Raw genomic sequence first — 288,358 nt, 5'->3', positions numbered from 1 at the left:
GCTCCCACCCCCGAGTCGGAAGCATCCGTCTCAACCACAAACTGGCGGGTGGGGTAGGGGTGAACCAGGATGGGAGCGGAAGAGAACAGTCTCTTGATCTTGGTGAAGGCCGTCTCAGCTTCGGGGCTCCACCGGAATGGCACCGCAGGGGACGTGAGCTTGGTTAGAGGGGAGACCACTTGGCTATAGGATCGGATGAACCTTCGGTTGAAGTTGGCGAATCCCAAGAAGCGCTGGAGTTGCTTACGTGAGGTGGGTGTGGGCCAGTCGGTGACCGCCAGAATCTTCTTGGGATCCGCCCTGATCCGTCCCCTCTCAAGGATGAATCCAAGGAACTCAACTGTGTCAGAGTGGAAGACGCACTTCTCCGCCTTGATGAACAATCTGTTCTCTAGAAGTCTCTGTAGCACTTGCCTGACGTGGTTCTCATGATCCTTGGCATTATTAGAGTAAATTAAGATGTCATCCAGGTAGACGAACACATGGCGGCCCAACAAGTCCCGAAGAACGTCATTAACCAGGGCCTGGAAGACAGCAGGAGCATTGGTGAGGCCGAATGGCATGACCAGGTATTCAAAGTGTCCGAGAGAGGTGTTGAAGGTGGTCTTCCATTCATCGCCCTCACGGATACGGACCAGGTGGTAAGCGTTGTGGAGATCCAACTTGGTGAAGATGGTGGCCTCGTGAAGTGGGTGGAACGCGGAGTCCATCAGGGGCAGAGGATACTTGTTCCTCACCGTGATGTTGTTCAGCTCCCTGTAGTCGATGCACGGGCGTAGGGAGCCATCTTTCTTCTGAACGAAGAAGAATCCCGCACCGACGGGAGAGGAAGAAGGGCGAATTAGTCCGTTAGCCAGGCAGTCACGGATGTATTTCTCCATCGCCTCCCTCTCTGGTCTGGAGACGTTGTATAGGCGACTTGAGGGAAGTGATGAACCAGGAAGGAGCTTGATGGCGCAGTCGTAGGGTCGATGAGGCGGCAAAGACTGAGCTTGTGTCTTGGAGAACACTGTGCCCAGGTCATGGTAAGGAGTGGGGACCCTCTCCAGGGAGGGTTTGGGAGTCTGTGGTAGAGCTGGCACTCCCTCTGCTGGTGGTGGGGCGGAACGCAAGCAGGACAGATGGCACTTAGGATCCCATGCTTGCACTTGGTTAGAACTCCAGTTGATCGTGGGGTTGTGTTTCTGGAGCCAGGGTAATCCCAAGATGAGTTGGTCATTAGGGGACTGGATGACGCGGAACTGGATCATCTCCCGATGGTTCCCAGAAATGATCAGTTGTAAGGGAATAGTGATGTGCGTCATGCGGCAGAAAGTCCTTCCATCGAGCGACCGTTCTCAGGGTGGGGTAGAGGGAGGGTGGGGATGTTCAGTTCAGACACCAACACTTTGTCAATGAGATTGGCTTCCGCTCCAGAATCCACCAACGCGTTAATCCGGGTTGTTCTGTCGGGCAGAATTAACAGAGTCATGAGCGTGGGACGATGGTTGTCTCTGTCAGACCCCTCATGTCTGTCGACAGCTCTTACTTCCACAGGTCTCCTGGTCTTGAAGGAGCACTGAGCCTGGGTGTGACCCGGCCTCCCACAGTAGAAGCACGAACCGGTGGTTCTGCGGCGTGCTCGTTCCTCGGTAGAGATCCTCGTACCGGCCCGGGACAGGTCCATGGGTTCGGATCCCTCAGACTGCTGCTCCTCCAGTCGAGGACTTGGCCCCTGCCTGGGGTAATGGTTGCCAGGAAGGATCGGTCTCTCCGACCGACGTTGTCTGGCACGGTTGTCCAGGTGGATCGTGGTGCGTACGAGCTGGTCGAACTGGGTGATGGGGTCCAGTCGCGCCAACTCGTCCTGGAGCGTCTCCCTCAGGCTGGCCAGGAAGAGATTCGCCAACGCCGCATCGCTCCAGCTAGTAGCCGCCGCGAGGGTGCGGAAGTCAATGGAGTGGTCTGCCGCGGTCTTCCGTCCCTGGCGCAGAGCAATCAGTCTCTGGGATGGCTCCTGGTCGCTGGATGCGTGTTGGAAGACCTTCCGAATCTCATCGGCGAAGACTGGGTAAAGAGGAGGGAATGAATCCCCAGACCACACCGCCGTAGCCCAGTCCAACACCCTCCCCTTGAGTAGCGCCATCACGTAGCCAATCCGACGGTCGTCGCTGTTGTAGGTCTGGGGCTGTTGCTTGAACACGAAGTCGCATTGTAGTAGGAAAGCCTTGCACCTTTCAGGTTCTCCACCAAACCTCTCCGGAGGGGGTTGTTGGGGCTCTCAGAAGTGGCAGGTTCCCGTGGGGTTGAGCGCTGGGGATGTGGGTGGGTGGGAAGGCTCCTCCCGTGGTTGTGGCAGGACTGCGACGGCGAGCCTTCTCATCTCCGCACACAGTTCACAAATCTCCAGGTGAAGTTCGGAGATTCCTTGTGAATGCTGCTGGACGATGGCTCCTTGTTCCGGGAGGGCGTGGAACATGGCAGTAGAGTCAGCAGGGTCCATTGTGGTGAAATTGTTCTGAGACGGGTGCGTGGGGGTTGGACCCAAAATGCACGACTCAGAAACAATGGTTAAATAAAATTCCGTTAGGGCTTTATTCGGGACGAATCCCAGGAGCGTAGTCAAAACAAGCAAAGTCCATACACGAAGATCCAGCCAAACAAATAACAAACAAACAAAAAGCACGGTGCCGAGGGAAGAGGCAAGCTCGTAGTCGGTAGATGTGCAGGGAGGTCCGGTAGCAGGAGAGCTGTCAGCGGGGCAGATGAACAGGCGGACGGCAGGCAGAGGCGTAGTCGTGGGCGAAGCGGGAGTCGAAACCATGAAACAATCAGCGAAGCAAAAGTACAAAACGGTAGGCGAGGACGTGGTCAAAAACAAACAGTGGTCAACAAAACAGAAATCAATAAACAATGGTCGGTAACAGGCTTGGATCGTAACGTGTAATCAAACAGTAAATAATGCTCAAGAGTTGCGTGGTAAACAGAGGCAGACAATTTCGCGAAGAACAGTTGCGCGACTGGGCTATAAATGCGGGTGTAGACAGGTGTAGACAATTAGTTAGAGCGTAGCAAGGAAATGGAAAACAGGTGCGATGGATGACAAGTTTAACAAGGTGATTAGTAATCGTTAGTAATAAACCTATCCTGCCCTAGCATTAGTAAATTAGTAAATGACATGCACGAGAAACGTAAGGTAACATGAACACATGATTAGTTTGTTAGTTTCTACCCAATCCTGATCTAGCGTTAGTAGTTTTAGTAAATAGACAAATGGAAACAATTAGGGAGTGAATGACAGAAAGAGAGAGAGAAAAGGCGGAACGCAAGGTTTGCGGAAAAACATGTAAAAGTGTATGCATAAACAACGACCAGCTAACGTAACAATAAACATAAATCAAAAAATAACACAAAGCGAAACTAAGACGATAACCCCTCAACATAACAAGGTAATAATATCGTACAAAACATAACTAGACATGACAAGAAAATAAATCGTAACGAAACATAACTAAACAACATGACGAACCTAGACTAACATAATACATGATAAGACACTACGTGACTAAGACAACATGAATAAACATAAAACATGGCAAGACAGACCTGAAACGTGACAAAAATACCAGGAGACCAGGAGTTTCTGAGATATTCAACCACCTTGTCTGACACCAACAATCATTCCATGGTCACTTCGATCATATTTCTTCCCCATTCTGACATTTCATCTGAAAAACAGCTGAACCCTTTTATGCATTTAGTTGCTGCCACACGATTGGCTGATTACATATTTGCATTAACAAGCTGGTTTACAGGTATACCTAATAAAGTGCTCAGTGAGCGTATATGTAATTAACTGAATTGCTGATATAATATTATACTGATAACAAACATGCACCAATCCGTTCTCCTCACTTTGCACCAAAAATATATATTCTTTATATTTTATAGTACCATCTCTTTGTCTCCACATAACGATAGTTTTAGTAGTGGTTCTTAAAGGTACCCGAGTGAGTGCTGAACTGGTGTCAGCTTGCTGCCTTATTTACGCTTCGTATATTCTTGCACAAAACTTTATTTTTTACACTGAAATTTATTCAAATGTATCAAAACTAATCAGGAAATATAATAAATGTTACCGAGCAAAATAATTACAATTTGAGCGCTGTAGTGGCTTAATATCCTCCAGTTCAATATCCTGTTGAATATCCTGTCAGCATCAGTTCCTTCAAATCAGCTGCTTCTGCCCCGATCCCTTCAGTTCACGGTTAATTAACGTCCATCCACATCCTTTAGTTCTAATTCCAATTCTTTTTTAACTTTATTTTTCAATCAGTGACTTCAACTCCGATTCAGACCTTGAATATTTCCAGCCGACTTGCAGTCATTTCCAGAGAAATTTCAGCTGCAGAGGAAGCAGTTGTGTTTTGTATCGTATTTAAGAAGTACGTTTCAGGATTGTGTTTCTAATAAATACAAGCTTCCTTGTCTTATGGGACCTATCAGTACCAAAGTAAGTAATACTGTAAGTCTCAAGAATGACTCTTTAGCCACAATGCTGATGACAGGCATGGACTCTGAGATGCAGGTACACTGCCTCGCACCCAAACAAATATAGCATGTTATCTCAGGGCTTCTTGTGTTTTCAATAGCACCTTTCATCTCTCTCTGTACTCGCAAAAAGAGTCTAACAGAGTCTGATAAATGTGTTACCCCACAAAATTTTTTTTTCCTTTAGTGTATTTGATGCCCCCAGAAAATATTATTCCGTATGGTTTGGTGACCCCACAAAATATGAATCCAATCTCTATGCCTGCGCTTCCTGCTGATATAATTTCATGAAGCTCTGGCACTGTATGGAATTAATTCCAGACCATGGGGCCCATCCACACACTGGAACGGCCTGTAGCATTGTGGTTAAAGTAAATGACTGGGACCCGCAAGGTCGGTGGTTCGATCCCGGTGTAGCCACAATAAGATCCGCACAGCCTTAACCCTGCATTGCTCCAGGGAGGATTATCTTCTGCTTAGTCTAATCAACTGTATTCTCGCTACCAGACCATGGGGCCTACCATGGAACAGTGTCTTAACAGGATTAGCAGAAAGTCAGGAAGCAAACAAAAAGTAGCTCGTTTGCTCAAAAACACAATATTATTTGTGAAATAGATCATTTTAAATCTGATTATTACTTCAATACTGAGACAAAAAAAAACAAACAGATTCATTACACTCATCGCTGGATGCAATCAACATTTTGACTGATGAAAAAAATATGATAAAAATAACTGCTACATTTTAAATGGGCAATCAACAGTTCACTTATCAAAGTTGGTGAAGCTTGAATCAATTTGCTAATTCACATGCTGTGGTTTTACTATTCACTGTGGTCTTTTCTTATTTGAATTGCAGCATGAAATGGCTTCCATACCTTGCATGATAAAAGCATGAAAACGCATGCTACAGGCCGCCCGTTACATTGTGTGTGTGTGTGTGTGTGTGTGTGTGTGTGTGTGTGTGTGCGTGCGTCACCCACTTCCCGGAGCAGGGTGTCAATGGTGCTTATAAGTTCTACACTTTAGCACTGAGATGCAAAAGAAGAGCTTTTTGGCACATGAGTTATTGGGAACTGCTACAGAGTACTCTCTCTGCAGCTGGATGGGAGAAGGCCGTGTTGTTTCACATCAGCTTAAGCAAGTGCACAGTGCTGTAAAATGCTAATCTCTGTTTTACTCGGGTAATGATTTTACATCATAGCAAGGATTGCATATCATTTATTGGTTATCATTTACTTGACAGTTTTATTTGAGCGTGTTTGCAAGACAGCGCTACTGTTTGCATTGTATCGTACTTGCAATTCTGCAGTATTAAGAGGTGACAGATTTGCTTACCTCCTGTAATAAATGTGGTCACGGTCACAACTTTGACTAGTGGCACTTGAATTAGAATCAACACTGGAATTTCAAGTACATATGGGCCTCATGTTTATTCCGTTTACCAAGCTACTCCTCTTAAATAATGCTGGCAATTTCTGAACTGTTTGCTCGGAAAAGAAACACTTGCATTTAGTTATGAGTCAGTGTTATGGTAAACATACTAACTGAATAAAGGTCTTGGTGATTACTGAACTGTGTTTTTCTTTGTAAGATACTATACAGCATATACACCCACATTTAAATGAAAGCTTGACTTGAACACTCAGGCAGGATTTCAAGTGACTTTGGCTCGTCAGTGGGTGAGAAAATAGGAAGTCCTGGAGGTGTCCTGTACATTTATTCTCACAGCTTTTTACAAAAACAAAAAGCATTCAATGTGTAGCTGACTGGGTCAACTTCCCACCCTTATTTGGAGTAAGCAGTTAGCGAGTGCATTTGCAGCAGGGTACACATCCACTGCCGATTTATTCCACTCCATTGTTTTCCGTGGTCCTCCATGAAAACAGGAGGCACCACCAGCCTACTTATTTTTCCACTGCAGCATAGAGTTGTGATATGCGGATTTAACATGCAGTCCATGGGCGCTCCTGATCTACCAAGGCAAGTCACTAGGGAATGAAGAAACATGGGTGTCTATCCAGCTGAATATCCCATAACCTGGGTGACATTACCCCGTAGAGGTACTGGCCACGGTCGGCACTGGCGGGTCTGGATTCAGTCTGAGACCATGGGCCCCACAGCCATGTGATCCAACACCAGGCCTCCTGGTGAATGAGCCATCCAGCCGGCCTTAATGGCTGTTCTTATGCAAGTCGAGGGTTGTTGTTGGCCAGAGATGTAACAACATGGATATCACCATGCACGAGTACATAAACTTTATTAGCACTAACAGATGTTAGACTATTAGCTCAGTGCTTTCGATGTCAGTAACCATGCAGCGGAAGAATGTCTGTTTAAATGGTCCAGTTTATTTCCTTTCTCTTCAGTTGTTTATCCACCATACAGAGACACACAGAAACACAACATCTGCATTAAATAAAACTGCTGATGACACGGAGTGGGTCAGTATATAAAAGGGTTGGATCTGAGATGGATGTCTCAAATGGTGTGATAGTGTAATTCAGAAGTGATACTAAACAAACACAGAAAGGCCCAATGCACTGTATTTCCTCCTTGGTTGTCTCCTTCAATCCCTGTTATTAAAGGACAGGAAATTAAGGTCATTTTAAAATGTAAGTCTTGCACCATTAACTGCATGGAGAAACATTTGGAAGGTGACAAGGCTTTCCGTCATTTGACCTGAGCCAAACCACTTTGGCCATATTTGACAGATCTACTCTTGTGGATACATTGTGGAGACATTTTGTTTAATTTCATGGTAGCACAAAGGAAATGATGAGCCGTTAAGGTTTTTTATCTCAGCACTCCAGCATCGTTCAAATCATATAATCATTCAAATCATAGAAGTAATAAGAATATATTGCATTCATATAGTGCTCAAAATCTCAGAGTGCTTCACAGTGAACATCAATGTGTAACATACGCATTTAGTTACAAGTATGCATGGCAGCCATTTTGCAACATCTTTAACATTTTCTATTCATTTTTGGGGATTTCCCCATTTTTGTCATGCAGTATGGAAGTCCTCTTTCTCTGAATATAAAAGAGGCACAGTCATTACACATTACCTAACATATATCTGCTGAAGACTGATCCTTTCCAAAGCCCGAGGTTACACCACGAACAGACCCCCCTGCACCAAGCACGTGAGAAAGTTCTTTTGGGAAATAGAAGGACACGCAATTATCACAGTGAAATTGATGTCAGCATCAAAATCACATAGTGTACTCTGAATATGTAGCCCAGGAGTATTGTAGCACACTGGGATATGATATTGTAGTCTGTATTTAAGGTGTATTTTATCAAATTTTATAGTTTTAATTGCGTGTTCCCTGCTTGGGACAATAAGGAAGGCATTCGCTCCTTCTTTATGCACTCTAACTTTCATTTTGAAATGATTGAAATGGGCTGTTGTTTATGAGTCACAGAGGGAAATAAACAAGATATGCCGAGCTTACAAAAAATGTACTACAAGTAAAGAGACAGCCCGCAATTTCAGACAAATTATTCTGCACAAAATTGGCTGGAAGGAGGGGTAACAATTTCATGGTTAATGTAATATCTACTGAGCGAAACTGAGATGAATGCTTCAGATCGCACATATATTTTACCCATGTCTTAGACGCCAATGGCAATAGTTTATAATGTACAAATGCATGTACTTTATGCTTGTAACTATCTTAAAGATTTCCAAACTTGGTTGAGGGTTTCTTTTTTTTTTTTGGTGTGATAGTTTTATACTTATTATTCACATGAGCACATCTCCTTGATTTGTGGACTAATTTTGTTATTGTCGAAATGCATATCAGTATTGGAGTCTTAGAATTCCCTCACACAGGGCCATATGGTTTAATCATGCTGGTCAGCTGTGATCCATGTCATTTGAGCGGATTTGTGAGCATAATTAAGCGATAATAGGTGTTGTTTTATGCTGACATGATTGTTTTACAGTTGTCATATGACAGTATACTTTAACATATGACAGTTAACAGCACCGAACAAGCACAAACCAGCTGGTAGTGTCTAAGAAACCTCTAATTAGATTGAATCAAGGCTTTTGTAGCACATGTAGTTTGACCTATCCACTGTAAGACAATAAACATTTATCCATGAGCCTCATTTACTATAGGAAGTATGCTTTTTTTCTTGAAAAAAAAGTAAAAAGTTTGGTAGAGTTGAGTGATCATCAACAATAACTCACCAAGCTATGATTGTGAAAAAAAAAATAAAAAACTTGAACCTTGGTCAATGTGTTGGAAACTATTTTGATATCAAGGGGCCGGATTCTTGGCTCTGACTTTTGCAATTAAAAGAAAACATTGCAGTTCAGCTGCGGCAATAAAGCTGCAAAGCTTTACAAGTGATCATAAAGATAGTAGAACTGCGAGATTATATGGCTCCCTTTATGATTCGCCTGAGCCTGCTTCCGCCGTAATGGGGCGGTGTGGGCGTTTTGACTTACATTACATGGAAACGACACATCCAAATTTCCGCCGTCTTCATAAATAATTCTGCCGCATTTGAGCCGCTGCCAGGCCTAATGCGATAGAGGCAGGACAGCAGGCCACGGCGGCCGGGGGAACAGACTGTTGTTGTTAGCACCGGGCCAAAGCGGCACTGCTTCACCAGGCCAACGTGGTGTGGCTTTCTAACTGCGGGGAGGGACATAGCATTGTGCACCGCAGAAAGAGGAGATATACATGTAATAGGCTTATCGGGTGTCTGCATGAATGGTATTTAAGCCTGAAAAAGCTTTTCCATTTCCTACCATAATTGCACTTTTTTTGGGTGCATTTTCAATACCACCGGACTGTGGGAATTTAAACAACCGGTGCAATCTGGAATAATACCTGCACATTGAATCAATGGCATTGTTATTAACTCGCTGTCTGGGGGTTCACTGAGGGCCGCTTAACTACAATACGTAACTAACAATGGCTCCATCAAAATTCCTTATTAATACCAGCAGTTAATAAGTTCAATGGACAGAAAAATACATCAGCGTTATGAAGCATTATTAGGATGCAGGAGGGAAAGACAAATTGGCATTGTAAATCAATCTGTTAGAATAATAATAATAAAAAAAAAACAGTTCAGTTCTGGGTCACATTACTGCTGAGGAAACATTTTCATTGGGATGTGGGTATTTGTATAATTTAAGCGCATCAGAGAAATGTTTCAGTTGTCTCTCACATACATAAATCCCCTCATAAATAAAGCACACAAGCTGTCTTCAGCACACACAGACAGATGTAATAATTTGTTCTTTATAAGCTTTCCATAGTACAGGAGCTCATATTTCACACAGATGAGATTTGTGAACCTTTGGAAACTGACTCTGGGATTTGTGCAAAACCACCTTGTCATCTCTAGGGAAAGCAAAAAAAAAAGAATCAAAATGATTAAGCCTGTGTAATGATTAATCCAGCTTCTTATTAAAACAAAGTGGTTTCCTCTGTGAAGACAGTGTTGATTGACTCCAATGGTCACTCTAATGTAATGATGCTCCGCTGGATTAAACTGAGATGGGGTATCATTTTCTCAAACCAATAAGACTTAAGAGGATGTTGAGGTTTTGCCTGAATCCAGCAGTGCTTGTATGAAACAGAGGTCATTTACAGGAAAATGAAATGCATATGTGTATGTCATTAAGAAATTTCAAAAAGAAATGTAAGAGGAGTGGGGATGGGGGATGAAGCCCTTTGACGTAATTGAAGATGTCACGCCAGATATTACCACAAGCTAACCTTTTAATCAGATCAAGCCAAGAATATGAGATTCTGTGGGAAATTGAGCAAGTAGCACAGAGCACATAAATGGTTTTGATAGTAATTTTTTTTCCCAGTTTGTTTACTGTCGGACCCCCCTCAGAGGTGTATCCATGATGACACTAATGCAGGATCCCACCCCCCTCCCACCCCTTCTGGATTCCACAGCACTTTCTCTCCCGCAGTGCTAATTGCCCGAGGGAGAATGGTGGCTGCACAAAATGGCCTAGCTCACCGCTAGCGCATTACCGGGCTCTTGCCAGGTTTTATTTTTTTCTATTTGTTTATGAATTCCATCAGCAGGTTCCACATCAGCTGCCCCGTCTCCATAAGCACCGCGGCGGATCCCGTCGAATCCCGACGGTGATCCCGTGAAATCCCCACGCCTGGCGGCCCGGCGTAGAGAGCAGGGGGCCGCAGCGCTCGATGATCGCAGCGTCCGCGTTTCCAGCGCTGTGGCCCGGCCTCGTTTGCACCGCCGCCTCCTAAATTTGCCCTTAATGGGGTCGGCACGGTCCTGACGTCCCCCTCTCCACGCCTCCGTGCACAGAAGCCCAGAGGCCCTCCTTCTGCCTGGCCTTGGCACAGCACCCCGGAGATATCACAAAGGCATCGGGAAATCTCTTGACTGGCACCGGATCTCCTGTTCCGTGGTGGAATTTTACAGTAAGCAAGTCGCCGTGGCAACGTTCCAGAGGCTGACTGTTTTCCTTCTCGCTCACTTCCAGTAAGCTCGCTGGGAAACCCAGCGTGGCAGCGGCAAAAAGCACACTCTGGTCCTGGAGTGCCGGCGGTGGGTCTGCTAGCCAGCCGCAGAAGCCAAGCCCGTTGGCAGGACGTTGCCATGGCCGCATTAAGGGGACAGGGTCAATTTCCGGAAGGTAGGCTGTTTAATGAGGACAGCCGGCCCCCTGGCAGGCCGCAACACAGAACAGAGGAAAATAATTGCAAATCCTTCCCGCAAGGCTTTCTCCGGCTCTCTCTCAGCTCCTTAACGAATGGCTGTGACCATAAGATACTGGTTATCGTAAACATGCATTAATATTAATTCACTTCATAACTGCAATCTAGACATTAGGAAATCATTTGTGTATGCAATTTAGAAGCCTATTTATTTTCACTGGAAAATAATGATATCTGCTTAGCCTAGCATTCCAGCTTATTTTTTTCTTTAACTATCAGGTATGACTATTAAAACTAGGTAATTTGGCAGTTTTTGAACTATGTATCTGTGTATCCTGGTTGTTTTTAAATGTTTTGATTCAGTCACACAAATCTCATATTACCACCTCCATTCCTGTAAATCTATACTATTCCATTCACTATTCAATTTGTTGCTCCCCCTCTTCAGACTAGACTGAGACAATCACTATCTTGTTAAACTTTGATTAGAGTTTGTGGAGTTGATGGATAATTACATTTCCAAGTGCTATATACATTTTTGTAACAAGATTGTCTTAATAAAGCAGGTATAAAGACAATTTCTGCCTTTCATCAGAAAGTGACTCAACGCATCGATAAGGACGCCATCCAAAGGATTCCCAGTCAACTCAAAAGTGAGAAGGCATGCCGTGTAATCTATTTTTAATCAAAGGAAATAAAGATCATCTGATCAAACATTTACCATTTGAATTTCCCTGTGAATGTCTAATTGGAGATTGTCAAATTCAAAAGTCAGAAAGTGTAGGCTTATAATTCCAGTTCCAGGAAGCATGCTTGGAAGGTCCTTCAAGTCCTTCTGATTGGCCTCTGGGGGCAAATGACGAGATCACAAACCTGAGCCATTTGAAGGATTCTTCCTCTCCGAAATCATCCCGAGTTACATTTCATGTGCAAAACTGAGGAAGCTGGCTGTCACAGAAGCTCCTGCCTGGAAAGTGCACATTTTCATTTTGTCCTCCATACGCAGGGCTCTGTTCCCTGTACCTTTGCTGAGTCCACATGCACGTTTAATTAAAACGCGAGGAGAGGGTTACGCCAAAGTGTAGGTCGTGTAAGTAGATGACCCCTTCAGTACCCCACAGATGCAGCACACTGCCAATTATACAGAAGCCCTGCAGGCAACTACATAAGCACAACTCGCCCCGTTAACAGCGGGAAAATTGCCTCCATTTGCTCTCAGTGGTTTTCTGAAGCAGAACATATTTCATAGCCGCTACATTTGTGTGCATATTGACACACAATGGAGCTTATTTTCTTTTTTTTTTTTTTTTGTATTCTTAATACCATGGCTTTCCAAAAGGCCAGATTTCATAATTTGTTAACAGTTCATTTTGGGAAGGTAGCAGATATTAACAATTTCTTATGATTAGAAATCCATGAGTTCCACTGCAACAAAGGCTCTGTAGTTTTATCTGCCTGTACGGTAAATGCTACACAGTACAATTCCCAGTGTTAATTCAACTCGTGTTAATGAGTCCAATCGGGATTAACACGGTAAGTGATCCTCCATTTCGCTGTGTGTATAATGCTTTCCCCCAATACAAATTGCACAAATACAATAATCAAACATGCCAATGTGTTGACAAGTTTTCCAAAAGTGTAGAAAATTATAATTAAAATGGGGGTGGGGGGGTCCAGGTTTTTTTCCTCCCACTTGTATTCACAAGCCTGCATCACCAGAAACACGATTCTGTGATTTGTAGCGCTCTTCACTTTTCTCAAAGTCTACCACAATAAAGTGTCGTGTTGAGACGACGAGATGTCAGAGAGAATGTGACAATGCAGGTAACGTGTTGCCATCTGTGTCGACAGCCTTTAATGTTACTCAGATGTGTATGAATAATTGAAACCATGTCCATCTCAGAGCGGCGATTTACCAACGGGGAAAATGAGGTGCGGAAGGTGCAACTGCCGGCGAAAATGGAATCTCAGAAACATTCACAAAAAGCACTGAGGGAATCATAAAAAAAGTGTAAAGGTTAATACGTCGATGTGAGCAGCCGGAATGATCTCAATTTTTACACTTTAATGAAATCTTGCATTTGACAAATCTGAACTTGTTCAAAATCATGGCACGCATCTTCTGGGATGCTCATTTTTCCAAATAATTTCTGTGCTGGAAGCCCCTCGATGTAAGCAGCTAATGGGTTGAGCTCTCAGAACTCAGAGGCTCAGGCGAATGTGCTCTTTGATCGGAAAGACGGAAAAGAGACGCATTTGAATAACAAGTCCTTTAAATCGCCGGCATCTGTACAGGGGATAACTTGGTATCATTAAAGTGGAGAATGTCTAGACGCCGGGGAGCGGGTTCTTGAAGTTGAGTGGCAATCGGAGTGTAGACCTAGCACCTGTCGCCTCATTACCGGATATCAGGAGGCAGCGCTGTTTGTGGAGTGGACGTCCGCTCTTCTCCCGCCACGGTAAATACCGTGCCCTTCCTGTCTCTTCCCATGATTCATTACTGCCAAACGCAAGAGGAGCTGTCAAGTGTAGCCATAACTATCTCCCAATTTAAATCCTCTAACCAGGGGCTTTAACTTGTTAAATAAAAAAGTATTGATTCGGTGGACAAATGTCAAAATCACTGAAATATCAAAGCTATTTGTGAGGAGTATAAATGGACAGCTGAGGCTCAGCATTATCATAAAACAGAATGGTAAAAAGAAATAAAATCACAACAGTTCATTTGTCAATACAAAACATTTCATGTTGATGTTAATGAGAAACGCCTAACGTAATAAACTTTTGTTTGAATTATAATGGCTGAGAACATACTGGAATGAAACCTTATTTTAAGTCAAATATTTGAAATCAAATAAAAAAGTTAATTAAATTGTTTATTTGCTTTATTAAATTTAATGACACATGCTGGGTTTTCCACAACAAGCATTTCTTGCAAAACCGAGCCATTAAGAATGATCTGAGGCTCTTCATCCTCATTGAGCATGAGTCGTGCAGCTACACTAACTGTTTCTGTATTCTTTTCTCGTACTTGCTATATTTATTTACACATTTTCTCATTCCTTAATTTATTTATTATGGAACACATATCCTTAAGTCTTGGGGAAAGAGGATTCATCATACTCAGCTGTAGAGGACTATAAAAATGTTGACAACTGGACAAATCTCCCAGGGATCAGCAGGCAGCTGTAAATCAATAGTACCAGATCATATACATATGTTTCCCCTAAAGGGACAGTGCTATAGATAGAATGGAAAAGAACAGTATAGATCTTTCCCACTTCAAGAAGAATATATATTTTTTCTGACATGTGCAGCATATGTCAAGCGCTTGCTGCGTTCTGGTGAAATATCTGTTTGTGTGCCATACCTGATAGAACTAAAAAGGAGGGATTTCTGTTTGATTACGACAAGTACAAGCATGATAAATAACAGAAGGCTAGGGTTGCTCTATAGTGCTGGCACTGAAGTGGAGCTAAAGAAGTCTGTGAATTTTGAAACCGAGAATCCGTAGGAAGTTCTAGAAAAGTGAGCTGCAGCTGTTGGCAGGCCGATTTGAAGCAGTTAACAGTTAAAAGCCTGCACTTTGAAGCGGTCACGTCAGATAAGCAATGATCCCCTCCCTCCCCCCCAACCAACAGCAACAGACACACTGCATCACCAAGATACAGATATGTATTGGGATCTATTTTACAGTAAATCAGTGTGAAGAGGGACTGTATTATGAGGATTTTCAAAAACAAAACAAAGCCAACACCCACTTGACTGAAAGCCCTATTCACAGGCATTACACCATGGCAAAATAATTAAACAAATGTACCATATATTTGGGGCTTCTGACATAATGCTAAGTAACATTTAAAAACAAGCATTGCTTGAACAATATAATATTACTAAGTCCTGCATCAGTAGCAGTAAGTGTAAATTAATTCTGCTGAACTTATTGACAGTTAACAATAGAGTTAACTTTCCAGTTTGAACTGTTTTAGAAGCAACTTAAGATTCCTTCCAACAAGTGTGTAATACACAAATGTGCTGACACAGCCCATTTTGAGTCTCTATTTCCTCACTTCTGTCATATGCAATAGGATCCATTTTATGATTCATTCAAATTATTCATTCAATCCTGGTCCTCAGCCCTTTTTTGTGGATTCCTGCTGTCTCAGAAAATAATAAGATCTCATTACTGATGCTATCTGCAGCCTAATAAAAGCAAAATTATTACATGTGATACCACAAAATAAGATGGGTCCATAATACTGATATTCAACTGCATATCTGCATAGATCTTGTTCGCAGTATATCATCCTCTGAAAGAATGTTTTTTTTTGTGCCATGCTTTCTTGCAAGCCCTGTGACTTTTTGATGAAGAGCTTGGAAAGGCCAGGTATATGGACCCCATTGTGTGGCTAGGCAGTGGGCAGAGGTGTCTAAGGTATGAGTCAGAGATGGTTCTTGTCATTCTTTTTTAAGGATTGAGAGAGAGAAAAAGAGAGAGACCAGGAAAATTGCTTCAAGGCTCAGAGATGGCCGTTTCTCAAGTGCATCAAAGGAATGTGATTATTTTTATCCAGCACACAAAGTTAACTTCTAATTAATTTTCGTTGTTGTTGTATTTACCCACATCTAGTTTAAAATGGAAGACCTCACTGGCTGAAAATGGTCTTGAATCATCATACATTCAGTTTTGGAATGGCTTCACCTTTTCTGATCTGAATATGTATAGCACTGACAGGGGCTAGCTCTAACTAGCAGGGCTAGCTCTGTGCATCAGCTGTTTGTTGGGCAGCCTGTAGCCTAGTGGATATGGTGTTTGACTGGGACCTAGAAGGTCAATGATTCAAGCCCCAGCATAGCAATAAGATCAGTGCAGCTGTGGTGCCCTTGAGCAAGGCTCTTAACCTCACATTACTTCAGGAGGGATTGGCCCCTGCTTAGTCAACTGCTATAAGTCACTTTGGATAAAAATGCTAGCTAAAAAATAACTGTAATGTGTGTTGATAACTTGGTTGGCTGGAAAATTGGATAATGACAACCCTCTCTGTGCTCTCACCAGCAGAACAGAGGACAAGCATCAGTATAGCCAGGAATGTGAACAGTTAATTGAGATTAACTGTGATTTCTTTCCCCCCCCAGACCTTGTAATCTCCCTGACAGCTTAGGCCATGGTAAGCCTGTGCATGAATATGAGGCAGGTAATGGTTCAAAACAAGCGTTTATCTTATCAAAGAGAGCTGTTGTGGTCTGCTGTTATAAAAAGTACTCAAGTAATCACAAGAACAGCTTGTAATCAGCTTGCAATCAATGGGCTTACCAAAATAAACACACACATGCAATGATCCTCCATACAATGCTGATGCTGTAAGATGTTTGGTTGGTTCATATATTTTCAACTGGGTAGACAAGCGTGCCACCTAAGTTATTGTGTGAGGCTCTGACAACTTAAGTAGTGTATTGCAATCAGTGTCAACTGCTTTTCGTGTCATCTGTGATGCGCATGAATATTTTAAACTTTGTCCCATTCCTTGCTATGCTTGCCTGAAGCAGAGAACAGAGAGAGAGAGGCAGAATGTGTCGAGTTGGAGCGGCTAAACCACTCTCCAAAAGGAACCAGTGAACTATCAGCCTCCCCATTTCAAAGGCCAACAGCATTTCTATTCTTCTGTATCTGCAGTTGCACAGCAGTGCTAACAGAATTTTGGAAGTGATGGGTTTACTTTTGATTATCTTTCACAATGATTTGTATTTCTGAAAAGCTTGCGCTTTTTCTCCCTCTCATAGTGTACATAAACCAAACAGGATTACATATGAAACATACTATTTTGAAACATACATTGATTTATGCCCCAGTGTTTTTCATCTATTTATCCATCTGCTTTGCATTGGTTAGTCGTGTATGTATACATAATGATTAGTTAGTGGTAGTTAGTTAGTGAACACTGGTAAGAAAACAAATGCTAATGTCAGCTTTATAATTGTTGTGCCCCAAATGTTTGTCCTCGGTACATTCCCGCCCGAGTCATTTTGTCAGTTTGGCTCATAAAACATCCCACCTTTTGCGAGCCTGTGTGACAGATATGTCTGGCAGTCCATATTGGGCCCAGGCTCAATGTCAAAATCATTTGTCACACGCGCGCATCTCAATCTCCATCATGGCTCTCCCCTGACCAGGTGCACGTAGCTGCTGCAGTCATTACACATATCACATACTCGGCGAAATGCATTCTCCACCCATTTTCCAGCATGTGGTGCAATATAAAAAAGTAATAACAAAATAAGTCCAGGAATGGAGAAAGACAAGGGGAACTGCACGTAATACGCAATGAAAGAAAAACAATGGTGCATTTACAGCAAGCAAGCGACATATGAGCAAAAAAGAGGATTCCTTGGATTCTGGGAATTGGATTCCAATTTAAAATGACAAAACTATTCATTTAGATTAAGTTATGAGCAACAGGAAAATGTAACATGTTATGCCTACAGTACAAATGTGAAGACGCTCAGCTATTAATCTACACACAATTCAATGCAGTATTAATAACACATAATTAATTTGTGTGTGTAGAGAATATGTGTAAGATTACTGTATCTCTCTCTCTCTCTCTCTCTCTCTCGCTCTCTCTCTCTCTCATTGTTCTACCAAGTACAAATCCACACACTTTCTCAATTCAGAGAATAATAAAGAAATACATTGAACAGAGCAGGTATTATTATTTTTAACAGGCACAAACACAGGGGGAGCATTTGGGTCAGTTACAAAAACAAAATGTCTCTCCAAATGAAAAACAACCTCGCGAATATTCGAAATGACCCATTTTCTGTGTGTCCTTACTCACAATGTTAATACAAAGCCTCCAAAATAAAAGCACAGGAGCGGTATCAACAGTCCTAATCCTGCTTTATCCATGCATTTCACAAGCTGCCAACGGGATGAGTCTGGATTTGTCTGAGTCATCAGACCTGGCAACTTTTACACTGTCGGTTACCAAAGCAAAGCTCTGTCACCTGAAGTGAATACTTTTTTTTACGGGTTACAGAGGTAGGTAACATTGGTATTTCCGACACACAGCTACCCCTTGAAACATAGGTCATTCATCTACATTTTGTGGAGTAGATATTTGCCACACGAGGGAAATGGGCCTCCCTGGAGAATCTTTTATGTTCCTGAGATTTATAGGGGTATTATGTCTTTCTTCACAGCACTCTGACAAATCTTAGTAATAATTGAGGTAAATGATGAAAATGGCTTCTTTCCCATGCACAGTGCAGCAGGTAATAATCCTCCTTTGAACCCATGGCCTAATTTGGTTTTGTGTGCTTAAATTAAAAGAAGACAAAATATGCCTCTGCCTGTGCTGATTTTAATAAATAGAAAAATTATTATTAGACAAAGAAATATACTGAAATAGCCTGTAGTCTGTGTATACATACATACTGTATATTGCTGCATACTGTATACTGTATGTATGGTGTAGAGTAAGGTGGGGAGTGTATTACACACATACACACGCACACACGCACACACACACACACACACACACACGCACGTACACGTGTGCTTACCCACACAGATAACTCTAAAAGATGAGGGAAAATGGTAATCAAAGCAAGGTCACAGAATATCACCAGTGGAAGAGACATGAATGTGACCTACATAGCAAGTAGGTAATATATTTAAACAAGAGAAATCAAAACTCTGTAAAAACACATCAAATGGGAGAAGAAACTGCCAATGGCTGAAATCCATTCCTGTGAGAAATGAGAAAAGAAGGGAACACTTGGCTGATATTTTGTCATATTCATATTTATAAAGCCATTTTACGCTTGCAACGGTGATGGGAAAAATAAAGTTTTGAACATTTTATTAAAAATACTGCATAGCTCCCTTGTGTACAGCCAATATATTTTTTTAGACTTCTCTGTCACATGAGAAAACATGCACCTCCAAATGAATACACAAACTGTATGTGGATCCCTTTAAATGAAGAAATAGCACATAGAAAATTGCATAAGCAATGTTATATATTTTCCCTCCTTGTACGCTTTAAAAATGCACTCTGCTGTGTCAGAATATGTCATGAAAAGGGGCCATGTTATCCCCATGCCCCATGATCTCATCATCCCTGGCGTTTGATGAGAAGGAACTCCCATGAAAGTCATACTACATTATTGAATAGGCCACACATTATGTTGTACAGCTGTCTCATTCTTGGGGCTTGTCATTTTTCTGTGGTTCCTCTCCATGCATCATTTAGCACCGAGAAGAATGGAAGCTCCATGCGGTATTCAAAGGCTCAGTCTCACAATCATAAACAGGCAAATCAGTTCTCAATTTTTCCATTAGAAGATACTGTTGACAAGTTTTGTCATGAAATACAATTTTCCAAAACTGACTGCGGGGCTCTGAACTGCTAGCTACTTATTTTAGGTAAAACCCGAATCTAAACAAAATAACTGAACCAGTTTTACTCAGTCTCACTATCATAAACAGAGAAATCAGTTCTCTATTTTTCCATTAGAAGATACTGTTGACAAGTCCTGTCATGAAATACATTTTTACAAAACTGACTGCCTGGCCCTTAACTGCTAGCTACTAATTTTATGTAAAACCCAATTCTAAACAAAATAACCGAACCGGTTTGAACATTGTTTTGCATTAGTGGATTTAGAACAGTGAGAAAGGAAAACATCAGAAGAACGTTAATGTTCCTTGAACAAATACTCCTCTACACTGTATGAGATGTGGGTAATTTAAGAGTTCCAGACAAAACAATACACATTGTTGGAGAGCTGCAATTAATTAATTAAAGGATTGAAATCAATGTTATCGTTCAGGAGACACTTAGGCGTGATAAATTCATGCCCGAGGCAGAGACCTGCGTAATTAAGGGGCAATTAAAGAAAGGGGAAATTAGCAGGGATCCCGCTTCCACACAGAGCTCCCAATGTCGGATGGTTGATGTCTACCTCCCAGCGTTGCCACGGCGTCGTTCAGCCGCGTCAGAGCCGCCCAAATCCATCCGCCACCGAATCATCTCTGGCTGCTGTCGCTATGAGGAAGTGTTGAATGCCATAAGATGTATCGGCCCGCACGCTACCCTCAGTCTCTGAGTTAAGGGATCATTCCACGGTCTTAAATGTAGCGTGACAGGCTTACACCTCCGCCATATCAGTCTCCCTCAGGCTCCGAGTTCGTTCCTCCGAAGAAGGGGGTGGGCGGGGGGGGGGTTTGGAGGCTGGTGGGGGGGAGGGCCTAGGGCAGTGTGAATAACTCGCTGCCCTATTGCTGTCATCACTCGTGCATAATCACGCCACTCACTGTCACCCTTACAACATGTGTACTCACAGCAGGAGACCCGGTGACACAACTGTAGGAACCAATTAAACCCAAGGTTCATGTGATCGACTTCCGTGTCCTGTACGGGGACATACTGTTAGTCCCGGGTCCTGTTCTCAAGAACCATATATCCCGCCATGCTGAAACCTACTGCGCACTACAAGGGACATTCAATAAAAATAAAATAAATAGTATTCAAAAATATATATTTTCACTGACTGACTGTCAATTATAATGACAGCTTTCTATCATCCAGAACGTTTGTATTCATATAATATTTTGGTTCTCAGATACATTTAAAGTCAGATAAGTGTAAACTGCAAATATCACTTGGACATGCACCCCTGATTTAACCCAACTTGATTTAACTCAACCATATTCAACATGACTGAGATGTGTGCCCAGTGTATTATTCATAGAGCTGCTCAGAGTGAAGAGATCAGCAAGTGGTTTGACGATGATGATGTTTGATAAGGGTGCACAATAAGGGTAGATCCATTTCAGGATTTTGACATTTTCTATAAGCACGTACTACAGCCAATGACTGCAAGTCTATCCTAAAGATTTCACTGTGCTCAAGTACAGGAGTGAACCAGCACAGTTCACAGAGCTGTCAGTAAACTAAAACAAAGGTAACTGGTTGGAACAAAAACCAACATAGTGACTGGCCCTCCAGGACCAGAGTTGTGCACTACAGCCATAAGGATTTACTCATGATTTGTGGACATATATGACCTGGTTCATATAATTTCTTATTTTCACAAGGCCCTCGTGTCTTGACTGTGACACCATTACATGCCTAGCAGGAAAACAACATTTAACCACTGAATTTTATTCAAATATAAAAATAGAAGCTGAAACAACACAATTACCTATGTATAGCTATACAGTAAATTAATTTATCTAATTTCTTCAATCTCCTTAACTACTTAACTAACTATAGAAAATATACTTGAGAATACATTATTTCTCCATTATTAATTCTGCATAATTTCAAATACATGAACTATGCATAACTGAGATCAGGAGGTAGATGTAAAAGGGGACTCAACCAGACAAATCTCATAATGCTGCATGTTTAATTCATTAACGCTTTACCTTCTGGCATGAAGTGGAGTGAATGCCTGTCCCTCCACACCACAAACATACTGCATTCCTCTAAGATTCTTTTTCAGGAAATACAAGTTTAAAATAGAGATGGTGCCATTCGGCTTAAAGATGCTCAAGCCTTTGCCTCCTACAGTATGAAGCCATTAATGCTAATCCTCTGCCGTCTCATCTCATTCTCCTGCAGGGGTCATTTCCAAGGTTCCGATCAAAAAAAAAAAAATCTCATTAGAAAATGTCATCATCTTTTTATAAGCAGTACAAATATACAGATATAAATACCATTAAACATTACATTGTGATATGATATGAATATTATATATATGTAGTTTTCTAACATAAATCCATAGCGCAAAGTGAGAGATATATGAATGAATTTATGAATACTTGTCCCAGGTGTCAAAGGAGGATGAGGAAAAAATGCCTTTATTTAAACTAAAGCTTTGGCTATTTTGGCAGATATTAAAAGAACATTCTGTCTGTGTTCTGAGCCATGACTTTCCATATTTTTCTCTTTTTCTAGATCCTTATCAGTATGCCTTTGATTCTCTTTTTGGTTGCTTTAGTTCTGAAAAGGTGAGTTGAGCTATACGATAGATCCATGTTTATGCACTCAAATCAGGCCCACAGTACTGCTGGTTTACTTTCCTACCTGATGGGTAATTGACTGATTAATGTCACAAAATGTGTGCCAGAGATCCTACTCACCTGGTGTTCCAAACCTAAATCATCTCCTAATTACAGAGGAGGAATGGACATAAACTGTGCTGAATTCAGTGTGCCCGGCCCTTTGCACATGTGTAATAGGGAATTATATTACGTTTTAAGGAAACGATTCCTTAATTTAATAATGAAAGTCCGTGCAGGTAGTACACCCTTCATACCAACTAATGCAATCTACTGGTTGCTGTCTTGAACATTAATATTATTAATGTTAATTCAGAAAAACAAAAATCTCCTGTTTCCTGTTTAAGGTTGGCTGGCATATTCCATCTTTGTATGGCAGAATGACATTTTCACCACTGGTTCAAAGCAATGAGGACCAGAGAACAAATACAGGGAATGAACATTCCTCATGAATGTAGCTGGAATTAGATAGCTAAATCAAAATGCAATCTCACCTATTGCCTTGTACCTAACAAGCAGATATATTACCTTGTTCATCACCCTTGATTTATATTCTGGGAGCACTTTATTTTGGGAGTCATTTGTACTGTCATGTTCTCCCAAACAGCTATTAAATCATTGGCGTTTCAAAACGTAAATGCTCAACAAAAAAAAAAGTACTGACCCAGTAAATTGCATCTTCTCACCTTTTCTGCACATCATCAGATCAAAAGCCATACTCGCGTGATGTCATTATATTTTTAGCCTAACTATCACCTCCACTAATGAGCAGAGATAACACTTTTCTAGGTGAGATACGCTCTAAAGATTGAACAGAGGAATCTTGGAGATGTGATTATCCAACTGTTAAATATGTAGGCCGAAGCCTTCACCTGTCCGTCAGTGCTTATGCCATCATTACTGCTGTTATTTGATTTAAAAAAAGATCCAATTAGCATTAGCTGAGCTGTTGTGGATGCCATGATCAACAGTGTCAAGGATAGCACTCAGATCAAGTAGGATAAAACAGTTGGGGAGCCTGAATATTCAATCATTGATTCAGTTGCAGCTTTGGGTGGGAGAGACTGCTGTGAAGAACTTGAACACATCATTTAGTACTAATTTAATCCGTTTTTAAATCCCCTCCCTTTCCTTGACAGTGATAGAAACAGAAAATAGGACTGTTTTTATTGCATTAGCAGGTTGAGCTAGTGACTGTGAGGAAACCATTTCAACCGCCATTTTGACATCAATCATAATGGGAGAAGCCAACAGTTAAATGCAAATATTTGCATATCTGAATTGAAGGTAAGAGCAATTACAATACCTGCACTGTGCTGTGTATTCAACCGACTGTATTAAGTGATAAGGAAGTTGCACTGTGCAATGGTGATTACAGTAATACATCTGTTTCAGCATTAATATGATTATTATTTTATTAAGAGTTTTATGAGGTCAGCACTCTTCAAATTGAGTCAGGCAAACCCTCGCTTAGAGAGAACAAACAGTTGCGACCCCGGTCCTGGGGTACTGCAGGGCAGGTTTAGGGGTATCTCAGCACCAGTGGTTCATTTCAGTCATTGTTTGGCACGAGAATCCGCAGACCTTGTTCAAGTGGTCTTAATTGGCAGCTGATTGAAAGGAAACCACAAAACCCTCAGACGCTGCAGCCCAATGAGAAAACTCAAATTCAATTTAAAGAATTCAAAATTCAGACGGATGTATTTCAGTAATGAAAGTATTACATTCAACCACTCAGTTTAGAGTTTTGCTTCCCAGAAATGGCACAATTTCTCCCTTTTACCAACATCAAATCCAGTTATAATATTCATTTAAGATGCACTTCTCAGACAAGTTCAAGGCCATTTGGAGTTTTCAGGGCATTTTAATGCATTTACTCTCTTGGAAACAGCACAATCATTGTCTTGCATCATTTCTCTTTCTGCTTGCTGCATTTCTGATGAGGGTATGGTAAACATTACAGTACATTACATTAATGGCATTTGGTAGACGCTCTTATCTAGAGTGACGTGAAGTTGATTAGACTAAGCAGGAGACAATCCTCCCCTGGAGCAATGCAGGCTTAAGGGCCTTGCTCAAAGGCCCAGCGGATCTTAGTGTGGCTACACCGGGGATCGAACCACCGACCTTGGAGGTCCCTTGCGGGTCCTGTACCTTAACCACTACGTTACAGGCTGCCCTGTAAACAACAAGCCCGTTCTCACACTAATTTGACGATCAAATGTTCTGACTACTGAAATCTGAAAATCCGCCCATAGCAGGCAGCAGAGTGAGGCTACGGGATCCGTGCAGAAGGTACAGTAGATACGGTTAAGACCAATAGGGTCAACTGAAACTAGGTTATGGATAATTCCTGGTCCTACTGGGCTGTATAGGTTCTGCTGGTTTTTGTTGTTACTCGACACTCAATTGATGAAATAAAGCAGACTATTACAAAGTTTACTCACCTCACCTGGTTTATTGGGCCTGAATTGGTTGCTGATATTAAGGCAAAAACAAAAACCAGCAGACCCTGCAGCCTGCCGGGTCGAGAAATAGGATCCCACAGTAAAAAGATTGTGGCCTTTGTAAAAACCTCCAGCCATTTTATCACTAAAGAGCTCACACTTGTATTGGATGAAAATAAAGTAGTTTAGTAGCGGATCAGTTTAGTGCAATGTTTTTGAGATGTTACAAAAATGTCCCCAGATACACCAAAGGGCCCACCTTTGCTTATTGCTGTTTTTATGTGGCTCACGTGCTGTGTTGTGCAAGCCTACAGCCCTCACTGAGTGACAGGTCGGGCCCTTTAATCAGAGATCTGAGCCTCTTTTCATTAAACAACAATGTCAAACAGTCCACAGTTAAAGGGTCAATTCCCACTAGAGTGAATGTTGTTCAGCCTAGCTCGCTTGGGTTACCGCTATACACGTTCTTTACAATATACCATGTAGCCACAGGGTACTCTAATGATTGATTTGCCATAATCGCCACAAGATGAAGGCAACACAAGTACAAGGTAGCAAAAACAATGTATTCTTTTATTAACACCAATGACAGACAACCAACATAAAAAGCGCACAGGAGGTGTGAAATGTAATGCAAACAGAGGGTGAAAGACTGCATATACGTGCACAGTGAAATTGGTAAGCAGGGATGCAAAAAGAAAAAGCAACAAATAAAAGGTATTTGCAGACTGCACGGCCAAAGGTGCCTGGTTGTGCGGTGGTGAGGGAGCGAGAGCCCTGAACAGTCTTCCCATATCGACTCAGGCCAGGTGTTAGCAATGCAGTAATGAAGCTGAGGACTGCTGCCACCACACCTGTAAACGGCAAGAGAACAACCCCTCTGGCAGGAAGGAAGAGAGAGAGGCACCGAGGACACGGGGTCGTTACAGTACCAGTTCTCATCAGACAGACATAGGTCTCTCCTCCTATCGACACTGTCTCACCTGTAAAACGCACAATAGACCCTGACTCCGAGGCGAGTTCATCGGCAGAGTGCGCGTGTCAAAGCTGTGGTGTCTCGTGTACACCAGGGGGTTGGAACGTCAGCGGCTCAACTGGCAGTTATAATTGGACAGAAAGGTGGGGGGGTGGGGGGGGGCCTGCAAGGTTTCAGTTGAGAAATGACATTGCAGTTATGTCAGGAACTGCTATCTATGTGAAGAAGCTCGTGTTAATGCTCATTTTGACCATGATACTTAATACCCTTTCATCAAGATCATGACATGACATTCTTTCATATGGCTTTATTTGGTTTTAGTTTAAAGGTTTTATTTAAAGTTTTTTATACTCATCCCAAGTGATTAATTTATTTCTCTGTTTGTCTGACCATATTAAAGGGTTGTTATGTCTTTTTTAAGGTTTCTTTAAGGCTGAATCAGTTGGGCCTGGTCCTGCAATTTGACTGAACATTGGTGGGAATGAGTTGGCAAATATAATCTTAAAAGGAGCTCAGCCTTATTTTTATATTAAGTAATTGCTCATGTTTCATGAGCGTGACTCAAACAGGTGCACACAACTGTATGACGCTTCCAGCCAACTGGTGCTGTATAACAGTTATCAGCATCAACATTCAACTTGCAATAAGCCAAACAAAGTAATGCAGGGATAAATGGGCATCTCACTCACAGTATTACAAACGCACCCGCAAGGTCGCACCCATCAATTGTGTCCCGCCAAACCCTGGTAATTAGCGTGGTGTCATCTTTCCTGAGGACCACAAGCATATATTTGTGATGGACAAGGCACCTTCAATAGCCTGCGTTATATATTGCTCCAGGAAAATAAGCCTGAGGGACACACTTGTCATGGAGCTTTCTGCTGCTTGTGTGCGCAAATCGAGCGGGCGGGAGAGTGAGTCTGACAGGGCTCCAGCGGTCATCGATCGGACGCGTCGCGCGCGGTCAGAGGGTCTGATCGAGCAGCGCTGTGGTCACATCCAGTCGGTCAAGGTCTCTCAGAGTTTAAAAACTTGGCTGATCCGAGATGTTTCAAGAAATCTGTGGTATTTGCACAACTGTTAAAAATAGGAAATTTTTGTTTGGTGTATGCATAATACGGTTGCTGAATCCAAATAGTCAGAATTTTCCCCATTGCTTTTTTGAAATATTACAGCTTGTTGTCTCCTCTCAAACCAGAAAGTAGTGCAGTAAAACATACTGCACAGCAATGTCCTTCAACTACACATTTCTGGGGTCCAGAAGTTCCAAAAAGGTATCCAGGGCCCAAACATTATGCCTTCTTATTAATATTCATATCTTTTTATTATTATTCTTTCACCAGAAATGCTGACAGTGTAGCACTGCAGATCTGTATATTGTTCCAGCAGTACAATATCCAGTAGTACAGTATCTGAATATTTTTATTTATTTTGCAAGAATGTCTATAACAGGTCATATTTGACCCCAAGGCCCCTATTTGAACAGACACACACCAGGGTACTCATAAACACTATTCCCCTCTAATGTTTAAAATGACTGCCTTTGACGTAGTACTGTGCGCAGAATTGTAAGCCAGGATAGAATTTCACTTATTGGCTATTGGTTAACACTGGGAAAGGCCCAGTGAAACAAACAGAACCAAGGTAACACATGGACACTTACATTTCCATTCTTAGCATCTTTTTAATTTATGTTTTTACCTAACTCTAACTATAATTTGGGTTGATCAAGGTTAGTTTCATGTAACAAACTCACAGGCGATTCAAAATGTCTTAATCTCAGACATCCACACATCCAAAGCTCAAAAAAGTAAATAAAATAAATAGCGGTTGAAAAAGAGCTTCCTACGTTCACATAAGATGGATGCCACCATGTTCACTGGTAAGGCCTGTCCAGGCTTCCCTGGCACTGAAGAGCACAGTGTCTGACCCTGGCTCTTTACACAAGCATCATTGTTGCAACTCTGCAGCCACATATTTCTGGATAAAAATAAACTGTCTAAGAGGACACTTGGATACCTTCTTCCTCACAACATCTTGAATACAGCTGAAGGTTACTCTTTTCTCAGTGTTCTGTAATGGTGAATTTCTGTTCTGGAAATTGACCATTTAAAGCACTTAACCTGTGCAAGAAATATTTCTCCTGCATTTGAGTGCATCGAATTTACCTCGGCTAACAAGAAATCTCAGTTAAATTTTCCATTAAGTATTCATAATTGAAAGCAAAACATGACAAACATTTGCGACAGGTGAGTATAGGGACCTTGCACCTTATACGAGGACCCTACTATTACTTGTTTTCCCCTATAGGAGATATGAGTCTAATCTCCTAATTTCATGTATATCCTACTATCTTGAAACCTATACTATGTGAATTAAGCATTAAATATTTGTGAAATATTTTCACTGCAACATGGTTTTGTTATCCGAGATATGAAAAAAATAAAATAATAATAAAATAAATAAATAGATAAATGACCCCGTTCTCAAGAGGAAAAATAAGCATAAATATTATAAAGAAAGAAGTTACTATTTTTATTATATTATTAGATACTGTACATGTATATCTCCACAATATTAATTTAATTTGCCCATTTAATGTAAATGATTGGTGACTGGAATGTATTAGTAATGCATGGTCTAGCTATTCAGCCTCAGTTTAGGTGATAAAGCTTTTTTATAATTAATCACAAGAAAATAAGTTTTAAGTGAAATGTTTGCATTTGATGAAAGCCTCAAAACACAGGAAATTAAATTGATCAGCCATAACGCTAACATCATGAAAGATGCAATGGAAATATTTTGTTTCAGCTACTGCACATTTTGCTTAGCTGCACATTTGCTTTAGTGACACTGTCACTTCATAAGACATAAGCAGCCTCTTCCTTCAATGTAAAGACAAAAACATTTCAAGCATTCATGGTGACACACATAGTACATAGCACAGACTGAGTGGGCTAATTGGAAGTCTTCTAATGCTCCTTTTCCTCTGAGTAGTTTCTACCCATTTGTTTTGACTCTGATTGCTGTGTTTTCCATTGCCACAAACTAGGTTAATGGAGAAATTTAATTTTGAAGAGCATAGAATGAGAAGCTGCTAAATGCGTATGCAGATGGTCATTGGTTGGATATACAGTAGGTCCTCCCGGCAGAATATTTCACAATGGACCGTGTGGACTAAAATGGAGTCCCAAATTCTGCAAGTAGCAGGCTGACAAATCAGTTTGACACCGCAGCCATAATGTGACTCATATTCTGCCCTCCGGGGATTTCAGATGTATCCTTAATCAAAAAGGCCACTGAAGAAGACCTGCTGGGGTTCTGGGGAAAAAAAAAATGTATTGTGCAGAAACCATATAACTTTTTCCAGCTGATGCAGAAAGCATGGGTTTCAGAAAGACGACAAATCAGTTTGGTTTCAATGCTCTTCAGTTCTTTATAGTTTGTTTTTATTGATCAAATTAATGAAGTCAGAGTCACTGGACGCTTGCCAGCTTAGGCATAAAAGTTATATATGTGGATATAAATTGATATATAGTTGATTCCTGAACACAATAATACTTAATTCCTTAACAGAATTGACTTAGAAATGGATATTTTCAATAACCAGAAAGCTTTAGGCTGCAAATGTATCTAGTTTTGTGGTTGGTGTTCCAAACAAAGCCGGCTGTTATTTTGTTAAATCTTTTTTTTCCCCAAACAAAGGGGCCATTGTTGTCTTTGTTTATATTTCTTCAGGAGAGGCATCATCTATTATTCAGACTGTGTTTTGGTGTTGATGTTGGAAATTGAGCATGGTTTATTGAGCATGTTTATTGATGAAATGCGTGAGAATGAGCCACATGGTGAAACAGATCAAGGCAATTATTCATGAATTAATACTTGGCTCATTTTGCAGTGTTTACCTTCTGGTCATATAACAGTAAGAATGTTTAGAAACTCTATCGAAAATATTGTACAATTAAAATTTATGGAGATTCTATACCCTTTTAGAAGGTTTTGGCAGTTTTAGGAGTCCAAAGCATTAATGTATTAAATTCAATCCATTACAAAATAAATAAATACAGTCAAATATTTATTCTCTACTCAAATATATATACAATTTTTATTTTTATTTTTTTGGGAGGGGAGGAGGGGGTCTATTCGATATACTTGATCCTTTGGTTCAATATATAATATTTGAGGTCATTGCTAATGTGTTATTGCACTTTTATCCATAAGGGGGAAAAAAATGGGTGACAAATATGACTGCATTTCACAGAGCCAAAACATTAACAGAGCTAAATTTCAATAGGCACCGACAGTGCCTGGTGTCTTCTACAGAATGTATGAGACCTGTCGTTTATGATAGCCTACACTCCACTCAATCTGGAAGGTTTGCAGTTTTGCCTACTGCTGCGTCAGTTTTGCTTAGAATATTCACATGATGCATTTCACACTGTCTGTGCAATGACACCGGGGATGACTTCTTCACAAAACAAAGTGCATTTCCTTTAGCCCTATTCCCTTCTCATTGTTTGATAAGGTGAATTATTATTTGTCAGTTCACATGGACTTGTACTGGACATAACATTGTAATGTAATTTATTGCCTGAATTGTGTAAAAAGAAGAAAAAAAAAGCCTGCATTGCACTGTTAAAAAATCTGCTAAATGACTTAATCTTGTGAATTGCACTAATAAATAGAAATACAAATCTAGACCCACTTGTTAGGGTGTTGGCCCACCAAAGGCAAAACCAGTGTGGCCAGTATGGTGGCCGGAAGCCTGTTAGAAGATGGATGTTTGTATTTATTTTAGCAGGAGCATGACTTTTCCATAACAAACTAAATGAGTTAATTCTTGGTTGGAGTTACAAATAGAAAATGCAGTTGCAGACATCTTTCCAGAATGTTCCAGACATGATTGTTTGGGTTCAGATTTAATGGCTGAGAAAGCCATGCCACATAGGTCATGACACTGTCATGCTGTTCCAATCATTGGATGATTACTTTTGCGGTGTGGCCACAGGCATTGTCATCTTGAAAGACACCCGACTCTATAGGAAAGCTGTAGAGAAGATTGTCATTCTGTATCATTAAGATTCAACTGACACGGAGCTTGCTGTCGGAGGGTTTGTGTGCATTCATGCTTTGACAGGAGAATACACCTCACACCGTTATGAAACCACCAGTACCTGTCAGTATTGGGACATTGTGTTTCCAATCTGTTCACTACCCATACCTCTGGAACGAGTGTATTCTGCTCACAAGCACATTCTACACCTCAAAATATTAACACTTAAATCAACACCGATTGAGAATATAGGAAGTCCCATTTGGACTCATCAATCATTTACCTTCTCAACTTTAAGGACAGAGTTTATGTTGACTTAATCCTACTTAATCTATGGATTTAATCTAATTTAGTCAGCCCATAATTACGATCAACAATAACAGCATAGCTCCACAACAGCAGTATTCTCTCTCTCTCTCTCTCTCTCTCACTCTCACTCTCTCTCACTCTCTCTCCATAATGGCCACAGATAACTAAAATTCTCTCACTTCACAGGGATCAAATTGGCTCAGTCGGGCTCCAAAGCCATGAAGCAGTATGAAAGGGCACTACATGCACAGTAGACCTGTGTGTGTCATAGGTGCACATCAGTAATTGACACGAGCTACACTGACATTATGCATTCATCCAGCATCTGCCCTTGTGATGCTGGAGAAGAGCCTGGATCCTGTGGTGCAGGGCCTGGCATGAGTGCCCTACTTCCACGGCCCAGCTATGCTGATGAAGGGGGGTGCCAGCCGGCCCCCGCAATCCCCTCGACAACACGCTCCTTCCCCAGACCACACATCGGATGTAATCCCCTCCCAAACCACACTATTCCTTAAACTCTCTCATCTGCTCCCGAGATTGATGGTTTCTTTCACGGACATCCTGGCCATTTTGCAGGGTGATGGGAGTCGAGTTTGGATGCTGAATACTGGTTTCAAGTGTTATTCCCATTCCCAAGAAATAGGCTTCATGAGGTCAGCCCTACTTTGTATCTGGGTTATAATGGGACACAATTATAATCTAAAAAAACAGCTAAATATGTACCAAAGATGCTTTATTCATGAGGTGTGATTCATTATCTGAAATATCAGTCCTAGTTTTGACTTTCTGTATTACAAAGTGTTAGTACTATCCTCCCTACCTCCCCAAATGGCATCCTTATGTAATATATACGTAGCTCAGATCTAAAGTGAAATACCTGTAGAGAGAATTCCCTTAGCACATTAAAATGGAGAGATTTCTTCCTGTCTTGGATACTTCTTTCCTCTGAATTGCGTTATGAAGAAACAAGCCCACATCCCCAGGTAAAGAAAAAAAAAGATTGATTGTGTTTTCTTTTGAAATTGGTCCCCAATACACTGTGGGAGGAAAGAGAAAACTGTCATATTTCTTCTGATTCCAAGAGGACAGCTGTTTACTGGCTTCCATCACAAAAGTTCTGCAGAGATGAAATCTGATATTTCAGAAGTAACACACCAGATCCAAAGAAAAGGTTATGAGTCTGCACACACAAGCTACATGACTGCGACCCGCAAGGTCGGTGGTTCGATCCCCGGTGTAGTCACGATAAGATCCACACAGCCATTGGGCCTAACAGGTACTTGGTTCTAGATTAATTGCTAGTTTTGTTAATGCTGTATAATAGAGGTGTCCCACAGTCAAGGTGCTCCTGTACTGTTGGCCTGCCCTGGCTGATGATCCGGAACCAATCTAGAGCAGGCAGTTAATGTGATGTCAATGTGTACACCTTCCTGACGAGAAGAGAGAACGTTTCAACATCTCGTTAGCGGTTTCAGGAGTCCTGTGCTCCTCATCATAAAACCTAATTACCACCTAGGGGCACAACGCGATTGGACAAGGTCCAAACGGAGCTGGATTCATCACCAATAACAGCTGTAGTAGTTACTGTTCATTCCCATAGCTTTAATGTAGAAATCTCGTCATCGGTCACAGCTTGTGATAAATATGTAGATCAGGAATTAATATTTACATTTTTCTGCTCAATCTTGGTTTTGACCTGACTCACCTCCTCTCTAATGCCCCACTTGGCGTTCATGAATTATGCCAGCGAACTGAAAATCTCATCTAAATACTTGAACACAGCATAAGAACTTTATTTTATTTTTTCTAATTTCAATTGAAACTGTGTAATACTGTACAAACAGGAATTATTGCACTAAACATTTTTACAGCTAAGCTCTCAAATTGGCTTGATACCTCAAGCCTCCTCTAGCAAAATGAATGTGATGCTTTTCCATCTGTCAGACTGACACATGCCTGTAGACCAAAGCTAGGATGTTATAAACAAGAACACAGCCCAAACTTCTGCTGAAGATCTTTCAGCATTTGTACACTTGTTTGCCAGTGCTGTAAATCCATACTCTGCCATCTGGACCATTGCAAATTCACGTTCTCTTATTTATTAATTATTTTTTTTGGGATTTTATTCTGTGAAGATTCTGTTCATAACATGCTTTGCTTAGTTGTCTGTTCATCTATTTATTTGCACGCCAAAAATGTGGTTTGCAAAAGAATAAATATAAAGTGAGCTCTTGCAGTGTGTGTCAGGAGGACAGCTGGAGTGAAGATGGTCTCATAGTAAAGACTTGCACACAAAAGTCAGTGGGACAACAATCAAATATAGCAACTGGAACAGATCTCAAAATCTCAAAACTGCAATTGACCTTGCCGTCAAACTTCTGATTCTTCTATGGAGCCATTGTGTCAAACGCCTTTCAAGAGGTGATTTATCTAAATAGCGATGCAACCAAACATCAGTCTTCAGTGAAATGATGGGCTCTGTTAAAAGGCCTGTCTGCAGCAGCCAACCCTGCAAATACCTGTGAATTGAGAGTTATACCAGTCTGTCAAGAGAGGAGAAAAAAACTGCAGAGAAGAGAGGTGCTTCCATTGTTTTTTTAAGATGAGACAGCAGAGAAATTACCCGTTCTCTAAAGCTCAAAGCATAAGATAAGCTCAGAAAGGCCGCACAATCAGGTAAAGCCTGAAAGTTCATTTCTGAAATGGCAAGTTTATAAAGTTCTGCTGTGCATTATACAGTCTGAAGATACAGGTATTTTATCCTAAATTGCTTCTCTTTTTCAAAAGGCATGTTTCAAGTTGTCCTGGAAAAAAAAAACAAGAAAAAAAGCATTGAAATAGCATTAAAAACTGTCCAGCATAGACTGAATTTATATAGCACTTTTATTGAAAGCACTTTACAATAGATATTACATTATTGGCATTTGGCAGATGCTCTTATCCAGAGTGACGTACAGTTGATTAGACTAAGCAGGAGACAATCCTCCCCTGGAGCAATGCAGGGTTAAGGGCCTTGCTCAAGGGCCCAACGGCTCATGAGTGATACATTCTCGCCAACCTGCTATACGCTATGTGGAGTCTCTTCAGCACCAAGACAAAGCAGACACTAGACGCTACCCTGGCTGCTGGTTAGCAAGGCGTGCAGTTTTTAGTGGCTGCTTTCAATTAGCAATTATCAGCAGTGTTTACACAGCGAGGTGGCAGCGGCCCTGGCAGTGTTGTGTGTACTGACACTCGGTTGTTCAAAGACGGGGGAGTCGTGTGTGTGTGTGTGTGTGTGTGTGGGAATCCATCGAGGAGGGAGACAGAGGAAAGTGCTGATAAGGAAAATTAGCAGTGTCCGTTGCACATCATCTTGACCTCACTAATCCTCCCAGTTTATGTCTGCCACTTCCTCTATGATATCAGTGCTCAGCGTAACCTTCTCTTCCTGCCACAGTCTCCCAGCAACAGCAACAGCCTGAGGGAGAGGGGGGGTTTGGAACAAGTTAGGGGCTATAGAAGTCCCAGCCTGCCACTCAGAAGGACTTTATCTGTGGCTATGATGTCTCTCAGAGCCATCACACGGATCACCCTGAACAGCACTGCAGGCCCAAAGGGCCTCTGCTCTATCTTCCCTCTTATCTGGCCATGGTGCTGAAACTAACTAGTCCACCCATTTCCCACTGCTGAAAATGTCATGTTCTCTCTCTCTCTCTCTCTCTCTCTCTCTCTCTCTCTCTCTCTCTCTCTATCCCTCTCTCTCTCTCTCTCTCTCTCTCTCTCTCTCACACACGGACATGTGTACTTTCTTTATCTCATGCACACACAAACACACACACTGCTTTTCTCTCTCGCACACACACACACACACACACACATTCACATTCACACTCGCACACAAAGACACAGAGACACACACACTCCCTATCTCTCTCTCTGTGTCTCTCTCTCTCAGAACTTCCTGTGAAATGTTGTTGGATATTGTCCAGCAGTCTCTTTGGGAAACTTCCTCTGACAGGCTAGCGATGCAGCCGCACTTCTCCATTGTTCTTGCTGAGACACGTCTTGTTCTTCTTTCTCTCTCTCTCACACATAGTTAATCATCCCCAGGTGTGCAAGCATTCAGTTTTGAGAAAGCGCTGATTGCCAAGGTTCATTCCTTGACATCTACTGTGCTTCTCTGTGCAACATCTCTTGTGACATGAATGCCAGATCAATTACGTATGTGATGCAAACTTGTATTTTTCTGTTAGTAAATATGCAATTATGTGCATAACTCATCAGCTGCAGAGCGTAATGTATGGCTTTATAGTATGACTGAAATTGTTGTTTGTGCTAGAGAACGTCCAAGCCTGTCATTTCTTTATCATTAATGTCCAGATAATTGCTATAGTAGAAGAGATATTGCACATAGGGTTAGTCCCTAGCTTTGCCCATGTTAATTCCTGCGGGACCTTGGACAGCAGCAGTCTGGTTGACAGTCACAGCCTACAATATTTGGTAATTATTCAAAGTGTAACTTTTTCACTTTACCAGAGCTACAGTAAGTTATGCCAACTACCAGAGCGCTACAGAAAACTTGTGTTTTGTTACACCACATTTTTATTACATTTTATTCGTTTTATGTTGTGTTAGTCGCCCAAAAGAGGATTTTCCATTGGTCAGATTGCTGTAGTGCCCAGTGTTCATTCAAAAAGTGTGGCCAAATATTGAATTATTGCATTTCATAATATTTGCCTTGAACTTTGACCTCTTTTTCATGAATAGGCTTTATTAAGCCTGGAATGGAATGATAAATTGGATATGTAAGGTCAAAACATTGAAGGATAAAATATTAATACTGAACCACGTTTGGGTAAATCCAAGGAAATGATAGTAGAACTACACATTGTTGTCATGTGAGATTGAGTGCTGTCCAAGGCCAAATTTCTATTCACAAATATTCACCGAAGATACAAAATCAAACCCCAAGGCAACTGGAATAAGTGAATGAAGAAATCCCTATTAATTCCTATGCCACCACAACAGGAAAAATGCAAGGTGAGAAGTGCAAGGATGGAAACATTTCAGGCACAAGAAATCATTTTCCCTCCTGCTCCTGCCTTTCAAACCATCAAAGGAAGAAAACAAGAGACTGGCCTTCACTTCCTGTGAATGTTTCAGATGGATCAAAAACAGACAGTCCATTAAACAGACCATTAAAGACGACTAAGGCAGGATGTTGTTTATTTGAGCAAGCCGAGGACATTTTAAAGTAAAACTAAGTGCTTTGAGATGCTGATTTAATACAAAAGTACTAAAGCAATACAAAATAAATATGTATTAATCATGCATATAGCTGAATAGTAATCCGTGCCTTTTCCTGTATGTCTTGACTCTACAAACAAAAACCTATTGGTAGTGATAATGATAATGTATACCGAATAATATAAAACCACAACTTTATGTGCTTCTAGCATAACATAATTGTGTCAATATACCCAATAAATAAAATGCCTCAGGATGTGACTTGGTGTTGAGATTACTTATACCCTTTCTACAACTTCACTAAAGGTATAGCACATGCAAAATGTTTTTTTTTTCAAGTTCATCGTATATGGCACACAAGAATGAACAGCACAGACCTATAATCAAATCAGCAAAACAGTATGCAACCTACTGTAGTTTCACTGATATCATTTAGACATATACAGTCATAACCAATATTTTACATGACAATTCAGAAGGCAGTTAATACACAGTATACTGTATTCGAAGTTGGGAATGATTTTATCCGTTGCGTGCCTCAGAACAGAATAAAAAGTCAAGCGCAAGCCTCTGGCGGTCTCAGAGTCCCACCTGATGGGCTCTCTGTACCTCTGCTGGCCCTCTGCCTTCACCAGCTGCCCTGCAAGCCACCCGTGTCTCTTCTGAGATGGAAAATGCCTTCAGGACATTACTCCATGCAGATCAGTTCACCTCGCCTGGCCGCGGTAAACACAGTGTCTCTATCCTCAACTATGTACCACATTCACTGCTGTCATTGACTCTGTTCTCTTCTTACCTATTCTTTCTCTCTTTCTCTTCTTTCTCTTTCTCTATCTGTCTCCTTTCTCTCTCTTTCTTTGTCATTGACACCTGGGTTTCTGAAATCCCTTTTTGAGAGAGTCTATAAAACCAAAATAATTAAATGAAATACATGAAATACATGAAATATACCACCTAGGTATTATACGCAAGATATATGCATAATTATTAGTAGAATAGTAATACTTATTAGTAGTTGGAGACCAGGAACGGGAAGACCATATAGGCATTTCATAACCATTCCCCCATCCTCCACCCCCATCAAAACATGCTCTTGGTCCTCTAAAAATAGCTGGAGCTGAGACGGCAAATCCCCAAGCCCTGAGCAGCAGAGAGCATGTCTTAGCATGTTCACATGCTGAACACGGGAGGGCTTTTCTCCCGTTTGGGTTTGGGGGACCGATCTGGCTGACATGTGAGTCCACACACTAAGTGCTCTTAGGGAGCAGTGCTCTGTACCTTTGTTGTTGTTGAGGGGTGCGTCGTAACAGGAGCCTGACATTTATAAAAAATAGCCATTGCAAGGATTCCTCCCTCCCCCTCCTCCCCCTCCAAATCGCCAAATAGTAGAATTTGCTACATCATTTCAAAAGGAGCACCTGTCAAGAAGGATTGATTGAGTTGAATTGGCAGCCATTTTAATGAATCTGAGAAGGGAACCCAGTCAATTGCTGTGTGAGTAAAAAAAAAAGAAAAAAAAAGAAAGAATCAGCTCTGCAGCACAGTTCTCCCTCCCCCAAGGGTAGCGTCTAATTGCCTCTTGCTTGACCCGAGGAGTGGAGCTTTTTAAATTCATACATACATTTATTATTCCCACGATAAGAGCAACACAGCTCTTCTTCCTCTGTTCTTATATTTTATTATTTTAGCTCCCATTTTGTAGCTCCACCCAGCACAACCCAGTCCCACCCAGCCCAACCTTTCACTTTTCACCCGTTTGAAAGCGTTTGCTTTGGTTGATATTAGCTTCCCAGTTGAAGGGCTCTCCGTGCGGTAATTAAATCCTCCTGCCACCCATGCAGCTTGATTCCCTCTGACCCTTATGCAAACTCTCCATACCTCTGACACATACTGATGAATATTGTATTATTATTGTGTGACAGCGCGATAGGGGATCATCTGCCAAGAGGTTGCAGGAAAAATGCTTCGAAATGAAATGGAAATTAGGGAAGTCCTTGTTTTTGTTTGCTACAAAATGTCCCACAGCAATTCAAGTTGCTGTAAATGCACTCACGAAGTCACACTCCTGTGTGACTGTTCAAATAAATGTTTTACAAAATCGTCCTTGTGTGTCAGTACATTCAGTGTATATGTGCATTCTATACTGCATGGATACTGTATGTGTGTATAATGTATTGTATTTTAAAACTTTCGAAGTGAGGTGGATACTTTTCCTACCTTCTTTTACAAAAAAAGAATCGATGAAAAACAGCAACACCTACTGAGTTACACAGACATAATTCATAATGGTGTTGCCCTCAAGATATGCCAATATGACTGACAAGCGATTGTACCTGGCAGGATCTTCTTGCATTTGCTCTTGTGTTCCAGCCAACACAATGGGAAGTTGGATATGCCAACAGAGTTGATGGTGCCCACGGGGAGTTTGGCTGACAAACCCTCTAAAATATTAATGTGAGTGTTAAGATTCATTGTTGTTGAGGAGAGGTGCGGTATCTCCAAAGACACCAACCAAAACTAGATGAGACTGTGTGCGGGTCCCCAGTTAATATACAAGTCCATGTCTTCTTTATTTACTGTATTTGACTGTCTACTGGGACTCAACATGGCATAATGTGATTCAAACAATGACTACTTTCAAGCAGAGCATCATTTCTTTTCAATTGAATCTCTTAATCCTCCAGTGTAAGTTGCTAATGCTGTCTAAAATTGGTTTGAAATGTGATGGTAATCTTTACACAATTAAACTGCTATTAATAAACAAAATCACTTTACTATTTAGGCTTTAGCTGATTAAATAGTGAATGCCTTAAGCTTATTATCATGCATTGTCAGGTTTAAGTTGTGCGCCTTCATATAAAAAAAAAAATCTATTTATTTTTCAAAATTTTTATGTCGGCAGAAAAAGTCTTATGCCTCCCATGCATTACTGTACATGTGTTTCAGACTTTTTTTCAGTTCAACTAAATTCAGACACACCCTCATATTTATAAACAGACTTTTCTAAATAACAGGTCTTTTAAGTCCTGATGAAGTTAAAACTGCAATACGGAAAATGTGTTTGCAGCAGCAGCATCGCAACATCACAGCGGAATTGTGCAGGGCTGGCAGTGTGTGTTTAGCCCAATTAAATTTTCGCAATATAAACTGAAGGAATGAGGGAAGTGTGATCACCAGGTCCTTGCCATTTGCAGAAATTGCCATTAATATACCTGATGCAACCCTGAGAGGGCACATGTAACAACAGATTCAACTGCTATTCCACATTCTCATGGTGTTAGCTAGTTAGCCCTCAATATAAACCCAACCAATGCCATTCAATGAGGTGCCACAACATCCTTCACAAAATCCCATTTCTGTTTTGTTGTACTCTGCTATGTGATGTGCTCATGGATGTAAACGGAATACCTGTAAATTACCTGACCCAGGCATAGTGAAATGCAGAGATGCTTTTGGCAATTTTTGGGCTTGCATTTTGTCACATATGACAACCACCAGAGAAACTGAGATAAATACACTTAAATTGTAAGAATAAAGGTATTGTTCAGTGGATGATATTAAAACTGTGTGATTATATTACAAAAACATTGCATACTCTAAGTGCAGTACTGAACTGCTTCAAGTACTATGAAATTCTATGAAAGCATTTTTACTGTCTTCGAAGGACACTTTTGAACAATAAACTTATTAAGATTATTGGAAGATACAGAGAAGATGGGAGTCCTAACAGCCGTGCAGAAACCATCAGACAGTACTTAAAGATTTTATCAAGCTCCACTCTTGCTTCAGATCTGAAGAAACACACAGATGTTTCTCTCAATCCTCCCTGTGAGAAGAATGACTGCCCGGGGTCTGAAAGGATGGGTAGCTGTCAAAAAGCCACTATTGAGAAAAGGAAAACAGAAAAACAAAGGAGAGGTGAATTTGCAAGAGTAGAAGGAAACTGGACACCTGAGATGCAGTGAGGTTTTATGGATCGATAAGTCTACATTTCAGATCATTGGAAGGTAGAGACGAAGAAATTAACGACTATCAGAACCATGTCTACCACCACCAGCCAAGCACGCTGGACCATCTGTGCAAGTTTAGGGTTGTGTAGCAACATCTGGAGTCGGTGATTTGGTTTTGACTCAAGGCATGATGAATACTGATATGGTGTGTGTGTGAATAGGTGAATGAGAAGCATTCATTGTACAGCACTTTAGACACATTTGAGATTTCCAAATATTCATTTTCCAAAAGATTTTATTTTACAGAGACATTTTTGTATTTCATTAAAAAATGTTACATATTACTGTAAGCTACTTTTGACTACTTTTTACACAACAACTGTTTGAGATCAGAAGCAAGGAGCCAACCAAAGTCTGCAGAAGAACTGTGGCAAGTTCTCTAACATGCTTGGAACAACCTCACTGCTGATTGTCGCAGGACAGTGTTGGCTATCTCAGTGATGCAGTTTTAATGCCGAAGGGTGGTCACAAAAAATATTGATTTGATTCAGTTTTTAACTATTCTGCCAAATTACTCAAATGTAATGTAAATGTATAGTAAATGTATCGTACGTTTATTTAGGACCTTTCATTGAATTCTTTTTGAAATAATCTTATCTATACAGAATGTTATACAGGTGCCTAAGCCTTTTGCACATTACTGTATTATGCAATGCCTTCTAAACGACTGGGATGAGCTCAAGCCCACTGCTAAAAAAACCAGGCTGTGATGGAGACACCCCAGTCTCCAGACCTCAACATCGCTGAATGTGTTTGGGATTACTTGCATCAAGAGAAGCCGAACATGCAACCAACTTCTTTGGCTGAACTTTGGAGGTGTTTACAAGAGGCATGGGAGAATATCCCTGTAGGTTTCTTTGAAAAACTCAAAGCAGTGAAAAATAAATAACTTGGACTTAATGGCTGTTTGCACTAGAAAGTAAATAAAAGAAAGGGTGGTCCTTGACTTCTGCGCAGTACTGTATATACAGTATATATGGTATATATTGCTGTCAGTGTGACATGAATAGTGTGCATTGGTTCACTTTCTGTTGCGTTGTGTGAAGTGTTGTTTTTTTCCAAGATAATTCTTTAATTAAAATTCCTAGATAAGCTCAGTTCTAATGGATTAGTAAGTACACATTCCTCCTGGTGGATACTGTCTTTAGTGTAGGTTTCAGACAGCTGCTTCTTCTTTGCACCCATCAGGCAAATATATGAAAATACCAGATAAATCTTCAGTGATTAAACAGAATTATATCTAGTGTAAACCACCACCGAGGGGATTCCTGGTTGAGTGTTAAAAAGAAAATGTGTTGTTTCCTGTTTAGTTTGTTGCTTTTGCGAGTGTGTGTGCGTGCTTGTGAGTGCGTGTGTGTGTGGTGGATGGGGCAGAGGGAATGTGCATCGGTAGAAGGTAAATTAAGTCAGTAATTATTGTGAACATGAGAATGAAATTAAGGGAAAACATAATTCAATGTAATTAGAAAGATAGTATCAGAGCAAGTTCTGTAGATAGCGAGGGGTGAGATGAGTTAGCTGCATTAAAGAACCGTGTCCTGTGGGGTTCTGTAACTGACAGGCGGTAAAGACTATTTCTAAGGAGGGAGAAATATTATAGTTATTGTGGCAGGGTCTTAAATTTCCTCTCTTTTGATCTTTCTGGTGTCATTAGGGAAACAGGCCGTGTTGAGGTAAGCAGTCTAAAAAAGTAGCATAGTGGAAGCTGCAAACTGGAAGCAGCACAGGAGAGAAAGTCTGTCGTGATTCATCACATCTAATTAGTCACGAATTTAAGCACATCAGACCTCTTGCTTACAGCTGGCAGTTTTGCACATTTCTTTTTTTTTTTTTTGGTGATATTTCTCAGACATATTTAAAAGCCCCATATTTATGTATTTACTTATTTATCTGTTTATTTATTTATTTACTGCTTCAGCCCTTATTTTTAACGACTGGAGAGTCACTCCACTCTGGCCTTTGACTGCAAGTCACGTGCCCGGAGCCAAAGCATCCTTTAATAAATGCCTTTCCCAGCAAGCGCTGTAAAATCCTCACTGAGTACAATTAGATTGGGACTGTATATCAAAATGCGGCCGGTGGATCGATAAAAGTGACATCCACATATACAGCCCGAGCAGGACCGTGGCAGGGGTTTTATACTGTGATTCATTAAGCCATTAATGAAGCATTTTACACGGCGTCAGGTTTTAAATGATTGAAGAGGCTTTATTTATTCTGAGTTTATATGATTTCCCAGATGGTGAGAACCTGCAGGAAAATGTCTTGATTCAGGCAGATGTAGGGGAGAGATAGGGGTTTAAACTGGAGCTTTTTTTAACTTAAAGTCAGAGGAAGAAGGCTCGTTGTAATGAAGATGTGACTGTAGAATATTTGCCGTGATAAATTACTCACCAATGTGAATCCACTGTGTGAAGTGCCTCCTTATTCCTAACAGGTGAATGCTGATCTGTGGAAAATTTTCAGCCGTGCGTTGCTGCCAAACGCAGTCTGATTAGGTGAACTCTCTGCGCTTCACAAGACACTGGCCTGACACCCTGGTGAATAACCATGAGACCGTTAATGGCTTGTAATTTAAACAGAGAAGTTTTAATTCCACTTCCACCCTCCCACGGGGAGGAAAGATAAGAACATGGCCAGGCCTGTGTGTGGAGATTGCCAATGGGCTGAGAGAGAGGAGTGCATGCATTTGGCCTCTGGCGCTAAATGAGAAATTACATGGCATGCAACGGGAGCCCTGAGCTTCACCGAGAGACACTTACAACCAGCAGGGCACCTGCAATGTCATCCTGCACTCGATAGAACAGCCTCCATTTTGTGTGTGATTGAAGAGCATGCAAATTGAATGGAGACAGAGAGAAGAAAGGAAGGTGTGGGCTGTATTCCTTCCTACTTTTCCCAGAAGGAGAAATTTGTTTTCCAGATTGAATGATTGCCAAGTAGCGTTCAGGCCCCTTCGCCGCTGGAGAGAAGGATGATGTTACGGACTAGGGAGCCGGTGAGTTCAGATGCGGTTTCGATAAGGCCCAGAAAATAAACTATTCTCATCTGAAACACCACTAGCCCATCTGAAGCCTGCATATAGACAAAGGATCTCTCAAGAAAATGGATTGCCGTACACTAAGGTAACATGAATTTGTGAGATTAAGACAAATTTGTAAAGTCTGAGAGTGCTTCTCCCAACATATAGTTCCTCTCTGTCACCAGCCTGTAGAACTCGATCTATGGTGCAAGAGCCTCACCAATTTGTTTCTCCAATGATAAGCTCCCTAAGACTTGCCTCAGCACTCTGTACTGGGGAACTGGGTACAGTTTTCCTTTGTAGTCCACTTCGGTCATACACAGAACAATCTGAAATTTTTTCTTCATAATTATAAGAAATAATGAGGCGTTGCATTGCTGTTTTCTCTAGCATGACAAAGTGAATGTCACATGAATAAAATACAGTATAAAGTGAAGCAAAACTGAGGGTAAAACATCCTTTTTACCTTTTAATTTTTTCTGCATTTCAGAGCATGCATATTTTTTCTCTGTACTCTACTGGATGCATGTATTTGTCCTTGGATGCAGTAGAAAACCTGTGGAACATACAGTACTCACCTTGTCTAACACATCATTATTTCCCTTACCATACACAAAAACAGACTGCATATGCTCACATACAATGTAAGAATAGTACACAAAGTCCCAAAGTCACAAAGATCTCCCTACAAAGATGTCTCAACTGAAGGTATGTTATGCCGCCACCAGCAGCCATTTAGAAAGGAGGCTAATGATGGCAGAGAAGAATAAGTGTTCAACCTCTGCCCTGTAAGTCCGTTTAAAACTAAATAATTCAGCTGGCTGCTAGTTAATGTATTCTCAGCCTTTTTTGTACTGAGGAAAAAAAAGAAGTGAACCACAATAAGAAAAGAGGAGGGGTTGACTCTACCTCTAATTAAAGGTGGAGAGTAGTGTCTGCTTGTACGGTTCTGAAGTAGCTTGGACCCATCCGAGACCCCCAGCTATTGATGCGAGGGCCCACTGCTTATCCGGCAATACAGAACCGCAACGGTACGCAGAGTGAAATTAACCATTGTCTCTAAAAGTACTTGAATGGCATTAAATAGACATACAGGGCAGTGGTTCAAGACTTACTTGCTTTTTTGCGAAGGTATGTAGCAAAAAAGAGATGCCTTGATTTGACATGATTTCATATACACCAATTGTTTTTGCATTTGCGTCACTCCGTATATGAAATCATATGGAATGAGTGGTGTGGTGTTGACAGTTATTGCGGGCTGACTGCGCACAGAGGCAGCCTATAATGGACTATAATGATCTCTCTGTTGATTATTTCTGTTATAATTTACAGCCTGCAGTGCCATTAATGTGTTTTCTAATCGTGCTCATCCACTGTCACCGAAACAATTACACTCTGTACTCACCCAGAACGGAAACATGGCAGACTAGCTTAGATATGCGCTAACATGATTTGTGCTGTAATTATTTTGAGCGTTTGAGAACAGCTTTCAGGCACCGATAGTCAAAGGTAGGAACACATCATGTGGCATCACAGGCATTGTTCAGTGTGCTATAAATCGAATTAATTCGACCGCAAAAGCCAGCCCTACCTAAACTACGAAAGGCGTTCCACAGCTCATCTTTTTAACGGATGAGTCAAACCCGCACCTGCACCCTGGTATTTTCAGATGACTAAATTCTCTAATTGGTTTCAACAGTCTTTTTTTAGTTTCTATTACAAGTTTAAATATGATAATGCTGATGCACTATGGGCCCCATGGCTGGTTTTTTATTGTCAATTTTGAGAAGTGTTGCTTTACATCCAGCTGAGATCCAAACTCAAGCTGTGAATTTTAACACAAGATGTACTGTATTTTCCCTCAATATGTACTACCTTCAGACATCACATCAATGCAAATGATGTTCCCACAGAGAGAAAAGGTGCATTTCCTGGTTAATGGTGGGATCAGTCACAACAAGCCCCAGTCAGAAATCTGACAGAGAGCAATAGTCTGCTATTAGCATAGAAAGTAAAATCCAATTCATGTTGTTTCTTTTCAGCTGATAGCTGCTTAGTTATTTGTTGTGTTTGTACCTTCAGTATAGTGTTGTATTATTATATAATACATATTATCATGTACAGTTGTACATTGTAACATGTGCTATATTTTGTATTATTTCATTAAAATGTAATGAAATAATAAAAAATAATATAGTTATCAAGTGATGAATTCTCTGGAAAGAGTCTGATTGAATTTGATGGTGAAAGACAAACTTTAGCTCTTTATTTATTGGTTACAATTATGCTTGGTTTTATTATCATCTCAAGTCTAACACAAATTATCATTGAGAATGTCACAGTTTAAGTAAAATTTCTCTGTCATTAGGTTTGCTAGGATGAAAGGCATCTTGCATGTGATAATTCGCTCCTAACTCAGATAAAAAGGTATCGACATTCATACTTTATGTGGTTTCTTCCTGGCTAGATCAATGACTTTTCACATATTATGATTTATATTCAACCAAGGTTTCTTTTTTCCGATGACTCTAGACACCTCCGGATGTCTCAATGAGATTTACAAGTGAAAAAAGATACTCAAACTGCAGACAGGAACAGGATAAACATGGGGGCTCTTAAACACAGATCAAAACTTTTTAAACTAAAATAAGAAACAAATAAAATATACAAAAAAAAGACCAAGGCATGGACGTATTATCGAATGAGGGGCTATTGAGACACTTGTATTGTATATGTGATACCATATTTCTGCCACTTGTTTTCTCATCTCTTTCGTATTATATGTATCATTGCCTCCTCTACTGGACATATTGTTAACCCCGGTGTTTATTTACATGATTAATTATGATAAAGTATGGCTAATGGCTAATTCTGAGATGGCTAATTATTTTACATGTAAGGCTTTGTCTTTTTAATAAACTATAATCATCACCCAAGCATTTTGGTCATGCTAGATTTGCAATGCATTATTTCACAACAACATAATAGTTTTAATCTGTTTATGTTTTGACAGGAAGAATGTGTTAAAGGTTGACTCTACAAATGATTATTTTGAGCACATTCTGATTACAAAATTGAGGCCCCGTTTTCTCATTTGCATGAAACACTGTAATGTTTTGGCAATTAAACAGCAAGTTTGCTGCAGTGATTAACTTGGCTCCGTACCAGAAGGTCAGCAGTTCACATCCTGGGCAGGGAAGCTTTAGGCAATACCTCTGAAGAATATTTGTGAAATATGCACGCGGTGAAATGAGCACAGGGGGGTGGATTGAGCGGGGGCGGGGGGTGGAGGGGTGGGGGGGGTGCTGTGTTCATGTCCACAAAACGGATAAATAACAACAGCCGACGGAAGAAAACAGGATTGCAGTCTTTTTCAGCGAGACCATGTGCGTGAGGAATGAGGAGCGGAGCACAGCTGCGGTGGGTAGAATGTGATCGGCCTTAATCCCGGAGCAGCCGTTCGATACGTGGGGAAGAGCCTCTCTGTGCCCTTTAGATATAACGTGATTGATCTGCCCACTTCTGCATCTCGTCAAAAACAGACGACAAGCGGAGGAGCTGGGGCCAGCGCATCAATCGCCACGGGGAGGCTGACCTTTAAGGCCCCAGCGTCCTCAGGCCTCCGGGCCTCTGCCGCTGTCTTTCTGCACGGCTCCGTAGCCACTGCTGATATAAATGAAATTAACAGTCCAACATGACCTAAAAAGAATTGTTTTCACAATGTTGGAACTTGGCGCAGATTGAAGTTGTATATTCTGATTCGACGGATATTCAATTTTTTTCCTTTATGGGACCGGACGGCTAAATACCCACAAGATGGGGGAGAAAACTTAATCCAAAGAGAGGCTTATTTTTAGAAGTCAGACCCAAGAATAATTTTTTTTTTGTGACGTGATTTCATAGAGCGCACGTGGGCCCCTGTTTTGGACTCATCGATCAAGTTAAATGCCACTTGGAAACCGTTGTCGCAAAGAAAGGGAACTGGAAGTGCAGCAAAGGCACTGAATATATCTGCACACACGTCCCCTGACAAGGGGATTAGAGGGCAGGCCTCTGTGCTTTTTTAACTGGGTGGAACAGCCGAGCACTCACAGAGCCATTCTTGCGCTCCGCATTACCACATTTCTTTCATTAGGGATAAACACTGGGCACTGTACAAAAAGGCTTTGGCTGCGTCTCGGATGGCAGGATTTCAATTTAACACAATTAAGAAAGTTACGCCATTTTACACACACTAGAGGCATCTCAAGTCCAATGACTTGCATCCGTCATCGACGTTATTTAAAGACAGGAAAGATTTTGTGCGTGATGCAGGCAACGAGAATTCAGGCCACTTAGCAGTCGTCGGCATGAAAGTGATGAAACTACTGAAAAAACCGAAGAAACAAGAAAATAAAATTCTGCTTCATTTTTTCTCAATACATTTCACTTCTTCAGAAATCACTTTAACTGCAAAAACAATTTTATGCAAATAAATATATGTGTTATTATTTTGTGCTGAATAGCAATGATAAGACAGCTAATGCATCTGACACCTAAAATGGACTGAATGAAAATGACTACATTATGCAATATTCACTGTCTTTCTGAGGTAAAGCCCTTTTTCGAAATATGATAAGCCATATGTATGTATGCAAAGTGTACTCATTATGTATTCCATTGAATTAAAGTGGAAGGGATTGTTCTGTAACAGTTGACACTATATGTAAATGAACAAGGAAGTGACCAAAGGCACTAGATCATTGTTTTTTTTCCTCTTTTCGAGAAACATTCAGCAAGAATGATGACATGAGTTGCATGAAATGAGAAAAAAGAAGACAAATTTAAAAGATAAAAGTTAAAAGATAATGATAATAATAATAATAATACTAATAAAAATAAAAAGACAGCAATCTGAAAGATTATGTTGCTAAATATAGAGATTATTTCTTAATAAAAAATGGGTAAAAAAGATGGCCGAAGACCTTTCCATGCCTGTCCCGATGAGGCCTTCACTCTGTTAAATTGTGCAGTGCCAAATTAGCTATCTCTTGAAGAGTTAGAATCAAGTACCTCTGCATTCGAAGGTCAGGTACAGATCATTGTTTACTTTTGATGTACCTGCAAGACCTCTAAAATGTGAATGGCAGTTGACAACAGTGCACTTCAATTTTCAGTCTCCTACTCCATCCACCACATTTCTTCAGTGAATGAATACCTCACAGAATTGGGTAATATTTTCTTTTTTTTCATTGATTTTTTATGCTTTATGCTTTTATGCTTCAGTCATTTTTTCCCCCCATTCTGCTCGTATGAAGGCCATTTTCCATGGGAAGCTATCGTATCATGCTGGATGTATGGAATGTTTTCGTCCCCTTTCAGAAGAAATAACACATGGCTTTAAAGGCCATTTTCAGAAGGCGTATTGAAGAGGATCTGGATTTGAAGATAACAGTCCAACAGGTTTACCAGCTCTGTTTTAAAAATGACCTCTACACAAAACTGAATGGATTCAACAATGACAATACCTCCATGAGCCGTATGTTAAAGGGCCTTGTGGACCTGCTGGACCTGCTAATATGGTGGTCCTCCAGGAATGATGCACATAAACACATATACAGCTTGAAAGTTCTGGATATGCTGAAATTCTGTGTAGTAAGATACGAAAAGGATTTGCAACAGGATTCAACATTTGACGTAATCTCTTAAGTGTGACAGTGGTTAATTTCTGCCCTAGCACAGTTTGTTGAATCAACAGTCCCAAAAATAATGAAAAGCAGTGAACACTATTATCAGGGAAGTGAGCATTAAGTGTAATGTGTTTAGTTCTGAATCCAGCAGTTACAACAATCAATGTCCTTGTTAAGAAGTTCAGCACTCTGAATACTGAACAAAAGTGGCATTGAGTGCTAGAACCCCTCACTTAACCTACATATAAAATATATTTTATGTGATTTAGATGAATAATTACTATTAAGAATAATAATTATCAATTAAATCACTCAATTCCTGGATAGGTCAGTCCACAGGAATCAGCCAACAAGTCAAAATAAGCTATATCGGGTCTCAAGATTAGATTAATTAATTAAGAAGCCGACAATTAGAATAATGAACGGACATCATACATTCTTTATTGAATGTAGGCTCACTACTTCAAATTTACAAAACAGAAGACATTCAACAAGACATTAAACTGCAAATACCAGAAAAGAGAGAGACAGACCTTGTATTACCCCAGGAAGCAGCCCCAAAATAAAAAGGAAAATCCTTCTTATCCAAAGATCCAAATTCCAACACACAAGCCTGTTCCAGCGGCCATCTTAAATACCTTAGTCAGGCTACCCAAGGATGCTTGCCCTTAATTGGGTGATGCTGACTTAAGGTATAGAAGGAAGGGGGCAGGGGGGGCTGAACTTATTTATGGCCTGAACTAGCCCATCAAAGAGGACAATGTACTTATTAGTTAACATGAATGTTTTAGGAGGTTATCCTGCTTAGCTCTTGAATACCTCAAAATAAATCAACATATTTAATCTGGAACTGTTTCTAACTGTATTGTAGATTTCAACTGTTACATTACATTACATTACGTGGCATTTAGCAGACGCTCTTATCCAGAGCGACGTACAACAAAGTGCAAATCAATCACAAGAACAAGTGCAAAAGTAGACCTGAGAGGACAGTACAGTTCCGAGTCCTAGTGTAAACATACAGAAATTCAGAACCCTTGAAGAGTACAATCAGCTTTCAAACTAGCATACCACTGTTGGCAGCTAGAATACAACAACAGCCAATAAAAACAACAATACCTATACAAGTAACGATATCTATACATAAGTGCCATTACGGTCTAAGGCTAATCACAGTGATTGTGAGTTGGGGAGGGAAAGGTGTAGCCTGAAGAGATGGGTCTTCAGTCTGTGCTTGAAGGAGGTCTGCCGTTCTGACATTCACCGGGAGGTCATTCCACCACCGTGGGACCAGGACAGACAGCAGTCGTGAGCGTGAAGTGCAGGTGTGGCGAGGGGGAGGCGCCAGACGGCACGAAGTGGCAGAACGGAGGGGTCTTGTTGGTGTATAGGTCTTGATAAGGGATTGAATATACACAGGGGCTGATCCTTTAACTGCCTGGTATGTGAGCACCAAAGTTTTAAATTTGATGCGAGCCATAACAGGCAGCCAGTGGAGGTTGCTGAGCAGGTGGGTGACATGTGAATGTCTGGGAACATTGAATACCAGCATTCTGCAGCATTCTGGATGAGTTGTATGGTCTGATGGCAGATGCTGGAAGGCCAGCCAGCAGAGAATTGCAATAGTCCAGGCGGGACAGGACCATTGCTTGAACAAGGAGCTGAGTGGAGTAGGTGGTGAGAAAGGGTCGGATTCTCCGGATGTTGTACAGGAAGAACCTGCATGCCCGGGTCACCGTAGCGATGTTCTTGGAGAAAGATAGCCTGTTGTCCATCACCACTCCAAGGTTTCTTGCACTAGGGGATGAGGTCACCATGGTATCCCCTAGTGAGATGGAGAAATCAGAGAAGAACTGTCCAGTTTCAACAATAATTATCAATATAGGCAGTCACTGAATGATTATATATGCATGGCCCTGCATTGGTTCTGACAAACTATGCAGGAGGTTAGACCCATAGATTGCAGGCCTAGATTAGTGTATCAGTGTGGCTTTGATGCCAGAGGACATCAGCATTCTTAGAAGCAATACATCTTGCCCTATCTAATTACCCTGGTCCCCTCTCTAAGGGCATAATATAAACACAACATATCTTACACTATGTATGTATTTGTATTTGTATTTTACAATGTTTCACTGTGTGCAGTCATTGTATGCAAGTGTTGCATGCAGTTGCATCAGGAAAAAGAGATAGAGACAGCAATTCTTGGATTTATAACATGTATTGTTAAAAACACACAAAAAGCAATCTCACAATATATTCTTGTGCGATGCCAACAGGACTGTAACAGGAAAAAATACAGAAATTAATACATACAGAACCATCAGAAAAGAAAAGAAGATTTATTTATGCAATATTTTACATAGCCCTTTTGATAACTGCTATCTATAAGGAAGGTAGAGCCCTTCTTGAAATATGTCTTTATTAGGAGTGGCACATGACTTATCTTTTTTGGTGGATACGATGATAAAATTACTTATGCGTGTCACAACGGATGAGCAGCACTCTAAGAATTATGTCAGATGTGCTTCACTTTAATGATGTAGCGTGGAAATAATCTCTAAATAATATATATATATTCTATCATTTTGTAATTTTGGCAGACTCAGTGGTAGCTTCATGGTCTATTCATAGTTTCTGCTAAATAAGAATAGTTACATGCACATCAGCATAGGTGCAGGGTTATAGGAATCAGCAATGGCAAAGAGCACACATGAAAATGCTGAAAATGCACACATGCTGAAATGTTGTCTGAATATTGTCTAATTAAGGAGCAAAATTTATTTTATATTTATAGTTTCTAGCTGAACACAATTACTTACTTTCAGGCTGGCCTTGAGACTTATCAGGTCTACCTTCTTGCACTTCCACACGCTTTTTCTATTAAAGATGTTAAATATTTTAAAGGTGCTATTCTTACAATGTTCTGGAATTAAATACCAAGTATGGCTGTGGCATAGTCGCTGGTAGTATTACTCAGGGCTAGTGAAGTTTCAGTTGGCTTGATTATGTGCCTTTTTGCTTTCTAGCAACCCCCTGCTGGTCAGTTTGGGGACTGCAATGTCTTATCCTGACTGTGAGAGCTTAGCTTATGGGCGATGCAATGCAAATAAATTAATTAATACACAAATAAAGTTCTGGAGGTCTGGAATAACTAGTATAAGTACCAGCTACTAAACTAATGTTGTCTACCAATAGACATAAAGGCAGTCTAAAGGGGTGGCACAGTGGTCCAGTGGATGGCACCACTGCCTCACACCAACATGGTCCTGGGTTCGAGCCCGGTTTCCTCCTACAGTCCAAAGACAAGCCGGTTAGTTTAATTGGAGAGTGTACGTTGCCTCAGAACTGGAGTTGGTCCCCAGGCGCTGCACTGTGGCTGCCCACTGCTCCTAAAATGGATGGGTCTAATGCAGAGGATGCATTTCATTGCCTCATAAGGCAATGACAATAAAGTTGAATCTAATCAAATGGATAAATAATAATGAGTGAAACGCAATGTCAGGTTAAATCTCCTAAAAAAGCTTCGCAAATTTGGCCATTCCTGTGTAGTTGGCTGAGAGTGCTTTATAGAACTGCACAAGGGGGAAAGAAAATCCTGAATGACACATAACCTTTGTTCCCAGGCTGCTTACAAGAAACTCATTTGCACATGCGGAAGGTTTTCTTTTGCCATTTCCACATCAGTCAAACCAGCCTCTCTGTAATTCATTAAATCTGACAGGAGGGAAAAGTTTCTTGGCAACACTCTCAGCCAGGTCCCAGTGCATTTTTAAGAGGCCGCCATTTCAGCGCTTAGCAAATTTAGCTGTTGGCCCGAGCAGGAGCGGACACACCTGTGCTTGTGAGTGGAATTGTGCTGGCACCGTGGGGAGGTGTTTGGGCTGTGCATATAGTTAATGGAGAGCGTGTCACAGCAGGTAGCTGCCGCTCGCGTGTCTCTCTTTGCCAGCCCAGTGGACAAATGTGTGCAGTAATTAGTCCCTCAGGGAACGAAAACAACATGGTCACATGACTTCCTGCAACATGGCCCCGGCAAATGCAAGGATCGAGGCTCTCAGAATGCTCGCGGTGGTTTGGAGACGGTGGCGTGCAAGAAGCATAAAATGGTGTAAGTATAAATGGAGTATCCTAATTGTATTTTCCCTTGATAAATAATGACAACAATCAGTTCTTGTTAGTGTCCTCAGACTTTTGGGTCCCACTGTATATAGGTGTTTTTTTTTTTTCATTTAATAAAAGGGAGCAGTCAACTATGCCATCTGCACGGCTGAGCTGTGGTAAACAATAGCACCTGCACAGTTATTCCAGCCCCCTGTCACCTTTACAGGTCGTCCCGGTAACGGCGGGAGTTTGCCAGCGTTGGAGAACAGAAGCTCGGCGGTTAGCAGAACATTAACTCCTCATTATGTCACCGTTTTGCTTCTCGCAGCCTTCAGAGCGCTCCGAAAACTCCAGCCCTCCGAGAACTCCCTCCGCACACAACACCTCCACAATGGAGCTCACGTAATTAGACCATTAATTATGCTACAGGACAGTTACGGCATACAGCAGCAGCCACAATACAACAGGAGACGCTGCCAACCCAGTTTTTTAGAATAATTTCCTTTTATTTGAATTTTCTTTTCTCGCTGAGTCAGGTTTGCAGCAGACTTCTGAAAAGGATGCTAAGAATTGCACCAGGGTGCCCTCTTATAGTGCTAGGAGACTGATGGCAGATTTGCATAACTGCTTTCTTCAGCAACGCACCCTATAATTTGAATACATTATTTGAGAAAAAGCAAAACAATAATTATACCAATAATGATCTCTCCGTGCCACAGCCACCATTAATATTATCTTGTCTTCACTTGCCAGGGATAGCCTTGGCGTTTAGCACTGCATTCATTTTGCCGAAGGAGTCAGACCGTGTAATTCTGCTCTTACATACTCTTAAAGGAAGAAAAAGGCTTGCTCCAGGCACTGGGATGTGTCCTTTGCCTTCATGTTAACAGTCATTCAGCTTGTTGCCAGAGAATGCACATTAATTCAAATTTGAGGCATGAGCTAGTACACCGAGGGCCAGTTTCATAGAGAGAGGTTAACCCAAAGCTTATTTCGGCCAATTTTTCTGATTTTTCTGATTTTCTGATTGGCTCTACAATGTTGTCAGTCAAAGTTACAGACTAAAGCAGTGCTTCACTTTCCATTTATAGATTTATGGTAAACCCCACCCATATTTCAATGCGTAAAGGTCTGGCTTTCTTTCTTGGAAAAAATGTGATAGTGCCCATTGGCTTGGAGAGAATTCTAGTTTTGAAACTCATTTTACAGATTGAAAATACATTAAGAAACATTTTATTAATGTTAAATAAGGAGTGCTTTATTACACTGTTCACTGCTGACCCGGTTAGTCTCAGAGGGTTAAGCTCAGTCCTACACTGAAGTTTAGTTTTGTATCTTCTTTCAAAATATAATTTATTCTAGGACTAGGCTTAATATCTGTCAATGGCCAGTTTGGAGGGTAACTACTTATAATCCACTTGAAACAGTTTATAATGTAACAGTTTGTAACACACCTATAACAGCTTATAACCTGGTAGTAACTGTTTATAACCCACCTCTAACAGTTTATAACCCACCTGAAACGGTTATAATTCATGGAGAAGGTAGGTTTTTTTTCCTCCACTCTTGATCCGGGAGGGGATCCTCCTTTCATAACAGTTTTTATCGAAGGAGATTCTGCAAAATCTGCTTCCTTGTTTCATCTGCTGGTATTAACATGTTATCCTGAGTCTAGGCAAAGTCTGTATGTTTGAGGGCTCTGGAAAAGAAAAAAGGAAGATATTCACTTGTCCACTTTCCAGCTCTTGTAGTATTTAAGGAGCTGGGCTCCCAGCCAAGGGCTTGCAGGTTCAATCCCCAGAACTGAACGTGGCATTTCACATTTGGACAGGCTTCTTGGTTCTATGATGCAAGTTCCCAGATACCTCTGAAGTCAGAGGGAGTTTTGATGGACAGCTCTTATGAATCATTACTGTATCTACAGCATCCAACTGAGGAACTATACACACTAAGAATAACATCATACTGGTGCTTTAATGCCCTTTGAAAATGCATTCAGTAAAGCAGACATTTAGCCAAAAATGCATTATGTCCACACTGTAAACAGGAATAGACCAATAATATGACTCAATATTTTTCCCAGGTTATCAGGATAAATATATAAGTATGGGGTATTCACTGATAGTGGTCAAATTTTATTGCCAGTTTACCTCTGGCTGGTGCTGATATATCTTCCCATTAAGTGACCCAGCAGTAAAATGGCTTCACCAATACTAAGAGGCTAAGGGGGACACATTTTCTGGGGTGGTATAGCCTAATGTGAGATCTTTTTTTTGGGTCCACAATCCCTAGTGGCCCCCTTGCTTATAAAACACCATACTATTAGTGCCATTCCCTAGACTAATCCGTTCTGTACATTCAATAATTCACACATCATCTGGGTCATTGGCTGAACAACCTGACCCATGCATAGAATTGTCAGTTAATGAAACAAGGTTTGGCTTTTCACATATTCTACAAGCAGAGATGCATTTTACATTCCATAATGTCACATGCACAGTCATCAATGTTGCTGTTACTTTCAAATCACTAGCTGTAGTCTGTTCAATTACTTACACAATGATATTACATTTTGTCTTATAAATAATTGTTACTTCAGGACAATTTCAATTTTTTTTTTTTTCAGACTGTATCTGTAATGAGAAACCACCTGTAACTTGACACAGCTTCTAACCCACCTGTATGAGTTTATAACCCACCTGAAAGAGTTCATATGCCACTTGTAAAAGTTCAAATGGACTATATGAAAGTAAATCTGTCACTGCACATTTGAGGTCACATATTTGTAACATGATATTTATACATTAGCTAACCACAGGATTAGCATATGATTAGTTAACCATTAAAACATATGAATTTACTTTTTCATTCCAATATGAATAGGCAATAACTAATATAGTAGTCAACATGCACTCTTGCATGCTTGTACACATTAACATAGTAGTACAGGTTAACTTCTCAGTAGTTTGTGCCAATTAATGGAACCTTATTATAAAGTGTTACCAACTTGTGTGTATTAAAACAAGCAGTAAACTTAAGATCACACTGTACAATACCATTAATGTTGCAGTAAATTACGTTTCTACCCATAGACAAGCAAGCATTTCATAAACAAACAAACAAACAAACAAACTAGTTTGAGGCAAACATGGCATTATTTCATACAAGAGCAACATCCAACATCTGCCAATAAATGTGGCACAGCCTACTTGTTCTGTCAATGTCTGCATTGACAAACCCTGACATTATGCGACCTGTACATAAAACCTTGGAATGAGTGCTCAATAGAGCGCTTCTGGGTCAGACTATGTCAAGGCTTAAGGTCTGCAAATATCCTTTCTTTTTTTCCAAATTGCTGCGGTGAGGCCTGGATGCGACCATTTTCAATTTTATTTGAGCTCAACCTGAATGACCTATGCTTTCCATAGATACTCCCGGATTGTTGAGCGATTCCTCTGAAGAATACACATTTGTAATCAAACTGGATTGCTGCAGAGGTTAAGCTCTTTGTGGTGTGAGCTCATTCCCTGTTTATGAAAAAGGTCTGTGCCTTACTTCCCATCAGAAGGTCTGCTAAAGATAGCAACCTCATCTTCCCCATTTGGAACAGAACAATAAACCCATATTTTGCCACTCAGCAGAATTTTCTTTTAATAATTTATCTGGTATAAAATCCCCACTGTTATCATTGATGTGTGTATTTCCAATATATAAGTAGATTGTTTTAATTACGGGTATGTAATTATCAAATGAAATCAATGCAAAGTTAATGAATAGGGTGTTGACTTTTTTTGCTTATCTGGTCTGCAGTGTCTATTGCTTGTCGTGTTCTTTGAGTCGATATATTGGACATGACTATCTTGACCGCGCACATCCACCCACCGGTGTCCTTTGCCGAGAGTTCCACGCTGACATCATTAGGCACCGTTGCTTGTAAAGGATCAGCAAATTGAGCCGTCTTGGTCACTGAAGCTCAAGTTAAACCCCCAACCCCCACCCCCCACCTCCCCCACATACGCCCATCTTTCAAAGTCACTATCCATCCCCCTAGCTGCTGCGCTGTTCCATAATTATATGTTAGCAGGCCCCTGTGCAGCATTTTCAGAGGAAGCTCAATGATTATACACAACGCATGCTGGGATGATATTTGTGTAATTAATGCATGAAGCAAACCTGTGTGGTAGTTTCCACTTTGCATACGCTTATCGTCCCTTATTTACCCAGGTGGATCCATGTTTTTTTTCACAGCCCGTACTGTATGTCTCACTGAATAACGTGTTTGCAAGGCTATGGTAATTAACTATTTAACTGAGTTATGCTCTTTAACTGAACTACTGTAGGCCATGTCCTGCTCCATAAAACCATAGCCCTCGGCCCGCTCTACCCTCCTCTAAGCACTGCGGGGGTTAACAAAGTGAGAAAGCCTGTGAAGTAGCTTTTTTATATATCTTCTCAGCAGAAGCAATTTAATACTTCAATGGCTTGACATTACTATCCTTCGGCCTTCAAATGGTACCATGCCACATTCTCTGCGTTGTTTATCCTGAGCCCCTAGGTTAGCTAAAGCGCATTGTTGGAAGCTACTCAGAGCCTGTCCTAGAGAGGATCCTGTACTTTCCTCCCCCTGTTAAACATTAATGATTACAGGAGGAGGGCCATTTATATCTCCAACAATTTCTGCTTAGGCTACTTGTTTCTTGTCAAGACTACTGACCCAAACAAAATGTCAATGTACTTTTGTGTATAGCTTGTCTCTCAAAGTGTTTTGCTTTTCAAGCATTGTGCATCACCAGAAGCGGTCAGGCATCCAAAGTATTACATCAAGGTCAGTACTCATTTTTAAACTTTTTTCCAGAAATAATTAATCACAGACACGACTGAGATCTTACATCACCACTACTGCAGTTTACCAGGCGATGACCTTAATTACGCTGTGATAACCTGCGATGTTCTCGTGGGTGCTTGTACAGGTAACAGGTGATTACTTTCTTGTATTTTGGGTGAAAATGGACCTTGTGGTGACAGCCCTTGATTTATTACTGGAGGGCTTCAATAACATACAATTATATTTTGTACTCTGTCAGTTCAAAGGTAACATTGCATAAGGTTTTTCGCAAAAACAAACAGAAAATACACCAGGGCAATATTGTATTCATCCCAGAAGTAATCAGTTCCAGTAACAACTCTTTCTCTTAGTCAAGTGTACAAAGTTACTTTGGTAAAGTGAAATATATTATATATAATTTGAGTAATTTCATTTGAGGTTACCAGATGTGTATCAGCATTGTGTTGCATGTGATGAAAGGGGATGTACTTCATCTATCCCTACAGGAGAGGAGGAGAATATATATCGTCAGCTGAACAGATTTATTTTGTAAGGGCTGTTAAATTCTACATGTAGGTGTGTTTTCACTTTGTGGTTATTACCTTTCTGTTTGGCTTATGAGAAACGAATACTTTCCAAATCACTCATGAAATTAAGTGGCTAAAAATACTTTAATTGACGCGTTTAAATATTTTGTCACAGTGGCGGCTGGTGTAGTAAATTACTTGCTGATGAGCTTTCGAACTGGCTAGCTGATCGGAAAAATTCTTTGTTAAAAAAAGAAAAAATTCAGGTGATAATATGTTTGGTAAATTGGCAAAGCTATGAACTTTGTTACTAACAAGAGCAACACTAGAAGATATTTGTTGTACATAACTGTTTCAGTAACTGATGTCACATGCTAGAATATATTATCATTTTGGCAAACTGTTGATGTTATGTTTCTCTACTTTTCTGCTCATGCCAAGCCCTTAGCGTTTTTTTTCTGCACCAATGAGATCATGAACTTTGCATGCCAAGCAACCTAACAGACCTTGCCATGAGAGGACATGGCTGTGTCCTGCATTCAAATGTCTGGTTGTGGTTTGTATGGACACATTGGAAGTGCTTCAGCAATGTAGAAGACACTGCATTACATGTAAGCATTCTTATACAAAGCAACCTGCCCAGCTTTTAGTTTTTATTGGTTTCACAAATTATTATACATTTTCCAAGGTGGGTTGTCACTGAAACAGTCCAGGTTAAGTGCCTTGCTTTAGGATACTAGGCCAGTACCACACCTGGGAATGAAAACTGGAAGCCCGGTTCTATTTATCCATTACGCGGCCATTGCTGAGATAACAACCAAGCGAGACAGAAGATCCTGTTTCAACTGTCTATATACTCCAGACCTAGGTCAGATAATTATGAGAAATCCTCTCAGCCTTTGGGGATGAGTAAAATGTCTGAAGCTCACTGATACTTTTAAAACACTTTTATTTTCATCACATTTTTTCATAACCAAAATCTTCTTTTTCTGATGAGTAATTCGCTTACTGGAACATTCTCGGGGATCTACAGGAGTGTTTTCAAACACATAAAGAGTATTGAAATAGGTATTTGACCCAGGGCTTGTTGAAGTGTGATGGGCCTGCGATAGAAGGAATCCCTACTGCTGAACAGCTCGTTATCTTCTGCTGCTGACAAGATAACAGCTGAGATGATGCCTTGCTTCCCTTACACAGTAAAATCTTTGGTGTCAAATCAGCTCTTACAGACTTTAGATTACATTACATGTAATTTAGCTGGCGCTTTTATCCAAAGCCACTTACAGATGGCGGGGGCCAATCCCTCCTCAATCAATGTAGGGTTAAGGGCCTTGCTCAAGGGCCCAGCTGCACTGATCTTATTGTTGCTACACAGGCTTTTTTAGCCACTTTCTATTATGTGTTATGAGGACAGGATGCATACCCTTGGCTTTGACTTGCTATGTTTTGTAAGAGTGTATTTAATTTAATGATGCTTCAGTGATACACTATTTGTTATTCTATTTTAATCCCCTGTTCAGGTAGTTTATGATATGCACTGTATAGATCCCTCCAATGTGGCCTTGTAAGTCACTTTGGATAAGAGCATCTGCCAAATGAAGAATAAAAACGGTAGTTTTTTCTGCATTTCTCTCCACTCCACTGCATTCCTCTGATATCCAGGCAAATTAATACTTATGCATTGATCAGTGAAATTTTATTTGTGTAGGAGAAATATGCACATTGCATCCCTGTCACCCCATCTGCCCCGAATGTCTTTTAAAAATCCTTTAATACTAATTTTGTGCAATTTCAATCCTAGTCCCAGTAATTTCAAACCAAGTATGTGTACATGCATGGTCCTGGGTATCATGTAAAGGATACACTTCTAGGATTCTGCTGATATCATCATAAACTATTTAAGTCTTTATCTATTCAGAGATATTTTATTACTTTGCAGAAAATGCATTTTGTTGCTCAGAATATCAGTACTGTAATTTCTATTTCAGATATGTGTTATAAATATAACAGCCAACGAAAGTTTGCTTCAATTGAACAAAGCCACTGTCATCACAATCTCTCTGGGAAGGAACTCTGGGTGTGAGTTGTTAAGGGTCATCGCGATGTTAGCTCGATGTTGTCAGCATTGATTCAAATGAGTTGTTTCCAGGCCAACCGGATAGCGCATCCAAAGTGCTAGGCCTTGGTTCGGTGACAGGCTCCTTGGCCAGGAATCAATTCCTGACCGTGACAGAGCCGGCTATGGCTGGAGGTCCTGCGATGTAAAATATACTACCATCCAGGGATGGAGAGTTTTGGTTTCTAAGTGTATTTTTGCTGTTTATTTCAGTAATGAACAAACTCTCAATCAGATCAGGTGCCTGCAAACAGCCTGTGCTAGCAGGCAGAGAAAACGGCACAGTCCAATGCAGACCTGCACAGTAAAACACCCAGTATAATTCAACATTAGCACAATACAAATTAGTCCAATCGGGGCCATAAGTACAGAACCCTGTCAATGATAATTTACTGTAAGTGAGCATTTTACTGTATTTGCAGCTCGACTGGACTGCAGTGACAATTAGCAGCATTCAGCAGACTGGACCCTGAATTTTCAGATTACATTTCAACAGCGAGATCTGTGCACAAAAATAGTGTGAGATCTGTGCATTTCCAAAAAACGTTAACGAAAGGCAGGGTCATAAAAATAAAATATTTAGTCTTCCCTGAGAGCATACTTGGATTTACACACATCTGAGCTGGATGATGGGCTGTTACTTAGACGTGTGGAGATATAAGCTTAGCACACATTTGACTGGGACTGTTGAAACCATTTCAAAAAAACAGATTTGGAAAATAAATAATAAAACGGAGTAGAATGTCTGTAGAAAAGTAGAAAATAAGTGGTATAATCCATTTTTGTTTCTAGTGCTGTAGATAAAGACTGCATTGTCTGGAGACTAACATTTTTTTTCCCCTTCAGGAAAGATTTTGGGAAGAGAATGTTTTCGTGTTTAAATCCCTCTTTTATGTCTTGAAATGAGTTATGTGATATGCGAAATGCTTCTTCTATTTGTAGTTACTATAGCCTCCAGTAAACCCTGTTTATTGCCATATTATTATTAATGATTCATGATTAATTATAAATTATTGACACAAACATAATTGGTGACCTGTCCAGGGTATATTTCTACCTCTCATCCAATGCATGCTGGGATAGGTTCTCATTATTGTTGTTTATATGCGTATCCTTCACATGTGTTCACGTGGTTTTTGTAATTTTTTCATATAACATGCCTTTGTATTTTCATTCTCAAATTTTACATAAAAAGTGGCTTGATAAAAACAATAGTTTAGAAGCCATTTGCATTGTCTTGCAATCCTATTGCCTTCTGACTCAAGGTGACACTTGTTCACTCATCGTTTACTGCCATGTATTTATTTGTGAGCCTATAAAGCTAATTTATTTTTGCATGCTAAAGCTACCACAGATTAACAGTTTTATCTACAGTCATCAGTACATAAACCTCTGAAAAGCTTACTCAAGATCATCAGTAGAAAAACTATAAAAACTCAAATTTAATGGTTCACACTGAAGAGACCATCTTCATTTATTTATTCATTAAGGCTTTCACGCTTATAACTTTCTCATAATTGCAAGCTGGCAGACACTGATGACTCATGTCAAGGTAGGAGGCAGTAAATTCATTTTGATTCCAACCTGACAGAACAGGGTATCACAACCGAGACTCTGTTTGGATGCAATCAAACGCAATCACATTGCCAGTACATCACTACCTTACAAAATAAAACAACAAAGTTTGGTTGAGCACATTAAGCTCTTTATCTAACATAATACTCCTACACGTGTGTCAATTGCAGAGACTATATCCGTGACTCTAACAAGTCAAAATTCAAACAAGAAGATCAGAACCAAATCTCTCATTAGTAAGGGTAAGATAAAAGGGCTGTCTTTCATAATTGAAGTCAGCAGAGGGATTCTTTCATGCTCCTGTTATTACAATTTTGCAAGTGAGACGTTGACATGATCTGAATCCCAGGGTGCTTTCGTGAGCATAAGAACCGAACCACTTTAAACAGGGTGTTTGGCGCCTCACGTGGCCCAAGAGAGAATAAATGTAGGCGTATTTCACTTCTGGTTCTTCAGAACCTCCTTGAATTTTGAAGCGGCAGCAAAGCTTTTTTTTGGTTTGTTTGTTTCTTTCCGCTTTGTTCTCGTTTTGAAGAGTTGAATGCCACTGTTTTCTCAAGGGTACATGAGAAACATTCGTCGGCGGCAGCAGCTGGCGTCAAGTGCGGGGTTCACAGGTGGTTGTGCCATCACTGTATTTCACAGACCAGATCAATATAGTTTCTGAGACTTGGTTTCCTAGCCAGCCTCAGCACTGAAGCACGATGGCAATTTCCCAGAAGAGATCTCAAGGTCAGGGGAACTTTACGCCAGTGCCAGACTAATATCACATAAATTATAATTTCAGAGATGCAGGTGTGCATAAATGAAGACAGAAAAACAATACACCCAGAAATGAATTAGATTATTTGGGCTGGGTATGAATGCATGGGTAAGAGCCCAAAAACCCAGAGAGCTGCCCAGGTCTGTCAGAGTATGTTCGCATGATCCATTCCCTGGATGCGTGCCCGTACCCAGCACCTGTCAACAGTCACCTGTGTTTTAACCATTTTTATCCCATGTTTTGTCTCCTCATTTTGAATACCAAATTGCATTTATAGACCTTTCCTATCACTGCAATGTCCTGCCTCAATTCAGAAGCCTGCAGGCAGGTATATGTTGTAAAACCCCACGCTAACCCAATGACGGAATTTAGCGAGGGCCGAAGGGGGTTTTGCGTGCTTGTCCTTCTGGCGTTGCTGGGAGAACATTAGTTGGGTTATTACTATCCTCCGTCCAAGAACAGAGCACAATTACGTTTAAGAATATACTGGGTCTGTTGCCACGGGTCGGATATGGATTGACCTGCCCCATATCCTGCTTACGGTTGGCCTGAAACGGATCAGTACAATTCTTAATATTCTCCGTTCTCAAACGGGGCCATATTGTAAGCTTAGTGGTTATTATAGTTTTACTCGTTTATCTGACTCCATTTAAGATTAGAATTTAGAAATTTGGGTTTGAAACTTATGCGAACCTCGGGAGTGATTACACTCGACTCGTACCTGCGCCACCATTAATCAATATATGCTCCCGGGATTAGCATTATTGCTGAAATCTCAGTTTGGTGGAGAACGCAGAGGCTGAGGGTCCAGCCAACACAATACATGCAAAACTGCCATGATAGTTGCAAGCCCAGGTCAGCGTAGCATTATCTGGGCTCCTTAGAGCTAATTTGACAGGAACCAGCACCATAACGCCCATGGGTTCCCTTCACACCAAATTACAAGAGCTGTGTGTCACCGATCCTTTAATGGGCAGAAACTTGACGGCCTCACAGTTTAGAACTACCACCAACGTACCAAGCCGCCGATCAGTCGGTCTTTAGCCCCCATTTCCCCCTGAGTATTCAGTTGTAATTTAGGCTGAAAAGGTGAATTAGAGTCGTGGAGATCACGCAAGTTACAAACAAAATAGTTTATTCGCAGACAGGTAGGTTGTTAGCTTTAGAATGCCAATAGTCAATTACAGATTACACAAATTACACAGATTACACAATTACACAAATTAAGAATTGAGATAGAGTAAATCATCATACCTAGCCTGCATTGGCTACACACAAACAAAGAGTATAGAATATGCCATGTATGGGAAGCCGGTTACCCCCTGCTACACATACATACATACATACCCAGTACATGTTGTGTGGGAAGTCGAATACGATCTTCCCAGATTGGTATGTCTCCCTTGCTTTTATGCCAAATCCTACGTTTTGAAACCAGGCGGCAGTGCCATGAATCAACCTGGAGGGGAGGTCAAATCTGGAATTTAGACCCCCACCCTTGGGGGTTGTTAAATAGGGAAAATGAGATGATTACCAGGAGAGGATGTGTAGGTTTTCCCTTGAGTTACTGAAACTATGGTTTATTAAATCCGATTCTTTGATTTTACCAGATCACATCCATACCAAACAGATTACCTTTATGTTTTATTATGTTGCAGTTATTATGAAACTTCCCTCCTGATTATGCATTTTACATGCAATTCCTGTTACCATTACATAAGACTTAATGCAATAATACAAGGATCACATGGGCAATGTTTTCAAGGTTTTACCGGGTCTATTTACTATCTAAATAGCAGTTTTGAATATTTAATCTAGGTGAGCAGTCACCGGTGTAATGACAGCAGTGCCCAAATGAGGGCACTGTGGCCTTGTCCAGAGTCTTCCCCCTTGGAAGTGACCAGGTATGGGGTCACAGGGAGGTCACCAATGTTCTGGAGGATTCTTTTCCCATGACCCAACTGCCCTTGGACCACTCATACATCTTTCCCTTATCTTTGCCCGAAACTCCCCAAAAGGTAGTCTAAACGACATTGACCAGAAACCCCAGCTCTCAGGCCCCTCACAAATGGCAGCCCTTCCTGACCTTAACCATTACACTACAGGCCGCCCCATCATATCTATGAATGCTGTAGCTGGGAGTTTTCATGATAACTGCATTATGCTGTAAATATGTATTTGTGCCTCTCATGGTAATATACCTTTTGGATAAACCTGATTTGGGTGAATTAAAGGAAAGGAGACACCCCAGATTGCTTGGTTTCTTCCCCTTATCTCCAAATTCTAGGCCTTAGTTCTTGACCCTAAAAACGGGTCACCCATCTATAATTTACAGCCAAATTCCCAAACTGGTCAGGGAGCTAAAACAAATAGCTTCTACAGAGACAGCTTTTGCCCAGTTTCCCCTCGGCTCCTGGATGGTTATGATATCAAAGGTAGACTGTTACAAAAAGTAGACCATTACACCAGTCGCACTGAACCAATCAGAATACCACAAAACATTACTATATTCTGACCTGAGATTATCATGAAACATCTTTATGCCATCTCCAATATTCCTGTGCTCTAACCTGTCAGGAATGTGAGAAAAGGGGGGCTCCAGGAATCCTTCTCTAGCTCTCCCCCACAGGCATGTGTTCCAAAAGGTGGGGGCTAACAATGCATGCTCCGGGAGGGGGAAGTCAGCAAGCTGACCAGTGCATGAGACCAAATAATACTTATGACTGGCTTACAATGTGTTTATCTACTGATGCTCATGGAACCACTTCTAATAACTCTCAGATCTATAATCTATTACCATTTTATTGCAATCAGATTGTCATGAAGCACTATGCAGTGAGTAGAGAAAGAAAGAAAACTCAATGTGCTAATGCAGGGATCTTCAATCTTATCCCGAAAGAGCCAGTGTGAGTGCAGGCTTTTGTTCCAACCAAGCAGTGGTGGATTAGTAGAATCAGTTGTGTACAGTAACTGCCTGGTTGGAACAAAAGCCTGCATCCACACCAGCCCTTTCTGGATAGGTCTGAGGACCCCTGTGCTAATGTGAGGGCTTTGTGAAGGCCAAATGATTTAACGCTGGGAAAGTGATGGGTCACAGATGAAAAAGAAGAGCACATTCATTCAGTGAGCAGACTGGACACGGTCTAGCGGCTGCACAGTCCCTGCAGTGGAGGTGTAGCTGCACTTTATGTGCAGCTGGTGCAGACTGCACGGATCAGCAGACCCGCTTGTGTGCAATAGAACGTGAACACACCTGTTCCCGCTGACACAGCCACGGTTCAGAGTCAGACTGCGGGATAGCATTCCTGACGTCTCGCAGTTTCCGAATTCCAGGTTGGAAAAGTCACTAACACTGTTAGAAGGCTCCTGCTTAAGTGCTACATATGTAACCCCTTCATAAGCGGTGCATAGCAGATTCAAAGACTATTTAAGCATTAATATGTGCATATGTAAATATTATTTTTGGAGACATCCATTATGACATCCATTAGTGGTGCTAATTACGTTGCCCTCTTATCTGAGTTCAAACCTTCCCACACGAGCAGTGAACATACCAATAGAAACAGACTGAAAGCATCTCAGTGCATTAGTAGGAAGAACTACCCACCAGGAGCCTAACGGATGAAATATTGCAATGAAATTAAATTAGCTTTGGGAATTCCCATGAAGTACCACTGATATCACAAGCTGCAGATATTCTAGCGAGAGTAGCCACAGCCTTCTTCAAACTTTTGGGCTTCTGTAAACACAGGCATGCACCTGGAATCTTTGTGGTCATAATGCAGTACAGCAAATATATGGTTAGAACATTCTGGAATGCACAACCTAATTGATAGGTTGGCAAGTAGGGCTGTGTTTGTTTCTAGATTTAATGCCAACTCCTACTCTTAATTATTTAATTAGCGCAATGATTTAACTACATTGGTAGCACTTTACAATAAGGTTCATGAATTGACATTAACTGATGTAGTTTGAATGAATGAGGGACAAATACATGCATTAAGTATTAAATTAACAGTTCATTAGTTAATTAATTAACAACTAACTATTGTATTTGTTACATGATATTTATACATTAGCAAACCATAGGATGAACTACTGATTAATTAGTCTTTAACAAATACATTAACTGACCTTTTCATTTAAATTACTAATGTAGTTGTTAACATGAATTAATGATGTACATATACATTAACAGAGCTGTACAGATCAACTTCTAGCCCTGTAGTTAACTACATTAGTTCATGCCAATTCATGGCACCTTATTGTAAAATGTTACTGCTACATTTCTTGGTTCATGATCATTTTGGTCTAACCTATGGTTAAACCAGCACAAGTCTATTCCGCTGATTCATTCATTTGGCCAGTGTAATTTGTGACAATGATAGCCTGCATACACACCAGCCATGCAGGAATGGAACTGGCCACCCGTCATGGTGTCCAATCTGGGGCATATTCAATCTGAAAGCGTTTTGCTACGTTTTTGCTATGCTTTCTGTGTTGAACGATATGTTTTCTCCCAACGGTGTGCAGCGTTTTGAAACAGGCTTTGAGGTATGTGTGCTCCAGTTTGGGTGTGTCAAATCAATAATGACTTAGGCCTATGCTTTAAAGCCAGCAGAATTCAGTCTCAGACACTACAGGAGCAAACCGTACAATGTCAGTCAGTCCGCCCACGTTTTGCAACAGGATGTTCAACGCGCCACCATTTCTGTTTAAATAAAGGTTTTGCTTTAAATAAAGATTTTGTCAGGGCTGAATGTGGCCCTGATCTGAAAAGGGCAGTATTTGTGCAGGTGTTTGTTGCAAGCCTCTGCTTCTACTTAAGAAGGTCATCTGCAGGGCTGGTGTGAATGCAGGGCTATACAAATTACACGGGGCAAGTTATCTAATTGGTTGAATAACAATTAAGGTTTGTGCAAAAACAAAAACACCCCCACCAGCCCTTTTTGGATTAGATTGGACACCACTGCCTGTGCTAATGCATGTACCACCTTTAAGTTACTGGGACAATGCAGATGTAGGCAGTGTTCACCCGTTTCAGTTGCTACACCTTGATTTTGGGGTGGGGCTTTAAATGAGCTGGGTGGCTTCGCTGTTCCCCTTGCACTGAGCCCCTCCCCTGGTTGTGTCTGTTCATTAGGATGGCAGGTTCGTTAGAAAGAGCATAAATGTTCTGCTGCACCTGGTTCTTTCTTTTGTCTTGATTCCTGGCCATGCTGTTCTGGCAGAAAAGCTGCTGCTCTTTGTTTATTTTGTTTTTGGCTTTTTTTATTTATGTATTTGGTGTTAGTTTGCGGGCGGGCTGCCACATTCTTCTCGTTTTGTTTTTATTTGTGTTGTCTTTCCCATCGGTTTGATGGGGGGGATCTTGGGTCCGACCTGCTAATGAAGGGGGACCCAAACCTCCCTTTTTAAAAAACTGTATTGATTTGCTGACCAAGCTGTCTTCGGTTTGCTCTTTTCTGTCACTTTAAAATGTCACAGCACAGTCAAACGCTCATTCAGTGCACAACAACATACAAGGCTGCCAAAGTCCAGGAAAGGCAGTGTAGGAAATTTAGCTGAAAAAAAACCATTTATTTACATTATTTAAAGTCGGTGGTGGTTTTAGAGGTGGGGCAAGTTTGGCTTGATTCCATAGTGGAACTGTTTTTAGTACTTTACAGAATCCTCTGTAGAGAAGTGTGAAAACTTCCATACAAAGAGCCATTTTGCCTGACACTGAATTTATTTGGCTGATGCTTGCCTTTTATTTGAAGCGACATACAGTTGAATCGACTAAGCAGGGGACAATCCCCCCCGGAACAGTTTGGATACCAGTTATATACCTTAACCACTAGGCTATAGGCTGCCCTACAGAACAGCAACCAATATAAAAAGTAGCTTAGCTTAGAGCTTTGTGTGGGTTGTCTATTCTCCTGAAGTACTTTTTTAATTTTTCAGATGGTAGGAAACCAGAGTGGGGATAACTGAACACAAGGTCAGAACTGGGGACCAAACCCCAGTCTCCCTGGACGCACAGATATGACATGCGAAAGTCAACAGCTCAACACACTACACCACTGCTTCACAGAACCCTTTAACTAGATGGAGGATTGTCTCCTGCTTAGTCTAGTCAACTGTATGTCGCTCTGGATAAGAGCGTCTGCCAAAATGCCATTAATGTAATGTAATGTAATATGGAATCACAGGGTTCCTATTAAGTGTAGATGCTTAAAATAAATAAACCAAATAAATAAACCAATAAATAAAATAATATACACCTCTGTATATGCTGTTTTTGCACAATTATCTCTTGCACAATTAAGGTTTCCTGAACAAATTCATCCAATATATTTTTCTTTAAACTTGGCATTATGCATTGCTTTAAAACTCTTCATTACCCAGCAAATGGTTAGTTTTAGTGGACATGTCTCCACACTTTTCACCAATTAGAAGTCTGATTCACCAGTCTTTCGTTTGCTCAGTTAAGACCAGGGGTGCACAGCAAGGGCCAATCTGCTCAGATTTTGTGCCAACTTCTGCTCTTAATTATTTAATTAGTTCAATCATGTCTAAATCTGATATGTGTATAAGCACCAGCGACAGTCACAGACTGCAGGTGTATCCTAAAGATTTTACTGATCCAGTACAGGAGTGAACCTGTGTAGTTTATAGAGCGGTCAGAAAACTGAAATGAAGGTAATTGGTTGGAACAAAAACCAACGCTTAAATCGGCCCTCCAGGTCCGGAGTTGTGCACCCCTGGTCAACACCCTTACCTCTCTGTGATGCAATATAGCACAGCAAGCAGTGTGCATATGGGACTTTTATTCATGACTATTTCAGACACAATATTGCAAAAGAGGGTAAATAATCCCTCCAAAACACGAAAAGCATAATTAAGAAAAATGAACAGCTTGTTAAGATTGCGGGATTGCTGTTGTGATTGGAATGAAAGCCAGCACACACAGAGTTCCCCCAGGATGGAACTTCAGAAAAACGGCCTTAAAGCATGAACAGTGTCCAATTAAGAAATGAGCAGCTTGTTAAGATTCTGGGATTGCAACTGCAGTTGGAACAAAAACCAGCATACTCGGGAGTCGAAAGAGCCAAATTTGGGAATGACTGATTCAAAACCCTCCTTTATTGCAGTGTCAAAGGAAGGGGAAATGCTATTGGCAAGCTGTGCTTTTATGGGAGGAGAGTGGTCTAATAGGTTGGTTTTAAGGGGCCACAACATCAAAAAGTCATAGAGTTAATCAGGATTTGCTACTTTACTGTAATCGCTACATTGTGTTTACACAGAATAGCATTTGCATTTACTTATGACTTAATTAACTGCAAATACCAAAACTAAACATACAGTAGGTCTCTGGTATAATACTAATCGCAATCAGTACCCAATCAATACTGTTGCAAACTGCAGTCAATCTCCAGGAACAAGCTTTGATGGGCCTATTCTATACCATGGATACACATATGGTATGTGGATGTTGATTCAAAATCCAGTCCTGGTTTTCTTTTATACCTTGCAATTAAGTGTAATTACTGCTACTAATTGGCTACTGTCTTCACACCTGAATCCCAGGTAAAGGCAGGGTGGGAAGACCAGCAGTTTTTGGCCCTCGAGGACTATGATGTGTAACAGGGTTTATACTCACAAAGGCCAGCTCACATTTGAGACAAGATACTGTAAGTTAGCTCGGTGCAATTTTCCCTAGCTCTTAAACGCATTGCGAACCTCATGAAACCTCTAAACGCACAATTCCAACAACTTCCTCAGCTGCAACAGGGTAGATGCAGAGGGATGGTGGCTGACCATGCCTTTGAGAATAATTTTATTAATACTTATATCACAAGGAGTTTATGTGAACTGGAATGGTTTATTACTGTGTTATTTTCTCCATAAAATATGCTAGAATGAGCCTACGTGCAGGAGTACAGTGCATCTGCAGCTGTTGATACCTAACCAAGGAGAATATTACTTCTGGCCTGATTTACAGCACTGCAGCTCATAATACACATGTAGCTAATGCCCATTTGCAGGGTATTCATTAGCTGCAGTAACAGTGAGCCATTTTTATCTACCCAGTGATTCTAAGATTCAAATTATTTGGACCTGGTTCATGGGGAACGTAATGCTGCAGAATCGTAATTACAACCTCCCAAAAAAGCGAAGTTCTAGTCAGTCCTCTCTGTTCCCCTGTACAGAAATACCCCCCCCCCCCCCCCCCCCCCCCCCCCCCCCCCCCCCCGGCCATATGCAAACACACTAGACTGGCTAATTGAAAGCACTGCTCATTTTCCATTGTAATGGTGCATTTAATTGTCTGCCCTTTGATTAATTTTAAGTATTCTATGCTTAATTTATAATCTAATTAGCCAGCTCAAAGTGTGTTTTTAGCTTGCTAGAACTGTAAACATATGTGCTAGTTTTTTTCCTGTGCCTCTAAAAGAATGTTACTTTCACTCAGATGCAATTTACCGGTCTGACTAACAGAAAACTCTGGTGTAAGAAATGCTTGTCCAGGACAGGAATTACTCAACCGTACCACAGTCAGGGTGGCCTCAGACAGCCTGCTGTCCAGCCCTCTCTGTCAGAGTCTCTCATTATTTGCCCAAGCAGTAATGTACATGCTTTTCCTGTTCTGTGAATCTGTGTGAATGCTGGCTGCTACCTGTGTAGCTATATGATTGTATTTCTCTGGAAGATCACAGGATTGTCACCAACTGATGGTAGGATCTTCCCAGGAGACACACACCACTGAAAATGGTGTTAAGTCAGTGCTGACTGTCATACATATAGAAGCTAGCACAGGGGTACTCAAATCTGGTGCTTGAGGCCAATTGCACTGCTGTTTTTATTTTCTACCTGATAGATACCACTGATTAATTAATGCCACAGAGTGCCTAGAGATGCAACTCATCTGGTGTCCTAGGTTTAAATCAGTCCTTATTAGAGGGGCAGCAGCAGGCCAAAACAACCGGCATCTATGACCAGATGTGAGTATTCCTGGGCTACTATCTGTTCAAAAGGCAGTTTCTACAGCTTACTAAGGTCCTAATGCATATCTGTGACTGAGGGAACATCCTGTATTCGCCAAGGACACTCTCTGTGATTGAGACGAAGGCAATGGAACCCCTGAACCGGAGTGCTTTGGCACTTTCTCCATCGGAGATAACATTGTGCTGAGAAAGCCTATACAGGAAGTCTGACAGCAGCACACAGGAAGAAGGTGAACCATACAGCATTGTAATGATCCCGTAGAATCAGGATTGAGACACTGCCCTTTCTTTGTGTCCGGAAGATGGTTAAGTGAACTTTTGCTGTCTGTTCCTGTGTTCAGATTAGAAACTGTACCGATAAGAGCTTGAGCTGCAACAAAGGGCTGAAGATTTATAGCTCTGTTTGTTGGGTGTTGGAGCTTGTGCACTGGATCGACTTGGACAAAGTGGACTCTTTTACAGTGATGGTACTGTCCGGCGCCTCGTTTTAGGGATGCCAGCCGGAACTTGTGCAAACTCCTAAGCAGCAGCTTGTCCTGTGTGTTAGTTTATCTGCTTGCTGGATTATACCTTTCTATATTTCAACAAAGTTTTCACTAAAATATGTAGACTATGTACAGAACTTAACAGTTCAATTGCATATATTATTTAAAAATATCACTTATAAGGGTGCATTTGTATGTTGGCAGTCCTGGAAGGCCAGAGTCTAGCAGAATTGCTATTTGCTATTTTACAGCCAGTTTATTTTACTAATATAGAGCTCATGTGTAGCAATAATAATAAACATTTGGCCCTCTGTAACACTAGTTATTGCCCCATTGCTAAGCCAATTCAGGTTAATGTGGGGGCTATTAAGTTCCTCTGAGTCTCCATGGCTGGGCAGCATAGAGGAAGAGTGGCTTCTGTCAGGGCATGGGTGAGACTAGTGTTTCTCACTGGAGCCCCCTTCCCACATTGCCACTTCTGATCCCAAAACGAGCAGCAGCTGTGTGAGTAAACGCATTTCAGCTGGCTGCAATGGCCAGCGCCTGTTTCCCCCTGATAGTGCTGTGGACCTCCTGACAGTGCCTCAAACAGGAAGCTCTCCAGCGTCTGATGAGACTTTCCACTTTATGGTGTTTTAGAAGTGTCAATGTTATGGGGGAAATCCCAGGTAATGAGCTTTGTTCTGCATTTCTACATTCCCCACCCCCCGCTACATTGAGCCAAGTACACAACACCCCTCCAGGTCTTCCCTTGTGTGGAGGATGATGTCATTGAAATGCTATGGGTCCCAGAGGAGCCACTGTAGGCCGTTCGTTAGACACTGGGAGCCACTTTAAGTGCAGGTAACCTTTAATGGAAAGCCCTCAGTCTGTATAATGGAGATTACATTTTCTTGATCTCTTCATGTTTAGGCAAATAAAGCCCTATGACAGCCTCCATGAACTGGCTTCATGGGCCATGGAACCAGCAAACAGAAGCTGTCTCCATTTCTTATATCCCCACGGTTTATATATTCTTTCACACATCTCTTACACCTAGACAAATGTATGCAGATTCATATCAAACCATTATACATTTCTGTATTACAACATTGATTTCCTTTTTTAACATCTGCCAGTTCTTGCAGCTTTGTTTGCAGCTTGTTTGTTTATTGTGCCAACATGAAACTTTTCCAATGGTGGCATTAAGGCCATGGTTGCCAAGGCTTCATACAGCTGTCAAAGTATTGGTTACTAAGGAAGTCCAAAGCCCTTCTTTGAGCCTTGTAATTGTCAAAAGCCATCTGGTGTTTGTTCCTGTGATACAATCACTTACAATAAATCCAGAGGAATTCCGACTGCTCAATCACCAGCTTGGAGGCGGCAGTAAACAAGCACCCACATGGTAAAGCGGGAGGTGGCTTCAGAAAAGTCTCTGGGGATGCAGGTGGCTCTGATTGCATGAAGAAAAATCTGAAAGGGGTCCTGGCCTTTTCTGAATGTCCTCTTGTGAGGTCTGGTCTATGCAGTGTTTCTGTGTTTTAATTTTTGTTAAATTCTGGAAGCATCTTTAGTGCGTTTGCTGAGCACATTTTCATTGTCCTTACAGGCAAACGCACATTCTATTCATGTTTCTGGTATTGATCCAATTGAAAACCTGCCACTTCTCACATAGGACATAGTCGGTCAAGATTTGTCGATCACAAAAACTTCGGGCAAACTGTTTGAGTTCAGCAATCACTAAAGTGAGTTTGTGAGGAGTATGTGTAGTGCATCAGTTTTCTTTTTGATCAAATGCAGATCGAATATACTTATTTAATGCTATGAACCTCTGTCTAAGATCAGTGTAAAAAAAAAAAGTGAAATGTGATATGAATAAAACATTCTGTGATTGAAAGAAACTTGGGTACAAGGTGATAATTTAAAATGGATTAAATTGGGCAGTTTCAGAAGCAGAATTGGTGAAAAATTTGTGCCACACTGTTCAGCAATTGGTAAATGTAGATATGGGTAATGTGATCAGCCATTTCATAGTAAAAAAAAAAACCCACAAATGTCATGACATTATGTTCATTAGCAGTTATTAAATAAGTATGGAATTTATGCCATTACATTTTTAATATTCATAAAACCGTTTCCTGTTCTAGGCAGGGTCAGAAATGGACAGCGGTTTGACCGTACATGATGGGTTATGTGCTGCAGGGCATGCATGTGAGTGATGGATGAGCTTCCATTTGCAATGCGGAGCACACACTCACCTCTGAAAGCCATTTTTTAACCATCGTTATGAATTAGACAAACTACGTTATTCCCGTGCCTCGGACACACACATCCTGTTTTAATGTTGTGGCTGGGACCCTAGAGGCTCCTCATCATTCAGATGAAAGATAGCATCTATGTAGCCTTTATTCTGGTGCGCCTAATACAACTGAGAAGAGACAAATTCCCTTTTGAAAAATCTTACTGCTTTACCTGAGGGCAAACCAAATCTTCAGTTTCAACACACGAGGCAGAAGGAGCTTTGTCATTGTGTGGAGGCCGTACTCCACACAAAAAAAATGCAAACCTGTATTACATAGTGAATGATACAGAATCAACAAACATGAAGGATTTTTTTTCCATTCTGCACTAACGTGTGCAGAATTGTATTCCTACTATAGCCTCCTAAATCCTCTGCTAAAAAATTTTAATCCATTCCCAGTTAATCCACATTTATTTTTCATGACTGGCATTTGGCAGACGCTCTTATCCAGAGCGACATACAGTTGATTAGACTAAGCAGGAGATAATTATCCCCTGGAGCTGGGTTAAGGGCCTTGCTCAAGGGCCCAACGGCTATACAGATCTTATTGTGGTTACACCGGGATTAGAACCACCGAATTTGCGTGTCCCAGTCATTTACCTTAACCACTACGCTACAGCCGCCCCAGCCTGCAACTAATGTCAGTGAATTATCATGAGGTGCAGTAGTTCAAAAAGTAATGATATTAACAGAAATCTTACCGACACAAGACCATGTCTAAGCAATTTATCAAAATTGAATGTTCGAAGAGATAGGGCTTCATTCACTTTCTAGAATTCTCCATGCAAGTAGACCAGGGCTAATGGATATCGGTAGTTGAATCTCTCGGCAGTGTGAAAAATGGGGAGTGAAGGGCATTTGTAAGGATCTATCTATTAATTGGAGGGCTGTTGACAAAGACACAAGGTTATCAAGTAAGATTGATTATAGTCTGCAAGGAGAGTCAGAGCATTACTCTCTCCCTTTGTTTTTGACTGGGGGTAACAGATAGCCAAGATGGCTGCACAGAAGTAAGAACTGTGTATATGTAATCCGTAAACATGGTGAAGTTTTCACACACACACACACACACACACACACACACACACACATGGTGAGTTACACGTAACTCTCAAATTCAAAAGACCATCTTGCCCTTGGCTATGGCCGATTTTGTCTTCATCTGGCAATTGTTTGAACGAGTGAGAGGCTGGGGTTCAAATCCCACCTCGGACTCCGACAAATCTATAACTCATTACATATAGCATGTTTGCTATGTATCCACTTAAAATTTTGCATATTATTTAACATATACATGAAAATGCTGTAGTAAAAAAACGAGGAAAAAGATGCACCACTCTTCTTTCCAAAAAGGCATGCTTTCGTCCTCATCCCACTTCACAATTGCTATGTCCCCCCCCAGATTACAATCTCTCCTGGGGCCGCATGGTGGCTAGAGCTGTCTCTATGCCCAATTGTGCAGACAAGCAAGATGACAACCTCCAGTTACAGTATCCCACTGCAGCCTGTGAGTCTTACCTGCACAGACATGCGTTGGAGGAAGACTCCCCGCATGCAACTCAGCAGACTGACCCGCTGGAGCCTGGTTGACCAGCAGGGGTCACTGGTGCACAGTAAAACTCCACCATCCCGGCCCACTGAGAATCCCTGACTGAAGTTAACTGTCACCCTGCCAGCCAGACCATACTGCTCCAGTCCAGATCTGACTATGGAGCTCTTCCATAGATTGAAACAATGGCTAAAAAATCATGAGGCATCCAGCACCCCTGCTTCTTTGTATTTGTTGGGGCAGCCTGTAGCCTAGTGCTTAAGGTGCTTAACTGGGACCTGGAAGGTTGATGGTTCAAGCTCCAGTGTGGCCACAATGAGATCCACACAGCTGTTTAACCCCACATTTCTCCAGGGGGATTGGCCCCTGCTTAGTCTAGTCAACTGTAAGTTGTTAAATAAAAGCATCAGCTAATGAATGTAATGTTTAAATTAATTTCTCATCCCTTGTAATGCAATGTCTGGTTCTGTTGGGTTTTCAGTGAAAATGGTGATCCTGGTCACATGGCATGTGCCGCTTAATCAGGCTGCAGCCATTCCCGGCTTCAAAATCTCGGTGGTGCTAAACATGAAGTAACCTGGGGCAACTGATCTCAGACCAGGGTGGGGACGGGGGTTACAGAAGCAATGATGAATCCGGTGGGGCTTCGTCAGCTAGCAGGGAACCGGAGCATGAATAACGGCATCAAAAAACCTATTCAGACAGCGGACTAAAATGCAGAATGCTGAATGCAGACCCACTAACACCAGCAGTCGTCTGACTGCAGCTGGAGCCTTTAGCAGTGGCTCTGCATCGTCATCCACACCAGCCCAGCACCAGCCTCCCGCTCAGCGATGAACCTCCTCCAGATGGCAGCTTTACGCGCTGCAGAACAGGTGGTATGTAAACGCGTGACACTCCAAAAGCAGGGCGGTTCACCAAGGGTGCTTCAATCCCATGATCACCCCTTTCCATGTCATGACAATTTTCACGCCTTTTCAAACCACTTCACGTCAAGTGCGTCCTTTCAAATGTTTTGCGTGCCACAGCCTTTGATTGTCTGAATACAACAAACTTACGTTTTCAAGTTTCTCACAAAATGACAGCTGTCAGTTTCTGTAGACATGTAACTTTGTCACTGAATAATGGATTTGAATGAAATATGAGACAGGGCTCTAATCGTACTGTATATTTCAATTTATGCCATATTAAATCCCATCATGTACACATGCAACCATTCAAAGTATCAATCCTATCTGCCTCAGTTCAAGACTCCTTCCTTGGCAGCTTTTAAACAGAACTACTTGATTCCTTGAGGATTTTTAAGTTTTCATCTCTGTAATTCTTCCAAGTACAGAATAGACTGGGCTTAGGATCTCCCCGGTGAACTTTTTTTTTGGTGAAAAGTTGGCAAAAAGTTGGTAATGCTATATCTGCATCCAGGTGAAAACTGTAACTTTTCTTTTTTAGGACATAGCCAGAATATATACAGATAACACCTGAGCTATGTTACAGTTAACCTAGTCTCTGTATGTCAAAATGTCTCAATCTAAATGTCCACCCCTCTAGATGTCTAGATTGTGGATTTAACTGGGTCTGTGCTTTGCTTCAAAGGAAAACAGGACCGTGTATGTACTGTAGGTGTGATTCACATATAGTTTTACAGTAGATTATTAATAATAACAGTATGGGGGCCTGAAAGAGCTGTTGATCATGCTGTTTCCTCTCTCAGCATGACATGTTATCACAACCTGCCCCCCCTCCACGCCCCCCTCCCCCTTCCCCACCCGTGCAGTTGACGGGCAGCAGATTGCCTCCGAAAGCTCTTTGAAGTGTGCACTTGAACCTCATGCCTGTCAGCTCACACTCGAAGCTCAGACTGGACAACCACAGGACATTCATGAATTTCAATAGCAGTCCCTGTGCGGTATGGGGGACCCCCCCACAGATGCAGAGCTCCTTTCTTATCCAGGGGAGAGGGAGAGCGATGCGTTTAATTTCCCAACAGCATCTGGGTTGTTTCATGTTGCCTTGTGTTGGAAAGGAACAGATTTGTTTTTCAATTACACAAACATTACAAAATTATTTGAAATTGTACTGTATCGGAGTTCACCTGTCTATGTTAGAGTGGTGAGAATGAATGAAATGAAAATGGGAATGTACAGGTCTGTATTGAAAAAGGCCATTTGAAGGGCGAATAATTGACTTGAGGACAACGGACTGCCACTGAGGGCAAATAACAAATCCTTTGAAAGTAATCCCCCTCACAGACAATAAAGAAAAAAGCAAATGAAGAAAACTGGCAACCTTGAAGAACCCCATACATCATTCTGTGTTGACTAGCCTGGTCTTCCTGGCTGGCTGAGAGCCGTCCTTCAATGGGATATGCTCTTTGCAGGAAAAAAAAAGTCGCCGCCATGTTATCTTATTTTAATACATTCTTATTGCTTACTGAGTATATTAAGCTAACGTTTTTTTTTAATGAAAAGATTGAAAGATAATCCTCAAACTAGACTTCCGTGTCCTTTTAAATTAAAATTTTAAATTAAATTTGTAAGTCTCAGCTGAAAAGAAACAAAAGGAAAAGCCATAATAGCTACATAATGAATAAGCCAGGGTATCATCAACTGTCTTTTTTAGTTTTTAAATAAGTCTTTGAAACTCCGGCAACTCCTTTCTCAGACTAATACCTGAGTCTAGTAGCCTACATCTTTTTACTGCCATTCTGTCTTCAGTCAAGCATACCATTGACCTATAGAAGGCAGAAAACATCCTCTGTCACTGTGTGGCTTGGGAAATAATGCCAGTCTCGTGGGAGAATTGAATAATGATAATATAACTACAGTATTCCAACTGATTACATGGTTTATTCGAGAGTACAAAATACTGAGATCATACATATTCAATATCAATAGATCCAATACAGATCTCAAATTTAATTTGAAAGCATGTGAAAGCACGCATACACACAAAAATATATAGATACAGGCTAATTACAGCAACAAAGCGTAACATATACCATGAAAGCTATCAATTTGCTGGGGAAAATATTGGAGCTACATCCGAAAGCACACTCCCAACACAGTGCGTGGAGGCTGCCTTCTTAAACTTAAAACTCATTATTTTCATAGAAATTGAAGCGTTTGAATGCGTGCTGACAAATCCCTGTGAACGGAATATGTGTGTGGGGGAGGCTTTTTGATCTGAGAGAGTCTTTGATCAGTGAGTCAACGCACAGCTCCACTTTGCTGTCTCAGGCAGCACAGCATTGAATGAGACCCCTTCTGGATTATACTATACCAAGGCAACGGAACCACCTTTATGAATAAAAGTATATCAAATTAAGGAGGAAAAACCATCTTATTAGAATTCTTCAATTTTGCAGTGCGACTGCATTGGCGTAGGTTCCTGGGCCGATACCACTCATACTCAACAATAACTCAATTTGTGTTTGTCACAACGAAAGGCAATCATTTCTCACTTGGCACGTTCCCAGTGCCTCCCAGTACTTGACCGTGTTTCCGATGCGCATTCTTCTCTGTGCCCCCTCTCCTTGCTCTGAGCTATAATTGGAATGGCAGATATTCAATTGGAGAGTAGACCCAGGAGCTTAAAGCCATGGATTGCCATTAAGTGCAAAGGTTACTTTCCAATAGGTCAAATGTCAGATTTGTACTCAACATGACTGTAATTGCACAGGTTTGTCAGCAAATGCACCCGATCAAGAGAGAGGGTGGGTGTCCATTCTACAATAGTCACTGAACTCACTTTTGCAGTGAGTTATTAAGTACAGCCTCTCCATAGTATTTCATTTTTTTTTATTACTAGAAAATTCACAAATGTGGGTGCTATTGGGAGGAGCAAAACTAATCTGTTGACCCACACATGTAGTGCCGTTATTGCAGGAGTGTGGAAGTGAAATATGTGCCCAATCAGGTTAAAGGCGGACTGGGAAGGCAAGTGTACCATAGTGGTTAATTTTATGGTGTCTCTCAATAAAAAGCTGTGTTCAAACATTTGAACATGATGTGCGGGCATTCAGAGAGCAGATGGGCCATCGGTGCAGTGCATGGGGTCTATATTTAGAATTAAATAAGTGAACCTGCCTGTCATGTTAGTTGTGGTTTTCTCAGTTTCCTTGTGGTGGTGCCGTTATAAAGTGCATTGATGACAGTAATTAAATTAGACATAATGACATTAAAAAGACCTAATAAACATCAACAACTACCTCTGACCAGACAGACAATCAGTACTTAATTTGAAAATTGAGACAATCTAAAGCCAGACATTTTACATTCTAATGCATCACATTTTCTGATCAGTGAATGACGTGTGCCACAGATACAGCTTATGAAGCAATACTATCAATTAATAATTTTAAGAAGTACACAATTAAAGCATCTAGACAAAATTTCAAACCACTACCTCCTGACTTTTAATTTTGCTTACTTTGTTCAGCAATGCCAAACCATTACAATTCTGAAGGCCAATCCCCAAACAGAAGCTATCATGTAGCAGGGTCAAAAAAATATTTTTTTCCACCAGATTTGTGGGTTAGTCCCTTGTCGCTGTGTGTGTCCAATCTTCTGTAACCTCCTTACTGGCAGTGATTTCTGCTTTCCTCCCCACCTGGATTCTGCTCAAATTAGACTAACTAGAGGTGGCAGTAAAATTAGAATGATTAATTAGATAATTAATTCCTTCAGAGGCACACCTGTATGTGAGCCATCATTACGTGTGAGGAGGGAGGGGATCCACCATCTTGTTCCTGTCTCAGTGTTTGTTTGCGCGGGGCTAACCGGCAAATGAGTTTGAGAAAACAAAGGAGAAATGGCAGCCAAGGCCAACACGGAAATCACGTTTTTGTGCAGATGACAGCAGAGTCCAGCGTCAATGTCAAAATCCATGAAACAAAGTTGAGACTCATGGCACAGCTGAATTGATTCAGTTCACCTCCACATCTGTTTGTATTGAATTCAGTGTTTTCAACTATAATAGAAGTAATTATTGTGGGGATTTCTCATTGCTCACCGTGGCAATGCAGATTATTGCTGAAGCATCATAATGGATCCTGGGGCAAGTTCAATCAGAAAAGTTTGTCTATATTTTTTGTGTTTCCTCCCAACGGTGTACAACATTTTGAAACAGGTTTGAGGTAGGGGGCGACATTGCTTCAGGCGGTAAGAGCAGTCATTTGGCGGTCGGAGGGTTGCCAGTTCGATTCCCGCCCGGGCTGTGAAGTGTCCCTGAGCAAGATACCTAACCCATAAATGCTCCTGACGAGTTTTTACCATGCATGGCAGCCAATCTCTGTTGGTGTGTGAGAGTATGTATGAATGGGTGAATGAGAAGCATCAACTGTACAGCGCTATATAAATGCTAACCATTTACCATTTACTCCTGTTTTGTGGGTGGGTTGGAGGTGTAGTCTGAATCAATAATGCCGTTGACCAATGCTTTAAAGCCTGGAGAACGCCTTCTCAGACGCCAGAGGAGCAAACCATACTATGTCAGTCCGTCCGGCCATTTTGCAACAGGTTGCTCAACACTGTTCAAATTTGACCCGTTAATCACTTTCATTTGTCAAAGATAAAATGCACATTCTCTGGCTCCTCATCATTACTAAAGGAGAAACATCGCCATACTTGCAGAAACCAGGCTGAATTCAAATCAGTGATCCGATAACAATACAATATTCTTTGCAAAGTGTTGGGTATTCCAACTCTTTTCATTGAATTATATTCACGTTATCAGTTTGATTCAGTTCCTACTGCCCGATCTGTTTTATGATCCATCCATTTTCAGTTCCTTATCACAGAGTTATAGGATAAAATATTTATGGATGCAATAAGCCCCATTGTAGAAAGGTACAGATATACGAAGCAAATACCATTAAGGAACAATTGATATCAACAGTGTCTTCTAAAGGTATCACTGTACCCGGACCATACTAGGAATATACAGCCCACACCATTACAAAATGGCCAGATGTAGAATTTTCATTAAGCTAGCTCTGACAACTGGTCAGCAACTGTAAATACTGCTGGGCTTCTCTTAATCCAGCAGTATTCATGTTTGCCCTTGGAAAGCTCCAGGAAGTGTTGCGATGCAGTGATTATGCCCTTGGTAAGAAGGCAGGCAGCAGTGGAGCATAATGGCCTTGTAACTCAAAGGCTTCAGGTATGATTTGAGTGCAGTACTGAGCAAACGTCTTAGTCGTCCTACATTTTTTAATATACGTTTCGTCTTCAATATTTTAATATTTATTTTTCCATTCATTTATTATTTTCTGCATTAGTATGTTAGTAGAAACAAGCAATTGTGAGATTTCCAAACATTCATTCTCCCAAAAAAATAAATGTTAGTGACATTTTTGTATTTTGTTAAAGTAACTTTAACTTTTAAGTGATAGACCACTTTTCAGATAAAAACATTGCAAGCAAAACAACCAAATAAGAACTGTAGCAAGCTCTCCAATATGTTTGGTATAAGCTACTGTACCCGCTGTTTTCTGTATAAACCTGCAGGGAATGTATGCAGTTTTAAAGGTTTCCTTCAGTTCGGGGTTCAAAATAGCAGTGTTGTGATTTGATGGTGTTTGTTGCTGCAATTCCTCTCTTGACCATTATAATAACCTCTTGTATCTTTTCACTGGTCTTTATAGTACATTTTGCCATATTTAAAACTACATTTTATGATTTTTTTAAAGCATCATTGCTCATGCCTTCCACAATACTGTACTTACTTCAGTAAAATGTCTAGCTGCACACGGATAATAGGAATGTGACCTGTGAAAACTGCTTTGTTAGGATAAGACCATCTGCTAAATGCAAATGTGGCAAGGTGGATAACTAATTCTTTATGTGACTTGTGCCTTATCTAACATGTGCTCTCTAGTTGTACAATGACCTGCTCCATAATGCAAAATGTTTGTCACTTTGGATAAAAGCACTGGCCAAATAGACATAATGTAATGTGATGTAATGGTGAATGGCTGTTGACTCACCCCAGCCTTGCTCGGTATGTAGGGTCTGAATGAATTGTTTTTATGGTGAAACTCCTTACAAGGGCATCCGTGAACACTACTGTCTTTAAATCCTCATGAAGTATGATTGTACGTGACTCATGTTGACAGAATCTGATTTGCTACCAGATTCCTTCATCTGATCTTGCACTTAACTGGAAGATAATATGCTTACAGTAGGCCTCATTCATTCAGTATCAAGTGGAATAGCACCTTGACATCTTCGGAAACCGCTGAGTCATCCCCAACCTAGTTAGACTGTGACAGTTTACAAATTAGGAGAGGAAATAATGCGGCAATGGATTTTTTCATCCTTCACGATAAGAGCTACAGGAAGAATAGCTGATAATTGCTAAACACTACTGTAGCCGCGATGCAAATTGTCTGCTGACCTGCTTTCAACACTTCTTCAGACTGCGTCACACTGAATGGTTTAAAAGAGAGGGTATTTAGAAGGAAACAATATTTATCATATTTCTTGAGGAAATGCATTCACTGAGCACTTCATTAGGTAGACCTGTACACCAGCTTGTTAATGCAAATATTTAATCAGCCAATTATGCGACAGCATCTAAATGCATAAAAGCATGTAGACATGATGAAGAGGATCAGCTGTTTTTCAGACCAAATGTCAGAATGGGGAAATGTGATCTAAGTGATTTGATCATGGAATGATTGTTGGTGCCAGACAGGGTGGTTCGGGGATCTCCTGTGATTTTAACGCGCAACAGTCTCTAGGGTTTGTAGAGAATGGTGTGAAAAACTAAAAGCATCCAGTGACCAGGAAGGTGACAGTATTGCAAATAACCACACATTACAACAGTGCAGAAGAGCATCTCTGAACACACAATGCGTCAAATCTCTTAAGTAGATAGGCTACAGCAGCAGAAGACCGATAAGTCTAAAAAATATGTCTAAGTGCTCAGTGAGTGTATATTCGCTATAGTATACTCTTACTTCTACAGAGGACATGAACAAAACTATAATCACAACCCACTTGCAAAATGTTTGTATATCATATCATGTTGAATAGTTTTACTAAATGTAACATACATAAAAACTTTTCTTTTTACATGATTACAGCCCCTTGTATATATGGTGACATATTTTAATTGTGAAGTGCCTTATATGTTAAACTTGTGAATGAATCTAAGAATTATATATGCCAGTTCTATAACACATTTCAATGTTAAAATGTTTGCAGACGTCTTTCAAGATTGCAAGTCTGAGCCATGATTAACTACCCTTTCACCGAAAACTAAGCAGTGATATTCTATACCACTCCTTGCATACAAGCCCTAATCACCTTGCATTGTTTTCCCTTTTTTGTTGAATACGTGTAGTAGCATACCTTACAGAAATGCACTTAGTAAGCAGAGTACAGGAATGGCAGAGCCTGCAGTAAACTTGGGCGTGGGCTTTGCTAAGTAAACACTGTCCACACGCTGATGGTGCGTGACCTTGCTAACTTGCGTCTTTCTCTCCTGCAGCTCCGGAGGAAGGAGGAGGGTATTCCTTCAGGGCTTATTCCTGGGCTCCTCGGAGGCAGAACAAAGACAAAGTAATCCTCGGATAAATAAAATTGCCGCACCAACACAGGCAGTCTTGCTGACACATAAAAAAAAAAAAAAAGAATTCTCATCAAGTCTGGAAAAGGAACATTAAGATCGAAAACCACAGCATACTGCAGCAAATTTCATTATGATGGAATTTTATTTTGCATTTTGTCACCGGCTGCACCCCCCATCCACCCACCGACTGTTTTTTCTTCATTAATTCAAAAATGAGACGGGCCTATTTTTCAGCACTTAAGAATAGTGATGTATTGTCATACAGCCGCTCAGACGCGGGAAGAGTCAATATTTCACTGACTTCATTTCTTTTCTTATCTTTCTTTTTGATAGTTCTGGAGAGCAGTGCTGTGCCCTTCCTCCTTGTGGTACTTCTGGTAATGGCTCATTTCTACCTTTTTAAAGTGCTATTGGTCTTTCTCTAATGCCCTCCATAGTCCGCACCATTTATTTAAGGCAGATGTCAAGTCTCTATGAAAATGAACCTTTCTAGCCTGCTATGTGCACTTTAGAAGAACGTTGTTATTGGATAGAGTAGGTTGCATGGACACATACACAAACACAAAACACCCTGAAAATGCTGTGCGCCCCCCCCCCCATCTGCAATCACTTGCTTTGCACCTAGTAGTAGTACTGCAAGGAGCTCAGGAGCTAAATGATGCTTGTAAGAGGCAACATTAGCCCTCTTATTTATTCATTTATTTACTGCAAGTACAATAATGTGGCTGGTGAAAAAATCAATCATGCCATTTAGCGCCTGATAAAATGTAACCCTTGACCCAGAACAGCTGAATTGCTGCTTTATTGATGTTTTGATGAAAGTGTTTAGCTGTCCTGGGATTGATATGATTTCCTAGAGTTACAAGACTAACCTCAATACTTGGGCATTAAGATATTGAAACACTGAATATTCTTCCGAAGCACATTTATACTATATATTTCCTAGGATTGCTTACTCAGATGGTCATGATATAGGGTTTAATGGCTTAAGCATTTCAGCTTTTGATGCTTGATAGCATGAAAGAATATTCTAAATATTTTGCATTAAAATTGTATGAAAGCAGTACCCTCTCTGCCATACTGTCAATATCACAGAAAATATAGTCTTTATTGAAACTGGGAGGCCGGCACGGATGGTGCAGTGGGTAGCACTGCCGCCTCACAGCAAGGAGGTCCTGGGTTTGAATCCGGCCGGGGCCGGGGCCTCTCTGTGTGGAGTTTGCATGTGCTCCCCGTGTTTGCGTGGGCTTCCTCCAGGTACTCCGGTTTCCTCCCACAGTCCAAAGACATGCAGGTTAGGCTGATTGGAGAGTCTAAATTGCCCGTAGGTATGAGTGTGTGAGTGAATGGTGTGTGTGCCCTGCGATGGACTGGTGACCTGTCCAAGGTGTATTCCTGCCTTTCGCACAATGTATGCTGGGATAGGCTCCAGCCCCCCTGCAACCCTGTTCAGGATAAGTGGTTTTGTCACGTTTCAGGTCTGTCTCACCATGTTTTATGTCGATTTATGTTTATTCATGTTGTCTTAGTCACGTAGTGTTTTATCATGTATTATGTTAGTCTAGGTTCGTCATGTTGTTTAGTTTATTTCTTGTTACGATTTATTTTCTCGTCATGTCTAGTTATGTTTCGTTACGATTATATTACCTGGTTATGTTGAGTGATTATCGTCTTAGTTTCGCTTTGTGTTATGTTTCGATTTATGTTTATTGTTACGTTAACTGGTCGGTGTTATGCATACACTTTTACATGTTTTTCCGCAAACCTTGCGTTCCGCCTTTTCTCTCTCTCTCTCTCTCTCTCTCGTTCTGTCCTTCACTCCCCTAATGTTTCTATTTGTCTATTTACTAAAACTACTAACGCTAGATCAGGATTGGGTAGAAACTAACAAGACTAATCATGTGTTCATGTTACCTTACGTTTCTCGTGCATGTCATTTACTAATTTACTAATGCTAGGGCAGGATAGGTTTATTACTAACGATTACTAATCTCCTTGTTAAACTTGTCATCCATCGCACCTGTTTTCCATTTCCTTGCTACGCTCTAACTAATTGTCTACACCTGTCTACACCTGCATTTATAGCCCAGTCGCGCAACTGTTCACTGCGAAATTGTCTGCCTCTGTTTACCACGCAACTCTTGAGCATTATTTACTGTTTGATTACACGTTACGATCCACGCCTGTTTACTGACCATCGATTATTGATTTCTGTTTTGTGACCTTCGTTTTGTTTCTTGACTACGTCCCCGCCTACCGTTTTTGTACTTTTGCCCCGCTGATTGTTTCATGGTTTCGACTCCCGCTTCGCCCACGACTACGCCTCTGCCTGCCGTTCGCCTGTTCATCTGCCCCGCTGACAGCTCCCCTGCTACCGGACCTCCCTGCACGCCTACCGACTACGAGTTTGCCTCTTCCCTCGGCACCGTGCTTTTTGTTTGTTTTGTATTTGTTTGGCTGGATCTTCGTGTATGGACTTTGCTTGTATTGACTACGCTCCTGGGACTCGTCCCGAATAAAGCCCTAACGGGACTTTATTTTACTATTGTTTCTGAGTCGTGCATTTTGGGTCCAACCCCCACGCACCCGTCTCAGGTTTAGGATAATGAATGAATGAATGAATGAAACTGAGAGTTTGAACTGTGTTCACCAGGCATACTACAGTCACAACTGAGAGACAACATAACCAGGAAAAATGGCTGCTAACATATTTGCTGCTGGTACAAATGTGGTGAAAGTCTGCCCACCCCCACCAAAAAATACTCATATTAACAATCTACAATATTCATTCTGAGGCAGGTGCTATAGATAAAGTCAAAGGACACCTCAGGCATGTATACACTCACTGAGCACTTTATTATGAACACCCATACACCTATTTATTCATGCGATTATCTAATCAGACAATCGTGTGGCAGCAGTGTCATGCATTAAATCTTGCATATACGGGTCAGGAGCTTCAGTTAATGTTCACATCAACCACCAGAATGGGGAAACAATGTGATCTAAGTGACTGACCGTGGAATGATTGTTAGTATCAGACAGGGTGGTTTGAGTATCTCAGGAACTGCTGATCTCCTGGGATTTTCACACACATTAGTCTCAAGAGTTTGTAGAGAATGGTGCGAAAAACAAAAAACATCCAGTGAGCAGCGGTTCTGTGGGCAAAAATGCCTTGTTAATGAGACGTCAGAGAAGGTGACAGTGATGCAAATAACCACAAATTACAACAGTGGTATGCAGAAGAGCATCTCTGAACACACGTCAAACCTCTAAGTCAATATGCTACATTACATTATTGGCATTTGGCAGACGCTCTTATCCAGAGCGACGTACAACAAAGTGCATACCCATAACCAGGGATAAGTTCGCTGAAAGACCCTAGAGGGAAGTACAATTTCAATTGCTACCTGTACAACAAAGATAAGGACGAGGGCCTTTTTTTTTTTTTGAGAACAAAGAAACAAACAAACAGAGCAAAAGTGACCAAAGTTAACTATCCAAACACTGCTTACCTAGCCAACTAAGAATACCGATACACAAAGCAAGTCACAGAGACAACAATTAAGGTTCACAGGGAGGTAGGGAGGGATGGGGAGAGGTGCTGCTTGAAGAGGTGTGTCTTCAGCTTGCGCTTGAAGGTGGGGAGAGATTCTACAGTTCTGACCTCAATGGGGAGTTCGTTCCACCACTGTGGAGCCAGAACAGACAGTAGTCGTGAGCGTGATGTGGAGGTTCGGAGAGGGGGAGGTGCCAAGCGGCCTGTGGAGGCTGAACGAAGAGGTCTGGCAGGGGTGTAGGGTCTGATGATTTTTTGTAGATAAGCTGGGGAAGACCCTTTAACTGCTTGGAAGGCTAGCACCAATGTTTTGAATTTGATGCGAGCCATGACAGGCAGCCAGTGGAGGGAAGTAAGCAGGGGGGTGACGTGTGAGTATTTGGGAAGGTTGAAGACCAGATGAGCTGCTGCATTCTGGATGAGTTGGAGGGGTCTGATGGCAGACGCTGGGAGGCCAGCCAAGAGGGAATTGCAGTAGTCCAGGCAGGACAGAACCATCGCTTGGACCAGGAGCTGGGTCGAGTAGGGGGTGAGAAAGGGGCGGATTCTCCGTATGTTGTATAGGAAGAACCTGCATGACCGGGTCACCGCCACGATGTTCTCGGACAGTCTGCTGTCTATCACCACACCGAGGTTCCTTGCACTGGGTGACGGCGTGAGTGTGGTATCCCCGAGGGAAATGGAGAGATCCAGATGAGGAGAGGTTTTAGCAGGGATGAATATCATTTCAGTCTTGCCTGGGTTGAGCTTTAGATGGTGGTTGTCCATCCAGCTCTGGATGTCCCTCAGGCAAGCAGAGATACGGGCTGAAACCTGCGTATCAGACGGCGGGAACGAGACGAAGAGTTGGGTATCGTCCGCATAGCAGTGGTAGGATAGCCCATGTGCAGTGATCACAGGGCCAAGGGAGCGAGTGTAAAGTGAAAAAAGAAGCGGGCCTAGGACTGAGCCCTGGGGAACTCCTGTGGCGAGGGGCCGAGGTGTCGATACTGAACCAGCCCAGGCAACCTGGAAGGAGCGACCAAAGAGGTAGGACTCAATCCAGTCCAGGGCTGTGCCACAGATGCCCGTTGCTGACAGGGCAGACAGGAGGATGGAGTGATCCACAGTGTCGAAGGCAGCAGAGATATCTAGGAGAATGAGGACAGAGGAGAGGGAGGCTGCTCGTGCGGCATGGAGTGACTCACTGACGGAGAGGAGCGCAGTCTCTGTCGAGTGGCCCAATCTGAAGCCAGACTGATGGGGGTCTAGCAGGTTGTTGTTAGAGAAGAAAAATGAAAGTTGAGTAGAAGCGGCTCGTTCTATAGTTTTAGAAAGGAATGGAAGAAGAGATACCGGGCGGTAGTTCAGGATGATGGAAGGATCCAGAGTAAGCTTTTTTAGCAGCGGAGTGATGTGGGCCCTCTTGGAGGATGCCGGAAAACAGCTGGAAGACAGGGAGGAGTTGACAAGGGAGGTGACAAATGGGAGAATGTCAGGTGTGATAGTTTGGAGAAGAGAAGAGGGGATAGGGTCAAGGGCACAGGTTGTAGGGCGGTGGCAGAGCAGGAGTTGAGAAACATCAGAGTCTGTAAGGGGGGAGAAAGTGGAAAAGGAAGGGATGGGCCTAGATGGGGGGAAGGGCACAGTGAGGGGGGCGGTGGTTGTAAAGGATCTACGGATGACTGTGACCTTCTCATCGAAGAAATCAGCAAAGTCATCAGCAGAAAAGGAGGACTGAGGAGGAGGAGGCGGTGCATTGAGGAGAGAGGAGAAAATAGAGAAAAGTTTCCGGGGGTTAGTTCTGAATTTGTGTTTGAAAGTATTTTGGTTGGCATTTATTTTGCTTTGGCGGCAGTGACAGTGGAAGAGAATGCCGCCAGGAGAGACTGGTAAGTCGTGATGCTACAGCAGAAGAAGACCAATATGTCTAAAAAAATAAGCTCCTGAGTGTACATTGTAATTATTTCTGATTTCTAGTTGAAGGCAAATTGATCAGAAGTCCAGTTACACATCTATCACCATTGCTGCCATTGCAGGACCATCATTCAGGAATAGCATGCATCATTGAATAAACAAGGTTGTTGCTCATTAGATTCCTTCCAGAGTTCTAATGACCTGCCAGAGGGGTTTCTACTGCAAATCAACCTATGACTGTATCATGCCTGCCCTTATGGCTGTGTTGGCCACTGCCTCTCTTTCCCTTAGCTATGCTGCCATAGCCTTATTATGCAGGAGTTTTCCTTATTCTGGTAAAATCAAGGAATCGGATGAGATGCATTTCATACCAAATGGAGTTTAATAAACTTGAGTTCAGTAAATCAAAGGAAAACCTACACCTACACCGACCGACCGACCGACCGACTTTCATTCAGTTGGAATTTAAAAATTAGAAATAGAGAAGTTTAGGGACCTAGTTTGTTTTTTGCCTTTGGGTTGTTGGCAGATCGCCGGGGAGTTTGGTTCCCTTTTTTCGTTCTTTCCTCGCCTATTTTAGTGGTTATCCAACTTATCGTTGGTAACTTTGTGATCCTTTCCCGGTCGCTATTGGTCTCTCGCCCCTGCTCCCTCACACCCCCAAGGGAGGGAGTCTAAATTCCAGATTTGACCACCCCTCCAGGTTAATTTATGGCACTGCGGCCTGGTTCAAACATGTGATTTGGGATAAAAGAAAGGGAGACAAACCAATCTGGGAAGATCGCAATCGACTTCCCACACGGTACACGTTGTCTATCGGTATGTATAGATCGTAACCGGCTTCCCACACTATGCACGTCCTGGGTATGTATGTAGCGGAAGACCGTAACCGGCTTCCCACACTATGCATGTCCTGTGTACGTGTGTAGCAGAAGAGTGTACGTGTGTAGACAAACAAATCTGGGAAGACCGTAACCGGCTTCCCACACTATGCACGTCCTGTGTACATGTGTAGCGGAGAATCGTAACTGGCTTCCCACACTGTGCGCGTTCTGTGTTTGTGTGTAGTTGACGCAGGCTGAGTAAGATTATTTCGTTCCTTAAAATCTGTATTTTGTTAATTGACTGTTGAATTCTAAGATTATGACCTACCTGCCTGTAAATAAATTATTCTTGGTTTTAACCTTTTCAGCCCAAATTACGACTGAATACTCAGGGGGACAATATTGACCAAAGACCAACTGGTACTCTAGCGGAGTTTCGAAGCTGGGAAAGGCAGCCAAGTTCAGCCTGTAAAAATGATTGGTGGTGCATGGCCCTTTAATTTGATGCGAAGAGAACCCATGGACGTTTCTATGTTGGTTCTTGTCAAGTTAGCTCTAAGGAGCCCTCTAAATGCACGCTGACCTGGGCTTGCAACTATCTATGCGAAATATAATGCATGTATTGTGTTGGCTAGACCCCCAGCCTCTGAGTTCTCCCCCAAACTGAGATTCAGCAATAATGCTAATCCCGGGAGCATATATTGAGTAATGGTGGCGCCGGTAAGAGTCGAGTGTAACCGCTCCCGAGGTTTGCGCATGTTTCAAAACGAAATTTCTAAATTCTAATTACAAATGGAGTCAGATAATGAAGGTGAATGTATTGGCCCTATTGTGGAGATTCTTGGTCAGCCCGGACCAGAAGATAGCGGAAGGCAGAGTGGTACTACGGTCTGAGTAACATGGTTTATTTATTATATAAATATAACTAAATTTAAATTTTATTATCAACGAGACATACTTGTGCAGTGTAGTCCAAGGAAAAGGCTGGTTTGAATCAAATCAAATCAGTAAAATTTCAATGCTTTTACAAATGAACAAACACAACTCAATTGAGCACAGGCACAAGCTATCCCCACACTTTGATTTTTTTTGGATTAAACAGAACCCACAAATTGGCAGCCACCTGTATTCATGAAATAAATTGGGGGATATACAGTAGACTCTTGGTGCCTGTGTAGGCATGTTTTTTTTACTATTGTTTTATCATAATATTTATGAGCAATGTATATCAAATGAACATACTCTAATGTCAATGGACATTAATATTGTCAGGACTGCAGGTTATTTTGATGGTGACTGACTCAGTGAGTCTCAGTCAGTAAGGCCTCTGAGGTCTCTGACTCAACAAAGTGGCAAAGAAATGAGAAATGGACATGAAATCCACACAAGCACATGCATACACACACTCACACACACATACACACACATGCATATGCACACTTACACACACAAGCACATGCATACACAATGCACACACACAAGCGTGTGTGCCCGCATGCTCATACACTCTGTCTTTAATGTCATGAAAATGAGGAAATGGTCTTCTTTACTCAAGTACGTTTAAGTATTCTGTGTAAGTGCCACTCAGAAGATGAAGCCTTTGTTTCATCAGGTTCAAATATTTACTCCATCATTCATTTGCAAAATCGTCTCTTGAGACTCCCAATACTTACATGCAGATTAATTTCTAAAGTAATGAACAATCTGTGCATTACCAATAGTGCACACAGTATGCATGCACTGTATCCAAGCAAGCAGACTTAAAAATAAATAACCTTCCATGGAAGAAGAGAGATAATAAATAATAATAATGAAAAAGTTGATTGATTGAGATACAAAGCAATGTGATATGAACGTATGCTTAAGACTATTCCAAACAAATGAATGGGAGAGGAAACAATCTTCAGTAATATGGGTTGTGAAGTAATCCACTGAAATTAGACCATTCCATGTGTTATAACCTCCAGTCTGTCTGTCTGGGGTATGCACATTTTCAGTCTTACTTGGTTGATTGAAGCAGTTAATTTTACAGGTAAACTCACTCCCTACCCAGTTTCTTGCCTGGTCTAAAATGGCTGCTGATTTTTCCACCTGCTCATTGTGCTGAAACTGGGGTTTGATTCAAGCTCCATAAATCAGATGTGAACGGCCCCAAATGTGATCTTGTGTAAAGATGTTATCTTATGTGAGAAGAGTTTGATGTTTGGATTGGCCCACCACTTCAAAAAGATTTTGTATGTTTATGTGATTAAACACCCGATCTTCTTGCAAAGCCTTTATTGTTATCTCCGTGACCAGATTAGATTTCCTCTGCCACTGCTTTGCCTCAAAAAATTATCTTTCCCCATCATACCTGATGTGTTGGGACTCATCTCACCCATCAAGATAACGAGAACCGATATTTGAATGAATCTCCAACCCTCGTGTTGGAATACCTTCAAAGGACTACCCTATGAGGCTTAAACTACTTGAGGGACGTTTTAGATTTCAAGCCACTTTTAAAACATATCCACATTAGTCTAATTCATACAGCCAATACCAGACTTTTAGTTATGCTACTGCCAACTGCTCAGGTATGTTACAATTCATTGTCGTTACTTTTTTTGTGTGTCTTCAATAACCTGTATAAAAAATGCTTTTAGTTATCAGTATCAGTAGATGGAACCACTGGTTTATTGATGAATACATTTTCAAAAATATCAAAATACCTAAGAAAAGCATATTGCAAAGAAACAGGAACATATTTTGGCATCTAGTTTGGATTGGCTTTTCATTTTCATCAACAAACTTCCTTTTTATTTGAAGAAAAAAAAGACTTTGCAATTTTCTGAACAAATTGAAGTCCAAGCCTGTCCCTTAAGGCACACTTTATTAGGAATAAATACAAATAAATAAACCATAGTAAAGCTTCATGAAACCTATTGGTGAGTCTTTACTCACACCTCCTTATTTGTGTACTGGTGTAATATTATTATTATTATTGTTATTGTTATTGTTATTGTTGTTATTATTATTATTATTATTATTATTATTATTATTATTATGTCATTCAGCTGATGCTTTTATCCAAAGGTTGATTAGACTAAGCATGGGACAATCCCCCTGGAGCAATGCAGAGTTAAGGGCCCAACAGCTGTGCGGATCGTATCGTGGCTTTACACCAGGGCTTGAACCACCAACCATCTGGGTCCCAGTCATGTACCTTACCCACTAAGCTGCAGGCTGCCCCGGGTTATATATAGGACAGTGTCATTAGTCAGTGTATTGATAAAATAAAAACGTTGAGTATAATGTCATGATGCACAACTTTGCACAGAGTGATTATATATAATGTATGGGGGAGAAAGGTTCCCTGTTGCCAAGCTACCAGAGTTTGTGATCAAGCTTGTGACTACGAAACTTGGGCTCCGGTCCTAACTGGGCCAAGAATGCCACACAGATAATATAGTATGTTTCCTTTCTGCTCTGCTTCCACTGCCTACACTCACTCCCAGGAGAACAGTGTTTGTACATTCAACATGCCCTGGCTATGAATTAGAAGTAAATCAGACTATAGTTCAAGTAACAGTTTAGCTATTTTAAAGATTCAAGGGATTCAACAGGCAAATTACAAGTCTCACGCAATACAGAGTAATTGCCTTCTTATACTGGATACTTCATGGATGATTATGAATATACAATAAAAATACTAAATGATTAGAGAGATATAATTAGATATTATTATATAATGTTTTAAGTAACTGAATCAAAGAAGTAAACCCACATGATATGATGGCTATTTCCCCAAGAGCCTGGATTTCCCACTTCAATTAATATATAAATAATTTATACATACATAGAACTTAATGGCTTTGTTTTATCAAATATAATTCCCACTGTTATGTGTGTTCATTTCTTCTTTCTTATCTCTTTCTCCGCTGTTCATAATGAGCGCAAAGCCACAATGTGCCTTGTGCTTTTTTTTTTGCTGCCTCCCAAATGAAAGTAATTAAGAGATTTAATTAAAGCTCATGCATTACCTTATGTAAAGAGAGGTCATTTGACTGCCTGATGTGTACTTCCATGCCTCTCTCCCATGGTGAAAGGTTTATTTCTTTTGAAAGCGCTGTTTATTGATGAATATATGCCACCACACGGTGCATGGCCAAAGAAAGTCTGAACGATGTTTGAATGAGCTGGAACAGCAGGCATTGTACTGTGTCTGCCAACCATCCTTCTCCCTTAAACCATATGCAGATAGTAGGGGAACTGAACTGACCCGTTTACTTTTGCCAACAACACTTAACACTCCTTGGTGTCGGGCACCAGCTATATACAAATAAAAAAGGTTGTACGCTGCCATCATCAAATCAATTTTTGCGAGGGATATTCCTTCCTTTGGCAAGGCCTGGTGAGAAGGTGGGATGTTCTTTATGCGAAGCCAGAGGCCTGGAAATAGCCTGCTCTGGGAGTGGGAAGCCTGCAAACATGCATCATGGCTGTCTCTTTGCTGCCTTCAGGACACATGGCTTCATACAACATCTTAAAGCAATGCTCTGCTCGGTAATCGCTGTGCCACTGATATTTCCTCTACGTTTCTCCTCTGTAGGGCTTTATTTGTTATTATTATTATTCGTTACCCCGAAAGCATTATGCATAATTAGATTAGGTTCTGAGTTTACTTCTGAAACTAATTTATGCCAAGAGGGAGGCACTGTAGCCATATGCAGGAAATTTGGAGTTGCAGTTTTTTGGATAGGGCTTTCAAGGTTTAGTTTTCATATGGCAGTTTTATTGAAGGTTTTCCTTATTACTGTGTCCGTGATGCGCCAAAAATCTAATTCATGTTTTAATTTGGTCTGGGGTAAGAGGCTTGAGGAACACCATACTACTTTCAACGAAGGCACTCACTTGGTGAGTCAAAACTGATTAAAAGTAAATTGGTATGGGAATCATATTCACAAACTTCGTACTTGACATTAGTCATAGCATAATACTGCTTAGGAGAGTGACGTATACCATCCGTCTATTAAGACTTAACCATGCTTCATAGATTTCATATGGAATTTCCATAACCTAATCAGAACTTCACGCACACTTCACTTTTTTAGTATGCCCAGGATGGGTGAAAGTAGACGGCTGGAAATGCAAATGTTCCTGTTTTGTCTAGAACATCTCATTTCCCTTGAAAATGAAAGTTAAATAATTGAAAGTACTTATCTTTCTCACCTGAGGGGTTCTTACCACACGCCAGCATGTTTGACAGTTGTGCTGCCAGTCAGAGACGCTTTATTTGATGTTGTGTTGTGACCCCCAAAGCGAGTGGAGGAAGTGGAGGAAGTCTATTTGAAAGCTAAATTGATCTCAGGTTGTGAGGTTTTTAAAATTATTAGTATTATTATTATTATTAATTATTCAGGATTTGTCATCTTCTGCAGACCGTGACAAATGGGCCGTCTGCATGAGCTTGGCTTGCGGGCTTTGTGAGGCGATGTTTATTAATGCATTTGTGTGACAGGGAAGGATTCTGGGAAATCGGAACGCTATTTCTAGAAGCATTCAGACACAGACCTGAAATGCTCTCTCATAGCTCAAAGTAAGTGTGTTTTCTGCACCCAGTGAAGTCCACAGGCTATGTTAAAGCTAAAGCAATATGAATTGTGGTATCACAGCCTGCTGAGAGCACATATACTATGTGAATAGCAAAGACAAAAAAAGTAAGACACAGGAAACAAAGAAACATGAAGGGGTTTCATTTTTTGTGGCACAAATAATATAGAAGGATTTTGTGAGGCTTCAAGAACACTGCAAGCTTTGAATGAAGCAGAATTATTATGAGCAACAAATCCTATTGTGTGTATTAAACTTAGCAGTTACGATTGGTTGAAAAGGGAGGAAGGCCTTATGTGATGTATTATGGGAAGTTGGGGTGATGCCGTTTAATGTGGCAGCCGTGTAAGCAGTTTCCAGAGCTGTATCCTCTTTCTGAGCAAGGGCACAAGTTTAATATTAGGTCCTGAGTAGACTTCCGTTCATGATTTCATTTAATTCCTGTACTGGCAAATGGCTCATACTGTGCAAAGAATAATAGTTGGCACAATAACACTCAACATAACTTTTCTGTGTGTTTTTGTTTACATTGACATAAAATATTAATGCCTATCGAGGTCCATGCCAGGTCCAGCCACAGTGCTGCGGTGATGCGTTGATGTTCATTACTGTACGTTTGCACATGAGCATACATTGCTGTTCATTACTGTACATTTGCAGCCGGTGATGCGTTGCTGTTCATTACTGTACGTTTGCACGCGGTGATGCGTTGATGCTCATTACTGTAAGTTTGCACATGAGCATACATTGCTGTTCATTACTGTACATTTGCACATGGTCATGCATTGCTGTTCATTACTGTCCGTTTGCATGCGGTGATGCGTTGCTGTTCATTATTATACGTTTGCATGCAGTGCTGCGTTGATGTTCATTACTGTACGTTTGCATGCAGTGCTGCGTTGATGTTCATTACTGTACGTTTGCATGCGGTGATGCGTTGCTGTTCATTACTGTACGTTTGCATGGGGTGATGCGTTGCTGTTCATTACTGTACGTTTGCATGCGGTGATGCGTTGCTGTTCATTACTGTACGTTTGCATGCGGTGATGCGTTGCTGTTCATTACTGTACGTTTGCATGCGGTGATGCGCCGCCAGTTTAACACGTCGCAGGTGGAAGCGTCTGAAGCCCCATCTGCGCTGCACCACGTCCTCCCTCTGTTGATGTCTCCAACGGCTGCTGCTCTGGCGTGTTGGGTAACAGGTGGTGAACGGGAGTCCAGAAAGCAGTCTGGTCCAACCGAACAGCCAAGCGGCTTAATCACCATCTCCATTTAGAGTAAGCGTTAATATTCCATGAGGACAACGACTCTCCTTATTTATCCAGGTTCACCTTTCTCTGATGGAATATAAAATGTATATACTGTATACATCATACTGCCACTTACCTGAAATCATACTTTGGCACCATCCCCCTCTGCCAGCATTTAAAACTCATTTCTGTTGAGTTTCTCATTTTTGGCACAATACAACAGACTGGCCAGCTGTCCGACAGTACTTGGGAAAATAACCAAAACGCTAGCTGACAGCATCATCAGTTGCTTAATTATATCTCTGTTCATCCTAGTGGGTTTTAAGGGGCAATATGTACACTCAAGTCTTTTGGGCAAAGTCATTTTTTAGACCCGGGCCTCAGATGATGGAGAATTTTATTCATCATTACCGCTTGCCAGCTATTGTGGCCGTGCTTCGCATTTCTGATCTAATTTGGTGCTGTATTGTTTTGTTTCTGTCTTTTTTTTACCAGAGGTACAGGTGAGAACCATTTTGGATCATGTAATCCAGCAGAAGCAATCGCCGCAGTAACGCTGAAAAGCAAACCAGGGCAATGTGGAGCATTTCCCGTTCGCTGCATTGTAAACACACCGTCTGGATGTTAACAGGCGAAGGGAATACTGCAGGGGCACAGCCATCTGTGGCACTACTGGAGGGCCCGGCTCAGTCCTGAAATGAATTGGAAGGGTGTTCTCATCACCCAGGACCATCTCCCAATCACCTGTATGTCTATGCCACCTGGTTAGTCCTCCGGTGCAGTGTGGAGGAGGGGAGGGGAGGGGGTAGTGGTTGAATTAGTGGCTGTGTCACTGCTCTGAAGTGGGCTGTGGAGCCCATTCTACTTCAGTCCATTTTTTTAAACCCCTATATAATTAAGTGACTTTAAATTCCTTTCCTGACTTGCAATGAGACTGGGCCCCAGCTCTGCTGTGCAGCTTTGCTGGGGGCTTATGGAGTGAAGTGAAGAGGTGGCTGGCTGATGTGAATGTCTCCCAGACTGATGGATGTGGCAGAGATGGGATACGCCAGCTAAAATGATCACATATTCTGACAAAATGAAAATGTAAAAAAAATGTACATTATGTCCCTGAAATTTAGATTGGAGGGCACCATCGGTCAAGGCATAGCTTTTTAGTTTTATATTCATAGCTGACAAAGTTATGAAACACGAGTGAAATATTTAGCTTTTCACAGACAGGGTTTATAAACATTTTTCCAGATTATTTTACTGGTAAAAGATTTAGCAACATTGTGTTGGGTATTATAATACATATTACATGTTTCCAGAAATCCTATCAATAACTTGATTTTAAAGAATGCTCATGAGAGTTTGACATTATGCCTTAGACACTGGGCTTCTGTGGTGTTGATCATTCTTCTTACTTTAGGCCTGACAGGTAAAGATCCATTTGAAACTTCTACTACACAACTACATTTCTGCGGTTGGTCCTGGGGTCAAAGGTTAGCATGGGAGAGGTTCTATACTATGTAAAAGGGGCTGAACAGAGGTGGTCTCTATGGAAATGGGTCATAAGCCAGCGCCCCTCGGAAAATTAATAGAGTAACACAGGCCAACAGGGGTTATAGCAGGAATACGGAAAGCCCTGGAAAGGGGGGAGATCCAGAGGAGAGGTGCAACTAATTTGTGTCGAGGTAAGGGACCGTAGCGCCCTGGAGTCTACAGAATAAGACCTGTATGTCCGAATGTATTGGATAGTCATCCATTCTATTCTAATTTAAGGGCTTGCATTAAATGGGAACTAAATAAAAAGTAAAGGGAAGGGGGAATGCAAAATCGACTACCTGTTTCACAGAGAGCATCGTTACCGGTCTATAAAGACTAATTAGAGATTCCACATTCCCGTAGTCAGCAGGCAGTTCAGTCCAGCACTGGGGAGCAGGGCAGAAGGACGAGAACGGGCTTCTAAAATGGAGGAACAAAGAGGGGAAGAGTTAGCCAGCCCTATCAGAAAATAATAATAATCTCATGGGAGGTGGGATAATGCATCTATACCTCTTTATATTCTGCATAAATCAGGCACAGAGTTGACATTCTGATACCTACTTTAAGGCCTTTAAGACCTGCAATAGCAAGATACAGGTCACTGTAAAGTCAGACCTCTTGGTTATTGACAGATTTTATCCATGAATATTTTTCTTTTCTTTTTTTTCTTCGCGCTTAATCTTTGTTAGTGATATAGGAATTAATTTTGAGAGGGCCATTTGTAATCATCCAGTAAGATTACTTCAATGATGGGATTTTTTGAAGGGGGCCAAACTTGGCCTTTCCCATTGTTCTTATGCAAAAATGTACATTAATATCAATCATTAATCATTTGCAATCACCTGACATTAAAACATTAAACTTAGCTGATTCAGCTATCCTACACAAAGATTCTGGGATCCTGACCTGAATGTTACTTCCAACTCACTCCTGCCGCAATGATATATGGGAAAGAATGTCTAATAGAATAAATTGAATATTTTTAAATTATTATTTAATGTGGTAAAATAAAATAACATATAGAGTGTGCTATATATAAACTCACAAAGGAACCAATTGGGTGGTGTTCTTCCCAAGATCAGCATTTTCCCCTTTTAAGAATGAAGGGTTATTTTCAAAGTTTAACAAAGTTATGAAATCAATATTATGAACTAGAAGCAAATTACAGCAACTAATCTTCTTACACTTTTTTTCGTGCTTGAAGTCCTCGCCAGTAATTGCATCATTAATGCAAAAGTGCTTCTCATAAAGCCAAACACACAGGATTGGCCTGTGTGTCCGCTGGTCTGCTCAGCATGAAAAACATTGCTCTTTTTCTTACAAACTGCATACTTTATAGTGTCTCTGTTTAAAAGCATTTATCATAAAGAGAATGTAGTCACCTCTTCATTGATTTCCGGTGATGGGAAGGAGGGAAATGGACAGATAGGAGTGATGTAGTCCCCTTATCTCTGTGAAAGGACTTAAGTGGGATGAAAAGACAACCTTTGACCCTAGGGGAAAAAAGAAATCACCACGTATTGGCTCCTCACAAATCCAGTCGTTAATCATCATAAATACTGAATGAGTATTGAAGGTAATCATTATGATAAATCATAAATTAACGAATACGTTTGCCTTCTGTACATGCTATGCTGCTGTACAGTCCATGCCAAAAGAACATATAAGTGATATTATACTATCATTTTAAATGCACAGAGGCTATATTATGAAAATGGTTAGTTAAAAATTAATACAATTACATGGAGTAAATTAGATTAAATAGAATCTGTTATTGAATTTTAGTGATTGATGATGCTCCAGATATTCTCAAGATTATTAGTTTAGGAGCCAAGGCAGGGTGGAAATTGTATTGTATTTTATTGTATTGTATTGTATTTGTATTTCAAAAAAGATTGTGAGTATACTTTTACATTGTACACACATCGAGAATGGAATATAATGCATTTCATCTCTGGTCCATGATCTAGTCACCATTTGATGATGCAGAAAAAACATATTTAGGCTCCGGGAGAAGGTGAATAGCATGGGTTTGAGTCTGGGATATGGAACCAATGCTATTTATATATTTTGCGATAGTAATCAAACTTGCATTCTCACAGCTAAATGGCACCAGAACCCAATGTAAGAACCATCTCAACAAAGACCAATATCCTTATGAAACCTGTTCTTCCCTTCAACCATGACGTCCTGACATTCAATGGTGAAGATATCTGCTGCTCCTGACTGACATGTATTTCTTAATTCAGAAAATCTGCTCTCTAAATATCTATCACAATCTTGACCATCCTAGAAGAACCAGTAGCCCAGTCATGGTGCTAATGTGACCTACATAGTCTGAACAGGGAAATAAACCACAGCACTAATCCACAAAGCAATTTTGTCCACTCCCCTTCAGACAGTTTCTCATTCAGAAATCCATTAATCAGTCGACCAAGTAAATTAACAAAAGAAAAGGTCCCACTTAACATTAAAGGGCCTTCGTACCTGTGTAAGATCTTTTTAGAGTATGTACCATACAGCTATGTTAGTTACAGCATGATTACAACTGTACAAATTATGTGTTTGAAGATCATATTGATTGTGAATAATACAGATGAACTAGCAAGCTTGCACTTGTGACTGGTAAGTAAATGGTGTTAACTGCAGCATCACATCAAATATAGCAGCAGAAGGTTTAAGTTACACACAGAACTCATAATTTAATTGAATAGATCACATGTACGGTACATGCAGTAGATGCACTACAGTAGATCTTCTACAGTAATTACCTAAGTACCTACCCTTATTACATATGTAGTAAGGGTGCTTAATATAAAGAAGAACCAAACAAACATTTATATGGCAAAATGTATAAAATAAAAGCCCTTTGAGAACACAACACTGGTTAAACCAGTTTTATGCAGAATCATTTCTTATCCATTTATGGTTTCCATTTAAATCTACTATATGGAATAAAGAACACCACATTCCAAAGAACTCATACATGGGTTAATGAAACACTTATGTAGGAATCAGGTTTTGATATATTATTAAAGAGTACATTTGGCTTCAACGTATGTACGTACAAAGTACATGTACTGTGAGAATATTGAGAATTATATATTGCAAAAGGCTCAGCAGCAATTAATGGCAGTAATGGAGGAAAAGGAAAAACTAGTACAAATTCAATATGTTAGATATAATGAAAATGATCTGAAAGCAATATTATTGGTACAAGAAAAAGGTTATTATGAATCATATTATTAAACTCGAGAAAAACTCCCATTCCCAAAACATTTGCAGTATTAAAAAAAATGTTGCTGGAATCCATTAAAACCCTTTTAATAATGTACAAGTAGGGGAGAACAAGTAAATGTTATGTACAAGTAGGAGAGTGTGTGCATGAATACATGTTTTAGGATGTATCAACAGACTTTCTGCAAATGCAACTGGATTTGAAACGAGTTAATTTGTTAATCTGAAGCTAATCTTGAGTTGTGAGATTGAGACCTGATTATCTCTGTATTTATTTATGTTTTTTATTATTATTATTATTTGCGGGAAATAACTATTTCTTAAGATGAGAGAACAGTTGAGCTGTTTAATCTCACTTAAACGCTTATGGGCTGTGAACATTGGTGGTTTTCATTGTGCAAAAGCAGTAGCGACAGCTACAGCTGCTGTATGGCACAGGGCTGAAGTATTCAGGAAGTGGAGGAGGAAGGGAAAAGTGGTGTTCTGCTGTGTCCTTAACAGCGGCAGCTGAAAAATGAATTCAACAAAATAAAAACAATTACTGGCTAAATGTGACATGTTTGAACAACGTACTGTATGGTACAAAAACTGAGAGTGGTGTGGGAGTTGCTGTAATCTCAGCTTTCTCTCTCATAGGACTAAATGAATACTCATGGTAAAATCATGGTAAATGACTAACACAATTATCAATCATTAACACAAATCACCCAAAGGGGTAGAAACTCAAGCACATAATCTCTCACTTTAAGGGAGGCAAATTACTTAAATTAATTAAGTCTGGACAACTTTAATATGACCACAATGCTGTTCACAGATGTGGAGTGTCACCTTGACTGGAGCTAGCAGCTGATGGTTCAATAGAAACTGGCAATGGGCGTTGGTGTGATTGATGGTTAGTCCATTGTCTGTCCTGATGAAAGATCAGGAACAGCTTGAATAGTGCTTTTCGTGAATCCTCCACGGAGTGACATGACTGTCATTCGTTTAAATTTAAGTTTATGCTAATCCCTCAGTTGTGCCTCTTTGACGCTTTACATAGTATTGTGTGGATTTCTTTACATCTCCTTATGCAGGGGTCACAGGGCTGGACAATGGACTGCTCCCTCTAAAGGCAGAATACTTGCACACACACTCACACACACACTCCCACATGCATACACACATGTACTCATGCATGCACACACTTAAACCCATGCGCACACAGACACACATTCACACACACAAACACACATGCGCACACAGACACACTCTTACACATACCAACACGCACATACATATGCACACAGACATACATGCACACATGTGCGCACGCACACACACTTACACACACACACTTACACACAGACACACACGTTGTTGCTAAAAGGGCTATCCCAATAAAATACAGGAATAAAAGCAAAAAAAGAGAGCAAATTCACCTTTATTCAAGTTTTATGCCAGGTAGTTGGAACAATGAGGAGACACTTTTCTTGGTTCCACTTGGTCTGCGGCTGAACTAGATTATGTAGCTAAGCCTTTTATTGAAAGGTAATCAATAAAATCCACTAGTTTACTCAACAATTCCAGGTCTGTAGTTACACTTAATCTGAATACATTTAAAAAAAAATAACCCTTGTGTTGTCTTAAGGGTCAAAAATGACCCGCCACTATGTTTAGCAGCAGAGGAAACCCCCTAAATTATCTTTTTTCAACTTGAAATTTGATGACAAAGTTTGTGATTCTTCATGCATAGTTTGGGGTTTAAAATTCAATCAAGCTGCTTTATTTTAGGGGTTTGGTGAAGGCAGGCATTTTTGACCCTTAGGACTAGGGGAGTATACAGGATGTTAAGACCTACATAAGGGTTAAATAATTTCCCTAGTTGCAGGGCTCTCTCAGCATAGAGACTGCTAACAATATGAAGTTTCAGCCTTTACGAGGCAGTCACATACAGTTACATACAGATTAAAGAGATCTGGGATAGTGTGAAGTATTTTGCTAACCTTTTCTAGATCTGATCTAGTTCTAAAACACTGACATAGAATTTTGACAAACAAAACAAAAAAAAGCTCTTCAAAGGTTTCTGGTCTGGAAAAGGCAATGAAACATCTGGCTCTCTCAGTTCATATTTACAAATTAATGAGCTATGGGTCTGAATCCCACATTAATTAGTTTCAAATAAGAATGGTCCTTTTCTCATTTATTGGCTTGTTGAATCCTATGACATTCTAATTAAAAATGTTTGCATTATACCTCCTTAGTCTGGTTCCTTCTAAAAAATAGATATTTCTGAGAGAAATGCACACATTCTACAATAGTTTATGTAAATTATCACACAAATTACATTAAATATTTACTTCAATTGATCAATTCAGACTTGATAAATTCTTCAGAAAAAGCGAAAATCTGAATGAGCCTAAGAAGGGTAAAAACTTAATTAATGGATATTAATTACCCAGCCATAAATATAATTAGTCAATTAACTTTTGGAAAAGCATGTAGTTTCAGTGGCTATTACTCTCATTGGGTGTCATTGTAGGACACACTCATGGAACATGTCCAATTCAAAAGAGATGGATAAATTTGGAATTTGGATAAATGGACAAGGAATGTGTAATGTTCAATGGACAAAAATAAACATGGTCAACAGGACTGGAACTGGGGAAAAATGAGCGCACCCTGTAACAATTCCACTTGTCTAATTCATGTGGCTCATTCCAATCGCTTACCATTTCCCTGTTTTGTCTTTTACTCGCTCCTGACGTAGAAATTGATTGAGATCTGCCATTACGAAAGTTCCAACCCGAGAAATATTCCATCGATGAGCTGAAAATATCAGCTCATCCTTTGTGGAAGTCTTTTTTTTTGGGAAAGCCTGATGTATAAATGATCGACCTGTGGATCCACCTCTCCCCATCTGCCATGCATCTGCCACGTCTGTAACTGTCGTGGCTTTGAACTGACGTCTGAAGGAGCAAGGACATTCAATTAGCCTAATTCATATCTTCACGATTTCCCTGTCTTGACTTTTTATTTAATCTTTTCCTAGCTTCTGCTGATGGGTGGGGCTAGGGGCGAGAAAAGGAAAAAAGAAGAAGAGGAGGAAAATAAGGGATTGGAATGAGTCCAAGGTGTTCTCAGCCTGCTTCTTTTCATAGCCCAGTCAATGGTCAAGCTCATGCAGAATTGAGGCTCATACACGCACCACAAAATGGCACCTTAACCAACTGAGCCACACAGCCCTGTATGTCTCATTTAAAAAAATACTGTATACATACAGTACATCCAACTAAGCATTTCCTCATGTAATACCTTTCTGCTGCACCATAGAGGGTACACTTCACTCTGAATAATGAGCATACTGATTTAGATTGGACCTGTATGGTATAATGTATTAGTGAGATCCCCATAGCCGACATCGCCATATTAAACTACTGTAATGTCAGCAAATAGTTTCTATTTTGGGTGAAGGTCACCAGCAGCTGAGTGAAGGATAATTCAAGTCTTGAAAGGCAATGATCCCCTGCCTGACATTATAATATGTAATGTCAACTTTTGTCACCTTTATGTTCACCCTTTATACTTGTAAACTTAATGGTCCCCAACATATTTCATGCTGAATGTTACTCAGAAAGTCGAATGGCCTTTTCCTCAATGTCATATCCTATGTCTAGCTTTGAGCTGTCTGAAATTTTTCCATCATACTGACTGCGGGTATCAACATTTTAAGCAGTGAGTTTTATCGTTCTGGATTCAATCAAAATTAATACGTAACTTTGACTCTGAAATTAATTAAAATTATGCCTTTCTTCCCTGACACAGCTTTTGTGTTAATTTTATTTCTGAGCTTAATAATATAAGTTTCTGATTGGGGAAAAAAAAGCAAGGGTTTGAGGAAAATTATTTTAATCCATACCATAGTCTCTCCCCTCTCAGATCCATTTTAGTTGTTTTTCCATACAGTAGGATGCTTCTTTCGGCTCATTTCAAATGAATTGAAATTTAAAGACTATCCATCACTAAAGTCAACTTTAAGAGCTTCTGTTTGAACTTGCTTGGGACAATTGCTCACCGGTAGAGGCCTGCCTGGATTCATCCATTATGTCAATATGCTGTCAGTATAAGACATATTAAGGTCCACCTAATAGCTGCAGCACACTCCCCAGGCAAATCTTTGTTGCTGTCAATTAGAGGTGTTTAAACAGTAAATGGATAGCAATTAATCCATGAATCCTGGTGTAATTAACAACTCTTAAATTGCTTAATTACACAGACAGGGGAGGAGGCCTGCCACATCAATCTAAAGTGAGGGCTAATAGCAGGGCACACTTTGGCTAGTGTTATCAAAGGCACGATGAGATGTTTAATAAGATGTCTCTGCTACCTCAGGTTGCTACACTGGCTGATATGGTTTGATTCGGTGTCATCGGGGTCTTAATTGTTTTCTACGTGATATGAATGGCAGAGGGTGTTGAATGGTGTGGCGGATCTTATTTTATCATTGTTATTGAGTTCATTTGTGTCAGGTGGCTGTGCAGTATAATGAATAAGGATCAGGGCTTGCAAACTAAATGTTGCAGGTTTGATTCTTGTTCCTCTTCTAATGTTTGATATGAATATAGGATATAGAATATAGCATTGCTTCAGTATTTAGTATATGTAAAAATATACCATGTACTGATACTATCTTGATAATATCTTAAAAATATGAACGCTAAATGTTTGTAATATAATGTCACTGTGTTGCGACGTACAGTTGATTAGACTAAGCAGGAGACAATCCTCTCCTGGAGCAATGCAGGGTTAAGGGCCTTGCTCAAGGGCCCAACGGCTGTGCGGATCTTATTGTGGCTACACCGGGATTAGAGCCACCGACCTTGCGGGTCCCAGTCATTTACCTTAACCATTACGCTACAGACTGCCTCTATCACTGTAGTTAAGCAATATCTTGAGTAAAAATGTTCATGTTTATTAGAGGAGAGAGCATGTGTACTTTACACAGAAGTTCTTACAAACTTAAAAATGTAAAGCTTGAATGGTGTGAGGAAAAAATGGACCCAAGGGTGTTAGGGAAGAATTAAGAAAAACAATTATTCTCCCAGCTGTAACTAAAATCATAATTTCAGCCCCTAAATGTGCACTGTGTTATGACCATCTTACATCTGCTATCACAATAGTATGGTGTAACATTTATGTACCTATAAAGAATCTCTTAAAACATTAGTGCTGGATGTCGGGTCCCAAATTAGCTCTTTACAACGGTGAAGTACATGTGTCTGCACTGTTATTGAAAGTCATTTTTCCCCTCAATGCCCATATATGGAATTTCCTTAATTAGTATTGTCTGTCCGACATCTCTTGTGGCATGTATACCGTTTAATAAACAAGCTCACAGGTCACGAGCTACTTTCTTCAAAATTACATTATACGTTTATTTTAATAAGTTGTAGTGCTCTTCTGGGGTCTCTCCCGGTACTGCAGTGGTACTCTGAGTGAAGTTCAAACTTTTCCAAGATGGCTGACTTAGCTTTATCATAGTCTCTGGTATCTTCAATCTCCACAACAATGTTAGCCGCTTGTGCTTTGCTCATTAACAGAGCGACTGGATGTCACAACCCGGACACTGGCTTGTATGAGCAATGCATTCTGCACTGCATTCTCTTTTTCCTCACTGTCAGTATACAGCAAGATTCTCGGCCCTTTCCATCCAGACAGTTGGGCTGGCTGTCTGCTGGTGGAACAGGAGGGGGAGGGAGGGTGGCTTCCCCTTGTGCGTTATTATCAACAGCAAGGGCAGTGGCAGGAAATACTGATGGAAGGACACAGATGGAAGCCCAGGTGGAGGGTGAATGGTTGGTGCCAAGACAGGGGCACAGGCAGGGGACACTGCCATCACCTGGACTGCTGCTGGAACCACTGCCCCTGAAATCATCGTCCCTGCTGGCACAATCACCACAGCTGCTGGAGCTGCTGGAGTCACAACTGCTGAAATCATTACTGCTGGAGAGTTTTCCCCCGGGACCGGAACTGCTGCACCCCACCACCAACCCAAACGCCCACCCGCCATTCCTCCGCCCACCAAACTACCTCACCCCCTAACCGCCATTGCCCACCCAGCCCCCAACTCCACATCGCCCACCCCACCGCCAACCCCACACCGGCCACACCACCCTCAACCTAACCACCACCCGCCATCCCACCGCCAACCCAAGCGCTCCCCACCGCCAATCCAACATCCACCCCCCTCCGCCCACCCAAATGCCCATTCATCACCTCTTGAACCTGTCTAAACTTATGCTGCATGGTACACCATCTTTGCTTTTGTCAAACGGCTTTGTCTTGCTTTTTTTCTCCACTTCTGTGTGTGCATAAATTGAAAACACACAGCACTGATGCCCCAGAGGTCTGAGTACCCCAGAGTCTGGTTCTCTTTCTCTCCCCGAGGCTCCATCGTCTGAAGCTTGTCTGGACATGCTCTCTAGACTGTCAAAGCAGTCCCTCTGCTGTCTGCAAATGGCATACACTGCCGGGTACACATTAGAGAACAGAGGATCTTTCACAGGCGTGTACCCCAAACATAGACGAAACACCTCATTGACAAATAGGCTGCAGCTCAGACAAAAACATGGGATGGGAGACAAGAGGAGACAAGAGGACAAGAGGAGCACAGATCATGTACTGGCATGATTCCCCTACAGGGGGATTCCCCTCCTTTTAAATCTGCCATCTTCAGTCCCACTCAGATTTGGAATGTCCAATTCATGAACAATGTACAGTACAAATGAAAGGTGAGTAGTCAGGTGAAGGCTACAGGCACAGGTAACCACACCCAATGGCCACTACCAAATAATATGCTGTACAGATGTCACAGCTTTATTTCATAATCCCAAGAGAATAAGTCCTAAATGAATATTTGGGGAAAAATGATTGAGCCTGGTGTTCCTGAGCACTTAATCACAAACATTGATACCATGATCACTGGCCTTTCTGGCCCATATCATTTCAGATACCATAGAGACATGGCATGCTATTTCAGATAACAGAGATATGCCATGGTAGTTCAGACACCATAGAGATGCAACAATAAGGATTGACCCGAAACACCAGTGCAATTTCAAGTTGTATCAAATTTAACCAAGCAGCTAAAATTCCATTAGCTACAGTACATTATCTTTTTCCGACTGAAACACATTGTTTTGGTAAGTGGTTCCAGAACCACTTACAGCAATATGATCTTTTCAGCATATTGTATACATAGGCACACAGCCATATTGTATATAGAGGCATATTTAAAGATTAGAATTACACTTCTGATAAATGTCAGACCCAGTGGCCAATGTAATTACAGTGAAAATTTCTGTCTGTCTAGCTTAATTTACCAGGACGCCAAGCTGATTTGGTTGGTTAGTTTAGTAAAAAATATTGGCCGTCTCCTGCAGTGACTACCCTATGGTTCTCCATTCTGTGCCTAGCAAGACAAGAGGAGTCCACAGTTAGTATGACTTGGAGTGGCCAAAAAAAAAAAGATTAAATTAAATGTAGATTTTAGAATGAATTGTCTTAGCCTTTGTGTTTGTGTTTGTGTCTACATAGAAGAACAATTTTTATTACTTTTTTTTACCGTTAAATGCACACGTTATCTGCTGCATTTCTGGGTTGCTTGCATGAATTGAGCACCTGACTGGATGCATGCCCAACACTTTTCTACATGTTTCTGCCACCACTGAGAGCCAGCCATTACAGGTGCTGCATTTCACCCAGAACTTCCAGAGGCTTAAACATCCACTCTTGGAAATGGGTATAAGTAGCTTCAGTTAGGATTTAAGAAGTGTTCTGTGTTTAATTAGAACTTGACATCACTGTTTTCTGGGGAAATAACTTTTTAAATATAAAAAAAAAACCTATAACCTATGACCTATAAATCTGTTAGTCCGAGCCAATACCCACCCTTGAGCCTCTCTTTATCACGGTTTATCTCTCGCTGTATTTACTCAAAGTTCACAGCATAGGTGAGAATCCTTTAAAACAAGTAAGACGTTTGACCCATTTCTTCAGCACAGGCATTTAGAGATATAAAGAAGCAATTGCTTAGCATTGTGTTTCAGATGCGCTTGTCTGCACTCTCCACGAGAGGTTACGGAAATAAGCACAAGCGCAGGCAATTTAGGCTTTGTAAATTGAGAGAAAATAGAGGTGTCAAATCAAGAGAAGAATGGGTGTACATGAGGACACACGAGGCTGCATATGAGCAGAAAGCATATATGGGACTGCATTTGTAAATTAATCATTTATTTTTGCATGAACAGCAGGAAATATTGCAATGAAATCACAATTAATTAATTTCTAGTGTCTACAATTATCAGTATTGGTTCTGTAGTGTTTTTTTGTTTTTTTATGCAGATAAGGTTAATATGAATGAAATGTATGTCGATTGCTTACACGGTACTTGTTCTGCTGTCAGTTTGAATTTCAGTATTTCATTTGATGGGTTAATGTGCAATTCTACTTTAGTGCTGAACATCTGTGCATTTCCGTCATTGCATTGCCTGCAGTTCCTCTACCTCAAACAGATGTGGTGAGTTACTACAGAGATCCATTCTGGAAAATAGAAGTTCAAATGTTATTCTCTCACTCAGGTAGTCTTGTAGAGGAGTGTGAAATATTGTAGATACATGTAGAGTAGAGGTGTGTATACTTCAGTCTTCTATTTTTATTACTATTGTTGTTGTGGGGTTTTTTTTGCTGCTGTTATGTGGTTGTTCATTTGCTGTGCATTATCTTTTATTTATTTATTTATTATCTTTTATGTTGTTTGTAAATTGTGCAATGTGTTGAGACCTTGGAGAAATGCACTTTAAATAAATGATGACTTGACTCTGAGGGGAGCAATGCAGTCTGCCCTGAACATTAACAAGCTAGTCTGTCTCAGCAACGGGCTGAGCAGAAAGAAAATTCTCATTTTCTATCCATGTTCTCTGTCACATAGCAATACATTTAGCTGACAAGTCAGCTAGTAGATGCTTTGCTCATATTGCAGAACCAGGTGACTAAGCTAGCAAGCTTAATAGTTCTGAATACAGTTAATTTACTTTTATTATTATGTTAATGTTCTTACACCCCTTCTTTTGCGCTCCTCATTCCATATTGTAGCACATTTTTCACATGAAGCAAAGTGCATGAAGGAGTAAAGGGGAACACAAATGTCAGAGATTAATCTGCAAAGCACCAGTGAATGCACCAGGGATTTCATGTTATTTGACTGTTTTTTTCTCTTCCTGGGTCCCATCCCTACTGCAAACCTTGCTCTCCTCACTGTACAACCCACATCGAGGAAGTTCACCCCTCAGGTCCAGCTATCCTCAGATTGGAGCAATCTTTTATCCTCTGACAGCAATATGATCTATGCCTTTTAATATGCATTTGTATTTGCAGTAATAAACTATCCTTCACTACTAAAATGGGCATGTGGTACAGATTACCATATAGAAAGTCCCATTCCTTTCTTCTTATTGAATGTTTCCAGTCTAAAACAGTTCATTTGGAACTAAGTAATATACTAATCGGTCCATCTATAACAATTTAGCCGAGGTTAAATATAAAGCATGACTGGAGTTTAATTGAGCCAGGGAATTGTATACCAGTTCTACTGTGAGTTTATACAGATATTGCTGTAAATGGATATGCACAGAGTTACTGTATGTCCAGATCTGATCCATTTTAAGTGCTGTATTTCAAATATATGATCACTTCGATCAGGACAATCAGTGGTGCAAAGAAAAACATGAAACAATGATTTCTACATCATTTAGTATTTTTAAGTGAGCAACTAATAGGAATTTCAAATCAATTAACTTCAGTTTGAGTATGATTTTAAAATAAACAATACAAAATGAAGACCCAGTAGCAGTGCAGCATTACTGGGATCATGGCCCATACCTTGCCGAAATACAACAGGCTATTCTCTGCATTATTCACTGAAGCTTCTGTGATGTGCCTCAGTCAGCCAATTTGTCCACAGCCCTGGATAAACTGAGAACAACCCCTACACTGCTACTGGGCAACTAACATTCATCATTCATATCTTAACCCTTTAAGGTGCTATAAGCACGCGATTTGAATGTTCTTAACTGAGCATTCTAATGCTGGTGGTAAAAGTGACTCCGACTGGTAATGGAGTTCTAGAACACTGACTTAGTATTCTTAAAAAAGTGTTCAAAGGGTTCATTTGGATGCAGGTCCAGTTCTAGACATACAATAAGTGGATGTCTAGGATGCCATCCCTCCCTGGGGGGCACCAAATGGATCCCCAAATGTTATCTGAACCACAACCTGCTCCCATCCAGTCTGCAACCTCACCCATGGCAGCAAAGAAGGCAACATTTTTGCATGCGTGGGTCTGTGTGCCAGCTTTATCATTCCCATTGATTTACAGATAAAGGAGGCTTGCAGATTATTTCTCCTGGGAAGACAAAAAACAAATGAAGAGAAAACTTTCCGTCCCTGAGGTTTTCCGAAGCTGTGGGAGGGAGCAGGCCGCTCGCCTCCTCCGAGAACAGGTTCTACTCCGCAGGATATGGCAGGATGGGTTAAAAAGCGTTGTTGCTGGGAAACAGAAATGAAAAGACTGTTTCAAATTTCATGGTGTTAATAGGTGCAAAACCATGTTCGTGGCTTGGTGAGCGCGAGAAATGAGATGCTTTTAGATTGGTTTGAGATGAGAAACCGGTTAAGCCACTTTCCCAGATCCACTCCAGAGACCTGCGTGTGTTATGTCCTGGTGTGCTGCTGAAGTCTGTACCCATTGGCTGTACATACAATTAGGGTAGAGCCGGATTTTCCATAAAACTGCTGTCCGGATAATAAGGACTATTATCCATAGTCGGAGAAACATATTGCACAAGCACTTGAATTCATTGTTTCCTCTTCTTCACTCTTGTAACTGTATAACAATGTTCATGCACCATTGTACAGTAAAACGACAGCAACACAAAAATAGCACCAGCCACACAAAGCAGCCTGCATTCTGTTTTTCTCATTTTCTGTATTCATTTTTATTTTTTTTTCTCTTCTGACTGCAGAGCCAACTCATAGAGACATGGTCATCTGAGTCCTATATACGTACAATGCCAGCCAACAGTATGTTTTTATTTTTGTTGCTATATTCTTATGGCATTTAGATTTGAGATCAAAAGATGAACATGATACAAAACTACACACAATATTTTATGGTATTCACATGTCCATATGTTTTATTCTACCATTTTAGAGAAACTGTTTTTGTGTGGAGTCACCCAACTGCTGAACCTGATGTACCCAGATTCTGTGCTATCCATCCTAATGAATGCTTCTTCTGTTCACTCAGTGTATAGATTAGTTGTTTTAAGGTCATAGGTATTATTATTATTACATTTGGCTGACACTTTTGTATCCTCTTTGTGGATCTAATTGTGGCTACACCTGTGAAACTGAAGTTCCTCAGTCATCTATTGATTTAAAATAAAAAAAATTATCTACCATACCTTTGGAGGGCGCACTATTTTCATAATACTTTTTTGACCAATTGACAAGAGATTGCCTTTGAAATCAAAGGGTGGAATCAGGTAATTTGGAACACTTTGTAAATTCAATTTCTTAAGAAGACTGGTGGTGAGGACAGGCTCAGAAATGGAAGTGTCCCAAATTACCTGAATTCACCCTAATATTTGAGGACAAATGTCTTTAAGTATGCCTCACAAACCCACACCTACTTCCTTGCTCATCAGCAGGTGGTTCATAAACTTGGCATAACTCCTGGAGTTCTGCGCTGCCCAGGAGAGAATCAATATCCTGGACTTATTCTGCTAAACTCAAATGACTCATTAATCACTGGAATCAGAAGGGAAGTGCCACGCAATGTTGATCCAAATTTATCTCGCCCAAATTTGTCTCTACCAAAATTTGGCCAAAACTGCAAAAAATCTAACCGGAAACATAATCCCGATTTAATACATTTCCCAGGGAATGAGATGTAAATTACACATGCATTAAAGGATATGAAAAACCAAACAAAACCAATCAGAACTGCAATTTCTAAAAAAATATATTTTTTTGTATTTTTGCATTAAGAGGATTATACCGTTATGAAGCTTATTTCAACAGCGCCGATAAGTGAGAGGACAACATTGCAGCGGTTGCGATGATGACTCATCTGAATATCTCCCTTCCCCATACATGCCGTTGAGCCTGCTCATCTCTGCGTATTTCATTGAACTTCTTACCTGACCATTCAGGAAGTCAGCCCTGCCATTTTAATGTGTCGTGTGGTGGTCACCCCACCCCCATCTCACCTGTGTTACTGAGGTGGTTAGACTGTGTAAGGGTAATTTTCTTAATTGATTCTTAATTGACATAAAGACAATCACATGATTACAAATAACCTTTTAGTGATAATCCTTATTACTATTAGACCATTTCTGGATTAAGTGCTTACTATGAGTCTTTCTCTGTCTCTCTCCAGCAGACAGACAGCCTTTGACCTTAATGTCTCTGCTTCTCAGCTACCACATTCTGGTCTTACAGCAAGGTCAACAAGGGGTATTCAGAAGACAAAATACTGAAATGTTCATGGCCAGCTTCTGTCTTCATGTCTTTTTGTTTTGGTAAAGCCCCCCCTTCTGGAAAATTGTGTATAAGAGTCTTGCTGTGTCTGATGCAAATCAGAAAGCCGGTAAGCTTTCTCACTTTTTGTCATTTCTTTGAAAATAAATACGAAGAATGAAGAATAGCTATTGTTGTTTTTTTTACTGGATCTGTTTCATCAGACGATGCTCACCTGTGAAATGTTAAAAAGGGCATTTTTCCCTAACAACTGGGTGTCCTGTCTCGCCTGTGCTGCTGCGATGGTTAGACTGGGTGTCTTGGGCACAGATCGGTTCATCTGTACAGGCATCACTGTCTTTATTTCTGATCCGCTCTAATAAGGACTGCCTCCACACATGCACAGCCCAATGCATAAGCGCCCTCCCCACCACACGCCTCCTTCTCCTCTCTCTTGTACACGCATGAAATCAGATCAGTGGGGATGGCACGCGTCAGGTTTTTATCCGTGTAGGGATTGAAACGCGGCTGTCCCTGATTTTGATTTGCATGTGTGGATCTTTTATCTTCTCTGCACTGCTTAGCTTGGTCTTGGCATTTTGCTGCAATGCAGGTTATCTCCCTCCCCCCTCCAGCGTGTCTGTCTTATCTGTGAACTCACACCCCGCATTATCTCCGCTCACGGCAGGCTTCTGTCCCCTTCGCCGGCACTGCCTCTCGCTGTTCTGGATATTTCCAGGAGGGCTCTGACAAGCTCGGACACGTTTCTACCGGTTATTTCCAACCTGTTGCGCTTCAAACAGGAGGCTGTTTATTCTCACCGGAGCTCAATGGACAACAATAGGCTTTCAATACGCTGCTCCTTTTTTCTCTTCTCTTGAACTTGAAGCTCATTTGACGGACAGTTATATAGGAGGCAGATGCTTTTTAATCGGGTGTGTTTGCTCTCCCTAAACCTGGGGAAAAGGGTCTTTCATCAGTCACCATGTGCAGCAGTATGGCGAACGAGAGAGAGGGAGGACTTATGTTCCTTTGCCACATCGTTGAGTTCTCTGTCAATGTCAAGGTTCTAAGCAACGCTGTTGACACCAACACCCCTCCACTTACATAATGTCGCGTGCAGAGAAAGAGCATCAATATTTTACAAAAACTATTTCTTGCCAGTTCCCTCCCTCACCCTCCTGGTGCTTTTCCATGTGCCTGGATAATTCCACACCTCCACTGCCTTCAAAGGCATCTCCTCCAAGCTCATCCGTTCAAAGCCTTCCTGGATTCCCAGGGATTGCAGGATTCTCCACTGTTGCCCACGGGGGTTAGCGCCTCTGTGAAGGCATCTACAGCTGTTCCTCTGAGCAGCTCCAGTGCAGCTGGTTCAGGCCTACTTTACCTCTCCACCAGATCTGCCCTGTTGGGAGTCAGAGGAAAATCAATGCAGACATTGCTTGCTCTGCATACAATATGTCCGACCCAGGTGCATGCAGTTGACAATGCACTTGAAACCATATACTATAAATAAAGGAGGTACTGCATTGTTAATAAACTGTTCACTGTAAGTCATCTGCCATGAGCTGAGTTTGACATGCAGGGAACACGGCTCACAGCTCAAAGGGAGGGGGTTGCATACATCACAATACATCAGCTGGTAATGCATAATTGTGAAGCCCAGATATGTCCTTTCGAAATAGTAAACTATACGGTACATTAATATGTATTTCAATTATATCAAGTTGAATCTGATTTTGACAACCAACTCTGCAGGCATTTGTAGTCAATAAGGTGAAACATCCTTAATGCTTATTGTGAAGAAAATGTGTTGTCCCCACTGATTCCTAACCCAATCAGTCTGCACAGTTCTTCATTTGTTATTCATTAATCTTGATTAATACTGGCTTTTGAGATGATGATGATGAGAACATTGTGGGGCTCCCACAGTCCAAAGACATACTATACTGGTCAGGTGAATTGGAGAGTCCAATTATCCATAGGCATGCATATGTGAGTGAATGGTGTGTGGGCCCTGTGAGGTCCAGGGTGTATTTCTGCTTCTCACCCAAAGCATGCTGAGATAGACTGCAACCCACCAGAAATCAGAGTAAAATTATGGAAATCAGAGGAGCTTCTCATTTAGAAATTCAGCTATGCTAATTACTAAAGATGAATCACTATAAAAATAAAAACGCAGGCCTGCCTGCTGTTATATAAACACAAGGATCAAGCATCTTCTGACTTTGTGTTCCACCAAGCTGTAGCAAGCTGGGAAAAAAGCTGTGTTTTTGTTGTGGCTCAGCACGGCATGGTGAGTGTCTCTCACTCACTTGAGAGAATGGCTCCCCAAGAGTACTTAACTCTCTCTCTGGTTTGCCTCTAGATGGCAAATTTATTCACTAATAATTGATCGAAACAGCGCTGGTCTCTGGACAGTGGTCTTTGCATTTTTATTACTCTGATGGCCATGATCATAAGCTGAGACTAGAAACATCATTGATTTTGTGACAATATGATAGAATAACATATCACCAAAGCAATTGATTGTATACATGCACTTTTAGCTGCTGCTTCAATGGATTGATGATATATGTTGCTGATATAAGCTGAAATTTAATTCCATGGTGAAAGTGTACACTGCTGAAAAATCTTTTTTATATCAAGCTAGGTTTTGAAACAGCTGGTAGCTAGTTGCCCAGTTCAACCAGCTCTATACTCAACATGTTTTACCAGCTCAAGCTATGTTTTGAAACAGCTAGTCGCTGGTATTTCAAGCTGGTCATAGCTGGATGTGTATCTCTAAATTAACAGACATTATAGCAGGCTGTGTACATTTGGGCAAACTTAGACCACAGTAAAGCAAAAATAAATATGACACCGGCTTTGACTATGAGACACACGTCACCATAGTAAGTCACTCACTTGAATGTGTTCTTCAGCCCATTGTTGTTCTTGGCAAGAATGGTGATGCATTCTAGGATGATTAACATGCATGTAATGAAGGTGCCATCTGCTAGCCCCCAATCAGCTTTTACTTACTGATGTACGCGTGAGTGCAGTAATGTTTGAGTGCTTGTGTGCGCATGAGTGTGTCAACTGAAGTGTCCATTATTCCAGATATGCGAGCCCACAAATAATCAAGCCCGATCTGCCATTAACCTTCTCAAAGAGATTATATTAATTGATATTAATTATCTGAATCCTGTCCTTTAAAATTGTTAATGACATTATTATGCATGTAGCGTATGCCTCATTGGGCATGGGATGAAGAGAAGATGGCTGCTCCATTGATGTGATGTCACAGTGCCACATCGGTGGTGGATGAGTCTGACCTGCTGCCTGTATTCTGGAGGCTTGACAATCACAGACAGAAAACTGGTCATTCAGGAATCATGGCATATGACAGCTGCCAATCATGAAAGATGCTTTGCTTATCCTCCTAAGACCACACAATTACTTTCTGTCCCCTGTAAGGGATATGGGTCTCTGGGCTTAACCTGAAGAACCATGGAGAATATGTAGTACAGTACTGCTGCTCTGCTCTAAAGCTTACACTAGGAGTGCATTCAATAAAAATGAATCATATTTTTGCAAATATTTTCACTGCAACTATATTCTCCTGAGACTGCCAGGACTCGGGAGGTTATTGTAAGCAAATCAAATATGTTCAGTCTCCTGCTATGTGCCTTTACTTGAAAGTTTGCACTTAATGTTTGGGACATTTCATGAGTATAAATAAGCCACAGGATGAGAGGGTCCTTTTTTAAGGCCTATACACTGTAAGCCTGCTTAATACAGTATGGCATGACATGGTACTTTACGGTCAAAGCTATGAGTTTAAAAAAAAAAGCTTTTGCTGTTTGGAATGACTTAAGAAATAAAGAAATAAATTAAATCCTGTCCCAGTTTCTTCTTACACGGACCTCCACAGCATGATCACATCTGGGGTCCTGATGAGGAGAACACACAAGGTGGCAGTGGGGGGGTCGGGGGGGTCTTAGGTTGGGCCACAGGAACTCCGAAAAAAACAAAACAAATGAGGACACACACAGGAAATATGTAGAGGGCAGGGCCAAGTGTGCGTTGTCAGGATTGGTGACAGGATGGAAGTACACAAGGTAGATTACACACAGCGGGGCACCTCCGTGTCATTATTTGCTTGTAAGGGCGCGGATTTCAATGTACAACATCAGCGGCGGGAAATAATCCGCATTTTATCACCGGCGTGACATTTCCCAGAGCCCGTGGGCGGAAAAGGAACGGGCGAATTACTCACCCCGTTTCAATCGCCACAATCTGTTAAGAGCATGCCGTGTGCGAGAGAGCAGCTCTTAGTCTTCAACAGTGGAGCTGCTAATCCACACCTGCCATCCCTGCTATGAGAGACCCCCCCAAATCACAGGTACAGAATGAACACAATCTGGCTTTCCATGCAATCACTCACCTTGTCACTCGTCATTTCAACAAAGGGCGTTGCAGATTATTCAGAACTGTGGGCACGGATAACATATGGAGGAAATATGTCTCCTTTCTTATTTTTATAGCTGGGGTAGAGCCATCAAGGATGTAATACAGAGGAGTTAAGGAGGCTATAAATGACTGCAGGTTTGTTGGGTGGTATGCTGTAAATAGTTTGGTCGTTTTTGGCTGACTCTGTCAATGAGCCAAGTCCCTTTATCTCGCAAGGAAAACCTGCAACCTCGGGAACCTGGGGAAAAGAGAGAGGGAGAAGAGAAAGAAAAACAAACTTGGTCGTCACTCCGATGGATCATTAACTCCTGGTGTACAAATGTGGCTTGGTGGAGAGGGTGAGACTGATGGTTTGGGACTGAATGGAGTCAGGAAATATTTAATCACTTTCAGCGGAGTGCAGTGGCAAGTAGGGGCTGCGATCTCAGCTTTCAGGCTGTCTGTCTCTTCTCTGTCAGTCTCACTCTCCTTCTCTCTCTCTTTCTGTCTGTCCCTCTCTCTCTTACACACACACGCACATTGGGACTGGGACTGATGGAAGACCCTCTTTTCCAGCTTAGACAGGAGTAAAACTAACTGATTAAAAAGCACTGCACTGTCCATTGACTTTATTTGAAGTTCTGAAAGAGAAGGAGGGGAAAAAACAGCAATGAAAGTCGATTGTAGCATTACGTGTCGCACACTAACTAAGTGATGGAGGAACCTGACTTTTATCGTCTTAAAACACCAGCCATTTTCCCTCACATCACTGGTCAAACTTGTAAAATACCAAATTCATATTATACCTTATTTCATAAACAGATGGAAATAAATGTTAGCATTCATGAATGACTGAACTGCCACTCTATGAAATGTGAATTGTTAAAATGCAATGAATTTATATTATTACATCAATAATTCTGAGGGGGAACTTTTTAGAACTAAACATACAGATGGGCGATAAACAATTCAAGTGGAATATCATCGGTTTTGAGTTTGTACTAAAATGTTTACGGCATCTTCATAACTGTATTCTTTCTGAATTAGCATTCTTTCCCAATTTGTAATCTACGTGGATTATGCCCAACTGCGGAGAAGCAAAGTCATCACTACAAAAATGAATCATTGCTTTTGGAGCTGATACAACTGAGCAGGAATAGAAATGGGGAACATTGCCACCTCAGTGTTTTTGTGTGTTTTTTTATTTTATGTAGAACCTCCACATTGGTCTACAAAGAGACTTTTGAGGACAAAGGCCTGAATTCAATCAACATTTGTCGTTAACTCCGACCTAAAGTTAAATGCAAGTGTTTATTTCTTTTTCCCTCCCAAATGTAGTTTGGCAAGGTAATTCTGATGATTGCTGAACTTGTCAACCTGTGTGTAGGGGGGAAAAAACATAAAGTTGCATTTATTTGTAAGTCAAATAAAGGACAATTGCATTCAGGCCAGGGTCCTTGAGAGGGGCACTAGGGAGGCTATATAAAGAATGTGTTTGTTTTTCTGCTTTACTAGGGGGAAGAGACATTCTTCTGTGTGTTGGCCACAGCTATGTAAATAAAACGTATACAACGCCACATTTTAGAAATACATATCTGGATGCAAAGTCAACAATAAATTAATAGCATTCAGTGTTATAGACCTACCCTTGCACTTCTCTTACTGCTCATATTTTAAATATGATTTAATTTGAATGCCTCAGATACAATCAAAGGTTTGGCTATTCAAAGCTGATAATAATACTTAGATGAATATTATTGTTTTCAGTGTGGATGTGTCAAGAAACATCAATTATGGAAACATAGTTAATTCAATTAAATATCATGCACAATATCAGTGGTTCGTTTTTTTTTGTCAAGCATTAAATTCAAGATGTATCGCAAGGCTCAACCAGCCTTAATATTCATTTAGAGTTTTTAAATGTCTGCTTTGGGAAACTGATGGATACGGCCCTAAATCCTGTTCCTTCAGCATGCCACTTAAACAGGTTTGCATTAACCTCCACAGCCTTGAACCTCACTTAAATAATTGTTTTATTAATGGCACTTAGAATGCAATGCATATACCTCGCTTACTCTATCAATCCATTTCAAAATATTAGAATTGAATATTAGTCTTGTCTAAAAGTGTCCAATTTCACAGAATCCAGAGTTAACTCAAATTTATTTCAAACTTTTAGCAAAAGTAATGTTACTGTATATCATTGTATGTCCTGTTGTTCACAACCAGCACACCAAAACAAATGGATTCATAAATGAACAGTAATAGCAGTCAATAGTATACCACCAGTTGCAAGACCCTTGGGAGGTTAATAACTGATTCACTTCCTTTTTGAAATATATTACAATTACAGGGCAAAAATTAGCTCATTAACAATGCTGTTTTGCCCATATAGCCGTCGGGGACGTGCTTTAAATTAAATAGTTTATTTTCATTAAAAATACACTCACACCGTGCCCTTAAATGCTTTTGGGATGACTGTAAAGCATGAATTTTCTGGAAAAACGCTATAATCCCTCGCTTCACACTGTAAGCCTGCTTTAATATTTTCCCGCTTACGCTTGGAAAAGAAGGCCACAGGCAGGAACCCTTGTGACCAGCCCTGCTACACTACCATCCCCCTGCAGTCAGTGTGAAAACTGAGTACAGCGAGACTAAAACAACGACTTGTAATTCCATATGAAGGCTTGTCTTTGTCAAAGGCGCTGAATGCTGGAGTGCTAAAGAAACGGAAACCACTCGCAATGCCGCGACATAATTGGTTTGCTCTCAGCCAAGGGATCTCAAGGTTGCCTGAATGAGAGCGACCATCAAAGAGCTTAGCCAGACATGCTGATCCCAGTAGAAATCTGCTGAGAAAATAGAAGTGTGGCTAAGCAAAGGAGCGATTGAGAGGCATATTAATGTCCATAGAGAGGGTTTAGATTTCTGTCTAATTGTGAAATTAACACTTAAAAACTTTGAAAGCTGATGTTCTCTCATATTCTGGAGTGTATTGATAATGAGTCCCCTTTTCTCTGTATGTATGTCCTGTCTGTCCGTCTGTCTCATTGAGGAAGGCATGGAGATCAGTATGAACTGGTATGGGCAGGGTGTTGCCTGGGGTTACTGGTAATGGAGCCCACATTAATTAGATTTATCACTGTAATTTGTTCTTACAGTATATAGATGGATAGATGTCTGATTGGAGGTCACCATAGAGTTATTAGACCAATGATATCAGGCATGGTCATTTCATTTTTCAATCCAGTTAATTCACAAAATTAAATTCAGTTTATGAATTAGAGAAATTCCAGTAGTCTTTCTAAATAAATTTAATTTAAGTTATTTTCTGAATTGAAAAAGCTTGGAATTGGCATTAACCACCACCCTGTTGCTATTTTACATGCGACAGTATGTTTCACTGTTAATCATGAAATATCCCTGATTATGTTCAAAACAGACATATGAGACATGTTGCACAAATGTTCACATTTGTACAGCATACCAATTAACTTTCCTTTTTTTGTTTAATATCTGTATTATACCAGATTGGATTCACATGTTCTCAATACCAAAAGCAATGGCAAATAGTAATATTTCCAGTGTGAAGTGTACATATACTCTCATTGTTTTTCATCATGAAATAATGGTAACTCCCAATGATACTGCGCAGGGCCTTTTCGGCAAATTTTACTGTCTGTAGGTTCAACATAAGTTGTCCTAATGTGCACCATAAAAGGAGAAACACACTGACGTAATCCCCAGAGATCCGTTCTAATCCACTAGAATCACATTGTTACTTAAAGGTTATGAAGATTGTTCTTCTTTTATTGCTGGGTGAGTGTCATGCCAAACGCCCTGTGAATAGGCAATGGAGAGGTGATCAAAAAAGGGCTGGCTAATGAAACACTGTGAATCACACCTATCACTAAATTTGTCCACCACTGCTTTATGGTCTCCTGCAGGCAAAAATACTCAACATCACTATCGCTGTCCAAAAAGATAAAAAGGGAAGTAGAAAGAGACATTTCAGACCTTAAGGAACTCTAGATGAAAGTTTGAGACAGTGTTGACTAATGCCGAAACTCTCAGACCTGAGTGGGATTTAAAAGAAAAAATATATATAGGGTCAATTCTTTCATTTCTTAAAATATTTAGATATTGAGAAGAGTGGGTTCTATGATTGGTGCTTTATGAGTAATGATGCTGTCACAGAGCCAGCTCTACACCAGATGTCTGCAGTCCCACGAATGTGCTGGTTACTTTAGCACAGGGCTTCTGCCCACTCTATGAGTCACACCTACTACAGAGAGAGGAGGCTGCAGATTTATCCTCATGTCAGATATGATGCCAATTTCTGTAGTACAAAGCATGTATTGTAATCCTCCAGCTCAGAGTTCTACTTTGGTTTAGAAGTACTCTTGCCAACAGATCATTCAAAGGAAGAGAACTTGCATGCCTTCAGAAAAAAATAAAAGTAATAATGTATGCTTACAATATCATATATTTGTATTATAAGGATGACATTCCAGATATGGGTTGATTATCATCCGATCAGTGCTCTTTTTATGTAATGTTCTTATTTCCCTTGCAGTTGTGGCATTTTAAAACTTTCAGACACTATCGAGTATAAAGGGATATTTATTTATTTGATTCAGTCCACCTGTAGAAAATATCAAAATGTCCCAAGTGTAAACAAGCAGGCATTTTGTTATAGTCTGCTTTTAAATAATGGCACATGAACAAACTAAAGTGAAAGTGAAAAATTGTGATTCGGAACCGAACCACACGTGTGAAAATGCCTCTGTTTATTTAATTTAAAACAGTTTGTATTTAAAAAACAGTGAGAAATACACTCAGTGATCACTGTAGACCTGTACACCAGATTGTAATGCAAATATTGAATCAGCCAATCATGTGGCAGCAACTAAATGCATAAAAGCATGCAAACATGATCAAGAGGTTCAGCCATTTAATGATATCTGTTTAATTTAAGAATCTAAACTGCTGTTCTCGCTAGTGGAGTCTTTAATATGGCATCGCCACTTTGTGGTTTTATTATGTCACAGTTTTTTGTATGATATACATTTGAATGCAACAATAATTTGACGTCGATGACAAGGGGGAATGGATGGGGTTAATTGAATAATAAAATACTTTTTTTCTGCATAGCATGCAACTGGGTATTGACTGAAACAATTCTGGATAAGTATCTTGTTCAAGGCTACAATGGCAGTGTCATACCTGAGAATTGAATCAGCAATCATTAGCTTAGTTCCTATTGATGATGTGTTTCTCCTCCTAACTACAGTCAGGCATCTTGTCACAAACAGGAGATGCTACCCGGTGCTTCTCCACGCTGGAGTCCGTTAGTTAAGCTATCATTGCTCGCCATAGCTGCCACAATGTGGTTCAGATTACATATCATACTCTGGGGCCCATCCACACACTAGAACAGTGTCTTAGCAAGATGAGCAACCTAACAGAATCTAAAGACGACAACAATAATCATGGTAATAATTTACATACCCATTGGAGATTTCACTAAGATAATTACTTCGTCTCGCCGGCAGGAGTAGATGGGCACCAACTACAACACTTATTGATTTAATTTAAAACTGTGTAATTTTTTCTTTTTTTTAAACTGGCAAAACAGTCAGAAATAAATTATCATTGCTATCTCAATTGATATTTTGTTATTTACAATTGCCCTTTTGAACATTATTTGTGAAGAGTAGTTTTGGGACAGGAATGATTCTCATTACATTAAACAGGCTTTATTTTCACCTTTTACAGTATGCTTCTATGAAACTGGATGAGCTACAAATCAGAAATGTCCTCGCTTTTCTACTGAACTCCTTTCAGGCATTGGAATGCAGGCAACAGTTCAATGCATTTTGTTTCAGTTCTTTACTACTGATCACAGATTTATATGAATCCAGGTGGCCTCACACTATATAGCCTAGCATTGAAAAGATTAAGGGTTGAATTTACTCACAATACTGTTACAATCCCAATCTAAAAGGGTAAAGGGTGCAGTGGACATACCTTTGAGGGTACTCTCCCAGTGCCAAGCCATTGTACCCCTTTAGGTCAGATCATACTAAATCTGGTCACATTAACTGAATATTAACAGACATTTTTACTTCGAAGAAAGTAAGTACTGAATGAAAACTTCATGTTGATTCTAATATTGAAACAAGTGGGATATGTGCCGATTCTGGCTGACTGGCGTGTTGTATAGTATATGATGATACTTACTCTGGTTTAATTACTAAAAAAAATGACAGGCTTTAAACATTATACAGTGTTTTACATATTATACTTTCATTCATAAACTGAAAATTGAGACAAAGAAAGGCAATCTGTTGGAAAGCAGCACAAACAGCACAAACAGCACAAAAACTGTTCAACTTTTCTGGTTTTCTGTCAAGTTTCACTACTTCTGTCTACTAATCTTGTGGAAAAGCATCCAATCTTAAGCCTAAGGAATCAATCTATTGCTTGCTTTTAAGTCTTATTTTGAGTATGTGTCCTACTCTCTTGCCTACCAGCTTTCATTTAAAATGGCAGTAACCATATTTTGTAGTGTTTTCACATCACATAAATGATAAATAACCTCAGACATTTAATCCATTTGTCTACATTAATATCATGTTTTGTGCTGCAAAATGACATATGTGGACAAAAAAAAAAACTAGCCAATGAAATCCATTATTTTTAATAAGGCACATGTCTCTCTCAAAATGGTGCAAATAGATAAATAGTCAACTAGATTTAATTTGTATTACCCAGAAATGTTGTCACAAATATGCTTGACAGAAAAAAAAAACATCAAATAGGAAAAATTGGGCAGGACTGATCCTGAAGTGAGGTAAAAAGTCCCCAGCGGGAAGAAAAAAGAGTGACGAGGGAATAAATAGCTCCTCAGGAGGTACTGTACCTGAATATAGAGGGGGTCCCACCCTTTCCTGGCCAGCTCAGTGTCAATGGCTAACGAGTGCACTAAATGTAATAGAGAGGTAATGGCAAATCTATCAAGCATTTGGATGAGGTGGTTGGCCAGATTACGGCCTGATATTATATGCAGATAAGGAGGCATTGCTTCTAGGCCTCCAGGTTGCATCTTGGCATGGGCTTGATTGAGGAGAGGGTCAGGACGTCTTTGTTAGTGGCTATATTGTCACAGGGTGTGCGGTGGTTTAGCTGTAAGTTAGCACTGTGTTCCACTGTAACGCCACTGATCATGCAATTTCGTAGAGCGCCATTTGCGCTCAAGTTGACGTGAAGCTTGCAGTGGTGTACAATCTTACTGGTAAAGGACCAATGGGTGTAGGTTTCTGTTTAAGCCCAGCGCTATGAGACCTGGATCAACTAATTAACTAACTAATCACTGTGTTCAATCAAGATCTTTACGAGTAGAATCCAGTGTATGAAGTGCCAGACTAAACCAAAAACCTGCACCCAAACCGGCCCTTTTTGAAAAGATTGGATTTTCCCTGGCATAGTTTCTTCTTTCCCACTCAATGCATCATACACTTATTAATTTGACTTAAAATAGTTGCCAATAATCTTATATTAAAAATGGCAACTAGCGCTAAACTTTGACACCTTCAGTTTAATCTGCTTTTCAACTGAAATGAAAAGGTAATATTTTTAAATTGAATGTATTTGTAAAAAAAAAAAGCATAGCTGTAGAATATTTTTGGGACACTTATTTCAGTTTAATTTAAAAAATGGAGAATAACTGTTGTACAGGTCAGGTCAGTATGATTTATTATATTTCTAAAAGGGCAATTGAAGGAACAAAATGTTCATGTTGCAGTTAAACTGCATTTGTTCAGGGGAAATTTAAAATGATCGAAGGCTGTGCTTTTCTAAGAACTGCATAGATTCAATTCAATTCAATTCAATTTTATTTGTATAGCGCTTTTTACAAAGGGCCTTTGTCGCAAAGCAAGAGTATGCCTAGGGCAAGGAAAAACTCCCTGGAAACAGGAAGAAACCTTGAGCAGAACCTGACTCAGTAGGGGAACCCCTCTGCCACAGGTTGACACCGGTTTGTAGAAACAATGGTTTTAAACAGAAAACCAGAATAAATAAAAGTATATAAATGTCCAATAACTTGAAGCACAGATGTGGTTATGGGATGGCAGGAACATCAATGGGTGGCACTGTCAGGCAAGGGGACAGCCTTGGTGCTACAGCTGAATCAGCAGTGGCAGGAGGGAGTTGTACGGCTGGTCTTGGGCTGGAGCTCCGGGCCTGGAGAGGGTGCGCAGGAAAAGTTGGGCTAGCGCTTTGGGCAGGTGGAAAACAACATTGTTAGGGGGTCCAGATAGTAATTGTTCAATCACAGCAGGAGGGAGAGGTACCTGCGTGCGATAAGGAGAACCCTGGCAGAATAAGGCTATGGCAGCGTAGCTAAGGGAAACAGAGGCAGTGGCCAACACAGCCACGAGGGCAGGCTTGAGATGGTCACCACCAGACCATGACTGGTTATGCTTAACACAGCACTACCAACAATGATCCACTGACAGCACTGACCGCCAAGTCCACCAGACTCTATAGCTTATGCCAGCCACCCACTCCTGCCCCTCAACTATAGGACAGACTAAAGAGATACTGTTTTTATCCTAGCTTTAAATGAGGTGATAGTGTCTGCACCCCGAACATGAGCAGGCAATTTGTTCCACAGGAAAGGAGCACGATAAGAAAAGGCTCTGCCACCTATGGAACTTTTAGTTATTCTAGGAATCTCAAGGAGGCCTGCACCCTGTGAACGGAGTATTTGTGAGGGAGTATAAGGATGAAGTAAATCGTTTAAATACAGAGGGGCAAGCCCATGTAAGGCTTTAAAAGTCAGAAGCAGTATTTTGTAATCTATTCGGAATTTAACAGACAGCCAGTGAAGTGAAGCTAAGATTTTCAAGTCTATCCAACAGGAGCAGGTGATCAACTGTGTCGAATGCTGCACTTAAATCTAGAAGCACAAGTACAGAGATGCAGCCACTGTCAGAAGCGAGGAGTAGGTCAATTAGTACTTTGACCAGGGCTGTTTCAGTGCTGTGGAAGGGTCTAAAACCAGATTGAAAAACTTCCAATATATGATTGGGGTGCAGAAATGAACAAAGTTGTTTTGAAATGACCTTTTCTAGTACTTTAGACAGGAACGGGAGGTTAGAAATGGGCCTGTAGTTGGACAAATCATTCACATCTAAGTTTGGCTTCTTAAGTGGTTTGATGACTCTAAGTTTAAGAGTCTGTGGTATGTGTCCAGATGCTAAAGAAGCATTGACAATATGTAGGAGTTTGCTCCAATCACTGGTAGTCGCTCCTTCAAAAGCTTTGTTGGATGAGTGGATGGAAGGACAGACCCTATAGGAGGGGTGGCAGAAGAACTTTGAATCTTGTCCCTGATTTTTTTAAATTTGTCATCAAAGAAATTCATGAAATCATTGCTACTAAACGATATTGAGACACAGGGATCAACATGATTCTTAGTCAATCTGGCAACAGTTTTAAACAGGTGCCTAGGATTGTTTCTATTTTCATCAATTAAGGTCGAGAAATATGATGAATGTGCTGTGGAGAGGGCATGTTTATAGGTTAGTAGGCTATCTTTCCAGGCATGGAGGAATAACTGCAATTTCGTAGAGCGTCATTTGCGCTCAAGTTGGCGCTATGAGACCTGGATCAACTAATGAACTAACTAATCACTGTGTTCAATCAAGATCTTTACGAGTAGAATCCAGTGTATGACAGACTAAACCAAAAACCTGCACCCAAAACGGCCCTTTTTGAAAAGATTGGATTTTCCCTGGCATAGTTTCTTCTTTCCCACTCAATGCATCATACACTAATTATGGAATAAGCACATCTGGGGAATTTAAATGACTACCATCTTCATTCCCTAATGAGACCTGGCTAATATACTGACATAAAGGAATGGAGTGTGGATCACACACTCACTATCCTAGCCTGAAATTAAAAAGGTTTTGTATAAATGTCAGGGAAAACTAATGTTTCTCAACCACGGTGGCTTTGCAACGTGTAGGTCTGCTGTTGCAAATTAATTAATTTTTCTTTTCAAATTAATTACCTAGACATCCTGATAATAACTTTTCTAAGCCATTTTATACCCCCTACAGGTAGAAGTAATTGGATTTGGGTGTGTCAAAGTAGAGGTGTGATACTGGGGTTTTCTGTTCTTATATTAACAACTTTCATGGTTTTCATTTGGCTGACACTGGAGCAGTTTGGTTTGTTTGGAGTTACGAGAAACCTCTGACAATGGCATGATTGTACAGGGACACACATTAACATCAGAATTAAAGCCACTGCAAAAGCCAGGACTTCAGTTTAGAACTGAACACACAGCGATAGTCTGTTGGAGTAGCATTACACAGAGTGGCTTATGTTCATTTTATGCAGAATCCCGTTATACAGCTGTGATTTTACTGAAGCAGGTCAGCATGTTCAGCACCGTTGTCAAGGGTACAGCGACGGCAATCTGGGAATCAAAGCTACGACCTTGACGTCACAAACCTAGTTCTTTAGCCATACAGCTGCTGTGCGGCCCTTTGCTCCAGTCTCATCCAGTCATATTCTCTCCAGATCATTTATAATGTATAATTTAGCTGATGCTTTTATCCAAAGTGATTTAGAGTTGATTAGACTAAGCAGGGGCGGCACGGATGGTGCAGTGGGTAGCACTGCCGCCTCACAGCAAGGAGGTCCTGGGTTCAAATCCCCTTGGCCGGGGCCTCTCTGTGCAGAGTTTGCATGTTACGGGTACTCCGGTTTCCTCCCACAGTCCAAAGACATGCAGGTTAGGCTGATTGGAGGGTCTAAATTGCCCGTAGGTATGAGTGTGTGAGTGAATGGTGTGTGTGCCCTGCGATGGACTGGCGACCTGTCCAGGGCGTATTCCTGCCTTTCGGCCAATGTATGCTGGGATAGGCTCCAGCCCCCTTGCAACCCTGTTCAGGATAAGGATAATGAATGAATGAATGAATGAAAGAAAGACTAAACACCCCTTTGGGTGAAGGGCCTTGTTAAAGGGCACAGCAGCTGTACAGATCCTATCGTGGCTACACTGGGGCTTGAACCACCAATCATGCACCTTAGCCCCAAGGCTACAGGCTGCCCTCTGTGATGCTTTTCTTAATTTTTCATGAATTTTTTTTAAATTAATGCTGTAGAACCGGGATTAGCAAATATTTGTTCTCGAGGGCTGATCCTTTACAACCACCGCCCCCCTCACTGTGCCTTTCCCCCCCTCTAGGCCCATCCCTTCCTTTTCCACTTTCTCCCCCCTTACAGACTCTGATGTTTCTCAACTCCTGCTCTGCCACCGCCCTACAACCTGTGCCCTTGACCCTATCCCCTCTTCTCTTCTCCAAACTATCACACCTGACATTCTCGCATTTGTCACCTCCCTTGTCAACTCCTCCCTGTCTTCCGGCTGTTTTCCGGCATCCTCCAAGAGGGCCCACATCACTCCGCTGCTAAAAAAGCCTACCCTGGATCCCTCCATCATCCAGAACTACCGCCCGGTATCTCTTCTTCCTTTCCTTTCTAAAACTATAGAACGAGCCGCTTCTACTCAACTTTCTTCCTTCTTTTCTAAGAACAACCTGCTAGACCCCCATCAGTCTGGCTTCAGATTGGGCCACTCGACAGAGACTGCGCTCCTCTCCATCAGTGAGTCACTCCATGCCGCACGAGCAGCCTCCCTCTCCTCTGTCCTCATTCTTCTAGATCTCTCTGCTGCCTTCGACACTGTGGATCACTCCATCCTCCTGTCTGCCCTGTCAGCAACGGGCATCTGTGGCACAGCCCTGGACTGGATTGAGTCCTACCTCTCTGGTCGCTCCTTCCAGGTTGCCTGGGCTGGTTCGGTATCGACACCTCGGCCCCTCGCCACAGGAGTTCCCCAGGGCTCAGTCCTTGGCCCACTTCTTTTTTCTCTTTACACTCGCTCCCTTGGCCCTGTGATCACTGCACATGGGCTATCCTACCACTGCTACGCGAACAATACCCAACTCTTCGTCTCGTTCCCGCCGTCTGATACGCAGGTTTCAGCCCGTATCTCTTCTTGCCTGAAGGACATCCAGAGCTGGATGGACAACCACCATCTAAAGCTCAACCCAGGTAAAACTGAAATTATATTCATCCCTGCTAATACCTCTCCCCATCTGGATCTCTCCATTTCCCTCGGGGATACCACACTCACGCCGTCACCCAGTGCAAGGAACCTCGGCGTGGTGATGGACAGCAGACTGTCCCTTTCCGAGAACATTGCGGCGGTGACCCGGTCTTGCAGGTTCTTCCTATACAACATACGGAGAATCCGCCCCTTTCTCACCCCCTACTCGACCCAGCTCCTGGTCCAAGCGATGGTTCTGTCCCGCCTGGACTACTGCAATTCCCTCTTGGCTGGCCTCCCAGCGTCTGCCTTCAGACCCCTCCAACTCATCCAGAATGCAGCAGCTCGTCTGGTCTTCAACCTTCCCAAATACTGACACGTCACCCCCCTGCTTACTTCCCTCCACTGGCTGCCTGTCATGGCTCGCATCAAATTCAAAACATTGGTGCTAGCCTTCCAAGCAGTTAAAGGGTCTTCCCCAGCTTATCTGCAAAAAATCATCAGACCCTGCACCCCTGCCAGACCTCTTCGTTCAGCCTCCACAGGTCGCTTGGCACCTCCCCCTCTCAGAACCTCCACCTCACGCTCACGACTACTGTCTGTTCTGGCTCCACGGTGGTGGAACGAACTCCCCGTTGAGGTCAGAACTATAGAATCTCTCCCCACCTTCAAGCGCAAGCTGAAGACACACCTCTTCAAGCAGCACCTCTCCCCATCCCTCCCTACCTCCCTGTGAACCTTAATTGTTGTCTCTGTGACTTGCTTTGTGTATCGGTATTTTTAGTTGGCTAGGTAAGCAGTGTTTGGATAGTTAACTTTGGTCACTTTTGCTCTGTTTGTTTGTTTGTTTGTTTGTTCAAAAAAAAAAAAAAAAAATGGCCCTTGTCCTTATCTTTGTTGTACAGGTAGCAGTTGAAATTGTACTTCCCTCTAGGGTCTTTCAGCGAACTTATCCCTGGTTATGGGTATGCACTTTGTCGTACGTCGCTCTGGATAAGAGCGTCTACCAAATGCCAATAATATAATGTAATGTAATGATTACTGATGGTTTTTCATCCTTCCCTTACCTGGAAGTCAGGTGAGAAGTGTGGCCAATCAGCAGCACTAATTACCCAGGAGGAAATCAATGACCCTGTTTGAGTATACTAATAGAATAGAAACTATGAGATTTATTTATTTATGTTACAGCTGGACTAATCGAATGTGGGAAAATGAATAAGTCTGATTGTGCTTTTGGTATCTCAAATAAAATTTATATGAAAAAATAAAATAAAGTTAATTTGTAAGAGTTTTAGTTTGTGGATTTTACCCAAATCAAAAGATATACGGAGCTACAATGTGTACGTGTCCTAAAATATATTCCTACATAATTGTCAAAAATAATTATCAGTTTGATTTGTATTGCATTAAGAACAGGTGATAATATTGAAATGTGTTTTTATTTTCGTAATTTCCTAGACAACAAATGAAACGACAAAGGCAGTTTTGTCAAATGAAATTGATGAAGGCAGTATGCAAACTTTTTACCACATTTTTTAACCTTTTAGCCTCATCTTTATACAGTAAATTAAAGTGAAGAGTGGGTTATCTATGAATTTCAGAAAATCTATGCACCTCTATTTTTAATTTACAGATTAAAAAACAGCACAGTCCATTTCCGTGGAATGGAAATGGCAGAAACCTAACCTGAAATGTTCAACCACTGAACTCTATTAAAATTACACAGCTATTCTGGAGTCTGTGAGATTAGGAACAGATTTAATCTAATTCAGTGGGCTAACCTCAAACCTACCATGATTTCACCTGTCCTTTTGCCTTCATGGTCACATTACTGACAAAAATAAGAAATTATTCTGATAAGCACGTTTCTATTCTCACTAAACATTTATTTTTTGGAAAGAAATAAAAATAATTAAAATTTTATGATTTGGCAAAAGAGACATGTACTGCAGTGCAGTATTCAGAAAATCTTGTTTATTCATTTTTCAAGTGTGTGTGTGTGTGTGTGTGTGTGTGTGTGTTTAAATAAGCCAAAAAATCTTCTCAGTCAAAGGTGGTTCCATGAAGTCATATCACATCTTTTAAAACTCACAAATGTATTCATTGCTGGGGAACAGGAGAGTCCCAGGTGCATTTCACTCTGATTAATAATGCATGTTATGTACTTTTCTCTAACTTTACTGCACCTTTTTTGTGGTGAAATGTGAAGTGTGACGTGCACTTCAAGTCTTTGTCTATGATTAATGAAATTTTTTTAAATTAAAGTTTTATTTTTCTCCATTTTATTTCTGAGACAGTCTCATAACTGCCTTGTCAGTTGTCTGTCAGTTTTGTGCAGAGCGAATTAGCCTTCCATCTCCACTGAATGTCAGCCATCACTTATTTGGACTGGAGAAGTCATTGGATTACTTTTCACTTGCAGCTCCAACTATAGGTAGACTGCAGGCTTCCAGTCAGACTTCAGGCAGACTCTAGGCTGCCCAACCCTCTTTCTGGAGATCTACCATCCTGCAGGATTTCAATCATCCCAGGTTTTCTTTTCTCCCAGGTAATTAATGCTACTGATCGGTCAGACTGTCTTAACACCTGACTCCCAGGTAAAGGGAGGGTGGAAAACCAGCAGTTCTTGGCTCTTGAAGACCGTGAGTTTCTGATCCCTGATCTAGAGATCTTATTGAGCTGCTAATTAGTAGAGTCAGGTGTGCCATGGACAGGGGTAAATAGGGCACTGCAGCTGACAGACTGCCAGACCAACTAAAACCCAGCCTCCCTGCCTGACACAGTGGCCAATCACATTCTGTCCTGCTGGGCTGGAAGAATTTTGTATGTCCTAAAAATATTCCATAATAATAAAAACATTTTAGTCAATTTTAGAGTTGAACATGTCTGCCTAGCAACTGTGATGGCAATATTAATACTGTTCATTATTATCACTATTAGTACTTGACTGCAGGATATGAAAAAAAAATTCACAACAATGTAGTGTTCCTTGTGACTCTGACAGCTGGGACATTGCTGCAAGGATTAGCCCAACAAATCAGCAATAATCTGAATTTCCCTTGCAGTATTAGGAAACCTCAATGTCTATCAGCATAATAGTTCCTGATGTTTCACTAGTTCTGAATGCAAGCTTTCATAGTGCCTAATTCAATTCATTTTGCCTGTGACTATACGACCCCTTTGCTTTCAGTATGGATGCATTATGCATGAAGCATGGAACCATGTCACGTAGCAGAGATTCTGGCTCTCAGGGAGAACACATTCCCTTTTGAGTGGTATTAATATACATTTCACAGTCTGGCACAGGATGTGAAGCATAATTTAAAAAGTTTAAGGGGAGGTGTTCTTGCTTCACCTGTTTTGTCATCCTGAATCATTTCCGCTGGCCCTCGACAGCCCTCGCCTAAAATTACACAGAGCGAAGTAAAAATTCCTCCCAGACCACAGCCTTCAGAAATGAGATGGCAAGTAAGGTTAGCAAGTTCTGACAAATAATTGATTCATCTGCTTGATACTCTGGCATATTTGAGAGGTAATGAATATGTTTAAGAAAAACCCAGTTCATAAGTCATGCAAACAAAGCTTCGTGGGTGCTGAAAAGTGCTTTACGGGATAACAACATGTAAATGTGCGAACTGAGGGGGGAGGGTTAGGACAGCACGCATTTGCTTTCATTTATTTGAATTTGCCTGTCTCTCCCCATGATCTGTGCCGCTGTGTGGCACTTCATCAGTCTGATATGTATGCAAAGTTGAACTGCTCAGAAAAATCTGTGGAATTAATTTAAATGCAATTAACACTAACCAATTTGTTGATGAACGGGTGATTTAGCATGCAGAGCTTAGATGTGGCTTGAAACAAACTCCAGGCAACAAAGCCATTTTAAAGTATTATCATAGAATACTTAAAATGCATTGTGTTCAGAAGATCCATAAGCCTCTATTGTTTTTGCATCCATTATAATTACTGTGAACTTCCTTTACCTCAGGATAAGAGAAATCGGCTTCAAAAAAAGTATGGTACTGCCTGGCCCCTGGGATACCCTTAATAACGAGGATGGGAGAATGCAAAAGTTAATTTCCACCCCCGTTTTCAGGTTTTTAACAGATGCCAGATTAAAACTGCCTCAGGATAGGAAATTCTAAAAACAATCAATTCTCTTCATCCCCTGGCTGACAAACAATAATTTGTATACAAATGGTAATGTCTTGGTACAGTACACTGTTGATACAGTTCTTGAAACACTGTACTTGGGACAGATGTTCATTGATAAATATGTAAGTTTTTAAGCTGGTTGACAGATGCTGCATTAAAAATGTTATTTATGTCTGAATCTTTACTTCAAGAGTACAAAATTGCAAGCGCAAGAGTCCCAGGTGGCCAACTAGACCCCTCCTGCCCCCCATAATTTTTGAGTACCTTATAAATATAATGTTGCCATCTTAGTGGCTTGTAGTAAATACTGTATATTACAAATACATGAAAATAACAGAATGAGGGTTGTCTTCACTGACAGTATGGCAAGTTCAGCAAACTCTAAAATTGCTCACCATACTGAGTTTGAGTTTTTAACTTCGAAAGTCAGGGACACGTGTTGGTTGAATACTAATACGTATATTTTAGGCTCAAATCCATTACTGCTCTGGATCTACAACTGATCCAGAACGCCGCAGCCCGTCTAGTATTCAATGTTCCCAGACATTCACATCACCCCCATGCTCAGCAACCTCCACTGCCGCTGCCTGTTATGGCTCGCATCAAATTTAAAACTTTGGTGCTCGTGTACCAGGCAGTTCAGCCCCTGTATATATTCAATCACTTATCAAGACGTATACACCAGCAAGACCCCTCTGTTCCGCTACTTCGGGACGCCTGGCACCTCCCCCTCGCCACACATGCACTTCTTGGTCACAACTGCTGTTTGTTCTCGCCCCACGGTGGTGGAATGACCTTCCTGTGGATGTCAGAAGTCTCTGACCACTTTCAAATACAGACTGAAGACCCATCTCTGCAGGCGGCACCTCTCCCTCCCTACCTCACCACCATGATTAGCCTTAGATATATATGCCATAGATTATAATGGCAGTAATATAATTATATATAGATATCGTTGTACTGTATTAGATATTTTTTTGTTGTACTCGGGGTATTCTAGCTGCCAAGCATGGTGTGCTGGTTTGTAAGTTGATGTATTCTTCAAGGGTTCCAATTGTATCTGTATGGTCACGCTAGGACTCGGAACCATACTGTCCTCTCGGGTCCTCTTGACACGTGTTGCTGTGTATGTCGCTCTGGATAAGCACATCTGCTGAATGCTTTGTAATGTAATGTAGTGTAATGTAATGCTCTCAGAATCTTGTGAAAACCTGTAACATAGCATTACAGGCTCATTAGCTGGCTACTAACTAACTATTGGTAACATGTACAACATGGAAAAACGAAATACACACACAGTATAGCATGAGCAGGATCTTTGAACTGTTTTGTTTATATTGCAGTGTTGTGTGTCTGTGCATGTTCATTTATTGTATACTACAAAACTGTCAAATGAAATGCTTCTATTATTTTCTTGAATTAAATCTAGAAGCTTTGTGAATTAAATTAAATCTACTTTAACCCACTGTCTTTTGAAATTGAATGAGTGCTCAGGTAAATACATAAATATGGTGAGCCACTCTTATGAACCTAAATAAATACATATATAAATTAATAATAAAAAAATAATCTAAAAATCATATTTGCATAAGAAATAACAGCTGCACATCCAATCAACATCATATTTATACAGGCACCACTTTCATTCATGTGTGGATGTTTTTGTATCTGTATATTAATAAAGTAGCTCACAAAATTGCATTTTGAAGGGATAATTACATAAATAATTGACAAAAGTCATGGTATTTTCGCACTGAGAAGAATAATCTTTGCTGCATTAACCACAAAACAAGCTATGAATATACAATAAGACACATTATTAGGTTCAATAACCTTTTGCCTTCCAGAAATAGTAGTCAAGAGTATGTTTGCGTACAAATTCCATCTCCCCAGAAAATCAATACTACTTTATAGTGATACAAAAATGATGAGTGTGGACAACTAGTATATTGATTTATTAATCTGCCCCCAAAATCAGTGATCAATACCCTTTAGACACTTTTTCCACAGAGGAAAATGAGATTGGTTGCTCTCAAAGGTGTGTCCTACACCCACATCAGTTTTATGGCTGTTTGAACGGCTTAACCAAATTAACATTGCAATTAGTGTCACAGGCCTAAAGTGAATATAAAACTTAACAGCCCTTAATGCATTTTTGATCTTTCATGAGTACCATCCATCTTCTCATGCCGGCAGTTACTGTCACCTGGCCCCGGTTTCACCGTCGCGATTTTCCACCCTGTGAACTGGATCATTAGGTTATTTGAGCAGTGGCTCCCAGATACCAGCCTACACAGGTGGGTGGTCTATTGATTTGACATTTTCAGGAGAGAGACTGAATTATCCATGAATTGAACTCATGTGACAATGCGTTGTCTTCTCCGTAGCATGTCTGTCAGTGGGACGTTGAATAAAACATGGCGACTCTATTCCAGAACTCCCACCTGTTCCGGTACCGTCATGCCGTTGGGTCGCCAACAGTTTCCCCTGCCCAACCTGTGAAAAGGACCTTAGTGAAACAGCGAGTATATGGTAATTATGAAGGGAGAGCGGGCTGAGGTAACATGGAGGTAGACCTGGAAATGCACAACACACAGCTCAGCGAACAGATGTGTGCATTATGTAGAGAAAGACCAGTGCAATTCCAACTGAAAATAGCATTCACTATAAAACGGGCCCTCTGTTTTGGGGTAAGCCATTATAACGCCAAGCTCAATTACTTGACACAGAAAGGAGCTGCACCCAAGAGCACGTACTATAGCCAGTGTTTGGGAAACTGGGCATCTGGTACAGTAAACATGCACTGAAACCGTAATTGGAGTACTGACACCAAAATGCTTGCTTTTCCAACCCTCCATCCGCCATACAAACTTTTAAAGGGCTTTCAATTCAACCGTAAGTTTGCACACCTGGGGTACGTTCAGCCCCAATAAATTGTGGCAAAACGTTTATTTAAACAGAAACGGTGGTGTATTGAACATCCTGTTGCAAACCGTGGGCAGACTGACTTACATAGTACGGTTTGCTCCTATGGTGTCTGAGAAATCCTTCTCCAGGTTTTAAAGCATAGGCCTACTTCATTCTTGATTCTGGCTACACCCCCAACATATCCACCAAACGGGAGAAAACATACCTCAAAGCCTGCTGCAAAACATTGCACACCGTTGGGAGGAAACATATCGTTCAACACAGAAACCGTGGCAAAACGTAGCAAAATGTTTTCCAAGTGAACCCCAGGTTCTACTAATCAGCAGCTCAACAAGATCTCTAACTGTTAGATGAGGTGTGCTTTGTTAGAGTTGGAGTGAAAACAGACAGGACAGTAGATCCCCAGGCATGTCAGGCATTGAAGGCCTCTTTCAGAAGCAAGAAACTGACGCTGTAATCGAGATTCAGACTAAGGGGCCTTATCCAGGAGGATAGAGGATCAAAAAGAGGAGAAACACCTTGTCAGCTGACCAAAGCCTCACAAGTGACTCCTTCATAACTTCTCTACAACTCCTTCAGAAGTAGCACTTTTCCAAGCACTATATAGACTACACTCACGAACGCTTATGTCAGTATCTACAGACAGTATGGTGTGTTTGCCATTTTGTAAGCCAATCGTAATGTCACCTACTACATCAATGAGGACCTAACAAACCATATGCCGATTTGAGGTTTTTCACTTAAGTATGCATTTATGAATGTTTATATAGTGCTTATAAGGTGATATTCACTGTTCATTAAGGAGTTATATCAGACCATTTTCACCCAGCTTTGGTCAGCATACATAGAGCCTCTGATCTTGGAAAGACATCAATAACTCCTTTTAAAATCAAGCAATAAACTCCCTGCTATTGCTATCTGTGAATGGTTTCCCTTTTCGACACCAGTATCTCTCAGTCTGGATCTCTGAAGCGATAGCTGAAGTGCTGCTCTGAATGAGATCACTGCAACATGCGGCACCTGAGATAAAAGGTGTGAAAATCAACAAGACCGGCATCATTTCTGTTCTCATCCTAATTCTGTTTGTGTCAGTTGTGTTTTTGTGTTGCATCTGTCCATGCTGCTTCATTGCTGTACTTGGAGACATAAGGGCGATGAGCATAAAAGCTTGTACTCAGATGACACCACTCGCCCACACAAACATATGTTCTCAGTTTCAGTTCTTAAAATGTAAAGATTCCCGGGAGTACAATGTCCTAGTGAGTTAGAAAAAGCACCTGATTTTAATGGGAAATGGTTCCTCTCTTGCCTGGGACACTGGAATGTTTAGCTGAAATTACCCAGCATGGACACTGGAATGTTCAACTGGAATGACCCAGCATGGACACTGGAATGTTTAACTGGAATGACCCAGCTTAGATACTTGAATGTTTAACTGGAATGACCCAGCATGGCCACACTTTACAATAGGGGTATATGAATTGGAATTAACTAATGTAGTTAACATGAATTGATTGATGTACAAATACATGAATGGCATTTATCCAGAGCGATGTATAGTTGACTAGACTAAGCAGGAGGCAATCCTCCCCTGGAGCAATGCAGGGTTAAGGGCCTTACTCAAGGGCCTTGAGTAAGCTACACCGGGGATCAAACCACTGACCTTGTAGGTTCCAGTCATGAACCTTAACTATTGTATTGTATTTGTGTGCCAGCATATTAAAATAGGGGCACTTTCCAAATTTGCTGATGGTGTTTTCAACCCTTTCCCAATATTTAAAGGCAACAATCTGGCACTGTGGAAACTTAAAGCAGGAATCCTTCGTTTATATCACTTTTTGGTTAGATGAAACTGTTTTACAGGAAACCAGTGAAATGCTAATGGCCCAACTACTACTTGTGTGTGAAAATGTATACATTTCTGTTGCTCATTGGCATTCAGAAATCTCTCTCTCTGCTACCCAAACAAGAAAGATGTGGACCATGACTCCAAAAGCTTAATGAAAAATCCAAATTAATTCACTGGAAAATAGGCAACAAAAAATAAGTGTTTAACCAGCAGTGTCTGCTTAACAGTATTGGTTAAATAATACTGGTGCCCTTAAAGCATACTAAAGAAAACTTCCTAAAAAGTATTAACTTCCGAGTATTGAACAGTGTTACTCCTGTAATGTTTGAAATGGTTTATAATTCCTGTAAGGATTTGTGAAGCACTGTCTGCATTTCCGAGATTAAATGCCACAATACGCAAACACGCGTGTTCATTGGGCTGAGATATTGCAGCAGTAAATCTTGCAATGAAAGTAAACTCCCTTCCTCCCATGGCGCCTGACTGGGTCCATTGTGGTGTCCACTGACCAAAGGCGGAGGCAGGGCAGAACCGCCTGGGTCAACTTTCCTGCCCGCCATTTCCTCAGTGGGTTGAACCCCCGGAAGCCACAAGACACGGGCCTTCTTCTTCATGTTTTATTCAATGCCGCCTGGTTCCAGGGAGGCTGCTGACCAGGAGGAAGGGACCCCACCATACATTAGGCCTTTGTTTTCCCTGGATGGATGGATGGATGGATGAAGGCTTGTGGTCTGAAGATGTGAACACATTGACCATTCTCCCCTTGTGAGTGCATGAGGCAGAGATTAAGACCCTGCTGCCCCGTGTCTTCCTGTTGAAATGTTCTCCGCTTGAAGGTACATCCAGCAAACAAGTCATGCTTCACAACAGAAAAACCTTGGGGAATTTCAGAATTTTTTCTGTTATGGCACATTTAGCATGTATCTCATCCATAAGAATAAGAAATGTATAAAATAAATCAAATACAGACATGCTAACCATACCCTCCTATTTTGACACACAATGAGTTGCCATTGTTGTTTTGTTTGCCATCCCAAACATAGCAAGTTCTCAATTCAGTCAGGCTGTTGTGGATTCATTTGTGGGTCACTGTTTGGATTTAATTCCAGTTTAAGCTTCTTTTGAAAGTAGAGAAAATGCACGTCTGTGAAATCTAGTTTAGTTTGCCTTTCATCTCAGGGAATGAAAAAAAATCAATTGCTTCAAATTAATGAAGTGTGATTTTAACCAACTGTCTGAGAACACTGAAGGTGTGTGTGTGTGTGTGCGTGCGTGCATTGCATGCAAATTAGTTTATCTACAAAATTCCCCCATGTAGCATACATATTACAAATGCACAAATCATTTAGTGAATATCCCAAATATGAAGTCCAATATCTTTGAACTTATTTACTCAGTAGGAAAGTGTGAGCCTTGCCATAAAATGACATTTTCAATAAATGCAAATGACTGAAATCAATCTGTGTAACGGTGCATGTCTCTGGTGACAGATGAGAGGGATAAGCTCTTGGTGGGTTGCTGGAGCAGATGTGTGCTATAATTGCTTCAGTGAGACCTGCAAGATGTGTGGCTTCTGAAAATATCTCAAATTAGCTTCGCAGACCAATATCATCATTGCAAAGTTATTAGGCTAACTTTGTGACGCATATTCAGTGAAAAGCCTTACTTACCCTTATGCAAAGAATGGGGAAAAAACACCCACGGACCTCATGGAGCATTTGTGTTGATTAAGATAAATTGTAATGCTAAAACGGGACCCACTCAACACTTGGCAAAAGCATGTGGACCATAAATCATACCATTTTTGGAGCCCCAGTTTCAAGTGAACAGAACATTCCAAATTGTTTAGATGTATTGTTCATTTCTTGATGAGAGTGTACTTGTTCTGCTTCACCAAAGTGTAAACACTGTTAAGCGAGCTAAGCAAGACGCTGATAAAAGATCATATTGTGTGTTCCTGATGTAGTTTTCAGCTGCATTTTTCTTTATTTTTTTTTGCAAAAAAAAAATGCAAGGTGAGGTACAGTATAGGGATACACAGTTGAACACTGAAAACGTGTGTTTCTGTTTCTCAGGCCAGAATTGACCCTGTAAATGAGAAATCATTGTTGTAGTGCAACCCTACCATGTCAAAGCAAGAGTGCTGTACTGTAATTGCCTGTATGCTTCAAATAGGATTGAGCTGCAGCTATCGTGGTATTGATAACAAGGAACAAGTGTGAACAGTACCACCAGCTGTGACTGATTGCTAATTGGTCCCAGCTTCCAACACACGTACTTACTCTCCTGTGGATGTGTGCAGCTGTATTGTACCAGCGGTGTCTTTGTGCCAGACCTATTCCACCAGGTGAAGGAGGTGGGGGGGGGTGGGGGTGAAGTGTATCGATCCCATTGCAGAAGCTGTGGAAATCGTGTTTTAGAAAGGGTAATATTCCAGTACACTCATTTGCTGAAGAAAGAAAAGCATAGCAACAAAGCAAGCACTGAGCCTGACTTCTAAAGCAGAAATTGTTTTCCTGGCCTGGTATTAGCACTCCAGTTGAAGTTAACTGCTGACGAGCGAAACCTGGCGGCGGCTATAAATGGATATTTACCGTAAAATGAACAATCAGCTATCCTGGTTTGTGAAAATTATTTTTTAATAGTTTGCTGATAAAATAAATAATAAATAGCGCTGTGCAGTAAATAGTGCTCAGTTCATGCAGTGTGAAATCCAGAAACTCATCTATGGCTCAGACTATTTCCACTATGACACGATGAGGCCTGCTGCTTGTTTCTTTTTATTTTGTAGTTTTACACCTTGGTAAGACTGAAACAATATTTACTGTGTCTTGTATCATAGTTCCATTTTGGCAATTTAAGGAATCATACAAGTATTACCAATTAAAATGGTGTTCCACAAATATTTCTGTGCTCTTATTTTTTTTGTGTTTTGTTTTGATTCTCCATTGCCAAAGAGGAGGCAAAAATGACATGTAAAATATTCATATTATTTATTAGGTTATAAATTAGTTAGTGCAGGGTGTATGAGAAACAATGATATATGCAGTGGACCTTGGCAGCCTGCGAGTGCAGTGATGTCCTTCAGGGTGTCTTTCAGCCGGTCATTACAAATTAATGGGGAACAGCTTTCTGCAGGGCTTACTCTGTGATCTGAGGCTGGCACGGTGCTAAAACTTCATTTCTATATGTGTTTCAGAAATCACTTTCTTTCAGCAAAGGTGAATTTAAAATCATTTTCACATCATTGATCACACTTTAATTCTGTTGTTTGACATATTACTATATTTTAGCATGGCAGAAGGAAAGAAAAGGAATCTGAGCCAATATAGAAAGTCTGAAAATGTGTGGTTCACTTAAAGATGCAGTGCTATTACATTACATACACAAATGTATATACACATGTATAAAGTGTGAATAAAATGTGTCTGAAGGTACATATTGTCAGGGTGGCCACAGCATCATCTGAGGGAGAGAACTTGGTCTGTGTAACATGTTTCACCTCCTGATCAGCTGTGTTCTGCCTTCACAAGCTGCACATTAACTGCCCTTGTCTCACATGTCCAACTGTAATGTTACTGATCAGCTGATACAGAGTGAACAGAAACAACAACTTAACATAATCACTCATTGGCGGCCTTTGCATCGATGAGCACGAACAGTGAAAACAATTGGACATTCCCAACTGGGTCAATGTAGGGGTCTTTCTTTGAAGAAAGAGAACATGGTGTGCACCAATGGGGATTCATATAAGGCCGCTCTATCTGCCTACATTCTGTATGGCCATTCATCAATTATCGGTGAGAGTTTATGTTTATCAGTCATCACAATATTTCCATAGTGCGAAACAGGCTCAGTAATAATGCATACAATATTATGCGACTCCAGACTGAGCAAACTGCTCGTCCCTGTGGATGATGGCGTTATTGCTGTCTGCTTTGTGCCACACTCAATTCTGCAGACAATTCCACTTATGAGATGCTGCAAAATGGAGAAGCGGCATAATGTGTAACTGCATTTACTCCTTGCCTCCTCCAAGGTCTCTGAAAACTCCTACCTTTATTTTATCTGACGCTGCGGTTACACAACGTAATCGTCCACCGCACACGCAAACATGCATGCGCTCGCTCCGCATCCCAATGGGCTCCTAAACAATCCTTTATCTATCTCTAATGCCATTTTCTTCCACCCCTGTAAACGGCGGAGTGACACATGCGATTGCTTTCACGGTAGCGTAAAGTGAATGAATTCTCATGCAGTACAAAGGTTCAGAGTGCAGCGCTGGCTGACTGAATCACGGGAGATGTGCATGGTGTTGAATTCTCGTCGACTTTATTGGCTGGAAGATTTTAACCATTTAACACCATTGTTAAAATAAAAGTGCTCAAAGTGCTGGTACCTTTTAAGCTGATTGCAGTTGCAGTACTTACCCTTCTGTCCCTTGGTGCTTCTCGAAAATGATTTATTCCTGTTCTACTGAGCTCCATTGAAGGGTCTGTTTCTGTAAAGGGAAGGCTATTGAAATGTAATTATTTTAAGGATTTGGACCGGCCCTAAAAAGCAAAGTGAAATGCGGCACAAATCCTTTCCGGTCCATGCTCATGACTTTATATTGGGTTGACTATAGATGGACCTTGAATGAAGAAACATATCTTTCTTGCATGCACAGACAATTAGATCGATTGTGCTCATCAATAAATCACAAAATCATGAAGTAAATGCTACGAAAAAAGACATCAACCATTGTACAAAACTAGACTTTTTTCATGGCTAATTTCTAGTGTCACATAGTCAATGTAATTGCAGAAATCTGTGTGTGAGGGCTAAAGAGTCACAATGACAGAAGTTGAGCGGAACCGATGAAACAATTTTAGGCTGAATCCATTGGCAGATTTTTTTCAGGATGTGTTCAAGCAAAGAAGAAAAAAAAAGAAATGTAATGCTTAGAATTATCCCGAGTGTTCTGCAGCAGATGGAAAGCAATCTAACCCCATTGAACCTTAGCAATTCTATGACTGACACAAGTCTTCCATTAAGAATCAATTTACTTACCCTCTGATTTCCTTCAGCTGAGTTCCCCCTTCCTTTAATACAGTACAGTATATGTCTCCAGCTCTGCGTGGAACTGAAAGGAGAGACTAGAGAGCATAGCAAATGGAGATATGTGTCCATTTATAATCTGATAACTAGCAGTTGAAGAAAACCTAGATGGAAATACAGTAAGGGGTGTTGTAAATTTATATCACTTTTTCTTATTTTTGTACATGTACAATCGGAACAAATTAGCCTGCAAGTTGAAGCAAGTGTTGCAAGACTGTCTATTCTATTCTTCTCACTGTGGAGTTTATCATTTTTATGTTACCAGGTTCAACCAGGTGTCCAAAAGTCCATGCCATCATCATACATCAAATGTATGCTTTGCCTCCTGTTCACAGTCCTCCACTTTCCCAGAGGCCCTTCATATGTAGAGCATGTCCTTCAGGCACTGGAGGTCACTGCAGTTTAATCAATGATGAGAGATTCAGGGGCTCATCAGTGTTTGTTTTGAAAATTAAACTTTATTATATATAAGAAAATGATGGGATCTTTCAAAACCATGAAGTCATTGGGTATGGGAAAGTAAGGGTTCAAGGTTTCTTTTTTTTTTGTAAAATCCTTTGTTCATGACTTTTAGTTTTAAATAAAAGCTGCATCTGTGAGTCTGCATTTAGTATATTTAGCGTCAAATAAGGAAAGGATGCTAGTTGCACACAAATGCATGATTAGTACAGAGGCAAGAAATCAAATTCTTGTAAAAATATGTAAAAATAATTCTGCACATTCAAAAACAAAAAGGATGGTACAAACAGACCAATTTTTACATCCGTGTCCAACTTAAAGGTGGAGATGAACAAATAACTACAGTATGTACAAAATATCACAAACTCCTCTAAGTTGCACACCAATGTAATACATTAGACAATTTTCTGAACATAAATGGAGTATACACACAAACATGGAGAGCAGACGCACTAAAATTTCAATGAATGCCCCTTACTATGTGAAGGGGGCATTATTTCAGGGTTATGTTAGCATGATGGGGTGCTGATGTAATTGGAATAATGCTGGATAGGGTGTTGGGTGGCTGGCCTCAAACTGCCAATGTGTAGTACAAGCTTTGATCTGCAATCCTTTTTTCACAGTGGATGTTTCATGTTGGCAATGCCTTGCATGGTTATGTAATGAAAACAGGTTAGTTACTTGATATGTGTAAGCTGTGACATACTGTACTCTGTGAAAATATAGGTTCAGCCTAGCAGGCAGGCAGGTAAATGATTTCTGAACCCAGAACTGTTTCGGAAAAACAAAATGTACAGTATAAACTAGACATGCCTGCCTCCGCAAAGGTTAGCCAACTGAATTGCCATGCAAGTGCAGTACAATAAGCACACACATGATATCTCTACCATGAGATATTGTTGTTTGGCACTTAGTCCCACAATTAGATGTGTTAAGGTCTCAAGTGTATGCTCGTGTAGGTCCTGACTCACTTTCCCGAGATCCTATGATGGACTATTTATATCAGCAGATAGAAGACCATGCACTGTTGCTATTGCACCAGATGGACAGCATCATTCTCTTTTTTGGCATATAAAAAAATAACACTGATGTGTACAAGTATTCATTGTGACAAGAGAGTGCCTCTATTGCTCCCAGTATGACGTGTCATTGAAATTATAACCATTTTTAGGGTGCCTGTCCTTATGAGCCCTTGTCACCATGGTAGCAACACCTTGTTCATTTAAATCACTAAAAGCACAGGCTACCTTGAAATATTTTACCTACCTCAGTTGACCCAGCCTTCACACAACTTACAACTCTATTTTTAATTCCAGAAAACAAAAACAAAATGATACTTATTGAACCTTTTTGTATATGTATACACCAAATTTATGTGGTATACTGTACATTATGCTGCCTGCTTACCAGGGTCACACTTTACAATAAGATTAATGAATTGGCTTTAACTAATGTAGTTGTTAACATGAATTAATAATGGACAAATACAATAATTAAGCATGAAAATAACCATGTAGTGACTGGTGACTCCAGGTCGGCAGCATCATCATCCTCAATAAACGATAAATGGCTTTAATGGTTCATTAGTATGTAACGTTTATTTATATCGACCTTTCAAGAACAGGTTTGTGAAGTGCTTCAGAGGCATCTACACAGTAATACATAAGTAAAAATAGATCAAATAGAACATGCACAACTAGACCAATGAGGGAATAGCTGGCGGGGAAGGAGAAACGTGTTTTTCCTCCTGGTGTTGTTGATGCAAACAAGAGATGTGAGTTATTTTATCCTCCGTTCATGAACAGAGCACAATCACATTTAAGGATATACTGGGTCCGTCAGATATGAATTGCCCTGCTCCATATCCCACTTAAGACAGGCCTGAAACGGATCAGTAAGATTCTTAATATTCTCCGTTCGCAAACGAAGCCATGTAGTCATCACAGATATATCGGATCTGTCGTCCAAATTTCTATATTCTAACGGGAGCATTAGAACAGTCATAAAGGAGGTGAACATATATATATATGATCACAAAAGGTAAGCTTAGCAGTTACTATTGTTTTACTCATTTTCTGACTCCAAATGAAACTAGAATTTAGAATTTGGTTTTAATCATGCGTGAATCTCGGCATGGTTACACTCGACTCTCAGTTCATTGGAGATTATAGAGGTTGGGGGTCTAGCCAACACAATACATGCATTATATTTTGCATAGATAGTTGTGAGCCCAGGTCAGCGTGCATTCAGAGGGCTCCTTAAGGCTAATTTGACAAGAACCAACATAATGACACAACGTCCATGGATTCTCTTCACATCAAATCACCGGAACCATGCACCACCAATCCTGTTTCACTGGCAGAACTTGGCTGCCTTTCCCAAATTGGGGACTCCATGCCACTGATCAGTTGGTTTTTGGTGAACCCCCTGAGTATTCAGGCATAATTTTGGCTGAAAAAAGTATGAGATGGATTACAGTCATTCTAAGCTAATGACCTACCTGCAAGTTAAAAATAATAAGAATTTATTAACAGGCAGGTAGGTCATTAGCTTAGAACAGTCAATGACATAATACAGAAATTAAGAAGAGAAATACAGAATAAATAATCTTACCCAGCCTGCTTCAGCTACAAACAGACACAGAATATGCACGGTGTGGGAAGTCAGTTACAATCTTCCCTGATAGGCTTGTCACAGGTATACTATTGTGGAAATTAGACCATTGCACCAGTCACACTGAAACAATCAGAATAATACCAAACATCACTATATTCTCATCTGGGATTGTCATGAAACATGTTCATGCCATATACACCGTTTCAGCACTCCAACCCTGAAAGGAATGTGAGAGGAGGGGGTGATTTACAGGGGGCTAAAGATGTATGCTCCTGGGGGGAGAGTTAAATTACTTTCCAGCCACATATTGCCACCGTATCAGAAGAGGTCAGCAAACTGACCAGTGCACTGAGTGACGACACCAGATTTAATTTCCGCCTTACAATAAATACAATGACTCATGGTAAATGTCTGCATTCATATAGCACCTTTATCCAAAGCACAGTACAATTGATGCTTCTCATTCACCCGTTCAGACAAACCAACAGCGATTGGTTGATTGTTAGTTAGTTATTCTGCTGCAAACTGTTGTGGAGTTCACAAACATCCTGATGAAAAGCTTGATTGATCACTCAATCGCCTTACTGGTGAGCCCATGTGAAATGTTATTGAAGACCAGCTCGTGCTGATGCCTTGATGAATGCTCCTAGGTGAGTTTTGGGCTCCTGCCTGGTTGTATATGGCCTGTTAATGAGGACCCTCGCTGCCTATGGGAGGATTATTGCGACCCGCTGTCACTGATGCAATGGAAGTCACAGCTTGAAAGCAATCGTGAAAACGGAGTATGATGATATCCCAGTCTTGGCAAGGTGCGGCAGCTCATTCCAGGTGGCTGTGAACACCATCAATGGTGAGTGTCAGCAGGCTAGATTTGTCCAGCTTGAATGAAAGCACCGGAACTAATGCATTGTTCTTCTGTGAAGCGAGCTATTGTTTTCCTCTGAATTTTTGCATTCTTTGTATGATATTCAGCAGGATAAATCATAGCATCACGTCCGCCCAATGACGAGACTGACTAAGGGAAGTAGTTTGATATACGCAAGAGGAATTTACTGCAGTGTTCCATGTTCAGTCGTAAATGATAGAGGAATAAATTAATAATATTAATAAGTCAGTATTTTTTCTTGAAATATACACTCAGTGAGCGATTTATTAAGTATTTATTAGACTTCTTTTTTAGACTTATTAAGTCTTCTGCTGCTGTAGCCAGTCCACGGTTGGATCCAGGTTTGATCAAGCATTGCGTGTTCAGAGATTCTTTTCTGCATACCACTGTTGTAATGCGTGGTTATTTGCGTTACTGTCACCTTCCTGTCAGCTCCGAAAAAACTGTAAACTTTGATAAATCCCACATTATATCTGTAAATGCATTTATGCATGATTTAGGGTAAATTTTGTTTGGCAGACATTTGATAAATGAGGCTCAATTCAGTATGTATGTATGTGTGTATGTGTGTGTGTGTGTGTGTGTGTGTGTGCGTGCGTGTGTGTTTGTGTGTATGCAACCAAGTACACACTATACATAGGTGCTATTTGGACATTGTGGATAAACATAATCCCATTTACAGTGGAGTTTTGCTGAAATAAGAATTATACAGAGTGCTTCATATGTTGGCTCTTACCACTGGAGATAATCAGTTTCTATTTTCTAGCGCTTGAATTGGTCTGGTAAGCTCAGGACTGAAAGAAGAATAGAATCGGCTGATGGAGAAGGCAGATGAGTTCTCTGCTAGGCCACACACCACGTATCTGTGGATGATAACCTTTTTTTTCCTTTCCTGGAACGTTTCTTTTTCTCCCAGGTGGCAATTTAGATTGTGAAGGGTGACGACGGGATATCTGCATTGATAGATTTCGCAGTGCGCTGTCGATAGAGTTGCCTTTATCATTTTGGGAATCTTGTTTACAAACAGATTTCCCACTGGTAGTGGGTATCCTATGCATTGCTTACATCTAATCAGTCTTCCTGCATTAATTTCTCCCCCATAAAATGCAGCTAGACATTCAGATGGCTAAAAGGTCAAATTTCTCATTTCTGTAAATCAGAAGTCCCATAAAACTTGCTTGGTGCAATGCAGCATTCGATAAAAACATCCTTTATACAAATCCAAGAGACAAATACAAAGCAACATGTAATGCCCATGACTGGAATGGCATTGCTGCCTATATATTGTCTGTATTGCAAGCATAGATGGAATTTAAGCACATAGGTTCCCCTCTTCCCAGATAGTTATCAGCCATCAGGAAATGTGCAAATAGTTTATTGTGCTCTTCCAAGGTTAAAAAGTACTAAGAAGGCCTTTACGGTGCAGTGTAAACAATGAGACCTGTCTTGTGTTGTCACATGAGACTTACGCACTCAAGTGGAGTTGCCTGAAGTTCTGAACTCCTTCAGCATCTAAGCATGACACTGAGAACGTTAACCTGAAAAATACATACAGTTGAACATTTAAAAGTCAAAATCCAAGCTGTTCATATGCATATACAAAGTAAGGGCATAGGCAGCTATCGAGTAGCAGAACGGTTTATGTCAGGACTGGGGGACACATGCATAACACGTTCATTCAAGCACCTCTAACCTTCATGTGTTTCTCCTATCTTGTCTCATTGATTTCTGTCCTGTACACAAACAAACAAGAGCTTTGAGGGCCTTTTCAGAAAGAGTTCATTCTTTGCAGACTGCATTGAAATAACTCAATTAAGACCAAGTGCTATTATAAAAATGGAAATGAATCCATTTGAAGTACATTAATAAACACTGCATGTTTTTGTAGCTGAGCATTGTGTGTGTAGTCGCCTGGGTGTGTGGGTCCTTTTGTTTTTGAGGTTGGTTCAGAACTCATTTAAAAAAGTTGGCAGTGCTGTTGCTTTAGGCAAGGTGTAACATTTCTGAATACTCATCTGGAATGAGCAATAAATTATGGCAAAGATTTTCCAAACATGGCAGTTGGTTGTGTCTTATCTTCCTGCGTTCCATGTTAGTTTTCAATGCGGCAATAAAAGTGCAGTTGTGTATCAGAGAATTTTACTTTGATAAGGTGAGCTGTATTTTAAAGTACACAATTTGTTCAAAACATAATAATTTACTATTTCTTGTATGAAACACTGATGCTCAGACAGTCACATTGAAAAACACCCAATACAACCTCTGATAAAACATCTGATTGGCAGATATATTACACATATTCTGATGAAAAAAAAAAATTGAACAAAAAATAGTGTGGCATAGGACACTGACAGCTAATGTTTATTTCCCAGTTTTATGTGAGACAGATTGTAGCCTTTTCACCGCTCCAAGCAGTCCTGCATAAGTGGCTTGGAATAAAATAATAGTAAACACAGGCCTCTTTCTTCCCGAGATTGGCTCACTTTGATTTGGGTGTATAATGCCTTTCTGAATAACAGAAAAGTAAAGGAAAATATGACATTTCTATAAAATGATCAAACGCTTCTTAAACTCTACCCAGCTATCAACATTTGAGCGCTGCATTGGTCTGTCCAACTGACTGTATCTGTGAAGAGCATTATTGTGGTTTCACATTTCAGAACACTATTGCAATAAATGTATTTTACTTGATGATGATATGAGCATAGTGATGAGAAATTGATATGAGCATAGTTCCTTACAAGTGGTAACCAAAACTATGTTATCACTATTACTGCTACTGCTACTAGTGCTACTAATAAGAGTGGTTGTCAGATACATACACAGGAGTGTATCTATTGGTTTCTAACTTCCAATTCCATTTCTATTAATACCAGAAAATTGTTGTTATACTGACTGCAAAGGAGAATCAATACATCATGATGTAGCAATGTATTTCAAATACAGTATTGATGTTACACATGATAATACAGGCATTTTACTTTTCAAATCCTTTTTTAATTTTATGCATGGTGTGTTACATTAGCCACCTTGTCTTCAATTCTTTACCAGGATGAATTTATTTAGCCGTGCTACAGTATGTATTGCATCACATTATTCAGTGGCTTAGAGGACATACTGTGCTATGCTTTGTGCACTCTGTGCCGTGGACCACTACAAAACATATTTGCATACTTAAATATATTCCAGTGCTTCACACTACATAGGTAAATATACAGAGTGCTCCTATTAAAGGTACAGTAGGTAATTTCAGACTTCTAACTGTCAAGAGAGGAATTGCAGCAACAAACACCCTCAAACCACAACACTGTTTATCCATCCCCCTTCTCTGTGAACGCATGAACATTGATGATGATGGTAATCATACAAATTGTGTAATTCACAAGATTACAATAAGTGTTGTATGCAAATATTCACATACCTTGTGTAAAACCCCACGCTAACCCAATGATGGAATTTAGCGAGGGCTGAAGGGGTTTGCGTGCTTGTCCTTCTGGAAGAATATTAGTAGGGTTAAATAGTAATGACCGCTATGCGGAGAGTCTAGATCAGCTAATGAATAAACCACGTTACAAATACAGTAGTACCACTCTGCCTTCCGCTCTTTACTGGTCTGGGCTGACCAAGAATCTCCACAGTAGGGTCAATACATCTACCTACATTATCTGACTCCATTTAAGATATAATTTAGAAATTTGGGTTTGAAACATACGCGAACCTCGGGAGTGATTACACTCGACTCTTACCTGAGCCACCATTACTCAATATACGGTCCCGGAATTAGCATTATTGCTAAAAAAAAAATAAAAAAAATAGGCCCTGGTCCTTATCTTTGTTGTACGGGTAGCAATTGAAATTGTACTTCCCTCTAGGGTCTTTCAGCGCACTTAGCCCTGGTTATGGGTATGCACTTTGTTGTACGTCGCTCTGGATAAGAGCGTCTGCCAAATGCCAATAATGTAATGTAATGTAATGTGCGTATACATACATACATACACAAGACATGTTGCGTGGGAAGTCGAATACGATCTTCCCAGATTGGTCTGTCTCCCTTGCTTTTATGACAAATCATATGTTTGGACCATATGTTTGGATTTAGTGCCATGAATCAACCTGGAGGGGTGGTCAAATCTTGAATTTAGACCCCCACCCTTGGGGGTTGTTAAGTAGGGAAAATGAGATGATTCCCAGAGAGGAGGTGTAGGTTTTCCCTTGAGTTACTGAAACTATGGTTCATTAAACTCCATTTGGTATGAAATGTATCTCATCCGATTCCTTGATTTTACCGGATCACATCCATACCAAACAGATTACCCTTATGTTTTATTATGTTGCAGTTATCATGAAACTTCCCTCCTGATTATCCATTTTACATGCACTCCCTGTTACCATTACATAAGACTTGCAATAATATAAGGATCACATGGACAATGTTTCAAGGTCTTACCGGGTCTATTTACTATCTTAATAGCAGTTTCGAATATTTAATCCAGGAGAGCAGTCACCGGTGTAATGACAGCAGTGCCCAAATAAGGGCACTGTGGGAGTGTCTGGAGCCTTTCCCATAGGAGGTGCCCTGGTGGTGGGTCTCAGGCGCCTTCTCTTCCCATGTGACCTCTCAACTAAAACACAGCCACAGTCCATCTTACCCTTATCTCCTTCGGCGCCGATGACCCGAACCTCCCCAAAGGTAGTCTAAACAGTCCAGTCCAAAAGGTTACAAGACATTCTATTACATAACATTATTGGCATTTGGCCGATGCACTTATCCATGTGATGTACCGTTGATTAGACTAAGCAGGAGACAATCCTCCCCTGGAGCAATGCAGGGTTAAGGGCCTTTCTCAAGGGCCCAACGGCTGTGCGGATCTTATTGTGGCTATATCTCCAAAATCTAGGCCTTAGTTCTTGAACCTAAAAACGGGTCACCTATCTGTAATTTACAACCAGCCCCCACCAGGCAGTGGTCAGGGGGCTAAAACAAATTACTTCCACAGAGACAGCTTTTGCCCAGTTTCCCCTTGGCTCCTGGATGGTTATGATATCAAAGGTAGACTGTTACAAAAACTAGACCATTACACCAGTCGCACTGTGAACCACTGTGATCAGAATAACACCAAACATTACTATATTCTGACCTGGGATTATCATGAACCATCTTTATGCCATCTCCAGTATTCCTGTGCTCTAACCCTGTAAGGAATGTGAGAGAAGGGGGGGCTCCCCAGGGGGCCCAAGGAGGCTCCTCCAGGAATCCTTCTCTAGCTCTCCCCCACAGGCATGTGTGCAAAAAGGTGGGGGCTAACAATGCATGCTCCGGGAGGGGGAAGTCAGCAAGCTGACCAGCGCATGACACCAAATGTTACTTATTACTGGCTTACCCTTGTCTTGTCTTAAAGAAAAAAGTGAGAGAAATGTGACTAATTGATCTAAACCTTTATCACAGCACTTTTGCAGTGAATAGTGGGGTTTCCTCGGTCTAATACTGACCGGAGTAAGCTGGCTCTCTGGTGTGGCCATGCACTTACTAACAAAGTGGGTTAACTGTCACTCCACAGTAACTGCTAGCACATTGTATTCGTGAGAAGAATATAGAAGTCCAGTATCTGATATCACATGCAGACAGAAACAAAAACATGATTTATGGACCCCAAAACATATTTAAAATTACACATCCATAGTGAATCTCTTTGGAGGAAAAACAATACTTTTGCTTGGCATCTTTCTGCATGCCCTGTCAATATATTTTTTATTATTTGTCAACATTAAATAGTTACGAAATCAGTTTTATATCATTCTAAGTCATCATTGCGTCTTCTGTCCTCAAGCTGATTTCATATACTAAATTCCCACTTTCCCCACACTCCTGTCTGACTCCGGAAAGGAAACAAGGCACGGATCTGCCTGGCTCGCAGGGGGGGAATTGCCTTCACACTGCCAGTCATGTCCAGGGTATGTGTGTTTGTATGTCTTTCTCTCATACAGACTGCATGAACTAGTTTCACTAACTTTGTCAAATGCTCAATTTATAGGAGAAAAATGAATTCAATTTCGGATACAATTTTTGCATGTACAGTAGGTCCATGTTCTGAGTGAATGAATATCTAAATGGTTGGCATTTATATAGCGCCTTTATCCAAGGCGCTGTACAATTGATGCTTCTCATTCACCCATCCATACACACATTCACACACCAATGGCGATTAGCTGCCATGCAAGGCACCAGCCAGCTCATCAGGAGCTTTCAGGGGTTAGGTGTCTTGCTCAGGGACACTTTGACACACCCAGGGTGGGATCGAACCGGCAACCCTCTGCCAGACGACTGCTATTACTGCCAATGTCACCCATAAGGCTGCACTGTAAGCCTTATTTGTAAAGTACTAAAAACATGGACTTCAGTAATGATTATATTATGAGAGAGCCCAAGCTGTGAGAACAGTGTTTACCTGTACCAATGCCAGCAGGGGACATAGTCCATTTGAAATAAATGTGATTCTATCCTCAGTAATGACCTCTGGAAAAAGAAATGGATGATTTGCATCTGCTTCGGTAGTGTTTATTTCCACTTGATTGCCTCCGCCTCTTGTCTGTTATTTATTTATTTTAAGTAAATTTCTCCCCAAATTAAAAGAATTGCCTCCCATTTTCCAGGCCGTCCTTGCAGGAGGAGGTTACGGATCTCATGATTAGAAGGGGTGGATTGCTCAGAGAAAGTTGCCCAACTGCACAGAAATGAGTTGATAAATTACGTCTGAACGGATATGAGGTTGCTGAGGAGCGATTAAGCAATGGGCTCATTGTTGCCTGTTGAAATCATCTGCTTTTGGTCAAAATTTAGTGAGAGGCGACCAAGGTCAGAGGAAAGTTATGTACTGTACGTCATTAGAGTAAGCAGATATATTCGATAATTATTCTACCAACAGCTTTAATAAGACCTAACAGCAGGGCTGTGCTGAGATGTTTTGAGGCACAGGTGTTCAAAGTGAGAAAAGGGCACCCAATCCTCGAAAAACTGTTTTAGCGCTTAGTTTTTGCACAAAATATATTTTACCAGAATGAATGAATAAACATTAATGAAGTATTTTTTTAAACACAAATCCAAGGGGCACATTGGGCACTTGGGGTCAAAAGGGGTACGCTTTCACAGCTATCCCTGGAACAGCCAGTCACCAGACCAGACCATGACCACAGGTGGAAAGTCCCAGGGTCAGAAAGTACATGTTTCTTCCATGACAGCTCATTTCACTAATTAGTTCTGCCTCCTGGCTAATTAATTGTCCCCTTTGGCAAATCCAAGCGATTGGTACAAAATACTGACGAGGCCTTTTACTTTCTGAACCTTGATTTCCCGCCTCTGACCATGAGTGACAACTTCCAACCCAACTCACGCAAAAAAAGTTTTGCCACTGTAGAAAGATTAGTGTTTGTTTCTATCCAAACCTGTTAGACTACGGGCTTATCGATGTATTCACACAAATCTTAATGCATTTTGCCCTTTGTTCATAACAGTGGAACATCCTCAGCAGGGGAGAATGGAAAATGATCTCCTCGAGTTGATCTGAATCCGCAAGAAGTATCGATCCAAACTGGGCATTGAGACACGGCGTTGTTCTTCGCAGTCTGTGAATTCATCGGCAAAGCGCTCCACCCTTCTGCCCGACTCGAGCAGCAAGAGATGGTGCTGCTCCGTGCGTGTTGGGGGAATTATTTATCTTCTCTTGTTGTATGTGACCCTGATAGGATCCTGCAGGTGCAGTTGGCTGGAGCCGGCTGTGCACACAACTGTAATCGATACGGCTCGGTGATTTAAAGCGGCAGTGTATGAATTTGCACACCCTCTCAATCTCGTGTGAGATACGAGGAGGCGCTTTCTTTTGTTGTTGTTGCGAGCTTGTTTTATTTGATGTTAATGGAGATGGATCTTGTTAAAGATTTAGATGATGGTAATCATTTTGAAGGAAATTAGGTTTCTTTTAATGCACTGAATTTGGGTCTGTGCTAGGTGTACTCTATGCATGTAGATCAATATACTGGAAGACACATAATCCTTTATATGTGCAATTATTGAGAATTCCCTCATACCTCCTTCTTAAATATCTGGGAACCAATTGAATTAGCTTTTTTTTCTGTAACTGTTGATGCCATACCCCAAGACATGCACTTTCTTAATGATGCAGACTAAGGTATCATTATGGCATGGATTCCATCCACATCATAAATCTGAAAATCTCATTTCATTTTTCCACACAGTTTGGCACGCAAATCAACATGTTTCCTGGTGGGCCGGAAAAGGTACAGATCCGGCCCTGAGTCGCTTACTATCCGGGTTATTTATAACAACAACAACGCTTAATGGCGAGTCAAATACTATATCGATTCTCCCCAAGCATTTGTATGTTAGTACTTTCAGTGTAAACAATATTGTAAACAATATCATATTAGTTGTCATTCCTGTTTTTGTTTTGGTTTTTATTACCCCCGTCTCAAGCTGAAAGATATACGGTTGTTATTTTATGCAAAGAGTTAGACTGCTAATCAATCCTGACGGAGGACGTATGCCGGAAGGACCCGGAAGGTTCCGTGCTGTCTGCATCCTTCCAGGTCCCAGCTCTCCCTGTCTGGCTGAGCCTGAGGATAGCAGAGAATTGATGTCTCGAGTGCCTTATACCATGTTAAATAAGAGCCAGTGCTCTGCAGGAGGAATATAGACAAAGCAAGTCTGGGTGCTTGATATAGCTGCTGATGCTGCCCATGTTGTTGTTGTTGATGTCGCCATTGTCGTTGTTGCTGTTGTTGTTGTTGTTGTTGTTACGAGCGGAGAGTGGGGCTGCAGATGAGAACAGTCGGGCCCAGACCACACGGCCTTGTTTTGGCCTGAGGCGAGACTGGCAGTCGGGCCAACTTGCAGTCAGGCAGCGTATAACAAACACACGTACCCTGGACATGACTGGCAGTGAGAAGGCAATTCCCCTCCTGCGAGCCAGGCAGATCCGTGCCTTGTTTCCTTTCCGGAGTCTGACAGGCAGGAGTGCAGGGAAAATGGGAATGTCTCATATGAAATCAGCTTGAAGACAAAAGAGCTTGGGAAAAAAAGACACACACATACACACACACACACACACACACACACGCATGAATGCACACTGTGCATATTGACACATGCGCTAGCATTAACACAAACAAGCTCTTGTGCTATATCCAGACTTGATCATGCTCAAAGACCCGAAATGGCATATGTACGCACACTGGCAGATGTGTGCACATAATGCTCATGTAAACACATATACACGGTGATATTTACACCACACACACACGCAACAACGTTAAAGAGGCTGGTTCTGCTTTTTCTTCAAATACTGCAGAAACTGATATCAGAGTAGGTTTTAATTTTGCTTTGAATTGGGATATAGTTTTTTTGGGGGTTTTTGGTCATACTTTTTGAAAGTGATAATTATATTTGTCACACCTTCTCATGGGTTGATATGAAAAGAAGATGGGTTTTGCTTGCTCACAGTCTGATTACCTCCCAACTTGGATCGACTCACTTTAATTTCGGTAAGCAGGGTAAGATTTAATATCCAAGATTTAATGTGCAGATGGTGGAGAACATTATATTCCCCCCTCTGTGTTCTGAAAGGATGGCTCTCATCAGCACAATGCAAATAATTCTGGATACACAGATCTCAGCCCAGAGAAAGTCAAATAAGCATTACGCTTTCCCAAATGCCTGTGACATCACGATGCCTGACAAATCATTGTACCCCAAAGAGCTTTTTGACATGAGCAATTCTGTCTAGGGCTATACAGAACTGGAATTTCCATCTGAAAGCTTTCAATGCCCGAACAAGCAGAATTCCTTGTAGGCAAGAACAGGGTCCCAGACCAGAGCTTAGCTGGAATGGTCTGTGTGTGTATGTGTGCACGTGTGTGTGCATGTGCACGTGTTTGTGTGTGTGTGTGTGTGTATGCGTACACTCTCTAGTGCTTAGCCTGGCATGGAGTTTCACCTCTGGTTAGCTGAGAGACTTGATGCCTGAAACGGGACTCTTGTGTGGTTAGGCTAATGAAGCTTTACAAAATGGCTGCTTGTTGAGTGTGACAGAACTGATTCCAAAAGACAGGAGATGGGACGTCAGCTGGGACCTAGCCACAGGTTTTATGTTCAACTGTTATGCGACTCTTGATACCCCCCACCCCCATGATGGACAAGCTAATGGGTCAAAGCTGGATATAATGTACAGTAGCCATAACCTAGCACGGGGCCCTTCAGCAAGCTGTTGTACAGGTCTCCTTAGTCAAATGAACTGTACATGTATTTTACATTACAGTACAGTCATTTAGTAGACGCTCTTATCCAGAGCGACGTACAACAAAGTGCAAAACATAAACAGGGACATTTCTTCTGCCACAACATCTCTATTGGGTATATCCAGCCTACACAAGCTGTCCATAGAAAGGAACTATACATACCTTGTTTTGAAATTTCAATTTCACTTCACCAGTGTGCACCCAATTTCACACAGTCATTTAATTGTTTATCTTCTCTCACTATTCTCGTTTAGAGAATATCTCCCAAATTTCACACCTACACAGTTACTTATTCTGTACTATTCTGTACTATTCCACCAGACCAGTCACTAGCACCACGTATATGGTAGAAATATAAGTGCAAGTATACACGGTAGTTTCTCTTTCAGAAATATCTATATTTTGCTACATACTGTATGATGCATGTTGCAATTTAAAAGCGAAAGAAGCACCAGTGAAAAAAACATGAAATATCAATTAGTTAATTAAAATGTATTTTTGTGTCATGCCACCCATGTGTCCCATCCCAAATGGGATTAAAGGACACATGATTAATCAGAAGAATACACATACTCAGTGAGCACTTTATTAGGTAGACCTGTACAAAAGCCTGTTACTGCAAATATTTAATCAGCCAATCATGTGGCAGCAACCAAATGCATAAAATCATGCATTACATTACATTACATTACGTTATTGGCATTTGGCAGACGCTTTTATCCAGAGTGACATACAGTTGATTAGACTAAGCAGGAGACAATCCTCCCCTGGCGCAATGCAGGGTTAAGGGCCTTGCTCAAGGCCCCAACGGCTGTGCAGATCTTATTGTGGCTACACCGGGATTAGAACCACAGACCTTGCATGTCCCAGTCATTTACCTTAACCACGACACTACAGGCTGACCCGTGCAGAAATGGTCAAGAGGTTCAACACTGTTTCAGACCAAATGTCAGAATGGGGAATAAATGTGATCGAAGTGACTTTGACCGTTGAATGATTGTTGGTTTCACAGAGAGGTTTGTAAGTTTGCAGAGAATGGTGTGAAAAACAAAAAAACATCCAGTGAGCGGGCAAAGCACCTGTTAATGAGAGAGGTCAGTGCAGAAGGGCCAGATTGGTCAAATCTAACAGGAACATGACAGTATGCAAATAACTACACATTACAACAGTGGTATGCAGAAGAGCATCTCTGAACACACAACACGTCAAACCTCTAAGTAAATAGGCTACTGCAGCAGAAGACTTAACAATAAACCTAAAGAATAAGTCTAATAAATACCAAATAAAGTGCTCACTGAGTGTACAAACACATATCGGAAACTTTTCTTTTTTTTCTTCTTGGAGAATGGCTAAACCTTGTGCAGGCATGGCGGATTATCCCAACGATTCCACGTGATGGACACTGCTGTAAGATTCAGTGACTACTCTTTTTGGGCCTTTTTTATTTTGTTAGCCTTCATATACCAGCAATGATTATTGGTGCCCTTCACCCATTCTCTTCAGTGTGAGTGTTGCCATTGAGATTACGTTTAGATTTTACATTGACATTTTACATTTAAGCATTTATCAGACACTCTTATCCAGAATGAAAAGTGAGTTTGCAGTTCAATGTCAGTTTTCTGGTGCTTGGTCTTTACTGAATTGCGAGATTTAGCAGATGCGTCCATCTAGACTGACTTATACAGCTTATTTTTATTTCACTAGCTGTCCATTTATACAGCTAGACATTTACTGAAGCAATCCAGGCTAAGCACCCTGCTCCAGGGGTACGACGGCAGAGCCCCGTCCAGGAAGTGAACCGGATCTGGGCTACAAGGCCTAATGTCACAAAGCCCTTACTTACCTAACCGTTACATTGCACTGCCACATGAAAAGGTCTGGAGCTGCCTGATTGTGTGCACATCTTTTTCTAACCCACCCCTTTACCACGAGAGATCTGTGCACTCGCATTTCTTAATGAAAAGAAACATGCGCAAATTAAATATGATATTGATTCAGTGCATGCTTAATTGAATATGCACTGAATTTGTCTTCTTGACAGAAGTTGTAACCTACACTGTAACATGTCCGTGCACTTCATGCAATAAGATCTAATTGGAAAACTGAACTGAAGACTGAAGTTCAATCAAGGAGAGACAATATTAAAAATGACAAATGAAAACAATATTCTGACAAAAGATGAGGCTCATAAACAGGGAATATGCATGTCACTGGAAAGCTGTTCAGCAGCGTCGGTTTTGCAATCAAAGGCCCTCATCAATTCAGCATTTCGGACAGGGAAGTACACCAGCAGCATCCATCACGCAACGGTCCCTGATCAGCAATTCAAATCTCATACAACTGCTTCATAACAACAGGTTACTGCTCCGAAAGTGCGCCCTATGAACCGCTTTAATCAACGGCGGGATGGAACCAGAACAGCACAGCTCGCCTGGCTTTCCAAACTCGAATCTAACTTTAACCCTCCGGGGTTTGGCGGTGTCGCCAGCGACACTAACAAGATCAGATCAACTATTTGGATGATTTGGATGATGAGATTTTACCATACAGATGCAACGGACATATTGACAGAAACCATGGAATTTTGACTTTGCAGTGCACCAATTGACACATTATAGTAATAGTTTTAAAATGTATTAAATTAGATGAATACGACAACTGCAATTTCTTAATCTTTACTCAGTAATATGAGTTTTGCCTTGCACAAATTCCAGCCCCTCTCATTCAAATTTAAACGAGTTGATAATTATTCTCTGAAATAATGCAAAACAGGCGCCACAATGGGTAGCACTGCCGCCTCACAGCAAGGAGGTCCTGGGTTCGGATCCCCATTGGCCGGGGCCTCTCTGTGCGGAGTTTGCATGTTCTCCCCGTGTCTGAGTGGGTTTCCTCCCACAGTCCAAAGACATGCAGGTTAGGCTGATTGGAGAGTCTAAATTGCCCATAGGTATGAGTGTGTGAGTGAATGGTGTGTGTGCCCTGCGATGGACTGGCAACTTGTCCAGGGTGTATTCCTGCCTTTCGCCCAATGTATGCTGGGATAGGCCCCAGCCCCCCTGTGACCCTGTTCAGGATAAGCGGGTTTGGAGAATGAATGAATGAATGAATTAATGAATGAATGAATGAATTTAGCTATACAGATGAACTCCAAGAGCAACTGTAATCTGAATATCCAGTAATGCGCGTTTGTGAGTTACCACTCTGTTCTGAATTTATGAATGATTCTAATGTACATTGGTGAAAAAAAAACAGAACACTCTGTGGAAGTGCAAAGAGTATGATGCCCCCTTGTGCTTGCAGCTAAACATGAACTGTTTTGAAAAATGGCATGCAAAACCTTGAGGTGTTTGTGAATGGCATCTTCATTGTATGTAGTTTGTGTGGCGATTTCAACAAATTACTGAATCAAAAAATATTTATTTCTGTCTTCTAAATGGCTCACTCAGTATTCCTTTATGGAAAGGCTTTGAGGGGCCAGGCCAGGTGTGAAAAGCCTAATTACCTGGCAGGACCGCACGCCACATAAATATTAATTGAAGAAAGGCCATTATCCCATTGTCAAATCTAACACTAGATTTTTGTAATTTATTTCATATTTCTAATTGGATTTGCTACAATATTTTGTCATCTCTTGATACCCAAGACCTAGATGAACCAATTTCAGTGATCCAAAAATTGGTTTCAAAAGATTAGTATGTGTTTTTACAGCATTCATACACACAAAACTACTATTTACAATTTGATTCTAGAGCAATTTACAAGCAATATGATTCTGACCTACTTACTTACTTGCCATAGTATTGTAGCTGAGTTTACGTTGAAAACAAAGATATGAAACACTTTGGGATCACTGTATATAAAGTTGATTAAAATGACACAAATTTCAGAGCATGGCACAGTTTTCCTAATTTTTCCCTCAGACCCCAGAGGGTTAAACTAGGCATTGCAGATACAATATGAAGAAGGGCTCAGCAATGGCACTACTTTTCTCACCTCAAATGTTTTCAGAAAAAAGACATTGTTTACAAGAAAAAAGACAAAGTTTATCAAAGGTCCGCCATATTACTATGTTGGGCCAAAAAATAAGGAATAACAGTCTAGCCAGGTATCAGTAGTCCTTGTTCATGTTAATCACATTGCCTATGATGTGATACATCTTAATTTATCTATGAAAAGAATATTAAAATATTTTTGCATTGTTCTGAACTGAACATTCGAATGCTGATGTAATGATCTGGTAAATACATTTAATGGAGTTCAATGGAATATTTAAAACTTAAATTTAAAATTTAAAACTTTGTTTACTTGTATTCATGTTAACAACTACATTAGTTAATGTCAATTAATTTTGGAATAAAAAACAGTTAATGTATTTGTAATGGTAACTATTTATAATTTCATCCCATGGTTTGCCAATGATGAATATTAATATCCATCCATCCATCCATCCATTATCTGAACCCGCTTATCCTGAACAGGGTCGCAGGGGGGCTGGAGCCTATCCCAGCATACATTGGGCGAAAGGCAGGAATACACCCTGGACGGGTCGCCAGTCCATCACAGGGCACACACACCATTCACTCACACACTCATACCTACGGGCAATTTAGACTCTCCAATCAGCCTAACATGCATGTCTTTGGACTGTGGGAGGAAACCGGAGTACCCGGAGGAAACCCACTGCACCATCCGTGCCGCCCGAATATTAATATAGCTAATATATTAGTTAGTAGTTATTAACAAATCAAAAGTTAATGTCATGCTTAATTCATGTATTTGTACAATTCATGTTAGGAGCTACATTATTTAATGCCATATCATGTAAGCTTCTTGTAAAGTGTCACTGAAAAATCATTATTAAAAACCTGCTTTTAGGGTTAAGGAGCAGCTGCATCTGCTCTCCCCTGTCTTCTGGAGCTGATCCAGGCCGCTCTGCTTTCGGCAAAGATTTGAGACTCTTCCACCAAGGGCATCCTTGTGTATGAATTACTTTTGCAGCAGAAGTGTAAATATCTTTTTTCTGACAAGTTGTTTGTATCGAGGTTGCGTGCAATCCAATGCTTTATGCATTGGGGAAGGCTGCTTATCCTGGCGGGGTTGGGTTGCCCTGTCACTGCCATGGAAACACTGAGAAGGAAGAGGGCTTTTAGTCCTCGGCATAGGTGGACGCGGGGGAAATTTGATGCGGGGGAAGTCACGTCGCCTTGATTCAAAGTGGGTCTGATTGAACGTCTTAAATTAATAAGAGTCTAAGGGGGATAATGCCTCAGATTCTGAAATGCGTGCAGGAATGCTGCGTATCCAATTGCCGGGCGGCGTATAAGCAGGGGCGAATGGCGTTGAGGCGAATTGCGGTGATCCGGCGATTTGTACGCCGCGGCACGCTCCCGCGTTCGCCCGCTCATCGAGCAGCAGAGCCACGCTTCGCTTTGACCTTGGAGGACGGCAGAGACACAGCCCTCTCCTGCCGCCCTCTCCATTTTCCCGATACCGGTAACAACAGCCCGTTCTGAAGCACGTACCCATGCGGTCTACTAATTTATGGACTGTTTATCTTGGAGTGGAAGGAAGAGATTTATGAATCGGCTCAGTGGCACACAGTATTTACCCAACACCGAACTAATCAAACTGAACACCGGGGTTAATCAGCAGTGAAATCGCAAGCCTTCGCCCTACACTGAATATAGATTGAGCAGCCATCCGTGAAAATGTTTGGCAAACAGGCTTATGCAAAGGGCACCCGAAAGGGCACTGGAGACCCCACCCTCCCCAGGAGGCCTGCATGTTCTCAGGCTCCTCGTTTAGAGTACAGAGGCACTCAGCAAAGCAGAGACTTTTAGCTGGAAAGCCTTCCAGGTACCCATTAGCTCTCCGGTAGACATTGCAAGGTGATGGTACCTCAGGTAGTGGCAAATGATATGGTTCTCCACAAAGATTTCTCCCGCAGGTGAGTGATGATCTGATCCTTTAAGGTCACTGTTTCTGGTTCCATGGCATCTGCCTAAGGACCTGTCTTACTCTTATTTACTTTTTTAAAAAGGCACAATAGTTGTGCTCTGCTGCTTCCCCCCTTCCACAATAGTTTTTCTTACAGTGACCTTTGCCAGTTCCTTGTTGCAGCAGCTTGGTTTATGGAGACAGAGGCATTCGGGATTACAGTTCTTCAGTGTTTCAAGAGTGCATTGGCATCTAATAGTTACAGAGAGTATGCCTATATTGAATATACAGCATATGGAATGTTTGTGGAAGAAAAATTATATTCCCCATTAACATAGAGGTTGATTTTAAAAACTGGGGTATTACAACAGGATGTAAATGAATGTAACTAATTACGGTACTCAGGGACTATTGAAGATGTGCATTACAGAAAACAAATTGCCTGTATGTACAGTACAGTAAAGGCAATTAACAATATCTAATGTTGCTGATGCTCATATGAGGTATACTTGGAATAAAACAAGTTTCAGGTTGCAGCCATCTCTACTGATCACTCAAGAGGGAGATTTTTATTTTCTTTTATATTATTATAATTTCTTTGGACAGCAATGTTCACAGACATTACAAGTATTGTACGCAACTACCAGTCCAGTGCAGTTCACCTTTCCTCTGCATCTCGTTATGAAACAGAACCGAACCCCCCCCCCCCCCACCACCACCACCACCACCACCACCACCACCACCATACGGACGGCTGCTTTATTATTTATGTCCTTCCTGTCCTTCCACCACTGTATTCATTGTACAGGCTGTAGTTTCAGACTGACAAGAAGGACTGTCAGGTTTCCAGAGGTCAAATGCCAAATCCACTCTAAAGCCTTCTGACATGTTTATGCCACTTCTTAAATGTATATATTTGTTGCCACAGGCAGACGTTTGGTCATTCCATCTGGTATTTTTTGAAGCATACTCGATGCGCAGTCCAAATTCGAATCAGATTCGATCTGAAACTTTCTGTTCTATATTTTACATTCATGTGACACGGAAATGTAGCTTTCTGACCTACTTTAATACAGATATGTGATGAGTTCTTTTTGGTTGGTGTAGTGCAGTTTCACTTGGAACACTTCTAAGCACATCGGCCATAGGAATACCATGCATGTATTAGTAGTAACAAAAATCTGTAAGATGGAATCACTGCTAATTAAGTGGTCTTGGCAAATAATAATACAACTCCCTACTTTTAACAATATTTTCAGCTCATACGAAACTGAAAGAATATTCACGGAAAGTGCATCTATAAATGTTATGTAATGGTTTCATTTTAATTCACATTTCAGCATTATAAATGAGTTAATGAAAGGCATTTTCTTTTTTTCTAGGCCTGGTAATCGCAATGGTATGCCTGCTCTTTTAAACAATCAGACTCTTTAAAGCTCATTATGGGTCTGAGCAGTGCATGTTTTCTCTTTGTTAGGATCTTTTCCCTCCGATTTGACTGTAATAACTTTTAGCTTTCTCTCTGGAGGCTTACAAAGTTTATATTTTAATGACTTTCAGTGAAACTTTTATAAAATTAGACCATTCCTGAAAAATAAAAAATCTTCACCAGTCCTATGCCAGTGGCATCCAGGCTTATCCAAAAAGGTTTTTTGTTTTTGTCCAGTTCTATGAGAGCTGATTATCCTCATTAACTAATCATGGTCTTCAGTCAAGACCTTGATAAGTAGAATCCGGTGTCTTAGTACTGGGCTAAAACATCATCTCTTTTCAGATAAGACTAGACACCCCTGCCCTGTAAAGAGTGTTAGAGGTCACTGCCAAAATAAAGGAAATGTGAGTAATTTAGGGATGAAAGTTATCTGTAACACTTAGGTACACTGTAGTGGTAGGAAAAGGTAAGCATTGCTTGGCTGAAAGGTCTGTTCTCGCCATTATGTTATGTTATAACTAAGTGTTAGGTTAAGTAACCACACCTACAGTATGTGGAAGCATGTGAGTTCATTGCTCAGTTAACCTGCTTATGATTCTATATACAGTAACAGTGCCAGGCAGGGCCAGGTACTCATTAAAATAGCTAGAAGAAGGTTCTGCTAAGCCTGTCTTCTGCTAAGACAAGCTTCGTAGAAGCGTCAGTGAGTAATGTACTGGTGTTTTGCTAGACAAAGTGCCAAAAGTAGTGTTTGATCGAAAGAAAACAGTTATTCATGCATTGATTTGATATGCTTGGCAAAAACAGACAAGCAACTCTGAATCAGTTGACTGTAAATATCAATCTAGGGCATGAGCAGTTTGATCAAAAACTGGTGTTTATGTTTGAAATATTCAAGATTTCTGTACATGTTTATATGGGAGCATTCTGGATGGTCTAAAAAAATGTGCCCAAAAGGTGCATGAAAATCATGAAAGAGAAACCTTTTTTATGGTTAAATGATTGCTTCTAAATTTCTCCAAAAGCATTTAAGAACTGCTGTAGCTAATGCTCATTTCAACTCTGGCATTTTTCTTGCAGTTCAAAGGTCTCTTTTCTTTCTGTTATATTAAAATATAGATATGATAAACCAAAAAGCAAGGTTTTAAAACTACAATGTCCTGGTTTTGCCTCTAACTCAGTCTTCGTGAGCCAGGTAACTGCATACGTCTCCATGCAGACCACTCCTTCCTGTGCCAGCAACTGGGAACAGTAGAAAACCACTGGTGCTTTGCCAAGGACAGAGATAGCACTTAATAGCCCTCAAGGAAAAAATAAATAAATGAACAGTAAAACAAGCTACAGTATTTAATGCTGTGGTCCTGTCGTGGCCTTGTCAGATGTTTTTCAGTTCTAAATCCATTTTCTGAATACAAACCGGGAAGGAGAGGCCATTTAGTGAAATAACAAGATGCAGTTCTTGGGTGAGCCCATTTCTAATTCATCCTCATTGCCCTGTGTTTCTCACCAGCCCGCTTTAATACAAAGCAAACTCTGGCATTGATCATTCAACACACCCTTTAGTGACAGGCTAGGCTGAGTCATTCGCTACTCCGTGTGACCTTTTCAATTCACTTTAAAGTTATTCCCTTCCTCCTTCGGGAGACGTTGAAAGACACCATTGTGGGAATTGTTTGAATGTGCTATTTGTACGATTCTTTCTTTTTTTTAAATGAATGCAAACGGAAGCACGGGGTATCATTTCAAAAAGCAGCGCTATGGACTTCAAAGTTGTGGTAATTGATTGCGTTTCATGCTCTTGAGACACGCTCTGCATGCATATTACTTTGGGGATTTTCTTGATGGCAACAATGTGCTGTCATACAGAAGCAGTGTGGCTTCCCAGCCTGGGGGCTTTGAATCCTGAAAATGTCACGTACGCAATTTAGTTTTCTGGGTACCTGTATTGAGTCATTATTCATGATCGATAGCCCAAGTCACCTCCTGTTTGTGGGAACTGTTTGTTCTTGGAGGGAAGACTGCCTGGCAAGTTCCTTGTTGGATTCCATGGCAACCTATGCTTCCAGGGCGATGTGCATCCAAGTCACAGATAGAGCTGGATACTCAGGGCTTCGACTTGGCCGGCACTTCATTTGTTACCCAGTCGTCAGGAAGGAAAAGAAAGTGTCAGGCCTGACAAGTAATTTGGTTGTGGGCACTCTACACACCAGGATAGCTGCAGAGTGTCCAACACCTAAAAGGCCAACAAGTGTCTCAGCTTGGAGACCCCACCCTTGCAGATAGTTTGAACGCACGCTGCTCCAAAACACCATATTCTAGGATGGAAAGCTCTAGTAACAGACATCCCACCCTTGGAAAAAAAATCTTTCTGGGAGACCGACCAGAGGTGGGCGGTTTCTCCCCTTCAGAGTGCAACATACTTCTGTGATCCACTGTAGCCTTGCTGGTTGTCTTTGAGAGCTTTGTGATTGATCACACTTCCTCTGCTGTAGATAACCGCACCAATTCATTAGGAATTCCAGTCATATTATGAAGCCGAGCACTTCAGATCTAACATCATAGAGGCTTTTCATGGAATATAATTGTGTGTTTCATATTCCTTTTTCAAGGAAGTCCTCTGCTAATAGAGTCTCTGGAGTGATGTGGTGAGCACTCCCTTTTTTTTGTCAGCGCACAAATTTTGTGTGCGCAGAATCATCTCAGTTGTAGAGTGGAAAGAGATTTTCCCTCTTATGTGCTATATGCAGTACATGCAGCTAATAGGAAAAATGGTCTAATTGATGGTGGTATAAAAGGCATCCATCTTAAAATCAACAATTACGCAGAGCGCTGAGTTGTGTGCATATAGGAAATACATGGTTGAAAGCTTTGATGCATTTCTCATCATAAATAGCAGGTTAGCGTGACTACTCATTTCAAAAAGTAAGTTTCTTCTCCTTGCTGCTGAATAGGATAATATATAAATATATATATATATATATATATATATATATATATATATATATATATATATATATATATATATATATATTATTTGCATGACACTGTAGAGCACTCATCCCTTAATGAAGTGTATGTCAATAAAAATGCTGTTGACCGTATTCTGCCAGTTGTTTTTGTCTGTCAGGTGCCGGTACAGTTTCCAGGCCCAACTCACGCAATCCCCCTGTACTGAAAATAATTGAGTGAAAATGTGTTTGCTGTAAAGTGATGAAGAGTATAAATTGGAAGTGTCTGTTAAATGCCACTGTAGCATCCATTTATATCCTCTTTATGATTCATGGGGTCCTCTTGCTCCCTAATGGGGCTGCGATTACTAGATAGTGACATTATAGCTACACATCTTCCCAGCTCATAAATAATTCCTCAGTGCACATGCGTTCCGGTTGCAGCTGTAGAAATAATCACAAATTTGGATGCACTTTATCTGATGACAGGGGACACAGTGCAAAATACATTTTTGGAAGAAAAACAGTAAGGGCTGGTTTCCCACACAGGGATTAAACCTAGTCGTGGACTAAAAACATTTCCCCAATAGCAATATCTACTGAAAAAGAAAAAAAAAAGTGTTGGACTAGTCGGCTTTAACCTTGGTCTGGGAAACCAGCCCAAACTGAATTTGCCAATTGTAATACTTTGCCTTGCATCTGTATTGCCATCCTTGCATCCATTGCTGAGTGAGCACTCAGTGAGCACTTTATTAGGTATTTATTAGACTTATTTTTTTGACTAATTAAGTCTTCTGTTGCCTCTAACCACTTGACACGTTGTGTGTTCAGCATACCTCTGTTGTAATGTGTGGTATCTGCATGGCTGTCACCTTCCTGTCAGTTTTGACCAGTCTGGCCCTTCTCCTCTGACCTCTCTCATTAACAGTGCAGTGCTGCTCACTGGATATTTTTTAGTTTTTCGCACCATTCTCTGCAAATTTTAATCCTCCTGCCAGCCACACTGTCTCCGACTGTGCCCTACACCACCTGATTTCACTAATCAGATTATTATCTGAACCAAGCAGGTAAAATAATTAGTGAAATCAGGTAGAGTAGCACTTGGTAGGAGCAGATACCTGCAGACACTGCGACAAGTAGTTGAGCAGCGCATGAAAATCCCTGGAGATCTGAGATACTCAAACCACCCTGTCTGGCACCAACAATCATTTATGGGCGGCCTGTAGCATAATGGTTAAGGTACATGACTGGGACATGCAAGGTTGGTGGTTTGATCCCTGGTGTAGCCACAATGAGATCCGCACAGCCGTTGGGCCCTTGAGCAAGGCTCGTAACCCTGCATTGCTCCTGGAGAGGATTCTCTCCTGCTTAATCTAATCAACTGTACGTCGCTCTGGATAAGAGCGTCTGCCAAATGCCATTAATGTAATGTAATGTAATGTAATTCCACGGTCAAAGTCACTAAGATCACATTTCTTCCCTATTCTGACATTTGGTCTAAAAGACAGCTGAACCGCTTGACCATGTCGGCATGCTTTCATGCATTTAGTTGCTGCCAAATTATTGGCTGATTAATATATGCAAGCTGGTGTACAGGTCTACCTAATAAAATGAGTGTATAACCCACTCCTGGTCAGGGGTTTCATCACTTGTTGATCTCTCGCCAGCAACCTCCCCTGCTGACATCAGTAGGTGTGGCAGACATGTGACTCATCCAGTTCTAGTGACACCAATTCTATACTATACAATGAGGGGTCAATGTGTGGAATAGCTTGCCAGGACATGTAGTGGAGGCAGAAACACTGGGGGTTTTCAAGACCAGGCATGATATGGTGCTAGATAATATTTAGCTTTTAGGCAAACAGTTATGGGTATGAAAAGGCAGGCATTGCTGAATGGCCTGTTCTCGCCATTACCTTATGTTCTGTTGTGTTATGTTATCATATTCTTAGTTTTATTATAATTATTATTATTATTATTATTATTATTATTATTATTATTTATTTATTTTTGTTTTTATTATTATTTGTTTTTCCTTTTTTTCTCCCAATTTAGTTGCCAATTGTACCCTATCTAATCCAATTAGTGTTAGCTGGGGGATACACCAGCCACACCCCTTCCCTCGGTGGCCCGAAGGGATCTGGCGATCCAAGAACAACACACCTTCTTCAAGCCGTCTGGTCTCATGCTCGTGACCATGATTTTGAGGTGCCTGGGGTGCTGTTGTGCATTGCGTTGGTGCATGGTTATCCGCTAACCCTGCCAAGTCTAGAGCAGCGAGCCAAATATGCCGCCCCACCAGAGCCGACCAAACTGGGCTTTTGGCAGGACTGGGAATCGAACCCCGGTCCTTGGTGTGCAACTGCAACAAACTGCAACCATAAGTCCGCTGCATCTTAGCTTGTTGCATTACATTGCATTACATTACATTATTGGCATTTGGCAGACGCTCTTATCCAGAGCGACGTACAACAAAGTGCATACCCATAACCAGGGATAAGTTCGCTGAAAGACCCTCGAGGGAAGTACAATTTCAACTGCTACCTGTACAACAAAGATAAGGACGAGAGCCTTTTTTTTCTTTTTCTTTTTTTTGAGAACAAAGAAACAAACAAACAGAGCAAAAGTAACCAAAGTTAACTATCCAAACACTGCTTACCTAGCCAACTAAAAATACTGATACACAAAGCAAGTCACAGACACAACAATTAAGGTTCACAGGGAGGTAGGGAGGGATGGGGAGAGGTGCTGCTTGAAGAGGTGTGTCTTCAGCTTGCGCTTGAAGGTGGGGAGAGATTCTACAGTTCTGACCTCAACGGGGAGTTCGTTCCACCACCGTGGAGCCAGAACAGACAGTAGTCGTGAGCGTGATGTGGAGGTTCGGAGAGGGGGAGGTGCCAAGCGGCCTGTGGAGGCTGAACGAAGAGGTCTGGCAGGGGTGTAGGGTCTGATGATTTTTTGTAGATAAGCTGGGGAAGACCCTTTAACTGCTTGGAAGGCTAGCACCAATGTTTTGAATTTGATGCGAGCCATGACATGGTGTTGCACCACCATGGCTATGTCTTAGTTTTTGCATGCGCTGGGACCAGGTCTGACCAGTAGTGGCCGCTTGAGAGTGATGAAGCCAATTGTTGCCTTGTCAATGCGGACCTCTGGCCATCACTGGCAGTGGCACATCTGGTACTGTAACACGCAGTGGATCGCTCATGCTTTTCCAAAGAACGAGTTTCTTATGGCGTGAGCCACCCAAAGGCCCAAAATTAATCCATTTTTAATGTTTACATCTTTGCTTCTATGTTGTGATGACCAGCCATGGTGCTGTGCCCAGTGTAGCAGTGTTCCACTACTCTGGAAATGACCACTGGACACAGCCCATACCAACAGGCGCCACGGCCAGGCAGTGCAGGATACACACGCCTAGCAGGCCCTCACAAGGCAAGAACAAAATGGTTGCTGCCTCTCCTTTGTTGTTGTAAATAACCCTGAACGCCGTCATCGTGATGCATCACACTCAGGAGGCCCAGAGTGCCATCCTGGCAGCAGTTGGACCCCTTTTGTTTTCCCCGCAATAACCACACATGCGAAAAGACAAATTGCCACGATCCATATTGTGCTTCAGGTCAGGTGTAATGAAATGAGAGAAGCTAAAAAGCCCCCGTTGGGGTGCCATTCATTTCCTGGCCAGCATTTTTCCAAATAAAACGAGAATGCATCTTAATACTTCATTTTCTCCTGACACAGAAGATCCAATTAATGAAAACAATGTTTCCTCAGCCCGGGTTTCTAACCCCTCTACAAACCAAAAGCCGCCTGTCTCTTTCTCCTCACACAAACAAGGCGATTTATTAATGAGGCTTTTTATTCTTTGTCCCTCTTCAATGGAGCACCATTTTTTTCCCCCATTTGAAAGGATGAGGCTGTTTTGAAGAAACATGGCCTCCCTCTCTCTCGGGGGGCTTCCTGTTATCAGTCAGCTCCTCTCCTCTCGACTTCCCCTCCCTGTCTCCCCTCTAACTTGTCTTTCCCCTCCCTGCCACACTTAATCTATACCGTCTGCCGCTGGTTTGGCCATCGCTGCCTCTCGGGGCCGTCCTTAATGGCCGCCTTCCTCATTCATTATACAAGCGGGAACAAAAGCAAACATGGCTGTGTTGCTAGACTTAGTCACAAGGCCAGTTTCTGATTTACAGTGAAGATTAGCAGGTTTGAGGAAGATGTATAGTAAATTGAAGCTAATTTGTTTGTTTGTTCCATTATTTTCCAGGAAATTGCCTCACATGAGGATCTTGAATGCACTCCAATATACTTTTTTACTGCCATAACTTAAGGAAAACACAATATCTGAGTGATGAATGTCACGATGATTATGAGCTTCCTGAAGGACATTATGTGCTTTTATGTGTTTGCTCTCGTTTTCAGGCATGATTTAGGTCCCACAAAACAATGAGCAGAAATGAATTTTACTTTCCGAAACACTTAAAATCCTAGTGGTAATAACACACTTGACAGAGGGTAGCTGTGTTCGGCTAATTGAACGACTCAGTTGGCTGGAAGTTGTTGGCTCTCAGCCTAGTAAAGTACTATCCAAAGCATGCAATTATGGGCATGCTTTCATGTGTGTTATTGCTTACATTAGGTTGAACAGCAGTTCAGCTCATACTATTAGTGTAATAGGTTGAGAATTAGACCATTTTTTCTTAAATATTATTACTTCTGTTGCACAATGATATTTCCGTTGCGTGAATTTCTATTTGTCAAAAAGTTTACATACAAATTGTGATTGTTAGCATATTAATTAATTCATATTAATGTTATTGTTTTTTTGGGTTTAATGTGTGTTTGTGTTGAGTAATATCCATAATTAATATTAGTTAGTGTTTTATGACAATCTAACATATTGTGCAAGCTCTGATCCCTAACCCCAAGGAGGAAATATTGAAAAATACAGCGATTACTGGGGGCTTGTATGTATATTTTAATTAAATCACAAAATAATAAAAATGTAATGTCAAGAGAATAGAAATGCTTGTATCCACTGTCATTCTGATGCAGTACTGTATAATCAAAGTTTGTTTACTGTGCTAACTTACACGCTGAAAATACAATTAAACTTGAAACCAATTAGATTGGCACGCTCCAGGCAGAGATGGTAATTGACAATAGAACCATCTACGACCAAGATTGGTAAAAAACACAAAAGTAATATTTGTTTGAAAACTCAAATTCACATTTCACTTGCTGATGACTTAACTTACTTAACTGCATTTGTAAAGGAACAAAAGTAATATTGTCAGACATAATGTATAGTAATGACAAATTTAGTTTGAAATCCAGTGGTAGCAATATTAGCTACTCTATGATTGCACTATGACACTGCACAGCAGCAAATAAATTCCAGTACATTTCTTTGCTTGATTTTTAGCTTTTTATATACAAAGATGATTTGTAAAAAATGCTTGTAGCTAATGCTGTGGGCAAGGTCATCTTTGTAGACACCTATGTTTTTTTTCCCCATTTGTGAATCATTATTGTGAATTCTACCGCTTTTCTGGATCCCTTGAGGAATGGAGTGGTGCATTCTGGGAAGCACCGAAACTGACCAAAAGAGGTCATTAAATCTCAGAAACGCATAGAGCTCATAGAACTTCCCATAGCTTATCTCACCGGCCATCTCTGCATGGAGGCCCTGGGAGACCATCTCGCAGATGCTCGGCTAAGAAATACGTGGCTCAGCTCAGTAATGGTGACAAGTGTGGGCCTCAGCAATATCCCCGGAATCTCTGAAGAGATCCAGAGAAATTCCCAATCTGCTTTTAATAGGAGCTGAGCACCAGCAAGATGGAAGTGTTCCTTAACATAGCTGTCCGTGGGTGACACATGAGGAAGCTGCACAGAGGACCAGGCCCGCTACACTACATTTTCCGTTTCAAGCGTTTCTTAAACAAGCCCCTTCCAAATAAGCTGCTGTCTTATTCTTGGCTCATTACTATTATAATTATTTTTAAAAAATCTGTGGGTTTCATTTTACCTGTCACATCATTCTGCCTTATAGTTTTCCTCTATCACCTCTAGGTTTTTAATCTAATGGTGTCCCAGTGGTGCATCGTTCAATTATTTTATTGCTGATGTTGATTTTCTGAAACTTAATCATGTTTTAATTTTTGCAGTTTTGCTTGGATAGCTCTTGTGTTAATGGCGTTCAATTCATACCTGCCTGCCGTCACATTATGAGCGTAATGAGCCACCCAAGGGTCTCGCAGCCCTCTCTTTCTCCTGCGTAGAAACAAAGCCAGTGAACAGTCATTCCTTCTCCCGGAAACTTCCGGAGGTCACAGTTGTAAACCTTCAAGGTAAAATGAACAATATCACAATGGCATCGATGCTATTCTTGGGAAAACCACTGTAAAGCCCTGATTTGTACCCAAATACATACCTGGCGAGTAAAGATGACCAGTCTGCCTTCATTTTTTGGCTGTGGGGAATTTGGGTCAGGGTAGAAGTCCACATGCAATACACAGGCAAAATATTATACACACATACACTGGGGTCCAAAAATCTGAGACGACATTGTTCATGTAATCCTGGAAATAAACAGAAAGTTTTGGGACTTTTAATTTTTTAATTCAGAGCACTACTTGAAGACCAAAGAAGTGTAAGGAGTGCTGCACAATCCACAATCATCTGACCTGAACCCCATTGAACATCTATGGGGGCACTAAAAGCCAAGAATTCAGTAGCATCATAAGATGCTCTTTGGAACATTGTCAAATACTGCTGGGATAACATGAATCATCAAGTTTTGCACACATTTGTGGAGCCCAAGCCAGATCAAGTGCACGTTGCCATTAAAGCAAAAGCAAACCACTGATAAGCATCAAGAACAGAGTTTGCTAAAGTACATTTTAGAAAATTATTCTGGAACAAAGTCAGAGGAGAGGACAGAGGAGGACAGAGGAATATTAACCTGTACCAAAGAAAGAAAGGAACTGTTCATGATCCAAAGCGCTTCCCTCATCTGTGAAGCAAGTGTGTGTATGCGCACATACACTACCACACTTTGTGATGAATGTATTCTCAGGCACTACTATGAGCCTCACAGGCCGTAGACACAGTGACAAATGTTGGTGTAAATTGGGGCCTTGGAAATCTTTAACTTTAAGAACTCACAGGAAAAACTATATGAAAAACACTCGGCTGCGTTGTAGTTGTATAGCTTTAGAAACATAAGCAAGAAAATGAACAAATGAAAAATTACCTTTCAGTAGAATAAGAAAACATTTTTCATGTGCCCAGATTCTTTGTACAGAGTAACCAGTATTGAATCATACTTTATAAAAACCGCAATGTCTGCAGATAGCCGGAGCCAGTCTTATGAACTGTATCCTGAATTTGTTGTTCCTTGGTTCCAGGACAGTTTGCAGGTATTGATCCCCTTATCCCCACAACACAATGATATACACCTTTAATCTAATTGCAGTGGGAGAATTTTGAGAAGTGATGTCCAGAGAGACATTACTCCTCCGTTTCCGGAGACAGTTATTCCGTGGCAGCCATCTTACACTGCATTGTGGAAGAATGGTGTCTGGACACCAGAAACCGAAACATTGATCGTAAATTGAACTTTTGCACCACCCAGACATCAGCACTACTTTCTAGACCTTACAGCTATATTGTGAAATAATATCCAGAATGGTGGAGAATGAGCATTCACAGGTGACCTTATCTTACTTATCGTATATTACACAGTTAAATATTAATATTATTCAGTCATACAGCCAGAAATCTCCTGAAAAAAAAGGTTGTATTGCTTTTCACAAGGAGGATATAACAGTAGTAATGTTGCTGGCTCAAATAAATTAACCAAAACACTTCCATTTCTATAATCAATAATGTTAAGTTCCTCGACTGCTGTGCCTGACTAGGAACTCAATTTAACAGAACATATTACTTTTTGAATATCAAAATCACCCTCTACCTTGTGCTAAAGCAGCAGTGACTAGAGACTGCTGATGACTATTTGTGTTCATGAAGGTTCAGGGTGTATGCACATATATCAATGCTTTCAATGCTTCCCAGACACATCTTTCTTATAGACAGACTGGAGTTTGTCACCTGAAAGATGATGTGAACATTTCCACAGAATCTGAAAAGATAACTTACTTGGACCATGAAGTGGTCTTACAAAGATAATGAATCAGATAATCAATGTCCAGTACAGTCTTTTACCTTGGTGAATACAGACAGCCTACCAGACAGGTTACATAAAACATAACATTCACCGTAGACCTCTTGTCATAAGTCTGCAAACTAAAAGCAGCAAACGTTTGAACCAAGGTTGTTTTCCAAATGGTGTCTTGCTTTTCTTTTTACCTGCCATGTCTGGATGTTTTGTATTTCTCTCAGTACACTGTTCTGTCTATACACTATGCTTTTCATAAAGCTTACTGTATATGAGCTTTCTAGATGAATGGCCAAACTCCTTTGCCAGAAGGCCGGATGAGTTCAGTGAACATTTCGCTTAAAATAATGACATTTTGATAGGTGTAACCCCCTGGCGCTAGTAAACAGTCAACCTTGATGAAAAGGACTCTAAGCAAGCTGTAAGCAATGGTATGAGACTATGTTTTGTGGGAATTCTTTACATTTGGAAACCCATTTCCTAAAGTTGTGTTTTATCCCAGTTTAAAATGTTGTTAGATTATTGTTGTTGGGTGATTTCTTGTTTATTTTGTTTTATTATTTCCCAATGCTATTTATTATGATGTTTTTCATTATCTTTGATGGCATAGCCAACCCTCTGGAGTTCTCAAATCAAGGAAAACTCCTGAACAAAAACAGCACAGATTTTAGCACACAGCCATTTCTTTATAGTTATTTAGTAAAGTGATTGGACTAAGCAGGGGCCAGTCCTTTCTGTTGCAATGTGGGGTTAAGGGCCTTGCTCAGGGGCCCAAAAGTTTTTTTTAACGGATTTTACTGTGGCTACACTGGGGCTTGAACCACCAACTGTCCAGGTTCTGGTGACGTACCTTAGCCATTAGTCTGTAGGCAGCACAATATTTCATGGTGCTTGTTATTGAGCCATTGTGTTCATCCATTCACAAACTTCTGGGCATGTGCTAAGTGACTCCAATGCTGTGTAATACCACTGAAGTTACTCATTTTAGCAAAGCGTTGGCCACTGTACAGTCAGTAAGTCCACCATTCATAACGCAAGCCCACATTTCATATGGTTCAATTCTTTGGACACCACTTATCGCATTACATTGGGGTTTTACTGCGATTCACTTACCAGCAAACATAGCCAATTAAGTGAAAATAAAAGTACGTTGTTATGGGCGTTCAATGCTCATATTGGGGCCATGGGCAGATAGAACTGCTATTCCCCGTGAAGCGTGCACCAATAACGTCCCTTTAAGTGTTTCACCACATGATGGATGAAGAGCCTTCCGCTAGGTCACCTGGTGTGAATGAGGAATTATCCTCCAACTCGGGGAACGAACAGAGCGGCGTTAAATCCGACCGCACAGGCCCGGCGTATGAGAGCCTTCATCCCGTTTCAGTGTTTGCGACACAAAGTGACATCCAGGCGATAATAGGACCCGCGCCCGATGCCACCAGACACCCACCTCTGCATTCGCTAATGGTCTTATCGCTTGGGGCGCCGCTCGCCCCCAATTTGTGTTGACAATACGGGCCGGGGAGAGAGAGAGAGCGTGTGTTCCTGCTCTGATGAATTTCAGGTGAGTGAATAAAACGTTTCTCATTCACAGGCCAGCAGCAGTGTTGTTTTGTTTTGAGGCTGTTTCAACAGCCCTCCCTCCCTCCCTCCGGCCCTCCCTCCCCCTACCCCCCCTTTTAGCAACATTTTTTGAAAACCGAGAGCCTCTCGGCCAGAACCGAGGGTCAGGAAGCATCAGGACCGTGGTTAATCCCACAGACAGACGCGAGGATTTTACCCTCGGATACACATAGAGAAAGTGTACCAGGCTGGCCAGCGATGCTTGCAGCAGGGCTTCTTCACGCTTGGTTTTAATTAACACGGGAAGCCGTGCGTTGAGGTGTGTGACGCGTGGCGGGGTGGCTGTTACACTGATAACTACGCCCCACAGCCACCCGTAGGGCTCCTCAAAGAGACAGGACAGCTTTTCTGCTCCGGTCATCTCCAGCTATGCACCGTGCACTCTGTCAGACAGGGACTCTTAATGTCCTGAATGTAGTTTGACTTGTTGTACCAGGGGACTCATGGAGGTGCGAGATCAGGGCTCCAACAGCAATGTTGTTACCGCCCCACCACACTCCTCACACACTCCCCCGTTCAACAGCACTCTCCTCTCTTAGGAATTTCAGGCTTGAATGTATTCTTCATGGCTGTAACTGCATATCAAATGATTTCACTGTAAATAGGTCGGTGTGACTGACCCCATCTGAGTGATCATCTCTGCCAAGTGGCAGTCGTCATTTGAGCGGGGCTTAATAATTGCTTTGGGTGGCCAGGCTGGTTCCCACTCTGCCCCCAAGCGATGGTCGGCGCCGGCCGCCTAATTAATCAAAATTGCAGCACGCGGCGGCGTTGAGCCCGGATATTTGCGGCAGCGAATATGAGAAAACAAAAAAGGAAAGTTTTAAACGCTAGAGGTAACTCTCCCGTCGCGGGAGGCTCTGACAGATTCGTGCCGGAGCGCCGTGGTAATTGACAGTTCGCCTTGCAACAGAGAGCACCGGGAAAGCAGATACAGAGAACAGCTCCGAGTGCCCTCTCCCCCACTCCACCCTCCCACACAGAGAATGAGCCTTTGTGTATGAAACAGACAATTATGATAATAGGAGACGGGAGTGAAGACAGAGGAGGGGCTACAGCAGCCCAGATAATGGTGATCAATTGGGTTTTTTTTCTTTTTTAATTTTTAAATAATATCTTCACAGAGACGTTCAGATGTTGCCTGGGCTCCATTTTGAAGCTGGGTCTTTCCCGATTCCAGCACTTTTACCTTGGAGAGCTGGGGAAGGGTAACAAGAAGGAGGGAATAAAAAAAGGAGTGCGTCGTGCTGTAGCTTCCCACCCACAGCTTGTCTGAAATCTCCTGTGCAAAAGAATCATGGAGCAGGGCTGTGTGCTGAGAAATGATAAGAGCTATTCCTCTTCTGCCCCCTACAGGAACAGACGGGAAAATAGGATCTCAAAGACCTAGTGAGTACACATGTACACACTGACACATACACACACACACAGTTACATGCAGACACACACTGGCACATACACACAGACATACACACACATATGCACACGCACACACAGTTACATGCATAAACACAGACAAACATACACACACACACACACACAGACAAACACAGACACGCGTGTATACACACACAGACACACACGTTTGTGCACACACACACACACACACACATTTATTTTCGACTGCTCCACGGCAAAATTATTCTATATAGTTTGACTTTCATGATAAAATCGTGTCACGCCACATGCGCTCAGTCACTGTGATAAAATATACACGCATATGTCAGAATGGAGACAGGTTCATATTTAGATATTCCAGATAATGCCTCAAATCTTTAAATCTAATCTTTCCCCAGCTCTGACTGCACCGCTTGCTTACATGTGGGATGTAAAACAACCAAGTGCAATTACATATAATCCTCAAATTAGTTCTTACAGCTTATTGATGGATCAGAGGGAGGCATAGCACAGCGCCGTCAGGTGTCTTAAGAGAAAGATAAAGGAACAGTGTGTTTCTGCAGAAAACTTCCTTGGAATTCCCACAAGATGGTTCAATAAAGAAGGTAGGGTAATTGCTCGACACGGAATGGTTTACTGCGCAAGTACCCACTTACAATACATTTCCTTTGCAAATAAAGACTTTTGCACAAACCCTACGTATTGACAGATAAGATGGGCTCTGAGGTCGATTTCAACATGACACCAGTAATTAGCCTGCATGTGAAACATGCCAAGAATGGGAATCTCAGAGCATTTCTCTTCCTAATTTCTCCTTCTCTTCTGAAACAAAGTGGATTATTGGCATGTGTTGTAATTTTTTTTTCTAAATGCCAAAGTTTTAAAAATGCTATTTTTTGCAAATGATAGCATTAGCTACACTAACACCTTGTGCCTTGCTCCCGCATGATGGTTGAGGCTAAACAGGTAGGGGCTTGGTTGGTAATTAGATGGGAGTCCTGGCAAAGCTAAGCTGCTGCTGGAAGTGGTGTTGATTGGTAAGTATGGGGCAATCTTTCTTCTGGTCAACTAAGCGATGGGCACACCTAAACCATGATCCTGGCTCACTGTTGTGATTAATGATCACACAACACTTATCACAAAGAGTTTCCCTGATTCCCCTGTGTCCTGGTCCTGGCTCTCTGAATCATCACTTAATCATCCCTTGGTTTAATTCAGCTGATATTTGGTGAGTGTTCTGGTACAAAATGGTGGGTGCTACACATTGGTGGTGGGTTGTTTTCCCAGTCTCATTATTATTGTCCGTAGTAGTAGAATGTGAAAAGTCTCCCATGCAAACAAATAATCACTGTTCAATAATGCTCACTTACATAATTAGTTCAAATTTAATTGCAATCAACACATAACACTTCAGTGGCTATTACCAACTGCTGAAGACCCTGATCTAATGATCATATCGGTATTTAACCAGATGATACAGTTTTATCTCCTTATCGAGCTTGGGATTGTGAGTTGGGGAACTAGAGTACATTAACTGGCTAACCTAATGTTGAGCCACAAGGTGTGCTGGTTTTTGTTTTCATCTTAAAATCAGCAACAGATTCAGACCCAAGAAACAAGGTGAAGTGAGTTCACCGTAATCAACAATGAAAACCAGCGCACCATGTGGCTCTCCAGAACCAGTGTGGCCAACCGCTGGTTAAAAACATTTCCTTGGCAACTTTAATTTGCCAGCAGGTTATCATGAAGACTAGGTAATTTAGGAGGTTATTTCTTTATGGATTGCTTATGGCTGTGCACATAACTTCCAAATTACTCTTCTTAAAAAAATGAATTTTTGTTTTTATTAGGACCTATAAATCCTTTTTCAAAATTAAATCAGAAATGTATACTGCAGAAAACTGTCTTTATTGGGTCAACAAATATTTCTCCAGGTAAGAAAATGAATGAATGATTGAATGAATACCACATATATGTAAGGTTAAATATCTATATTACTATGCCCATCCAATCTTCTAGCTGTGTAAGCTTTGAATTCCTAATAATTATTGACATTCTCTTACAGGTCTCTAAACAGGACACTCTCAGAGAAAGCTCAGAGAATCAACATACATTTTGATTAGCCGATGCAGTGTAAACACTAGGTTATCTCATAGATTTAAAGTTTTTATTCTATGTCTGATCTTTTACACTTTAGCCGCAGCTTATTAGCATTGTGGTCCTGCTCGTACTGTGTAGTCCGATGGGCTTCTCAATAGCACTTACTTACACAATAGTCTTATACAATGACACTGTTCCTGCAAGTATGTTTCTCTTGTGGGGGAGTGTTTGTCTAAAATGGTCTGAAAATACTGACATCATTATTATTATTATGGGCTGCCGTTTTTAAGACTACAACCACCATATGACTACTTTTCGAGGAACATCAAATCAATCACAGTAGTCTATCATGTTTGACAAGGCACACACTTTACTCAAAACAGGATAGACATAACAGTGTCCAGTGAAAGTGGCCAGTATCATAGCACTTTTTGACCAGGCACCACACTTATAGCCTAGCCTAAAGGTTACTTTTTACAAATATATACAGTCAGTGAAAAGTTGAATCTTGAATTTCAAAATTCCTCAGTATTTGGTATGTCTACCTTTTGCTTTAATGGCAACATGCACTCAAGCTGGCATAGACTCCACAAATTGCAAATTGCAAAACCTGATGATTCATGTTATCCCAGCATTATTTGACAATGTTACAAAGAGCATATTGTGATGTTACTGAATGATTGCCTTTTGTCAGTCTTCAAGGGCCCCCATAAATGTTCAATGGGGTTGAAGTCAGATGATTGTGGATTGTCCAGCACTCCTTGCTCTGCTTTGGTCTTCAAGTAGTTCTCGCAAAGCCTTTAAGTTACTTTCATAATTTAATAGTTGTTTTCATTCTTTTTTTCTCAATCTTTCTGCTTATTTCCTGAATTACATGAAAAGAAAAACATTAGGACAATACACTGTAGTGTTTTATCTGTTTATATTCTTTAGTGAAGATTTCTGAAGAGGCTGACTCAGTAAAGTACTTGATAAAAAAAAAGCTAAAGCAAAGGGTTTGCACACAAGGCTGCACATGTTCCTATTACACTGAACAACAGGGGTTTGTACAAAGCTGTAGGAGTGTGTCTTTTTCTTAAAAGCCAATGTAAGGTGGCAGCATAATGGCAACTAAGAGCAGTGAGAGGCACGGTGTTCGTGAGAGGCCTGAAACCTGAAATGAAGGGATTATGGGAGCATTCCTATCTATACTGCGCACTATGTGCAGGGTGAAAACATATTTTATATATTTTTTTAATGTAAATATCTTTCCAGGAAGAACTGAATCGCAAGGACACAGGAAAACACAGGCTAAAGAATTGGATTTTTATTGGAAGGTCATAAAGAGGCCTCTCTGTAGCAGGGAGATAAATACTGAGAGTTGGGGATGTGAAGAGGGGACTGCGGACGTTGATCTTACGCTGGATGCACAGGCATTATCTGGAGGCTACACAGAGGATGCCAGCCCCTGGGGTTTCAAAACTTCCACGGTATTACTTGAAATAAGCTGCTTGATACTGGGCAGTGAGTCTAAAATACAAAGCGCCTTCTGTACTTCCCTTTCTTGTAGTTCTGTTTCTGAAAACTTTGTTCAGTTGAGTTAAATTCGCAACTGAGGATTATCATGCATCTATTTTAATGTGAAAAATATATAAACTACAGAAAACGTACAGTAGCCTCCTCAAGGGTATGTTTCAAGGGAAACTGCCAGCCGGTCTGACATGTATAACAATGTGAGCAACACAGTAACTCTGTCCCCAGAGTATTACAGATTTAGTATGATGAAATATCCAAAAGGATTCAACACCCCTCAAGCGTCTTATGCATGTTTTTTTGATGAGTTTCCCAGGCTTTGACCATTCCCAATAGCATGCCATACAGTAAAGTATCTGTGCAGTTTCAGTTACTCCTGATTGTAATTAGCATTTGGTAAATTACATTTCAAATGAGCAACAGGCCATAGTCTGTGGATTGAGTGTAACAGGAAGAATAACGGAAGACTATTCTAAATGAAGAGGGTGGGGCTTCCAGCCAGAAAATGTCATAGCATCGGTGTCACTCTTGGCATAACAGGGATCTGCAAATCAACGCCACAGTGGTGCACTAGCAGGCAGCTGAAACACAACAGTGCAGATGAGCAGCTGATAAAATAATGCAAAGTAGGCTAGTTGGTGAATAACCTGTTACCATCAATCAGCTAGTGGACCAGCAGCAATTTGCTACCACTGATACTGATGTTGCTGTGATGTGCCGGTTTGTTCATGCAATATTAATAGTTGAGTGCATTAATGTAATGATAAATGTATTTGCTGTTGTGCTGCTAGCTGTATATGCAGTGGAAGTACTATTTGATACTTAGCTCGAGCAATAGTACACCTTGAACAACACTTTAATTCAAACCTTCTTATATCCTCTATGAAATAAATGTAACTGTAAATAACAGTGGGACAGATTTATAAAACAGATAATGTAAAAGTATAAGTGTTTGTTATTTTGCATATTTACACCGTCTACATGCACTGTATGTATAAAGCTAAGTAACCTCCTCACTGTTCATGTCACTCCTGTTTGCAGTGTGTATTGCACCTGTTGGGCAGAGTGGAGAAAATAATTGGTGCTGTCTTAGATTCGGCTGATAACACATGACCTGGGTCATACTCCGGGGCTAGTAGAGTTCTTAAAGTAGTTCTGAGTGAAATGATCCAAGAAAGCAATAGGGGAAACTGTGCTGGTGTACAGCACTCCCATCAGGAACCCAGTGGGTCCTATTACACAATAATATAGGACATTTTCTGCTTCTCTGCCGCCTTTTCTGTTGCTATATTCAATGCGGTGTCTTGTGGTCAAAGCTTTGTAAAACAAATAATAACTCCCCTCTGCCTCCTAGGTTTTGTTCCGGTGACGCACATAAGAACACATAATGAAGATAACAGGCCGTTCTGCCCATCTCTATGTGCCATTTACCTACTGTTAAGAGCAGGGGTGTCCAGTATCACACAAAACTGGCCACCGATGCAGGCGCAGGTTTTTGTTTTAGCCCAGCACAACAGCTTCTGATTCAAGTAATTACTCTCTTCAATCAATGCCTTTGTAAGTAGAATCAGGTGTCTTAGCGCTGGCTTAAATTGAAAACCTGCACCCACGCTGGCCCTTTTGAAATAAGATTGGACACCCTTGGTCTAAAGTGTATCTTGACTGGACTTTGCACTATGAACTTGAACACTCCAATGGTCCCTGTACCTTTTATGTGGCCTGGCATGATGTTCATTTCATTGACAAATCTCTGGGGAAAAAAGCAAGCTGCTCCCACGCAGAGCTAGCCAGTGCTATGGTAGAAAATAATTGCTTTCAAATGTTGATTTCAAATGGTGATCCATTTTCACAAAATATGCCCCAAGCTTTTTTAAGGCCAGTGTTCCCAGAAGTAAATTGCAAAAGATTGCATGTTTGCATAGCTAGGTTTATAATTGATATACAGCAAAAGGGTATGCAACCAAACACCTTTAAATGAATATACTTTAGAAAACTGTGGATAGGTGCTAAAAGAGATTTAGCATTATTCATTTGAATTGGTGTGTCTGAGTTCAAACCCTCTCATGCTGGACCCAAATGTTTAATTCTAGAAATTATTTGGATATTCGGAGACTCCTTTTAAACATAGACATATCACTTGCTAGATACATTTTTCAACTCAGCTACAGAGTCATGCATTCTTTATATATTTTAAAACTTTAAGAAGACACAGATGCCTTGCTGGCCTTGGTAGCGAAATTGCCTCTGACATTTAACGTCCTCAGAGCCAAAGTCTAACATCCAAGATCAAAGGAAGTGATACCCATGTACCAATTATGCATGTATGGATTCATAAATAAAAATCATGAGAGGAATTCAATAATGACCATGTTAAAGTGAACTTAGATGCTCCTAATGGTAAAAGCCAAAGAATGCATTAATTTCCTTATATTATGTTTAATGCAAACAGCTTAATATTCCTCAATGTGCACCAAGGCTCATTCATAAGAAATGATGAAGTGTTATTAATGGTAATAAAAATAGGAGTGTGCATAATTAAAGTGATGCAGAACATATGAAATTAGCCAGAGAGAGAGAGTTCACTGCCAGAATACGGGGACAGAGGCCATTTTAATTTCCAAACCTGCTGTTGAAGTTTTCATTCCCCCTATTATGCCTCTTTGGATTGAGCATTGCCTAGGAATGATTCCGAATCATTTTCAGATTCATAATAATAATTTGAAATGTATTGCTAGCATAATCATAAAAGGCTGGATGGTGTGGAGACGTGCTGTGCCCCCAGTGGAGTAACTAACATTTCCGGGCCGTGTTGGAATTGCTGAACCTCGGTGAGGTGGGAGGTGCTGTCACGGCTCAGTTATCTAATATTTACAATAAGAATCACGCCTCAGGGTACTTTCACATTGCTGTCCAGAACTGCCAAGTGCCTCTTTGATCCAGGGACTCCAGGCAACAGTTGTCATTCCGAATCGCTGCCCTCATCCTCCTTACCCAGCCACTTCATATCAATTGATTCTTATGAAATACCCATGTCTGGGAAATACACCATCTACCTGTTGTAGCAGGTACTGCAAGGGAGACTGGTTTGGCTACATCTGGCCTTCTCCACTTGCTGACTTGGACCAAGACAGTACTGTATGACACACATCCGAAGGGGGTTACTAACAATATCCACGGGCTCTCCTGGCTCTGAAAGGAATGGCTGTTGGGGCTTTGCTAACATTAAAAGGTGGTTTTCAAAATGTCCTTTACATATTTAACCTTTAACCTATAACCACTGTGTTGGCTGGTAGAAGCTTGCTCAGTGGATTTGTGACCAGACATTACCTACTTCTATATGTAAAAAAAAAGGCTTTGTTTTTACCTAAATAGAGTAAAAATTTTAAGATGGCCCCTTGGCATTGTTTCTTCAGTCCAGAATTACTTTTGACTCAACCTTATTGAACAGTTTTGATTTCTCTCATTTGTTAGTCTATACTAGCTGTTTAGTTACTCATGGCCATATTTACTCTTAGAGATCTGGCATCTTAAAAGTAAGCCTTATTGTCAAACAGCGTGTGCCATCGTTTGACGCTGAACCGTCTCGCGTTTCTTCTTTTTATTGTCATGTTGGCGCTCTCCTGAGGCAGTTTGCACTTTTCTTTGCTGTGGATCTGCCCCCCTCTGCTCCTGGTGTGTGTCTCATGTCATCTCCCAAAGGGTTTATGAAATTGTCAGTTTTATGTGCGCCTCATTTTCACCCGTTGCTCCACGGATATTAAATTTTAAATCCTCTCTCTTGGATGTTCAAATACTTCTGGGAGCCGTGGCATGCTAAACCTGGTTTTAAATGCTGAAGTCCATCACCTCTATATCCAGGTGTGGTGGTGCAGTCTGTTTTCATGGCTTTTCAGCAGAGAGGTGTGGCACAAAGGCACATTCAGGATAAAAGCATTCAACTGACAAACAACCTCACAGGCATTTTCTCAGGGTGCGGTAGGAATAATCATCACCCACAACATTTCAGTATTACATCGAATTGCTTAGTGTACTTACGTACAGCCCTGTTATAATCAATGTATTTTGCACATAGTTTTACTTTTCAACAACAATTTTCAACAACTTACAAAGTACTTTTTAGTCTGCTAAAATGCTATCTCTGATTGGCATGCTCTGTGATTTCACCCTTTCGTTTTCAGCTCAGTGAGCATGGCAGTTATGTTTTCAAATATTCATGAACACAAAAGTTTGAAAAAATCAAATGCTTGGTAATTCTGTCGATCCCTTCAGGTAATTAAATTTTCGGAGCCAAGCATTTGAAATACTGTAAATAATTTAATGATCAGTGAGTGGCTGAGAAGGAGAATACAGTACTTTATATAGTCTGCAAAATAAAATTCCTGCTTTTCATAACTTATATGCCATGTGGGTGTTAAAATGCTTTATGCACCGTTGTCTATGCCGTAAATCGTGCATTCTGAAGATAATGAAAATCGCACAGAATGGAGTAACTTCAAAAAGAACAGTGTAAATGATTGACATACTGTAAAATCGCTGATACATCCTGGCACCTGAAGAGGATTGAGAAGGCACAGCTCATTGGACTGCACTCTCTAATGCCAGAGCAACTGAGGGGGTCAGCAAGGCTGGCCTGAACTTACTCTGGCATCCTAGTCTTATGCTCCAAAAGTACCTTCAAAAACATGTACAGTAGGGTCCAAAAGAGACCACATTGAAAATCAGGCATATTTTTCATGTAATCTTGAAAAGCAGAAAGTTTTAGGATTTAGAAAAATACACAATCACCTGACCTCAACCCCATTGAGCATTTATGGAGACACTTGAAGACTGACAAAAGCCAAGCATTCAGTATGATCACAGATGGAACATTGTCGTACAATGCTGGGATAACATGAATCATCAGGTTTTGCACAGATTTGTGGAGTCTATGCCAGCTCAAGTGTACGCTGCCATTAAAGCAAAAGGGGGAAATATCTCAACCTGAGATAAACAACTTCACACAGAGAGACACAGCTTACCTCATACAGAGAGACACATCTTACCTCACACAGAGAGACACGCATTACCTCACACAGAGAGACACATCTTACCTCACACAGAGAGACACGCATTACCTCACACAGAGAGACACATCTTACCTCACACACAGAGAGACACATCTTACCTCACACATACACATCTTACCTCACACAGATACATCTTACCTCACACAGAGAGACAAATTTTACCTCATTCTGAGAGACACATCTTACCTCACACATAGAGAGACACAGCTTACCTCATACAGAGAGACACATCTTACCTCACACAGAGAGACACGCATTACCTCACACAGAGAGACACATCTTACCTCACACACAGAGAGACACGTCTTACCTCACACAGAGAGACAGATCTTACCTCACTCTGAGAGACACATCTTACCTCACTCTGAGACAAAGAGACATATCTTATCTAGACACAAAGCCAGAGCCAATTTCTGTCCATCAGTGACATCTGGGTCTCAGAAGATCGATCTGATCCTCAGCCTATAATACTGTGTTTCTGTAAGACCTGAAACATTTCCCCTCTGTCTGGAGAAAGAGACAGGAGACGCAATCTTATAGAAACTAACGATTGATACAGTACATGATAATTGCAACTGCACAGAAAAGCATATATGAAATGGATCAATAACAGGTCATACTGTATGTACTTCATACACTCAATACACATCAGAAGACTTAAAAAAAACAGAAGTCTCTGCAGTTTGAGTGGATATATCATTCCCATTGCTCTGCTGTGGCTGCCCGCTCGCTCAATATTGGTGATTTGTGGGTATATTTTTGTTAATAAAAGGAAGTCTCTCTCGTCCTTCTCCCTCTTTCCATCTCTCATTTCTCTCTCCCTCTGTCTCTCCCTCTCTTCATGTGCGTGTGTGTGTCATGGCACTCCTCATAAGGCAGGCATACGTAAGTCACTTGCGGTTGCACACTTAAGTCACTTAGTCAATTACATTGACTGTGTGCAATTATTGGTGTTTACACAAAAAAGTACTTATTCTAAAACGCATTCTCATGGACCTTTGTGAATTTGTGAATGTAGAAATATATTTTCCCCTCTACATACAAATGACTGGGTGGCAGTGACGCGTGACGGTTGGGGAGCTGGACTGGCAACTCTGAGGTTGTAGGGTCAACCCCCGTGTGGGAAACCGCCGCCATACACGGTACTTAACCTGACTCGCTTCAGTAAATACCAATCCATATACTGTAAATGGATTACACAATGTAAAAAAAAAAAACATCCACATGCAATTACCTCTGCAAAATACTTACCCATAAAAGTATCCCTTTCAATAATGTATTTAGAGACATTTGATATAGTACATATAGTATATTATCTGTAAAAAAAAAACGAAATTCATGGCAACCACTCAAAGCATTATCTTATGAATGTATAATATATATATATATATATATATATATATATATATATATATATATATATATATATATATACACATATATATAGCACTGCCGCCTCACAGCAAGGAGGTCCTGGGTTCGAATCCCCTTCGGCCGGGGCCTCTCTGTGTGGAGTTTGCATGTTCTCCTCGTGTTTGCGTGGGTTTCCTCCGGGTACTCCGGTTTCCTCCCACAGTCCAAAGACATGCAGGTTAGGCTGATTGGAGAGTCTATATTGCCCGTAGGTATGAGTGTGTGAGTGAATGGTCTGTGTGCCCTGCGATGGACTGGCAATCTGTCCAGGGTGTATTCCTGCCTTTCGCCCAATGTATGCTGGGATAGGCTCCAGCCCCCTGTGACCCTGTTCAGGATAAGCTGGTTAGGATAATGAATGAATGAGGGGGGATAAATATATATATATTTATCCCCCCTTATATACAGTAAAGTTTCACGGAAAGGTTTTTTTATGAATTTTGAAAGGTGGTTTTGGTTGAAAGGAGACGGCCGTCCAAAGAAAAGCCTCCCTGTACGTAGCGGCTCACCCCGTTAGGAGAGAGCAGTGTCTGCCGTCAGAGCGGAAACTGGAGAGAGAAGAAAGAGCCGGAAAAGCGAAGTCAACGGTCGCTGGCAGAACTAAGAGAGAGGCTCAGACACAGAAACCCGAGGCCCTGAAGAGTGCTGTAACTCGGCAGCAGAGCAGAGGGAGGAGGTGAGCTGCTAAGCCTCTCCGAGCTTGCCTGCACCTCCCTCCCACCTCTCCCACACGGGGTCCTGAGGTTCAGCCAGAAGGCACAGCATTCGGCAGATCAGATCACACTCTGCAGAAAAACAAATAATAGCTCAGTCTCAAGCATTTCAGTCAACAGCCATTTTATCTTGACTTGACTTATTTTTGTGACTTTTTGCCAAGTAAGACAAACATATCGCCAATGCGGGGAGACCCCTTTCAAGATGCTGCCAACGGGAGAAAATAATTCCACTTGGGAAGTAAACTGTAACTTAAAACAAGCTAATACGATTGTGGCTGCTTTACTTTGCAATGGTCACGGAGGGCAGGGCCGAATTGAGCTTTGATTATTCTGTTAAATAGTGTCAGCATAGCAAGTGATTGCATCACACATTTAAATGGACAAACGACAGAAGTCTGAATTAGGAGCTAAACTGTTTATTTGCTGACATTTTTGGATGTCACGCATCAGTTCTCGATCCTTATCAGACTGTTTTAGGATGTTATGGGTTATGTTTACCATGAGGCACATGATATATTAGATTGAATTTGGGATGAAAGGGGTCTTAGATAAGACCCCAACAGATGGGGTAAAAGTAAGTAGTGGTTGGTCTGAAGCCAGATACCTATGGAAGTCTAAAAACAAAACATAAGACCATAAGCTCAAATTGCCTACAAAAGTAAATTCTGTTCATTTAATTTCAGGCAGTGTCACTGAGGGGGAGAAAAAGAAAAGAAGATAAGAATAAAGTTGTCGTATGAGGGATTGAGAGGGACTTTAAAAGCTCTTAAAAAGCAGGGAATTGCTGACAAGCGCAGAAAATGATCGGCTCAGATTGTAGAAAGGGAAAGCAGCAGATTCGCTTTGATCAAAAAGCGATCGATCGGCGGATTCAAAGAACATGATGCCCTTCTTGAGGCCCTCCTCCTTTCTCCACAGATTGATCAACATCAGCAAAATGAGCGTCGCACAAAACCAGAGAGAACCTGGCCATTTATACCATACACTGCATGGAAATACAGTACATCTCCAAGTTTTTCAAGACGTCTCTGTTACAGACCAGAATATATATGGAAATGCCACTCTAAAGACAGCAAGGAGGGTGGCTGCCTCTCTCCAAAGGATTATACCGCTGGTTTGACTGTGGACAAGAGCCAGACTCTAAACAGAAGAAATGGGGGGAAAACGTACGCAGATGCAGCTGTTAAGTGACACCTTGAAAACTTTTCCTAGGAGACTGCATTTGAAAAATATAGCCATGGTATTATCGCTGTTCCCTCACACGTGACCCCTTCCTCGGGTGTGTGTCGGTAGCAGACAGCAGGAGTCTGCTGCGTCTGGGTTACGCTGGAAGAAAATCTCATTTCCTGCACAGGAGCTGTGTGCCCTTCAGCTCGGTACTATCTGGAACACCTGCTTTGATCCGGCGTCTTATACCCACACGTATAGAGAAGTAAACAACTATTTAAAAAAACATTTAGATAACTATGTTTCTGACTCTGAAGCCCAAGTGTGGGGCTAAAGGGTTGGTACTGAAGGAGAGAAGGAACGCGTAATGACAGTTTGAAGGAAATGGCTCTTCACTGAAAAGCGAGTTGCTAAATACTTCAGGAATACCCGGAGGATCATCATGAGTGATTTTAATGTTGAAATGTTGAAATTTACATGGATTGGATGGCAAATACATATTGATTTCTGATTTTCATTAGTGTATAAATCAATTTAATTATGATTAATACATGCTTTAAGTATAAAAAAAAGCAAAATCAAGATATCCGTGGAAAAAGAAATCCCCAGTAGATTGGTTCATGAACCTGTTAATCAAGTGAAATGATATGCTCGCCAGGCAGTCTGGATTGGGAAGTAATTTACAATTAGAGTTATGCATAAATCAGCCGGGGAAAATGTCTTTGAGGAACAGGGGCAAAGTAGCATTGATGGGGAAATAATAATAGGATTAATAATGTGTCACAACTTTATTCATTCATTTACAATTCAAATCAGGGACATGGATAATAATGTACGCCCTGTTCTCTCCAGAAATTTGAATGTCTTGTTTGATTTTTGCTAAATGCATTTTTCCCCATCCACTCACTTAAATGTGTGTTTTGCTTCAAATAATGTAAGCATTCCAGTGGGCCTGCTCTCGTTCTGTCGCCTACCAGAAGTGTGGCAATGTTGTCGTCTGAAGTCACTTGGCAGGTATGAATGAATGTAAATACATTTATTGTATAACACATACTTACAGTAGAACCCTACGATAACGCGGCCCTCTATAACATAATGTGATCATCACTTGGCTCACGTTTCCTCTTCTTCTTAATTTTAAATGTTAAAAGATATTTATAACAAAGATGTAGATGTACTTTAGTAAGGCAATTGGTGCTACAGTATTTTGGTGCTAATTATTTTTGGTAAACTAACACAATGTCATTTCTAGCAAGTTGGTTACATTTAGCCTATGGTTACATTTGTCATGTACACATTTTGTTTGTAATTGGTCTGTGTCCTATATGTTTAATTTATGTTTATACATGAATATACTCTCTTAAAACTAGACTTATCGTTAAGTCTTCTGCTGCTGTAGCCTATCCACTTAGAGGTTTAACGCTTTCAGAGATGTGTTCAGAGATTCTCTTCTGCATACCACTGTTGTAATGTGCGGTTTTTTGCATTACTGTCATCTTCCTGTCAGCTTTGACCAGTCTGGCCCTTCTCATCAGACCTCTCTCATTAACAACCTGTTTCTGCCCACAGAACTTCGTTTTTCACACCATTCTCTGCAAACACTACAGACTATTGTGCATGAAAATCCTAGGAGATCAGCAGTATCTGATATACTCAGACAACCCTCTCTGGCACCAACAATCATTCCACGGTCAAAGTCACATAGATCACATTTCTTCCCCATTCTGACATTTGGTCTGAAAAACAGCTGAACCTCTTTACCACATTTGGATGCTTTTATGCATGTAGCATAAAAGCCATATGATTGTCTGGTCAAATACTTGCATTAACAAGCTGGTGTACAGGTCCACCTAATAAAGTGCTCCCTGAGTGTATATAGTTACAGTGAACATCAGTCATATGCTTTTTTTTTAAAATGTGTTTTTATTATGTAAAATGGAATAACGGAAGTAAATTTAGAATGTACTTAAAATAAATGTAACAGCACAAGAAGAACCATGAGATCAGAGCTCAATTTTATTTTATTTATTTATTTATTTTTATGGAGGGGTGGTAGCAGGTCTCCAAATATCCGCGGGGGACTGACTGATGAATGAGCAGCATTTACCAAAAGTCTCCCCGTTTCTGACTACCGACCAGCCTGCCTCTGAGCACAGCGGAGCACAGTGCTACCAGTCCTAGCCTTCGGTGATCTGGGCCTGCTACATTATTAAACACAGCAATCCCTGTCCAATATACCATTTAAAGAAAAGGAGGCATCAAAATCCCCACTGCTCTGTGTCAAAATAGTGAAGACAAAGGGTTCAATATTCCTTTCCTGAGATGAGCTTAAAGATAAACGGTATCTAAATGCTAGATTGTGTTTTGGCATTTCCTTCCCTGGTTATTAATATATGAAAGGCAACTGTAGAGAAAAAGCTGGGAATCAACATTTGCAGGAGAAATGTTTATATGTCAGCTTAGCGGGAATGCAAACTGATGTCTGAAAGATAACTTTATAACTGTTTTATCTCCGTTAGCATATCATACGCTGCTCCAGTAATATCATATGGCACGACTCATAATTTAAACAGTAGTTTGAAATGTGCATTGTGTCCCTATGCAGGGCATTTGTCCCTAATTATTGCTTCCGTCATGTCCCCTTTGTGCTGTACGAGGCGCCCACGCATTGCAGCACACTGTTTATTGAAATTTTGCATTCAGTGTAAATGTCATCTTTTCAGGGCAATTCCATTTTGAACGATGCTTTACGTTTATGGAATTTCAACACTCACATTTTTTATTCACTGAGGCGGTGTGGGTAGTGGGTGTGGGGGGGGGGGGGGGGGTGTCATTTTTATTTTTATTTTTTTTTGCTTTCCTGATATGAAAAGCTTGCAGGAAGTTTCTAAAAAGACTGCTGCAGGCTTTTGAATGGTCCACTTTTTTTATTCGTTTTTTTCTTCTTGTGCTCTGGCTCCAGGTTTTCAGACAAGTACACTGAGCAGATGCTAGTCTAACTTTTAATGAATTCAGCTCTAATTATTCTCTGTACAGATGTTGCTCCTAGGGTGAGACCCTGAAGGTGGTGACCGTTGCATGAGCCCTTGTGTCTTTTCTTTTCTCTCTTTCTTACAAGACCAGCACGAAATAAACATTTTAGGAAATTAAACATTGGCATTTACGTCATTGCGTGTATGTGGCTTCGTGGAAAGAATGTTCCAGAAGGCTTTCCCCTTGACTGAAATCTCTGTCTAATGTGGATTAAGGAGGATAGCTACTGCAGTGAAGTGGTGACCAACTGTAGCCAAGGGCATAATTGGAGCGGCTCCATCTTATTTTTCAGATCTTCAGTATAATTAGTTCTCATTGGTTGAGACAGAGAGGAAAATGATAAACATTCTGCTCTCACTGACAGATGCACTAGAGCCAGGAGAAAAAAACAGAGGGATTTAACCATTATTTATCCTTATAAAGAGAGGGCAAGTTATTTATTATTAATTGTTGATTGTTAGAATGATCCATTGAGCCATTGTACTAAAACTGATAAACGATAACCCAAAGTGAATAAATTATAAATTATGTGTTCATACATTGATATGTGCGACACATTCATAGGTGCATTCTCTCTTAACTGTAAGTGCAATTAGGGCAGTCCTCCATAATATGCTTGAGTTGGGGTTAAGTCTGTAGTCAGAGTTAAGGAAAGAAGTAGATGATTGTCAGTATTATTGTGATAACATAATGAAATGTAATGGTGCTAAAACAGTAGCATCTCATTAGCCTCTCATAAGATGACAGGTAAAAGAGGCAGAGCAATAAAAAAAATAAAACAAAGTTATCAAAATAATGTGCAGATGACTTGACAAAATGACTCGAGGGGCTTATAAAAAACTCACCATAAGTATATTACATTTTCAAAATATAAACAAACGGCTTAATGTATTGAATAATATGAAGCCAATATGAATATATAGAGCAAATGAATAAAAACAGGCGGCACGGATGGTGCAGTGGGTAGCACTGCCGCCTCACAGCAAGGAGGTCCTGGGTTCGAATCCCCGTCGGCCGGGGCCTCTCTGTGCGGAGTTTGCATGTTCTCCCCGTGTCTGCGTGGGTTTCCTCCGGGTACTCCGGTTTCCTCCCACAGTCCAAAGACATGCACGTTAGGCTGATTGGAGAGTCTAAATTGCCCATAGGTATGAGTGTGTGAGTGAATGGTGTGTGCGCCCTGCGATAGACTGGCGACCTGTCCAGGGTGTATTCCTGCCTTTCGCCCAATGTATGCTGGGATAGGCTCCAGCCCCCCTGCGACCCTGATCAGGATAAGCGGGTTCAGATAATGGATGGATGGATGGATGGATGAATAAAAACAGGGAGAAATACAAAACGTACAACAAAATTGATGTGAGTGTGTGCTTGTGTGTGCATATGTTTGTGCATGCATATTTCTGCCTTCTGTCCAGGGTGTATTCCTGCCTTTCGCCCAATGTATGCTGGGATAGGCTCCAGCCCCCCTGCGACCCTGATCAGGATAAGCGGGTTCAGATAATGGATGGATGGATGGATGGATGAATAAAAACAGGGAGAAATACAAAACGTACAACAAAATTGATGTGAGTGTGTGCTTGTGTGTGCATATGTTTGTGCATGCATATTTCTGCCTTAGTACAAATGTGTAGATGTCTACTAACATTGTTTTACAGAGTAACTCTTATATAGCCTAATAATTGAGGTTCTTCGCTAACTCTTCCTCAGTTATTTTGTCTGGTCATCGCTTCTGTAAACGGCATAATAGTCAATTAACAAAAAAAGGAGTTAAATCCAGACTGTCATGGAAATCGGTAAACTGCCCTGGAAAACGCTTTGCTGTCATCTTGCTCTGACCTGCTCCAGTTGTTCATAGGAGTGATATGAGGCAGACAGTAGATTCCCCTGGTGGATCATTTGGCTCTAAGGCATCGTCAGCCTTCTGAGGCTCTGGTGCTTTAGGCCAAAGATTAAAAAGCCTCCGCTGGGAGATGTGGGGAGGGGAGGCCTTCCTGGACCCTGGCCTCCTCCGCTCTGCTCTGGCTCCTTCTCCCGGTCGCTCCTCTAATTGCTCCCTCACATGTCAGAAGGGCTTGTAAACGTGTGCCTGCAACATGTGCACATGCACAATGAACCATACCCACTGTCACGCAAACACAGTCACAATGGAGTCACGTTTCTGTTCTTCAAGGATCACATTTCCCAAATGTACCCTGAAAGTACAGTAATGTTATCTTTGGGTACAAATGAGGACGTTTTTCAAGTAAAAAAGGTACAAATTTGTTTTTGCTGGCTAGTGGTACATTTTCATGAACCCAGCAAAAAGCATGTGTAACTTTTATTTTGTCCAAGACTCATTTCTAACATGTAAAACAAAAGTAAGTAAATATGTACATATAAGACATTATATTAAGACAGTTCAAGACAAATTTTTACCACTAAAATTAGGCTTACAAAAGTGACCCATGTCATTTATCTGCAATTACATTGTAAACTCTCCTTTGTGGATAGTTAAGAGTGCAGTAATATGATGGAGACTGCTTTGAAGGGTGTATGTCATGTAACTACTGAGTGTTAGTCATCCAGTTTAATATGTAGTGTATGCTCTTTCAACACTTCTCAGACCCATCTGTTGATGGATCAGGTTATTAGAATGATGCCCTGGGACTCTGTGTTAAGTATCATTTGTAGAACATAGACAAAGATTATCTATTTAATGTTTTGCCAATTCAAATTATGGAGCAGACTGTCTCCAGAAAATACAGAATTCAATATTAATAATACAGATAATAGATATATACTAAAATATACTGAAAGAGCCAGATTTACTTCATTGAAAAAACCTTGTTTTATTTGTACCAGCTTAATTTACTTTGATTATGTTCAATTCCCATAGCGTTTGCACTGTTGGATTCATTCTAAATATTTCTCAGATGCATCCTAAAGTAACAAAAAGTTGAAATTTCTGTTTTCTGGAAAGATACATCTTTGTAGGTGGTATACACTCAATTTCAGTGCCAAGTTTGAGGGTAAATATCTAAACATATGGATGAAGAACAATTTCAGAATTGAAAACCATCTCTGATCAATAACATTGCTTGAGTGTCTTTTCATATTGTGAATTTTGTGCATTATTTATATGAGTGACGGACAGAAACTCAGAGGCAATGCGAGGGCCATTCTTTTATTCAGCAGCTGCCTGAAACCATGGGCAGAGGACATCCGTCATTCTGAAAGACTTGGTTTGCTGGTTCCGTGGAGTAATTCAATTTTAGGAGACAGAGAAGGTGCGCAGTCCCCCTGGTGATGGGATCAGAGCATCCAAAGCGAACGTGACAGTCTCATTATAGGTGTATTCACAATGTAATCACGAGTCGCCTTAGCTTTCCATAATGCAAAACAGAAAGAGCGGTCTTAGTGCACGATCCTGCGTCTCTGGTGTGTATGTTCTGAGGCACCTGAAATAAGAATGTGATGGTACACTGGCATGATGGCATATACTGTGACACTGAAATATGCAACTGTACTTTAATAAACTAAATGGTGTACCATGATAGTTCATCACAACACCAAAAAAAAAGAAAAAAGAAAAAGTTATTGCCTGCCTCAAAAATATTCCAGCCCATTAGCCAATGTGAATATCCAGAGACAGCACAGTTTCTAATGCCATTTAATGTCACCTACCCACCTCCTTGATTAAGCGCCAATGCACTCAGGCAGTGCTTATTATCAGGTACATTGAGTGCCAATGCGTGGGGAGGTTTAAAGTGATGGAACAGGAAGAAGAGAACAGCACATCCAGACTTGTGTTGGAGATATAGTTCCTTTTTTATTGTTTTTTTTTTTTTTTTGTGCACGGCATGTTCTGTTTTGAAGGAATCCACCTCAACAGAAATTGTTGAATAAGCCAGCATGTATTCATATATTCATGTCTTGTATATTATATCATATATTATATATTATATATTGCATATTCATATGGGCGGCCTGTAGTGTAGTGGTTAAGGTAAATGACTGGGACACGCAAGGTCGGTGGTTCTAATCCCGGGGTGGCCTTAATAAGATCCGCACAGCCATTGAGCCTTTGAGCATGGCCCTTACCCATTGCTCCAGGGGAGGATTGTCTCCTGCTTAGTCGAATCAACTGTTCGTCGCTCTAGATAAGAGTGTCTGCCAATTGGCAACAATGTAATGCAATGGAATGTAATGTCTAATATATGGCCTCAATACCTTATCAGAAACATTCTCCTGCTAGCTACAGCTCACAGCTTATATTTCTCTTGTCTTAAATTCGTAAACATATGTTTATCTCCGGATCAATATTCCTGACTTTAGCTGTATTAAACAGTTGCTATAAGAACACAGTGACATGTAAATTCATAGCTATTGCAGAATATGTGCCATTATTTCCGAATTGGTACCAGTATTTCAGAATTGGCCCTCATGAAATGCAATACATTAGTAATATAGCTTGTGACATGTACTGTATACAGAAAACAGGCACATCGGGATTCTGTAATTATACTTAATGCATTATGTTTGGTATCTAAAAATCAAGCCAATGGTCCAAGCGTATTGTAGTATAGCGTAGCGTAAATATCAATGTGCATTTTATGGAGACCGCTGCGCTCACTAAGGCTGTCAATTATCTTGCTGTGAATCTCAATTGGAAATTCACAGTAACATTTACATGTGGGTGTCATGTAAACCTGCTTATGTGGGAGGTGGTTATACATGATACATGAAGCTGTGTGTGTGTGTGTGTGTGTGTGTGTGTGTGTCTGTGTTTGACACATTGTGTGTTCAGAGATGCTCTTCTGCATACCATTCTTGTAATGTGTGGTTATTTGCATTACTGTCACCTTCCTGTCAGCTTTGACCAGTCTGGCTCTTCTCCACTGACCTCTCTTATTAACAAGGCATTTTTGCCCGCAGAACTTCTGCTCACTGGATGGTTTTTTTGCTTTTCACATAATGCAAACTTAAGAGACTCTTGTGCATGAATATTCCATGAGATCAGCAGTTTCTGAGATATTCAAACCACCCTGTCTGGCACCAACAATCATGGTCAAAGCCACTTAGATCACATTTCTTCCCCATTCTGACATTTGATCTGAAAAACAGCTGAACCTCTTGACCATGTCTGCATGCTTTTATGCATTTAGTTGGTGCCACATGATTGGCTGATTAAATGTTTGCATTAACAAGCTGGTATACAGGTCTATCTAATGAAGTGCTCAGTGAGTTTAATATGTTAATGGGAGTTTATAAAAATGTATATAAAAAAGAAATAGATTGTGATCCGAGAAAACTGTTTCAATATTCCAAAGGTTAACTGTGTAAAGTTTTATTGTGATTGTTTACCTTTTGCGCTCATTACACACACAAAAAACAATAATATCAGCACGCAATAATTGCAGGCAAAATAAAAAGGCCACCGGTGGATCGCCTACATTTTTGTGAATTCACTCTGCACTGCAACATCTCTTTTGCTCCAAGATGAAGTCTTTAAGGCCAGCTTTTAAAGACATCTAAAGAAATCCCAGGATGAGCTGGTCCATGCCAGGGAACGATGACAAACAACAAAAAAACAAGAATGCAGATGGCAGATTTCCTGCAGTCTGATTTGCTTTAAGTGTTTTGAGAAATATTAGAATGAATGCTGTCAAACGCTTGCACCTTATTTATGATACCAATTACTCTTACACAATATCACCATCCATGGAATTGAGTGACTGTGCATTTCAAACATTGATGAAGTACTTTAATATTGCAGAAACCCAATCATTGTACCACATTTATCATTTATAAACTACAAATGGTAAATATTATTTAAGTTGTGCAGTCATACAATGATGGGCGTAAATTGATCAATTAACCCTGTCCTTGGCTTGTTTAAATGGTCCATTATTAGCTGGTGACCGCTGAACAGTTACGCTGATTTTTTCATTTGTACATATTTAAAAATGTATGATTCAAAGGACTCTTTAGAAAGCTTGAGTGCTCAGAAGATCAATTCCCATTTTTATTCAGAAACACTTTTATTTTGCTCCTGTAAAATAATGTTTTGGTGTTGTCTAGTTTTTCTTTTTGCCTGAAGAGAAGCAGTCCATTAATATCTCTTCATTAAGTTTTATTGCCGATTTGCGGCTGTCCTTTATTGCTCTGATTTAATTCTCTGTGTCCTAGCGGCATAACATTCTGAATTATGTAAGTGATAACAAAATGATGAAAAATAAATGTGTCTGCATTGAAACAGGAAATGCAGAATACAAAAAAATAAAAAATTATGTAATCTAACACCTACAGTAAGGCCCTATTTTGGTGATGGCACAAGCACAAAGGGAATTGCTCATTTCCTGTCACACAAAGCGAATGTTTCTCACCTGTGCCAGGTTTGGTGTTTTGTGGTTTTCAGTAAACCTGTTTGCATTGACATGGGTAGGGTGGCCCAATAGGTTCTGTGCAAGTTTGGTGTTGAATAATGCATTTTAATTTAAACATGCATTTCAAAGGGCCAGGTCAAAGATTAAGGGGACCTTTGAGATGTTGGCACATTAAAATACAGCCCTCAGAAAGTTGCTGCATTCTTTGTGGTCTCCTTTGTTCCACAGTACTTGGTGATACACCTTGGATGTGAAATAGACCTTCACAGAAGACGCATTACCGGACCTTCTCACGGAGAGAGGCAGAGTCACAGTTGACGATTGCAATGGAGATTAGAGGTAGAGAGAGTATGGAAAAGAGCAGGGAGGGACTGGAGCTGTTTTGAATCTCTGCTCACACAAGATTAAATAAAAAAGTGTTTTGGAACTTCATGGCTCCATAACATTCTGTGTATGAAGACCAAAGTTGCCGATTTACAGTGGTTAGTAGTAATGTTGTGCTTAATTTATTGGAAATGTAATACAGTACACAGAATGTAATAATTTGTATCTGCTGTACATGTACAAACAGGCACAGACAGATATACATGAATATCTGAAGTTTCCCTTCTGTACACATCTATATTTTACAACTCCAGGCTTTTCTTTCACCTTTCAGTGAGTGCACTGGCAGAAATTGTCTGAGCAAGTAAAGATTTGACAGATTGTGATGGCAAAAACACTGAGAGGAGGATAAACATAATAAATCAAATAATGACGTGAATGGACTGACTAAACTGCTAACACAGCAAACGTATGGAAATATGTGAGCAGCCTGTATTGAAGAAAACTGTACAGCATACAACAGTAGTGCTTAGTCTTGGGTCCCTGAGACTACCATAACGCTTCACATTACATTACAGTACATTACATTCATGAACAGATTCCTATCCAGAGTGACTTACTGTGTATGAGAACATAAGTACAGTCACCTGGTTTACTGTATGGACAATAGGGTAATAATACCTGGCTAACAACAGTCCCAGAGCAGCAAGTAGACACAACCGCTGCTTGCATTACAGGTAAACTGGAAGATGGTAAAGACAGGGATATTCTGGAGGAGGTAAGTGCAGTGAGACTAGGCCTCAAATGTATAATTCAGCACATGTATAATGAGATGCACGCCACACCTTTTGCTTGGCGGAGAACCTGAGACATGATTAAGTTCCTCCTAATGAAGAGTCCGACTCTGAAATAATCATGAAGACGTGATTCCTCTGCCAGAAGAAGGCAGAGAAACTGATTAAATATTGACTCCAGATCCTCTTTGTTCTCTTGTCTAACCAGATCAATAATTAACATTTGGTAAGAGAGACTATCACAATTACCTCAGACGACGCATGTTTAACAAAATCAGTTTTTTGTTGTTGTTTAACCTCCTGATTGCCATGAAAAATGAGTGGTGTAACTCCCTATAATGAGTAGAGTGACTCACTGTAATTAGTGGAGCAGGGATCATAAACTCTGACCCACAAATCCAAATCCAGCCCTGGTTTTCTGTTCTCCCGGGTAATCGGTGCTACTGATTGGACAGAATGTCTTCACACCTCGCAAGTAAAGGGAGGTTGGAAAACCAGCCAGTCTAAGCCCTCAAGGACCACGAGTTGCTGATCTGTGGAGTGGAGTAACTCTCTGTACTGCATAGAGTAACCGCCAGAAACCACCTGTGCTGGTTAATATTAAAGTTGATATTAAAGATGATATTGAAGTCAAATATGGAGACTGTTAGTGATTGCTTCAGTTGAGGGGCTGTAGTCTGCTGTGTACTATTATTTTGGCACACTTTTAGACTGAACTACAGTATTCCATTCCGAGGGAATTGATTCTATGGTCTTCATTCAATACATTTGTGTCCATAAATTAGTCCTACAAGTACAGTGCAAGCATTACACTTTTTTGTCCCAAGCTTTGTTTGCCAAGTTTTAGTCCTAGTTGTTGCTGAACTAAAGCTGTGTTTGAGGGGGGAGGGGAGAAATCGCTTTAGCTGTTGATTGTTAGCCAAAGGACAACTGCTGATTGAATCCCAGTCAATTCCGATGTGGATGTAAGCTTCTGTGGCCGGCACTACAATACCTGATTTTAGTTAGGAAGTTCTCGATTGAATCAGGTGTGTCAGTGCTGTGCTAAAACAAAAAAACTGCATCCACACCACAGCCTTTTGGATAAAATTTCACACCCCTGCTATAAATACTACAAAAGAAGCCAATATATGAGATTGGCTGTTGTTGAAGACCTGTATTTACAGTGCAGTCATTAACACTGTGTTTGGATTCAGCCAGTGTCATCACAGGCTGTCTGACAATGTAATAAGTGCCACAGCACAAACATTGTGCAAATCAGCCACGTCAGTTATTTTCCCTGGATACAGCTGCCCTAATTCTGTGCCAGAAAACAGATATGTTTCGGCAAAAGCAATCTTACTCTGATAGTCCTAATTGTGTTTTTTCAGCAAATGGGTACATGAACACTCTGAGCGGAGATGACAAGAACATTGACATGTTTACCTTCAAGGGTTTTATACATTTATTTTCCCCCTTATTATTTTTTTGTTTATCAAAAATGTAATTCACTTCAATTCAATTTTATTTGTATAGCGCTTTTTATAATGCAAGATTGTCACAAAGCAGCTTTACAAAGAGCCCAGGTCTGCCCCTCAGAGCAAGCCTAGGGCGACAATGGAAAGGGAAACAGGAAGAAACCTTGAGCAGAACCAAGCTCAGGGGGGAGTCCATCTGCTTCTGGTCAGCTCTGGGCAAACAGTGAGTTCAACAATAGAGTTATATGTAATATATAAATACATCAAATTCATAAATTAGATCAACAATTATTAAAAAAATCATTATGCAGATGTTAAATATAGATGGTTATCCGGAAAGGTCTGGTTCTTGGCACAGAGAGGGCAGAAGTAGCAGGTTAGCTGAAACCGAGGTCGGGTTGTGGTGATTGAGCTAGCGCTCCAGGCCAGAGCCCAGAGCAGGGAGATGAAAACAGAAACAAAACAATGATTAGCGGATGGTAAAAGTGGTAAGAATTAGATTGACTTCATTACATACATTTAATACATTTTAATCACCATAATGTATTAAATAAAATGGATACACTAAAATTCATTTGCATTTAATTGAGACAATTGTGAGCTAAAGCTTTATTTCAAAAAGGCTCTCTTTTTTCCATGTTCCTATTGTGCTTGAGTGTGTTAGGAACAAAAACGGGCATTAATTCAAGCTGCCTAAGAATAGCAACCTCTTTCATCACTGCTGCGTGAACAAAGCCACTTCCTCTGGACCTTGCATGCTGAAAAGACTCCAAATACCAACTGACAATGTCTCCCATCCTTTCAGCAGCCTAACGTATTACCATAGCTGTGGTCCTGTGGCGCACTTAAGGATTTCAAGTCACTTTGTGAGAGTGGCTCTGCTGTCCTTTCTCTTATGGCTGGTTTGGGGTAATTATTTTGCTACTTTCCCTTGCTTGACTCCAGACCTCCCCACACCCATGGAAAATGGCTAAAACTGAATCTTTTATGAGAATGTGAACTGCATGACAACAAGCTTCTTCCCCAAAGCTCAGTTCTTAGGCCTTAGCAGGGGACTAGGATGATTATGTCGTCAGTGACCATGCAGAGCAGTCCCCTGCCTAAATAGTACCCAGGGGGTGTAAGGGGCACATCAGGGCATCACCACGGCAACATTTAACCACCATGGGGTTCAGCTACCCTCAGCGGCAAGCCACTGGCTGTCACAGGAAATGCTGAAGCGCATTACATTCAGAAAGTCATCCACCAGCTTTGTTTCTGGGTAATGCGCAATTTGAGACCAGTAAACTGTCAGAAATTATGACAGCCCAAATTAAATGTCTCGCTAAAATATTAAGTCATGGTGTTTTGAAAAAAGGAACTGAAACTGCTGTATATCGGACATCAGACACCACTTTTAATTATTCAGCAGGGAAGAAAACATAGCCTTCTGGACACAAGAAAATTACATTTTGAACACTGCGAGTTAGATCTGTAATTCAAATGCAAATGAAGCAATTCAGGCAACATCTCTGAAGTTGATTCTTTAGTGCAACCACGGCTTCTCTGTGTACTTTCTCTAACCTTTTTTCCTACACACAGACGGCTCTTGCTGTGTGAATGCTCCCAAATGATACTTGTCTGTTTGAAATTTGTTGGTTTTAATAGCGAATGTCAAAAAGTATCCCTGGGAGGAGGACTGTTGAGCAGTGGGATCCTTCTCCAACTGCCGTTCTCACTCGGTGCTCTTGACTGCCTGTGTTGTCCTGTTTTTCACTCCGCTGCCAAACTCTGTTTTGAACATTTTAACTTCACAAAACAGTTATAAAATGGAAGCAACAGTAGGGTGCAAAAATTTGGGCACCTCTGGTTTAAATATGTTTGAATCCGTATGTGATCGAAAGCAAACCTGAAGCCTGAAGCCTTTTGAAACAATGTGTTTTGGACTGACGAAACCAACATGTACCTTTTTGGCCACCACCAAAGAAACGCTTGGAGAAAACAGGGTGAAGCCTTTGTAGAAAACAATTTGCCAGCTGTGAAGCATGGATGTAGATCCATTATGCTTTAGGGTTTTGTGGCAGCTGGGAGCACAGGAAATATTCCCCCAAATATCAAGAAATTCTAAAGGCTCATTTCAAAGGTCAGTCCAGACAGTGAACTTGAAAAGAGGTTGGGTATACCAGCAAGACAGTGATCCAAAGCATACCTCAAAGTATCATGAAGTACATTACATTACATTAATGGCATTTGGTAGATGCTCTTATCCCGAGCGACATACAACAAAGTGCATACCCATAACCAGGGATAAGTGCGCTGAAAGACCCTAGAGGGAAGTACAATTTCAACTGCTACCTGTACAACAAAGATAAGGACCAGGGCCTTTTTTTTTTTTAACGAACAAATAAACAAACAAACAAAGCTAAAGTGACCAAACTTAACTATCCAAACACTGCTTACCTAGCCAACTAAAAATACCGATACACAAAGTAAATCACAAAGACAACAATTAAGGTTCACTCCCCTCAACAGGGAGTTTGTTCCACCTCTGTGGAGCCAGAACAGACAGTAGTCGTGAGCGTGAGGTGGAGGTTCGGAGAGGGGGAGGTGCCAAGCGGCCTGTGGAGGCTGAACGAAGGGGTGTAGGGTCTAATGATTTTTTGTAGGTAAGCTGGGGAAGACCCCTTAACTGCTTGGAAGGCTAGTACCAATGTTTTGAATTTGATGCGAGCCATGACAGGCAGCCAGTGGAGGGAAGTAAGCAGGGGGGTGACGTGTGAGTATTTGTACTTCCAGGAAATACGGATGAAGGTTTTGGAATGGCCGCCACGGTCCCCAGACTTGAATATTATTGAAATTCTGTGGAGAGATCTCAAACATGCCATATATGCAAGGAGGCCGAATAATATATCTGAGCTAGGGGTGTTCTGTCAGGATTAAAATAAAAGTAATATTGCTCTCAAATTTGAAGAAATGTGTCATGTTTACCATTTGGTTCATATCTATTCACTTAGATATGAATTTTTGACCAGGGGTGCCCACACTTTTTAATTCAGTAAATTCAGACACACAGACAAACAGACAAACAGACAAACAGACAAACAGACTCCCTCTCCCTCTCACCATTCCATTAGTTAAAATGATTTTTTTACACTGGCCTACATTAAATAATGTTGCTTTGTTTGACCAACAATGTTCGTGCTCAGAATAAGAATAGTGATACTTTATTTGGTATTACATGTAACAGTGTACAATACATAATATCAATCACTGTCTCATCTAACCATATATTGCTTTCCATGGATCTATATGTGTATTTGAATACCCTTCCTTGTAAAGATCACTATTATCACTATTAAATGAAGCTGTTTTTCCCATTAGACCAACCTTGCAATGGGCAAATGAGAATAATATAATAATTCATACACAATTTAAATCTTTTTTCGTGGCAGTATTTATGTGCTTTAGTGTGCAGTGTATTTTATCTAAATCAAATTATCCTGCCAGATTTTAATTTAAAATAAAAACGTAAAACAGCATTATTCCAAATTCTCTACCAAGCCTGTATCGATTATGTGACATGGTCACTGTACAAAGGACTCCTAATTAATGTTGTTCATCTGCTCAGAATACTAAGCACATGCAATTAATTGATTGTGAATTTAATTATTACTGAGAGAGATATGTATATTGGACTGGAGTCTAGGGATTTTAGAATTGTACAATTCTTTATTAGGGCATCAAGGTAAAATATGTTTGAAAAGCTCTGAACTTTATAGTATACACCGATGAGCCAAAACATTATGACTTATTATAATACGCTGTTGATCCTCCACATGCTGCCAAAACAGCTCTAACCCGCCGAGACATGGACTCTACAAGACCCTGATGGTGCCCTGTGGTGTCTGACAGCAAGACATTAGCAGCAGATTCTGTAAGTCCTGCAAGTTGCTATGTAGAGCCACTGTGGATTGTACTTGCTGTTCCGGCACATCCCACAGATGCTCGATCGGATTGAAATCTTGGGAATTTGTACCCTTGGACGCCTTGAACTCTTTGTGTTTTTCCTCAAACCATTCCTGTACAATTTGTGTAGTCTGGCAGGGCACATTATCATGCTGAAAGAGGCCACTGCTGATACCTGATCTGCAATAATGTTTAGGTAGGTGGCACGTGTCAAATTGATGTCCACATGAATGCTTGAACCCAAGGGTTTCCCAGCAGAATATTGCCCAGAGCGTCACACTCCCTCCACTGGCTTGTCTTCTTCCCACAGTGCCACCTCTTCCCCAGGTAAATGGCAAATATGCACCCGGCCTTCCAAATGATGAAAAAGAAAACGCGACTCAGACCAGACAACCTTCTTCCATTGTTCCAAGGTCTCGTTCTGATACTCACATGCCCATTTTAGGCCCTTTGGACAGTGGACAGGGGTTAGCATGGGCACTCTGACTTGTCTACAGCTACACAGCGTCATGCGCAGCACCATACACTGTGACACATTCCTCCTTTACCCATCATAAACATTTTCTGTGACTTGAGCCACAATAGCCCTTCTGTCAGGTCGGACCAGACAGGATAGCCTCGGGCACCCGATACCCTGTCGCCGAATTGTGGTTTGGCCCTCCTTGGACCACTGTCGGTAGGTACTCACCACTGCTGACTGGGAGCACCCCACAAGCCTTGCCGTTTCAGATCTGCTCAGATCCAGTCCACTGGCAATAATGATTTGGCCCTTATCAAAGTCGCTCAGATCTTTACGCCTGCCCATTTCCATTCAACATGTGGACTACAAGAATCAACTGTTCGCTTACCATCTAATTTATCCCAGACCTTGCCATGCTCCGTTGTTACCAGAAAGTCGAGATTATTCACATAATCTGTGAATCTAATGTTTCGGCTCATCGGTCTATACCCAAAGAGTACTCCCACTACATGAAAAAAGATTCAAAACGATTAAGTGTTCAGGTGTTTTAATTTACTTTTTCCCTTCTGTTTGTTTTTGGGTTGGGGTGGTTGGAGGGGGGTTAAGGTTGATTAAGGTTCTTGTTCTTGTATTAATTAATTAATGAATTTAGATTTGCTCCGCCTTTTCTGCCTGCAACCACGCTTTTTTGTGCATTTCTCTTTGGAAAATGATATATGTGTTTTTCACTGAGGATGCCCTCAGATTGCTAATATCCTGGTTGAAGGAGACACTCTGTGATAAAAATCAATGGTGAAAAATGAAGAGGAATGGAGAAGGGGACAAACAGAAATCCCCTTGTGCTTTGTACAAAGACTCCTCTCTCCCCGTATGTGGAAGCCAGCTCTTGTCTGAAGCCTGACAGAGGGGTATTTGCAGCTTCTTCTTTTTTTTCTCCATTTTTTAGATGCAGGCGTTTCAGACTTTTGAAATCACTGTGAAGTAAAGCAGCAAGTGCTTTTTGCTTCATCTCGGGAACTTTGAGAACCCTAAGAGTTCTGAAACTGAAAAAGTTCTGAATCGGGAAAGCCTCGATAAAGCTGAAATGTCTGTAAGCCGGTCATAAGGAACATTTGGTCTCATGCGCTGGTCAGCTTGCTGACTTCCCCCCCTCCTACATTGTTAGCCCCCACCATTGGCACACATGCCTGTGGGGGAGAGCTAGAGAAGGATTTTCTCACATTCCAGAACAGGAATATTGGAGATGGTATAAAGATGTTTCATGATAATCCCAGGTCAGAATATAGTGATGTTTGGTGTTATTCTGATTGGTTCAGTGCGACTGGTGTAATGGTCTAGTTTTTGTAACAGTCTACCTTTTGATATCACAACCATTCAGGAGCCGAGGGGAAACTGGACAAAAAGTCTCTGTAGAAGCCAGGTGTTTTAGCCCCCTGCCGGGTGGGCCTGGCTGTAAATTATAGATGGGTGACTCACTGTTTAGAACTGGATTTCGGAGATAAGGAGAAGAAACCAAACAGTCTGGGATGTCTCCTTTCCTTTCATTCACCCAAATCAGGTTTATCCAAAAGGTATATTACCATGAGAGGCACAAAGACATATTTACAGCATAATGCAGTTATCATGAAAACTCCCAACTACAGCATTCATAGATATGATGGGGCTGCCATCTGTGAAGAGCCTGTGAGCTGGGGGTTGACTCTGCCATTTGTGAGGTGGGGGTTCTGGGGCGTGTCAAAAGGGACAAAGGACAATACTGTTTGTAGTACCTTTTGAGGAGTTCCAGACCAGTGACACCAAGATGATAAAGGAGAGATATATGGTGGGTGGATGAGCGGTTCCCGGGCAATTAGGCCATGTGGGCCATTAAAACTCCCGGGAAAGGAATGTGCCTAACATCTTATGGCCCCACACCTGGTCACTTCCAGGGGGAAAGACTCCGGGCAGTACCACAGTGCCCTCCTTTGGGCACTGCTGTCATTACCCCAGGGACTACTCTCTTGAATGAAAACCTCAAAACTGTTGTTTAGATGGTAAATAGACCCGGTAACACCTTGAAAACATTGCCCATGTGATCCTTGTATTATTGCATTAAGTCTTATGTAATGGTAACAGGAATTGCATGTAAAATGGATAATCAGGAGGGAAGTTTCATGATAACTGCACCATAACAAAACATTAGGATAATCTGTTTGGTATGGATGTGATCCAGTAAAGTCAACGAATCAGATGAGATACATTTCATACCAAATGGATTTTAATTAACCATAGTTTCAATAACTCAAGGGAAAACCTACACGTCCTCTCCTGGTAATCATCTCATTTTCCCTACTCAACAACCCCCAACGGTGGGGGTCTAAATTCCAGATTTGACCACCCCTCCAGGTTGATTTATGGCACTGCCGCCTGGTTTCAAACGTGTGATTTGGCATAAAAGCAAGGGAGACAGACCAATCGGGGAAGATCGTATTCGACTTCCCACACAACATGTCTTGGGTATGTATGTATGTATGTGTAGCAGTGGAAGATCGTATTCGACTTCCCACACAACATGTCTTATGTAGGTATGCGTGTATGTAAGTATCGGGAAGATCGCACTCGATTTCCCACACTGTGCATACTTTGTATATGTGTGTAGCGAAAGCAGGCTGGGTAAGATTTCACTCTATTCTATTTATCTTTAATTTGTCTATTGACTGTAATTGACTGTTTTATTCTACGCTAACTGCCTACCCGTCTGGAAATAAATTATTTTGTTTGTAACTTGCGTGATCTCCATGACTCTAATTCATCTTGTACCTTTTCAGCCTAAATTACAACTGAATATTGAGGGGGACAATGGGGACCAAGGACTGACCGATCGGCAGTCCCGTGGTACAGGTGATAGTTCTAAGCTGTGAGGCCAGCAAGTTTCTGCCACCGTAAAGGGTCGGCTATGCAAGGCTTTTGTGGTTTGATGTGAAGGGAACCCATGGGCGTTAATGCGCCGGTTTCTGTCGAACTATCTCTAAGGAGCCCAGTTAATGCTACGCCGACCTGGGCTCACAACTATCATGACTGTGTTGCATGTATTGTGTTGACTGGACCCTCAGCCTCTGAGTTCTACACCGAACTGAGAGCTTGGTACCCCTGTGATAGTTCTAAGCTGTGAGGCCAGCAAGTTTCGGCCAACGTAAAGGGTCGGTTAGGCATGGCTCTTGTGATTGGACGCGAAGGGAACCCATGGGCGTTAATACGCCGGTTCCTGTCTAATTAGCTCTAAGGAGCCCAGTTAATGCTGCGCCGACCTGGGCTCGCAACTATCATGACAGTGTTGCATGTATTGTGTTGACTGGACCCTCAGCCTCTGAGTTCTACACCGAACTGAAATATTCAGCAATAATGTTAAATCGCGAGAACATATATTGAGTAATAGTGGCGCAGGTACGAGTCGAGTGTAATCACTCCCGAGGTTCGCGTCAGTTGCACACCCAAATTTCTAACTTATATATCTTAAATGGAGTCAGATCAACGAGTGGAACGAGAGTAACCACTAAGCTTTCAAAACGGCCCCGTTTACGAACGGAGAATATTAGGAATATTACTGATCTGTTTCAGGCCAGTTGTAAGCGGGATATGGGGCAGGTCAATCCATATCCGACCCGTGGCAACAGACCCAGTATATTCCTAAACATAATTGTGCTCTGTTCGTGTGCGGAGTTTGATAAATCAAAATCTTTTTCATTCACTTCTAAACAGCCAGGAAAGAACACGTCGTCCCTTCACCTCCAGCTATTCCCTCATTGGTCTAGCTGTGCAGGTTCTACAAGTGGTGACCTCGACGTGATCTAATTTCATTATGTGATCAAACTTCATCCATGTAAGATTCGTCTGCCGAGGCTTACAACGGGTGAGGTGTCTGAAGTTTGTCCTTTCTGGTGGTGTTGTTGCATTCCGGCATGATACCCGTTACCGCGGGTGTATGGTTTTTTCTTCCATCTGGTTTTGCGGTCCTTGGTGTGGTGAGTAGCACAATTTCTTTCATATCGGCATATGTTTGGGAGAGTTGTGTTATTTTACTGCATGTACACTGTTTCGGGAATCGACATATCCTGTACAGGGCTGGGACCGTAGAATCCAGTCATATTTGCAGGTTACTACCTCTCAGGGTATGTAACGTAATTATTGGAGGAGGTAAAGAGAGAGAAATGTTGCTGTGCATGTTTTGTGACGGCGCTGTGTTGCTGTGGCTATTAGCTTAAAGAGCAAGTAGGCTTCGGTAGCAACATGTGTGCAAACAAGCATGTCACAGAGAGGGTAAAAGTGTTTAGATCTGTATGTAGAGATGAGTGGTTTATGAGCTGGTAAGTTTGAAAGTTGTATAATAATACATATATGTGTGCGGTCTGTTAGGATGCGCATATATAATATTAATTTTGGAGTAAGCTTGAGCTCCGTTAACGGTGGCAAGTTTCTCCATGATAATTGCAGAAATTGTTATAAGTTGCAACTGGGTGCTGAATCAGGGGCATGTTCTAGGTTCCCAGGTTGTCTGTGTTCCACGGCGGGTATACTTCTCAAGCCCTTTGATTGTGGTGGTTATAACAAGTATGGTGTTTATAACAAGACTTGAAACTATCGGGTATCCGTCCGTAGGGAGCAGCAGTTTGAAGTCTCAGTGATTGAGGCCTGTATCAGTGGTTGCGATATCTCTGTATACTAGGCCCGATGTTACGTCATAGGGCCGCTGGGTGCCACAGCAGATATAAGTCTCCACCCCTCTGATGCGCTGCTACAAGGTTGGGGAATATTCTGCACGTGGTGCCTATGTCTAGACCTCTGAGACGGGGATCGGGTGTCGCCTCACAGAATTTCTGTCTTTCTGAGCTGCTGGAAACCGAGTCCTCTGGCATGTGCTACCTGTATTGGCAACATTTGTAGACTTATAATTAAATGCATAGGCAATAGTTTGTGAAATATTTGTTATAGACATATGTAAAATTAAATCTACTGAATGTTCTATAATAGATGTCACATAGGCGTTTGCCCTAGTGGGGATACATCTGTTGTAAAACAGGATGAAATCCCTGATTATATAATTTGTCCTATCGGATAAATTAAATTATTTAGGCATAGGCCAAATGTATAGTGCATCTTGGTGTACCATATTAGTTTCCTCTGCTTCACTTTGTGTGCTCTAGTTGCACCACTGTGAATGCAGATAATTTATATTGTTATATACGGTATACTGCATGTCTGTGCATGTCCTTTAAGAATTGTTAGTTAATAATACTAATATACTTACTTGGATGCCAGTTAGATTAACTGAGGCATGTGTGTACCTAAATCTAATTGTATGTTTGTGTGGTTTCTCCCACTAACACAAAATATATATATTAGAATATTTTCTAGACCTTAGATAAACCAGTTAATGCCATGAAAGGAACCCTTTAAAGTTTTCACTGATTTACAGTGACTTGTGGCATCTGTGCCTATATGGTGAGGTGTGTACCACAGGAGAGGTCTGTATAGCCCAGTAACACTGAATTGGCTTATATTTTGGAAGGTGTTCCAAATGAAAAATGTTTAAGCAAATTTCAGAGTAAAAGAGAAGAAGCAATTCCTCCTCTTATTTACACCTCTGGGCATAAAACCTAACAAGGGGGGTCATTTTCTGGCAGGGACTGATTTATGGGTCATTCTACTCCCCCCACAGTTTCAAACTTCTCAGTTCCTCACTGCCCCCCCTCACAGCTCTCACTGCTCCCTTTGTGCGTCTTGTCTCTCCTTCCCTAAGTGTTTGTCATGTGTGGTGTTTCTTGTTGTAAGAGCAGTGAACCTGCACTCTCAATGGTTTATCTTGAGAGAGTGTATGAATTGTTTTGTTTTGATGTTGTTTTTGATCAATTCTTTAATTCGATTACAGATTTATGCAGACATTCACCCTGCATAAATGTATATATTTTTATTGTTTTTGATTAATTATTTAATTTGATTACGGATTTATGCAGACATTCACCCTGCATAAATATGTATATTTTTATTGTTTTTGATTCATTCTTTCATTTGATTACGGATTTATGCAGCCATTCACCCTGCATAAATGTGTATATTTTTATTGTTTTTAATTAATTCTTTGATTGGACGTATGGATTTGTGCAGACATTCACCCTGCATAAATGTTTATATTTTGAAGCAAATGGCTGCGTTATACATCTTGTGTTTGGTATATGTTAGTTTTAACCGTCCCAGTATTCTGTTCTGCATGCGATATACTGCAATATAGTAGTATGCATGGCTACAGGCACAGCTCGATAATTTAGTTCCTGAATTCCAAATACTTATAGGATAATTCATTATCCTAAATTTCATCAAGTTTGGTAAACCAGATGATCACTGGTCTCAAACATATCATTCATAGTTTACAAAAAATATATTCACGGCTGTTAGATCTGAAGCGCAGGCGCTCCATTCTATTAGCTGTTCACTTGTCCATCAGACCCATACCATCGAGCGTGTCTTAGCCTGCAGAACATATGCCAAGGGTTGGTTTGCTGCTGCCAGCAAGATATTCTGGACTTTTGTCTGCACAAGAACCCTAGTCATGTCGTAAGGGAATTCATTGAGGCCTTAGGCTGACATAGGTGGATTGTGTCAGAACAAAGATAAAATATTCTTTATCCACTTCATTAATGTGTCTATGTATTGTTTGTATGTTTACTATAAATCGTTGTACTGTTTATATTGGATTCTTGGTTTCTTTTCCTTTGATTCACCTAAGACAGGTCTATCTAAATTCCACTACCATACGCTCAACCTGCGTAGTAGTGAAGAATCAGGTATTTAAATTAGATCACCGTATTGGTGCATATCTCTATAAGGGACATGAAGACCATATTGACTACTCGCACTGGTTATCATGAAACATCTTGTCATTATTATATGTCTAACAATATTTTCCCATTTTGTGCCAAATGTATTGGTGTTCAGTTTTTGTCTGGCCATGCTGAGATCGTCCAGGTGTCTCACCCACAGTAGTACGTCATCAGCGAGATGAGCTCCTTCACGCATGAAGGTCTGACCTTTCCAGCGAGTCACTTGATTGACTGGAAGTGATTGAGGACTTCGTAATGGGTCAGATCTGCGTTCTGAGGAGAATTCCGCTGGAGATGGACGTCTCTCTGTGGTGGAAGGACACTATTTCTGGACAGTGTGCGTGGTCTCTGACTGACCTAATGGACCTGGTGCAACGGGTCGTCCAGGGCCAGCTCCTCTACCAGCTCTGCCCAGGATGCCTACATATGGTGGGACTGGTGGGACTGGGTGTTCTGAGAGTCCGTCATCACCAGCCTCATTCCACTCCCTCAAATCTTCTACCCCTGCTGTTTCGGTGCTCAGCCCCCTGCAGGTGCCAACACTGTCGGGATTGAGACCCCAAGCATCCGCAGGGAATTACATGTACAGCCACGGCTTTCACAGTGACCCCTTGGAACTGTGTTGTTTGTCCCTCGGGGCCATAGGGGGGAATCTGTAAGCCGGTCATAAGGAACATTTGGTCTCATGCGCTGGTCAGCTTGCTGACTTCCCCCCCTCCTACATTGTTAGCCCCCACCATTGGCACACATGCCTGTGGGGGAGAGCTAGAGAAGGATTTTCTCACATTCCAGAACAGGAATATTGGAGATGGTATAAAGATGTTTCATGATAATCCCAGGTCAGAATATAGTGATGTTTGGTGTTATTCTGATTGGTTCAGTGCGACTGGTGTAATGGTCTAGTTTTTGTAACAGTCTACCTTTTGATATCACAACCATTCAGGAGCCGAGGGGAAACTGGACAAAAAGTCTCTGTAGAAGCCAGGTGTTTTAGCCCCCTGCCGGGTGGGCCTGGCTGTAAATTATAGATGGGTGACTCACTGTTTAGAACTGGATTTCGGAGATAAGGAGAAGAAACCAAACAGTCTGGGATGTCTCCTTTCCTTTCATTCACCCAAATCAGGTTTATCCAAAAGGTATATTACCATGAGAGGCACAAAGACATATTTACAGCATAATGCAGTTATCATGAAAACTCCCAACTACAGCATTCATAGATATGATGGGGCTGCCATCTGTGAAGAGCCTGTGAGCTGGGGGTTGACTCTGCCATTTGTGAGGTGGGGGTTCTGGGGCGTGTCAAAAGGGACAAAGGACAATACTGTTTGTAGTACCTTTTGAGGAGTTCCAGACCAGTGACACCAAGATGATAAAGGAGAGATATATGGTGGGTGGATGAGCGGTTCCCGGGCAATTAGGCCATGTGGGCCATTAAAACTCCCGGGAAAGGAATGTGCCTAACATCTTATGGCCCCACACCTGGTCACTTCCAGGGGGAAAGACTCCGGGCAGTACCACAGTGCCCTCCTTTGGGCACTGCTGTCATTACCCCAGGGACTACTCTCTTGAATGAAAACCTCAAAACTGTTGTTTAGATGGTAAATAGACCCGGTAACACCTTGAAAACATTGCCCATGTGATCCTTGTATTATTGCATTAAGTCTTATGTAATGGTAACAGGAATTGCATGTAAAATGGATAATCAGGAGGGAAGTTTCATGATAACTGCACCATAACAAAACATTAGGATAATCTGTTTGGTATGGATGTGATCCAGTAAAGTCAACGAATCAGATGAGATACATTTCATACCAAATGGATTTTAATTAACCATAGTTTCAATAACTCAAGGGAAAACCTACACGTCCTCTCCTGGTAATCATCTCATTTTCCCTACTCAACAACCCCCAACGGTGGGGGTCTAAATTCCAGATTTGACCACCCCTCCAGGTTGATTTATGGCACTGCCGCCTGGTTTCAAACGTGTGATTTGGCATAAAAGCAAGGGAGACAGACCAATCGGGGAAGATCGTATTCGACTTCCCACACAACATGTCTTGGGTATGTATGTATGTATGTGTAGCAGTGGAAGATCGTATTCGACTTCCCACACAACATGTCTTATGTAGGTATGCGTGTATGTAAGTATCGGGAAGATCGCACTCGATTTCCCACACTGTGCATACTTTGTATATGTGTGTAGCGAAAGCAGGCTGGGTAAGATTTCACTCTATTCTATTTATCTTTAATTTGTCTATTGACTGTAATTGACTGTTTTATTCTACGCTAACTGCCTACCCGTCTGGAAATAAATTATTTTGTTTGTAACTTGCGTGATCTCCATGACTCTAATTCATCTTGTACCTTTTCAGCCTAAATTACAACTGAATATTGAGGGGGACAATGGGGACCAAGGACTGACCGATCGGCAGTCCCGTGGTACAGGTGATAGTTCTAAGCTGTGAGGCCAGCAAGTTTCTGCCACCGTAAAGGGTCGGCTATGCAAGGCTTTTGTGGTTTGATGTGAAGGGAACCCATGGGCGTTAATGCGCCGGTTTCTGTCGAACTATCTCTAAGGAGCCCAGTTAATGCTACGCCGACCTGGGCTCACAACTATCATGACTGTGTTGCATGTATTGTGTTGACTGGACCCTCAGCCTCTGAGTTCTACACCGAACTGAGAGCTTGGTACCCCTGTGATAGTTCTAAGCTGTGAGGCCAGCAAGTTTCGGCCAACGTAAAGGGTCGGTTAGGCATGGCTCTTGTGATTGGACGCGAAGGGAACCCATGGGCGTTAATACGCCGGTTCCTGTCTAATTAGCTCTAAGGAGCCCAGTTAATGCTGCGCCGACCTGGGCTCGCAACTATCATGACAGTGTTGCATGTATTGTGTTGACTGGACCCTCAGCCTCTGAGTTCTACACCGAACTGAAATATTCAGCAATAATGTTAAATCGCGAGAACATATATTGAGTAATAGTGGCGCAGGTACGAGTCGAGTGTAATCACTCCCGAGGTTCGCGTCAGTTGCACACCCAAATTTCTAACTTATATATCTTAAATGGAGTCAGATCAACGAGTGGAACGAGAGTAACCACTAAGCTTTCAAAACGGCCCCGTTTACGAACGGAGAATATTAGGAATATTACTGATCTGTTTCAGGCCAGTTGTAAGCGGGATATGGGGCAGGTCAATCCATATCCGACCCGTGGCAACAGACCCAGTATATTCCTAAACATAATTGTGCTCTGTTCGTGTGCGGAGTTTGATAATTAAAATCTTTCATTCAACAGCCAGGAAAGAACACGTCGTCCCTTCACCTCCAGCTATTCCCTCATTGGTCTAGCTGTGCAGGTTCTACATGTCCATAGGCTTAGCTTCAAAAATAAAAGGTAACTGTCTTCAAAAGAACCAATCAATCAAGAAATAAAGTGGTAATCGTTTAAATAGAACATTTCCACAATAACTTTTTTAATAGAGATTAAGTGGCTTTTTTCCAAACATTTATTTTAAATTACCTTTTTTCTTGTCAACATACTGAGAAATATTTTCAGAAGGTGTTTACTGAATTTATGTAGTTATGTTTTATTTATTTATTTGAGAATATGCATGCAATGAAATGTTTTGATGTACAGTATGTGGTCTTTTAATGACATGACTATGTATTAATTTACACTAAGTATAATTCCATGTATAGTTGTCTACAATGTTACACAGCAGTGCATATCATTTAGTCTGGAGTCATAGCAGGATGCCTTATATAAACCTGAAATCCATCCCAGTCAAGCTTTGTAGTCAGTATATATCACCTGTAAAAGATTAGAAGGAACTGAGTAACACAAAAATGAATATAGCACTACAAAAGTTGATATAAAAACATATTTATCATCTTCAATCGGGTAACTTTAAAAACATACCACGGGAATATAGAAAGCTGGTCGAAACAGAGTTTTATAACTATTTTGCAGGTTATATAGCACAATTGTGTAACACACATTTCTTGGCATATTTTATCACTTCCAGAGAACATTAGTATTAGTAATAATAGCAGCAGCATGTTTTTAACAGCATATAAGGGAGGGATCGTGGCTGAGATTCAATCAACATTTAAAACTATTTTTTCAGACGTGGGCAAAGGCGATTGACTGAAGTTGCACTCCTTAAGTCTAGGGCAGGACTACCATTATGTTGGTTTTAATTTCAGTCCGACACATCTGATTCTACTAATTGCCAGCAAAATTAGATCTTTAGCTGTTGAATGAGGTGTACTTTGTTAGGGTTGGAGTGAAAACCTACAGGATGTTAGATCTCCAGGAGCAGGGTTGGGCAGCCCTGTTCTAGCTGTTGAATGAGGTGAGCTTTGTTAGGATTGGAGAGAAAACCACGGGACAGTAGATCTCTGGGAACAGGGTAGGACAGCCTTTCTCTAGCTGTTGAATTATGTGTGCTTTGCTAGGGTTGGAATGAAAACCTACAGGACGGTAGATCTCCAGGCAGCCCTGGTATAGAGAGTATCACTAGCCCTATGGAAAGCCTGGGCATTCAAGCTGTTGAAAACACACTGAAATAAAAGAAAAATAAACCAACTCTACTAAATAATTTCTACCTGTGCCCCCTTCCTCTTGACAGAACTCACCCTAAAAAAATATTTTGTACTTTACTTGTTCACCTGCTTGCCCAGAGGAGTTGCAACTGGACCAAGAGCCTGAGAACACCTCACAGAGGGGGTAATACTCAAGTCATGCTGTGGTACCCATTTACTTCTGACCTGATTCAATCAGGATCGAGGATAGATCTCTGCACATAACCTTAGTTTTAGAATAATTATATTTAGGGGCTTAGCTAGAAATTGGCCACTGAAAGAATGGTTCCCTGGGCCTAATTTTGTGGAACCTCCAGCTGTTGACCTCCGCCAAGCAAGCTGTGGGCCCCTAGAATCATCCCCACCTTTCACCCCACTAGCAACAGCCCTGATTATCCCCCTCTTCCATCTTTTCCATCTTTGGTTTAGCAATAAGTATTACATTGGCATAAATTCCAGCATCTAACCATTAAGTACAATTATTCAAGTAACAGAAGGCCAGGGGCCTCATTTATAAAACTGTGCATAGGATTCACGTCAAAAGGTTGCGTACGCATGAAACCCAGGATGTGCGTACGCACAAAAATATTCTGATTTATAAAACAGTGCACACGCACGTCCCATGCCAGTTTTCCTTTATAAATCACAATCAACTCTAAATGTGGCGCACCTTTGCCAGCTTCATGTCCCGCCCACAGTTGCCTATAAATAGGCAGTGAAACACCCCTAATGAATATGCATTTCACGAAGACGACAATGGCAAACGCTGAAAAGAAGGCCAAGAAAAGGGATTTCAGCCATTTGATTGCCTCTGAAAAGCTACAGGTGTGGGAATTATCCTGATTGATTGTAAATGACGAACAGTTCTGCACAACGAACGTGATGATGACGATGATAATAATAATAATAATAATAATAATAATAATAATAATAATGATAATAATACACGTTATTTGTCTAGCACCATTGAAAACACAGTTACAAAATTAAGAGATAAAACGAACAAAAATCCATAACAATAAACACATTATAAAACATAAAATATGAATATGATAACAATATATGAAACTATGCACTCGTATCTGCCCGACTGATGCATTGTAAACGGCATTAGTGCAGCGTAATTTGTCCGACTGTTCACCATATTATTTATGAGAATACATTTAATAACATGAAGTATTGTTTAACAATTCGTCTACATATTTGAGGGATTATTTTACAACAACATCTCCGTTTATATTTATCATCCTCAATCATATTTTTTGGCACTCCAGGGAGCATCAATCAAACAGCTGTTTATTTATTCTTTGTAAGAGAGGCTTTTATCCATTTTTGCAAATTAACTCTTCATATATGATACGTGAGAGGTAATATTTCGATTTATTTTACACAGTGGTATCAATTTCACACCATTTCTCGCGTTTCATCCCATTGCCATCGGAGTCGCAGTTTCTCATTTCTCCAGTTAATGTGCGTACGCATGGGTCAGAGTTTCCGTGGAGGACCGCACATTTTTGCCGTCAAGTTCGTTTTTCATAAATGCCAAAGTTTGCTTAGAAAGTGGCGTACGCATTCTTTTGTGCATACGCAACATTTATAAATGAGGCCCCAGGTCCTTGAGATTCTCTTGCATATTTGACCGTTTGCACAGAAAAGGAGACACTGTCAGTGAGTTTAATTTATACACTCAAACATATCCTGTCCTTAGTGCCTTTTTTGTCCCCTTGTCAAGCACACACACACACACATACACACACACAGATTGGAGTGTTGTAAGGAAATTAAATATGCAAGGCGTGTAAATGATTTTCATAATTCATATCAAAACGGAAGAATTAATCCTGTTCGTTTGTGTTGTTTGTTTTTACAGAAGGCACTTTCTGTTGGACTGAATTTCACCTCTAGACTTCCCACCATTAAATCAGATTGCAGGACCAGCAGTGTAGAATGTCAAGAGGGATATTTTCATGTGCAAGGGGCATGATTCTTACTGCAATTAATACACTTAAGCTTTGGTATGCAGAGACACCCCTGCAGATACTGCTGCAAAGGCACCTCTGATGTTTATTCTTGAATAATTAATCTTTTATTCTTCTGGTGGCAAACAAATGTATGATCAAATTGCATTTAAGTGACTCCCTGGAAGTGTAAGACTTCCTACCTTGAAAATGAACCTTTACCTTGGACTTGCAAACATCTGTGAAACAGATTTGTGTCGGAAGCCATGGAGAATTGCAAGCCTTTCAAAGAGCTGATTAAGGTAACAACATAGTGGAGCATGTAAAATGATAAACCTAATCCTAAACTCTCTCTTCCTCTCTCCATCCCCCCCCCCCCCCCGCTCTCTCTCTCTCTTGCCAAAGTTACTCTCCTTTTAATAAAAACTAAGTTTTTTTGGTTAATGTCAAAGAAGGGCAGACTGGAAAAAAATTATTAGCCTTGATGAATGCAGGGAACATCAAGTCATCATTCTGAGGTGTTAATAACTGAACAGAATGACACGATTATTACCTCAGTGAAGCTTAGCATGCATTGTCTGACTGGAAGCAAAATAATATCCCCATTCATGCTGTATATTAAAATGAATTATTTTAATGAAGGATTTTATTAAATTAAGGTGTGCTCAGGACATCCAGGAGGCTGGGCCAAAATAGAATCCAGGAAAGTGCTGTAATTAATAATATTAACTAATTAGGGAGGAGTATTCAGTTGACGTTATTTAACCCTTCTATTGTGTTAGGGTTAGATCTGATCAGTTTTAAAGTTAAGATGTGTAATAAATACCTTCTAGACTATCCTCAAAAACATCTATATAAACACAACAAAACCAATGGTCACAATTTTATTCAATTCTGAAGGTCTCTAAAAACAATTGTGGTGTTATGGGTCAAAAATGAGCCGGCAGAGAATACTGGCTGTTGATAGTATGACATGCAGCAAAGAAAAGTTGTGGGTAGTTCTGTGTATCAAATTTCTTCCCCAGGAACAATTATTTTCTTGCGGTATGTACTTGTACGGGCGGCACGGATGGTGCAGTGGGTAGCACTGCCACCTCACAGCAAGGAGGTCCTGGGCTCGAATCCCCGTCGGCCGGGGCCTCTCTGTGTGGAGTTTGCATGTTCTCCCCGTGTTTGCGTGGGTTTCCTCCGGGTACTCCGGTTTCCTCCCACAGTCCAAAGACATGCACGTTAGGCTGATTGGAGAGTCTAAATTGCCCATAGGTATGAGTGTGTGAGTGAATGGTGTGTGTGCCCTGCGATGGACTGGCGACCTGTCCAGGGTGTATTTCTGCCTTTCGCCCAATGTATGCTGGGATAGGCTCCCCCCTGCGACCCTATTCAGGATAAGCGGGTTAAGATAATGGATGGATGGATGGATGTACTTGTACTCGCAATTTCATTCTGCCGCAGCATCTGTATATTCCAACATGTGCAACAGATCCACTGTCTATGAGGTTATTGATCATATCTTTGATCATGACAATGATATGGAGGAGAGCGCATACACACATAGACACATCCTCTTCAAAGAGATCCTTCAAAGCTAATCCTCTATCTGGTATTGTCTGGTTTTAGATATATAAATGTTTTTGAGTTTCTCACAGAGCGTTTCCCAGTCACTGTGCTATGGCAGAAGACCCGGTCTGGGGGCTGGTGAGGGAGTTTATTATTTTGAGCCTTCAAACCTTGTGCAACGTTTGGTAAAGAGATGTCAACTATTTATTTAAGCCTTCAACTGAGCTTTTAGTATGGATTATTATTCAGACAAATAACAGGACATTTTTCACATTACAAATGCATACTCATGGTGGTATGTTTAGGTGAGGTGGGCTGCCTTGACCCCATATGATTTGAGAAACCCTCTTCTTCATATTCCATTTGATTGTGTTATTTTCAACAAATTAAAGTTTTGGTTTTAGGAAATAATATATTTTTTACCTTTTTTATTTAAATGTATTTTGTCCCATAACACCACAAATGTAACTTTGGTTAATAATGTAAAGTAAACAAAAAGGACAATTCATTTATCCTAGGAAAGTGTGGTGTAATATTAGTCCTTAATAGTCAGCTAATATAATTGCCCCTTGTCATTATAGGAAATGTAATGAGTAAATGTTGACTTTTTCATTTGTGATATATTGTAAGGGAAACCATAAAAAAGTGATTGTATGGTTATGAATGGATAAGAAATTAGTTACAGTATGAGGTAAAAAAATATATATATATATATATTGGATAATGATCTTTTTGTGTGTGTGTGTTTTGTGCCAAGATAAAACACGGGTCAAATTTTACCCACTGACACAAAAGTGCGTGCAGCTTTCTAACACATGAGGAGGGTTAATACAGCACTATATACTGTAATCATAGCATCCTTACAGGGGAGGGCAGGAGGAAGAACCATTTATTCTTCTGACTTTTTCAATACCCAAAAGACTACAGGCACTCACTTCAAAGTGATTAGAATTTGGGTCAAATATTTGTCAGGCAGAAGTTATCAACCTTGAAAAAACTGTATTAAACCAAAGCACTGACAAGATAATCTCAATAAATAAAACTTTCCTGCTTCAGGTGCAGGAGTCTTTGGCAGGAGCTCTGTTCTTCCTACTGAAGGTTAAGACAGAGATATATTAGATTAAGATTAATCAAGATGGATGCTTGCAAATTTAACCCTTTGAAAAGTAGATTGTTTTTGGTTTCGGTGTTCTAAAACCCCATTGCCTTCAGTTGCTGGCAGTGTTTGTTACATCAGCATTAGAATGTTCAGTCACCCATCTGTTTATCACGTGTGAACACCCAACATGTGAAGAGTGAACGATAAAAACAATACCACTTATAAGAGAGCAGAAAAAGGTAACCTTTGCTATTTCAAGTGATATTTCAATGTTTTATATTCGCATGGGAAAATTGCAGTTCACATTTTAAACAGTCAGTGACATGTGAAAATGGGAAGATAAGAATGACTCCTAGTGTGTCCTATTTTCTTTTCACATGTGGAAGTTTTCATTCATTTTCATCACCTTTTAAAATGTCCAGTTCGCATGTAACATTTCCCCATGTGACTACTTTAAAGATAAAAACATTGTAATCACACATTTGTGATTAAATTCACCAGAAGTCCCATTCCCCACAGGGTCTAGGGCAGTGGTCTCCAACCCTGGTCCTGGAGAGCTACTGGGTCTGCTGGTTTTCGTTCTTACCCTGCAATTAACTATAATCAACTGCTCTAATTTAATTAATTAATTAACTCACCTCACCTGGTTACCTGGGTCTCAACAGGTGCTGATTTTAAGGTGAAAACAAAAACCAGCGGACCCAGTAGCTCTCCAGGACCAGGGTTGGAGACCCCTGGTCTAGGGGTTTCTGGGACAACTTACTGCGACAGATTCATCCCCCTACCCTCTGAACTCCAGACTCTACATCTCTCCATATGCTCTGTCTAGTTTACCTACTAGTTACTAGTCATACATTAAATGTTACCATCTCAACCTATAGGCCAGCGGAGGACCGGCCTCTCCCTACAGCCGGGTTCCTCCTGAGATTTCTTTCCATCTGGGGAGTTTTGTCTTGCCACTGTTTGAGGCTTTTTCTCCACACTAGGGAATTGTTTACCTCATATACTATTTGGGGGCTTAGGGCTGGTAGTTTTTCTTCCCTTCTGTTATTCTGTAAAGAATCTTTGTGACAGTCTTCTGTGAAAAGCACTACACAAGTAAAATTGAATGGAATTGAATTGAATTAGTAATAGCTGACACTGTTGGATCTCTCAGAACACAAGAAACTAATGGTGACTGGGGAACACATAAAAAGAGAAAGCATGAGAACTATGAAAGTAGTCCCACTTATAAGATGTGCGTGGGAAAAGGTGGGATGTGTGTCATTTTTCATGTGAAGATTTTAATTAACATCTGAAAATTAGCTTGTGAGTTCTGCATGTGAAAAGGATATTTTCAAACGTGATTTATTTTCCATAAGGGCAATTTCTCTGAATCACACTGGCTAAGAGTGCACTGTGTGTGTGTGTGTGTGTTTGGTAAAAATGGCAAACATACCCAATATGCTATATTATTATAGAAATTTGTTTCCATTTATTCAAGCTTAAATGCAAACACTGTCTGCAAGGAGTCAGACGCATTCACTGCACATACTGTTCATATCATCTCCGTAAATGTTACCATTTTCAATTAATTTTGTTTTCATACAAGTGTTTGGGGCTTAAACGGTACTTAACCTTTTATTTAGTAAGCTTTTCAGTAATTGCATGAGTACTGCTACTCACGTATCCCAAGCGTTGAGCTGCTTTGAGAACTGCCCTGGAATTTTCGAAAATGTTAATATTTTCAATAATAGATGAAACTGCAAAAAACGAAGTCTGGACCATTTCTGTTCTGCAACCGACTGAAGGATTTCAGCTCTGAAAATCAATGAGATGTCCATGCATTTTTTATGGCCAGCGCTGAAAGCGAAGTATAAGACCAAAAATCATACTTTCAAACCCAACTTTCTAAGAAACCTAGAAGAAAGGGTACGTAAATATGTACAAGGGGGCATCAGATACAAAGTGCCATTCAGGTCCAACTGTTCCTTTTGCTCGGTTCTGTACAGACTGTCAGCAGGCTCGGCCCAGGTGGGCTCTGGTCTGTTCTCACCAAGCCTGACACTAACTTCTATCTTTGGAAATGCACCAGACAACAGCTGTAAATAATTAATCTCCCCCTGCCTCTTTGCCATTTCAAAGGAGCCATGCCTACTACACTCTACCCTTCCCAAAGAGGAAGAGACAGCCTTAACCAATGACCAAGAAGGATCTTCGGCCAAAGTCTGTCAAGAGTTTTGCAATGAGCAGGCGTCATTGCCAAAGGACACAGCTACATCATGTATTCCATGACTGACAATAATAACGGACTCACTGGAATTCAAAACGGAGATTGTCAACAGTGCAGGGGGACAGGCGCTCCTGAATCCAGCTCTGCACTAAACTGAAGAACGGCCACCTGGGGAAACTTAAAAAAAAATGCTGTTACTCTGTTATGACAAAACAAAGGACTATCTAATTATTTAATTAAAACATTAATTAGCCTTTAATGTCATAATGAGATTTTGGTTTCACACATTCAATAATAAAATGCTAGACGTGTAACATCAAGGGACTTGTCTCCTGTTGTCCTCTTAACTGAAATAGACATGGTATTTATGCTGATTAAAACTGATCTTGTAATGAATGTATGAAAACTTGAACACACGGATTACATGTATGGTAGCACTAGATAAGGGATTACAGCACAATTTTAATGCAAACATTTGTGTGTGTGAAAATGCGAATGCGCATGCAGACACATACATCAGAAGATATCACTGCTCTTTTACAGGAAGCTGAATGAAGAGAGCTTCGCAGGAAACAGTGACCTCTGACCTCTCTCCCCTCACCCGCTACTGTTTGTATGCTGCGTGTGCCGCCGCAGGTGCTGCATCGATCACTGAGCAGGCAAGCCGGGGGTAATTACAGCAAACAGAGAGAGAGAGAGAGAGAGAGAGAGGGGGGGAGAGAGGGAGAGAGAGAGGAGAGAGCGGAGAGAGGAGAGAGGAGAGAGTGAGAGGACAGAGGAGAGAGAGATAGGAGAGAGGAGAGAGAGAAGAGAGAGGAAAGAGAGGAGAGAGAGGAGAGAGAGAGGAGAGAGAGGAGAGAGGAGAGAGTGAGAGGAGAGAGAGATAGGAGAGAGGAGAGAGAGGAGAGAGAGGAGAGAGAGATGAAAGAGAGAGGAGAGAGAGGAGAGAGGAGAGAGAGAGGAGAGAGAGAGAGGAGAGAGATAGGGGAGCTGACAGAGAGAGAGGAGAGAGAGAGAGGAGAGAGGAGAGAGAGAGATAGGAGAGAGGAGAGAGAGAGGGATACGCCATGCTGCAGTGCATGAATATGGATGCTGGTGGATCTCTGCCTGCGTGGAGTCCTTTGGACATCACGCCGATGCCCATCTATTGTTGAGCGCGCTCTGCAACAGTGCACCTCCCCTCGAGGTATTCTTCACATTGGAAAGGGGTGGGGAAGCGCACAGTCATAGAGAATACAAGGAGTATGGTCAGGGAGGTGCACAGTTACATGAAGGGGAGTGGAGGAGTTGGTGGGGAGCCACATAGTCATAGAGCAGTGGTAACCAACCCTGTTCGAGTTCTACCATCCTGTAGATTTTCATTACAACCATAATTTGGCAAACCTGACTCTACTAATTAATGGCTCAATGCAGATCTCTAGCTGTTGGATGAAATTTGTTAGGGTTGGACTGAAAACCTACCTGACAGTGGATCTCCAAGAACAGGGTTGGTGAACACTGCCATAGAGAATACACAGTAGAGGAGGTGATGGGGTGGTGGGGAGGTCAGGGTAGAGCAAGCAGCTCAGGATGGAGGTTGGCACTACCTGAACCTCCTCCTAATGAGCCGGCAGCTGTAGCACCGGAAACACGGTCATTTCCTCCTGACCCTGGAAGACCAACCACTCCGATTGATGAACCGGGGGAATACAGGCAGCCGTGTGCTGCCCTGTGATCCTGTAACCCACCCTGTCTCCACACCTGTCTCTCCCTGCGGCCACGGTCGTGGTCTCAGCCATGGCCCTGTCTTAGAGCTGAATTCAGGCCTTGCTCAGGCAGGTGAAGTGGGGACAAGACAGTGTGGGAAAACCAGAGAGTACCTGACACTGACAGTACATTCTGGGGAAAACTGGCCTGTGTGCTGTGGAGTAACGTCTCAAAACATTTGACTAGTTTTTTAAATATGTGTAACTTTTTTTTGCATGCCTATTCTGAAAATGAAAACATAAAAAGTAAGAGTTACTGTATACAGTGCAGTTTGACAATAATCCTGACATTTAAAAATGTATTGGAAGCAATACTGTCACAGTTCAAATATGTTTTTAACCCTACAATGTGTCAATACCTTCAGCCCCTGATTACCAAGACATTTTGCACATGAAAAACCAATAACATGACCAATGATTGGTCCGGGTATTTGCTTTGCACCAATCATTGGTTGTGTCATTAGTTTTGCATGTGCTAATGGCGTTAGTAGACCAGGTCCTTAGTGAGCTAATCAGCTAATGGCCATGTGTCAATGGCAACCATGCAAGTGAGTCAATGGGATGCGATCAAGCATTAAAGAAGCATGGATGTGATTACACTGTGGCTATAAGCACCAATAGAGATCACATTATCATTCACATGAGGGGTGACATTGGCTCAGGTGGTAAGAGCAGTCGCTGGCAGTCGGAAGGCTGCTGGTTCGATTCCCCACCCTGCGTGTGTCGAAGTGTCCATGAGAAAGACACCTAACTCCTGATGAGCTGGTTGGTGCCTTGCACCCAATCACCGTTGTTTTGTGAATGTGTGTATGAAAAGGTGAATGAGAAGCAGAATTGTACAGAGCTTTGGATAAAGGCGCTATATAAATGCCAAGTACTGTAGTACTGTTGAATGGTTCTACTGCAGTTTTATGATTTGATAGAGATCATATGTGCCATTAGCAGTAGAAACTGTACTGTATGTGTGTGATTATACGTCTCTATAATAGTATGCAGATTCTGGAATGTGACACCCAGATCAGAGGTTATCAGAAGCATGTATTCACGATGGTGGAATGTGGGTTGATGAAAGCACAGAAATAGACAGCTACTGCAGCTCTCCGTTACATAAAGGAATGACAAAATCAATGCTCTTTAGTTACAATAGCCTTTCTTCATCTAGCCATGCAATGAAATTAACACCCTGAAAATAACACAATCCAAAATGTTCTCTGGCTTCTGCCATCTTTGCAATCTTGATTGTATTTCCAAAGCAAAAAAAAAAAAAGTAACAACCAATAAAGAGACAAGAATGGGTGTCTCGTTGAACATATTTCCTTTCGTTTGAATGAGATAAGCCCATAATGGTTAGGATAGCTTCTCCCAGCCTGACCAGAAATGAATAGGATCATCTCTGCACCTTCCTCACCACAGATCTTATCGCAGTGGACACTGCAGTCTGAAAGGACAAATTACACCTCGCGCAACCCGAGTAATAGAATCGCATAGTGCGAGACGAAGTACGCCCCGATCGCCGCCCGATTAAATTGTCTACACAGCTTTTCTACGAGTGCGAAAACATTATTTTTCAATATCCATTCGGTGAACTGCAAAAGGCACTGTGGGACGAAAGCGCTCGTGCATGGATTCCAGAAAGCGTCCTGTTGGTTTCCAAAGCCACTCCGCCAAACAGCAAAATCTGAATGATATGACTGTATATGCAGTGTAAACCTGTGGAAACTGAAAGGTTGCCAGATTAATTCCTCAGTGGGATGCTGTTTTTGTACCTTCGAGCAAGGTACTTAACCTGGATTGGTTCAGTAAATACCAAATATACAGGGTGGTTTGAGTATCTCAGAAATTGCTAATCTCAGGGGATGTTCATGCACACTAGTCTCAAGAGATGGTACAAGTTCTGCAGACAGAAATGGCTTATTAATGAGAGATGTCAGAGGAAAATGGCCGACAGGAAGGTGACAGTAATGCAAATAACCACTCATTACAACAATGGTATGCAGAAAAGCATCTCTGAACACACAACACAACACATCATAACTCAAAGTGGATAGGCTACAGCAGTAGAAGTCTAATAAATACCTAATAAAGTGCTCACTGAGTGTATATCATATGGACATATGCCTTTTGGTTGCATTTAATACTAAAACCTGAGAGGTGGCTCTTTGTCAATCATAGATGAGTAAAGATCAATGTTAACTCCTGAAGCGAATGAGCCTGGTTTGGAGGATGTTTGTAGTAAACTGCATTGTGAATGATTGTAGTTGAGTGTGTAGGTGACTCATCACACTGAACCAGTGCTCCAGTGTAGTTATGTACCTTAACCACTGTAGCCAAGTGGCCAAGGTACATGACTGAAACCTGGAAGGTTGGTGGTTCAAGCCCTGTCGTAGTCACAAAAAGATCTGCACAGCTGTTTGACCATTGAGCAAGGCCTTTGACCCTGAATTGCTCCAAGGGGGTTGTCCTCTGCATAGTCTAATGGACTGTAAGTTGATTTGGATAAAACCATCAGAAAAGTATTATTATTATTATATCTCACTATTATTATTTTTTTCATCACAGCCTGGTATCAAATGATTTCCCAGCTGGCTAACTGTGGCTGCCAGTCTTACAGATGGTTGCCCTTAGCATAACCAGATAAAGGACAGGTCTGGTCATTGAGACCTTTCAGTAATTTCTTCTGGCACCAGATATTTCCTCACGCACCTGTTCCAGCCCTCCCTGGAGGCTACAGGCAATTATGAACCTCCCAGTGGGGCTGTCAGGTACTGTCTGCACGGCCACGATCCGGATTCCATGCCAAACGGTAACATAATGACACTGAAAACAGTGTTTAAGTGGAATTATATACCTATATATATTTAATGTAATTGATTTTTAAAATTGGAAATTGGAATTAAGATTGTAATTAACCCTTTATAAATCTCCATAAAGCATTTATAAACATCACACAGCATTACATTGCTATTGCAGAGGTATACAAGCATATTTATTTTTGGTGGCAGTGAATATATAATGAGTTTAATATGCATTCATGAATATGCTGTATAGTCCATGACATCTGTGTCATGTTGAATGTGTTTGAAATGTAATGCTTTTGTGATGCTCATGAATGCTTGATTAAGAGTTCATGTAAATTGGCACCCAAAGCTGTATTCAATAGTTTACTTTTTTTTTATTTATGGAGCCTTGGTTAGCCTCAGCTCAACAAATTATGCCCAAGTCAAGGTAGAATTATAGCACCTAATTTCTCTTGCATCGCCCCCATATTGATGATTTTGGCATAATTACTTTGTCAGGGCTTGTGCTTAGGGAAGTAGCCATACCTGAATTGATGACCATTTTTATATATCCCTGTGCAGCTTTGCTTATGTGTGTTTTCAGAAGGGAAATGCAATTTAAACCACAAAGGCAGACTAAAATAGCAACCATACTGCCATTTGCCAAGATCAGCATCATGTACTAGCCAATTAAATGCACCTGTATGCATTGATTCTTCCATTGAGACTTCAGCACAATTCATTACTACAAAGTTTTAGGCAGCTTTAAATCATGTCCGCAGTGTCCCAGGGAGGCTGTGAAATGTGGTGGAGTCTGAGAGAATTATGACTGCTGCGACCGTGATCTTATCACCCAGGGTTTTCTTTTTTTCCATTTCTTCTGAAGAACCTCTGTGTGAATGAACGACAAAATTGATCACTGCCGTCTTGCGAATTGTATTTAATTACCGAGCCGGACCCCAGCTGTCATCTCATTCCACCCTAGTAAAGATCCCACTTGATTACTGCGGTAGAGAAACTTGTATTTAGCAGTTTGAGAGTGGGGCACAGTGCTACAGCTAAAGTACACGTGTCCACAAGGCAGAGACTCTTTAATGAAGGCCTTTTATGGAGAACCATCTGCATTACCTGAATTAGAATTCTGTCCTGTGCTCCTGCTGCTAAAGCAATGTTTTTAGCAACCTTAAGAAGTCAACTTTAAGACGCCCAACACTGCGTGTATACTTCATAGCATTTACATGTATGTTTTATTTGAATGTAATAATTGGCATTGCTGAATCACAGATGTGATTTGCTTGCTGTGCTTATATTATCATGTATTTATATGAGAGAAGTGCTAGGCATGTTTTATTTTACCCAATCCCATTTTTTTGATGTTTTGTTATTGTAAGCTTATTCTGCCCATCTTAAAGATTCAGCATGTGAAACCCATGGCCCTATGTCCTTATTTTGTATACAGATGCAGTATGCTCATAATGCGGGCAGATTTCACCAGAGATTACACAATATAAGTGATGTAAATAGGTACTTTAGACTAGTAAACACATTCTCCCCCAAACAAGGCAGACAATAGACATACAGCAGTGGAAGTGAGGCCTTATCCAAAAGAATACTCACAAAACGACATTGTTAAAAAAGTCTTGTGGGCTGATTAACTGCCTCGTAGGGCAACATTTTCACGACTGTAACTGCTTGAGGTTACAACTCAGGCCTCAAATTTCTATATACTGTAGTCACTGCATATCAATTCTGGCCAGGGGCTCCCTACAGTACCTTCAAGGGCCTCACGGGGGTCTGTGGACACTCTTTTGAAGGTCCAGTGATCTAGAGTAGCAGAGACATCACAGGGCTCTGTGGGAATATCTATATTTCTTTGCAGTTCAGTGGCAGTCAGACTGATTAGTAAAAATAAAAACAAGGATTGTAGTGTTTGCCACAACATCATTCATTCCCAGACTTTCAATCATACAAGACATCAACTGATTTCAAGGATTACCCACCAAGGAAATAAGAGCATAAGTAAACATTGTAATTTACCGTAATGCCGAACATTGGTTACAGCGAGAAACCCCACCACGCTATTTCCTCACGTTGTGCTTTCCAAAGCACCTTCGTATTACTTTAAGCTGTCAGCCATGTTGCGTAACTTATCATGTGGAAATTAAAAGCGGGGTGTGTGAGTTGCTCTCAAAATCGCACGGCATAATGGCAGCAGACTGTCAGGGTAAAACATATTATCAGTTTTTGACACATTAATAATTAGTTGAATCAGAGTTCAGTGGAACAACACTGGCAGAGACTGCATCACTGTGTCATTCTTAAATAATGCCTTGGAATATTTTTTGAAAAGTAATTTTGGAAACATATTAGCTTTACAGAGTAGACCAAAGAGAGTCTACCCATCAGTTGATATCTCACTTTTAATTATGAATATATTGGACAATTTTTCAACAAAAAAAACTGCTGCAAAAGAAAAATAACTACCTGAGCTAATATAACTTTTTTTTTTCTGCTGTGTCAGATATAATGGCTATGCATTATAATGTCAAAAGTAAAAGTGACTGACATTTCGTATGCATTTTCTTGTCATTTAGCCTATTTTTATATTCATGCTTTACACTGATATTAAATCACAAGTATGAATTATGGACATCATTTCCAGTAACCTATGCCTCTCCAGTAATATACTGCAATAAGTTTGATTTTCTGCTCAAGTGCCCAAACTGAATTGCTTCCCGTTTCACCCAAAGTTTCATCCAGTGGCTGTGATCAGTTGGTACTCATGTGATTATATAACTGTAATAGTGAGCATAACAGGGATTTAAAAGTGAGAGACGTGAAAGACTCAGAGGTCATCAGTAGGCACTTCTTTGTGGGTGTGGTCTCTGGTCAGTGGGACCATATTCTGGGTGCAGCTGGTTGATCATTGGAGGCCGGTTACTGTATGTGTGTGGCCATTTGGTTAGTTGGCCCCAGCCCAAAAGGGACACTAGTGGGCTTTGTTGGGGAAAAAAGAAGATGACATAAGGCATAGGGCTTATGCCGTCAAGAATATTTCCAATGTATTTTCAGACCGAAAGAAGATTGTTGTTATTCATTATAATAATAACCCAGAAACAATGGTCGCTTTTCATTATAATCACCAGGCAGCCACGTAGTTTGAATGTTAAAATGTGCTGGGGAGAGATAGATAATGTTCTTGAAGGACCAGAATACTCCAACAGTATACTCCAACAGAGTACTATGAGCGACAGAGGCTTGACAGTCATTGTTTATTTTCAAGCCTCCAAATCTTACTCCTGTAGTGAAACTGTCACACAAAATCTGCACAGATGTTACCGCTGGTGACATCTCATGTCACTGTTCATGATCGTCGTGGGTGGCGGCAACACGGGCAAACATTTAGACAATGAGTGTACAAGCCAGGCGCAAAGTGTCCCGGCAGTTACACAATGGCTTTTTGCTCCAAACACCCTTGTCTGGTTCCACTTAAACCCTCTTTATAGATTATGTAGCTGCCACTGGCCATTTTCTGAGCTGCCACTCATGTTTGCCTTTGTAATTTCCAAGCATTTAACAAAAGGTTTATCAGGGATGGTCAGCATTCAACTTCATGGTGAAACTCAGCAGCTCAGCCTGCCATATTTCACAGAGGATCCCGTAACCCAGTGGTCTCAAACTTGTGGCCATGGGGAGCCATGACTGTGTAGCCCTGCTGAAAAAAAACTAGGTTTTCGAACAGCTGGTAGCTGGTGGATCAGTTCAGACCAGCTCCCAGCTTGATGTGGTTGAGTTGATTTACCAGTTCTGACCAGCTTCCAGCTTCACATGGTTTGACCAGCTAAGCTATGCTTTTAAACAGCTGGTCAGCTACCAGCTCAGACAAGCTACCAGCACTAGCTGATTGGCCAGCTCATAGACCAGCTAGACTAACTTGACCAGCTCAAAGCAGGCATTTTGACACTGGTAATGCGGGCATAGCTGGATTTTACAGTAGGGAGGTTCATTCCAACCAATTAATGCTGCCTTAAACATCACAATCAACTATTCAGCCATATGAATTTAACCACATTCAAGCACAGATCTGAGCCTGGAAACCAGCATACACAGGGCCCTGTGGCACTGAGTGTAAGGCCACTGCTGTAACCTATAAGAGCATTTCAGAATGCTGAATAGAGAAAGGTTGTACAGTGCTGCCCAACCCCGTTCCCAGAGATCGGTAGGTTTTCATTTCAACCTCCAACCACCTGAATTTGCTAATTAGCATTTCAACAGACTGTGGAATGAAGTGAGCTTTGCTAAGGTTGGAGTGAAAACAGATTTACCATGTAACAGGATCAGCCCTGTTCTAGAATTTTAAAGTCTGTGAAATTCAGGCTGGGGTTGAGCCTGTTATATCATAAAATGTAAAAAACAAACAAAAAAAATTATCAGTACCAGGCCAGCTTTCACCATCTCAAACTGGGCAAGCCTGTTGTTTGTAGTAAGACTTTGTTTAGGATGTATTTCTTTCTGAGTTTTAAATAATAATTATTCTATTGTTGTGTTGTTCATTAGTTTTTTTTCAGGCCTTACAACTACACCTAATTGCATTCAGTACTGATTCGGAAGTTGTTAAATACCTTTATCTTTATTAACACAAACTTCCTTAAAAGTAAATCTATTTCTCCAAGCACATCTCTCAGGAGATCTTGAATACAGGCCACGATTCAATCAACTGCTCAATCAAACCAATTTAATTAAGCTCAGCTGGCACAAATGCCAGTGTGCACATGGGCATTCCCAAATGGAAAAACACCTTAACAATGCCGCAGTGGTCTCACTGTTCAGAGATGTAAATAATAATTCAAACTAAAAACAATTTAATACTCAATACGCAAAATTACATTGCTGCCAGAAACATGAGTATAATTATACCAATAATTATAGAATGTTTGGACTGAGCGGTGGTTTGTTTAGCCCATAAAAAAATATATTAAATCTCTCTGTGTTTATTTTCTAATTATGCATAGAGATTGGGTCGTCTCCCTTTGATGGTAGTTATCAAATGCTTCTTAATGAACTTACCCCGTGCAACTGATGAACCCGCAACGAGCAATTGGATCTCTCTCATTTTTAAGGAGGTTGTTGAGTATGTTCTGTAATTTGAAAAGAGATGTCAATTCCTGGCAGAGACGAGCTTGAAATCACAATGCACCTAAGAGAGAGCATCTCCACACATGGTGTTGCCAACTCTATTATTCTGATATATCTTGGGAGATAAAATGAATCGGCGGTTAAATTGGATTGGACTTGTCGTGATCCGCACACGGTGAAGTTGCATCATGGCATCCTGATTTAATTATGCCCCCTGATCTGCGTTGGCTCAACATCTGTCACTCTGGCCATTCTTTTTTTCACATCAGCTGTTCAATATTGGACCTGTGCCATAGGGGCAGTGGAAAATGGATAAAAGTTGTATGTGAACAGAGACGCGTGTTTTTACAATAGCCTAACCTGCAATGTTGAATTGATCGTATCCCTTAGACTTTGAATAATAGCACCGTGACATTGCTTTGGTTGCTCTGGTGCAGAGCATGCTTTCACTTACACGGTCACTATTGAATCCATGCTGAACATATCCCATATGGGGCCGACATTAGCTCAGGCGGTAAGAGCAGTTGTCTGGCAGTTGGAGGGTTGCTGGCTTGATCCCGCCCTGGATGTGTCGACATGTCCCTGAGCAAAACACCTAACCCCTAAAATGCTCCTGACGAGCTGGTTGGTGCTTTGCATGGCAGCCAATCGTGTTTGAGTGTGAGTGTGAGTGTGTGAGTGAATGGGTGGGTGAATGAGAAGCAACAGTTGTACAGTGCTTTGGATAAAGGCGCTATATAAATGCCAACCATTTACCCACCAAAAGCCCATTGTGAGCTCCTGGCAAAAAACTGTGAAGCTTACCCGGTTTACCCACCCTACCACCCATACCCGATTTTGTTTCTCCTCTTCACAGAGTCTCCAGGCTGATCATGAAAACTGTTTGCTCTGCTGCTCAGAGGCTCATTTGGTTAAGCCATCACGCTGCAGTGCAAGGATGAGGCCCTCGGCCCCAGACTGAGGCTGTGCCAGGGTCTACTGTGGTAGCTCCGAGGAGCAACATGTTACTGCTGATTGTGTCACCCAGGGCATTGGAGGGTTCAGTCAGTTAGCGCTTTCTGTTTCGCTGTTATCTCCTGACCCCGGCTGGTCGATCAGGGGCCCGTGGACTGCATGTTAAAGCCACATATGAAAGGTCCGACTCCACTCTACACAAGCTCAGCTGTAGTCCGCGGTGTGAAAAAAGCAGACGTCACACCAGGTGTTTCCGAGGAGAACCACGGGTGTCTACCTTCTCCAGAGTCAGCAGAGGGATTTGCCCATGATCGTGTGTGCAGTTGCAGACAGTTGACCATTTCAAATTAGGGTGGAATTGGATGTGATTAGACTCCTGTTGGGTGGCAAGTTAAAAAAAATTGCTGTACGTCACTGTCTGAAAAAAAGTGGCTAAGAATATTTCAAAAATGGGGGAAAGTGTCATGCTGTGTAAGTAATTATAAAAATAGCGTTTTCCTAAATCTGCTTCTCACAGTCAAGGATAAAGCACAGCAATTGAAAATGGATCTTGGTATTAGAGAACACCCTATTTGGATCTGGGCAATACAAAAAGTAATGTGTAGCCCGGAACACATTAAGGGCCGGATTGAACATAACCGAATTGCACGTTGGCCATAACTTCAGCAGCTTGATTAAATCTCGCCTTATTTATTTTTGATACAGGGACAAAGCCCTTCCCAAGAATCCGCATCGCATTCTTAAAGCAATCCTCATTTATTATACAAAGTATTTTATTATATCATTCTTCCTTCTGAATTTTAACAAGTCTCTTGGGCCAAACTTTCTGTCCAACTTCACACCTCCACATAAAACGAAGAGGGGGAGAGAAATCGCCCAAAGCATAAACTCGTGCATGAATATGGCCACAACTTGTGGAATAATAAATAAAAGGGGAAAGCAGGCTGCCGTGAATCCAGGTCAGGGCGTCTGAATTTCGGCGTGTAGAGGTGGGTCTGTCTGAGGCAGATTTTATGGCCCTTGTTGAATATATTAGGTTAATGAAATAGCACATTGTACTCAGACGAGGGCGATAAATTTCCCCCGCTGTGGCCTCTCCATGTTCCAGGCAGTGTGATAAAGTGGCGGGCTCTTCGCCTGGTGATCGGAGACATAAAAGGGACTTAGGTTCATATAATCGACACCATAGATCCCCCCACAAACGCTTCCGCCGTCCCCACTCTCACCTCTAAGACAGACGCTCTAAATTAACAGTCGACGTTTACCATTCCCTCTCTCGTTATCATCCCAACCCCAGCCCTTCCGCCCCCCCTCCCCTCTCCCCCATCAATCTGCCCTCTGTTGACTACACGCCAGAAACAGATGCGACCAGGAGAGAAATTAAAAGGCGCTTCGGTGCGGTGCGGTAAAGGGGAAGTGGCACCCGGCCCAATGCAGCCTCCTCCTGTTCAGGTCAAAGACTCTGATGAACACTGATGAGGCTCCATGCACATCTGCTAGCTCAGGTTGCTAATAATGAGCTTTCCTCTTAACAGCGGTAGGTAAATGCCATTAAAAAGTCTGGTGACACAGAAATATAAAAACAAACCCGTCATTAGCCATGGCTGGACAGTGAAAACACTACCCATGAATGGTCCTTCATGAGAACTATGCGTCAAACTGTGTTGTACACCTTCATAAATGCTACATAAAAGTTCAGAAATGCTTATATTGATAACCACAAATATAATCCTTATGTCCACCACTGACATAACTGCTGACATAACAACAGTTGGCAATGCCATGATATCAGGTGCTTATTCGCAATTATTGACATACTGTTTGAATTTATCGATGTCTAGGTACGGCTTAAGAATGTGCTACAATAATTTGTCAAACAGACATACTCTTTTCATTTCCCAAGTAACTGAAGGTAACTGGTATTCCACGTATCTCCTACATATACACACATACATGGTCCCTGCAACCATTACAGTCCTCCTATGTACATGCACGATATCAGCAGAGAGGTCAGGGTGCAGGGTCAGCCATAGTGTAGCACCCCAGGAGCAGTTACGGTTGTAGTTGCTTAAAGGCGCTGTGGATATAGGTAGCTTTAGCGTTAACACCAGCCACCCGCCATTTGCAGGCCCACAACTGGAATGTGCCCTCCTGGCCATGCAGTGGAACAAGCCACCAACATTCCAGTAGTCAGTCAACCTCTTTTGCCACCTGAATTGAGTGAATAACCTTAAAATGTTATCACAAAATAATGCCATTCAGCTCATTGTTAATGAAGGTGATCGATCACTTTGCGTACACGATGATTGCTTCCATTCACCATGCCAGCTGGTGCTGAAGGAAGCTGGTAAATGTCTACCTGAAAAAAGCTCAGAACTGGGCTCCAGAGCACTGTTGACAGAATACAATCCATCCTCTTATTTAGGATGACCTTCACTGTCTCTGTGGATGCTTCTGCCAGCTGACTGTAGGAATAATTCCATATATCGGCATTATGATCATCAGGAAATATGAGATGTCCACTGTACGATGTACAGAATTTGCTTATACATCATCAGAATATAAATAAATCAGGCAAATATTTCCATAAAATCAATAATAAAAAGATAACTTTGTGCTTCATGTAAAATGATACCCAGCTACTGGCTTAGCAATCATAAATGCAATTACTGTTTTGCAAATGAATAATAGCTAGCACAGGGTAGAATGATGATTATATAGACTAGATGCATCTGGTGTTGTGGCTTATTATTAAGTAATAAAGTCACTCAATAATCAGCTCCTAATTTAGAGTGTCAAGGAGAAACCCAAGGTAACACATTACTTCATTACTCATGACACGGACTGTCTCTCCATAAAGTAGGAGAGGCAAAGTCAGAGGCAAGCAGATGACATACATATAGAATAGTCTATGTCTTAGTTTGGGGAATTGTTTGACTTGCTAAATAATCACATACGCAGCCTTACCAAATGAGAAAGGGAGTGTGAAGACATTGTCGTCACCTCCATGTTTCCACAGACACTCGCTTCTGTAGGGCATTATATGGGTGTGCACGTACGTTCGCCTTATAAATAATAAGTAATAGACATCCATCTTTCAACAGTTGCAGCTGTGATCCCCTTGTGTCCTATTTCTTTTTCGCACTATGTATTTTTAGAGCCCTCTGAAATTTGAAAGCGTCTTGGGTTTTTGAGTGCGGTTATTTTCCGGGAGTAATCCCAGGCAGAAAAAGATGTGTGATTTATTCATTTGTGGCTCTGGGCTTTATGAAATGGATAGGACAAGGTGATGTCTAAAGGGAGAATCTGTGATCTGGATGCCAAACCTGCCCTACCGCCCATACCGCCCATATCACGTCACACCGGTGTTTGGTGTAGCCTTGCTGATCAGAGGCAGGGAACTCTGCAAATCACCGCATTGACCTTCTGCGCTCATCAGAAAGTGCAGGATCCGCTGAGGAATAGATGTTTCCATTTCCACGTCAGCGGTTATTATACCGACGCGTTTGTGAATTTTGTTTCGCAGCGCGGTCAGAAGTTTTTGAAGCCGTTCCAGCCACGGGGCGTTTCGTTCGCTAGGGCTGCGGTTAAGGAACCTGGCACAGGGCCATAAAGCTGTGCTAACAAATTCTTCCCAGCTGACTTGCGGCCCGTGTGTTGGAACGTGTTGGAATCGGTGTGGTAAAGTGCGCCCGTGTTACTGGCCTGAGCTTCCCCCCCTCCGCTCGACCGCGATCTGCCGGTCTTGTTTCCCTCGACCGTGAAGGCACCGGGCGCCGTTTCACGGCTGCTCTTTGTTCTCCTGCGAGGTTGGTGACACGTGGAATGGTATCCTACATCAGCTGAATGCAAAAGATGTTTTATGTCTGCCGCTGTTATTCCACGCCGAGCCTCTGCCTGATCAAAGGGCACAATGGTACATCTGTACAGCTGGAGAAGAACAATACAGACCAGATGTCTCTCCACCTCTCCTGTATCCCCATGCTGTGGAATAACCACGCCCACGAGGCAAGGGAGAACAGCCAAGAATTGAAAATGGCTACAAGCAAAGTGCATTTGGAGGCATTTTATTGTGCTGGAATACTATAGGACCCGCCCTCTACATTGTTTTTCTCCTTGTCATATCATTTGCCTTAATCTGATTGGTTTATAATCATGTCAGTCATGTTCCATGGCATGATCACTGATAAACTGTAGTCAAGGGCATATGGGTACTATATAACCAAAAATAATAATACAAAAAATCTTCCAGAATTTTAGGAACACTGTGTGCTCCTTTCTGTATAGTAACCATTACAATGTGTAACAGCAGGCTAGAAGGCCTGATCGCTGAATGATTTAATGTTAAAATGAGACCTTTTAGAAGCATGATATTCTCCGCAGGCCCTGCAGGAGGGAGGGGGAGAGCGGTAGGGAGGGGAGAGAGGTAGGGAGGGGAGAGAGGGAGAGAGGGAGAAGCAGAGGTGAGTCACGAACACGCTCGATCTTGGCATCTGTGTCTTCTTTTCTCCAGGCGGCTGGTGTACTTGTGCTTTACGCTGCCTCCTGTCTTTGCAGAACGAGCCACAGCTGTGTGGCGAATCAGCCTTCTCCTCAGCCTGGCCCTGCCCTGAACACATCCTCTCTGAGCAGCACTAACCCGCCCCCGCTGTTTCCTGTCAGCCTGGACGCTGTCACAGGGCCCCTCTGCCACAGGGATGCCTCCTTCTGCTTGGCTATCTGCTTAACAAAATGGTGGACCACATTTCACTTAGAAGCAACATAGTGAAAAATGTGGGAATTTACTTTTTTATGTTATTGAATTTTTTTTAGCAAATAATGGTTATTCAAAGGAAAAATATCAGAAGCACACTTTCTGTTGACTGAACATATCAGCCTATTCAGCTCCTACTGTATGTTCAACTGGAGGTTCCAGTTGGCAACAAGATATTTGTTGCTAAATTACAGAACAAACCTACCATTTCTGCAGTGCTGCTCTATGTTATGCCACCAGAATATTTAAATGTCAACAGCTAATAGGCAGACAGACAATGGAGCTATGTGACATACAGTAATTTGGAAATTTATTCATTAATAATTTGAAAAAAATTATAAATTAAGCTTGGTCATCCCATTAATGTATGCACTCTCACATAATGCTTGTGTTACAAATGAGACAGGCTGATCTGATATTGTCTTTTTCCTGGACATTTCTTATTTTGAGGACCACAAATGTCCATGTGTGATTTATAAATTCATAAAAATATCTGGTTAGGTTTTTCTCATTCCAGACTGTACATAATGAAATGCTATTTATTGTTTTTCCCCAAATCCAAAAATGGACACCCTAGACATAGTACTTGAATGTATTTGTAGACACTGTTTCCAAAGACTCACTAAGTGCGCCCATAGAATGTATTTCATGGAATGCAATGTGGGGAACACTATGAACAATTTAGATGTAGACTAATACAGTATGCAGTAACTATACCACCGGTGTACCAGCATAGAGATTTTGGACAAAAGGTCAAAACTGGCCTTCACTAAAATAATTAATGGTAAAGAAAGAGTACAATTCTGAAAGTAGTATTCTGCCAGCTAGCAGCGAATTCTCCATGGCCTATTTTCCAGATGCGTTTTCTGTCTTTATGCCACCAGGCCTCTCTGTAGCCGTCACAGTGGAAGTAATTGGCTAAGTCTCATCGGAATGTTAGTAATTAGTTTCAAACTGAAATGAAATCAAGTAGGAGAACCCCTTTGGATCTTTTAAATAGTGAATAGTTTAACCGACAAACACAGAGAAACCAGGGCACGGTCAAAATATAAAATAAGAGGGAATTTATATATGAATTTGTTTTTCACAATTTACAAAATGAATTTACCTTATTCATGCAAATTGCAGACACACGTTTGAAACTGAGATGGATCTCATTTAAGATGGAGAAAAAATGAGAGTAAAATATAATTGAATTTTCTCAAGTGAAATTTGTTATAATGTAAAGCTCCAGAGCAAGATTCCATTTCATAGAGGCTTTCCTTAATGCAAACCTATCTATAGAGATGTCTGCTCATACATACTAAATGTACAGCATTTAAAATGAACAAGTGACTAACTCAGGATGGGAATAGCCCCACAGCGGGACAGGAATTAACAAATGCTATCAATATACTACTGAAAATACAGGAATGTATTGAAATGTGCAATATGTATTGCATAATATTCTGTTTCTGTAATATGCTCTTCTGAGTCACATACCATTTAACTGCCTTAAATCTGCCAGACATGTAAAATACTGAAAACATACAATTAGACAACCCATTTCATTAGAGCATGTAACATCCTTGCCTATAAGGTATATAATTGCAGGGAATAATGATTTCTGGCTGTCATACAGGGCACTTTTCCGGGGATTTAAGAGGGAATGTACATTAATGTAAATTCAGCTCATGAGCTGTGCTTACTAGTCATATGCACCTTCATGTCATAATGATGAAAAGATGTTCAGCAATGGAAAATAAGCTAACGATGATTTAAGTGAACTGTTCCCATGTACCGGAGATGAAGTGCTGGCACAGGGTGCCAAAAAGGTAATCTGGCTCCCTGTAATTGTGAGATTAAAATGTAACAGATTGACCTGCACAGCAGCTCCTCAGTAAATGGAGTAATGCATGATGGGGCCAGCGGAAAATTGCTCCCAAAAAAACCTGGAAGCAAATTCAGGCCACAGCACAAATGATACAGTGGTGCTGCCCATGCAGTTACTGCAATGTATTAGTGCTAAGTGAATTACGATGACACTTATTTTAGTCCATTCACCTTTCAACTTTATTTTTCAACATATTAACTTAATAAATGTACATTGCCATGTGATCCCTGGCTCCCTCAGTTAAAAATAGTTATTTTCTGTACTTTTAAAATGATACATGGTATAATTTCAAGACTGCCTCAGTGGGGGTGCATGCGCGCACACACACACACACACACACACACACACACACACACACACACACACATACACACACATAAATAAATACATAAATACACAGATACTGTCTTTTAGTCTTGAAAAAACAGCAAACATAGATCTCCAGAAATCAAGCATCAAAACAAGTGCCTTTGATTTATTTGTCATGGCTGTCTCGAGTGACTCCCCCATTGCCCTATGATACCCAGTCACAGAAGTTAACAGGAAGGGGAATCAATGGCGACGCAATTTTTCCTTCACGTTAATGAGCTTTGCAGTGAAGTTTAATTGGCTTAACAGGAGCTGAAATTAGTAGAGGCCCTTAATTATCTGCAGGTCTCCAGGGGCATCTGGAAATATATGAAACCCCATAAACGGTGGAAGGCTGTCGGAAAAGCCGGGGCAAGGGTGGCGCGATAAGGCGTTGTGTGAGGAATCCCTCTGAACTCCAGCCTGAAGGATTGGCCCAAACCAAAACGCGGGCTTCTCAGTGAAGAGGTAATGAGGGAATGTTGCTGAACTAGACCCGTCACCATGGGGGGTCCAACCCACTTACAATTCCCTCTCCCCCTCACCGCCCCCACTCTGTGTGCAATCTCAGCCCCCTCCCAACACGTCTCACCATCTCAGTTTCCTCCTAAGACATAGAAGGCTGTGAATGTGGCCTCCTCAGAAATGTATCTGATCGTTTTCATTTAAAACCGCAAATTAGTTTTCATATAAAGCCACACGTTCCCTCCAAAAAGTGTGCACTGCCTTGCAAAGGGATATATAAAATCTGAGACCGAGTTGGTTTGTGCCCTCTGCGTCAGTGCTGCACAAATGCAATATCAGTGTATACAAATAACTTAACTGTGCCTGCCCGTGACAGTTAATATGTCCCCTCCAAACCACCTCCTCCCCCTCCCTCCCTAAAAAAACAGGTGATGATTATGAACATGTCAGGGTCGGAGCGAAAAACAAAACTCTCTGACCCCAACACCGCACCATTTGCTATTGTCTTCCTTTACAGTTCTGTAGCTTCATCTCTGCGGTTACGTGCCAAGAATATACATACTGTAATCATTATTACCAAACGTTAACAACTGTTCTGTAATGAGCTTGACTTTTTAATATTGGTTTTGGAAAGTTTTGTGAGCTGTACATATGAACCCAACATAAATTATAACCTATTAGGATACTAACGACTTGTGAATTCATTGTTCTTTCTGGGTTTCCAGGATATTTTTTCTTCGTTTTTTGTAGTAACTTAAAATTAGACACATCTCCCAAAGAGCGTTGTTTCCAATCTTTCTGAATCGGTCTTCTGCTTATCTAGCAGTGAGCCAATTTAAGCACTGTGGGGCCTTGGGTATCCTCCAGACTTGCCAGTGAATTGTCAAAATCATGGCTAAAACAAAGACATCATGATTGGTGTGTTGGATTAAGTGAATTGGGCAACACCGGGGCGAAACCTGAGAGCTCCTAAGCGCTGCTTTTTTGGATGTATTTTCAGGAAATCCGAGTTTGTCGGACGCTTTCATGTTCTGCTGGGAACATGTCCACAGATCCTGAGCTGCAGCCCACTCTCTACGCACATGTACTTAATGATCTCCCGGAGGATGGGATGAAACATTCGCCTCCCCGTTTTTATACCTCCTCCTTGAGCGCAGCCTGTGCACTATGTATCAACAGACCTTTTTTTAAAGCCTGGCTCCACTGTATGTACAGTATCTCTATTAAAAGAACAAGGGGTTTGTTACTGTACTGCGTTCCAATCTGCAGCTGAAAATCTGAAGGCCTCCATTTTAAATTGCCTTGCTCATCCTTTGTTTGTCCATTTTATCTGGGGTGATTCGGTGAGCTGTTTCTCCCTTGGACCACACACACACACACACACACACACACACATACAGAAACCAACATGTTATATGACATCTTGTCTCAGCACATATCAACTATCTAAAATAAGGATTCACTTCCAGTGGAGTGCAAATACCTACTCTGCTTTCTTCTTGTTCAGAAGCTCCCAACTCTTCCTGGGTTCTGTATGTGTCTCAGTGTTGCTTAGTTCTATATGTCTGTAGATCTCATGCTAGGTAGAGAGTCACTAAATTAACCACACTGGCAATAGTCTTTTTTTTCTATCGTGGCATGTGTGCACTCGACAGCTAGCAACTATAAACGACGTGGATAAGTCAGAAGGACACTCATCATTTTTTCATCTACATTCTCGTGATTGATGTCCTTGGTAACAGGTTTTTCTCATGACAAAGGGATTTTTAAATGAATATTTATTCAAATGTATGAATAATGCATGAAAGCAACTATATGTATTAAAAAATAGCCTGTAATTCCATAAGAGTACCTAGGGTGCGCACACCATTCTATGCACCATTCTACTCTAAGGACTATCCCAGAGATGCTGTAGAAGATCTTTGGTCTGGATTTAATTCATATTTTATTATTATTATTATTATTATTATTATTATTATTTTTTTTTTTTTTTTTATTATCTTCAGTTTGGCAAGTTTTTTTTATTTAAAATTATTTTTTTCATGAAAAGAATTATCAGTTGGAGCTGTTAATAGGCTTATATATATATATATATATATATATATATAATTTCAGTTTTATTGCTTATATTTTGCCCACACGGTTTTTCTTCATTAAGCCCAAAGCTGTTTCTAATGCTGGCAGGTCATACATATCAAACATATCCTACATCTAAAAAAAAAAACTGGGCTTAAAAAACTGAGATAATTAGTAAATAGTATTTATTAGACTTGTGTAAGAAATTTCTCATTGTGAATTTTTTTTTTTTTAAATGTTTTATCTCTTTAAGGACAGGTCATAGTTACATCTCACTGTGATTAAAATACCACTCCAAATAAACTGTAAACTGTTAAATATTTTAAAACTAATTGTAATATAGATGAAGGGTTCGGAAGGGAGAGTTATGCAGATCAGGCTTCAGTCCTCAAGGACTGGCATGCATGCTGTTTTTTGGTGCATTTCAGCAGTTAGTGTTTAAAAGCTAAATAGTCCACACACCACCTGGTTTCCAAGGTTTCCTTCCAGCTGCTGATTGGAAGGAAACCTCAGAAAGCTGCAGACACAGCGGCCCTCCAGCACAGGAGCCGCACGCTGAATGCGCTGAATGATGACATCATAACAACGCGTCGCTCATTAAGTACAGAGGCAAGCCCGGAGAGCAAAGAGGGATTCCCACTCTGCGTCAAAATCCAAAACGGCCACACCCCTGTCATAACTTTACCTGCCTCAGCGCCAAATAAAGGCATCCAGCGCCGCGGCCCTCCTCGGCCCGGGGCGAAGAATCCACTCGGACCCGAGAACTTACGCACAGAACCGACGCTAATCAACGCTGAGCCGTATTGATAACCTGAGCCTCAGCATGGGGCCTGCTTGGTGTTTTAAATGCTACCGGCTCCCCAGTGTGCTGGAGTGAGCAGGAAAACGTAGCCGAGAGTTTGCCGACATAGACAGTTTCCGCAGGCTTCGACTGCCCTTAATTGGCTGTCAGGCATTTTTCGTTTCCTTCGCACATCTCACACAAAGCCAGGGTAATAAGAGAAAGGGAGCTTTGCTCTCCTCCTCCGCTGGTATCTGCAAGAAATCCCATCCGTAGCAGCTTTATTAGTGAAGCAATCCAATCATTTACAAAAGTAGCCTTTGTTGTATCAACATAGCAGCACGTATCGCTTCAATCTTTAATTAAATGCCCTGCACTCGTTGGTGGTATGTGTAGATTTTAGGTGAATTGGTATCTTTGAGTTGGTGGCTTCATTTTAGGTAGCGGTTATGTTTTGGCTTGTTGGAGCGATGTTATATTGTTATTTACATAAAGAGATGACATGTTTGAGCTTACCTCTTAATGAGAGCATCTGAGTGCGTGCATCTCAGAATGGCTGGGGCAGGTCGGGTAATTAGCTTTGTTTATCAGATGGCAAGTCAGAATACATTTAATTCAGGCTAAAGTAGGAATATTCTTCCAATTGCACATTTGTACGGTAAAAAATACAATACCACATAAATTACAGATGACAGGAAGTAATGATTTTTTTACTTTTTATTTTTATTTACTGCGTTGTCAAAGGACAACTTTGAAAGCATCCATTATATACTGTAGTGTGCAGAAATGTGGGCACCCCTGGTCAAAAGGCCTTTTACAATCAATATCTCAGTGAACAGAAGCGAGCCGGACCTCTAAATGGTACAGCGTTAAACATGACACATTTCTTCACCTCTTTTCAAGTTCAATGTCTGGACTGACCTTTGAACATTTGCCTTTAGAATGTCTTGATATTTGGTGGAATGCACTCTTTCTTCCATTCACACAATATTTCCTGTGCTCCCAGCTGCCATGCAGCTGTTGCACAACTTTTGCACAGGGCCCCTTTTTTATAAATAATTAATAAACAGTAAAAAAAAAAAAAAAAAAAAAAGAAATCTTGCTTAATTTGCAGGAAGGTCTCATGTTTATCTCAGGTGTGCTTCCATCACATACAGATGAATTGCAACAGACATATAAACCAGGGGTGCCCACCTTTTCTCACCCCACTGTAGCTATTTTTTATTTGATCAAATCATGGCACAGTGAAATCCTCTCTGTAACCCCACCTCAACAAGAACAAGATCTTTACCAAGGTCACATTAGTCATTTCAGAACTTCAGAGTGTCTGATTTCATTGGTAGAGAGAATGTGATATCATCACACAGCAGGTCTAATGCGGAGTTAGGCTGCTGTTGGAACTGGTTTAAGATCGCAGATGTGTTGCCATGGTAACAAGCTTGCATGAATGCCAGCTTACTTAGATGAAAACCTAAAATTCAAAAATATTTACAAGAAAGTAGCCTGCTGTCTCATTAATGCTGCTTCATAAACACCCCACTCAGGCATCAAGTGCTTTGTTTTGACTAAATTATCGTAATTTCCAATAACAATATGCACCTGTTGCACTATATGCAAATGGTTACAGGATTATGCACAAAGTTCTCGATAAATCATTGTTAATTACTGACATGGCTTTTGTGGTGAAAGGCATGTAGACATGCACTATAGCACTATGAAGTTTGCAAATGCTTGGGATGAATTAACAACTGTGTTAGCACTGTATGCCACTTAGCATTGGAGATGATTGTAGACAGCAGTGTCTTACTACTGCCTGGCCTCACACAGGTACTACTGTAGAGATGGGAGTAGCCTTAGGCCTGTAAATGTGGGACCTTCACTGTTGATATGTGTATAAGTTGGAATGAGTAAATAGTATTATAAGTAAGATTTGGCATGTTGCATTAATAGTGAGCACTTTGTTACTGTTAGTTTCAATTGACATGTGCCCTTAATTTTGACTCACAAGTAAATTCATGTTTTAGTTTTTATCTTCTTCAAGACAGAACAGAAACCCTTGCCTTCACACTCAGGTTTAGGATACCTGTGATTCACAGAATGCTTTGTAGAAGAGCGTGTTAAAAATAAGTTCATGAATATAAAGAATGGGCCATATTCAATCAACATTTGGACTTAATTTTACATGTACACACACAGTTTCCAATGCAAATTTAAATGTTATTCTACATCTGAATGTGTTCTCTGTTAAGCATTTCCAAATGTATTTTATAACCTTTCCAACGGTATATCCTGTTACCATAGTGATTGAAAATCGCACTGTTAGAAACAGAATTAATACAAAAAACCCCACACAGCCCTGGGCTGGTGAGACTTAAGGGGTTAAAGGCCTCCATTTTAAAAAGATGTTTCTGGAAAAATTGCATGTGACAGATTTTCTCTTTCAAAAGCATAAATGGAAATATAGACAAGAATGAAAATGCTCACTATTGAATTTTCAGATCATCCCGTTTAATTGGTTTTCTATCAGACAGAGAAAAATGGAAAAAAGAAAAATTGAAGCATTGATCATTGGTTTATAATGACTATAATGACATAAAGATCCCTCAGTGCTTAAATCTTCTGTAAGGAAGACATGTCCAGCTCATTTATGTCTCTAGTCACTTCTCTATGCATAGATTCTCTCTTTATCGGAAGTATTTATAGAGTATCTCCTTCGCCTTTGGTCACACATTCAGCATTGGACCTCTCACTATTCATCGTGAGACTCTGCGTCAAACGGATCTGTTGTCTTCATTCAAGCTTTGTGAAAGAAGCCAGTAAGAGTCATTTCAGTTGGAATCCTTAGTAAATTGCACCTTGTGAATTAAAAATGGTTCTTAATTTCAGTCACTCTGGTTTCCTGTCAGCTATTCCTAGCCCAATGCTGATAAAACCCAAACAGTGAAGCCAGAAGGAAACCCTTTCAGAATGTCAGGATTCAGATACAATTAATTTTCTTATCTTCTTTAATTAACTCTCCCTTAAGGTGAAACCTTTTTCCCCAAGGTAGAGCACTAGGCTAATCAAAATGCACAGTACCCAAACTTAAAGGTAAAGAAACTGTGAGTGGTCACTCAGATAGGACATAGTTTAACTGATGACCATTCTGAGTGTGCAATGTTGGCAGCAACTGGTTAAGTAGTGTGCAAAAATAATGTTAATAGTGAGCAATTATACTGCAAACTGTAAACTACAAGTGATTTCAAGAGTGCAACATCATTTGAAGACTACTGAAGACGAAAGAGTTGGAGATAAATAATGAGATGGAATGTACCAATATATTTATGCACATAAATGCAATAAAATATTCCTTACTTGTGTTACAAGGTCATTATGGTCAGTCTGTTGTAACAGAAACCATAAACATAACTAAGCTTCTCAAGCCTCATGATTTGCATAATTTCCACATGGATTTCTTGAAAAATTAATGAAGGGAGGACAACTTTTTGTTCAGATTAAATTTACAAACAAGAAAGAATACAATAGGTATATTCATTCTCAGGTCCAACACACGGTATCAGTTGTTCTTGGTATATTTAGCAACAGTGCAGTGCTTAAATGGGGCATAATTGATTAAGATAGATTGATCAAATCATATTTCTTCCAGTAGGATAAATCTTCCAGGAATGTGTTTTGCAAGGCATCCTGGGAATGAAATCTTAACTCCAGAGACATTCATATGATTCTGCTTAAACGGATAAAGATAAAGATTTTGTGAAATCTTTTAAAAAAGCTAAATATACAGCGTGTATATCTCTCAAAAAAATGTTCGCATTGGTTACAATCCAACCATCATCATTAAAGAATCCTCTGTTCAAAGGACAGACTTTCACACACCACAGGATGAGATACAATTCAGTTTGCCTGGGAATTTACTCATAAAGCATCTCCTTATGGAAGTAAAATATACTGAAATATACAGACATAAATATGCAGTATCATGAAGAACAGTAATGTGTATATACTTGCAAAACAATGTATGGCCAAGCATACAAATTATTACCACTGTCAGATATTGCTATAGGTTTTTTCCCGCGCTTGATACCTCATACATAAGTGCAGACTTTTCCTTCTCTTTGAATTATTTTTTGTAGTCTCTGCCAAATATAAAATCCATATACTGCAGTCTATATGTAAGTCCATACATTTACAATATATTATATCATATTGAATTTCTGTGAAGAACAGTAATACACATTAATACAATTGAGTTTTTTTGCAGTCAAGCTTAGTTTGATTGTTGGTTGCTAACTGCTTGACTATTTCATTATACATACATAAATAAATAAATAAATAAATAAATAAATAAATAAATAAATAAATAAATAAATAAATAAACTGATATTGACATTTCTTTGACTTTGTGACTGATTGTGTCCTTAAATATATCTATGCCCAAAAATAGTTGCATGAACATGTTTATGCGAAAGAATATATATGCTGGGGACCTTGATTGTTTTCATTCTACCACAAAATGCTTTTTGACTCTAATAAGTCCATATAGTCATATAATGGGTTCTGCATGTGAGTGTTTGGGGTGTGCAGAGAATGAAGCAATATATGAATCTTGTTTGTACTGCATCAGTACGCAAAGTGTTCTTGCTGGGGACATTTGTAACATTTTTTGCCACTGCTGCAAACATTAAATAATGTTTGAGATGTAACAGGACCAACTGCCTACCCACTGTTCCTTTATTCCCACATTATACAGGTATGGATATTCTTGTCAGGGACATTTCAGCTTTTAAATGCAGTTAATTCAGAGAGACTTTCTGTTGTATCAGCCATATTTAAAGCACTTACAGTACTGATATTCAGTGATGTTATTAATGTTGATGGTGTGTGTGCATGTGTGAATGCGTGTACCTGGTCAATTATGATTTGGTCTGTAAAGATTTGTTTTTCTCCATTTCCATGTTCTTGTTTTGTCTTATACCATTTATACCATTTCCTCTGAAATGCACAAATCTTTTTACATTAAATACTGCCGATCAAGGAAGAAATAATGTGAACGTATTACAATTATTCACAGAATTTTGACCAGGTGTTTTTTATCATTGTCTCCACTGGGCAGAGCGCAGTCAATCCCAGCATTCCCCCCTCCCAGCCATGGCCCCTCCTCTCTTGGCTGACAGGGACGGCGCTAGTGTCCGTAGCGTAGCAACGCACATTTAGGCTTGTGCGCACGTTGTGTTTATTTTTAATTTGCCACCGCCGCGTTAAGTGCGGGCGAGCGGAGAGCGGGCAGTACGCCGGGGACCTGGGCCCTCCATTTGTCCATGGGGTGTGTAAATAGCAGATGGGTCCTGCAAACACAATGCCAAGCCACTGATACGGCTCCACGCAGCCCTCTTGGGCCCACCTCCCCTGCCAAACGAGAGCTGCAGAGAGAGCTGTGAACCCGGCTGTGTGATGTTTTTTCAGGGTAGTATCTCTCTTTAAACAGCAATCTGGGCTGCTCACTGGACATGGACATTCACAGAAGCCCGCAGGGGAATCTTTTATTCAATACAGTGCTACTGGAAAGAAGAAAGACCAAAAAAGGCCTGTATTTGGGATCACATTGGTCTGGACTTTTTTTTTTTTTTTTGGGGGGGGGGGGGGGGGGGGTAATTCTGATATGATTAAAGCAGGTCTAATTTAAAGTTGTACTTCAGACCATAATTACCAAGCAGGAGCCTGGGTAGGCTCTCTCTATTGCCGTAGCAACTGAGCGCCACAGAAGTGGTGGCAGTGGCCTGAGGTGAGAGTGGTGGATGAGACAGAACCAGAACCCCAGAGTGTGAAAAGGGGTCCGCAGGGGTCCTGTCCATAAAGCCCTCAGCTTAGGCGTTTGGGATTCAGAGTGACAAAAACATAATTATGGACTATTCTAAAAGAAAAAAATTGAGTGTGGCAGATACAGTGTCCTCACACCTATTTCAGAGGTGTGCCTGGGAACATGTGATGGTGAGGAGAAAAAGATTAAGTGAGTGAATCAGACTGCAGAAAATCAGTCTGACATCTCCCTCTCTCCCCTCACAGCATGCTTTGAATCCCTCTCTCTCTCTCTCTCTCTCTCTCTCTCTCTCGCTCTCTCTTTCTCTCTCTCTCCATGACGAAGGCAGATGCCTTGGTGTTACCCCTAGGCCCATAGCTGGTGACTGGCGTGTAGTTACCCTGCAATAACAGGCCTACAGATGGAGATGCCAAGACCAGAGGCACTCATTATGGATGGTATTATCAGATGGAAATAATCTGGACGTAACAAGACCAATGAACCTTTATGTATCCAGGGTAGGTTGTACCATATGCTCTTTTGCAGCAAGACCCTATGTGAATACCCCGCCATCCCCCTCCAAGTAGTCAAACCTTCATGTTGTTTTGGATTACGGGAGGTAACCGGAATACCCGGAGGAAACCCACACGGACACGGGCAGAACATGAAAACTCTGAAAGGATTTGAACCCAGGACCAACAGCACTACTCACTATAGGGCATATACAGGATATATACAGTACGATAGCGTCTTAAAGTAGGTCCTTAGGGCACAAGTAAAACAGAAAAGGTAGTGTATTCTGTATGGAACACAGTAATAACCGCTGTATAAAAAAGGCAAACAGAACAGGAGAGTCTTAATAGGCTTAGTGGGGTTTGCAACAATCAGCATTATTGTACTGTGGTGTTGAATATTGCATTAAGCAGGCCTAATCCTGATGAAATACTTCAACATTCCCAACTGCATTCAAGCTGGACAGAAGTTCGACAGCACAATTCGGTGCGCATTCACAAATCAATAACAAGTGTTTTATCGCTGAGTGAGACTGATATTTCAATCATAATAATAAAATGCAGTACTAACAGTAGGAATCAGAGAGCCTTGCACAATACAGGTGACAAAGCATGATTAGAACACATGCACCCAACAGTACTTGGGTGCATGTGGTAAATGGTAAATGGTAAATGGTTGGCTTTAAATAACGCCTTTATTAAAAGTGCTGTACAATTGCTGCTTCTCATTCACCCATTCAAACACACCAACGGCGATTGGCTGCCATGCAAGGCACCAACCAGCTCATCAGGAGCACTTAGGGGTTAGGTGTCTTGCTCAGGGACACTTTGACACACCCAGGGTGGGATCAAACTGGCAACTCTCCGACTGCAAGACGACTGCTCTTACCTCCTGAGCCAATGTCACCCCAAGTGTGTTTTGGCACAAAAATACTTCTTATTAAATATTCTGTCAGACTTACGGAGGCATTGTGAAGGGTACCAGAGTACTAATGAGAAGTGGCATTAGTTTCACAGCTAATAATCTTTTCACAACAGCATTATTAGCCAAGATTTTAATACATGTTGGGCCAGTTTCACATACACAGATTAATCTTCATCCTTGACTAAATTTTGTTTTGTTTTTTTCTCCATTCTAAATAAAATTTGGTCTGGGACTAGGCTTAATCTGTGTCTGCAAAACAGGTCCATAATATAAATATACCTTGAATGTATGTCATTAATTTGCCAGCCATTATTTGTATCTATTGATTACAATAAAAAAAAAAAATACATGAATAAAGAAATATGCCAAACCTGCAATTTTGCTATGAAAACCTGTCACTTAGAAAGTTTAATTCCTTTGTGAACACTTGCTAGCTTATTTATTACAGTAAGTGTTAGACTAGTAAAAGATTTGACTGTACAGCCTCAAGCCTTTTGCAACCCGGCCCACAGGTGTTTTAATAAAGTTTCTGATATTAGTTTGATTGTTCTCTCATTTGTCATGGCTTCACTTGAGACGATGAAATGAAGAACATTGAATTCTGGGTCCTCTGGTACCATTGTGTAAGACTCTGATAAACATCCCAGTTAAACAGAGGTCCACATACTATGGCGGAAATTATTCATGTTTATTTGGTAGGAGGAATACCCAAACCCCCAGCCTGTTTGCTCTTTGTAGTATTCTAATTGGTTGATTTTGCTCTGGGCTACTCTTTGAAACATTGTGTGGATGATTAAATATTGTGTATGATGGTGGTCATAACCAATTCCACATGCTCGAGAAACTATGAACACAAAATCCATTTAAAAACAATGGCATCCTTTCGTGTTTTCAATAAACAATGGCTTTCTAAGTTTGTTTTGGAGTCAGCAGGGTATATAGGTATAAAACTAAGAGGATTTCCGAGTGTGGAATTGCTTGGGCCCTTAAATAATTCACCTGAAATGGAAGTAAACTACAATCAATAGGCTAGAGCAAGAACATAATAATGACATAAAATAAGAACCTAGCTATTTATCTTTTCTGTTGCATTTTTGGCTAGCTTTTTTGATCTCAGACAAATTACAAATTCAGTTTATGATTTATTTCAACACAATAGAAAATGTCTCACCCATGAACACTGTGCCTGTCACTCTCTCTACTAGAATATGCAGTTACACTGCCCTCAGTTATCATATTGTTCAACATGCATATACAGTACATTCTGTAATTTATAAACTGAAAGAGAAATGCTCACCTCTGAATAGCCTTCACTTCAATGCCTCTATCTCTCGGGGAGGGAAATAGCTGATCCAAGACATAACTGACAGTTGGATTAATGAATCTTGAAATGGTATGGCTGCAATTCAGATCAGAACATAAACTCCTGTAAGCATATACCACAATCAAAACATCTTCCATAGTCAGTCAGCTCAAAAGCTAACCTCTTGGCTTGAAATTAAACTTTTCAAAAACAAACTGTTGAATGATTTCCATTCATGAAATTGAATTAATATTGAATCTATATAACCTTTGGCAAAGCTGAGTTATTGTTGTGCAACTGTCTAGACAGACTGATGAGACTGGCCCTGTCAGGAACATACTGTATTTCCCCATTCAGAAGATGCCACCTCACTACTGGGTGGCTCATTCTGATAAGGCACCACACTGCAATGCATGGATGAGCCCCACACTCCAGGAACAAATCTGGTCCGTGGCAGTGCTGACTGCGGCTGGTAACTCCATAAGGTATGGGAAGGTTTAGTCAGTCAGGGATCCATATTTCATAACTCTCTGGAGACCCTTACTGGTCGATCAGGTGCCTGTGGAATGCATTCCAAAGCCATGTATGAAAGGTCCTCCTCTGACTCTACTCTGTGCAAGCTCAGCTGGCTGCACATTCTACGGAAGAGTATTGTGGATATCTGCATCGTGCATGAATGTGGCCGCAGTTGTAAATGAGGGGGAGGGGTTGCACATATTGCACCAATAATAATAAAATGCGTAACCTTGTCCATTTCAGATTACTGTTTGTGTGATTTACAGATTCATGGCATTATCAGTCTCCTTTTATAAACTAAACTGGATTTGCAGTTTCTATACTGCCATAATTGCCTTTAACTGGCAAGCATTTTCAATGAATTAATATATGATAGTTATTTTACTGGGAATTTATTTAGTCCTCTTCTCTCCACCAAACAGGATATTTGGCATTAGCTTCTGTACTGCAGATTGAAAATCAGATTGGTTTTCCCAAACTATACCTTGATTCAATTACAATGATGGAATCTTGATGCATTTTTGAATCCCTTTAAAATGTGAAATTAAGATCAAGAGACATATTGTGCAATCAAATTAATATTTGTTTACGAATATAATCAAAACTGGTCCATAGTGTTAATTCTTCATGGGTAGCCTGAGTCCAAATGGAATATAATGTACTCAAATAGATTCACTTTTCCACAGTTAATTTAACACTGATGTTAATAAAGTTTAATACTCTTAGATGGGGATGTTGTTCAGTCTATAAGATGAGCAAGCTATGAATTTTGGTGGAGCGGCGAGGACCAATGAGGGATAAATATTAATTTATGTAAGCATTTACAGTATGTAAACAGAATTATACACCATACAATGTTTATATATATTATGCACAGTTCCATTATTGTCAATGTTGGACTGCTAAAGTAGTTAATATAGATATAATTGTAATTTTGTTGTTGTTGTTAAACATCAAAGCTAATTAACTGCCAACATTACTGGTGGTCCATTCTTATAATAAAAAAAAAAATCAAAACAGGTCCAGGGGTCAGACAGTAAAAACACCGTCAGTTTTTCCCTTCCTTCTACCCATGAACCTCCTGGCTGAAGAATTGTGCTTATTACCAAATCCAGGTGATTTTAACAAAATACCGGTGAGGACTTTTACTTGTTGAACCTGGATTTACCACCTTTCTCTCCGCCTCTTGGCTGGATATTTTGCTTGTTGTCTGGAGAGTGTCCAGGACTGCAGCAAGCCTGGTCTTTCACACCTCAAGGCTCTTTCTCTTATAAGCTATTCCACTCATTAAAAACTCTGGGTCCTGTTTTACTGGTGCATAATGATGTTGGGTAAACACTGTTGCTTGGAAAAAATGTTGATATTTCTTAGTGGCACCGCTGAATCTTTTGACAGGTCCCTACCATGCCAGGTTTGTTTTTTTTTCTTTCTTTTTTGGGTTAATGTTGTGAGTTTACCACATACTGGATAAGGTGGGGGTGTTGGTGGTTAAGTATTTTAATGGTCTGAGCTACAGTTTTTATGAGAATAAATTTCTGAGGAAAATAAGCAATGATTGAATATATATCTACATCCACACATACATTTAATAATAATAATAATAATAATAATAATAATAATAATAATAATAATAATAATAATGTAGACTATCCAACAACAATGTATTATACTTGCTGTCAAATATAATACAGTACATAATAGAATGCATTATAAAATATTTATAATATTAGCTTTTTGACACATGCATAGTATTCAGTATTTCCCATTCTTGAAACAGTTGTTTCTCCCTGGTTATGATTTGCACATTATTGTACATCGCTCTAGATAATTACTGTTATGCAATGTAATGTAATACCAATTTAATTCAGCAATGAATATAATTGATGGCTAGTGGTAGAATAGCCTAACAAAGAGCAGTGCTGGAGTCAATTCCATTTCAATTCAGTCAATCCAAGAAATTAATTCAAATTCAATTCATGTGTACAAATTAAATTCCTGAATTCAAATTGAATTCAATCATTTAAATTAATCTCCCAAACTGACTGAATGTATCCCCCATATATCCACCAACATCGTAACAAACCTCATCATTACAGATAATGTCAGTGAGTCAGCTTCAATACAATAAAGGTATAATAACAAAGCAAAATAAAGTAATGTCTCAATGGAAGGATTTTGCAATCCAACTGGAATTACTCTCACCGGAGTTACTAGGTTCTACCGACAGCAAGCAAGCTAGATGAGAGTCAACGTTAGTCAAATTGTGAATGAACAAGGTTGAACACACAAGTTCTACAGCCTACGGCATTTTTGGCTGACAAGCTAGGGGTGCTTTACATGTGGAGGGTAGGGGTGGAGACTATGCAAAAGCTTTCCTTTATGCTCTTTGTCAGAGATACTGGTAGAGCACCCTAGAATACCCACTATTGGAGAACAACTGCTAGCAGTCTCCTATCAATGGCTCTCTAGGCATAGTACAGGGGTACTAAACACATAATTATTTGCAGCAGACTGCAAGTACAGGAGTGAAACCAATAATTTCTAGAGCTGTCAGAAAAAGAAATTAAGGTAATTGGTTTGAAAAAAGAAACAGCTCAAAGACCGGCCCTCCAGGAACGGAGTTGTGCACCCCTGGCATAGTATATTGATGGCCCCGGGGTGCAGAAAAGTGTGTCTCACTGTGTTTCTGGCAGCAGCCAATCAGCATGGCAAAATACGTCACCTGAAAGAGAAAACACGTGTGCCTGGGGCTGGAAGCACAAGGCGTGCCCAGCCAAGACTGACAGATAGAGAAAAGGAAGGACATGACTGACTTTAAATATTGTGTTTTTCTGAACAGGATTTACCAGGCAGAAAATTATGGATTTACCAGACAGAAAAGCCAATGTTAGATATTAGAGATACTTTCATGAAAACATTTTTTCCGCACTGACAGATCGGGTTTTCCCACTGACAGATCAGGGGTGGACCAGTGCCCTCCGTGCCCACATTGAGTGGTCTCCACTGTTACTGATGCTACTCTAGTGGAAAACAACAAACAATTAGCCAAAAGAGACAAACAAGTTTATAGTCCATTTTTTGTTTCTTTATTCCATTAAGGCTGCCAACTAATGTGTTGGCTCAATTCTTTCTGCAGAGCATGAATGGATCTTACTCCATCAGACTGAAATAATAGGCGTAATATATTTTCTCTTTTTGGCCTCTGGTTGGTCAGAAGCCTGCAGTCTGTTTACGCCAGCTGTTCTCCTCTTGCATAACGGCTCTGTAGCTCAGCTGGTGGAGTATAGACTGAAGGGAGTCATTTCTGATCACGTGGCTCTGTGGTGTCAGTGAATTTATGGAGAATGCAGCATTATTTGACTAAGCCGAAACACATAATTGGACATTTGGTTCTTGGTTTTAATTCAGGAAGGGGGGTGACTGTTTTGATCAGCACTTCTCAAATCCAGGATTTCCTCCTATTGTGCACTACACCACCTGATTTCACTATTATCTGAACCAAGCAGGTAAAATAATTAGTGAAATAGTGAAGCACAGAGTTCAAATAAATACCTGGAGACACTGTGCCCCGCAGGACATGGAGTTGAGTAACGCTGGTGTAGATGGAGCACTTGGACGATTATGGTTTGCTGTAGTTAGGTACTTCACCTACCTGAAAAGAGGCTCTAATTGATTAGTCTAATTGGCTTGTACACATGTGGTGTCATTATCATGAGCACACAACCCTATTTTACTGCAGTTAATAGTGGATGGAACATTTTAATCTTTTTGTATTTTATCTCAACTTTTATCTTAAAAATAAAACAATTCTGAATGTAGTAACTAAATTTCTTAGTTCTATGAACCTGTTTTGTTTTTTTTAAGTAATTTTCAGTATATTACTTATTGAATTTACCAATAAGTGGATTTGAATTTTCTGTGAGTTAAGTACTCATTAAGACCTTACCTGAAAATAGTGGCCCTAATTTGTAGTTTCTGGTGGCAATGTAGAATTACATATATAGAACTGCCAAGAGCACAAAAGCAAAGATTATTTTAATCTTTTTGTGTTATGTTAATTTTAACAAATGCTGAGTATAGATCCATTCTTAATGTAGTAATTGAAGTCCTTATATCTGGATGCCTGTCTTTAATGTATATTAGATAATATACTGTATTTGCTGTCATGACCTAGGCCAGGGATCATCAATCCTGGCCCTTGAGTCCAAATCCAGCCCTGGTTTTCTTTTCTCCCAGGTAATTAAGTGAACAATTTGTGCTTCTTTTTGGCTCAACTATCTTCATACCTGACTCCCAGGTAAAGGGAGAATGGTTAGCAGGGCCACGTTCAGCCCCGTTAAAACATAGCAAAACGTTTATTTAAACACAAACGGTGGCGTGCTGAACATCCTAACTGTAGAATCTCTCCCCACCTTCAAGCGCAAACTGAAGACGCACCTCTTCAAGCAGCACCTCTCCCCATCTGTCACGTTTCAGGTCTGTCTCGCCATGTTTTATATTTATTCATTTTGTATTAGTCTTGTATTGTCTTATCATGTATTATGTTAGTCTAGTTTCACCATGTTGTTTAGTTATGTTTTGTTACGGTTTATTTTCTTGTCATGTCTAGTTATGTTTTCGTACGATTATATTACCTGGTTATGTTGAGTGGTTATCGTCTTAGTTTCGCTTTGTGTTATGTTTTGATGCACCTGTTTTCCATTTCCTTGCTACGCTCTAACTAATTGTCTGCACCTGTCTACACCCGCATTTATAGCCCAGTCGCGCTACTGTTCACTGCGAAAAAGTCTGCCTCTGTTTACCACGCAACTCTTGAGCATTTATTACTATTGATTACACGTTAAGATCCAAGCCTGTTTTACCGACCATCGTTATTGATTTCTGTTTCGTTGACCATTGTTTGTTTTTGACCATGTCCTCGCCTAACGTCTTTGTACTTTTGCCTCGCTGATTGTTTTATGGTTTCGACTTCCGCATCGCCCTCGACTGCGACTCTGCCTGCCGTCCGCCTGTACATCTGCCCCGCTGACAGCTCTCCTGCTACCGGACCTCCCTGCACGTTTACCGACTACGAGTTTGCCTCTTCCCTCGGCACCGTGCTGTTTGTTTGTTTAATATTTGTTTGGCTGGATCTACGTGTATGGACATTGCTTGTTTTGACTACGCTCCTGGGATTCGTCCCGAATAAAGCCCTGACGGGACTTTATCTAACCTTTGTTTCTGAGTCGTGCATTTTGGGTCCAACCCCCACGCACCCGTCTCAGAACAATTTCGCCAAGATGGACCCTGCTGACTTAACCGCTATGTTCTACGCACTCCAGGAACAAGGCGCCATTGTCCAGCAACACTCCCAAGGAATCTCCGAACTTCGTCTGGAGATTCGGGAGCTGTGTGCGGAGATGAGGAGACTCGCCATCGCGGTTCAGCCACACCCACTGGAGGAACCTGCCAACCCGCCTGCACCCCCACCTTCCAACCCCATGGGAACCTGGCAATTCCGGGAGCCACAACAACCCCCCCCGGAGAGGTTCGGCGGAGAACCGGAGAGATGCAAGGCGTTCCTGCTCCAGTGCGACTTTGTGTTCCGGCAGCAACCTCAGACCTACAACAGCGATGACCGCCGGATTGGCTACGTGATGGGATTACTTAAGGGGAGAGCCTTGGACTGGGCGACAGCTGTGTGGTCCGGGGGTTCATTCCCTCCCCGGTACCCGGAGTTCGCCGAGGAGATCCGCAAGGTCTTCCAGCACGCATCCAGCGACCAGGAGCCTTCCCAGCGCCTGATCGCCCTTCGCCAAGGCAAGAAGACTGCGGCGGACCATTCCATTGGCTTCTGCACCCTCGCGGCAGCCACCAACTGGAATGATGCGGCTCTGGCAAACCTGTTCCTGGCCAGCCTGAGTGAGGCACTCCAGGACGAGTTGGCGCGTCTTGAACCCATCACTCAGTTCGACCCACTCGTCCGTGCCACCATCCGTTTGGACAACCGTGCCAGACAACGCCAGACTGAGAGACAGGCCCCACCCTGCCAGCCGTACCCCAGGCGAGGGTCAAGTCCCCGACCAGAGGAGAAGCAAGCAGATGGACTGGAACCCATGGACCTTTCCCGTGCCGGTATGAAGATCTCAACTGAGGAACGGACACGTCGGAGAGCAACCGGTTCCTGCTTCTATTGTGGGACGCTGGGACACACCCAAGTTCGGTGCACCCTCCAGTCCAAGAGATCTGCCTCATCTGTTGAGGTAAGAGTGCTCAACAGATATGAGGGGTCTACCAGGAACGACCATCGCCCCACGCTTACTGCCATGTTGATGCTTCCCGACAGAGCAATCCAGATTAACGCGTTGGTGGATTCCGGAGCGGATGCGAACCTCATAGACGAGGTGATGGTCATGGAACTGAACATTCCCACCCTCCCACTACCCCACCCCGAGAATGCTCGGTCATTGGACGGAAAGACGTTCTACTGCATGACCCACATCACCAAACCCATTCAGCTGATCATTTCTGGGAACCACCATAAGATGATTCAGTTCCGTGTCATCCGGTCCCCTAACGACCAGCTCATTTTGGGATTACCCTGGCTCCAGAGACACAACCCCACCATTGACTGGAGTTCATGCCAGATTCAAGCCTGGAGTCATGAGTGTCACCAATCCTGTCTTCGATCCGCCCCTGCACCAGCAGAGGGTGCACCCAACCCACCACAAACCCCCAAGCCCTCCCTGGAGAAGGTGCCCACCCCTTACCATGACCTTGGCACGGTCTTCTCCAAGACACAGGCACAGACGCTTCCCCCTCATCGACCCTACGACTGCACCATCGAGCTGCTACCCGGTTCCACACTCCCCTCAAGCCGTCTATACAATGTCTCCAGACCTGAAAGGGAGTCCATGGAGAAATACATCCGGGACTGCCTAGCCAATGGACTGATTCGCCCATCCTCCTCACCTGTGGGCGCCGGATTCTTCTTCGTACAAAAGAAGCATGGCTCCTTGCGTCCCTGCATTGACTACAGAGAGCTAAACAACATTACGGTAAAGAACAAATACCCTCTGCCCTTGATGGACTCCGCCTTTCATCCCCTACATGATGCCACCATTTTCACCAAGTTAGACCTACGCAATGCCTACCACCTGGTTCGTATCCGAGAGGGTGATGAGTGGAAGACCGCCTTCAATACCTCCCTCGGACACTTTGAGTACCTGGTCATGCCATTCGGCCTCACCAATGCACCTGCCGTTTTCCAGGCACTAGTGAATGATGTTCTTCGGGACTTACTGGGTCGCTACGTATTTGTTTACCTGGATGACATCCTTATCTACTCCACCAATGCCAAGGAACATGAAACACACGTCAGGCAAGTTCTCCAGAGACTGTTGGAGAACAAACTGTTCATTAAGGTGGAAAAGTGTGTCTTCCACACAGACACAGTCGAGTTCCTGGGCTTCATCCTGGAGAAGGGACAGATCAGGGCGGATCCCAAGAAAATTCAGGCGGTCACTGACTGGCCTACGCCTTCCACTCGGAAACAACTTCAACGCTTCTTGGGATTCGCTAACTTCTACCGCAGATTCATTAGATCCTACAGTCAAGTGGTCTCCCCCCTCACCAAGCTCACGTCTACTGCCATGCCTTTCCGTTGGGGTCCCGAAGCGGAGGGGGCATTTGTCAAGATTAAGAGACTCTTCTCCTCCGCTCCTATCCTGGTGCACCCCGATCCCACTCGCCAGTTTGTGGTGGAGACTGACGCTTCCAACACTGGGGTGGGAGCCGTGCTTTCGCAAGTTTCTTCCTCTGACAATCGGCTGCACCCTTGCGCCTTCCTCTCCAAGAAGCTCTCACCAGCAGAGAGGAATTATGACGTGGGGAACCGAGAACTTCTAGCAGTCAAACTGGCTCTGGAGGAGTGGAGGCACTGGCTGGAGGGATCTGAGAAGCCTTTTATCGTCTGGACCGACCATAAGAACTTGGCATACCTCCAGACGGCCAAGAGACTGAACTCACGCCAAGCTAGATGGGCGCTGTTCTTCGGAAGGTTCAACTTTACCCTCACGTACCGCCCGGGTCTAAGAATGTCAAACCAGATGCCCTGTCCCGACAATTCGACACCTGTCCTGAGCGTGAGGCGCCTGAGAACATCCTCCCGGGTTCTTGCATCATTGCTTCCGTAACCTGGAAGATTGAGGCGGTGATCCAGAGGGCTCTACGGGATAAACCCGATCCCAGGTCCAACCCGGGAACACGTCTCTACGTCCCATCTGCTGCCCGGACACCGGTGATTCAATGGGCTCATTGAATCGTCCCTCTTGTCTTGCCATCCCGGCTTTAGCCGCACCTTGGCAGTACTTAAACGAAAGTTTTGGTCCCTGACACCAGGCGCTTCATCAAGGCTTGCACTACCTGCGCCAGAAGCAAGGCCTCCCACCCGGCCCCTGCTGGTCTACTCCAACCGCTGCCCGTACCCGGCCGACCCTGGAGCCACATTGGGGTGGACTTTGTTACCGGACTTCCCCCTTCCAAAGGTAACACCACCATCCTCACCGTGGTGGATCGTTTTAGCAAGGCAGCCCACTTCATCCCCCTACCTGGATTACCCACCTCCCAAGAGACCGCGGACGTACTGATAAAGGAGGTGTTCCGCATCCACGGAATCCCCTCAGACATTGTATCCGACCGGGCTCCACAATTCATTTCCCAAGTGTGGAAAGCTTTCTGCCTGGCCCTCGGTGCCGCGGCCAGCCTCTCATCCGGCTATCACCCCCAGTCCAATGGGCAAACCGAGAGGGCCAACCAGGATTTGGGAGCCGCACTCCGTTGCGTCTCAAACCAGAATCCGGCTTCATGGAGCAAGATGCTCACCTGGGTGGAGTATGCGCACAACACCCTGCCCTGCGCTGCTACCGGAAAATCTCCCTTCGAGATCTCTCTTGGCTACCAACCTCCATTGTTTCCTGCCCAGGAAGCCGAGATCGCCGTTCCCTCCCTCGCCATCCACATGAAGCGCTGCGCTAAAATCTGGAGGGATGCCAAGGCCGCGCTTTTACGCACGGCAGACCGTAATCGGCGCGGCGCAGATCGACACCGCACACCAGCACCAGCCTACAAACCAGGTGACTCCGTCTGGCTGTCCACTAAGGACATTCCCCTCCAAGCCACATCGCACAAACTACAACCCCGCTTCATTGGCCCCTTTAAGATCCACACCATTATCAATCCATCTTCTGTTAAACTGTCACTTCCTGCTTCACTTAAAATTCACCCCACATTCCACGTTTCATGTATCAAGCCTGTATCCTCTCACCCCATTTGTCCCCCCGATCCCCCACCCCCTCCCCCCCGCATCATTGATAACCACCCTGCTTTTTCTGTTAAAAAACTCTTGAACATTCGTAAGAGGGGCCGTGGGGTTCAATACTTGGTTGACTGGGAGGGCTATGGCCCTGAGGAGCGTTCCTGGGTCGCTCCCAGTCTCATTCTGGACAAATCGCTCATCAAGGACTTCCATCGTGACCACCCTGATAAATTCCAAGGACCGCCAGGAGTTGGTCGTTAAGGGGGGGGTCCTGTTACGGTTCAGGTCTGTCTCGCCATGTTTTATGTTTATTCATTTTGTATTAGTCTTGTATTGTCTTATCATGTATTATGTTAGTCTAGGTTCGTCATGTTGTTTAGTTATGTTTCGTTACGGTTTATTTTCTTGTCATGTCTAGTTATGTTTTCGTACGATTATATTACCTGGTTATGTTGAGTGGTTATCGTCTTACTTTCGCTTTGTGTTATGTTTTGATGCATGTTTATTGTTACGTTAACTGGTCGTTGTTTATGCATACACTTTTACATGTTTTTCCGCAAACCTTGCGTTCCGCCTTTTCTCTCTCTCTCTCTCTCTCTCTCTCTCTCTCTCTCTCTCTTTCTGTCATTCACTCCCTAATTGTTTCCATTTGTCTATTTACTAAAACTACTAACGCTAGATCAGGATTGGGTAGAAACTAACAAACTAATCATGTGTTCATGTTACCTTACGTTTCTCGTGCATGTCATTTACTAATTTACTAATGCTAGGGCAGGATAGGTTTATTACTAACGATTACTAATCTCCTTGTTAAACTTGTCATCCATCGCACCTGTTTTCCATTTCCGTGCTACGCTCTAACTAATTGTCTGCACCTGTCTACACCCGCATTTATAGCCCAGTCGCGCTACTGTTCACTGCGAAATTGTCTGCCTCTGTTTACCACGCAACTCTTGAGCATTTATTACTATTGATTACACGTTAAGATCCAAGCCTGTTTTACAGACCATCGTTATTGATTTCTGTTTCGTTGACCATTGTTTGTTTTTGACCATGTCCTCGCCTACCGTCTTTGTACTTTTGCCTCGCTGATTGTTTTATGGTTTCGACTTCCGCATCGCCCTCGACTACGACTCTGCCTGCCGTCCGCCTGTACATCTGCCCCGCTGACAGCTCTCCTGCTACCGGACCTCCCTGCACGTTTACCGACTACGAGTTTGCCTCTTCCCTCGGCACCGTGCTGTTTGTTTGTTTAATATTTGTTTGGCTGGATCTACGTGTATGGACATTGCTTGTTTTGACTACGCTCCTGGGATTCGTCCCGAATAAAGCCCTGATGGGACTATATCTAACCTTTGTTTCTGAGTCGTGCATTTTGGGTCCAACCCCCACGCACCCGTCTCACCATCCCTCCCTACCTCCCTGCAAACCTTAATTGTTGTCTTTGTGATTTACGTTGTGTTTCGGTATTTTTTAATTGGCTAGGTAAGCAGTATTTGGATAGTTAAGTTTTGTCACTTTTGCTTTGTTGTTTGTTTATTTGTTGTTTAAAAAAAATAATAATTAAAAAAATAGGCCCTGGTCCTTATCTTTGTTGTACGGGTAGCAATTGAAATTGTACTTCCCTCTAGGGTCTTTCAGTGCACTTATCCCTGGTTATGGGTGTTGGGAGACAGACGAATTTGTGTATTGGACCACTTCACATATGATAATGACCGCTATCAGTTTCAAGGTTCCCCCTCTGGGGATTTTCCACTGGACTCCAGGGGGGAGCGGGGCAAGGCCTCACAACCATTAAGGATTTGAATGGCCCAATCCGAGGTGCTCGGGATAGGCACAATTCCTTACCACCAATCAGAGGTTACACTTGGATTTGTAGACATATTTTAATATATGCAAATGTAATCCTTTAAAACATCCCTAACACCATTGCTCTTTGGAACATTTTCCTGATTGTAATAAACTTTCCTGTTTTCTAATGACGAAGATCGGATCTGCTTCTTCCTGTGACAACGGTCATCTTACTGGTTCCTGGTAAAACTTTGTTTTACTAACAAGGGTATGCACTTTGTTGTAGGTCGCTCTGGATAAGAGCGTCTGCCAAATGCCAATAATGTAATGTAATGTAATCCTGTTCCAAACCATGGGCGGATTGATTGACATAGTACAGTTTGCTCCAATGGTGTCTGAGAAGGTGTTATCTGGCATAAGCCTACATCATTATTCATTGAGGCTACACCGCCGACACATCCACTAAACAGGCGCAAACCTACCTCAAAGGCTGTTGTAAACCGTGGTAAAGGGCGGCCTGCAGCATAGTGGTTAAGGTAAATGACTGGGACACACAAGGTCGGTGGTGCTAATCCCAGTGTAGCCACAATAAAATCCGCAAAGCCATTGGGCCCTTGAGCAAGGCCCTTAACCCTGCATTGCTCCAGGGGAGGATTGTCTCCTGCTTAGTCTAATCAACTGTACGTCGCTCTGGATAAGAGCGTCTGCCAAATGCCAATAATGTAATTTTATGTAATGTGGTACACCATAAGGAGAAAACATATCGTTCAACACAGAAACTGTAGCAAAATGTAGCGAAATGTTTTCAGATTGAACATGCCCCTGTTCTTTGCTCTCGGGGGCCGTGATTTGATGATCCCTGCCCTAACATAAAATAGATGCTGCGATAGATAGGTCCTCACTCATTTTCACCTGTGGTGACTGTGGAGTTAGGTATATAAGACTACCAGCAGCACACAGTACTGTTTCACTGATAAAGTAAACGCAGTGAAACCTTTGGCTCTTTTAGGCTTATAGTAATGAAAAACATGGAGGGTAAATCTTTTAAATGGGTTAAAATAAGTATTTTTTTAAAAAGGTTAGGAGGTTAAAACAATAAAAAAGAGACCATTATGTAATTATTGTCTCTTTGTTGAGTGAACTCTGCAGACAGGTCTTAAGGTCATTAGGACACATGTTGGCTGGAACTAAAATTAACTATTATCATTCACTATTTTTCTGTATTTTTCCCCATGGAGTTTTATCATTTAGGGAATCCCTTGCATCAGTTTGCCATACTCTGACATCTGATGACAGCATTAAGAAATCTGCTGGCTTGTGGTTTTGTTTTCTCTTGTTTTAGGCCTGCAGAAAAACAACCATCTGTGTTGTACCATAAGCAGATGAGTTTGCTCTTTTTGTTAGACTGAAAATGACAGCGCATTGTGATTTTGAATATACACAGTGTGGAACCAGCCGCTCATTCAGCATATACGTACATGAAGCTTCTGTCAATGAAGCGAGTATCGCAGTGCGATCCTGCTCCCACTTTAATTTCACTTCAAGTTCAGTCTGCCCATTATGAAGTGCCAATTAAAATTTAATTCCAGCTGAGACCAGCACGAAGAGTGTTGCCTAATGGTTATGTGCTAATTGGCTCCGAAGAGATCCTTTTTAACGACTGCCCCAACTCCTGAATATTCTAATGGTGAATAGCAACATACCTGTGCTTTGAGATGCTGCAAATCTATCAAGGTGTTGACAATGTCTGAACACACATTATGTGCTGAAGTACATGTGGAATTAACAGTACTGTTGTGTCTGTGCATTGGTCCACGGGCCTTGGCCAATGGCAATTATAAATTATTGATCAGCAAAGTTGTCAGTTTAATTAGCCCCACGTCTATGTGAATGCATGGCTGTAGTGTGATATGTATTCTTGTTATTACAATGAAAAAATGAAACTGTACATGTGCATGATGCGTATCCCATTAATACAGTATTAGGCTCGCTGTAGTAACCGCTAATTAAGTCAACTGTTTCTGAGGAATATTATGGTGTGGCAAAGGGCACGGGGGGTTGCATGTCATTAGTGTGGAAACCACATCTCGTTCCATATTGGCTTCACTTCTTGTTTTACATCACACATTGAATAATTAGCATTTGCATGAGTAGTAAAATGCATATTGATTAAGGCTTAGTGCGCCACATTGACTCCACACCAGTCTGTTGCTCTGTGTCAAATATAACAAATATTGCAGAGTGTGAGACCCATTCCCCGCTAATTGGTTAGCGTAAGCCTGGCGCAATGACTGATGCTATTAAAATGGTTTCCAAGGAATTGGGATTGTAACTCAAAGGTTGTGGGTTTGATTCCTAGCATGAATCCAGTAGGCTACTCCTGAGGACTGAGAAATGGTTCTCAAACTGCAGTTCTGGACACTCTCGGTACTGTGTACACTGTTTTCTTGTTTCAGTCAATCATTTGGTCTGTTAAGGTTGTTGGACTCGTGTCTAATTCATGTATTTTTTTCCCCTTAATCTTGTTAGCACATGGCCAGGTGTCTGCACTTTCATTAATTAGGAGTCGATTGGTTGAACTCAATCTTTAATTTGACCTGTTACAACATGTGTAACTTCTTTTTATGTAATACAGAACAATAAGCACTCTTTGAATATGGGACTTTTATTTTTCATGGAATGCATAACTACTTCTGACACAATGTCGCTTAAGAGGGTAAATAATGCCTCAAAACATGAAAAGCCAATTAAGGAAAATGAACAGCTTGTTAAAACTCTGGGATTGCAATTGTGGTTGGAATGAAAACCAGCAACCACAAGTTTGAGAACCACTGCCTGGAGCAAAAACCTGAACGTGCCAGCAAATATTCAGCTGTACACACGCGTTGTATGTAAAACTCTAATTTGCGTGGATAAGAGCATCTGCTAAAGGCTGTAATGTAATGTGACGTACTTAATTTGACAGGGGAGACAGCGGACTAGGATTGCATGGATAAAGTACTGCATTTCTGTACACCTGGGATCCTCAAATCACTGCTTTTCCACCCCCCCTTTAACTGGGCGTCAGGTGTGAAGCCAGCCTGGCCAATCAGTAACTGTCCAGTGAATTACCAGGGAGAAAAGAAAACCAATGATGCATTCGATTTGAGGGCTGGATTTGCGCTTCTGTCAACTGTCGTAGTAAACCTTGTGAGTGCTATTCCAAGACTGTACCTCTCTTCAAGGGGGTATTAGACAGAGAAAGTGTGGGAACTTTTGCCCCCTCTTGGCTCAGGGAACAGGGTCGCACGCGTGTCGAACAGTAGCAGTGTCTTGGTGCAGACTCGAGGTGGTGTTTTCAGACAGGAACACGGTGAACCAGGATGCCTCCTCAGTAGGCCTGAGAGGGGCTGTTCCACATCGGAGCTAACTGGCTGAGGTTCAGTGCTGACAGACGGCTCCTGGGACGGGGGGGGGGGGGGGGGGGGGGTTGGTTTTGCGGCGGTCAGGACAGGAAACGGATCCTCCAGAAAATCTTGACAGGGTAGTTCTGGCCTGCAGGAGGGGGGGGGGGGGGTGAGGTGTGTTCGTGTGGGGGGGGGTTGGAGTTCACAAGCCTAGGGCGCTGTTTCACCTGCACTCAGCAGGAGGGCTACCTTTTTTCCACACCCATAATAAAAACAACTATTTCTGTGTGAACTTGTGTCTCGATGTGTTACGTGTGATGTGTATGTTGGGGATGCAGGACACGTAGGATTAGGGAAAGCACAGTTGGGTTTTTACAATTCAGGCCCCGTGGACTGTGAAGGGAGCTGGACTGACCCTGAGTGTCCTGCACATTAAGCTGTGGAAAAGAAGTGGACCACTTATAAACCACTGGTTAAAATTCTAGAGAGTTGTCATAGATTGATGTGAGATCTTTCTATGGACATAATCAAGTGTTGAGACATGATAGATTACCTTTGCATTTGGAATTTAAAACCTGTAATTGTGTGTGAGCATGTGCGTGTATGCGCATATATGCTCATGGTCAATAGTCTTGAGGTTTGAAAGATTTAAATTCTATCATGTACCATGAAATGACATTATGTTCAAAAAAAAATATATTAAACTAGTTTCAGAATATATCCCAATAGATGCACGCAGGTCCTTTCTGTTCTTTTTCACACACACACACACACACACACACACACACACACACACACACAAGCAGTAGCACTTACAGCGGCACAATTCTTCAATAAACTGAAAATTTCCACAAAATTCTGTGAACAAGGCACTTAGCCCGATGCATCGGTGTGATGAGGGCTGGCATCTGGAGAAATGATTTCTACAACCAGGCATCCATTCAATTTGGATAAAACAGATTGGCAGGCTTTGTAACATGGCCCTCAAACATAAGCACTTTCAGTTACTATCCAGTTGGAATGACACACAGTTCCCAAAAAAATATCCAATCATCATGTCAGTTGGAAAGGAATTCAATTTTTTTAAATGACATTTTTAAATCTGACTTGCTACAGCAGAAGTCCAATGTTATATGTAAATCTTGGACAGTCAATTATTACTTATTATATAACACTGTGATTCCATAGGACCTCCACTGCCAGAACCACTGGCCAGAAATGATGGGTTTTGATTGCCTATTCTTTATCACACTCCATGTCGGAGCATTGCATGTACACACACAATATAAAACACATAGCGAAAAGGGCGTCTGTAACATCTGTATCTCCTGCATTACAAAGTGATGTCAGTATGGAAACTATTGCACCTTTCTATATGGGTATGCCTGTTGTACATATCCTGTTCCCAGTCATTTTGACAGCTAAAAAACAACAGTTGATATCCATTGGGGTAAAGTTACATGTTTTGTTCAGTAAAATGTTCAATGCTGGAAGAATTTTGAAGACTTACTCTGTCAGTTTTTTCCTTTCAAGATATTTTTCACTATATTTTTATACGTGCAAATGAGGAAATGTTATCATAACTAAAATGGTAAAGGTCACTTAAAGTATTTGTCCTGTTATTTAAGATGCACATAGAAATGGTTGTACTGGGATATTTGAGGGATAACATTCACATTTTCTAAAAGGGCATTTCATTTAATGCCAGCCAGTCTCTCGGGCAGTGAAAACTACCGAGGATACGCACTTAATATATTTTCTTTCTTTTTTATGGGAGAAATTAATTCTGCAAAAACATCGAGCAAAGTTCATGAATAAGGATTTTTTTGACAGCAGTAATGAGCTAGTTCATTTTCTTTAAATGCAGGAAATATTTGGCTAAATGGACTTTTACTTTAAACCCTGCCAAGGGATTCACCATGAACTCCATTAAAAACAAATGCACACACACACATGCACACACAGAAACACACACACACAGGCAAAACTATTAAAATGGAGCCAGAATGGTGTGCTTAATTTAAAAACATGCATCTTCATTACTGAAATATTATTTCCCTTATATTTTGATTGACTCTCCATTTAAATGTTCACAGCAAAGAATTGCATTGAGACAATCAGGGTATGCAAGCCAGGACAGTTTCCATGATCAAGCTGAATAAAGAAAAATAATCGTGTGGAGGAGGTAAAGTGAAGCCTAACCTAAATGGGGAGACAAGCACTGAAACAAAGGCTAGAAAAGTAATCACCTTGGTAACAACTGGCAGCTTAATTCTTGCATGTAGGCAGGATAGCAGCGTTGCAGGATGAGCCAAGGGCCATTGTTTAGGGTTTGTCAGCAAGCAGGAAGGGCTTCTCCACTGCTGTCAGATGGGGATATGAGATCAACTAAGGGGCGGGCAACTCCGGTGTTTATGCAGATTTTCGTTCCCACCAATTACCCTGGCTAAATGAGCAAATTGGCTGTGCACATCATCACTGGTTCACTCGTAGATTAGATCACTGGAAGACATTTTATATGCAGTAGTGACACGAGAATAGTCTTCAGCTGCCACTTCTGCGATTATTAAGAAACATAGCTAAAATGTCAGATGGTGTAAATGTTAAGGCTAATTAAGTAATTAAGGTAAAGTAATGAATTGTAAGTTGCTGTATAATCCATAAACACATACAGCCCTCTCTTCCCACCTCTGAACTAAGAGCAGTCTAGTCAAGCAGCAGCACTAATTGTTCAGTTATCTGGGAGTAAACAAAACCAGGATTTCTTTTATAGATTTGGGGCCAGATCTGAGTATCCATGGTGTAGATCAGGGCTGGCCAACCCAGTTGAATGAGATGTGCTTTGCTAGGGTTGGAGTGAAGTTATCTCCATGAACAGGTTTGGGCAGGCCTGATTTAGAGTTCATCAGCATGCAGGAGGGCATTTGTACTGCTGACGGATAGGGGTATGAGAACAGCTAAGTATATTTGACCCTACTATTGAGTGCTTGCTGCCTTATGCCCCTGACCTGCCCATAGACACCTGTGATGTGCAGAAATCAATGTTGTTGATCCTCTGGATGCAAATGCAAACATGCACACATGCAAATACAAATGTTCATGCCACACATGCATATGTGCATGGTACTTTCTCAGGGTAGGCTGTTCTGTTGTAAAATGTGTGTGTAAATTACACACACTGTACAGTAGAGATGCTTCTTTCATTGTCAATTATCATGAGAAATCCATTACCTTTAATGCGATGATTATCAGGTTGCACAAGAGCCATTATGATTTGTCTCTTTAATCTTCTTAGCTGCTGCTTAATTCCAGCCAGTTACCTCGCTACGTGCTCAATTAGAGCAGCTATAGTCAAATATCAGACCTGAGTGAAATTACTGGTTTCAAAACGGAATGCTTGAAAATGCACAAGGCTCTAATTATAATGTAATGTAGGGCCAAAGGAACATGCTGTGAAATTATTTTTTTCACTGTCATTTAAAATACTTTTTTTTTTAGATTCCCATTTCATAAGACTCCACTGCAGTTGTGTTCCTGCTACTTACCCCGACACACACACACACACACACACACACATAGACCACTCTCCCAGCTTTTAACAGCCATGGCTGAAAAGTACAGCACTAAAGCCCATTCTGCAGCAGCTTGGGGGCCTCAGCTTGCAGTCAGCTTATGAAGCTGCCAGATCACATTCTCCCTCTTATCCGTTAAGGCCACGGATACCACTGATACAAGGTCAGGAGTGTGTCTCTGGATTCGCAATCTGTTTCCATAGGACGGATAAGGTCAGAGCCCTTTTCTGCATGCGTGTTTAGACTGGCCGCAACACCCCAAGAGGCTTAAGAACGCCCACTCCAGTCTTTAATAAAACGAGGCGTAAAATCTCACAGTAGAACGTCAACTGAGCTGCAGTAACATGTACAGCACGTACTGTCCAGTATCCACAATGTTTTCTCTATGGAAAATGTATTCACATTCAATTAACAATGTTACATTTCACCACTAACCCCAATTAACTGAAGGCAAGTCAGTGTGAAATAATATATGCATGTCCCCATTATGTGAAGAGGCACCTTTCAGTAAATACTAATTTATTGTCAAAGTTTGGAGTCTGGTGACAATTCCCATGGAGGCCTACTGTAGATAGAAGATGGTAGACGTTGGGTATAGGCTTGGTATACACATCTTTTTTTGGGTCCCCAGAGAGCAGATACCTCTGTGATTGCTCAGCGTGATCACTGCTTGGCAAAATGACTCATGGGATTGCTTCAGAGAGTGAATTCCCACTGTCCTGACAGCAAGCTACAAATGAAAAAGTCTTACTTCATAAACCAACTTTTCTTTTGTGTTATTGGCGCAGTGAAGATACCTTCTTTTCACGAGAATGTTTTTTGAGAATGTTCCAAATGTCTCCCATGGACGACTCTGATGGCTTTCATTGTAGCACTCGATGCAAAGGTGTGCACCTGAGGCGGGCGTGCGCTTCCTCCTCGTCACCCGGCCGAATAAATCACAGGAAAGAGGGTCTTTCATGAAGACGACCTCACAGTACCCCTGCGCCGCCCTGGAAACCTGAGGAACAGTGACCCCCTCCCACTCAATCTCATGAACCGCTGCAGACCAGGGATAAAGAAGGAAGGATATGTGAGGTTTTAGGAGAAAGAGTGAAGATTAAAAACTTTGGTTTCATCAGTTCACTCTTTCCTGCACTGGGACAAAGGGGCATCAGAGGGAGTCTCGATCTGTGGACAGATTGAAACGCCCCCACATCAAATTCACAGACAGGAAGGCTGTCTCGTTAATCGACACCTTTATTTCTCAAGATCAGTACATTTAAGGACAGGGCACTGAATGTTATTTCACTGCCGATCAGCCTTCTAGAACATAGTCATGGCAATATCACTGACTGCCTACAGTACCTACTGTTAGGATTAAACCTGGTACAGTTGGAGAAAAATTTTTTTGTAGTTTATGTTACTGATACTGTAAATGGTATGTTATATTTATTTTATTTTATCTTTTTCAAGTTAATTTTATTATATGATAAACTTGAATATGCTTAAACAGAAACATCAAATATTGGTATCAATCAATGTTATTCTATTTGTCTCAGAGATATTTAAATGTTTCTTTCTCACACAGCATTATTTTTCAACTGTTGCCCTAATGCAAGTATTTTTATTCGGAAAAATCTTATATAACTGCTATGTTTAAGCAGCATTGGTGACAGGACTGAATACTGCAGAATGAAGTGTAGCATATCTGATATCACAGATCGGATTATTTTCCCAGCCACCACTTTGGCATAGAGTATATATGAACGGATTCATTTCCCAACAATTAAAGTAATTCTGTCCGAATCAGGGCCCACGTATGGTTAACAATCTCATTTTATAAGTGAATCAGCGATGATTAAGCCTCAATAAAATAATGGCTCATTGGCCACCACTGCAACCCACTGGGCTGGCTGCCACTGATCCATTTGGTTCATACGACAAACAGAAGAGACGGATGTTCATTGTTAGTGCCACACAATTCAACTATATTGAACCTCAAGATAAGTAGGCTTTTGAAAAGGCATTGAAAATGTACTGTAGTTCAGCGTTTCCACATTCAGAGTTTTCGCTTTTCTTTCATAGCCAGTCACTGCATTTTGCTTAAGTGTGTGTGGGTTCTGACTGGAGAAGGCTTCATAAGAAATTCTAGCATAAACCCCCACCACAAAAGCAAGCCATGATTTGAGAAAATACAAGTTGAAATCCCACAATGCTTTGCTACAAAGTTAAGTGAATAAGTAAACAAGTAAATAAATAAATGAGTAAAACAAATAAATGAATAAATAAAGCACAGTATCAGCAAATTTTACAGGTAATAAAATATAAACCCATTGGATCAAGCCGTTGCAATGGTCTGTTTTTCATTGTCTCTCTGTTTTGTGAATAAAGTTACAAGTAAAACACGGTCACCCTGTATAGAATGTGCTATAAATACAAATAGTAGTTCTCCTGCAACAAGTCTTCATATGGCTTTGGATGTACACCTATTTTACAACTGTTTCTTTTTTAGTACTTAAAAACAGTTTACAGGGAAATCAATATTGAGCAGTAAAAAGCCATTTATTTGTTGGGCTAAAGGCTGTAATCAGGGAGTCTGTGTATCCACACACAAATGAAACACTATGGGGAAATCAAAACGTTTTACTGAAACAAGCTTCAAATAGCTGTACGATCGATAATTTCCATGGGCCTGGCTATATCTTAAAAACACCTTTCTGGTGTGAGATTTAAGTCCCTTGTTTCTGAAGCATCTAAACTCCCCCTGGCAGTGGAGAATGTCAAACAGAGCTGAGTTGTCTTCAGTACCTGCATTTAAGTTGGAAGAGCAAACTGCAAGGCATTTGCACGAAAAGGAGCACCTAATAGCAGATATACTTTACTGTACTGTATTGTAAATATACTGTACATATATATATGTGTGTGTGTGTGTGTGTGTGCGTGTGTGTGTGTGTGTTTGTTTGTGTGAGAGAGAGAAAGAGAGAGAGAGTGAGAAAGAGATTGTGTGTTTTCTGGGCTGAGAAATAATTATTCCAAGTCACCCATACACACATTGTCAAGCACTTTCACAGGCAAATCTCTAGACCCCTATCCATATTTCCTTTTTTTGGTTTCTCTCCCTTTGTTCTCACTTGTCTGTCACAATTACCCTCAAGCACAAGACATATCCTTCCCCACTGTCTCCAAGATCACCCGCAGAGCTGTGTCCCTATGCCAGCCAACAGAAGGATTCTTCCCATGTGTAAAAAATGTGACATTTAAGATGTGTTTCTAATGCATGGAGAAATATGTCAAATGCCCATTTCATATATTTCAGTAATGTATTTCCAACGTCTGTGAAATACGATAAAAAAATACTTCCAATGCATTCATAAAAGTTTTTTTTTTTAAGTTATCATTCACATATAGTACATTGGCCATGTATTACTGAAATACATTTTTAAATGTTTTGCCATGCATTATAAATTAAACTGAATATACATTCTAAAAATGCATGTTAAATGTATTTCTTTCTGTATGTTTTGCCTGAAAATATTTTGTTTAGTGTAACTGAGAGAGGTTGATGTAAGAAGAATTACAATGGAGAAAATGCAATGGAGAAAAGGATTGTAGCACTTCAACTGATAGACGGCTCCTACCAGTTTTCACAGATGATTGGGCATCCTCGTTTTTCATTGCTCAGCCATTGCTGGTGTTTAAAGAGATTGTCCCAATAGCTCACAGCCGAATGGAAAGGACAAGAAATGCACTCAATTACTCTGTTCCCACTCTCCTCTCCTGTAGAGCCTGGTTTCAGTCATCCTCCCATGAACAAAAGAATGCATGTCTTTACATGGGAGACACCATATTAGCCTTCATCTTTTCCCATTGGTGGGAAGGGGGCTTTATTGCACCCTGTTGCAGTATCATTTAAATGCAATGTAACTGACAGGCCCTGTCATCTGTGTGTCATTGTCCATGTGCAACCATTATGAGCTACACACATACAAGGCACCGCCATAAATGCTTGAAAATGCCTCATTTAGAGAGGAATTTCATGCTATAAGCCTGGATGGTGTATGGCATTATGGGGGATTATATCAATAAATCAAAGGAACCTTTATTACGATGACACTTGCAGCAGCTCAAGTGATATCAACTGGTATTTGGGTTTATTTTCTGGTCTCTTTCTTCGTTCATTTACTCCCAATAGATTCAGTGGAGAAAAAGTGAGTTAAAGATGACCCATCCAAACCTCAACAAAGATATTTTTCAGCAGCCCTGCTGTGAAGGGGCTGTAACAAACTGAAAGAGGTTTCGCTTCGAAAGTGACAACCTTACCCCAAATCAGGCTAAATCAACGTTGCGTGACAAACTAATCATCTATGCGCATCATTTTGTGGATGACATTAAGTCAATTGGTCTCCGCATGAAAGCCTCAAAAAAGTTTAATCGTTGTACAAATGTAGATGCAGTCATTATAATTCACACAATTTGGCAGGGTTTCTGTGAAAATGTATGTGCATTTTTTTTGGCCCAGTGGGATATCTTGGCCCTGCGTAGACCGTAATGTATGCAGTTAAATTGATCAAATTGATCTGCTTATGTTTTGAACAGTTTTTGGATTATTTGTTGAACCTGATTTGTGGCGGTACGGTTGGTGCAGTGGGTAGAAGGGTCCTAGGTTCAAATCCCCGTCAGCCGGGGCCTCTGCACGGAGTTTGCGTGTTCTTCCCGTGTCTGCGTGGGTTTCCTCCGGTTACTGCGGTTTCCTCCCACAGTCCAAAGACATGCAGGATAGGCTGATTGGAGAGTCTAAATTGCCCGTAGGTATGAGTGTGTGAGTGAATGGTGTGTGTGCCCTGTGATGGACTGGCGACCTGTCCAGGGTGTATTCCTGCCTTCGCCCAGTGTATGCTGGGATAGGCTCCAGCTCCCCTGTTCAGGATAAGCGGGTTAGGTTAATGAATGAATGAATGAATGAAAATATCCAGCAGTATAAACGTATATTTATAAATTTATATTTTATATTATATTTCAAAAAATGTAAAGTATGCACACTTTGCAGGTTTTCCTGTGCAAACTCGTTTCTTTATAAAATTCCTTTGGTCATATGTGGGCACAAACGGAATCCATGGCCACAGAACTCCAATAAAATGGAACGTTCAAATTCAGGGTAATTTTCTGACAAATCAGGTTCAACAAATAATCCAAAAACTGTTCGAAACATCAGATCAATTTGACCAATTTAACTGCATACATTACGGTCTACACAGGGCCAAGAAATATTCCACTGCGCCAAGAAAATAAGCCAGATTTCTTGCCACTTTTTCCACGTTTTACACTGAGAGGTTTTGTTCCAACTGTTGAGTTTTTCTTTACTTTGTGTTAGGGGCGGGGGGGGCAGTCTGTGAAAGGTATTTAGGACCGTGCCTCCAGAAAGCACTATCCAATTGAACTGAACTGAACTGAAATGAGACACCGCAGTCAAGGACCTGGATGCCCAAATTCCCTGCCCATTCGACCGCATGGAGAAATCCCCAAGTTACCCACTATAAGAACGACAGACACCCCCTGCCCCCAATTCCCAATTCCCCTGGCCTAGAAACCTGTCAGCTGTCTAAAAAGAGCTTGAATGGAACAGGAAGAAAATGAAGGATTTTCCCAGCTTGTCTTTTAAGTCTGTTTTTATTAAAGTGAGGTTCAGATTAAAGATTCTGTCTGATTAACTCTGGGTTTCTGGTTCTCCATAGTTCAGTATGATCACACATGACACTTCATCTCTCTATGGTATGTGAACACACCATTATGGCAGTACTACTGTATGTGGTCTATTATTTACTTGTTATGTACCGTATCTCTTTGTTACTCATTCAACCCTGTGTACATGCAGGTACTGCTCAGTAATATTATGTAAAAATATTATTTAGCCTATTGCATATTCAGATCTAGTACAGCAAATTACATTGCTAACAGACTGGCCTATTTATTTGTTTGTGTTTGTATTTTGTCTTTACTGTTTTTGAAATCAGCAATGGTCCAAAACCAAAATTCCAGTAAAGTGCCTTCTTATGTTCCACAATACCAGAGAAATCTGTGTTAATAATTCATAAGTGAAGCCTTCAGCACATGGTCACTTTATAAAAATCTTGCTGCTTTAAAAAAATCTTCTGCATAAGTAATTTTTTTCTTTATCTTTTCCCCGAGCAGGTGACTACTTTATCGGCCATAATATGAAATTGAATTTGACATGCCTTTGATGTGTCTTCTGGTCCCATCAATAATGTCATTTCATTAACAAGCTTTGTGAAGTTCTGCTATTTCAATTGATAGCTGAGAGAGAGAGAAAAAAAAACATAATTCTGGTCACGTTTTTGGACTAGCTGCTGAATAAATTACAGTGTAAATGAAAAGGGGTTTATTTCAGTGCCTCCTAATGCGGTTTGATGCTTTCTTCAATAGCCAAGGTTCGAGCGCTGCCCTCTACACCCACCATTCCCAGTTGCATTTGCTCCGTGTCCTGTTGCCGCCGCCGACCGGCCCTGGCCTGTCAATCACAGAGCCTGAATGCAAACCTACGTCCACGGGGCTGAGGGGGGCTGACGGGGGGCTGACGTGAGGCTTCCCTCGTCAGGCTGCTTGACAGACGCGGGGCTTACCGACGTGTCCGACAGATTTCCCCTCCCAGCAAATGGAGTCTTATTTTTCCCCACAAACTCACTTTAGTCTATTTTTTGCTTTTTTTAAGATCTCATTGAAAAGCTGAAATGAAAGTGTGGACTTGTGACATGTTGCGTTGCAATCTTTCCTCTGTCTTTCTTTTTTCCCAACTGTCGTGTTGACACGCTATTTTCAACCCAGTCAATGCTGAGATCACACGTTCAGGTGAACGCAAGCTGTGCGGTTTATTGGTCAATCTTTCGGATGTACACGGTATGGTCGAATTAAGTTTGTCATGTTTCAAGAATGGGCTGGAAGCTAACTTGCCCTTAGCACTGGGCTATTTACAGTCATCAGACCCGGAACACAAAGCATTTCATGAACCTCAACAGGTCTTCCAATTGAAGGAAGCAGAAGTAACAAAACCTATGTTGCCCTCTTTGAGTTTTCCTGATAACATATTCTTGGATTCAATGAGAAGGAAGGCTTTGCTAGTCACCCTGTTCACATTGAATTTTATTTGCCTATGTATAAAATGTCTGTGGTTGCATGCAACCTGGGGCTCTGTAATATAAGAGAAGAGTTTGTATTGGGCTATTGGAACAGAAATTAATTTAATTGCACTCTAGGCAGCAACACAAATAAGTGCAAGACCCTACATTGAAAACATTCCTGGAGGATGAGTTTACATGAAGGTCGCAAAAGGTTTGTTGCTGTATTTAGATTTCAATTCAGCCTCTCTTCAAACTCAGGGTTGCTCTCCATAACAACCCCCCTCCCCACCCACACCACTTTAATTTGTGCAGCTCCAAGCTGATGAGGGCGGGGCGGTGCAGTATTACAGCTTAAATCTCCTCTGTGGGCTGCCTGTCCAGTGATAAGTGCTTTTTATACCCGGAAACCTTTGTGCACTGTATTATTCCTACAGAAGAACGGACATTTATTAGAAACAATAAATTTGGACACAACAGTGGTTTCCTCACAAGAAGGGGGTTCAAGCGCTGCCTGGCCCAGATCCTCCCTGTGTGGAGCTTGCATCTCCTCCCCTTTCTTGCGGGGGTTTCCCCTGGCTACCCATCTTTCTCCCACAGATCAAAATTAGCCTCTCTCGCTAACTCTGGCACATTTACAGAAATGATATTAATGTGCATTGACCCTGTCAAATAAATGAGATTGTATTAAATTATCCCTGAAACTGTTGTTTTAGCTTTGGGAATGTGCTGAAGTCAAGATTTTTCAGACATAGTTGCAACATTTGTTTTTGTTGATGAATGTATTTTATTTGAATCAGCATATAGAAGGCTCAGCGCATACTGTACCAGGTTCATAACTAGACAGAGTCTCCTATGGAGCATGCTGTTGGTAATACAGTAGAGCACTGTGACTAATCAATAACGATAACCTCCACATGCCCATGGGTTTCAGCAAAATGACATGAATATCAATGGAGAAGGACATTGAGTCAGCACTCAATAGCCTGACCTCCGTTATCATTACCTCTGCCCTGGTCAATCACACGTGGTGGGGCATGAGAAGGATGTTGGGTGCTGTGTAATTCATGCAATGGCTGGCAGGAGCACACAGTGCTAATTAGCCACCTTGAAAGAACAAATTTGTCAATGACCATACCGTTTACATGACTCCCTTGTCTCAGATGTGAACTTGGGGTCTGCTACATGTGGACTTCCATCAATTTATCTTACCCTCCCAGCCAACCCCACCCTGTGCCCCGACACCCCCACGCCCTGTCTGCGACCAGTCTAACAAATTGGTCAGTGAAAACCTCCATTTTGTACTTTTGAGGTTAATCAACTCTATAAGTCTGATGGCACCTCATTTGTTCTGTCTGTGGCCAACAACCGCCAGCCTCCAAAGCAAACGGTCACAGTTGCACATTCTTCTTACTGGCCGAGCCTCGCTGTTGTGGGTTGAAGTCTGAAGTGATTGAATATCTCTCCTGAGAAGAAGCAATCTCGCAATGTTACCACCTCATTGCTTAAAAAAAGGAAATATTTCAGGAATTCTGTGAGTTTCATAACAACTCGCCATCCCTAAGTAACATGAGGCCAGATGTAATTATTTAGCCCCCTTTTGTCCAAAGGGATAACCTACAATTGCAATTTTATTGTATTTCTAAAATGTATTGTATTCCACATGGCAGAGACAGTTGAATCCATAGGGATAAAGTAGATTTCTTCTCTTGGAAGCATTTTTAGTTTTCTTCAGAAATGCATTTTGTCCCTTTAGGGCGGGGGATAAAACAGCATTTGGACTTCTGTAACTCCTCCTTGAAAATTGAAATTGTATTTTATGTATTCAGATGAGCACTGAGCAGCCACTGTTCAGGGCGGAGATGGATTGGCTGGCCTTTCTGCCTTTCCACGATTGGCTGTCATTATTACCGGAGCTGGTAATCCAGCATCATGCCCAAATGTGACAAAAACTCATATTGCGTGGGTCAGTTTCACAATATTCTTCATCTTTTTTTGTTTGTGAGATATACACACATTATTGTATGCAACTACACTTGACCCAAACACTTGACATGTTCTATCCCATATCTACACATAGGGCATACAGTAAAGTGTGTACATTCCACAAAAAAACAAGCATAATTTCAAAAGACTCTAGCTTCTAGTTTGACCCAAATGAAACTATTTCACAATACAGGGTAGGAACAGCGAGTGAGAGGCTCTTCATTTTGAAGGACGACTTCCTCCAGTGAATGTAATTTGACATTTATATCTCTGCTCAATTGCTTGCCATTTCTTAACCCAGTTATTTGAGAGATAGGATTGTCTTGTGACAGTGTGAGCTGAAATGTGTGTGTGCTAGTGTGTGTGTTCGTGCGAGTATGTATGTGAGTATGCTCGCCTGTGCATGCTGATGCTCAAGTTCTTCTTTTATTGTTTCAGGCATCAATATATTCAAATCTATGCAAGGTTAGTTTCAAACACTGAATATAACAACAGCTGGCAAAAAGAGAGAAAGAAAAAAATGCTTACTGCATATGGTACTTCAGTCATATCATAAAACCATGCCATAAGCAAATTCCAGCAAAATCGCATGGTGTGAGAGCGAATCTTCGCATCGTAGTCGCTAGTCAGCTCCCTAACGACAGTGTTCAATAAGGAAGTTTGCACCAGTTCCATTTGAGTAGGGAATATGAGGTCGAACTCTTTCTGTACCCTCAAATGCTCTCCCTGACCAAACCAATGCCTCCGGGCGAGACTGAAACGCTCTCTTCAGATATGTGCTAAAATATTTACGTTGTTGAGTCCCAAAAATAACCCGAGGAGCTTGCAGGATGTGTTTGGTTCTGTATACTTAATGGAGTGCTGAATTTCTCCAAATTTCACTAAATAGTAAACGGGTGTGCTATCTTGGCTTTCCTATGGCCTGATTCATTCATTGGAGTATTTGTCAACTCCTCCCCTTTTGGTTTAAATTTTTTTATTTAACAATAGTTTGTCTAAAACATCACAGATTTCAGAATGAAACCTGAGAATGGAGACAGTTTTTTGACTACAGTCAGAATGCTGTATCTTGTTTGTTTAGTAGTGCAGATGAATCAAGTGATGCAATATTACCTCATTTTTTAACTGCTGACATTTCTAAGAATGATTGCGCTAATACCCGTTTTAGGTATCATAGGCAGCTTTCTAACTGCCAGCTCAATAGCGCTGGCTACCAATTGCCTAGTTTTTGCCAAAGAGCTCAAACAGCAAACTGGCAGATGTCCTAGATTACATTTCCTGCTAATAAAATATTTCATAAAAAAATGTTTCGTGGTCGAGCTTTAATTCTCCCTTGTTTTATGTTCCCAGTAGTAAAAAGCAGATTATATATATATATATATATATATATATATATATATATATATATATATATATATATATATATATATATATATATATATATATATATATATATATATATTTATTATTATTTTTTTTATATTTCTTCCATCAATCACAGGGCCTCTTGTTAAGGCTCTCCAACTGCTTGTTAAGGTGCCTTGGCTGAATAATAATTATTTGAGAAATACTTGATTTAATCAATGGTTATTAAATCCTTTATCAAGCGTTCTTTTTTATCTTGGTGTAATTAATCAGCTACAAAGGTCACGGTACTTGAAGCATTAGACAAGAAGCGAAATAGTATTATGCTTAACTGTGATGTAATCATCTTCAAGCTATCTGCTACACAAAGCACTTCACTGGTTCAACAGATCATTACTGGTAATAATTAAGGCGATATCCAATTACATTTAAATTGCTAAGCATGCCAATAATCCAATATTGAATTATATAGTATCCCACAGAGACATAAGTATAGCAAGGATTAGTTTACCAGTTGAATATAATTTCTAGGCTCGTTCCAGAAAATATTGTGCAAACATTCAACCACAATATTTGACTGTAATATTCCAAACTTCTGCTGTGCTATGCATAGACTTTGGCAGTGCAGAAGCCTAAAAAACCATAGTAAGGTTACTTTTGAACTTTGAGAGGCCTGCTCAAGCAAGCAATACACCATTGTTTGTCTTTTACTCCCAGTGAAAGACGTGTTCGTTTTTGTAATGCAAACTTTTTCTGTTATTTTTGGTGTTAGTGTGAGGGCGGAAAAAAGGCATGCTATTTGGTGTCAGAGCTTAGGACTAATGCTGATGGAGTCCAGGCCAAAGACAAAACAAGTGCAGGGAAGGAAAGGTCAGCGAGTCCATTCACATGATGAATACTGTGTCATCGCCGATACCGCGGAAAGCATTGCTGCTTGATGTTGAATAGCAATCGCAGCCTCCCTATCTCTCCACTTTGTCAATGACTGCGAACGCTTTCTTTCTTTGCTGTTACACGGTTATAGCTCTAAAGCTGCGTTTCAGTTGAATCATGTATTTATTTATCTATTTATTTATGGATGTCTCACTTTATCCAACTGCTGGATCAAGATTCAGATTCTCAATCTGCTCCACCCATACGGTCCAATAATGATGACTAAATAAACATCCACCGGCATCTGCAATCAAACCGATTTTTAAAAAAACCCTGAACGGCAATGGCAAAAGAAAGAGATATGTAATGTATATTTTACTGGCTTATTTTATTTTCATTTATTGGGGATCCACGTGAGAACTACTACTGAAGGTTTTGTTTATTCTGCTACGGCCGTTTCTTTATAAATGAATGGCGGTATGCGGTGCAAAGCGCCGAACGTCCTGTGTCTGCCCTAAGCTTAGCGAGGTATACATGAGATATCACCTTCATATGACTCTGTCAGCCACCAGCTCCGTGCGCTGGGTGGTAATCAGGAGCGCTAACCCTGCAATGCCACCACCCCCAGACACCTCTGTGTTACAGCACGGGCTTTTAAAGCTTGTTAGTGCACATCAATGCAGAGCTGAGTGAAAATAACGGATGTACCCGCAATTTCAGTTCAACTTCAATGTGACGTTGATTTTTGTGTTGGGTAGCTTGGATTGGTGTTTGTTCTCTATCCACAGAATGAATAACAGGGTTGT

This window comes from Conger conger, chromosome 11 (genome assembly GCF_963514075.1).
Source record: "Conger conger chromosome 11, fConCon1.1, whole genome shotgun sequence".
Taxonomy (NCBI): domain Eukaryota; kingdom Metazoa; phylum Chordata; class Actinopteri; order Anguilliformes; family Congridae; genus Conger; species Conger conger.
The sequence above is the reverse complement of the archived record's forward strand: the minus strand, read 5'-3'. Positions refer to the sequence as shown.